The sequence below is a fragment of the Marmota flaviventris genome, chromosome 6 (genome assembly GCF_047511675.1).
Source record: "Marmota flaviventris isolate mMarFla1 chromosome 6, mMarFla1.hap1, whole genome shotgun sequence".
Classification (NCBI taxonomy): Eukaryota; Metazoa; Chordata; class Mammalia; order Rodentia; family Sciuridae; genus Marmota; species Marmota flaviventris.
Genome location: NC_092503.1, coordinates 108,305,746 through 108,594,103, shown reverse-complemented (window position 1 = coordinate 108,594,103; position 288,358 = coordinate 108,305,746). Strand labels below are relative to the sequence as shown.

General features: G+C 42.0%; 1 protein-coding gene across 2 annotated transcripts; it reads right to left on the bottom strand.

Annotated features, from left to right (window-relative positions):
• Window positions 1-134,239: 134,239 nt before the first annotated feature.
• Clic5 (chloride intracellular channel 5) lies at window positions 134,240-282,883 on the bottom strand. 2 transcript variants are annotated; one of them, XM_027950527.2, is made up of 6 exons: window positions 282,347-282,883; window positions 182,404-182,513; window positions 177,370-177,495; window positions 168,854-168,960; window positions 144,349-144,533; window positions 134,240-139,107 (listed from the first exon to the last, which is right to left on the bottom strand). In XM_027950527.2, the coding sequence occupies exons 1-6, from the start codon at window positions 282,881-282,883 to the stop codon at window positions 138,940-138,942; spliced, it is 1,233 nt and encodes a 410-aa protein (XP_027806328.1). In that variant the 3' UTR covers window positions 134,240-138,939. The 2 variants fall into 2 exon arrangements, with proteins under 2 accessions (XP_027806328.1, XP_027806329.1); XM_027950528.2 differs by lacking the exon at window positions 282,347-282,883 and adding an exon at window positions 232,919-233,344.
• Between the last annotated feature and the right edge of the window lie 5,475 nt (window positions 282,884-288,358).

The following is a 288,358-nucleotide window of genomic DNA, read 5'->3' as shown; positions in this document are numbered from 1 at the left end:
TCATCCAAAGAGAGGAAAATAATACTTTTTATTTTCATATTTAAATTTTCCTGTCTGCCCCTGCCATCTTTCCGAGTTAGTGAAATTGGGGTGCGCCCCATGTGCTTTGGGGTCAGGGCCGGGGTGTAGCTGATATTCTTTGAACTTTCCAGTTGGGATTCTGATCTCCTTCGACCAGCAGAGATTTGAGCTGACTTCATGAGGGAAATAGGCAATTATTCCTTTTTCTACTTTCTTTCCCACATCTCTTCACTCCTTCTATTAATTGTATCCTGATGAGCATTAAGTCCTCCTCTGGTGGCAGTAGGAAGATTGTTTTAATAAGTCTCTCTTGAAAGGAGGCAAGAAAGCAGTTTTTCTTTCTTTCTTTTTTTTTTTTTTCTTCTAAAATGCAACAGAAATTGTCCCAGGGAAGATCCCAGAAAACACTGACATAAAGGAACTATTTTAATGAATTTTCAAAAAAGAAACAAAATAAACCCCTTTCGGAAAACAAAAGTTATATAACAGATGAAATGCATGTCAGGACTTCTGAAGGCAGCCAAAGCTGCTTTCTAAATACAGTTGGGAGCTTAGTAATCACATGGTGTTTTGAGACATTTCCCTGCCGGCTGCCCTCAGTTTCCTGCAAGGTACCATTTTAGACAAATTTGCTGGAGGGGACTCCAGGTTCTGTGGCTCTGTCCCACCCTGCTGGTTAACAGTCTCCTAAGCGCTGTCCTGGGCCTCTCTGGCTGCAGCCCCACGGGTTTCCTCTCCCAGTGGCAGCGTCCCTGTGGTCCCTTCCTGCTTGACTCTGCCTTTTCCAGATCTGGGTCTTGTCTGCAGTTTACCCATTGCTTGGGTAGAGCAGAAGGACCCTGGGTATGATTTTTTTTTTGGGGGGGGGGGGTACCAGGGGTTCAGCCTTTTTTAATATTTTATTTAGAGATAGGGTTTCGATGAGTTGCTCAGGGCCTTGCTAAGTTGCTGAGGCTGACTTTGAACTCATGATCCTCCTGCCTCAGTCTCCGGTGTAGCTGGGATTACAGGCATGTGTACCACACCTGGCTACCCGAGGTATAATTCTTATTCTTCCTTTCCCCACTTTGCACATAATAGGAGAGAAAGAGAATGGAGCAAGCAGGGGGCAAGTGATAGGAAAAGAGAAAGTTCTAGATTTCCGTTTTGTCTGTTGCCTATTAAAAGAAGCCCCACAGCACCCTGGTTTAGAAAAGGGTATCCCAGAGACTAGGCTGAAAGACAGAGGGGAAATATTTGGAAATGCAACCACAAGGCCTCCAGACAGAGGTGACTCAGCAACTTCCCAAAACATGGGTTTCAGATAAGTATTGCATTATGTCTTTCTTGTACTTTTTACTAGGTTTTCCTACAGTGGTCCTCAGTGGTCTTAATTTCAACCTCACTGTGTTGTACACCCACTGCTGTTTCCAGGGAAGGCGTGCAAGTGCTGGAGTTCTGGTGGGACCATTTGCTCTCCTGAGGTCCTCAAGGACTGCTGGGCCTTGAAGCCCTAAGCAGCCGGAACATCTGGTCCATTTCAGCCATTGATTCACAAGTTCAGCTAGTCATCTGGATGTTTTGTCTATGCAGTGCCAAACATCTGGGTTGACATTTTTTTTTTTTTTAAGCCAGACTTACTAGATATTTTGGCATTGTGAAGACAGGAACTCAATTTTTTAATAGATATTTCTCTGCTCATCTGAAATTCTTATTAACTGGCCTTCCAGTACGATAGAGGAGAAAGGTACAAGGCTTCCTCTCTCTTTTTATTTTTCTTTGCTGATGAACTTTCTCAACAAACCCATGTTTGTATAATCATTGAAAAGTGGACACTGCTGCCTTTTTTAGGGTACCCGAAGAACCTTCAGTTGTCAGTTTGATTGCTTTTACTTTTTTGAAGGTATCCACACAATTCCAAGTCAGCGGTTTGACTACTTTGATTTTTCACTGGTAGACTAAATTGACCAAAATAATAGGATACATTAATCTTAGATGTTCCAAATTCATTTAAACAGAATTAGAATTTTAATGTTCTTAGCAAGAGCTTAAAAATGGAGACATGAATGATTCTTGAAAATAACTTAAGAGAATTAGATTAGCTCTGGATTTTATACATCCTTTCAAGTAAGATTGTAAGATGCTGGAGGGCAGATATGATTTCTTAAAAACTTTCATATCTAATCAGTCAGCAGTGGTGATAACAGCAGATAGAATATGAGTTTGTGTTTTTTTTATAAATTTCCTTGGAATTATTTTATGCTGCTTATCTTTCTTTTGTACATTCTAGAATATAAATAAGTAAGGATGTAGTGATTTGCATCTTGAAAACAGTACACCAAAACACTGCCATACTAGAGAGAATTTTCTCTACCCAAACAATAGGAAAAGTTGTGAATGGGATACTTTTTTTAAAAAAATTTGCTTCAATCTTGGGGAAAGAAGGAACTTGGTGTCTGAGAAGGACTTGCCCTGATTTGGGATCAGTCCCACCACCCAATCTCTGGGCAAGCCTGTAGCCAGCTGCATCTCTGCAGGAACACTGGAGGGTGGGGAAGAGAAGGGTGTGGTCTAGATGGGAGATCCAGGAGGCCAGGACTCTCTTTCCCTAAGTCCTGCACAGTAATCAAAGAATGTTAAGCATTTGAACACTCAGCCAGGGAGTGGTGACCAGCAGCTCAAGGTGACCAAGCCATGGTCCTAGGCAGAGACTTGGAATGGGAACAATTGAGCTGGAACAGCTGAGGCTGTCTAAATGGGTTCTTATATGTTTGCTATGTTGTTCTGTGAAGGCCAGCGTAATGCGTCTGGTCTTGGGATTCTCCTTTGTTAACTCAGAGGTAAGTCTCTTCCTTCTCTGAGTGGCTGTATATAAGAAACCATGCTCATGCTGCTTATGAGGATTTCTTACTGGTAAAGACATCAGATATTCAGTTGTTCCTGAATCTCATATTGTCCTTGTCCCATTGTCTATATGATTTTTCAGGAACCAACTTGTGCCCTAACTGTGGTAGACAATACGTAATGCTAACCAGCTGACCAACAGGATGAGTAGAATTTACCTTTTAGGTAAGTGAAATTTCACACAGTAAAATTTAATGTTTCAAGTGATTAAGATTTAGGACTGTAGGCTACTTCTTATTGGTCCCACTTTTGAAAATAATAACCCCTTCCCTGTTTCTCTCTGAGGGTACATTTTTAAGGCTGAGTAGCCCAGTACTGGGGTAACCCTGAGGATAACTGGAAGGTCAGTATCCTCTTCATTCCATTACGCATTCTGCTTCTCCTAAAGGCTGACCATTGGCAATAGCACAAGGTGGGAAAGGTTTGTGTGGTCCTTGAGAATCACAGGAATGACTAGGATGGTTGATGTCTGGGAACACTTCAGCTGCTTTAGGTGGTATTTATTTATCAACTTGCATAGAAACGTGTCGTTTAACTTTTTCTTTTTCTTCTTCTTCTTCTTCTATTTTTTTTTTTTTTTTTTTTAGTAATGAGGATTTAATCCAGGGGCACTTTGCCACTGAGCTTTAGCTCCAGAACTTTTTTATTTTCTTATTTGAGACAAGGTCTTGCTAAATTGATGAGGGTCTTCCTAAGTTGCTGAGGCTGGCTTCAAACTTCCCATCCTCCTGCCTCATCCTCCTGAGTTGCTGGAATTACAGGCAAGTGTGATTGCACTTGGCAATATTTTAATATCTTGTGTAGCTGTCATAATGCTTGCTGGTTTGAATAACATCCCTTAGAGTAAGTGAGTATTATTATTATTATTTTTTGTTTTGCCTGTACAATAATAGTGAAGGGCAACAATTATTATTACACTCTTGGATTTCTCCAACTAGTAAAATTTATCCAAAGATATGTGTGGAGTAGAGTGGGACAGGAAGGACTTACATCAGGTTGTTAATTGCTTTCCTGGGTCCCAGATACTTTATATGTCAAATGACTCTTCTAATAGCTAAGGAACCCAAATTGGAATAAAATTTATTGTTTATTCATCCATTGTATTGGAAAAGATAATTTGTATCAAAGTAGTTTAGAGTAACTTCCTTGTACTATTGATGGAATGGACATTAGTAACATACTTCATGAAATTTAAGAACCAACAACTAAAAGAAGTACCATTATTTTATGTAAAAGTAAGAAAAATTATGTGTCATTAATTGCAGAATACATTTTCATTTCAGAAGATTTAAAATGGAAAAGTTAGTTCTAAGAATCAATGAGATGTGGTAAAGTATTTCTATAGGATTTTATGCAGCAAAAGCCTTAAAAATAATAGCCACATTGTTCTTTTAATTGTAAGGTAAGTCTTAATTGTAAGGTAATTAAAAGCTGATATAAACTCAAAATGTAGGAAATGTGATCCATAGCTAGGAGAAAAATTAGTCAATGTAATTAAACCTAGACAGATTACAGAGATGCTAAAATTGGTAGACAAAGATTTAAAAACTACTATTTTAAATATGGTAAACAATTTAAAGGAAAATATTAAAATAATAGAAGACAGCTGAGAAATAACAATGGACAAGCAAAAAATTTTATATGTAAAAAAAGAAATAAATGGAAATTCTGGAGTTAAAAAAATATAGTGTCAGAGTAGAAAATTCAATAGGTGGGCTTAACCACAGCTTGAGCACTTACCAAATAAAAGACTGATGAGACTAACGACAGGAAGGTAAATTATTCAATGAAACATGCAGAAAGAAGAAACAAGGAAAAAAAATGGGGAAATAAAAAAAAATACCAAAATGTCAATTGTCTGTGGGACAATATTCAGTTCTCTAACATGCAATCTCAGAAGGAAAAAATAAAAAAAGATGGGATAGAAAAATATTTGAAGAAATAAGACTGAGATTTAAAAAAAATGATGAAACATATAATTCTACAGATTCAAAAAGCTCAATAAACTCTAAACAGAAAAAAAGATTATAAACCTAGTCATATAATTAAAATACTGAAGACCAAAGAAAAAAGAAAAGTCATAAAAGAAAAAAGACATCCTGCAAACAAACAGGGTAACAATGGTAAAATGATCAAAGAGTTCTTGTTAGAAACAACATAACCTAGAAGACAAGAGAAGCATCTTTAAAGTGCCGAAATAAAAACCTTAAACTAAAATATTTCCTTTTTGTTTCCACAAAATGAAAAATAAACATTTTCAAAGATTAAGGTAAAAAAAAAAGACATTTTAAATAAACAAAAGATCAGAGCTTTTTTTCATTACCAAGTCAGTATTTGGAGAAAGGTTCACCACAGGGAAAATGATACCAGACAGAATCTGAGAGGCATAAGAAGGAATAAAAAGATCTAGGAATGCTAAATACGGAGTACATGCAAAGACTTCTAAATTTTGTTCATAATTTACTTAAAGACTAGTAGAGTGTTTAAAGAAAAAAATATTAACAATGTGTTTTAGGGTTTATAATATATAGAGAATTGAAATGTATGATAATAAAGTAAAAGGGGTGGGTAAATGGAAGTATAATTTTTGAGACTTGTTCTTGTGCATGAAATAACAAAATCTTATTTTTTGGAGGACTCATAAGTTAAAGTTTGATAATAACTTTTCACAAAACAAAACAACAGGGAAAAATGAATCACAATAATTATCAATGAAAAAAATTAACCTTCCTTTTACCTCATTCATACAATAAACTAAATCCAAAATAAGGCAGGAAAAGAGAAAAGTAAAAGGGCAGATAAAGTGAATAGAAAAGATGACAGACTTACATTCAACCATATCAAATATTACATTAAATATACATGGACTAAACATTTGCTTTGAAAGGCAAAATTTCTCAGACTGATAAAAAGCAAGATTCTATTTTATTTTTTTTCCTTTAATTTTTATTGTTGGTTGTTCAAAACATTACATAGTTCTTGACATATCATATTTCACACTTTGATTCAAGTGGGTTATGAACTCCCATTTTTACCCTGTATACAAATTGCAGCATCACATCGGTTACACATCCACTGTTTTACATATTGCTATACTAGTGTCTGTTGTATTCTGCTGCCTTTCCTATCCTCTACTATCCCCCCTCCCCTCCCCTCCCATCTTCTCTCTCTACCCCATCTACTGTAATTCATTTCTCCCCCTTGTTTTTTCCCCTTTCCCCTCACTTCCTCTTGTATGTAATTTTGTATAACCATGAGGGTCTCCTTCCATTTCCATGCAATTTCCCTTCTCTTTCCTTTTCCCTCCCACCTCTCACCCCTGTTTAATGTTAATCTTCTTCTCATGCTCTTCCTCCCAACTCTGTTCTTAGTTACTCTCCTTATATCAAAGAAAACATTTGGCATTTGATTTTTAGGGATTGGCTAGCTTCACTTAGCATAATCTGTTCTAATGCCATCCATTTCCCTGCAAATTCTATGATTTTGTCATTTTTTAATGCAGAGTAATACTCCATTGTGTATAAATGCCACTTTTTTTTTTATCCATTCGTCTATTGAAGGGCATCTAGGTTGGTTCCACAGTCTTGCTATTGTGAATTGTGCTGCTATGAACATCGATGTAGCAGTGTCCCTGTAGCATGCTCTTTTTAGGTCTTTAGGGAATAGACCGAGAAGGGGAATAGCTGGGTCAAATGGTGGTTCCATTCCCAGCTTTCCAAGAAATCTCCATACTGCTTTCCAAATTGGCTGCACCAATTTGCAGTCCCACCAGCAATGTACAAGTGTACCCTTTTCCCCACATCCTCACCAGCACTTGTTGTTGTTTGACTTCATAATGGCTGCCAATCTTACTGGAGTGAGATGGTATCTTAGGGTGGTTTTGATTTGCATTTCTCTGACTGCTAGAGATGGTGAGCATTTTTTCATGTACTTATTGATTGATTGTATGTCCTCCTCTGAGAAGTGTCTGTTCAGGTCCTTGGCCCATTTGTTGATTGGGGTATTTGTTTTCTTATTGTTTAATTTTTTGAGTTCTTTGTATACTCTGGATATTAGGGCTCTATCTGAAGTGTGAGGAGTAAAGATTTGTTCCCAGGATGTAGGCTCCCTATTTACCTCTCTTATTGTTTCTTTAAAAGCAAGATTCTAATATATTGTCTATCAGAAATCCATTGAATGTAAAACACATACAGATTAAAGGGGAAAAAAAGTAAAAATATAAACCATGGATATACTACTAATAAAAAAAGTTGGCATTGTATGGCTATATAAATATCAGATGAAGTAGACTTATGAATAAGGGATCTTTCCAGTGACAAAGAGGGACATTTCAAAATGTTAATAGGGTCAACTTATAAACAATACATAATAATTTTATATGTATGTACACCTAACAAGAGGACTTCAGAATACATGAAACAAAAGTCTATACCTAAGGAATAATCCAAAATTATCATTGGTGAGGTTTGACACTCTTAACAATTGATAGAACAATTAGAAAATGAGTTAAGGCATAGAAGACTCTAATAACATTAGTGATTAACTTGATCCAATTGACATTTACAGAATACCCCACCAAACAACTGCAGAGTACAGTTTATTTCAAGTGCTTGAAACCTTAATTGTTACATCTTATTCTGAGCTACAATACAAGTTTAAGTAAACATCAAAGGACTGAAATAATATATAACCTGAATTCTGACCATTGTGGAATTAAATTAGAAATATATTATTAAAAGATGACTGAGAAATCCCAAAATATTTAGAAATTAATCAATACAGATAATCTATAAATGGAAGAAGAAATTTCAGGAAAAGAAAAAATATTTTGAATTGAGTTATAAAGAAAACACAATGTCAGATTTTGTGGGATGTAGTTAAAGTAGTATTGAGAGGGAATTTGTAGCTTTAAATACTTAATTGAGAAAAGAAGAAAGGTGAAATCAATGATCTAAACTTTCTTTTAACATTTTTTTAAAGAACAGATTTAATCCAAAATAAGTGAAATTAAGAAAGTTATACAATTAGGAGCAGAAATCAACAAAATAAACAATGGACAACTATATAGAATACCAACAAAACTAAGCATTAGTTATGTGGATAGATCACAAAATTTGTTAAGCCCTTAGATTTAGGTTGATCAAGACACAAGAAAAAAATAGTAAATTACTGATATGAGAAATGAAAGAGAATTTATCACTACACAGTCTAAGATATTAAAAAGATAACAAATATTATGAATAACTCTGACAGTGAATTTTATAACTAAGATTAAATAGACAAATGCAAGATACAAATTACCCAAATGAACACAGGAAGAACTAGAAAATATGACTATTTCACATCTTTCATATTTGCTAAGTTTCCATAGGACCTCTGCTGGTGATGAAGATTGAGTAAGAGTGGTAGAACTCAACTCTTTCATTAAAGACAACTAAAAATTGGATGAAATAAAAATTAAAGTACTTAAGGGCTCTGAAAAGAAAGTAAGCAGATATGTTGGATAGGGAAACAAACTTAAAGAATGTCCCCATCAACTCCCCCAATCTCACAGCCCTGACTTGAGGGTAGGGTGGCTTGAGCCATGGAAACTTCTCAGTGGGCAAAACCAGCAAATTATCTGAGAACAATCCTCTTTTTTTTTCTGGTCAGAAGGAAAGGTGCTCTTGCAAGCCTAAGAGTATGGGGAAGTCCATGTGTGGATTTTTTTTCTGGACCTGCTTGGAAGTTGGCACCTTGTGGAGCTGCATTACAATCACTGTGGTGATAGATAGGGCACCTAAGACCCTAAGATAAAACCATTTTTTCTCCATTAATAGAAATTTCAAAAATTGGGTCCTGTGGTCCAAAATGGGTCTCACAAGAATTGGGTAAATACATTGGCATGAAAAATTTGAAGACATACTATTTGAGCTCTTCCAAAAGTAGTGAAAATACCGATGTACAGATTCAGGAATCTCAGTGAGATTTTACAACATAAACCCTAAGAAAACCTAGCTCATGTACATCATAATCAAACTTCAAATTTCTCAAACCCCAAGATAAAAAAAAAATTCTAAGACATCCAGAGAGAAAAACTATAGAGGAAAGCAAAAATTTGAGTGAGTGAATGTATCATTAGAAACAAAGGAAGACAAAAGGTGGTGGAATAGTATCTTCAAAGTGCTGACAGGAAAGAATTGCCAAAAGATTTCATCTTTATTCTTGAGGGATTTTTTTCTTTAACAATATAGAATTCTAAAGACATTCCTAGGTGATGGAAAACTAAGAGAATTCTGCCAGCAGATCTGCTGTTTAAAAAAAATGTTCTAAAGTTTTTCAGAAAAGAGAGTATCTGAGGAAAGCTTTATAGTTTGGAAATAAAAGAAATGGTAAATATCTGAGTAAATATACTATAAGACTATTTTTCTCTTAATATTCCTTAAAATACGTATAACCATCAAAAGCAAACATTATAATATTGGTGGAATTTTCATGCAAATATAATACATGTACACAATATGTATGCAAATATGATACATAAGTCAACTATAACAAAATGGGACACACGAAGGGACATATGTGATGGTGAGGTATCTACATTTTACATGAGGACTTCTTTATTTTACATAAAGTAAAATATTAGCTCTGTTTAGACTGTGAAAGATTATGTATAGAACAGATACCAAGAAAGTTTGATGAGATACAGCCAAAAAAGTAAATAAAATTATTTTAATAATCCAAAACAAGCAAGAATGAGGGGGGAAAAAACCAGAAGGCCAAACAAGAATAATAAAATGGTAGGTCTAAATCCAACCATGTTAATAATCGCATTGAATATAAGTAGTCTATATATACCAATTAGAAGAAGTAAATGGTATCTCAGTGGCAATCCATATTTAGTGACTATTCAGGAGTTTGGGGAATAATGGTCTAAAGGTGTGTGTTACAAATAGGAAAAAAAGAGGAGGGGGTTCATTCAGAAATGGTGGGTTTAATTTTTGCATTGTCCTGGATTGAAAATAATGACTCATCGTCACAAAGCTTTCACCAAGTTCAGTTATTTTGTCAAGTGATCATCACCTGTGGGGTGGTTGCGCGATACCTACCATTAGGCACAAATACACTGAGAGTTACAAAATCGAATCCTGGAGGCAGAAGGCAGCCCAGATCCCTAAACACCTAAGCCTCACTGGGCTCAGTTTCCATCTCTGTGCCAGGGCAGAGAGTATCTCCCTACCGCTAATTATCATTTGCATTTGGGAGTTTCATCTTTCCCTGGAGAAATCTTACTTTCACTTCTTGTGCCATTACTGTTGTCCTGGTAACTACTGTGAGAAGAGCTGGGTTTGTACAGCATCATGACAGGATCTCACTTGTCACTGGACCACACTACCAGAACAAAGATAGTGCTCAAGGGTTCTGAAGAAATATTTTTTTTTAAATAATTTTTTTTTAGTTGTTGATGGACATTTATTTTATTTTATATGCGATACTGAGAATTGAGCCCAATACCTCACATGTGCTAGGCAAGTGCTTTACCACTGAGCCACAACCCCAGCACCCCCAAAATATATTTCTTGATAGATAATGTGCCTTCAGATTTTATTTTATGTTCCTATTGAGATCAGTTTTTGTGATTTCTATACAACTCAAGCTGAAGACATCTGTTGTATTTAAGGGCTTTATATAGAGGACTCCGTGTAATGTTCCGGGCAGGCAATTAACAAAATGATATCCCCTATCATTAATTCTTCTACTATCCCTCTTTTTAATTTTCTAAGAGTCCTTTTATTGCACTACTATATTGTGCTTCAAGTTCTAGTGTTTGCTATACCTGAGTAAAGGAAATTTGCTGCTAAGAAAAAAAGTACTAGAATCATAGTGGTATTATTCATATTGAGACTTTATTGAAATGTGTATAAATAACATAAAATAAGTACTAGGCTTCTTAACTTGTGATGAGGTTACACCCTGATCCATCTATCATAACTCTGAAATACTGCTAAGTTGAAAAATGAATTTAATAAACCAAACATACTTCATCATAGCTTAGCCTGGCCTACCTTGCATGCTCAGAATACTTTCATTAACCTACAGTTGGGCAAAATCATCTGATACAAAGTCTATTTCATGGTAAACTGTTGAATGCCTCACATGATTTGTTGAATACCACGCACTGTATAGTACTGATTGTTTATCCTCATGATTGAAGGGCTGACTGGGAGCCATGGCTTGCTGCCACTGCCCAACATTGTTGGAGAGTTTTGTACCACATGTGGCTAGCCCAAGAGCAGATTAAAACTCAAAGCATAGTTTCTACTGTGTGTGTATTACTTTCACACCATCATAAAATTGAGAAATTGTAAGTCAAACTAAGTCCAGGACCATCTGCACCATGAAATGGTACAAATACTATTGGCTAAATAAAATATAGGTTATAAGGTATTCAAGGGAAGTATTCCCAGGTTAGATTCTGTTATTATTCATTCTTTTTCCCTTTTCACAAAATTGTCAATCTTATGAAAAATGAGAAGTCATTTAAAGATTTTGAATGGTAGCTGGGATCAGATGTTTGTGGAGGAAATGGTTTGGAAAGAGGCCAATGAGGATATGGTGGACTCCTGGGCAAGCGGCATCCGAAATTGTGCTAGCAGGAAAAGGCAGATGAAAATTATAAATATTTCTACTATCTACCCACTAGAAAGGCTAAAAATAAAAAATGTCATCAGCCTCACGTGTTGGTGAGGATGTGGAGCATTCAGAAATCACACACATTTCTGTTGGGGGTGTAAAAATGGTGCTACTGTGTATTAGTTCATGCAGCTGCTGTAACAAGACACCACAGACTGTGTGGCCTGAGTAACTTATTTTCCCACAGTTCTGGAGACCAGAAGTCCAAGATCAAGGTGTCTGCAGGTTGATTTCTTCTGGGGTTTCTGTCCGTGGCTTGCAGATGACCACTCCTCTGGTGTCTTCCCCTGTCTTCCCCCTGGGTGTCTATGTCCTCATCTCCTCTTTGCATGAAGACATTGGTCATATTGGATTAGGGCCCTGTCTAGTAACCTCATTATCATTTCATTAACCCTTTTAAGATCCTATCTCCAAATATAGTCACATACGGAGGTACTGGGTGCTAGGACACCAACATATGTCATAAATGACTACTTTGAAAAGTAGTTTCTAATTATTTTAAACACATCCCTACTTCATGACTCAGTAATCCCATGCTAAGCAGAGTCACACGTTCCCCCCAAAATGTCTTGTACAAGAATGTTCATAGTCACTATGTTCATTAAAGCTTCCAAATGAAAAAAACAATTCAGATGTTATCAACGTGAAGGGATAAACTGCTGTATGTTCATTTTATAAAATAATACTCAGCAGCAAAAACGAATGGTCTACTAATACATGCAACCACATGGACAATCTATTAAACATTATCTCAAATGAAAGATTCCAAAACACAAAAGGGTAAAACTGATTCCATTTATACAAAGTTTTAGTACTACTGTAGTATTAATACCAACCTAGTACTGAAGTCAATTTATTGGGAAAGAAATCACAAGAGTGGTTGCTTCTGGTGGGGTGTAGACTGGAAGGGAACTTTCTGGAATAGTGGAAATACGTTGTATCTTGAAAGGGGTGTGCTTTACACAGATGTATGCATTTGTCATAGTCAATCACAATTACACATAAGAATCACAGTGTGTACATTATATACCTGAAAAGCTTAAATAGATAAAATGTAAATAGTAATATCATTATGTAAGAACTGTCACAGGGTAGAACCTCTATAATTGTCCTGCTAACTTTGTTCACAAAGTTCTGGGCAGGTGTTATTGGTGCTCAGGCACAGTGCTGCTGACCTGCTGGCTCCCCTTATGGGCCCGGGTGGCCTCCAGCTCCAACAGACCTCCTCCTTCAGCTTCTACAGTGCCTGGGCCCAGTGCACATGCAGCTCCCAAGTAAGGGAACAGCTCATCCCAACACCTCCAGGTCACAGGACTGGAGATGGTGAGAAGTGCCCTGTTCTACTGGTCATTGGCCTCCCCCATGTTACCTCCTTCTTCCCTTCCCAGCTGCCCACGCTAGCCAATTTTCAAGACCAGAGCAGGACCTATTTCAGAACTTGTGCCGTCTGATCACAGGGGTTTTGCTTTTCTGACCCAATCCTGACCACCCTAAAATTGGTATGTGGATACAGGCACTGAGCTAGGCACTGTATACAAGGAGACTCAACAAATGGTGGAAATCATTTTTGGGAAAAGACTATGTGTGGTAAGAGAACACAGTGGGTGACAGATGAGCAGGGTTTGTATTCTGGCCTGCATAGTGGGGGTCAGAACATCTCTGCTGGGATCCCGAGGGTGCTACAAAGTGTCAGTTGTGATTGTGATTATTTCCTTCCTGCCCTCTGGGAGTGGGTGGCGAGGACTTTTGTAGTCTGTTTTTGGATCCTCTCAAGTCCTTTAAGTAAAAGGGAGGAAAAGTTAAAATAGAGGCTAAATGGAAAAATAAGGATCTCAAGGAAACAGGAAACTTGATGTGCTGTGGGATTTCATTTCTCATGTGCAAAGCACATTTTCTTCAACCTATCATTTCTGAAATAAATGATCCACAATCATTTAATGTGAATGTATCCCAGACCTGGGTTGGGCCCATGTAATTTGGAATCAAAAATGACTGACGGGTTGACGGAAAAGTTCTGCCAATAAATTACATACATCCTGTTAGTACAGTCTCATACCTAAAAATATCTTTACAGACTAAAGAGAAGCTGGCAATGACCATAGATTGACAGAAAAAAAAATCAACCATAAAAACTAAGCAAAATTATATCCACACTCCCCAAGCTGTAGTTAAAATTAATTTGTTTTTAGACCAAAGTCAAACATGCCAGTACAACATGTAATTCATTGAATTCATTTGGTAAAATGTTAATTCAAGCTAGATTCTTTGGTGTTGTGTAGACTCAGCATCCAGATAGGATTGGTGTGTTCTTTTTAATAGCAGCTCAGGCTATTACATCCTTTAGGGGTGGGCTGCCCATGATTCCAAGAAGTGTGGGAAGTAACTGGGTGACAGCAATAAAGATAATGGCATTCTTACAGAAAAAGGAAAAAAAAAAAAGATAATGGAATTCTACTTCTAGGCGATCACACTGGCTTTTTGCTTCAGTTTTCCCATCCAAAAAAAGGCAGAGACTTTTATTCCTGCCATACCAGCTGCTTACTAACTTGTAGCTGGAAGTCACTTCCACATGATTAGACAAGGCACAGTTTGCCCACAGGAAGCAATTTGGAGCTTTAGATCTTCTGGGGTCACACCTTGAAACTCTCTCCCACCTCCTGATGGAAGACCAGTGCCCTGTTGCAAAGCAGCTCAAGATAGGCATGACCTGGGCTGAAACTGAGAAGGTCATTCCTCAGCCACTGTTCTCCATCTCTGTTGCCAGTCAGGTCAGGGAAAGCTAAATAATTTGTTTAACCTCATCCCCTTTCCCGACCTTGGGGGAAAACTCCTATAAGCTCACTTAAACTCAATTATGCCATGTGGGGCTTTCATTAATCTAGTATAAACCACAACATGACATACACTGGGCAGAATTTACTTTATTATTATTTTTTTCTTAGCTCATTTTCAACACCAGCTTATCCCCATACCTCCTACCCGGGGGGTGGTTATTTGTGCAGTGTGAGTTTGGGGGAACAGAGAGTTTACCAGAGCCAACTTTTGTCATTGAAAGAGTATTTTCCAGGGCTCATGGATGGTCTTAGGTTCTTAGGCTAGGACTTGAGGGGTCTCGAAGTTCATCACAAAATGCTGAACTGAGAGTTAAATAAGGAACCGAATCTCAGAGGTCATCTGGCCAGTGATGGGTGCTCATTCATTTAGCAAATACTTATTAGACACTTCCCTTATGCAAATTCTGAGCTAGACATGGTGTTGCCGAACAAGAGAGATGTGGTATCTACCTTGAGACCCAGCGTCTAATCGCCTTGACCTAGTGCTCTTTCTACCATGTAGCCCTGGGAGCTCAGACTTTACCTAGGGACAGCCATAACTAGCAAACTCTTTTGACCATAATCCACAATAACAAAGATATGAACATTTCATGTCAATGCATGAAAAAACTCTATGCACAGAGACACAGAATAGCTCCGCTCACTACTAGTGCTTTCTATTTTTTTTTTTAAGGCTGACTATGACCCTCTATTTTTGAAGGTGAAATGTTGGTTTGTAGTTGAACATTCCCTGGAGCTTAGGGGTGTGGTGACATTGGTGGAATTGTGATTTAATGAAGGTTTTCAAGGATTTGAAGGATTATGGTGTGGAGGATGAGGAACCAGCTGCTCCCGCTTGCTTGAGGCATTGGGGACTGAACTGGAGGAAGTGGGCTTAAATGGTAATGGCTGAGATTTAGAGTAGAGAGAGAGGCTGGAGGTAAAGGCTGCCAGCAGATGTTGATAGTGCTCCTGCCTGGGAAAATGCCATCTGAGGGAAATGAAAGTGGGGGAGGATGACAGATGCCCAGATCTTCTACAGCAGGGGGTCTTGGGGACTTGTGGGGAGAAGGGACCAGGCTCTTTGGAAAGTGGCCCACTTGGCTGTAGTGAGGCTGAGAACACATCCTGGAGGAACATGATGTGTGTCCAAAAGTTCAGGGACTCATGGATCTAGCCTCTGGAGGGAACTTTTCCCTTCCAGAATACAGAATTCAGAATCCAACCCTTTATGCAACCCGTCTTTCCCAGAAAATTAAAAAGAAAAAAAGGAATACAGCATTATTCACACCAGCAGGTTGGTTCCTTTGAGCTCTCTATGAAGGAAGTAGAGACACTAATTTGGAGAGGGAAAAGTCTAGGAAGACCCAACAAGTATCTTCAGATACTCCAAAAAAGCAGTCACATGGAGGAATGAATGAATTTGTCACATGATTCTTCAGACAGTAGAACTAGAACCAATGAAGGTCAGAAATCCACACAGACATTATTAGCTCAAAGTAAGGAAGAACTTTCTGAATAGTAAATTCTGCCCGAGCCTGCAAGCGAGGTCCAAATTACTAGAATGGTTAAGAAATGGTTGGATCCATTTGCTTCTTACCAACTTTTTTTTTTTTTAGTTTCTCCTCTGTGCAGTGCACGATGCCAGCCCAGGGAGCACATTGCTGCTGAGGATCTTGTAAACTAACTAAATAATAAAAATAATCTGCACACAATTAGGACCTAGGGTTTGGTAATTTCTTACAAGTCTAAGATCTTGTTCAAGATTAGTAGGATGCCCACAACTTGGAAAGAAGATCTAACAAGACCCTGTGGAAAAGGAGCACCTCTGAATTGTGTTTTCATGGCTTCTAGGAGCCAAGGACTACCACTGACAGAAATGAATGCTATCTTAGACTCACTGAGGGATCTGGATGGTCAAGAGCCTCTCTTTAAGGATCCCTATTATTCATAAGATAAAGTCCAAGTGGCTTAGCTTGAGCATGTGCAACATCATATCTTATTCCTGCTCCCCCCGCCCCCACCCCGAGATTCTCCATGCTAACCAAACTGCACTTCTCTTCTGATGTTGGTTCCTATACTCACTGTTCCAACTTTCTGGAAGTCTCTCTTTCTCTCTCCATACCTACCATTCAAGCACTTCTCTGCAGAGCCCTCTCTGACCTGCCTAGCCCACATTCTGTCCTGTGGCCTTTATCATCTGGGATTTCTTACACTTTCTGGTGGCACATCTCGGGTAGATGTTTAACTCTGGACACATGTATAAATTTACCTCCCCAGCAATTGCTATCTTCTTTTGGGTAGAGGCCACACATTCTACTTGGTTATATCCTCTTTTGCCACAGGGCAAAATATGCCTTCAATTCATCTGATGTTGGCTGCAAGTGAATCAGATCTTTTTCCATGCAGTTTTGTTATGACACTCACACAGCTCAAGTCCATTATTCATATAAATGGAGAAAGCCTTGCAGATAACATTGCCAAAAAAAACTTCAAGATGCTTGGGGCAGGCTCAATAGTTCATCTAGAATTTGAACCTCAAGTGTTTTTGTTTTTGTTTATTTGCAAACACTTACATAGATAGCATTTACCATGTGTGAAGCACTGGCCATTTGGGTCCATTCACCTTTTAAGAAGCATGCCCTTTCCTGTTCTCATTTTCTTTATCAGAGCCTGTTGGTATGTTACTGCAGAGCGTGGAGTTCACTGATTTGGGTTCTGTGTGGATGGAAAAGATCTGGAACTCTGGAAGGAGTCCTGGAGCATCCTTCCATTTCCTCGTGGGTTCATGGTGTCTGGAATGAGCCACCCCTCTCTGACTTCTATGGCAAGACTTCTCGTCATTCTCCACAGCCCACTTCTTACACCTCCCTCGCTCATTCTTTTGCCTTGGACTCTGCTTTTTTCTTTCTTTATCATTTAAGAATTGGGTCTTCAAGTTTCCAAATGGAAGGGGATCTTCCACTAGAGGTAAAGTAGAGGGTGGGCCTTAAAAAGATTCTCAGAAGGAATATTTCTTCTTGGAAGGTTGTCCCACACATGGAAACGTGGTATGACTTGTGGTCACATCACAGAGAGGAGCTGTTTGCTCCTAGAATCAAGGAAGTTTATTATTTAAACTCTTACATTATCTAAGATACCATACCATACTACCCTACCCTATACACACACACAAACACACACACACAAACACACACACTCACACATGGACATACAGAGAGTCTTCTCTACGAACTGTGTGTTAAGTTATAATAAGATAGTTTATTGTTTTTAGGAAAAGAAATCAAAACCTTGGTTTCAGAAAACACAATATTTTTCTTAACCCATAGATTTAAAAGGATAGAATTCTAGGATTAGGGTTTGACCTTAGTTGATAATTTCTTCATATTTATAGATGAAGAAACTGAGGCCCAGAGTGACCAAATCATTCACCTGAGGCCACACAGTTAATTCACCATAGAACTAGACTCTAATTCCACATCTCCTGTGTCTTGGTTGGTTAATCCTCAAAGGGGCCCGATGACAAACCTGATAGCTCATGAATAGCCCTTTTCCTGCTTAGGCTCAGCATGAACAGTCATGCTCTGATGAAAATTGTTGGTTAACTGCTGTTTTATTTGGATGCCCTAACCCTGAGATTGGGTTTTGAAATTGATTGGCCCTGACTATTTCCTAGTATCACAAATAGGCTGAATTTATTCTATTGTTATTCAAATTGAATGCTTTTATTAAAGGCTTATTAGATACAAATCTTAGAAAACCAAACAGGTTAAATCTTCCAAAGAATTTTTTTTCTTTTAAGAAAGTGCAGTTTTTCAGATGACAAGGCATGTAATGATTATTAGGAGTGGATCTCAAGTATCCTATTGGAACATTGAAAGCACCTAGAGGCTTTTAGAGAGACCATATTTACCATCTCTTTCAATGAATCAATGCAATGTGGTTTGTTAATGACTGTTGAATATGTACACGACAGTGTGCTAACAAGATGTGAGGAAGTTCCAGGACTGGTCTATCCCTCCAGGAACTAGCAGACTAATGGGGAATCCTAAAGACACTTGACCTAGATTCTCCAGAACATACTCCTGTTTTAAGAAGACAGCAGTCTTCCAAAGATAAATAGTTATAATCTTCTTACTACAAGTTCTCAAATGTATCTGTGATTTTTTTGTAATTTCTTGAATGTATAACAACTGTTAGATTCTTTTGATAAAATAGCAAGTTCCATGCATTTCCTGCAGATAAATAAAATGCCCAGGAAGTATTCTTTAAATATACGTTACTTTATTGAATAAAGAGAGTATGGTTTTTGTGAGTCCCAAACTATTTTCTTCAAGCTCCTATGATTGGGAAGAAGGAAGGGAGACACCAGGGAAAGCCCTCCGCCATCTTGTTTTCTCTTTTGTGATTTTGTAGATAGTTTAGAGCTCATGGTAACATCCCTCTCAAGTGTTCCTGATTAAAAAACCTTCTACCACTTTAATAATTTCAGTCCCCCTCTTTGATATGCTTTTCTTTGGTCTTCACTTCTCCCTCTCCCTCCCATCCTCTTGCTTCTTTGCTCTCTTTACCCTCTTTGTCTCGGGAATTGCCTCGTCCAGCTAATTATACCTTTGGGGGATGGGAAAATGAACACAATGCAAATGACCCTGGATGGATTACACCATGCCTTTATTAAGGAGTTGGATCAAGTGTCTGTATTGCCAAAAAGGCAATCATGCTGATGATGTGCCTTGGATTTTATTGGCCTTTTTGGCCCTGACATCGCCTTGGGATGATGTCTTCAGGAAACAGCCTATAGAGTCTCCTGTATTCCTGTCTTGTAACCAGTTACTTGTGGAGATGCCAGTTGGTTATGGATCTGCTGGATGCCAAGTGTTTTTTTTTTTTTTTTCCTTCTTGTGGTTGTTGTTGGACTTCCAGTGTTCATGCAGAAATGCTTACATATTTTGGCTTATTTTCCCTCCAATTCCCACACCTGTTGGTTGTCTGATTAGGTGCACAAATAAATTGCCCCAATTTCCCCTTATACGGATGGACTCTGTCCAAGTTCCTCTAATAAGTCTCCTGAATCCAAAGCTTACATTCTTCTTGTTGGAATCTGGTCTGTTAGAGTGGAAGGCATCTCAGTCTCTAGCTTACTGGGGTCAATTATTTTTCTTTATAGCTGGGAAAGCCTTTTGCTAACCAAATTTGAAATCTGAAATGGAAGCTCATTGCAGTAACATTAGTTTATGCATCTGAAAGGATTTAATCCTGTGTGTGTGTGTGTGTGTGTGTGTGTGAGAGAGAGAGAGAGAGAGAGAGAGAGAGATTGGAACCCAGCTTGCCACTTGGCTCAATGACAGCATAACCCAGACAGTGTGAGATGGGAGAGGTAACTCTGCTTTTCCTCACTTATTTTTGGTGCCTTTTAATTTTCATAGTGTACATTTGGGTGGTTTAGGTTATTTTAAAAGTAATGTTGCCTCTATACAATGTTCTTTTAAGAACCAGTTCTAGGACCTTAGAAGTATGGAGACTTGGATTGGATTAGGGATGAGGACAAACATCCTATTCCCTTTTCTCTCTCTTTCTTTCTTTTTTTACCATTTTCCTCCTCCTTCCTGACATAGGTTTCAAGGGGCATGGTTTTTAAATCAGTGAACTAGATTCATTCTATTCCATCTGTAAGAAAACCTAGACTTAGAGATAGGCGTTGACTTGTTCAAGGTCACACACTGGTTAGTAAGAACTAGAAATTGAATTCCTACTACCTGAGATCCATAGGCCATTGCTCTGGAAAGAGCATTTTGGCTTCTCCTTCCTCCTTTTCATTCCAAATCTCCTCTAGCACCTTGTAAATATTTATTGTCCATGTCTGGTGCCACTTAGTTCAAGCTGAGAGCAGATTTCCTATGGATCTGTTGCCAACGATCTCTTCTTAAACACTACCCACTTTTGCTAGAGACTAAAACATCAGTCCCACCCCTACCTTTCCATCATCTCCAGCATAGAAGCTTAGGTTATTCTTCGTCAACCACTTATGTGGGCCCTGCTCACGATGGGAGCAATGACACTAGAACCACCGAACACTGGAGTTTACCTAGTGTCCTGGAATTCATTAGCTGTCATTAACAAGTGCGAGAGTTGGGGAGATATTTACAATGGACCTGGCACTGTGTTAGGCACATTATAAAAATTATATTAGTCAACTCTCACAACAAGTTCTGAGGTAGGTACTGTTTTCCATTTTCCAGATGAGGAAATGAGGCTGAGAGGGACCGCACAGCAAGCAGCAGAGCTGGATTTGGAGCCTGGGTCTTTCTGCTCCAAAACCTGCACTTTAGACTTCTAGGCTCTTCTGACTCACGATCATTTGGAAGCAGGACATTCCCATACCATCAGCAGTGCCATTTATTGTCTGAATTATTTACCATGTAACAATAATAGGAGAAGGTGTGTGTGTGTGGCCTGCTGTTTTGTGAAGCAAACTAAGATGATTTTAACTCCAGCTTGTAAGGCAAAGAGTATGGATGAACTTGTTCATAACATCCAGAAATATGAGGTCAAGCAGGCAGTTTGGAAGCTTGAAGTAAATTTAGGGAAAACAGGGAAATAATACTTCTCCTGGCACGTAATAAAGTTATGGAACTCATTACCCTGAGAGGCTGTACAGACAGGAAATGTAAATGGATTAAAAAAGAGTTTGGACAAATTTATGAATGACAGAGCCATAAAAGGCTTCTAACAGAAGCTGGAATATACGAGGTGTGACAATAAAGCAATGAAAATCTTTTTTTTTTAACAAACACCAGAACTTGTATATCCAAATAAATATATGTTTTTCCTTCAAAGTAGTTTCCTTGAGAGAATCCTGATACTTGCTTGGTTCAGTATTACTTGTTTGTTGAAAACATTTTTTGGAACCCATTGAAGTTTAGAGATTTAGCCCACATCCCTTGTTTTACAGGTGAGGAAACTGAAGCCTAAAATAATGAAATAACTTGCTCATAGTTACACAGAAGCAGTTCTGGCGTTAAAATCCTGGTAACCTGACTTCCGGTTGATTGTCCTGTTCACTATCTCCTGCTATAGATTTTTTCAGAGTCTGACAGATTCTTTAGGATACCCTAATGGTGATAAATCTTCATCCTTTGTCAAGGAGTTTCTGGAATCATCTAACTGGATTTAGATTTAAGGTCAATGATTAAGCTGTGTGTTCAAGCTGTATATTGATATACAGTAGCCTTTTGTTTTGTTTTTAAGGAAAGAGCAGTATAACCATGTTTCTTTTGCTACTTGTAAATTGGCTTTCTGCTGACCATGTTCAGCAGGCCCCTGAGGAATGCATAACCCCACCTGCTCTTTTCCATCACTTTCCATGGTCTCTGAGCCAGGTTGTGGTGGCATCTCATTTTCGACTTCAGGTGATGAAAGTCAGTCAGGAGGAATTTTTCTCTCAAGACCAAAAGGAAGTGAGTGAAGAAGCAGCCCCACCTGGAGCTGAGGCGGGTTGGCAGCTCTCAGAACTCTTGGGAGGAACTTTTGCAGTCACCCCAGGGACCAACTGCCGACAGATCAGAGATATTTTGAATAATGAGAAAGGAGACAAGAGATCTGATAAAGCGGGGCTAAAACCTGGGCATAGATCACTATTGTCAATGAAAAGGCAAAAAGAAAATTGCGAAGTTCAGATGAAAACGAGGAGAGATGGCTGTCATTCCCCGACTCCCACCAGAGGCAGCAAATGTGGACCTGGGGGATGGATCTCCTCAAGGTCTGAGCAAAGGCAGCAGGTCACCGGGAGCCCCTTGGTTTGTGTTCATTCATGCCGTGCCAGCTGAGTTCACTTTGATCATCAAATATCCTTTTCACTTGGATTTCTAAGGAAAACAGGGGAGGGGAGTGGTGGAAGGAGGGACGGGGAAAGAAAAATCCCGAAGTCCTTGAAGCGTGTTGGGTGACTTTTTGCTTAGGCTTGGAAACTTTGCTTCCCCAAATGGATTTACAGCCTTGGACCAAAGCTAACAAAGAAAAGACAAACATGTCACTGAAAATAACATGCTGACATGTGTTGATGTCTCAGCCAAAATTTATAACATAACCCAGAAGGAACACTTGAGATGCCTGGCCATGCATCCTGGTGGATGGAGTGTTTCTGGGGAATTCTGGTAGGAGATATTGCAGAGAGATCAAAGCCAGCAAGGATAGCTGGAAACAGTGGCTCTGGGTCCTGGGACTGAAGCTGTTAAAAAATAATAATAATTAACCCATTTTTTTGTGATTTTGAAGTAGAGGCAAAAGAAAACCTAGATGAGATTGAAATGGAAAAGAATGATTATCAGATTTTGTGCAGGATTTGGAGGAGAATCGGTGAGAAAGGAGATACACACACACACATATATGTATCTACAATAAGCATTTTCTTTGGAGTTTGGCAAAGTCTTCTTTGGTGAAGGTGAGGATGTGGCAGTGCAGACCTTGTGAATAGGTGTGCACATATACACAGGACCTGCTACACACACACACACACACACACACTTCACGTGACAGAATTATGAGATATCCTTTTTGGCTAAGAAGGGGAGGGGAGGGTGGAACCTTACCTGTAGGTGTGAAGTTGCTAATAGTAGGAAGCAGCTTATTCTGAAAACTACAATTCCACATAATCCTGCCTTGGCCCCAACCCAACCCCACAGAGCCTTGTAGAATTTGCAGAGATGCAAAGATTAAAAAATGCTACTTTGAAAAAGATCCCTCACTTCTTGGGGCTCCTGTTGGGGTTGTTTAATAAGAGGTTGACAATCCCTGCAACCCTGTGGAGGAGCCACGGGCCGTGTTGCTACCCAGAACAGCATCGTCCTTTTGGAACACAAATTTTGGGCGGGTCTTGGCTTACCTTTCAGGTGTGGCGGAGGCACAGAAGGGGCTATTGAAACTTTATGGTCTTTCCTTAGGAATGAGAAGCTTTGTGGCTAATTTTTAAAAAAATCATCACCAGGCTGGATAGACACTTTTGATTCCACCATTCTTTTTCAGACATGTCTCTGTATTTGGAGTGAGCAAGACCCACACACTGTGACAGTCAGGTCACAGTGGACCCAAAGATGCTCTGAGTCCAGAAAGGGACGTCTGATCAGCCCATTTCCATCCATCTCTATCTAAACCTTTAACCCTGGCTACTGGTTTCTTAGCTTGGGTTGCAACAAAACTCTTTAAAATGTGCCAAATTTTATTTGTTTTAACAAAACTCATTCATTTACAAATTAGAATATGTGTTTCAGATTAAAAAAAAATTGTAATGAACACTAAAAAATGAGGGACCACCAATGCTTGTCACACTTGAAGGGTCAGAGAAAACACTGGCATTCTTTGACCCAGGGGAAACTCTGGGCCTGGGACAAGGAGACACCTGCCAGTCCTGGTCTCATTCCTGTGTGTCCCTCCAGTGGGGGATGACTGTGATCAGATGACTCCAAGGTGTGGAAGCTTGTCTCTTGACAAACTTAAGGCTAAGCCTCCTCTCTGCCATTTCTAAACAGTTGAACAGAAAGAGGTAAACTCCAGTCCATTGTGGTCTTCTTGAGTTCAGATGAAAGAATCTCTTGCTTTGTGTGTTCAGGTTTCAAATGGAAACGTCATCAATAAAAAGCAACTTGAAAACAAAATAAAACAAGGCTTTTGGGCAGGAATTGTGGAGTAGGACCAGCCTAAGAGAAGGCTTCCCAGTGTGAGGTTTACCTCCAGGTCCTGCTCAGGCCTGTCTCTGAGACTCCAACATAGAGCTCACTGTGGGATCTCAAGGGCTTCTCCCACTTCCTGAAGAACTCACCACCACCCCCCCTTGTTTAAATAACTAAACAGGAAATGGAAAATAGGAACTTGTCCCACAGATTCATTGATGTGATCTTTGTGTAGTACTTTAAAAGGCCACATCTGGCCCACTTTAAATTCATGTGTTTTGGACAAAAAAAAAAAAAAAAAAAAAAAAAAAAAAAAAAAAAAGGCACCTGCCAGAAACAAAGTGTTTTCTTGAGGCCTGTGTTCTAACTTCATCTTTTCATTTAATAAGAACCACTTTTTCTTATTTTCCCCCAGCCACTTTTCAGACTGATCCCACACAGTGAGCTTCCAGGGAAATTCAGACATAAGGTCTGGAGGGACTTGGCCAGGCTGCTTCATGATGCTGGTCACCCAGGAAGAGGCGGTATTGGCCTGGGAGGGGGGTAGGGGGACAGTACGTGGATCACCTCTGGGCTGTGGAGCTTAACCCCAAGTCCCCTCTGAAACATGAAACAGTGTGGGACAGCGAAGAAGCACATGACCAGCAAGTTTGGAGCCCCAGGTCCCCCAGTGCCTGGCTCCCTGACTATGCGCCAGTAGCTCTTCTCTCCAGAGCACTGTTCCTGCATCTGTAAAACAGTGGTCATACTGGGTAATGTGACAATTTGAGTTGGTATTTTGGTAGTTGTGATAGAGATTTTGGCTTTTGCACTAAATTTTATAATAAATGAAAGAAAATCATCAAAGTGCGGGCTTTAACTATATATAATGTCCATTATGTGATATTCATACATATTTGAATGAACAGGGAAGAATAACCAGGCTATCAACATTAATTATCAAATAGAGTGGGATTTGGGGGAGGAATGACTAACTTCATTTATAGTTCACTGTGAAATTTGTCACAAGAAGCATCTATTACTTTTTTTATTTTCAAAGAGATCTACTAAATAAAAATTAAAAATCCATTTTTTAAAAAAATGTCAGCTTTAAAAAAATATCAAGTCATTTCTGAGGAAGACCCTGGCACACATTCCTGACTACCTGCCCATGAGCCTCATTTTAGGTAGGACAGAGGGTCTTCAGGGATGGGGTGAAGGTCAAGGATGGACTGAGAGTTACAGATCAAATGGAATGTTTAATGATATAATTTCTGAGCTTTATCAAGAGGGCTCTCTTTCAAAGGTCCTTTTTGGATGGTCAGTTCCATGGGTACTGGGAGAGGTGAAATGAGGTGACTGTAGAGTACGGCCCACAGTGATTAAGGACTCGGTGCTCCTCTCTCCTCCCTTTCTGGTCTCCTCCTACCCCACCTCCTCCCTCCCTCCTTCCAGCTAGTTTCAGAAATCCCGCTCTTAACCCCAAGCTACACAGTGCCTCTTGAACTCCTCTCATAAATGGAGCCCTGGGCCCTGTCACAACACAGAGGAACTGATACTAATTTTCTTGGTGTCAGTAGGGCACACAGTCCTCTGGCAATTCAAGAACTGCATTTGTGGATTCTCCCTCCATCACCTTGAGGGTCCACTTCTCAAGGATCACTCAGGTCTAGCAATCCAGCCCCATTCTGGGTGGTTAGCTGATCATCCCCATGTTCCCTGGTAGATGGACTGTCCCGGATTTCAGGAGCCCAGGGTAGAGATGAGCTGAGCTAACTAGGAAAAGTGGGTGAACATCAGGAGCTTCCCATGGGAGGGGGCAGGAAAACAAGGGGAGAAATTAGAGCTGGCTAAGACCCCTGTGTTGGCCTTGCTCACCTGAAGGGCCCCTTGGGCTCTGTGGGGCCATACTGTCTAGGTCTGACCGGGCACCTGAGAGCAGGGTGTTGGGAGAGGTTCACACCCTGTGATTATTTTAATATCTTAATTAGCAGGCATTTTCCTCCTTCCCACAGCCCACTTTCTTTAAAGCTCACATACCTTTGGGGGAAGAGATCTTTGGGAATGACATACCAATCAGATTTTTTTTAAACAAAACATTTGTTAGAGCTACATAACCCGAGGAGGTCAGCATGGAGAGCCGTGCAGGGTTATGGGTGACTTTGGTCCCAGGAATCCAAGGCCTCCCTGGTGCTGAGGATAAAGCAGGGGTTGTAGGCAGGGGCATGGCTGGAAAGGTCCTGGGGTTCAGAAGAGGGAGGCCCTGCTCCCCTCTCCTTGCTGACAGGGACCACCAGATCACTTTTCTTTCTTTCAAGTAATTTTGATCACCTTCCTACACTTCTACATCATTCTAAAGTTCTCTACTGGATTCCCTGAAATGAGGAGTTGTTTTATTATTATTATTATTATTATTATTATTATTATTAATTCACAGAGTCTTTCCATGTTGCTTGTGATGGAGTATTCTTCAGGTTCCTGAGTTGAGGAACCCCCCTAGGAAGGAAGGAAGCAGAGGCTGTCAGGACCCAGGAGAGGTGCTGCTCCCAGAGGTCCTTCTTGGCCTAAGTCCCAGGCTTCTATGTTTGCTGCCATGGTAAACATGTGACATTTCTGCCAACACACACAATTACACTATCCCTTAATTAGAAACCTTCTCTTTATACCAGGGAAAGACTCAGCTGCTTGTCAACAAAAACATATTTGTACCATGGCCTTAAAACACACACACATAAATTGCCAATTATTCCTCATTCATAGACTCTGGCAAGACACAGGGGGAGGGCTGTTTGCTTTCCCTTAGGCCAAATTAAGACTCGCCTTTCATGGCAACTTATTTGCAAGAGTAATTTTCCACCTCATTTAATTAGTCTAATTGATTCAGCAGCCCTGTCAAGGGGCAATGCCCAACTGGGTGCTTGGGGCAAATCATTCTCATTCTCTTTAGACTTGCTTTGAGCAATAGCTTGATTAGTTTTCCTGTTTTCAAACCCAGATCAGCCTCTTTTAACCTGTGTGTCTGACTTTGCGGCACTTGGGTAAGGACATGGGGAAAGCCACTAATTTATTAAGCACTTTGCAAAGAGCTGAGTGCTAAGCCCAGGCAGATGATTCTATCCAAGGGACAATTAGCCTACTGAAGTATGAGTGTGAATAGAAATAACCAGATCTCTGGAGAGGGTGAATCGAGCAGATTCCAGGGCTAAGAATTGTCATTCTGTTAAACTGTTTGGATCTAACAGGAGGAATCCAGTAGATCATGTTCTGCTGCATGTTCATGGATTATTATGGATGGTGTTTAGGAAGGCTGAGCATCGCTAATCCAAAAAGCTGAAATCCAAGATCTGAACCATTTTGAGCAATGACATGATACCAGAAGTGGAAAATTCCACACCGTGAAGCTTTGTTACATGCATAAAATTATTAAAAATTATGTATAAAATTATCTTCAGTTTATGTGTGTAAGCTGTATATGAGACATAAATGAATTTCATGTTTAGACTTGAGTCACGTTACAAAGATATCTCATTATATTTTCAAATGTTTCAAAATCAATCAATCAAACAAACAAACCTGAAATCCAAAACATCTCTAGTGTCAAGAATTTCAGATAAGGGATATTCAGCCTATACTGAGTGGTAACATGACTTGACCCTCTTTTCCCTGTTCTCCTTGTTCCATTCATGTGTGTTTCGTGACATGCTCACTGTAGAAGAATGGCCACACATGGAAAGAACTGTCATAGTCAGCTTTTCGGTGGCTGTTACCAAAATACCTGACAAGAACGATTTAGGGGAGGAAAAGTTTATTTTGGCTTATGTTGCCATAGTTTCAGTCCAAGGTTGGCTGATTCCATAGCTCTGGGTCCAAGGTGAGGGAGAACAGCATGGCAGAAGGGTATGGGGGAGGAAAGCAGCTCAGGTCAACAGCCAGAAAGCAGAGATGAGAGTTCCACTTACCAGGGACAAGATGTAAACCCAAAGCACACCCCCAGTGGCTACCTCCTCTGGGAACACCCTCTCTACCTACAATTACAATTACCACCAAATTAATGCATATCAGTGAATTAATCCACTCATAGTCTATAGCTCTTGTAGTCTTATCATTTCAACCTCTGAAAATTCTTGCATTGTCTCACACATGAGCTCTTAGGGGACACCTCTTATTCAAACCATAGCAGGAACTTATAGGAACCAACATACATTGAGGCTACACTAAGGCTCAATTCACTAATATGACTATGTGTATTAATTCATTTAATCCTCATTACAACCTGAGGAGCTAAGTATGATCACTATCCCTATATACAGATGAGAAAACTGAGGCACAAGAGGGCAAGGCTCAAAGTGAATTTGGCTCAAAGTCCTATAACCTGTGTGCATGGTCCTATAGCCCGTGTGCATGGTCCTATAGCCCACACATTCTGTTCTTTGCTGCCAATCTAGGAAACACTTCTAATGAAAAAAAAAAAACTACTATGCTTATGAACTATGAGAGGGGGCACATTTTGAGGGGGATCATCTGTTCTACTTTTACATTGGTATATAAACTTCTTCCTCATAAATTAGGAAAATGAGACTATATGTCAATATTGGTCTAAAACAGAGCTTGGCGAACTTTTCAGCAAAGGACTAGAGACTAAATACTTTAGGCTTTGTGAGCCACATATGGTCTCTGTTGCAACTTCTCAACTCTGCCTCGGGGCACAAAAACAGCTATGGACAGTTTGTAAACAAGTGGGTGTGGCTGAGTTCCAATAAATCTTTATTTACAAACAGGCGGCTGGCCAGATCTGACCCACAGGCCATGGCTGCCAACCTGTGGTTTCAAACATGGTATTTTTATCAGCCCTAAACCATCACAAAATAGTCTGAAATATCCAGAACAAAACAGAATCTATAACCTTATTTTTCTTAAAATCTAAATACTCTTATGTTTTCATGCCCTGGCTGACTTCTTGAGGATCCTTCTCTCTGTGTTTTCTTTTTATAGGTGACAATTCAGTGTGTCGAATAAACCTGAATTTGCCCTTTTTCCCCAGCCTAAAAGCAAGGGTGGTCAGGCCACCCAGGGCAATGGTGAATGGTGGGTGAGAAGCAAAGTCCCTCTCCAATAAACAACCTGGGCTGTTTATTGGGTTTTTGAGGCAACTAGGCCTCAGGGAAATTCCAGGAGCCTAAGGTTAGCAGAGACACATAGTGGGATGTTTGCTGTTGTCACTGACCAAGGACAAAGGTGCCCTCACTCTTTATGTCTTCAAGAACACCTCTGTAATCATTTTCCTGTCCTTATTAAGTTTGAGTTTGCAAGAAGCCAAGTTAAATATTCTGAGGCTTCATGTATGAGATCCAGGCAGCTGCCACCCAGGAGGGGAAATGCCTGGCATTAGAGCTTCTGCCACCAAGCAAGACCTGGGGTATGCTGATGGGGAGTGTGTGGGGGGAAGCAACTCCTCCTAGTGTGTTAATTACTTATAAGGAGAAACAAGATAAAGCAAGTGAAACATTCACAAATCCAAGAGTCAACAATAAAACACAGTATGTATGACAGTTTAAATAAATAAAAAATGTAGTTTCAAAATGTGAAGAAGAAAGGGGTGAGAAAGTGGTGTGTGTGTGTGTGTGTGTGTGTGTACACATGCGCGCATGCATGCACGTACATGCCTTCTCATGAACAAGTCTGTTACTGTTGGTATACACATATATTATTTTTGTAGAAAATCATTAAATATTAAACTTAATGTAATAATAAGTAAAAAACCCCCAAAACCCTGTAGTCTCACACTCTAAAATAAAGAATAAAAATTTCATCTCATGGAGCTAATGGTTGTTATTCTTATCATCTCTGCAGTCAAACATGCCCTGCGGAACAGGGTTAGAAGCCTGGGGCTCTATTAACAGAGTTGTAAGAAGAGCAACTATTGCATGCAAGAAGGGGCAAGGTGGTCAGTCCAGTATCATGGGGTGATTCTGCTCATTCCAAAGAGGTATTTCTGGGAGATGGCCTTAGACAGGTGTGTGGGAAGGGCTGCAGATGCCTGGGAATAGCCTAGATCTTGGATCTTGGAGTGTCTGAGAGGAAGAACAGCTGGGAGCTGTGGACCTCCACAGGCACCATAAGGGACCACTCATCTGCCACCGCAAAGAGATGGAATTGAGAGGTAGTTCTCAGCTCCCTCCCCCCCCCCCCCCCCAGGCTGTAGACTTGCTCCTGTATTTAGAGGTTGTCTTGCTTTCGGAGCCTTCATGTTCCCTGTTCTGAGTCCCTTCCTCTTATCACCCCAGCCATCCTCTATTTCCCTGCTCTGTTTGCCCTATGGAGTCAGGAGAGAGGTCAACTACAGTTTCTGCTGAAGTTCCTGGCAAGGAATTGCCAACATCACCCTGTGTGTGCAGAATGACTGAAGTTCTGGGTGAAAACTCCAGACAGACCAACATTGCAAATGGAAGATTCTTGTTAGAAATAAAAAAAATACTTTCATTCATTCCACAAGGTTTTATGGAGTACCTTCTCTCTGGTACTGTGTGTATTCCAAGATAGAAAGATGTACAAGACGAATTCCTGTCTTCAGGGAGCTTCTTGGGTAATTTATTCCACGATATGATGGAGGGACCTGATCTTCCTTTTCTGGACATCCCTCTAGAAGGGTCAACATATATCCTGGTCTACTTGAGAAAAACCCTAGTTTATGCTTAATGATCCTGGAGAAATTATTAGTAATGCCATCATTCACTCTCCAGAATGCCTCAGTCATCCTAACCACAGACCTGATCAATCTATTATCCATAGGAAGACATTTATTACCTGTTGACGTACTCTTTTGTCCACATCTAGTTGAACCCCTGTCTAAAGCAGGGTCCATCAGATTCCCTCTCTTGATGATTTGGACTGCAACCCACAGGTTGAGCCAACTGGAATTTCACAATGGAGTGGAGTCGTGGCCAGGCCCGTTACCAACAACCTGAAGCATATTTGCAAGTCATCATTATAAGGGTAAAGAAACCAAAAGACCTGAAAGGAAGCCAACAGTGAAAAGGAGATCCTATTTTCTTGTTATTGATGAGTCAAACATTATCAAGAAGCATGGCTCCTATTAGTCCCCATCCCTGCTTCTAATAGATACCAGTGTGCACCAGGGAGTGGGGTGAGACTGCCCATTTGAGGGATACCATGATTCCCTACACCATTCTCCCTTTCCCTTCCCAGGGAGCCTTTCCCTCTGAGGCCAAAGGATGGAAACATCAAGAAAAACACACATAAGTTTTCACGTACACTTAGTAACCGACTCTTAAAAGTGAGTCCAACAAGTAGAAAAAGTTGAACATTTCACTCTTTAATCACTAAGTTTGAGAGCCCATACCCAGGCTACCAGGCAGAAAGACCCTTGAAGAGAGATGGCACCGTGCCACCAGGAAGGGATAAGGACTGTAGTATTGACTTCCTTTTCCAGTGTTCTCCCACCACCATGAACAATATTGTAGTTCCTTATTCCAGAGGGTATACAAAGCAAAACCTCCATATTCCTCTCTGAAGTTCCTTGTTGCAGAATGTAGAAAACAACTCCTGAATATGTTATGGGCTCCAGGTTTGGGGTTTTGAAAGAGTAATTTGAACTTGGAAACTTATTATTGCTAGAACCATATATATATTTTTTTTTTTGCTAAACCAAAGCAGTTTGGGACAACAGAACAAGTAGGTGATTCCATGGTCTGAAGGACAAATGAAAGATGTGGTCTTATCTCACCTATGCTTAAAGGAGTGTCTTTAAATTGAACCCCTTATTAGCAAGGCCTGACCATACCAAGTTCATCAATAATAAACTAGGCTGGCATTTATAACCCACCAAGAAGTCTGGAAATGTAAATGCTCACAGTGAGCACTCACCTAAGAAGGTCTATACCTTCCATCCCTTGCCCCTCCTCCCCAACACAAGAGAGGAGGTACAAGAAAGAAGGTAGTGTCACACTGTCCTCCTTGGCAAGACCACTCACATTCCAAATGTAGCCCACCTTGAGGTTGGGAAGGTAGAAAGAAAAGAACTACATCATGAATATGAAGCTGGAAGATGGAATTTACAATTGACAGCTCTGACTCTTTATGCAGAGTGTAGACTTCTTCATCCAAGACGGCATTCTTAGTAGGGGTAATATTGTTCATGATGGTGGGGGAGCACTGGAAAATGAAGTCAGTACTACAATTGTTTGGGACCCTCCAAAGCTCAACTCTACCCAGCAACATAAGCAGACATACATATTTGTGGTATCCAAATTTCATAGGGCAGGGACATGGGGAGACAATTAGGAAAGAAATGTCTAAAGTGTCTCTCTTTAAAAGGAGCTATAATGCAAAAAGTCACTAATTTAGGGAAGAAAAATAGAAAATGTAGACCTTTCAATTTAAAATGCTGGACAATGTTTTTCCACTTTCCTAGACATATATAAATTCTTCTCTTGATGACTCATATGAAAGAATCAGATTTATAGATGGCTTCTGCTTCTGATGAAGATTTGCCCATTTTCTGGCTTCCCTGGAGGTCTTGGACCCAGAGAAAGATCCTACACACACCGCTCTTGCCTGTTTTTTTTTTCCAGGATGCTTAGATGTTATATAGTCTTTGGATTAGAAGGAATAGTTTCCGAGTTCCATCTGTTGCAGATGCATTATCCAAGCCTGCCAGCAATGTTCAGGTCTATGGGCATTTTTATGACTTAGCACTGAATAAATGTGGCAATGTCTGGGATTTAATGAGAATTTATTCCACACAAATAAAAAAGCATAATGACTTTTCAGAATCTAGCAAGCAAAGCAAGCAAATATGAGATTCTACATGTGAACACTACATTTTAACAATAGATTGATACATTCTCTCTTCTTTCTTTGTGTGGTTATGGGTATGGTTGGTCAGCATTAACCAGCCGTATTGTTCTCAAGTAGGAATTGTTGACCAACCAAAGCTTGTTCTGCAGGCAGCAAGGTTGGCCCAGTGGGTACATCTGGCTTCTCCTCCCCCCAGCCTGCTGTATCCACAGTGCTATCTTCTTTGGAACACTGGTTTCCCCGTGACACATGCCAGCATCGTGGCTGAGTGGTCCTTCCCTGGATCCGTGTCCTCTACAGGCAGTGCTGGCAGCCCCTTCAGCTTGTGAGAAATGGTAGGGAGGTCAGGGAAGAGATAGCTCAGATGAGGCTCAAAACCAGTACAACCAGTTTGCATTAATAGGTTGATTTTTATACCTCCTAGGATGCAAATCTACTTTGATATTTGAAAATCAGTCAATGTATTATTATATTAATAGGCTAAAGAAAAAAATCACACAATTATTACAGATTAATAAAAGCATTTAATAAAAGTCAGCACCCATTCATAATAAAAACTCAAAAAAAATGAGAACAAAGAAAACTTCCTCAACTTAACAAAGATTATTTGCAAACACCTAAAACTGACATTATACTTAATGTGAAAGATTGAAAGCTTGCCCCCTAAAGACTGGAAAGTTATGACCACTCTTACCACTTGTCCAACATAGTGCTGAGGGTTACAAGCCAATGCAATAAGGCAAGTAAACAAAATGAAAGTCATGTAGCTTGGAAAGGAAGTAATAAGACTGTCCCTGTTGGCAGATAAAATTATTATCTGTGTCAGAAGTCCTAAGGAACCTACAAATGAAACCTCTCAGAACTCATAAGTAATTTCAGTAAGGTTAAGCAAATGCAAGATAAATGTAAAAAAATCAATTATATTTTTAAACTAGCAATGAACACTTGAATACCAAATTAAAAATACAATACTGTTTTAATCACTCAAACTAGATGAAATATCTAGATGGAAATCAAACAAAACATGTTCCTGACTGTTATGGGCCAGGCTATATGGGCAATGACCAAACAAAATACATTATACCCTGAGACTCCATATCATGTAAGAAATGCTTCTCCCATGGGAAAGCCCCACCTCTGTACCTATTAATAGTAACCTAGCATAACATACTTGGCAACACAAAATAGTAATTCTTATACAATGTAAAGTTATTCTCTTTGGTTTCCATATTTCTTGGGCAATGTATCTTGCCAGAGATTGATTGTCTGGATGTTAGTAACCATTCTCTAACATGTACTGAACTAGGGTCATTTTGACCCACCACTTCCCTTCTGCTTGCTTGCTGCTATGCTGGCCTGGAAAGTACTGTGGGAAATACTAATGTACCCATTGCATTGTCTCACTAACTGCCCAATTCAGCTTCTGTACCTGTTTGCTTGCAGCTACATCAACACAAGATGTGTTTTTTGCCTTTAAATATCCTAAAATGCTCAGGCCCGGGGCTGTTCCTTGCAGAAACAGTTATGGGTCCTGTGGGGAATAGTTGCTGGCTTGTTGGCTAAATAAAAACATTTCAATTTGGACAAAACTGGGACTTGGTATGTTTTCTGAGGGACCTGCCCCACAACATCACTTGTATACTGAAAGCCACAAAATGCTAATGAAGGAAATAAAGCACAATCTAAATAACTGGAGAAACATACTGTGTTTATGCACTGGAATACAACACAGTACAGATGTTAATTCTCCTCAGACTGATTTGCAGGTTTAACTCAGTCCATTTCAAAATCCCCAGCAAAACAATTTTTTATAGATGTAGGACAAGCTTATTGTAAAATTTATATGGAAGTCAAATATACTAGAATAATCAAAATAATTTTGAAAAATAAGAACAAATAGGGGAGGAATCTGTCTACCCAACTTCAAAGTTTAGAGATACAGTAATTCAAAGCATGTGGTATTAGTGGCATGAAATACACATACATCCGTGGAACATAACAGAGAACCTGGGAATAGACCTGCACAAACATGCCTAACTGTATATATATATTAGGCATAAAATTCTCTCTCTCTCTCTCTCTCTCTCTCTCTCTCTCTCTCTCTCTATATATATATATATATATATATATATATATATATATATATAATATATATATATATATAATATAATATATATATATATATATATAATTTTTTTTGTACCAGTGATTAAACCCAGAAGCGCTTAACTACTGAGCCACATCTGCAGCCCCCTCCCCTGCTTTTGTTGAGACAGGGCTTCACTAGTTGCTGAGGCTGATTTTGAACTTGTGATTCTCCTGACTCAGCCTCCCGAGTCCCTGGGAGTATAGGCTTAAATTTTTATAGAGATCCAACTGTCACGGAGGGAAGGTAGCCTTTGCAACAAATGATGCTGGAGCAGCTGGACTTTCCCCCCTCTCCCCTCCACAGACTCACACAAAACAACCTTGGCCTCCATCTCACACCTCACCCAACAATTAACTGAAAATGGATAGTAGATTCAAAAACAAAATTATATAACTTAAAGTAGAGGGAGTAAATCTTCTGCTTCTAGGGCTAGGCAAGGAATTTCTAGACTTGATACCCAAAACATAATTCATAAAAAGAAAAATGGTAAGTTGGGCTTCATTCAAATTCAAAACTTTGGCTCATTAAAAGACCCTGGTCGAAGGACACAAAGAGAATCTACAGAGAGAAAATACTTGTAGACTACATACATACAAAGCATAGTCTCTGGGATATATAAAGAATTCTCAAAACTGAACAGTAAATGAACAATCTAATTAAAACATGGGCCAGAGACAAGATGAGACATTTCACCCATGAGGATACACAAATGGCAAATAAATTCATGGAAATTTGCTTAACAACCATTAAGTTTAGGAAAATGGAGATTAAAACCATAAAGAGATGCTACTAAACACCAAATAAATGGCCAAAAAAAAATAGTGACATATATTCTGGAGGGGATGTGAGAAAACTGGATCCCTCACATATGGAAGGGGGGACTGTAAAATGATGCAGTCAGTCACAAGAGGTTGGCAGTTTCTTAAAAACTAGCCATGCAGCCACCAAGCCACCCATCAATGACATTTTGGGGCATTGATCCCAGAGGAGGGAAACTTGTGTCCACACAAAAATCTGTACACAAGTGCTTATAGCAGCTTTATCCAAAATAACTCCAAACTGAAAACAACCTGAATATTGTTCAATAAGTGAAGAGTTTAAAACAAAAATAAGAATTGGGACATATACTCATACCATGGAATATTCCAGCAATAAAAAGGAACAGACAATCGATACACTAGATCATTTGAATGAATCTCCCAAGAACTATGCTTAGTGAAAAATTCCAATTTTAAAAGGTTACATACTATTTGATCCCATTTGTAAAACGTTCTCACGATGACAAAATAATAGAAATAGAGAACAAATTAGTGGTTGCCAGGGGCTAAAGGGGCCAGGGGTGAGAAGAAAATGGGCATGGTCATACAAGGTCAGCTTGAGGAATCTGCTAATGAAATTTCCCTGCATGTTGAATATATCAATATCAGTATCCTAGGTGTGAAATTGTAATACATAGTTTTGCACATTGTAACCACTTAGGGAAAATGGGTAAACTGTACAGGAAATCTCTCTGTATTATTTTTTAGAAATATTGAGAACCTACAATTACTTCCAATAAGATGTTTAATTAAAAGAAAAGCATATTCGGTCAAATGTAAATGTTTTATCTGTCATTGTGCCTTAACCATCCACTTCTACTATGCTGGGGCAGTTGCTTATTTATCTACCCAGAATATTTTATAATATAAAACCCAAGCAAGAATATGCATTCTCAAACAAGAATATGCAAACTCAAACAAGAATATGCAAAAACTCAAACAAGAATACGATCATTCATTGTAGCTTCAGTTTTCACTAATTATGGGTGGAACATCTCTTCCTACACAAGTGATCATGTTCTTTTTCCTGTGAACTGTTACCTTTCATTCATTTTTCTATTTAAGTCTTTTTTTTCTGTAGAAATTTGCAGTTATGCCATTATATATTGAAGAAATTCATTTTTTATGATATGATTTGCAATTCTGTTTTTTTTTTCCAGTTTGTCTTTAATTCTTTGACTTTTGGTGGTGTTATTTTTTTCTCACAAAGATATTTAACTTTTTAAATTTGTCAAATTTGCTAATCTTTTTATGGCTTCTGTATTTTGTGTCACATTTAGAATGGCCTTTTCTCCTCTAAAGTTATTTTTGTTTTAATTTTCCCATATTTTTAAAATATTTTTGTGGTTCTCTTTTTCATCAGGAATCCAGGTTATTTCTATCCTTTTCTATTTACATTCTTATTATTTAGTTTTTTTGTCCTTTTCAGTCAAAAGATGGCATCAAGCCACATTCTGCAAAGCACACCAGGGAAATGCAAAGGGTCTAAGTAGCCAGGTTGTTGTGTTTGTTCCTTTGAAAAAGCCATCCAGGAAGCTCCAAAGATCGACTTTTGCTCATTGGCCAGAACTGAGTTACACGGTCACTCTTGGCTCACTCCTCAAGGGAGTCTGGCATATGAACAATTTTATCCAGGTACTTTGATAACTGCTTCCACTCACGAGAAAGGGTGTTCTCTAAAAAATAAAATGTTAATAATATTGGGCAAGAAACTGGCAGTGTCTGTCCCCAGGCTTGTTGCAGGATGCATTGCATTTTATGAGTCCTTGGTCTGTCTTTAAACGTGTGTGTTTCCATTGCTTACCTGACTTCTAGCATCTTCCACTAGTAATGAACAGTCGAGGTTAGTCTGATTCAAGTTATTTTATAGTAACTACCTTTTTCTTAGAAGTTTTTCCACTTTTCCCTTTATTTTTTTTAATTTTTTTCCTTTCTTTTTTTAAAATTTTTATTGTTGGTTGTTCAAAACATTACATAGTTCTTGACATATCATATTTCACACTTTGATTCAAGTGGGTTATGAACTCCCATTTTTACCCCGTATACAGATTGCAGAATCACATCGGTTACACATCCACTGATTTACATATTGCCATACTAGTGTCTGTTGTATTCTGCTGCCTTTCCTATCCTCTACTATTCCCCCTCCCCTCCCCTCCCCTCTTCTCTCTCTATCCCATCTATTGTAATTGGTTATACAAAATTACATACAAGAGGAAGTGAGGGGAAAGGGAAGGAAAAAAAAGAAAAAAAAACAAGGGGGAGAAATGAATTCCCTTTAATTTTTTTAAAAAATATGAAATATATCCTGTCCCTAGCTAGGCTCCCTTTGTAGGCATTCTGAGGATTTACAGCCCCCTTCCAATCTGAAGATTTTTGATTGTTCCTCAACTCAGGAACTCAGGAACTTCCTTTCTTCAATTATTTTCTCCTTGCATTTGTGCTTTGTCTTTCTGAAACTCTTACTGGATGCATGCTAGATTTAATAGATTTTCCCTCTCTTGTCTCTTAACTTTTCTGTTTTAAAATTTTTTATTTGTTCTTTTTTGATACACATGACAGTAGAGTATATTTCAAATTTATACAACCATGGAGTGTAATATCCTAATTAAGATCCCATTCTTGTGGTTGTGATGGATGTGGAGTTTCACTGGTCTCTTAACTTTCTTATCACAGTTTCTGTCTCTGTTTATTGATCCACATTTTGAGATGTTTGCTCAGTGATGAATTCCAGGCCACCATTGTGGTCTTTAGGCTATTTTGCTCTATTTTGTATTTTTATTATTATTTTATCATGATTGCTTGAAATATTATTATTATCATTATTTTATTTCTGGGAACTCTTTATTGTTCGTTACATGCTTTCCTTTTGCATAACAGCCTGTTCTTGGTTTCTGAAAGCATTGCCTTCTTAAAATGCTCTACGGCCTGGACACGGTGACACATGCCTATAATTCCCTGTACTTGGGAGGCAGAGGAGGATCACAAGTTGGAGGCCAGCCTCAGCAGCATAGTGAGACTCTATCTCAAAAAACAAAAGGGGTTGTGGATATAACTCAGAGACAAAGTATCCTTGGGTTCAATTCCAAGTACAAAAACAAACAAACAAACAAAAAACTCAGTGTATATTAATTAAACTTTTGAAAAAATTATCATTTCTATTATCTGAATTACCACTGTTTTCTTTCTTCATCAGATCCTGCTCTTTTAATGGAACTCACTGGATGAAACCTGGTCATAGGGTTGTCTGGCTCTTGAGCAGAGTCATTTGCCCAACAGTCTTCTCCCATGAATAGCAGGAAGGTTGCCTTCTCTGATTAAGTGGACAGGCCATGGGGTTCCACTTAGGGTGCTTGGATATGGTGCATCCTGAAGAGCCCTGAGAGCAGCCAAATGAGGGCTTCAATGTGAGGTCATTGCCCTCCAGTGAATTTCATTCCCGGAAGAGCTGGCTTTTGGTTTTCCTAAAAATCTAACTGGAGTGATGATTAAAGTTACCAAAAACATTTCATACAAACTCAGACTCAGTCCCACACCTGGATCCATCCCAGCCCAGTTCTCAGGTTTATTCTGCTGCCAACAGATGTGAGGTGCTGTAAGAAGGAGAGCAACCTCACTGCCTCAGCTGTTTAGAAAGGAGTTTTAAAATAATAAATAGCCTGGTGATTGCTACAAGAGCCTCAGCAGAATGTGAGGGCCCCGTGAGTGAGTGAGGCTCATAATTAGAACCATCATGAGTCATTGTTTGCAGTTTATATTATGTTGAGACTTTTCTGTTTAAGAAGTTGGTGTATATTTTCTTTTAGAAAGTTTTGTGATTCCAATTAAAAAATAAAACTTTCAATGGATGAACTTTTATTTATTTGGGAAATGTACTAACAATAATGTCAAGTAAATGAGGCATTAATCTGACTGCAGATGTGTGCGTGTGTGTGTGTGTGTGTGTGTGTGAGTGTGCACATGTGTATGAGAGAGTGACAGATGAGCTGGTGTAATACAACTTGGTCAACGGTCAGACCCATACTTCAATTACCATTAGGTGCTCAGCTCTGAGCTAAGTGCTGTGAAAAATTCTCAAAATTAGAAGAAGTGAACAGAGGACCCTGGCCATATGCTCTTTATAATCTGGTTGCCCATTCATTATTCAGATATCCAATTATTGATATTTTTTAATGAACTCCTATCTTGAGTAAGATCCTCTGTTTTCCAGCAAAACTCAAGATATTCACACATCCTTAATACACTATGAAATCATCACTACCCAAGATATATGATTTTAATGTTCAATGGCAATGTACCTATGTCTCCGATTAATGAGATTCTTGATAGTTGTTCTTTAACACCATTAGACCAAATAAAACTTAATATATCATGTAAATAGATATGCAGCAACAATCACTGTGTTTCTTCATTGTGGGTGGGTGCTTGTGTGTGTGTGTGTGTGAATATCTTTTTAACAGAGATTCAATATAGTGTCCTGCTTATGTAAATCATATGACCATAAATAATTACATACATTTGTAAAGATTCATGAGAATTTATTAATAAATTTTATGATTCAAGTTTTTGTCCCATTTCAAGAATGAATATTTCCCCCAATATTTTTATCACAGATTTTAGCTCTGTTTGTTTTTCCTAATTTACATTAATATTATTGAGCAACAAAAATGCTTACCTTACCTAAAACATACAAATTTTTAAAAACGTATAACCATTGGTTTCCAAAGCAACTAAACTTCATTAACTGTCCTTTTGGTCGCTAACTATCAAGGATGAAGTCTGAAATCTTTCATGACTCTTTCACTGGACCTGGTCTTTATAGAGGCAGATTGTGCCTTCCAATTAGGTTAATTCTGACAGTGTATTTTCAAGGCCTACTCACACAGGTTCTGTCACCATGTAGAGGAGACCCAAAGTGCAGGGGCAGTGGCTAGAGGCAGAGCCTTTGCCACGTAGGCCCATGAAGGGGCAGGAGAGGCACTGTCACGGCCATCAAGGACAACAGATGGGACACAGCAGCCCAGGCATCCCCACAGGGATGGAAGGAAAGGAAAAAAACAACCTCAGATGCCTAGGGAAAATGGGTAGAATAAATATCCAGAATTTATTCTCCTTTTCTTTAGTACCTGAACCAGAGAAAAGAAGAAGTCCCAGGAGGCCTAGGGTGGGAGCTACTCACAAATGAGCCTCCTGGGACAGAGGCCAGGAGGACTTGGACGTGGAGGGATAAACCAGACCAACAGGACACCCATGGTCCTACAGACCAGGTAGCCAGAATATTCCCAGTCCTTCAACCTGGAAAACTAGCACATCTACAGACTGTGTGTGTGTGTGTGTGTGTGTGTGTGTGTGTGCAAGAACTGCATTGTAACATGAATTCCATACCATGAATCCCTGTGAAGAAAGTCTGGAGACACTCTTTGTCTTATTGCCATTGATACGTGAAAAACATTATCTTGAGGATGATCAAGTGGGGCTCAGTTTATTAAAGATCTCCAGAGTTTCCAGGTCCATGCCATCTAGGAGATATGCGGGGCCACAAATGACAACCAAATATTTTCCTGTCACACATGTAACAAGTCCATAGGCTAATGAGCAGCGAGTGATTTTTTTTTCTTAGCATATTGTTGAAGAGGCTGTGGGGACATTCCCTATCCCCAAAGACTAAGAGATCAGGTGAGAGAGTGAAACCACCCTCCCTAGTGGGAGTGAACAGGAAATTGGGGCGGGAGCTGATGAGAGAAGGGGGCACGGAGGAGCATCTCAGAGGGAGGCCACGGGAGGTAGCAGGAATCCTCTTGAACAGGGGGAAGTAGCTTAGGTGGTTCAAGGAAGGACCAACCCATCAGGATGAGAGGTCTGTGGGGATCCAGGAGTGTCACTTGGGTTACACAAGCCTTGTCTTCTTTACATCCTAAAAATACAAACCAACTTTCAGTTCTGACCCTTGTACTTCAGCAAAAGATGCTACATGATGGCAAAAGAGAGGTGGTTTCCAGTGTAGAGGAATCCATCTGAAATGCCACTATTGAATCAGGTAGTCAAGGGTTTGGCTGGGCCCCTAAGGATGGCATTACTTATGTCACCTATACATATTTCTAAAGAACTGAGTTCTGCTTTCTGAATGACACCACCTGCAAAATGTCCCTTGGATGTTTCTGAGAGCTTTGTAGGAGGCTGTGCCTGGAGAAAACCCTCAGGTCCCACCTTCTCCTTTTGGTTTCTGGGTCAGTGTGGAGTAGTCTGATATTGCCTTTCTGCTTTCTCATCTGGTATCTGCAGGTGGTGACCCAGGATGGGGCACCACTTGGCTCAAGCTCACAGGGCAGGGCATGGTCTTTATAGAGGCAGGCTGTCTGCTCTTGACCTTCACAGCTGATATAGGTGTACTGGGCTGGAGGCTGTGGGCCATCACAGTTGTTGGCCATAAATGGGCCACTGTCCTTATTGCTGTTGCTACTGGCTCCCTCCACTTCCCCAGAGACAGCTCATACTGTGAGAATAGATCCTGGGTGTCCAAGTCTTAGAGCCTGGGCCAGGTGAACTCCTGGTCTCTAAGAGCAATAGGAAAATTCCCCTTCCTGATTCAAAGATTGTGCCTCATTTCTTCCATTATCTCCTCAAAATAATTCCACTTATACACACCACATAGTGGTCTTCTCTTGTTGTTCCAGAAAGATAGTAGTGAAATAGCCCTACGATGGGAATATTGGGCAAAGCCCTGGTTATTCTGCCTTGTCCACTGTCACCTTGGTTAAAATTTCTTTCATTCAGTCTTCCTTTCTTCCCCCCCCTCCCAAAAAATATAGTAAACACTTGTGTTTCAGGAACTGACCTAGTAGGGCAAGTATATAATTTACCAACCAAATAGGCTTAGATTTAACTAAACTTTCTGAAGCTCACTCAGTCTCCTCTATAAAATGGGCCACTATTGGCTACTTTATAGATAAGGTTATAGAATTGTGTTTTTTTGTTCTAATTAGTTATACATGACAGTAGAATGCATTCTGACACATCATGCGTACATGGAGTATAACTTCTCATTCTTCTGGTTGTATATGATGTAGAATCACACCGATTGTGTAGTCATATATGTACAAAGGTAATAATGTCTGATTCATTCTACTATCATTACTACCCCCATACTCCTCTCTTCATTCCCCTCTGTCTAATCCAAAGTACCTCCATTCTTCCCTAGCCACTCCCTTCTTATTGTGATTTAGTATCTGCATGTCAGAGAAAACATTTGACCTTTGGTTCTTTGGGATTAGCTTATTTCACTTAGCATGATATTCTCCAGCTCCATTCATTTACCAGCAAACATCATAGTTTCATTATTCTTGGATAAGTAATATTCCACAGTGTACATATACCACATTTTCTTTATCCATTCATCTGTTGAAGGGCACCAAGGTTGGTCCCATAACTCAGCTATTGTGAATTGAGCTGCTATAAACATTGATGTGGCTGCATCACTGTAGCATGCTGATTTTAAGTCCTTTGTGTATATACCCAGAACTGGGATAACTGGGTCAAATGGTGGTTCCATTCCAAGTTTTCTGAGGAATCTTTACACTGCTTACCTTGGTGAAACTTTCTAGAAATGATCATTCGTTGCCTACTGGGAACAGAGCCAGTGTCTGTAGTTGTTTACAAAATGACTTCACTCTGCCTTCTCTCTACATTTCTCCTTGTTTCACTCCCCTCTGCACCCTTCAACTTTTCCCCATTCTTTGTACCCCATGACTATGATTCCTGTCCTCTGTTCTACCAGGTCCATAGGTCTACTGAGTTCTGCTGATAAAGATCAATTCAACACATATATATTTTTTGGACATTTATTGTATCCTAGTTACTGGTGCCAGACTACACAGTTTGCTCCTTCACCAGAGAGACCTCATAAATTCATCTTGCTAGTGTACCGCTTCCAATGGCCCATATCTGGAAGTTTCCCAAAGAGAAACAAACATGGAGGAAGATCAGAGTATCTACGCCCATGAGGGCTGCTTAAGATTTGTCCTGATTCCAAATGGCAGGAATAAAATCCATCTGGGCAGGGTATCTTAGGAAGTTATAATAAACCAGAAGGAGTGTATTCATATAAATTCTGTAGGATTCCAGAAAGAAACCATAAACCAGTGTTTATTTTTAATCCCCCTTCCAAGGGTCATTTTAATTAAAGTCTTAAGTTAAAGGGCGTCAGTGGGTTTATCAGCCTAACGTCTGCACTAATGTATCTTCAGTTTCTTTGCAGGGCCATGAAATTCTTCATGCTCTGAGATTTTTGTTTTCCTGAAGCCTTTGACACAGAGCTCTCATTGAGGAGAAGAAATGAAGAAAGAAGTGAGGTTCCCAGCAGCAAAAAGGGCCACGCCCTGGGGGAGAAGTCTGTGAGCACAGACAGTGCCCTGGGGTGAGGAAAGAAGCAGCTATTCAGATCACAGGGGGTTCCCTGAAAACCCTGGAGGTAAAGGGAATTTCAAGGGAGAGAAGAAGAATTGGCTGAAAACATCCTTTCCGAAGACATCTTGTTGCCTGTTTCCACTTGGTGTCCAGAGCAATCTCAGTGATCCTGGACCAGAGACCCTGCCCAGCCTCAGCATTTCACTCTGTCCCTCACTGAAACAAATGGAAAAAAAAAATCACCTGGGGAGAAACATTCTCAGGAATGATGGGAAAGCATTTGGCCCACATGTCATGATTTTATAGTTTCAAGTCAAATTCAGACCTTTGGGGGGCTCTGTTTTTTTTCCCCCTTCCCCTTGGCAAACCACAACACCCTATTTGTAAGAAAGGATATTTAAGAAAGACTTCTTCGCCATCGAATCGCTGTTAGAAAACACCACTTTGATGAGTTAAGTGTAAATGAATCAGAAACATGTGGATCAGATTTACCTCAAAGTCCACGTGGAAACTGTGAAGGGAGAGAGAAAAGGCTTCAGTTAGTCACACCTGGGCTTCTGCTGATCCTATATGAGTGAGCGATAGGTTTGAGGGATCATCAGCGGCCAAATCCAGGAGGAAGTGGTTGGTTCTGTTTGTAGTATTGTCATTGTGATTCTTAATATGGATTGTGGACGCGGGCATTTAGATATGTGGTACCGTTTGTTTTTCCTTCTTCTGTGGGTTGCTGAGACCATCCTTAGGAAGTGAACAGCCCTGGGGGAGTGAAGTATTAGGGACAAGATTAGACTCAGGACATGGAACTTGCACTGGCTTTACCAAAGAATGACACTTGGTCTCTATGAATATATGGGAAGAATGAGTAAGAGTGACCCTGCGTTGCTTAAAAGGGGATCTATTTTGGATATTATAGGAGGCTTTCCAACATAAAGACTGCCCACCTCTAGGACTCAAGAAGCCTAGCAGCTTCCAAAACAGGTATGGAAAAGGGAATTTGAAGGGAGAGGGACATGTTGATGGAAAAATTAAGTAATGGGTGGCTAGTTATACAAAGTGGTCTTTGATATTCCTCCCCTGCTCCTCCTTCATCCATTGCCCAACATTCCAACCTTCCTTAGCTCTTATTCCTTTTTATCTTTCCATGGAGAAAATTTTCTTTACCTCATCAAAGGCCAATTCTTTAGAGGTACTTTGGTTAGGCAGAGGGGAGTGAAATGAGGAGAGGAGGTATGGGGGGTAGGAAGGAGTCGAATGAATGGACATTATTACCCTGTGTGCATATATGACCACATGACCCGTGTGGTTCTACATCAAGTACAACCAGAAGATGAGACGCTATGCTCCATTTATGTATGATGTGTCAAAATGCATTCTACTGCCATGTATAAGTAATTAGAACAAATGAAAAATAATAGATGAATATAAAAAAGAGAGACAAAAGACAAGTAAAAAAATAGTTAACAATAGTAATTCTTGACCAAACACATTTGGGAATTTCTTAAGCCTTAAATGTTTAAAAAGCCAGTTTTGAATTTACCTCTTAGGGCATTATCATTTACATTAAAGTATTCAGAGATAATGCTTTACCCAACCAAGAATGGTGATATGCTATTTTAAGGTTTTGCTTTGGAAATTTTCTCATATTTTAGTTGTTTAAATTTTCAATTAGACCCTTTTATTTATGTAGTTACTTAAAGAAACAGAGTAATTCTTCTTGCTGCTGCACATAAATTCCAAATACACAATAGGCCAAGGAACGCAAAGTTGAATATGAAGAAATTTCATAAAGTAATAACAAGGATTTTAAGTGTTCAATGTATGTCTGACATTTGAATTACTGAGAGTCTGTACAATATCAATACTATTTTAAAAGATATCTGTGTTTTTTTTTTTTTTTTTAAAGCCAGTTCTTCTACCTGGACTCTAGACCAAGACTTTCCAATATGGCAGCCACTACCATATGTGGCTATTGAACACTTGAAATGCATCTAGTCGCAACTGAAGTGTACTGCAAATATAAACTACTTAGTATGAGAAGTACATGTAAGATAGCTCATAAATAATTGCTTATACTAATTACATGCCGAAATGACAATATTTTGAATATTCAGAGAAAAATGAAGTATGTTCTTGGAATGAAGTGCGCTTCTTCCTCCTTACTTTTTTCTAGTGTGGTTACTAGGAAGTTTAAAATGACATATGTGTCTTTCATTATGCTCCAAACCCTATATTCTCCAGGGTCTCAGAGACATTATTCTTCTAATCATCTCATTCCTTTTGTATATCCTCAACCTGTCACTCTTGTCTGCTCATTCTGTTAGCTTCCCACTTGTGCAAATGGCTCCCCAAACTAAGGGAAGCCAAGACTACCCCCCATGAACTCTCACCCTCCATCCTACCCCATTTACCATCATTCACCAAGTTTCTTGAAAATGTTGCCTACGCTGTCCGCCTCCACTTCCTCATCCACCCGTCTCAGTCTGTATTCTTCTCACCACCAGCCAAAAACTGCCCATGCTAAAGTCACCAATGGCCCCTACCATGCAAAAGCCAAGGGCACATCTTTGTGACCATCCTGCAGTGTTTGACATAATCGACCACTTTCTGCTTCCCCAGACTCTCTTCTGACCTTTACTTAGCACAAATGGCCATTTCTGCTTCGTCTCTTATGCTGATTTTATGTCTTTTGATATTTGTTTCTTCATGGCACATTCTTTCCCTGTTCAGCCTCCACTGTTCTTATAAGTTTTTAAAATATCATTGATGCTGACAATTCCTATTCTCAAGGCACCTACTGCAGACCTGGAAATACCCAGACCTCTCTTCTGCATGCCCAGCCCACGCCTAAGTGCCTAATTGACTCTTCACTGGGGCACCTCTGAGGCACCCTAGTCTTATCATGCCCAAAAAGGGACTCTTAGACTTCTCCTCCAAACTGTATTCTTTTCCATCTTGGGAAAGGACATTACCATCCGTTCATGTTCCCAAGTCAGGGATCCAAGAGTTATCCTTAATTCCTACCCCTTCTTCCATACACAAATATCACCATGTATCTTTAATTATATCTACAAAATGGATTTTAAACCCATCAGTTTCTCTCTGTACCCCTGATCCAAAGGGTCCTCCTTTCCCATAAAATAATGAACTTTTCTCAATTTCCTGAGCAATATTTTGTACTTCAGTCTCTCCGGCATTTTATATCTTAGGTGGGCAAGGACTGACTCTCTGTAGAGATGATGTTTAAACTACTATCAGAATGACAGGAAGGACTCAGGCATGAGAAGATCAGAAGAAAGAACATTCCAGGTGAAGAGAATAGCAGGTACAAAGGTCCTGGGCTGGGAATGAGCTGGGTGTATTTGAGGAACAGAAAAAAAAAAAAAAGTAGGATGGATTAGATAGAGAGAGGGAGTATTGTCCTGCCTTGAGGGTCACTGGCTGCTGTGGGACAAGGAAATGGAAAGAGTGTTATGGTTTAGGTATGAGATATCCCCCCAAAGTTAATGGAGAAATATTCAGAGTAAAATGATTAAATTGTGAGAACTGGAACCCAATCAGTTCATCCTAGTCTGAATGGACTGACTGGGTGGTAACTGTAGGCAGGTGGTTGTAGCTGGAGGAGGTGGGTGAGGTGGGTCACGTGGGTACATGCCTTTGAAAGGTTCATCTTCCCTGTGGCCCTTTGCCCCTTGCCCATCGTGATGTTCTGTTCACCTTGGGCCCAGAGCAATGGACTCAGCCAACCATGGACTAAACCTTAGGAACCATGAACCAAAATCAACTTTCCTTCCTCTGTGTGTTCTGGTCAGGTATTTTGGTCACAGTGACACAAAGCTAACTTTTTTGAGATATCCTTGGAAGGTGTAGGCAACAGGAGTGGCCTGTGGATTGGCCAGGAGAGAGGGGTGGGGCTCAAGGATGACGCCCAGCCAGATCCAGCTTGAACAACTGTGTGGATGTATTTGACCTCTACTGAGAAAGTGAACGCTTAAGAAAATAGATTTGGGAGGAGGCTTGTGATCTCTCTGAGACACATCAGTGATGTCAGAAAAGCAATTGAACGTCTGAATTCAGACGTTCTGAAATTCAGAAGTGACATACATTCTAAAGTCACCAGGTAGAGATGACATTTAAAGTCATAGGAATGAGTGAGAAGTGAAAAGAGGACCCAGGAAAGATGTTGACGTGATAGGTGGGTAGGCGTGGAACTGGAAAAGGCATGTGGGAAGGAATGGAGAGGTCAAAAGGGAACCAGGAGTGGGGTAGTTCAACCTGTCTAGAGGGTCTCAAGGAGGAAGCTGTCTACCACAAAGGGAATGAAGAGGAACCACAAAAGATTTTAGGGAATCAGGCTCCGTGGAAGGTTGTTGGTGATTCTGACAAGAGAAGGTGGAGCTGAGTAGGAGGGGAGCGAGGTATGGAATATCTTTTAAGAATGTGGTTTTTAAGGAATAGCAAAGGGATAGGGATATGGGTCAAGTAAAGTGCTTTTTACGGGTAGGAAATGGCAGAGACGTGTTTGAAGGATCTAGAAGAAATGGAGAGATAAATGTGACAGGAGAGACTAAGACCCGTGTCTCTCCCTCCTCCGAAACCCAGAGCTTCTAATGTCTATTTAGTGCCTTGGTTATTGCTCACTCCTCTTCTATCTTGGAATCATCTTGGAGATGGTGCTGATTCCTCCATGTCCCAGGAGAGACTTTTTGTACTTCTCTTTGCCTGGACATTTGTGCGACCTCTGCAGACAAGAACTTGCTGGAGTTACCCAGTTACCAAAGCAGGGATGGCTTTGGTCTGATACAAGTGTTCTCCAAAACCTGGCTCAGAAGCCGCAAACTTCCCTTTGAACACAATACAAATGCTACTGTGGACCTCGGAGGTTAACCCATTACAACGAGGCAATTAAATTTAGGGACCGTTTGGAAGATAAAAAGCAGCAAGTAATAACCAGGTCAGAAAACTCAGCCATGATGGATTTCTATAATTTCCTCCAAGTTCATGGAGCTGCATCTGGTGACCTGAGACAGGATGGTGTGACTGCCTGGCGGTGTCAGAAATGTGAGGGCGGGAGATTATTTTTATTAAACACGTTACTTCTGAAGCAATGGCCTCTCTTGCTTCCCCTTTCTCTCTCCAGAAGGTCATTTGCCAGCTGGTAATGCATTTAACCCTTAAACATATAGGCAACTTCACGTGAGTGGGAAGGATCATTTTACAAATGTGTGTGATTGACACTGATTTTTCTCCTAGCTCGTACTCTAGGTTTTGAATTTGGGAAGCTTCCCCCTCGGCTATTAACCCACTTTGGTTTGATTGCTTTCTTTGCTTCCTCTGGTGGATTTCGTATGGATTAATGAGAAATAAGATGCAAAGTTCCTCTTGTTCTTCATTAGAGAGCTTTACCCAAGAGAAAGAAGAGGAAAATGCTCTTATGATAAAGGAGTTGGGATGGGCTACCTTCTGATCCTAATATTTTTACTCCTCAGCTATGTTTCCTAGACTTCTTTCTTTTTTATGTATTTTTTATTTATATATGACAGCAGAATGCATTACAATTCTTATTACATATATAGAGCACATTTTTTCACATCTCTGGTTGTATATATAGAATATTCACACCAAATCATGGAGTCATCCTGAATGGTTCATTTCATAAACATTCCAGTCAGCCCGTCTGCCTGTGACACTGTGCTGGGCACAGAGGCAGATGTAAGTGTTTAGCCACGTGGTCCCTGCCCCCTGGGAGCTGGTTACTGATCTGTTTCAGCCGAGAGTGCAATGAGGTTGCTGACACAGTCATTTTAGGAATTTTTTTTTTCTCTGTGCCAAATTGCCCTGTCTCATTAATGACAGGCTCAATTTCCATCACGTTCCTTGATAGGTCTTGCAAGACATCCAAGAGGGAGCTTCCTTCCAGGCCAGAATCATAATTCCCTACAGATATGTGTTGGCATCTGCCCACTCAGAAACATAATGAAGTTAATTTTGAGATTTTGAGGAAAAGCAAACACAAATATAACGGTGATCAGCCACAACCGTCTGAGCCCTTTGTTTAATGGACAAATGAGCTCGAGAAGTAATTTGCACTGCCCCATTTTCCACAGAGGGTTTAAGGAGCCAATGTCTGGCCCAGAGAACTGTGGTTTTGGGATTCGAAATCAGGAGCCTGAGTTCAAATCCCACCTCTGATCTTCTGAGCTCTGACCCCATCTCAGCCCTTAGGGCTCAGGTGTCATTAAACCACTTGTTCTATCTACTTCATGGGGCTGATGGGAAGATAAAATGAAACAATAATAGACATGAGAGGGCTTCGTCCGAGAGGAAAGAACTATGCACATGTTAGTTATTATTTCAGAAACCAAAGTTAACAAGAGATAGGTATCCTCAATCTGGCAGGAATTCTTCTGCGGAGCTAGTTGGCAGGTCTCTTCTTTTTCCTCCTTTCTTCTTTGTTTGCATTTCAGAGAATTAGCAACCAGATAGGAAGGAAATACCATTATTAGCATGTGGGCCAAGTGAGTGGCAGGGAGGTGCCAACCCAGGTATTTTTAGCCATGTGGTTTCCAGGACTCTGCTTTGCATATCTGCAACTGTCTAGCCCACTGAGGGTCAAAAATGAACTGGAGTGCTGTCGATGGTATACTTTGGTTTGTTAAGGTGCCTTATCTTGAGGCTCTTTGTGTGTGTGTGTGTGTGTGTGTGTGTGTGTGTGTGTAAAGACATTGAATCCAGACAGATATACAGATGACTCAGAACAGTGGTTAGTGATGTTAAAAGCAAAGATCTCTAGAGAGATGGGGCATCAAGGACCAGGTTCTAAAGCCTCTATTGGTTTGTCTCTTCTTTAAGGAACATTTTCCTTTCTCTGATAGGAACTGGCAATGGCTCTTGAGGTGGTGTTTTGTGAAGTCTGCCTTAGAAACTTCTTATTTGAAAATTAAAATGGTGTCCACCCGTGCACACACAAAATACCCACATACATGTATTTGTATTTTCTTTTTAAATCTCTAATCCTTTTTATTTGCCTGCTTGTTTGTTCACTAGTTGTTGAGTGCTCACCGAATTCTTGAAACAAGTGTTTTTTAAAGAGTGGCCCATTAAAGAGTCACCGTTAAGAGAATCATTTGGAGTAATTATGGAGCATGTAGAACCCCACCTTTTAGAGTGTCCAAAGGTGGGACCCTGACATCTGCCTTCCCATAAAAGTTTCCCAGGAAGACATCAAGCATGCCTGAGTTTGAGAACTTTTCTCTAATGACTGTCCACAGAGGTTTGGTAATTCCTACTGCTATTTCTCTCAGATGAAAGGTTTCCAGGCCAGAACTCTTGACTGAATTTGGACAGCTGGATCCACTCTTACTAGTTCTACATTCATCTGGTGCTTTGATAGACACTTACTCGATTTTTATTTTAGTCTTCTTGGCTTGAAGAGCATTCTTCTTTCCAGAGAGAATAAGATAAAAGCCAAACAAGAGCTGAAAAGATCTGTTTGGTTCCATAATCCTTCAAATGCATAGCAATGAAACTAGCCCCAAGACCTTCCTTGACTCTTGCATTAGTCTACTTATTATGGATCAGGGTGACCAACTGTCGTGGTTTGTTTAGGACTCTCCCAGTTCTAGCCCTAAAGAATTCCATACCTGGGAGTCCTCTCAGTCCCTGGCCAATCAGAATGGCCAGTCACTCTATCAGGAAGGACACTGACCTCCTTGACACTCTTCTTACTTCTTCCAGTTAAACCAAACTTGTATTTTAGTGTTTGAATTAGTGTTCATCTTTTGTGTGTATCCCTTAAAATAGCCCTCTGAGACATTTTTTTTCCAACCAGGTGGAGATGTTGCTTGACTTCTGTTGAATGAAGAGACACTTGAGATGTCCCACTTTAGCATCTAAGGATGGAGTGAGAGATACTCCAGGATTTGGGTGTGCTTTGGTCTCCTGCCTTTCTACACTGAGTGGCGTATCAGCTGTTTGGCTTTCCTTATTTTTTGAGAAGGGTTAGCCCCTTTGTGTCTTACAATACCTTATGTCACTGTTAGTCAAAAGCAGGATCTACATGGCAGAGATTGATGTGCAGACAGGAATGGGACCCAAACCTCAGGCCAACTAGTGCCTATGGAGATACTTTACAGACACCAATCACTACAAGGACACCCAAATATCTCCTAGTTTATACCATGCCTTTTGCCAAATCCCCCTCCCTGTGCCTCTTGCTTCTGCCCACTGATTTGGGTTATTTGGGGGAAGGGATTGAAATAAGGAGACTGTTGTATTGAGGTAAGAGGGGAGATTTCTTGAGATCTGTATTCGTCTTGGCCAAAATACATAGCTTTTTAAGATCTCCACACCCCAGAGACTTGTTCCTTCCCTGGGCCTCGAGGCATGGCACCTCACCTTCCAGTTCCCACATTTTCCAGATGCTGTTCCCTGGGAATTCCATCCTGTGTCTGGGGAGCAGCATCCACGGCCCTGAGCTGACCACAGCCTTCTCTGATCACACACATCTTTCCTAATGTCCTTGTCCACCCACTCATGGGTCCTCAGCAACCTTTTTACTGCAGGTTTGTGAATAATTCAGGGCAGCAGAGGGGGGATGTATGTCAGGACACGTGAAGCCAGCTATGGTACAGGTCCTGAAAGAGGGAGGAGAGCAGGGCAGATAATGTGGATGCCTGAACTTGGGTTGAATGTGCATTGACAAATACATCCTAGGATGCCAGTATGGAGGATAGGACTCAGCAGTGAGAGTATTTGGGCAGCTCAGAGTTCTTGTCTGGAGGGTGGATGTCTTGTGCATCCAAGAACTTTGGTCTGTTAGGAAAAAAAAAAAAAAAAACTCAGCTAATGGGGAGAATATGGAGAACCTAAGGAACAGAACTGGCTGGCATGATGCTTGTTGAAGTAAATTTGTACAAGATGAGAATCTCTAATAATCAACCAGACTCTTAACATGCAAGTTCATGAGCAACAGAAGTAAGAGAAACCACTTTATTTCTAACCCAGACTTTGCCACTAGTTTTCTGATCTCATTTCTGAGGCACTAGGCTGGGTCATGTGTAAAAGGTAAGGACCCCACTTTTTTTTCTTATCTAAGACCTAAAGTTAAGCCTTTTTGGCTTTTCTGGGTCCATATCTGGTTTTATTCTATCACTCTGATATAAGGATGTACTCAAAAACAAAACAAAGCAAAACAAAAAGAAAAGAAAAAACTCAAGAAAAAGAGAACATTGTCACATTCATGCCCATTTGATCTCTTCATTGCCTAGAACTGAAATCTAACTGTCTTGAGACTACATGATTCCAGAATTATTCTTCTAGAAGCAGATGGAGGGATGAGGGGATTGAGGAATCCATCTAGAGAAGAGGAGAGGCTTGAGTTGCTTCTGAAGGCGAATGGTATCACCTACATTGAGCACAGAACTGCTTTGTGGGAAGGGCACCTGTCTCCATGGAAATAGTCAGACATGGAGTAACAGGGACCAAGTGCATGAGACTAAAGCTTGATGGACACAAAATGGTCATCTCTCTCCTGTGAGCCATCAACCTGTAATTCCAAACCAACTCCAAACATATCCTTTGATTGGGATGGGGTTTCTAACTTACCACCTGGCTTGGTTGGGGCTGGCTTAAGGCCAGAATGGATCCAGGGCATCAAAGGAAAGTGTTTAGGCACTATAGACATGAGGCTGAGCTTGGAGGGAGAGATAAGGTGTTACAGGCTCAGTCCTTCCCTATCAAGGAGGCTTCATCAATTCTCTTTCATTTACCTGCTCAGCATTCAGACAGGTTTGAAAAAAGAAGTGGCAATTCTGCAATGATATCCCTGTTATACTCAGGAGAGTGTCATATTTTTATGCAGAAACAGGAAATCTTTTTTTTTTTTTTTTTGGTACTGGGGCTTGAACTCAGGTGCACTCGACCACTGAGCCACATCCCAGCCCTATTTTGTATTTTGTTTAGAGACAGGGTCTCACTGAATTGCTCAGTGCCTTGCTTTTACTGAGGCTGGCTTTGAACTTGTGATTCTCCTGCCTCAGCCTCCGGAGCTGTTGGGATTATAGGCCTGTGCCACTGCCAGCTCCCAGAAACAGGAAATTCTGAGATAAACTATCCACTGCAGACCTGGCCATGCCTTTGGCTAATTGCTACCCAGTTATTCTGATATTGTTTGAACTTACTGTTTTCTTGGCTAGACTTATCACATTTGACACATGAATAGTACATCACAATCAGCTAGGCACTGGTTTGAACCATCAAAAGGGATGCCAGCACCAACTGGAATAGATTCCACACCCTATCAGAATGGATGTCAGACCAACCAGAATGGGAGTTGACCTTAGCAACAAACACAGCCATGCCAGTGCCCACCAGCTGAGCAGCCGCTCAGTTCAGATGAATACTTGGGATAATTAATTCCAGGAGGGACTTTCTACTAGTAAGAATTTTAGAAAGTGTGATAGGTTTGTTGAGTTTATGGTTAAGTCCTTACAAGCACTTCCTCAAGACAAGATTGACCTTAGAACATTGCATGGTACATGCAGTGAGACATCTTCATGGGGGGTAGGACAGCAGCCAGAGTTTGGCCCCTGGCCACTGCTCCTCTGCTGTGGATTTCCAAGCAATGCTTATGTGGGCCACAGGGAGACAGATAGACACCAGATTCCCTAGAGAGGGCAGGGAAGCTGACACCCACATGTGCTCGCTCACTTGGCACTCCACGCTGGTAAAGGCTGCCGAGGGTGAGGGGAGCCGGGCTGGGCAGAGCTAGCGGCTGGCAAAGGCATTGTTCATTGTATTGTGAGTGACATGAAATCCACCGTTTGACAGCTAGCCCACATAGCTGTGGTGATGCGAAAGGCTTACTTTAGATCATGCATTCCACTGCTGTGCATGGATTAATATGGCTTTGAAAGGGCTTTTCTTTCTTTCTTTCAAATTTAATATGGGAGTATATGAGGAAGAACATGGTAGCAATTAGCTGCAGCCATGAATTTTATGAGCAGTTTGCTAGAAACCACATTAATGCCTCCACGGGTAGTGCTGAGATCAGTTTTGCTGTATTATTATTTTTTTCTCTTTTTCCCTTTTAAAAGGCCAGTCCAAAGCCTCAGGATGATGTCAGGTGGGTGGCCCTCATGGCCAAGTGTCTCTTTTCTAGAGTAGGTAGCCCAGTTCATCCCTACCTTGGATCCTGCACAGAACTGACTGCTGGGGTGGCCCTACCTGGAGTCCTGAATAGCTACAAGGATGAGAAATAATCTGTCCTTGCTTTTGTCAGGCAGAGAGGAAAGCTTGCAGGAAATGTCCACAGAGAAGTGGCTACCAACGAAAAAAAAAAAAAACCTGCATATTTCTTAATTTTAGCTTGGGGAACTAAAATGTTGGCATTAGCTAGGAAAAAAATGGAAATGAATAGTCTTTATAAATTCTCAGGAAGCATGCAGTTGCTTTAAAAATATTTTACCAGAAGCCAAGGGAAGGGGTGGGTTTTGGATACAGGGGCAGGATGTAGGGAGCAAATAGTGCAGCTTCCTGGGAACATGTAGAGAAGCCAGTTGAGGCCTGTGTCAAAAATTGCTTCAATTTTTGGATCTGGGATGTTGGAAGAAACAAACAAAAAAAGTTTGATACTAAGTCACAAAGCTTAATTAGTCATGGAGGAAGCATCTGGAAACACAATGAGAGGTAAGACTAGTCCCAGCCCCAAGAGTACATCACCAGGTGGGAGAGGTAAGTGGCAAATCCAAACCAATCAAACAAAGCAAGAAATACCCCGGTTTTCTTGAGGAAAAAGACACAAGGGTGGCTAGAACATAGCTTTCACTTCTGATAGAGCTCTGAAGGCAGAGTCAGGAAGGTAAACTGAGGCCTCTTCTGTGATTAGGCCCCAGGATAGGCCCTCTGCAGATCAGAGAGGTCATAACCACATTGAAAACAAATGCTCCAAAGTTCTCTCCTGACAAGTGAACTGGAAGTTGTGACTAATGTCTAGGAGTCTCTTTGGCTTTTGACTCAAGCAGAAGTGCAGGTTGACTATAAATGAAAAGCAGAAGATCAATAAGACAGTGCTACCTCATTAGCATATTCCCCTGGTAAAATCTCCAAAACTATGGTGACTTGTTAATGCTCTCATTTCAAATGTTTCCATGAAGTGGTATCCTTCTGACTGACAAGAACTGAAAATTCGCCACGTAAATTCTCGGGGACTTGGATCTCTAACTCACTTGAATCCAAGCACATCTGATTCTTGGCATTGTTTGAATGATGAGACTGATACCATCAAATATCATCTGATAGAAGCATGATTAAATGGCCAGTTCCCTGACATTTCCTGATGAAAATGTTGTGCGTTAGCTCATGGCATGCATATTTCAGTAAGAGAGAAATAGATTCAGTAACGTGGCTCATTGGAAACATTCCCCAGTTAAAGAGTTTTCTGTCTTGGGTTCAGCTTTTTTAGAATGAGACATCTTATAAAACTTCTGATGCGTCAGCTAAATATTGTCAGACTTGAAAGAGGCTATAATAAACATGTGTGTCAGAGTTAAAAGAGTATCATTGGTTCAAAATGTAATCACTGAGCTCTAAATGTAAATGTGATTTAAAATGTAATCACCCTCGTCCTCCTCTCAAAGCAAAATCAAACACAAAGTCAATGTTAATAGAAAAAATAACTTGCGGTGGGTGCTTAAGTTCTCATTTTATTTTATTTATTTTTTTAAAACTGTGATGTATGTTACATAAACTCTTTTTTGGTATCTTTCACAGTGGAAAAAAAAAGGTTTAAAAAATTAACATGTTGGAACAGAGCTAACATCCCCCCTACACATGTGGGCGGGTGCACACTCACATGCACGTGCACATGCACATGCACACACACTCCTACTTAGTATTAGTCAAATCCTCACAAAATTTCTAGCCTAGGCTTCGACAATTTGAGTGACACAGAGAGTCATGAAAATAATGAGTTGGAAACCAGCAGCCATGAGGGAAAGCTGAAGGCATTGGCGTCATTTAACCTGGAGAAGACAAGGACCCGGGTGATTTAATAATGGCCTCCTAGTTTATGGAGGGTTATTATGCGGAAGATGATGTCCAGCTGTTTTTCATTTCTAGTGAAGACAGAGTGGGGGAAAAAAACCTGAGAGGCTAGAATTGCATCAGGAGAGATTAGGGTGAGAGATGAAGCGGGTCTTGGTTGATAGGGTTGCGAGACTGGAATGAACAACCAAGGAGAATTATGAAATCCTCCTCTTTGGAATTCTTAAATTAATGTGATCTGCGTGAATCAACGTGGTGGAATGGTTTTGTTGTCGGTCTGCGAGCCAGCAGAAGGAAGGCCTAGCTGGTGATCCCGGAGGCCAAGTCCCCAGAGGCGCCATCATTCTCAGAGTCGGAGCATCGCCTGTGGCAGGGAACCCCAGCCCAGAGCCGGGAGCCCACTGCCTGGGGTGGAGCCCAGCAGCCTGTGTGCAGAGGAGGAGCTGACGCTTCGCGTTCCTTTCCACTCGGATGGCTCCAGAGTCATTTAGGACCTTTCTGGCTGCCAACTGCCACCTTGAAATAGGAAAAGAATTTTAAAGAAACCCTCCAGGACAGGCAGGCAGAGTACGCATGCGCGGTGCTCAGACTGCATGGTCACCAGACACCTCCTAGGGACAGCTGGAAAGTTTTAGAACAGCAGGAGGCACTCCAGAAAAGAGAGGTGGGCCACCACGGGAAGATTCGAACACTCAACTGATCATTTCTCTTTATCCTTTTAAGACATGGTTTGGATACAGAAGCTAAATTTTTTCGATGACCAGATCTCCCCACTCCTTCTCTCTCTTGCATTTTTCCTTTTTCTTTCTCTCTTGAATTCTTCCAAGCTTCTTTTAAGCTTGAATATATATATATATATATATATATATATATATATATATATATATATATATATATATATATATATATTTAAAGTATAACAATTAGGTCTTTGGATGCTCAGAGGCAGACCCCGAGAATTGAAGGAGGCAATTAAAATTTTTTTCTGTTAAAAAATAAAAGTCAAGGGCTTTGTTTTACTTAAGAAGGCCACTCTCACTAGTGTCTGTTTTAAATATATTTCTGAAGGTGATGAAACATCCCAGGCAATGGAGCTGTATGTGAAGAACTTTGCGAGGAAAGGAGGATTTAAATTTTTTTTTCCATCTTTCTTAATGTTCCCACCAAACAGCCCAACCTCATCCTTCAAAGGAGCCCAGCGTACCTGAGGGAGACCTCCCCTCCCCCTGCAGGTTTGGTTTCCATACATGATTTTTCTGGAAATGACCTCTTTCCATATACTACCTCTGAGTCACGCCTCATCGAGAGTGATGACTGTCATCTCTGGTGTTCAGATGCTGCTGAGAATTGGAGGATATTTTGAGCCCTGGAATTCGGGCTCCGCCACATGTTTGGATTAACAACCAGTTAAACCTTGCTAAGGCAATATTTTTCTATGCAGTTAGTTTTTATACTAAACAAGGTTTGTAGTAATTGGATGCCCTACTTGAGCAAAACTGTTTACCAGAAAATAAATCACTCCTGGCATTAAGAAAACACAAGCCCCGAGATCCGCCAGCGCAGCATCATCCTGCTCATTTCTCATAAACCTAGCCCCAAACATGTGCATTCTCATCTAGGATGACTTATGCTTTGAATTGTGGTCTCTTTATTTCCATGCCCATTATAATGCTTACCTAAACATTTCCCTCTGTTTAGCTGCGGTGCTTCTGGTAATGACTTCTACTTGGCTGCTGGGAAGCAATTGCCAGCCTTTAGCAAGCCCTATGGAAAAAGGAGAGAAGGAGGGAGGGGGAGAGGGACACAGAGATTGGAAGGAACGGAAGGAGAGAGAGCAGAAAAGAAGCATATTTTTTTTTTCATAACTGGCTATAGAGTTTCAGAGAATTAGAATTTGAAACAACTTCAAGGTTGCCTGATTTAGCCTCTGCGATTTGTAGGTGAGGCCAGTGGGTACATGACTGGCACCAGGTGACTCAGGAGGCAGAGGGTGAGGGTGTGCTCAGGACTCCTGTGGGCCTTTGCTCGGACTGACATTTCTTCTGTCCTCCATAGCTTTCTTTTTCTCTGGGGATCTCGACTGTCTAAAGAGGAATGAAACGCAAGTTGTCGTAGGCCAGGTTCTCTTTGGAAGAGAGATTGGAACTGAGCTCAGTTCTAGATTGTTCCTTCATGGTAACTCTAGAGTCAGCAAGTCCCAGGATGCAGGATCATGAGCTGACAGTCATGGACTTGTGCCATCTACCAAGGGTCCTGCCCAAAGTCTGACAGTAGTGTAAAGCCAGTCAAAACCACGTTGGAAGAAGCCATTAGTTATGTAAATGTCAGCGTGAAACAGGAAAATAATGAAAACATGTGAGGTTTTCAGACTTTGAGAATTTCATTGAGTTCCTATGGAAAATGAAAGAGCATCCTCCCCTTTGCTATGGTGTGAACATTTATACCCCCGATGCATCCCCAAATTTACAAATTGAAATCCTAACACCTAAGATGTTGGTATTAGGAAGTGGAACCTTCAGGGGGTGACTAGGTCATGATAATGGAGTCTTGTGTATGGAATTTGTGCCTTTATAAAAAGAGTCCAGAGAAGGGGGCCTCCCCTGTTCCCTTATGTGAGGTCCTAGCGAGGCGGCACCATCCACAGCTCCAGTTAGCAGGCATGGATCACCTTGGCTTCCTCCCAATGGGAAGGCCCGATTCAAGCCACATCTGCTCAGAAACTACAAATGCTATAAAGAAGGAATACACCCCAAATAATTAAAAAAATAGAATTAATCTCCTTCATTGCTTTCATTTGACTTTGGAAGCTTGAGATATTTTTGAAGTATTTACTGCTAATGTGTATTTTTGACAATTCATAGTTTTTAAGAATCTAAGAATGAGTTGCAAAGTATAAGACCATTGAATTATTAATGAAGTAGGCACATTTTTTTTCCTTCCAAGTAGACTTTTTCCTTCAATTTAATTGTGCTCTGTCTTTTGTCAGAGGTCTTGAACAAAACCTTGAGGGAGTTTGCCCCTGTTCAATTATTTCTATGATAAAGTCATTCACATGGAACCAAGTTGCCCTTGGATTCTGATGTCAAAACCACTTTGTTAGGCCTGCCTGATTTGCATAGACTAAAAATGTCTTGAGAGCTGGGACAGAAATATTGAACCAGTCATATTATCTAGAATTTTCCTTGCAAGCACTATGTAGTGAATACACTTTGGATGAAGAAATCCACATGTGATTGGTATCAGAATAAATAATTACAGTGCATATATGACTTAGATGTTCCTGCCATGTCCTTCCCAAGTGTGAGAGGCACAGAGTGAGACATACAGATTTGTATAATAGTACATGGTTCCTGCCCTCAGGGAATATGTACACTGCATAGGCAAAACATTTCCTCCTGGTGACATCATGGATCAAGTTAGCCTGTGGGGTCACATTGATCCCCAAAGGGCCCCCATCACTCAGTAGAGGGTGGATTAGGCTAGCCAGGGTTCCCTGATTGCAAAACTGTATTAGTCAGCTTTGTGTCACTGTGACAAAATACCTGAGATAATCAACTTAGAAGGAAGAAAAGTTTATTTCAGCTCATGACTTCAGGGGTTTCCAGTCTATTGTTGGTTATTCCTCTGGCTTTTGGGCTTGTGGTACAGCAGTACATCAATGCAGAGGAAGCTGCTCACTTCATGGTGGCAGGAAATACAGGAAAAAATTTAAAAAGAGGAAAAGAAAGAGACCAGATTCCAAAATTGTCTTTGAAGAAACATCCCCAATGACCCCACCTCTTAAAGTTTCCACCACCTCCCATAGTGCCACATGCTGGGAATCATATCAGGTTTTCCACATATGAGCCTTTGGGGGACACTGAGCCAAGTCATGGCAAGCTCCTGCTTTCCAACTTTCTACCCAAATCCATGTCAAGGCGCTTAGTAGGACCACTGTAGTTAATGGGTGGGTTTCTTAACCTATTTGACACCTAATGAATATTACTAGGGGAAAACCATATGGAATCATAATTTGTAGAAATAGTCAACTATTGACAGTTTCATATAGTTCAATCAAATACTTGGCATTTTGTATGAAAAGGAAATAATCCATAAGCTTTTGGAATATTTTAAAAAATTTTTTCAATTTTTATTTTTACAAGAATCCCAACCTCCAGGACTCTCCCTTAGCCAGACAGACCCAATGTGAGAGGCCAATCGGTTTTGGTTGACTATTCTTCTGGGAGGAGAGATGATGAGCTCTGGTTAATTCTAGATGAGGTATCCTGAGCTGGATTGCTGCTGTTGGTATGAAAAGCATTTTCAAAAATCCATATGCAACAAAATGAAACTGAATCCCTTTCTCTCGCCATGCACAAAAGTGAATTCAAAATGGATCAAGGAGCTTGATATCAAATCAGAGACACACCGTCTGATAGAAGAAAAAGTTGGCTACGATCTACATTCGGTGGGGTCGGGCTCCAAATTCCTCAATAGGACACCCATAGCACAAAAGTTAATAACTAGAATCAACAAATGGGACTTACTCAAACTAAAAAGTTTTTTCTCAGCAAGAGAAACAATAAGAGAGGTAAATAGGGAGCCTACACCCTGGGAACAAATCTTTACTCCTCACACTTCAGATAGAGCCCTAATATCCAGAGTATACAAAGAACTCAAAAAATTAGACAATAAGATAACAAACAACCCAATCAATAAATGGGCCAAGGACCTGAACAGACACTTCTCAGAGGAGGACATACAGTCAATCAACAAGTACATGAAAAAATGCTCACCATCTCTAGCAGTCAGAGAAATGCAAACCAAAACCACCCTAAGATACCATCTCACTCCAGTAAGATTGGCAGCCATTATGAAGTCAAACAACAACAAGTGCTGGCGAGGATGTGGGGAAAAGGGTACACTTGTACATTGCTGGTGGGACTGCAGATTGGTGCAGCCAATTTGGAAAGCAGTATGGAGATTTCTTGGAAAGCTGGGAATGGAACCACCATTTGACCCAGCTATTCCCCTTCTCGGTCTATTCCCTAAAGACCTAAAAAGAGCATGCTACAGGGACACTGCTACATCGATGTTCATAGCAGCACAATTCACAATAGCAAGACTGTGGAACCAACCTAGATGCCCTTCAATAGACGAATGGATAAAAAAAAAAGTGGCATTTATACACAATGGAGTATTACTCTGCATTAAAAAATGACAAAATCATAGAATTTGCAGGGAAATGGATGGCATTAGAGCAGATTATGCTAAGTGAAGCTAGCCAATCCCTAAAAAACAAATGCCAAATGTCTTCTTTGATATAAGGAGAGTAACTAAGATCAGAGTAGGGACGAAGAGCAGGAGAAGAAGATTAACATTTAACAGGGATGAGAGGTGGGAGGGAAAGGGAGAGAGAAGGGAAATCGCATGGAAATGGAAGGAGACCCTCAGGGTTATACAGTGGAGGGGATAGAGAGAGAGGAGGGGAAGGGAGGGGAGAGGTGGGGAGGGGGGATGGTGGAGGATGGGAAAGGCAGTGGAGCACAACAGACACTAGTATGGCAATATGTAAATCAATGGATGTGTAACTGATGTGATTCTGCAATCTGTGTATGGGGTGAAGGTGGGAGTTCATAACCCACTTGAATCAAAGTGTAGAATATGATATGTCAAGAAATTTGTAATGTTTTGAACAACCAACAATAAAAAATTTTTTAAAAAAATCTCATTTATTTGCCAAAACAATCTGATTTTGGATAAATACATCATAAAAAATCAGAAGCAAATACAACCATACGAGAAGATCTCAACAGCGCACAGTGATGTGAGTTCAAGGGCTTGTTTTTACAATGATCCCCTCAAATCCACACTCCTAGCCCTAGTTTGAAATTCCACTGATGTATTTCATTTAAATCGAATAACAGCCAGTTAGTTAAAAAAAAAACTGTAGTAATGCATGATCAAATAGATATTAAACAAAACAAAACAAACAACAGCAACAAAAAAAAGAGGAAGAAGAAAAAAGAGGAAGAGGAGGAAAGAAATGAAATTTAAACCATGACCATAAAAAGAACTGCTTTTAATTTTCAGTGAAGATTCTTGTAGACTTTTTTCCCAAAGAGGCCATACTTTGAAAATGCAAATATTCTTGGGAGGCTGAGGGGAAGCTATTCATCACCCATAATTTTCAGGGGATAAATTTAAGCGGATGCTTTCAGAATTAGATGTGACTTGAAATATATGTTAAACTACTCCTCAGATGGGTGACTTCACCTCCAGGGGACATTTCGTGATGTCTGAAGACTTGTTTGGTTGTCACACTTAGGGCTGCTCCTGGCATCTGTGAATAAAGGCCAGGGATGCCACTAATACCATGGCCAGGACAGTCTCTCACAACAAAAAATTATTGGACCCCAAATGGAATAGTGCTGAGTGTCACACATGGCAGTTGGACTGCAAATTGGTGCAACCACTCTGGAAAGCAGCATGGAGATTCCCCAGAGAACTTGGAATGGAACCACCATTTGACCCAGTTATACCACTCCTCAGCATATACCCAAAGGACTTAAAATCAGCATACTATGGTGACACAGCCACATCAGTGTTTATAGCAGCTCAATTCACAATAGCTAAACTATGGAACAAACTCAGGTGCCTTTAAACAGAAGAATGGATTAAAAAATGTGGTACCTATACACAGTGGCTGAGTAATAACTCAGCCATAAAGAAGAATGAAATTTTGGAATTTTTTAGTAAATGGATGGAACTGAAGAATATTATGCTAAGTGAAATAAGCCAATCCTGAAAAACCAAAGGCTGAATGTTCTCTTTGATATGTGGATGCTAACACACAATAAGGGGTGGGGGGAAGAATGGAAATTCATTGAATTAGTAAAAGGGGAGTGAAGGGAAGGGAGGGATGGAAATAGGAAAGACAGTAGAATGAATCGGACGTGACTTCCATATGTTCATATGTGAGTACACAATCAGTGAAACTCCACATCATGTACAACCACAAGAATGGGATCCTAATTAGAATGTTATACTCCATGTACATATAATATGTCAAAAATACACTCTACTCTCATGTATATCTAGAAAGAACAAATAAAAATATTAAAAAATAAGATCCATTACCATTTAAAAAATGGTGCTTAGTGCAAAAAGTCTATTTTATACCAATTCCCTCATTTTCTGAGTAAGGAGTCCAAAGCTGGAAGATGATTTGCACAAAATCACTCAACCACCTGGAGAGTTGAGAACCATTGCTTCCTGCTGCCCTGTCCAGGGGTCTTAACTGCAGGGATAAATGCAAATCTTGATAGCCACAGGGGGACTTTGGCTATCAAAAGGGGATAATTCTAAATTAGGGGTCTAAAGGAAAAGAAAGATCCAGACAGTGGGACATGAGGGCCAGCAAACAGAAGATGAGATTCAAGAGCTAGAGAGGGTAGGTTGGTGTGGAGAGCCAGCCCAGAAGAGCTGCAGAACCAGCTGTGGAGATGGTCCCTGAGCAAAGACTGCTTGCTTAGCAATTTTATATAGCTCTTTCTAAGGTGACCAGCTCCTTCACGTTTGCCTGAGTCTGTCCCAATCTTTTTTTTAAAATACTTATTTTTTACTTTTTTTAAGGTGGATTATTTTATTTTTATGTGGTACTGAGAATCCAACCCAGTCCCTCACACATGCTAGGCGAGCACGCTACCACTTGAGCCACATCCTCAGCCCTCTGTCCCAGTCTTAAAATTGAAAGTCTTAGGGCTGGGGTTGTAGCTCAGTGGTAGAGTGCTCACCTTGGATGTGGAAGGCACTGGGCTCAATCCTCAGCACCACATAAAAATAAAATAAAGGCATTGTGTCCATCTACAAATATATATATATATATATATATATATATATATATATATATATATATATATATATATATATATATAAATTTAATATATATATTAAAAATTGAAAGTCTTATGTTCCAGGAACATCTTTAGTTCTAGGTAAAGCAGGACGGATCCGTCACCCTGTAGCCCATTTCCCTTACACAAACATACTTGGCAAGTTATTGGTGTATTGAAGAAAATTTGGTGAACAATTCAGGGGACCTCTCTGAACATTTCTGCAGCTTTCTGTGACTATGTAATTGTTTCAAAATAAAAGTTAAAAAAAAAATGCCGTAATGAATATGATGCAAACAACTAATCTCCCAACGGAGACTGAAGTTCCGTTCATGTACCTAAATGGGACATTCAGAACAGGAAGTTCTTTATAAAGGTGTCATGAGGAGCCACACCATCACTTGGACATAAACTTCCATGGTGTATATGGAAAGGCAAGAGGGTGGCATTGGTCACAGTGTGAGCATGGCGATGGATATTCTTGTTATAATTCAAGTCTTCTTGTGGTGGGAAATATTACTTTTGGGGGGAATAAGGAAAGGATAATGGTTTATATAAGAGAAAAATTACAGGAAAAGCCTTCAAGGAGGGAGTTGTTCACTCATTCATTCATTTATTCTTGCAGTACCCAACATTCTGCTAAGTGATAGGATGAGAAAATTGAATGTGAGTTCTTCCTTGAAGGGTTTTTGGTTTGGGGGACCAAAAAAAAAAAAAAAGATTTTGGTAAAAAATGCCCCCTTGTTACTTTAACAATGTAAAATATACTTCTTTTATCAGAAGGGCAATTGAACATAGTTGAATGCCTTCTATGTTCAGGCTATTGTAGAGAAATTTAAAATTTTAGTGTCTGTGTCTTCAGGAAGATAAAACAATTGGACTTTACAGGCGCACCTGGGGTCTTCACTGTTTGGAAATCTTAAGAGAAAATTTTAATTTAATAGAATTTCCCTTTTATAAGAATGTGCCTGGGAGCCTTAACATTAGGTAGAAGATTTTTTTTTTTTTTTTTTGGCCAGAAGGCTTCTCAATCCATTCCTCATTTCTTAACATTTTAGGTTAAATCCTGGAGAAGTGTTGTCTAATTTTCCACTGGGTATCAGTGCCCAAGACTTTTAAAATAGGGGGAGATGTGCTATTGTACATGGTTTGCTTTCGTTATTGCTTCTCTTAGAAGTAAGTATCCCAACCTATTTTTTTCTGAAGCTTGTAATTGCTTTCTCAGGGTTATAAAGGCTTTGGTTTCACTTGTAAGGTTGTTCTTCCTGAGAGCAGAAATTCTTGAGATGAATTCTTTCTAAGCTGCAAATGAATGCTACCATATGTTTTACCAAAAGCAGAAGAGAAGTAGAGTGGGCACCAGACCATAGCAAGTGGATCAAGAGAGAAAGGGAATCAGGAAACAGATGGTAATGGGGGAAAGGAGGAAGGAAGGCATAAATATGCTAAAAAAGGAACTGGTAGCACAGAGGCGAACCTTGCCTTTTCTATATGCTGAGAATTGCCTCAAATGGTCAGGAAGTCAGAGCTGCCATCTTGTTTTCAGATGTGTCTCTCTCTAGGTTCTTGTCCTTAATCTTGATCAAAGAAAACGAGCCGGAAGAATCACTGGGGAGCTTTTTAAAAAATGCCTAGCACATCTCCAGAGTTTCTGAGTCAGTAGGTCTTGGTTGAGACCCAGGCATTAATATTTCCTTGAAGTTCCCCAGGTGACAGCAGTGGTTGAGAACCACCGTTTAACAAGGCCCTCTAATTTTTATAGATGGAGAAATCCAGTCCCAGAGACATTAGATAACTGACAAAGGCCCACACAGCTAGACCCAGAGGTGGATCTAGCACCCAGGCCTCCTGGCTCCTGTGTAATAATTTTCCAATAATACACTTAGAAACTCCCACGTATAAAGTACAAGACCAGGCTTGCTACAGATGCTGGACAAGTACCACATCTTTCCTTAATGGACTTCATTTTTTTTTTAAACACCTCACATGATGCTGGCACATAGTAGCACTTAATAAATATTTGCTGAATGAAGGAGTGTGGCACGTGTTTAATTTTCTCCCCCACTCCCACCAGAAGCATTAAAATAACATGTCTCAAGGTGCTAACGTGAAATGGAATGACTTTCCCATTCAGTATCCTTCTTAGCATGTGCTACCTTTTTGTGACTCAACCTATGAACCTATGATTGAGTAGATCATAGCATTCAGGGGGATTTCCATTAAAGTAATGAAGTAGCAGTTGGCTTTTCAGCTTCAAATTCTTTCCCTTGTTAAAGAAACTGAAACATTATCTTGGGTAGGATTGGCTATTTAAATCCTACTGAATGGTTTTTCAATAGAAGTGATTGAAAAAAAACCATTTTTTTAATTTTTTGAAGGAATTTGTTCCATTCTGTCTTGTGTTTCATTATAAACAACTTTTTTTTTCTCTTAGCAAAAATTATTCTTCATGCCATAAATGTGTGGTGAATACCTCCCAACCATATTTCCACACAGATTACGGGTCTTTGCCAGTTTTTCTGCATGGAGAACCCCCACTGATGATGGCTTGGAGCTGAAACCCAATTGAAAGCTACTCAAGTCCTGGAGTGAGACTTGAGTGTCTCTCCTTCCCCAGGATGGCTGATGATGTAGGATAAAGCCCACTTTATACTGGACTTGAGGGCAAAGATCAGGTCGTATCCTCACTTTAGAGCCTCACACAAAGCCAGTACTTTGAAACGTGCGTTCTAACAGAGTGGCAATGCCCCCAAGGGACAACAACTGATTCTTGAGGCAGAGGGTGTGAATAAACCTTAGGTAATACGATGGTCTGTGGCCATGGTGTGAGTGTCTGTGGCATTCATTTTCATAGGGAGATGAGGAAATGTCTACAAAGTTTCCTCAGGGGAATCAGAATGAAACAAAGGTTGAGAAGGCATCCTCTAAATCTATGTATTGACTGCCTGAATATGTGTATTGCAAAAGACAACGGGATATTCCCAGATAACCACTGAGACATGGCGCTTCCTAGCACCATTTTTTTAAAAAATATTTATTTATTTATGTTTTTTTAAGGTGTAGATGGACACAACATAATGCCTTTATTTTTTTTTTTTTTTGTGGTGCTGAGGATCAAACCTGGGTCCCGCCCGTTCGAGGCGAGCGCTCTACCACTGAGCCTCAATCCCAGCCCCTAGTACCATTTTTGACAGCTGAACCGCTAAAAGCAGGGATCCTCTCATTAAAGATGAGGCTGAGGGCTGTAACTTCTTCATCTGAGTTTGAGCTGTTCTGCGTTTCCAAAGGTCACTGTGATTTAAGATTAAAAATTAAACCACAGGCCTCAGGGATGCTCCTTGGTCTTTTGCCTGCTTGGGTGTGGGAATGAGAGCACTGTCTCAGCAGGAATGACCTGCAGATGAAGAAGCTGGGCACTGGTGGCAGCAGCTGTAACAAGAAGCCAAGCAGAGGTTTAATTGGGAACCTTTTAACCCTCCCTCTTAGAGCGTCTAACCAGCTGTGCTTTAGCTCCTGCTTTGGCTCTACCACTGACTAGATTTTGGTAAGATGTCAATCTCTGTACTCTCATTTCTAAAATGAGGACAATATTAGGTGCCACAAGCACTTCTTAGAGTTCTCATTGATATTAAATGAGAGCAGGTTAACACTGCAAACTATAAGTTATTAGGAAAGTGTCTGCCTCTCTTGGCGGAAGTTCACTGAGAACTAATCTTTGTCCTCAGAAGATGTGTGTGTGTGTGTGTGTGTGTGTGTGTGTGTGTGTGTGTGTGTCCCAACGATGCTCCAGGAAAACTGGAAAACTAAGAGAGTGTGCCAGGCACAGTAGTACACACCTGTAATACAGCGGCATGGGGATTACTCTCTGAAACATTCTGAGAGTAAGGATTTTGAAGCATCAGAATTATTATTTCTAATCGTCCAACTGTAGAGTCCCCCTCTGGCCTAGTCCCTGTAGGAGTCCAGCATAGTCTCATTCCTCCATTTGAGATCTATTTCCATTTCCTCCCAACAGTCTTCCTCTTGGTGTGCCTTTGCCTAACCTGTTCCCCTGACTAGAAATGCCCCCTGAAAAATTTCTTTTTTCGTCCTTCTTTTATTATTATTATTATTAGTAGTTGTTCAAAACATTACAAAGCTCTTGACATATCATATTTCATACATTTGATTCAAGCAGATTATGAACTCCCATTTTTACCCCTTATACATATTGCAGATTCACATCGGTTCCACATCCACTTTTTTCGTCCTTCAAGACTCGACCCAAGACTCCTTCCAAGAATCGTCCCCCGGCTTCTCTGGCCTGCACTGCCCTCTCTCTCTCCATTATGTTTCAGAGTTGTATGAATAATTGTTCTCTGTAAAAATGTTTCCTCTGTCATCAATAGTGCCTTTACAGATGCCCATAATAAGCACTTTATAAAAATTTATTGACTGAATGAATGTCAGCGTAAGGTTAGAAGCAAGAGAACATTCCTGGATAATTGATGGGAGATGTGTTTTCAAAATTCTTTTTTTTTTTTTTTTTTTTTTTTGGTACCAGGGATCCAGAGATTGAACACAGGAGTGCTTAACCACTGGGCCACAGCCTCAGCCCTTTTAATTTTTAATTTTTTTAAAAATTTTGAGATACCTTTTGCTAAGTTGCTTAGGGCCTCACTAAGTTGCTGAAGCTGGCTTTGAACTTGGGATCCTCCTGCCTTGGCCTCTGGAGTAGCTGGGATTACAGGTGAGCACCACGCCCAGCAAAACTCCTTTGAGAACAAGGAAGTTATCATATAGTTCCTTGTTCTTACTAGTTGTGGAGCTTTAAGCAACTCACCCTGCTCTGTAAGTCTCCTTTATATGTATACAAAACAGAGGTAATTGTAAGCACATGGTTTTCTGGAAGAATCAGAAATAAAACAGGAAAAGTGGCTATCTCCATGCTGGACATTGAGTAGGTGCTCAATAATTAGTAACTGTTATTATTATTGTTATTTTCCACGCAGTGCTAGCATGGGGTTAATCCTGAACAAGGAGGATGGTTAGGGTCCTGTCATGTCCTTCCTTGGTCTGAATGTTTCTGTAGGTTTATTTCAGGATGCAAGAAATCTGTTGAAGGAAATAAGTTGGAGTAGAAACAAGAAGATCCAGCAGAGGTGCCACATCCAAGGACCACAGACTGAATCAGGTAGAAATGAAAACTGTCCTATTAAATCTTGGAGGCTGGCCCGGGGCGGGGGTTGGGGGGCATGCTCACACCTCAGGCTACGTGAGGAGTATAATAAACCAGGACTCTCAATAGTGGCTTTCTTGAGACAGCTCAGATAAAAATCTTTTTTTTTTTTTTTTAATTTACAACTTAGAAATTCTAGATTGGTTGACATTGGCTCAATACTTGAAACCAACTGATGGGAAGAAAAATCTGTTATTGATTTACTGGCCTTTTTTTTTTTTCCCCCTCTTTCCTCTGAGCACTGACTAAATTCTCTCCAAAACAAGTATTGGGGACCTCACAGTCTTCAGGGAATTGATGGTAGGGGAGGAGGCAGGAGGAAAGGAAGAATTTGCATCTTATTGCTGGCCTCATGGTTGTATGGCAAGTCACTGCTCACCCACTTCCCCGGGAAGGTCTTGTCCGGCAAAGGGATCCATGGAAAGGATCCAGCAGACTTGGATCTGGGCAGGCTGGGTCCCCTCAACAGCTGCTCCTCGACCTCCATCAGTCACACACATGCTGGCAGAGATTTCACGGGACCATCTCCTCTTCGTGATGCCACTCAGAGGGGAGCATCTAGGGCTTAACCTTTCCTACCCAGTGGTTAAATTATAGGGAGAAAGGAAGGCTGGGGGTCTCCAGTCCAGAGAACCACCCCTGCATGCTGGGGCTAACACACTGCATGCTGGGGCTAACACAGAGGGCTGATGGTAAGTACAAGAATCATAACAGGGGCACGGACAGCCCTCGAACCTCAGCATGTATTTTTTCATTTATTTTTAAAATACATTTTTTAGTTTAGATGGACACAATACCTTTATTTTATTTATTAATTTTTTCTTATGTGGTGCTGAGGATCGAACCCAGTGCCTCACATGTGCCAGGCAAATGCTCTACCACTGAGGTACAACCTCAGCCCCTCTCATAGGTTTTTCCTATGAATCTCGGATAGTGGAACTTAACTATCCTGAGCAACTTGCTTTGTTTCATCTGGCTGGTAAGGGGGACAGCTGAGCACATGTCCCCTGTGCTTTAGGATGTCTCGTGGGAGTGGGTCCTCAGGCCTGCTGGGCTCACTGGGGATTTATAGATCATGAGACAGAATTGTACTCAGAGCAACCTGGTGGGAGAACACTGGCCCATCTGGTGGAGGCCTAGGTTTTAATCCTGCCTCTGCCGTGAACTCTTCCTCAAACGTCATACAAATCAAGCATGTGTTCTAGGTCTTAGCCATAAATGGAGGGAGTGGCAGTTAAGAATCTCTGTCAGCTTTCTTCTAGATCCATGATCCTATGTGTGAGTTTATAAATAGATTTATAGGAATAAAAGGCTAACTCCCCTTCATCCTAAACTCAGTGATTCAAAGGCCTATCCATATGGGGTGCTGCAAAGAACCAGGTCTCAGGCAAAACCACCACCACGGAATCCAGGAATATAAAATTGTGAAGAATCGGGCCCTAATTCAGAGCTCACTTATTCCCACTTTTCAAATTACTCTTTTTTTTAAATTAATATTTATTTTTTAGTGGACACAACATCTTTGTTTGTATGTGGTGCTGAGGAGCGAACCCGGGCCGCACGCATGTCAGGCGAGCACGCTACCGCTTGAGCCACATCCCCAGCCCTCAAATTACTCTTAAAAACGTCTTCCATTCAAAATGAAAAGCCTGGATTGGAAGAGGTATGGAAGAAGAGCCCGGACAGACAGGCATAGCAGAAAAATATGTGACGAAGAGGGATGATTTTTGTTTTTAATATAAAACACTGAACGAAGAAGAAAACTAGCACAGAGCTAATTAAGTAAAAGGGGAAAAGGCCCAACTGCTTCAGTAGGCGCTGGGGCATCATAAGACAGCCCTACCCCAATATTCACATTGGTAAATTTGAATCATCAAGAAAAGGGAAATCAATGTGGGCACACTCTGTTCTAGAAGGAAGGAAAATGTATATTCTAAAATAGAATATCCCTATTCATTTAATACGGTGAATGCTTTTCTTCTTCAAGTTCTTGATGCCTAATTGGGTAGACTCTCCGTTCTAAAAAAAAAAAAAAAAAAAAAAAAAAAAAAATTAAAAGAAAATAAAAGCAAAAACAAAGACAAAAAACAAACAAACACAAAACCCTGAAATTTTGGTTATCTACTGCTGCATAACAAAGCACCCCCAAAATGTGGTGGTTTTAAAGCAACAGCCAGTTCATGGCATCTCATGATGCTGTGGGTTAAATGGGGAGGTCCTTCCCCGCAGAAGAGCTTGGCTGGGCTGCAGAGTTCTAGGTTGGACTGGAACATTTAGACATGGTTCACTGGGAGGACTGGCAATTGTTAGTGGCTGTTGTCTGGGAGCCCCTGTGGGTTTTCACCCCGAGTGCCTGCCTACACGTGGCCTTTCCATGTGACATGGCATGGCTGTTGCTTTTTGAGAACAGTGAGGATTCCAAGCGGCAGAGAGGAAGCTGCCAGTCTTCACAAAGGCTGGGCCGAGCTCTGGCACAGTACCATTCCGGCGGTTTTACCAGATAAAAAGTTGCTGCAGGATCAGATCCTATCAATGAGGAAAGTGGCAATAAACCTGCAGCCATCTCTAACCTACCTCACCTGGTCTCCAGAACAGCTGGTTCCCTGAGAGGTCTGGAGGGCCAAGTTCTTACCGTATTTCACTTTCACATTGTACTTTGTGCTTTTCAGAACATCGTGGGGAATACTATCCCGTTCTCTCTTCTAAATGCAGCAGCTAGAGAGAGAGATACTTTTAAAACCTAAGTCAGGTCATGTCACTCCTCTTTTCAAAACTCTCCATGGGCTCTTTCTCCCTGAGTTAAAGTCAAAAGCCCCACAGGGCCCTGTCCTGTCTGTGCCTGCTTCTGTCCGAATACTGTTCCTCTTGACTACTCGGTTCAGCCACTCTGGCCTTCTGATGCTTTACCATGCCAGGCTCATGCTTGCCTCGGGCCTTTGCATCTGCTAGTCTGAGTCCCTGGAGAGCTCTTTCCCAGTGAGCTAAAAGGCTCCCTTTCTTACCTGCTTTGGGGTCTAGGTCTCATTGGCATCCTCTTAGAGATTCTTTCCCCAGCACTTTTCACCCCACTTTCCTGCTTTGCTTCTTGCCCCAAACCTTAGAAATCCTGTATGTTTTGCTTATTTATTTCTTTATGCACTTCCTCCAGGGTGAGGGAGAGTTTCACCTGCTTTGTTTACTACTGAGTCCCAGGGACTACAACAGTGCCTGGTCCTTAGTGATTATCTGTGAATATTTGAATGAAATATTGAATAAGATAATAAATTCTCATGTAGCTGTGGTATTTGTTAGTCACGGTATTGTGAACAAAGAGGTCCAGGAGCCCCCATGAGTTGTCTAGGGTCACATGGCTAGTGCTAGAGCTTTAGAACCCAGGTGTCAGGACTCGAAGCCTTAGGTCTTTTGGGCATACTTGCTGCCTTCTCATGTGGCTATTTCTGTGGAGGCTTGTGGACAGCCTCAACCCAGACTTCTGAGGGGATTGATGCATAGATGCACAGGCTTTCCTGCAGAGAAGAGGTTACCATGCTGCTGTCATTTCCTGGACAGAGAAATATGCCTCTCACCGGTTGGGTGCAGAGCAATAGTAATTACGAGAGTCTGCAGGGAAGTGAGAAAAAGATACCAACATTTAACAACCTACACTGACCTGCAAATCATTATTTACAGTAACACAGCATTTCCTCTTCAGAGGCAAAGATGTAGAACTCATCATACATGTGTGTTTCTTTTTTCTCTTTTTAAAAAATAAGAATCCTCATAGCACTCTCTGGAAGCAGACAGCAAAAAGAAAGGGTGTCTGGGCAGGTCAGGTTGGACCTACCCTTAGGAGATGAAAGGAAAGAATCCTCACTGTTCTTTATTAAATTCCTTCTAGAAACTATGAAGATGATATTAGAAAATCTGAGAATCAAATCACATTGTACACTCTTGAGAGGCCTGCTCGGGTCTTATTTATCATGCATCTCCTGGTGGCTCAGTAAATCTGGAGAAGTGTGTTTGAGTAGACCCCCAGGGAGGGAGGTGGCTTCTCATCTCTTCTCATCTCTTCCAACATCGTCCCCACAGTGTAGACCATCTGTCCATGCCCTGACTGCAGTTGCTTAAGCTAAAACACTTCCACTCACCAGGAACTCATTACATCCCATGCAACCTGGTTTTATTATTATTCTACTTAGGCTTTGCTGCTGTCTGCCTCCTGTAAGCCTCTCCTTTCAGCTCTGGTTCTGTCCTCTAGAGTGACAGAGGAATAAATCTATTATACTAGTATCAGATTAGGTCTCTCTACATGCAACTGAATGAATTCTCTAAAAGGTAGAACGTGGCACCTAGCAGTCCTTAAAGTCCTCCCAGGATATGTGTGTGTGTGTGTGTGTGTATGTGTGTTACAGGATTGGGATCTGCAGAGCACGGTGTTGGAGTCACACCACCTCACGTCACTTCCAGGCTCTATCACACAGCTGTGTGACTTGGGGATGTCACCCTCTCTGGGCTTCAGTTTCTTCATCTGTAAAATGAAAATAACAATAGTGACAACCCAATGGGGTTGTGAGGATGCGCTGCAGCTGTGCCTGTGAGGCATTAGCACAGTGCCTACAGTTCGTGCTTGGCTCACAAAAGCTCTTATATGCTGCCCATCCAGTGCCTGTGGGAGGGAGCTCTGCTTCCTGCTGGCTGTGATGGGAGAAGGAACCTGGGCAGCCTGGGCAGGAGGGCTCCTGTGCTTTCCCCGCCATGTTGTTCTGCTTCTCTCCCTCTTCTTCTTCTTCATCTGTTCCAAGGCAGCTCCCCCTTGCTGTGGTCCCAGGGAACTCTGTTCCCTTAGAAGGACCTTCCAAGTGATTGTGGCTGGGGACACTTGCACTTCCAAAGGAGACCAGGGAAATTGGAAATTCTTCAAGTTCAAATGGATGATTTTAAGGGTGACCTCTCCTTGTGGTGAGTGAGAAAGAGGTACTTGGGGGATAAAGGTAAGAGTCTCCCCAGCATTCTTCACACCACATGCTCACAAGCACTTGTGCAATGGGACCATTGGTTGCGCGTGTCAGCGGAAGCACACCTTCCGGCCAGATGTTTTAAACTTGACAGTTTCTACCTTGCTAAATGGTGATAAGTCTTTTGAAATGGCCAATTCTGCACATTGGAATGAATTGCTATCAATTTAGTCAGAATTAGTGATAATTCACATGACATGACAAGAAAGAATATGACTGACAAATAGTATTAATGTCCTAAATTTTGGATGGGGGACAAAATAAGCATAAAGAATAGAAAGTTACATTTTGATGGCCTTTGATGTGTCTTGTACTGGGTGATTAGCATGTATTTCTTCTTCAAGCTATGGGGTGGTAGTCAATTGACCTTATTTTCAAAGATAGATAATTAGCAATCAATCAAGGGTTCCAATCCTTGTCAGCCTGCATCCAAAGCCCCAAGGTTAGGGTGGGGGCGTTTGGAGTGGGTGGTCAAGAGATCTGGTTTCTAACCATGAGTACTTGATTAAGGTCTGATTTTTATTTTTTCATGAATAAAATGGAAATGAAAATATCTACCTTATATTTCTTCCAGGATAGACAAAGTTGTTTTCCAGTCATTTCATTTATAACAGAAATACATTCACATAACACAAAGTGTCTGGGCCGTTGGAGAGTACATCTGTCTCCCTGGCCAGTCCTGAGCTCAAAGCCTGCATACCTCTTTTAACCATGTTGGTCTTTATTTCCCACATCAAACTGAGATAATTCACTTATAATCTGTTTCTTGAATTTGCCCAACTCAAACTACATCCATTCCCCAAGGCCAACATAGATTTAGATCCTCATTTCATGATTCATCAACTTATGGGCAGTATCTATTGATGTGCCACTGGAATAGAAGCTCTCTGGGGCTGAGAATATTTGTCCTTTGGTGCCTCCATCCTCAAAAAGCCAAGAACAGTTCCGACTAAAACACTTCCACTCACCAGGAACTCATTACATCCCATGCAACCTGGTTTTATTATTATTCTACTTAGGCTTTGCTGCTGTCTGCCTCCTGTAAGCCTCTCCTTTCAGCTCTGGTTCTGTCCTCTAGAGTGACAGAGGAATAAATCTATTATACTAGTATCAGATTAGGTCTCTCTACATGCAACTGAATGAATTCTCTAAAAGGTAGAACGTGGTGAGTGCTTACCAGGCTGACTAGAACAGGAGGTAACAGCACACAGGAGCTTCTCTACCCTCTCCACGTTCCTTCTCCAAGTTATAACATTTACTTTTACCTGTCTTAAGGTTTACAGATTTTGCATTCTAGGTCTTGTCTGTAGGTTGACTTGACAAACTGAAAAGCAATATACAGGATGGAGCTTTGTGATTATGAAAATATCCTATGCTGCAGAACTGAGTCATCTGAGCAAATCCACATCACTGAATAGGAGACCTTCAGGGGAGAATGTTCCCAAAGCCAAAGCCAAGTGGATCCTCTTGTACACAGGCAGATGCCATTGCAGCCAGATGCCCTCTGAGGAGGAGGGTGGGGGCTGTAAAACTTGGAAATAGCTTTAGTCAAGTCCCCTGTAGTCTGTCCTGGCTCTTTATACTGAGGCTTCCCCGACAAGGGTGGCTCCACCTCCAGCCAGTTCTCCTGAACCTGTTTTCAGGGTCAGATATTTTTTTTTTCAGCTTTATCCACTCAGCTTCAAGCCATCTCCATGTTTCAGACATTTGTGAATTTTTCTGTGTTACTTCTGAGAGTCTTCCTTTCATGCCTGCTATGGATTTAATTTTTGCATTTATGAATGGTTATTTCAATGAGATTGGGGGTTGGGGGAGAAGTAATAAAGGCCAGATCTACCATTTTGAACTTTAGGATTTATTTTGAAAATTTTAAAATTAATAAATATTCCTTAAGTTAGTGACTATGAGACCTTAATGGTTCAGGTGAGGAGACCGTTACAGTGGGTTTTCCACGGGGCCAGAGAACCTGCACTTGGGCTCTTCCCTGTCAACACTCAAACAAACAGTGCCATTTCATGTTCTTATAAATAAATGAATATTCCTCTCTGGACTGACATGCTTAACAATTCCATGTGTCCGTAAGATGAGAATAGAGAAGAAAGTTCAGGAAGGAGGAGCAGGGATGAGGGGAAGAGTGAAAGAGGCATTTAATGTATTTTTAAAGCACAGGTTGTTGTTTCTGGGGACCTGTTTCCACAGCCAAAGGCTCAAGATTCCTGGAGATAACTGGTTGTAGCAGAAGGCATTAGGTGGACTATAAACAGAAGGAAGTTTGAGGCTAGTTTTGTCTCCTCTAAGTTCTGCAAAGTGGGTGCACTGGGTGCACCTGTGTTGAAGGTGGTGATAGTGATTGGTCAGGGTGACATGTGGGAAGCACCCAGAGTGGTAGGCTCCCAGGAAACGTTAATTCCCTGCCCTTAGAGTCCAGGAGATGGACCAGCTCAGAAGAAGAAAGGTGAAAGCTCTCGGAACCCTGCTCTGCTTGACTTACTGCAGCGTGCCCCACACTGACCTGCATCTAAAGGTGCTCCACCATTGACCATTATCCTTTCAATTTCTTTTCTTTTCTTACTCCAAACCCTGAGGCTAGTAAGATCTTTAAGTGTAACTTTTAAAGAAATTGCATAGTATCAATTTAAAGAATTCTGCATTTGTCATCTGTAGCTCTGCCTAGGACCCCAGCTGGAGAGCCCCAACTGGGCCTGAGAACCCAGGTGGAGTCTCCTGGATGCGCTTTTGTCCTCTTAGCCATTTTCCTTTAGGTATAATGGTTCCACAGTGACAGGAGACATGAGACCCCTGGTACAACACAGATACCACCCTCCATGGCCAAGAGCTGAAGCAGTTCTATGAGCTCCTCGTCACTGGACTTAGCTAAATGTAGGCTGGAAATTACTGTGTCAAGCCCTGAGCCGAGCACAGTATGGAACAATCTGGACTTTGCCCGTGATGGTTTTAGAAGCTCCTTAGTCTTTCTGCAGCGCCACCTTCAGACACTTCCTCAAATTGTTCTTCCCTGCCTTGAGATGGGCCTGAATTCACAAGCCCTGGAAAATTCCAGGAAAACTGACCTGTCCTCACCAGGCCAAACTCCCAGGCAGCCCTGTCTTGTGCCCACAGACTCTTGTCTCTTGACGTGCCTCCCAGGGTACTGCAGAGATCACTGGAGGTCCCCAGTGCCCTGAGGTCAAGCCCTCTCTCCATGACTAAGGGATTGCCAGGGTTTGAGCAGTTCACCCACCTTCTCTGCACCTCAGTTCCACCAACCTAAGAGGTGCTCGCAATAGAACTTGGCTCACCAGGTGCCAAGGGGACTCAACTGCACTGAGAATGTGAAAAGCCTTCAGAAGAGTGCTTCCCGTTGTTGGCTTGCTCAGAAGCACCTGGAGGGCTAGTTAAAAACCAGATTACTGGGCTGCACCTACGGGGGCCCCTTCACTCCTGGCAAATTCCAAGGTTCAGATGCCGTCTAGAGCAATGCCTGGCTATGGGATTTGTGAGTCATGATTTACTAGGAAGATAAAAAGAATGTCACGATATATTTGCAACACATGGCATGATTAAGCAGCACACTTAGAAGCTTCTTGATACCTTGGACTAGCTCGCCCTCCTCAGCACTGGAGACAGACGGTGGCCCGGAGGTTTTGCAGTTTCCAGGAGCCCCACTACCCCTCCCTCTGCTGCTAAATTTATGGGTAAAAATATGGAGACAGGAGCTGGGGAGTCAGATAAGGCCAGCCTTGCATTTTCCCCTAAGTATTTTGGGCTCAGCATGGTGTCAGGTGTGATGGAAAATAATGACACAAATGATTGGGCCCCTGCCTTAAATGACCTCAGGTGAGAAGTGAAGTCCATCACATACCAAACAAACAGCATAGGCACTTGGGGACTGGCATGGTGCTGCAATAAAGCCACGGTACCATGGGAGAGGCTGTCTGGATGTCAGGGTTGGAAAGCGTGACCTGCATCTAAAGGTCGCTTCACCATTGATCATTTATAGCATTGGAGACAATCTTAAGCTTGCTGAGTCTCAATCATGTCAGACAGGATGGCTTCTTAGCACACTAGAGTACCACAAGTGTGGGACCCCCATCTGTCCTGTAAGCAGCCTCGTCCCTGCTCCCAGATGGTCTAGATGGTCCCCCTAGGTCGAGGAGTAAGAGTGGCTGGGTAGGCTGGACAGGCTCTGACAGCCTGTGAGTGAGGGGAATTTGGGGGGCTGCACACCCAACACAAAGCTTAATCTCCTACCTCTACCCCGTGTGTCACTCTGATATAGGTGAAAAGCAAGAGACAAAGAGCCCAGGTCAGAGGTCATAGTTTCTTCTTGTTTCCCATCTGAGACAAATGATTTTGATAAAAAGAGTCAACTTGGACATAAAGGAACAGTTCCTCATGCTCCCAGATTGCTTCCTGATGTCTTAGATCTTCCTACACATACACACTCTGCCTGGGGCCCAGGGGCTCACGTCTGGCTTACTCTGATTCCTATGATAATGGAAAGATGGCTTCAAAAGTGTGAATTTACCCTATTTAGCTTGAGTGCTCCTTTATCATATATAGCATGGGTATTTCAGGGGTAGCCTTGTTCTGAGCATCTTGAAAGCTACACTCCAGTCTGGTCTCTGTGTCCTTAGGATGAGGAATCAGAAGAACCAGGAGCTCCCTGGAAAGAGGCTCACTGGTGAGGGCCTCGTAACATGTCCCAGCTGCGGAGAGAGAAATGAGGTCAGCAGGGCTAGTGACGCTGCATCCTCGGTCCACATGGCAGCACTCAGAACATGAGAGTTAACTTTGACCTTTTCCTGACATGTAACACTTTTTCCTGACATGTAACAGGGACTGCTTAGTAAAACACACACCCAATCGTTCTATCTGCTTTCTAATTCTTGCCTATAAAGTTTCAGCAGGTCTCCTAATCCTCCAGAATTGAGAATAGAGTTTAGCACAGGAGGCTTTTCATAGTTTGGCTCCAACTTAGCTTTCCAATTTTATTCCCATTCCTTTCCTTCCTTCTTCCCATGCAGGACTCTCCTGGCTCCCTGAACTGTTGGCTCTCCTACCTGGTAAACTCCTATTTAAACTTCAGAACCCATTCAGTGCCACCTGCTTATGCAGGCTTAGTAAGAGTTTCCTCACTTTCAGCCTGATGGGAGGGACCCAGTTCAGCAGGACTCAGCTCTCTAGCTCTGCTCTGCCTGTGACGACAGGAACCCCAACTTCCCTCAAATGCTCCTTCCCCCAGTTTTCTGGAAAGCCTGAAGAAGGTGCTTACCTCCGTGCCCGTGTTATATAGCTGTGTAGCTGCTTCACAGTCTTTGTCAGTTTCCTGCTCTGTGTGGGTGCACAGCCTCCAAGTCCCCATGCTCTCACCAGCATGCTCTGGTGCTGTCAGGGCCACAGTGCTGCCCCCTGCTAATGGCTGCTGAAGGCAGAGTTTTCTTCCCTCCAATCATGTGAGTCTCACAGCTCTATGCTACAGCATAACTCCCACATGGGGACACTAAGAGAATAAAAATGTGAATGGAGATGAACAGCTCACTTACCAAGTTCTTCCTGTATATCAGGAATGGTGCCCAACATGTGTGGATTACACATTTTAATTCCCACGTTTGCCCTGCAAGAAGCCAAATGGCTATTTCCATTATATAGGTAAGGACCACTGAACCAGAGGCTCAAGAGGTCAAATGGCTCACCTGCATTCTCACAGGGTGACTATAAGTTTAAATCCACATCACTGTGGCTCCAGAATCCTGAGCCTTGAGCATTAAGATGCCATCTCCCTGCACAGTGCCCACCAGCTACAGGTGATATGACATGGCTAGCTTGCTGGGCAGTTAAGAGCTGAAAATCTATCTCACCCCACCACGGGGAAGTTCAATAAGTATTGAATGAAAGACAGACAAATGAGTAAGTCGAAGTCTGGTTCCAATCCGACCTTCTTGCCCCTAAATGTTGGTCTGGAAAGGAGAACCACAGCCTTCCACTCTTCAAACTCAGATGCATAAGATTGCTTAGAGGGGATTTAATAAAGCAGGCTGAGTCATGGTGTCCATGGACTGGACTTGAATCTCCCAGCCTCGATGGCACCCACACAAACACATTCCTACATGGCCTCCATCTCTTGCAGAATACCCTTCTCTGCGTCATTTTGGGAATTATGGAAAGATGCATCTTTCCATAATGTATGTTCCATGTGTTCTCTTCAGAAGTGAAGGGGACACTGCCCCATCTGTCACCCACTTCAGTCACCTGGGGTTTGCTCAGGTGATGACATGAGTGCCCCTGACTGACCAAAAACTTTCAAAATTCTCCCCTTCAGGTGGGCACTGCAGCTCCACTTTCCATGGTGGCCAGGGCTGACTAGGGGACTGGCTGTGTGTGTGTGTGTGTGTCTGTTTTCCCTGTCATCTTGCTTCCCACACTGACCCTGGACTGCTCTTTGCTCCCTTTCCCCCACCATGCTCATCAACCCCTGGAGATAGATGTTTACTGGCCTTGGTTCCTCACCTTCCTCCTCACTTCATCAGACAAATCCATCCACATATGGATTCATTTTAAGGATTATTGGGACCACCTTCACTACTCTCCCCGAGCCACAAGCCTAAAAGTGGCTCCACCAGGTGAGGGGGGTGGTGTTCAGCTTTATCAGCAGCTCTGACACCTCCAGATTTAAGACCTGGATTGACGGTGAAGTGTGGGACCTTCCCTCCCCCATCCCTTGCATGGGAGGCCCTGTGCTCCTACGTCTTGGTACAATTTACAAAGGTAAGCTCTTAACTCCATCAGCTAGGGCTGCTCTTTCTTCCCACTTTTCTTCTATCACACTTCCCTTCCTGTCAGATGACCTTGGAGTGGCCATGGGCATTTGGGTTATCTCATAAACGGTGATTGAGTTGGGGAGTCATTGGTTCAGGTTTTTTGGGCTGCCTTAGGGTGGTTTGGTTTGCCATTGTTTCTATGGCATGGATGGGTGGGAATGGCATCTATATGCCTAGCACCCATGGGTAGAATCCCCCCCGCGCCCCCCCGCCATGGTATAAAGGTATAAAGCCAAAATTATCTCCCATTTTCTCTGTCCTAAGGCACCTGACACTGGTATTATGGAAGTAATATCAGGGAAGCTAATTATATATGTGGGGCCAGAAGCTATGCTATAGGGAATTCTTCATCAGGGGTCTAAAATCATAAGTGAAAGATTTAGTTTATATCAATGTTCAATGCAAACTATTATCCCCAAATACTCAAAAGCAAAAATCATCTTGCTATTTAATTGCTTATTTTCTCTCCATGTAGAAAATAATACTTAAAATCATTATTATCTAAAGAAGTGATGTATCAAGAGGAATATGCAGATAAAAATGTATAAAAAATAATCTAAAATATACCACAGTTAATTGATGAAAATATTTCTTTTTGTGATGTTTGTGGTATTTGATGTTTTAAAAAAATTTGGCAATATATTTTGATTTATTTTCTCATTTGAGGTTAAAATTCGTGTTTATAGCACATTATAATTTCTAACAAAATTCATTATTTGTAACATAATTCTATATTGTTTTCCTCTTAAAATCAAATCATTTTGTCATCAGGCTCCACATAACCTGGATCTGCCCTGGCCATGGAATTAAAGAGTACTTGGAACTCTGCCACCATCTGCTCTGTACCACCTGAAGAGCTGGGGCCAGATGCCGGGGAGGCCAGGGCTCAGTTTCTTTCTCCCCTCCTCCACTTCCTGTCAGATTCAGCAGGAAGTTCTTCATGGCTCCCACTGTGGGGCCTATTTCACGCAGCCATTACAAGGCTCCCACTTCTTGCAGCTCATCATTTCTGAGGGGCCTTCCAGGTTCTTCCTCTTCAGGTCTTCCTTTTCACCTCACTCTCAGCTATGAACAGAACTCCCCAGTTCTCTCAGCTGTGATGCCTCAAACCTTGCTTCCAGCCCTCCCTCAGCTGGGATTCTGCCAGTTTCTGTTTGCTCTACACTCTGCAGTTCTCCCTCCAGGACAGCCTTGCTTGTGGAGCCTCGTCCATGTGCAATGTCGAATCCTTCCCTCCTGAATGCACTGTCTTTGGGATAGATGAGGCTCTGTCACTAAACAAGGACATGTTCAACTTCATTTCCCTCCGTTCTAGAAAGAGAGGCCTAGATGTCACCCAGTGCCTAAGAGTACAAGGCATGGTTTACAGGGGTGAGGGGAAACGTCTCTGGTGATACCTGGAACAGTCTAGTCTTTGAGTTTCAACACCAGCATGGAGAAGCAGGAGGACATTCCTGCATCCATTTCCCCCATTCATATGACAGTTTGCCTGGAGGAATGAACATCAGATTTGTAGTTAGATGTTATTGTACATATTGACTCTGTGACTAATTGGGTCTTGACGCAAGGCTCTAGGCATTCATTTCCTCATTTATAAAATGAGGTAGTTGGTTTATATGATCATTATAGTGCCCCAAGATATAAATTATCTGACTCTGTGAATCCCCATGCTTAAAAAAATTCCAATTAACGAGAGCTTAACCACTCATAATCTTGGAGTAAATAGAATTTGCCTCATCTCAGCTTGAGGAGAAGTTACAAGAAAACAGGTTTGCCTTAGGGGATGGAGACAGGGGAAAAAGGATTCAGGACAATCTTTTATACCAACTATAGCTCTAATAATATTCTATGGTCAGCAAGCAGTTAATAACCTAGAGAAGTCTTAGTCATATTTATTGGACTTTATAAGGTAGAAATATCAATCAAAGCAATTGGGAAAGATTTGCACTGAAAAGATGGAACTTTGTTATTGTCATTGTTGTTTATTGTTTTAATTGGTGGGGTTCAGAGTACTCTCCAACATTGCAATTAATTCATCAGGGTCTTGTTATGGCTACACTTGAGCAGAACCTCCTTCCTCCTCTCTCTGCTATGGTTAACCCTACATTTCACTTTCTCTGTTAAAAAAAAAATTAACAACCAAAGGAAGCAAGGAATCCAGACTATCTGAAGAAACCAAGTGTAGCTTTGGTGGTGTTTGGAGAGAGACATATGACTTCAAATACCGGCTCTACCTTATATGGGCTTCAGAAGCTCTAGGGGAGAATGAGAAGGCAAGGGAAACAGAAAGCTTAGAACTATATAGAAAGACAGAATGTGGTCTGGGGCTGTAGCTCAGTGGTAAAGTGCTTGCCTAGCATGCACAATGCCCTGGGTTCAATCCCAGCACCACCAAAGAGAAAGAAAAAAAATCCTCCCTGATTGGACAGGATCATCCAGACCTGTTCAAGGAAGCAGATGCTTTGGCTGGGGCCAAGGTCTTTCAAGATCATCTTGCTAACCTCTGAGTCAATGCTCTCCAGTAGTCTTTTAGGACTGGTTCATACATCAGCCCCTTAAGTGGTGCTTGGTTATCAAACACCAGTCTATTAGAAACTGATTTGCATCTCCAGGTAAGTGCAGACTGAATCTGGCTGTGGAGCCTGCCAGGGTGAGGACCAGTGTGTGTGGACTGCGGTAACTTCATCGAGTTACTGCTTCCCTGGGAGCCAGCCAGCTGCCCCTGATAACAAGCCTTCTTCTCATTAAGATTCCTCATCATTGTAACAGATCTCAGAATATTTTGCAAATAAGTAAATGCCATCCCCGCACTTGGGAACACAATACTTAGCTCGTACAAACAGATTTTTTTTTTTCTTTTCGTTTTACCAAATTTGGTACCCTGGCTTATCGCTCACTCCTGCCCTCTGGCAGTCGCAATACATACTGGTGGTTTGTCATGGAGCACTGGTACTTTGGTGTTGATGATTTGTCACTTGGGTCTATGTGGCAAAAGAGGTGCATTCCAAGAAACACATGTTTAAGAAATTCAGGAAGGAGCAAGGAAGTGAATATGATCATTGGCTAATTGGTTTGTCAGGCCAAAAATGCCTGTTGGTGCTCACCGCAGCACCAAAGCCAATTTTTAAGTAGCGGTGACCTCCCTTGAGGTCGTTGTGTGAATGACTGTGATAAATGTCTGGTTTTGGAAGGTTAGGGATTTTTCTCTCTCTGCTTGTTCTTTTTCTCTCCTCTTTGGTTGTTTGGGATCTTATTGAAAATCACAAACCAGAAAGAAAACAGCTTCCAGGATCCGTGGTTAACATGTCAAGAGTCAGGTTACGGCCTGTGGCTCTTGAGCGGCACTGGAAGCAAATCCAGGTTGCCTTGGTGATCTCCCAGCTCATTTTCCCTGAAATACCCACCTATTCTTGGTTTACCAGTGAGTAGGAGGTGGAAGAAGCAGAGGATCAGGCAAAATAATGTGGTGGGACATACGTGTTTCTGACCTCCCATAGTAATTGTGTCTGTGTGGGGCGACCACTGAGCTATATGCTTAGGAACAAAATAAGTCCTGGAGGCGGAGTACATGGCTTGGGGGAAAACTGAACAATTTTGAAGGCGGGCTCTTAAAGTACCTTGAACAAATGAACAATTGACTGTTCACTTGTTAAGGTTCACTTGTTAAGGTGCTGGGTCAGCATTGAGATCATTTAAGGAAGAGCCAGACAGGCCTGGAGCGAACTCTGCACCTCTCATAAAGGAAACAGAAGGGTGATGAAAAAGCCTGATCTTGACAAATAGATGAAAAAAAAAAAATGTTCAACACCATTTGCAGTTTGGGAAATGCAAATCAAAACTACACTAAGATTTCTTCTCACACCATTCACAATGGCAGCCATCTATGTATGATATATATCAAAGTATATAAATGCATTTTACTGTCATATATAACTAATTAAGACAAACAAAAAATTAATTAAAAAAAGAAGTAGGTGCAGAATTGGCATTTTCACCATACCCTATACATTTACTGCAAAAAAAATTAAATGAAGTAAAATTTAAGTATTCTACATGGATTTTCATTATAAGCCTTTATTCAGCCTTTGCTAATGCTGATATTATGTCATACACTATTATCACTAAGATTTTCAGGAGATCGTATTAAAACATCTAGATTAATGCTTGAGAAAAATGAAACAAATGGGATCATAACTAAAGAGTCATTAAAAGTCAGGTGGTCAACCTACTTCACTTTATAGTTTAATAAAATTAAGACTCTTAAAAGGACATGTCAAGGATACACAGTTCATGGTAGAGTTTAAACCTAGACCCCTTGAACTATTGTTCTTTTAGAGCAGGCATATTTTTTATGCTCTCTGGGTCCTCAGTTCTTCCATCTATAAAGTGAGCACTAATACTTGGCTTACAGTCCTAAGGATTCAACAAGCCAATGCCTGTTGCAGTGTCTGAAATGTAGTATATGCTCAATAACTAATACCACTCCTACGGAAATCTCTTTAATATTATTTTCATCATTATCATTACTCTGTGTTGTTTTAGGAGTTGCCCAAACACATCTTATTTGGATCGACGTTATTCTGGGTTTTGAGTTCAAGTTGTATCTTCTGCAATGTCTCCTTCTCACAAAGTAGGAGTTTTGGATGAAATAAATTTCATTACACTAAAAAAAAAAAAAAAAAAAAAAAAAAGAATACAAAAAGTAATAAATGCTGGAGAGGATGTGGGAGAAAAGGAAAACTTTTACACTGTTGGTGGGATTGTAAATTAGTACAACCACTGTGGAATGGAGTGGTTCCTCAAAAGACTAGGCATGGAACCACCATATGACCCAGCTATACCCCTCTCAGTATTTATCCCTAAGGATTAAAGTCATCATATTATAGTGATACATGCACACCCATGTTTATAGCAGTACAATTCACAACAGCCAAATTATGGAATCAGCCCAGGTGTCCATCAACAGTTCAATGGATTTTTTCAAAGGTGGTATGCATACACAATGGAATTTTACTCAGCCATAAAGAAAAATAAAATTATGTAATTTGCAGGAAAATGGATGGATCTAGACACCATCATGTTTAGTGAAATAAACTGAATTTAGAAAGTAAAGAGGTTGTATATTTTCTCTTATACATGGAGGCTTGTCTGTGGAGAGAAAAAAGGAGAAGAAAGGTGGGAGGTAATGACATGAGAATCAAAGGAAAATCAATAGAGAAAAGGGAGCAGGGGGAGGGGAAGGTGAGGAGAGAGAGGGAAGTGCCAAGGAAGGATGTTGGCCAAATTATATTGTTATATTATATGCATGTATGTACAATTATAATGCATCATTTAAAAATGTGGAGAGAAAAAAAATAAGTACCTAAGAGAGCTGCAAAAAAAATAAAAAAGAAAAGAAAAAGAATAAGTAAGAACCTGATCCTAGAGCCAAGAGCCTTGCTTCTACCTCCTTCTCCACTTCACACTAAACCAGAGAAATTTAGACAAATCGGTTTGCCTTTCTGGGCTTTATTAGCCTGGTCACAAGATGATTGGATCAATTTTTGATGATACGCTTTCCTTCTATGTTTACCCGAACTTACCTCCAATAGTCTTCCCACCACAAATGCTTTCGCCATTACCCTGTGGTGAGTCATATAAAGCAAATTTTGCGCCATGATCAAACACATCACATTTTCCAATGTGGTATATTATATAGCAGCAATATTATTAATTTCCATTAAGTTGTGGCATCAGTATATCCTGAAGGGAAAAAGCTAGAATTATAGGATGTTTTACAAGTGATTTCAGTTATAATCAATGTCACAAGTCGTGGCTAAACACATTCCATGCAAAGCAGAGCTACTGAGTCAACTTTGAGGGCTCATTTAGAATCATTTGTATTTTGTACTTTTTTTAAAAAAAGGCAAAAGTTATTTTTAATGCACTTAAAACAATGTCTTCTAAGAATATTAAACACTCCTTAAAAATCATGTATACTATTTGCTTAGGTGTGTCTGTTTCCTTAAGATACGTATATTCTAAATTAGTGAGATGTGAATTAATGAGATGAAATATTTGCTTTGGGAATGTTTTGAGCAATTTGATAACTCTCGAATCACTCTTAACTAGAGAATTCCATTTGATTTGATCTATGAGACTACACATGAACCGTGGATTTTTTTTTTTTAATCTAACAAATGCTAAGCTACACAGAGTTAAATTTAAATCCAAATGAGATTTCCTGAGGTCTTGAATGTTAATATGTACTGCATCAGCCTTGAGATGGGTAGGGTCCCTTCATAACAAAATAGAACACATGCCAAATCTGGTATCTTAAAGCAGTAATATAGACTCCAGTCTTCTGATTAAATTCTTTGGATATTAAAATTTGCTTTGACCTAAATTCAAAGTGACTCCCTGTTTTATTTTGCTGTAAATTTCAAGGAACTTCATACCAAGGCAGAGAGGCTGCATCTAAATCTCTGTTAAAGACACTCATAAAAATGCACTCAGCGCTCAAAGTTTCCACCCGAGGAAATGAACAAAACAAGTTGGATTCAAATGGCAACAACAACAAAAAAATAAAATTAGAAAATTCTGTAATTAGACCTCAACATGGAAATATGTTCTAAATAATTCCAGTAATTGTGGTCAAATAAAGAACAGAAATGGCAAAGCGATTCCATTTTTGCAGGAGGTGGTTTTTGGTTTCTGTCCCTGCACTCATTAACATCCTAAAAGGTTGGTGCTGGAAGAGTCATTAGTGATGTCCCTTCCAGTCCCCACTGGGTGAGGGGGAGGCCTAGAGAGGCCTGGCAGTTGACGAGGGTCAGAGCCTATGGATGGTAGATAGAGGAGCAGAACCCAGCTCTTCCTGGGCTACCACATGGCAGAGAAGCATGTCTAGGAGGCACTGACTACATATTTGTGAAATCAAATTAACTGATGCCCTTTGGGTTTTTACTAGTGACCTAATCACTCCAAAGCCATCCATTCTTCCCTGATGTGTGTCTTTGCTGAAGATACCTTTTCTGGGTCTAATTTCTTGGGTGCAAGAAGAGTTGTGGTGATAAAAAGGAAAGAGATGAGGTGGGGTCCTTGAGAGAAGAGTTTTTTTTTTTTTTCCACACCAGATCCTACCCCATTTCCAAAATGAGCTTTTCAATGGATTCAGTGATTTGCTTATTAGGTAAATAGAGAAAGGATGTCCAGTCAAGGAGCAGGCTTAGATTCAGAGTGACATGGAGTGAACAGCTGGCTGGACCTTTCAGGCCCTCTGAGGACAGGAGTATACTCACATGAGTCCAGTTAGTAGCAGTGGGGAAGGGTCTAAAGGGTAACAAGCATGCTCCACTAAAGCCGGAACCTTTCAGCAGGGCAGAGCAGCGGAAGCAGGGAGAGGGGGAGCCATCTGATTGCAGCACCACTGAACTCTTGGAAACTCCGGAATCATAGTCTCTGATGGAGAGCTGAGATTCTCCCAGCAACTTGTGTCTTTTTAACCTCAGGGAAATGGAGGCTCTGGGAGGTTTAAAGGTTGAGACCCAGAATAATTATCTGGGTCAAGTCTTATACCGAGGCTCCCTCGTTATCATGAAGTGGAAGTGAATGTTTCTACCTTCAGGTATTTCAAGCAACAACAACAAATCACCATTTCTTATGGAAGCAGGAAGCATGGCTGCCTTGTGGGACAAAATAGCTGGGCTCAAAAAAATATTTGAAAAAAGAAAGAAGGAATCTAGATCTCAATATTGATCAGGTTCCAAGATAGAGCCAAACTGGAACTCCCAAATACAGTACGCCCAACTTGATCCCTGAGCTGTTTCTCAGGATGGAAGTTGGAAATTCTGTTCTGGGCCTGAATGATGCACACAACAAAAAGAATTTAGAATCATAATATGGTGTGGATCAGTGGAAACTCAGCCACTTCCTCCTAGCTCCTCATTTTATCAGGAGTCTGTATTAAACACCTCGTAGACAGTGAGTGCTCAATCATTGTTAGTGATGCAGCTGCTGCTGCTGAACTCTGTTACACCAGATCCAAGTCCCCAGCTTGAAGTTCCTTCCAATCCTTAGGAGCTGGTCTCACTCAACCATGGCTGTTTTCCTTCATAACTAGAGCCAGCACAGGCACAGTTGGTGCCACGTAAGAGATAACCACATATTTGACACCGAGTGACATCGGAGCCATCTTAGTTTGTGTGAAGTACACTCCGTAGTTCATGCAATAATGAAATTGCCGACCAACAAGTTTCTCAGAACATATCCCAGTCTAGAAATCACATGTGACTGAAGATTATTCTTTAAAAAAGAAAGAAAGAAAAAATAATAAAAGAATCCACTCCAGGATTCCTTGTTTTATGTAAATACAGGTGAACAAGGAGAAGTGAGAAGGACTCACAGGATGTCCAAAAGGATTTGTGACGTGGGATGAAGCCAGAGCATGTGGCATGTGCCGTTCTTCCTCCGTTATTCCATTTCTCACAGATTAACCATAGGCTACAGATTAACCTTCTGAAATATCCTGTCAGTCACATCAATTTCCTTCTTGAAAGCCTTCATGGCTCTCCATCACCTATCCAGAAGAGGACAAATTCATTAGCCCAGTGCCCATAGTTGTCTCCAGTCTTCCTGTCTGGTTTCCATAATTTGCATGGATGTGTCCTGTGCTCAGACTTAATTATCATTGCCTGAGTTCCTCTTGCGATTTCTACCTTCATGCATTTGTCCCTCCCTGCCCCCCAACTATCTTTTCTTCACCTCCCCAGCCTTTTAAATATTTTATTTAGAGACAGGGTCTCATTGAATTGCTTAGGGCCTAAGTTGCTGAGGCTGGCTTTGAACTCACGATCTTCCTGCCTCAGCCTTCCAAGCTACTGGGATTAGCTTATGTACTACTGTATTGATTTATGACCTTTGAGGTTATTTTTCACATTAGTTATAAACTCTTGGGCTCAGGGTCCCTTTCTTTTCCATCTTACCCATCTTTTATCTTCCTCTGTTTTTCTTTTTTTGGTATTGGGAACGGAACCCAGGGGTACCTAACCCCAGAGCCACATCCTTTTTAATATATTTTAATTAGAGACAGGGTCTCACATAGTTGCTTAGGGCCTCGCTAAGTTGTTGAGGCTGGCTTTGAACTTGTGACTCTCCTGCCTCAGCCGCCTGAGCCACTGGGATTAGAGGCATGGGCCACGGGGCTGGCTCCTCTGTGTTTTGGTAGTGATGGTAGATGGTGAACATTTTCTTACTGAAGGAATGTGGGAATGAGTGGTTGATTGGACAAGTAGCTCTAGTTTCCTAAAAAATGAGATCTGCCTAGAGTGTCACTCTGTGAGTACTATGCAAATCTGACATTTCTCCTCTCTCCTATGTCTGACTGCATTGAGGAATGTGGAAGGGGCCTGTGTCACCAGGAGTAGCATCGATGAGAGGAGGAAGACAAGATAAAGTCACTGAAACTGTATCTGCCCAGCCTGGTATTCCTGGAGGACCCCTGGGACCCCTAAGTACTTTCCTCAGCTGGAATCTTGGAAAGAGCAAAAGCTCAAGACCCTCCCAGCAAGGGGCTTTTCCTAGTTATTGTCAAATGACTGGCCAGTCCTGTTATTAGCTGTGTGTGTGTGTGTGTGTGTGTGTTCATTCATGAGTGGATGTATGGGAGCCGTGGTATTTTAACTGGACCCTTGCTATGCTAGGGAATGGCAAGATTCCCATTGGAACCTGAACCATGAATTGGAACATGGAGGCAGGGTTGGTTTAGGCTCACCAAGTAGCCTGGTTTGTCTAGAGCTTTAAGTGAAAGATTTCTTCATCCATTTTCTGTTGTTATATTGGAATCCCTAAGATTGGTTAAATTAAAAAGAAAATAATTTTATCTGGTGATGGACTTCTTGATAGGTGGAGATTCTCCACAAAGTTCCACAGTGATCCCGAAAGAGCTTGGTTTTTTAATCTTCCCAGTGCGGTGGCGCACTCCTGTGATCTCAGCAACCTGGAAAGCCAAGACAGGAGAGTGGCAAATTTGAGGCCAGCCTGGGGGAACTTAATGAGATCTTGTCTCAAGATAACTTAAAAATAAAATATCTGGGGATCTAGCTCAGTGTTAAAGCACCCCCTGTGTTCAGTTCCCAATACCCTAAAAAAAGCATTTAATAATCCATTAATCCATTGATCCATTGAATGGATTAATCATCCATGAGGGCAGAACCCTCACGAGCCAGTCACCTCCTAAAGGTCCCAATTGCAAATACCATCAACACATTATTGTGGAGATTAAATTCCCAATACAACATTTCTAGGGGTCAACATTCTAACCACAGCAGAAGAGTGAAAATTTGAAGTGCAAGGGTGGGGTCCCATCAGAGATAATTGGAAGCCAGGTTGAGACTGAACTGCAGAAAATGGAAGGCAGGGCCATCTCCAGGCTCTGTTCTAGAAGCAGGTTTTGACTCTTGCTGCAGGGATGAATTTTTCTAAGTGCTCTGCTCTTTTCTTTCTTTCTTTCTTTTATAAAGTGGGGATGTGGAACTTGCCTTACAAAAGTATCATTAAAATTATAAAATGCATGCAGAACACCTTTGTGGAATGAATTATGGATGAATTTGGCAAATTATTGGTCTTGGTTTTGAAAAGGATCCAACAAGAGGTTCTATCTGCAGAACAGTAACTGTGACAGGGCTCTTAGAAGAGAATCTAGACCCAGCTATTGAAAAAATTGGTTTGAAGTACAAAATAAAGAACTGGTAATCACCCGGAGGCAGCATGAGTTCCCTGAGAAGCCCTCCTGTCAGCATAATATCGCTCCATCTGTCGTGGGGGCCTTGACTCATCCAGAAAATGCCACAGAAGCAGAATGTCTGGATTTTAATGAGGCAATGTGCAAGGTTCTTCTTCCTAAGAGGCTGACACGCAAGATTGAAAGAGTGTCAGCAGAGGATGGTACATTTCTCTGATTTTAAAACAGTTTTCATAGCCACGTCCCCAAGATAACGACTGGTAGAATCATGCTGATCTGCAGGTGGTTCTGCATAACATGCCACAGACCTCTGCCTTGTTCAATATTTTTAAAAAAGAACTTACAGAAATCTATTGAAGGTCTGCATTTGGAATATGAAAATGGTGAACAGCTTAGGAGGAAAATAAATATTAGGTAACAGGATCAGGATTTTAAAAACTATTATTTAGAGTTTGCAACAATATTTAGGTTTTGACAATAAACACTGTTTACTTCATGATGAGTCTTCAGAACACCATTATGCACGCATCCAAATCACAAACACACTCTCGCAGCTTCCCAAGCTTCTGTGAATATTCTGTTCCCTTGGCACTGAACCAGCACCATAGGCACGGAACAAAGACAGAGCCCTCCCTCTAAAAGACCAGGCTGTAAAATTAGCAAAGGAATAAAAAACAGCTGGCGAAATATGATAGCTGTTATTCCGAGCCCATGAACCTGAAAAGATAGTTTATTTTAGAAGACAAACAAAATCTGCCTTCTGTTTGATCTGGGACAGCATCCACCGTCAGAAGCCATCCACTCGCATTTAGTTACTCTAGAGGTTTGGGACAAGCAGTACAGGCGCTGTAAACAAAGAACAGAAAGGATCAGTTTCCATCTTAATTTGACAGTAAACAGTACTAATTTGACTCTGCAGCTGTTTATCGATATCCAGGGGAGGAAAGTTGCAATTCAATAGAGAGAACAGTAGCCAGTGTGTTGGAGAAGAATTTTTCATAAGATGGCAGGAGCCAGGCTGTCTTGCGTCTCTTGATGTTAGAAGAACACAATGTAAATTGCCACACGATGTGGTTTTCATCTGGCAGCGGGGCAGCAATGGGAGCCTATCGTTTTATAGCCCTCAGAGACGTTCTCTGTAGTGGCTTCATTCGGATTTGACTTAGTAACTGCCAATGGACTCCCTGTCAATCATTTAATATTTTACAGAAAACAGGTCTGACCTAAGGCAAAATTCTTTATTCACTCACTTACTCATGGACTCAATTTACAAATGTTTATTAAGTGTCTACTATGTGCCCAAAGGTGAGCAATGTATTGAAGATAAAATGATGAGTATTAGTCATGCTCCTGTGATCTTCACTTTTAAGCTACAGATAAGTTTGCAAACAAACTATGATAATGCAATAAGGTAAGCAAATTAATAGGAGGGTACTGGTTCATCAAAGAATCTGGTCAGTTGGGTTCCTGTGTATGTCATCCATGAATTGGTCTTAGAGAACTAGGTTACAGTATTACTAGTTGGGTTTAAAAGCTATGGACCACTTTCCCTTCCTCCCTCTGACTCATCCTTCCTTTCTTCCTTCCATTGATTCTAACAAGGATTAATATGCCAGACACCTTGGCAAGTATTTTTCATTCATTATCTCTATCAATCCTTCCACTATAAGGAAAGCACAGTTGTCATCATCTATTTGGCCAGTAAAGAAGCTATGGTAGAGAGGTTGAGTTTTTTGCCTGTGGTCATGTGAGGAATACGTGGTGAAGCCAGAAACAGGATCCCAGTAAGGTGGACTATAAATCCCATACTCTTTACAATAATGTTTCCATTTAAGGTGCTTTGAGATCATGAATTCCAACAGCTCATAACGGGCATGAATTATCATTGTCATATATTTTCCAAAAAGCAGGGGTTTTTCCAATGAATGCAATATTTATTTTAGCAGCTTATTGCAGTTCATATCTCACACCTGTCTTCATGGTATTAAACACCCCCTTTTGGTGATGCTCGAGGTCTTCTGCTGAAGATATTGTGTTTTCATTCTTTAAAACATACGTGTTAGACACCTACAATATGCTGGAATAAACATGAGCTCTGTCATAACTGGGAGTCACCAGTCCAATCGAGGCATCCCTATGACATTATCCTGATTCTCTAGCAGGAACACTTGTCTGCCTTCCCAATTCAAACGTTTAAACAAACACAATCCTGCAACATTTGAAATAATTTTGAAGACATTTACCATTTGCTGTCAAACCAGAAGGGATAGTGTGAGGGAACAGCTATTCGAAGGAAAACACCCTGTCCTTGTTCAGTTGAGTAAAATATGCAATTTTACTACTTATATTTTAATTTATCTTCCTTTCAGATGCAATTGAATCTCTGTCATTAGGTCATTTCTGGCCTGGCCAAAGAAAGCATTCTACTACTTAGAAAATAGAACTCTTCGTTCAGCCAGCATATCTCCATTTCACGAAGAAGAAGGAGGAGGAGGAGGAGGAGCAGCAATGTACTTACGACTTCCAAATTATTTCATGCATTTGGCTTGCCCCTATTCTGATACACAGTAGATATGAATGAGCTCCAGAAATTGCAGTGGCAAAGGTGGGTGCACACTCAGATTTGGTGAGGTGGTGGGATTTTTTCCTTCTACACTGCATAATACGTGCTTTTCATGTCTTGGATTAAGTGATCATTTGCTAAGCATAAACAACGGGGAGGCATAGCTCTGAACAGCATTAAGGGAAAAGAAACTGTGGAGCTCAGCGAGGCTCCATTTTATACCATTTCCCATCACTGATCTAGGCCTTGTACCTGAGTGTTACCAGCTTCTCTGACCTTTCCTGGAAATTTGTTAATATTATCCCACTGAAGCAGAGAGTTTGGAGCATTCTATACAAATAATAGTTATATATTTAACTATATACATGTGTGTGTGTGTATATATATATATATATATATATATATATATATATATATACACACACACACACACACAAATAACTATATATGCATATGTAATTATATATGTGCACATATCAGTACAGTTATGTACACATATGTGTCTGTGTTTATAAATACTGATATATGCATAAATAAATGTAAACATGCGTGTGTGTGTGTGTGTGTGTGTGTATACATTATAGTGATAAACCAATCACCTGGTTTATTAAGATGCTCTCAGTGGCAAGCAACACAATATCCTGATTTCACTGCCTTTAGTAAAAAATTTATTTGTTATTTTATATGTCAATTTCAGAGAGAGAGAGAGCATCTTCAGATTTTGTTGATTAAGTGGCTCAATGAATTCTAAAAGATCCATGTTCTTTTCACCACTCTGCTCTGCCACCCTCAGAGAGAGTTGGCTCAACATGTCCCTTTATGGTGGCAAGATGTCTGCAGCAGGACCAGTATTTTATCTAGATGTGGCCATGGCCAGGGGGATAAGACATTTTTTTCCTGATGCCTCTTTTCAAAAGCAAGGAAAACTTTCCCCCAACAAGCAGAGCCCCCGCCCCAATCTCAGTGGTCAATTTAGACTCTGTGCCTCTCCCTCCACAATCACTGAATGGAGCCACTATTGTGAGCATGCAGGACCATGTGGAAGAGGAAGACTCTTAAAAAATGGGTGAGGTTCTTAAGAATTTGGGGGGAGGGCTATCACATCACTAATCCACAGTATCTGCTCCTGGTGTCATGCCTAGCCTGTCCAGTCTTCAAATCACCTTGTGCAGAAAGCAAGTCAGGCATTACAATCCCCAAAACACAAAAGAGAAAACCACACATTTTGGTTGTTTGCTCAAGGCCACCTGGAATTAGATGGCGAAGTTGATCCCAGTCTTCAGCCTGTGTGCAGTGTTCTTGTTGCCTGTCTCTGGGGTCTTGGCGTAGTGACCTGTCATCACTCCAGTTCTTGCTGTCATTCCTGGTGCCTCACCTCAACTAAGGCAGGTCTCCTGAGAAATCGATTCTGGAAACCATATTCTTTTTATTTTGAGTGTGTATTTTTATGTGTTCTAATTAGTTATTCATGACAATAGAATGCATTTTGACACATCATATATAAATGGAGTATAACTTTTCATTCTTCTGGTTGTACATGATGTGGAATCACACAGGTCATGTAGTCATATATGCACATAGCGTAATAATGTCTGATTCATTCGACTCTCCTTCCTTCCCCCATACCCTCCCTTCACTCCCCTCTGTCTAATCCAAAGTACCTCTATTCTTTCCTAGCCTCCCCAGTCCCCTGCTTATTGTGAATTAGTATGTGCATATCAGAGAAAACATTCCGCCTTTGGTTTTTTGGGACTGGCTTTTTTCTCTTAGCATGATATCCTCCAGTCCATTTACTGGCAAATGCCATAATTTCATTCTTCTTTAAGGCTGAATAACATTCTATTGTGTATACATACCACATTTTATTTGCCCATTCATCTGTTGAAGGGCACCTGGGTAGGTTCATAGTTTGGCTATTGTGAATTGAGCTGCTATAAACATTGATGTGGCTGCATCATTGTAGTATGCTGATTTTAAGTCCTTTGGGTATAAACCAAGGAGTGGCATAGCTGGGTCAAATGGTGGTTCCATTCCAAGTTTAGAAAACATATTCTTATGCAGTACACTATCTGTGAAGTATACAGTTCATTGTCAGGGCTGCTGTGGGGGCATGTGAAGTTCACAGGCCCCCACCATAGTACACAAACTGTTGAGGGCTTTCAGATGGAAGTTGATTTAGAAGAGTGGATTATGTGCCTTTGGTGGTGGAAAAGTCTTGGTAGTCAATCTAACTGTCCACAGTTATGGGCTATCAGATCTTAGAAAAAATTCCCAACTGAGCCTCTGTTTTTTAATTTGCAAAATGGGAATAAAATTAATTCCTATTTCACTGCTTTGTTGTTGCAAATATTAAAGAAGAATACATGCAGAAATACTCTGTAAATTGCAGAACATTGTGATGATTATTAGCCACTATTATTATTATTGACATCTCCAGCTTTCAGAGTGCAGGGGTCTCATGTATTTGATTTATCTTCTTTGTCCTGTGTGATAGGTTGGGAGTTAAAAATGAGAAACTGTAAAGTGATGCCAGCAGTCTTGCAGATGACTGAGAGCTGTCATAGGCCTAACCCTGTGCTGAGCCCTGCTATTCCCTATCCTGGTGCAGGATCCGTCCCTGACTTCCAGGACACCTCGTTCACCACTCCTACTGTTCCACCTGGGCCCACCTCTTCCCCTCAGGGCTGTTGAAAGCCCCTCTCCCTCCTGTGGTTTTTCTCTAGGTGGCAGGGACAGGTACTAAGAAAATCAGTAAATGCACATAAATCACAAGGTAGATAAACCTCAGTTTAGGGCACAGGCTCTATGTAAACCGAGCAATGCTTCTTGGATAGTATGACATGGACCTGCAGAATATAGTCAGGTGCCTGGTGAGTACGCGTGCCCAGGAGATGGCACAGTGCTTTGGGTTAAGCTCCTCTTTTGTGCTGTGAACAGCTTATCCTAAACAACACTAGGGTGGGGGGAGAATGTAGTTGTTCTTTTTGGATCTCAGAAGCCCCATCCTCATTCAACTCTGGCAGTCTGGAGGGGTAGGGTAGATATAGATGACCCACATGTCCCTGCTGATGGAGAAATCTCCTCTGAGGGAGGAAATATCAGGACCAGGATCTGGTGAAGGAGCCTAAGGGCCGGGAGGTCCGTCTTGCTGCACCCTGAGTGCGTGGGAACCTCTGTTGGCCTGTCTGTGAGTCCTTTACTAAAGAGCCTTTGGGTTTCTCCTTGGGGCTGTGACAAAGGCCGCTGGCTTGGTTCTCCTGATTGCTGTCACCCCCTCACACTCTTCCCCTCTTGTCTCCTCTGCACTTCCTGTTTCTAGTCCTCATCCCCTGCTCCAGGGAGGACAATGTGAAGAACCTTCTCTGGACAGGAGATGAAATTGCCTGCACCTGAATTACAATTTTGTCCATTTTTGGTGCCATTTACATAGAGTTCTGCCCAAATGCCACCCTCTCCAAGTTGTGATCCTTCTGTGATCCTCCAACAGGCCCAATGTGAGGGCAGGCTGCAGTCCCCTTTCACCTTCTCTGCTGCTCCAGGGCAGCTCTTAGGGTCACCCCAAGTAGCAGATGGGTGGGAATTTCAGGCCCCTGGAGAGCTGACTGGAGAAACACTCTGGGTCAGAGACTTGGGGCTGCCCACTGCTTTCAGAGTCCCCATCTCACACTAGATCCAGGACAGCCATCTCTGGAGGGCAGTGAGTGCTGCTCCCTGAGTTGCCGAGCCTTCTGGATCCTTTCAAAGAGGGTCTTCAAGCGTCTTCTCCCCGCATTCCTGTCTTTTGTTCCTGAGACATGGGCCGTGCACAGCAAGGACCAACAGCCATAGAGAAGTGTGGAAATCATTTACTCCCAGGCTCCCAGAGGATCGCAGAATTTCTGATCAAAGTTAGAATGGACCCGTCAGGCAGTATTTATCCTCCCCTTTCTGAGCTCTGATGACTGACATTGTTCTGTTTTTATTACTGGCCCTCAGAAGCAATTGTTTTAGAAAAATATTGTCTAGACTTGAAATTGAGTGAATATGACATTAATTACAGAGGCTTTCCTCTCAATGTCTCTTTGCCAGCTGTGTTCTCTGCGCGTGAGCTGCTGGGGGCTCCCTGAGAGACCCAGATGGTGAAGCAGAGGGAACCGCTGGCGTGCAAGACCACTGTGCATCAGTCCTGAACTTGACCTTGAACACGGGCTCCCTGGTTTCACCTTCACAACAATACTGTGTTGCATTTTGGGCTATCCTTGTTTGATGGGTGAAAAATAAAGGCACAGGGAAGTTAGATATTCTGTTCAAAAACACACAGGGCAGAAAGAGTGAAGTCAGGATCCAGAGCCAGATCAGTCTCGCTCTGAAATGTGTGCCCACCATGAACCATGACCACTTGGACTGGAAGGTACTCTGAGAGTAATGAATTCAACTAAATTAATAATTCACTTATTTATATTTTTAAGGCACTGTGAATCCCTTCATTAAGAAACCATGGTGCTCACGGAGAAAAAGAATCAGAAAAAGAAAAATTTATTTTAATTATATATTAGTGTTTGCAAATATATAACTAAGACTCCTCATTTTGTGGGCTTGAAGCTTTATTTGAGGTATCCTATTTATTTAAAAGGATATACAATTATGATACAAGGTTTTTAGATGAAAATAAAGTCACAAGAAATTACTAATTTTGAAAAGCTGACCATAGCCGGGTGTGGTAGCACATGCCTATAATCCCAGAGACTTAGGAGGCTGAGGCAGGAGGATTGAAAGTTTGAGGCCAGAATGAGCAACTTAGCAAGGCTTTAAGCAACTTAGTGAGACCCTGTTTCTATAACAAATTAAAATAAAATGAAAAATAAATAAAAAGGGCTGGCAATGTTGCTCAGTGGTAAAGGAACACCTGAGGTTAAAAATAACAAAAAAGCTGACCACGTACATCACACAATCCAGAAAACAAGGTGATATTTTTACTAATTAACAGTTTGATGCATTCTGTAATAGTTTCTATATTTAATGGCTGCATATTCTGATCATATCTTCATACAATAACAATGTTGTAATAGCTTTTGCAGAAATAATTTGACATTTTCTTTAGCATTATTGATTGAGAGTTTTTTTATTATTTATAGAAAAGTTTCAATATCACAATTTGTTATTAATAGGGTCATTTACATTATGACTTGGGAAATCTATATAAATCTATAAGACTTGTATAATCTATGTACAAATGGAAAGACTTGGAAACATTTTCCACAGACTCTCTTCTGGGGTCACACATTTCAAAAACATTTTCTTCCCTGCTACCACACGCTTTCAGTGATGGGCATCTGAGCACATGTTCAGAGAGTTCCAAGACAACTAATCCTGCACTTTTGCACTATGATACCAAATAGGGCAGTGCAGTGAGCTGTGGGGAGAGTCCTACAAGTCATTCCTATCTGGGAGGACTGGCAATAGCTCACCCATACAAAGAAGTGACTATGAGATCTCTCTCTGTCAATGTATCTTTCCATGTTGTCACCTAAACCCAAACAAAGATGTATTCCTAACTCATGGTCTCAACATCTGTTTAGTTGGATCCCCAAATTTCCACAAGCCTTCTAGCCCTGCTCAATACACGGAGAAGACTGATGGATGCAGAGATGGAAGGGAAAGAGAAAGCCATCTCTACATCTTACTTTTTCAAAGGTGACAAAAACATACAACCGTACGAACACATCACAAGAGCCCATCCAAGGCCAAGGGCAGGTGAGCAATCCTGAAGTTTAAAGTTCACTAGCTGCACGGACACTCGTTTGCTTATGTGTACATGTGCATGGGGTCATCTCCACTACAGGGAGAATTGCTTTTTCCCCACATCAGGTGTGCAGTGTGTACAAAAATGTTGAGAACCAGAGCTTCAGAGTTTATAAAATGCAAATAGTGGTGCTCCAAAATGGAGCTCTTTCTAGGACAGGGTCCAGCAAACGTTTCCCGTGAAGGTAAATATTTTATGCTTTGTGGCCGCGTAGTCTCAATTGCAACCACTCAACTATGCTTGTAGTACCAAAGCAGCCCTGGACAATATGTAAACAAATTAGGTGACTGTGCTCAACATGACTTTATTTAGGGAGAAAAAAAGGTAACGTGCTGACCCTTATTTTAATGGATCTCTGGATGTCCTAGTGTTGGAAGGTTCCTGTAGGAGGACAGGGTCACCTTCAAGGAGGGGGCGTGTAGCTTCATTGCTGCCTTGTGAGGCAGAGTCATTGCTGGCTCCTGCCATTTTTTAATGACTTTGGGGCAGGAGGGTTTTGAAGGAGGAGATGGCTTGTGAGATAGACAAGGTCAAGGAAGTTTTAGGTGCCCAGATTTTATTTTTTTGTTTCTTCTTCCCATTTTTAACTCAGTTGTGGACTAACATAGAGTGGACATATGGAGTTTTGAGTCTGTACCTGGGTCACTATATGTAATTGAAATACTCTGTCAGCCTAATTTGTTCCTGTCTAAAAGCTTTGAGAACTTCAGTGAACCTGACCCACCATCTGTGATCCACATCCCTTTCTAAAGCAAACGTGTACCTTACCAACATCTTCATTTTCCAAGGTCAGAATATTAAAATGATTAAGGTAAAGTTTCTGCACTTATCTTCTTGAAGAGAGGCCCTGCAGGAAAAACACAGAACTATTCTTTTTTTGCTTTGGAAACTTCTATTTCACCAAATCACTATGATTATTGTGTACTTTAGAGTTAAAATTAGGAATAAATTTTAGTATTACTTTCCCTCTCTTCTCTTCCCTCTCATTTTAACTGAGTTATAAGAAAGGACTTGATTAAATAAAGTAGAAAGCATCATGTTGTAATTTGAAGCATTTTGGAGTTCGGTTTTCCTCATGTATACTTTCTCTTTATTATATTATATTTCCACTCCCCCAGTTAGATGTTTAGCTTTGGTAACAGATGTGTGTGTGTTACATCTAATGTACACTGATGGCATAATGTCCAATATTAGTCCAAGAAGTTAGATAATGTTCAACATAAACAGTATAAGAATATTTCATTTAACCCTTAAAGCATGGGATGTTCCATGTTCCAATGGCATTTTATTTACATTTAATTTATGGTAAAAAGAATAACTTCCAGCTAATTATGAGTATGAATTCATCATAGAGAAAGCTAAGTAGTACGATTTTTACAGAAACAAAGTATCTGTGTTTGTCTTGTGCGTCTGTTTCCATAGAAACTGAGAAGATTTTTTTATTTCTCCTAAACTGTACAAGACCTATCAGAGGGGACATGTCCAAGGTTACACTCTGGGTAAGTGGTAGAGCTGGGACAATCTGAGGCCTGGGTACCCAAAGAAAAAAATTTCCCCCTTGACAAGTGACTGAGAGCTGGGAGTTGGTTCTCTCTGCACAGGGATTGGGGATGGGGCTTGTAGGGTTAAGAGCGGGCTTCGGAATCTGCTGGAATGAGGGTGGCATCCTTGCCACTTACTGATGGTGATTTGGGGAAGTAATTTGATCTCTAGAATCCCTGGTTTTCATGTGTGATTGGAAACAATAACACTTGATCTTTTTTAGAGCTAAATGATATTATGTTAGAGCCTTCAATAATCTGTCACTTACCAAGTTAGCTATCTATTTTTCCTCTACCTCAGTTTCTATAAAGCAGTGGTTATTGACCTTGGATACACATTGGAACGACCTGAATGGTTCTTGATGCCCTAATAGACTCCAGATCCATAAAACCTAGTGAATAACTGGAAGTCAGTTAAAGCCATTTAACTGTGCCCCACCAAAAGCAGGTAAGGTGAGCGGGAAATTGTGCCTATCCACTCCCCAGCGTTTCAGGTGTACATGGAAGGTGGTGAGAGGGACGGAAGGGCTGTGTAACAATAGGTTATAATTTCACAGCTCTTTTACATTACCTTTTACAGAGCTCTTCATACATGTTACTGATTTTATTATCTTGGAAACTCTGAATGTATTTTCAGCTTCAAAAAGATGACAGCCCTTGCGAAGTTCATGGACTTCTCAAGTGGCAGCGCCAAGACTCATTCCCGGGTCTCCGAGTTCTACACTAAAGGACTGGAGAAGATACTTCATTGATCATTGCTCCCCCCCCCCCCCCAGCAGATTGGTGATGGAGGGTAGATTGGTAGAAAGTACCTGCTCCCCTGCTGCCAGCCTAGTAATAAAGGGTTGGTATTCCAGTTACCTGGAAGAGGGTCTCTAAGGGTCACTAAGTTACTCAGGCAGGTCTCATCTGCTGCCCAAGAGCCCAGGGCAAGTGGTTCTTACCAGTCCTACTGAGAAAAATAACTGATGTTCTTAGTGTGTGACTTTCCTACGAAGATCAATCTCTTCCTAAATGGGACGACTAATCTGGGATCGTCAGATTTTTGTTTTATTAAATGAGGACATAAAAGCACCAACAAAAACAAAGCAACCACCTGTCGTGTCCTGCCAGTATCATTTCAATGAAGATAATTATCACCACCTCCAAAAAGGCAGACTATATTCTCAGAATAAAGGACAGCTCTTTCATGGAATAAATCTAACTCCAAGTCTCTCCGGCATTCTCTGTCTCTCTGCCTCCTCTCCATGGCTCTCCGGTTCTATTTTTCTTTCCCTTTCTCACCCAATCACTGCCCAGCCTGAGAACAGGCTTTGAGACCCCGGCCAAAGCTCTCCCCTCCTCCCTGGGAACATGTGCCTCTTTCCTTTAGGAAAGGCCCCCGGGTAGCAGTGAACTAAACCAACTGGGTGTTTCTTGGAGACGCTGAGATCTCTGTGTTTCCAAGAAATGGGAAGGATTAAAAATACTAGTGTACCAAGACGCAGGACAGCACGCAGCCCAGCAGTCAGGCCACCACAGTGTTGAAAAGAGCCCACTGAAAACAAAAAGGACCTACCTCTCCTCTTCCCAAAGGAGGTGCATATGGCTCAACTGCCATAGAAAACACGAAGCCTGGGAACTGGCCTTGCACTTGACAGCTGCGGAGGGATCCCTGGTGAAGAGCCTGGGTGGTGCCCGTCGGCGTGGGTGGAGGCTGTGTTGCTTGGACCGCGTGCTGCAAGCTGGACGGTTCCCCTGCGGCAGGGAGATTGGGTTTCCCTGTGATTGCATTTAATGCTCACGCAATCGCACTTGAGCATGAATCACTTCATTTCCTTTATGTTTCCCTACTCTCCTACCCACCCCCCTCCACAAACACTTAAACCTGTTCCCCAAAGTTCCCAGCAACTCCCCACCAAGCCCAGTTCCTTGGTAGTCAAGAGGTGAGTATGGGGAGTGGAGGACAGGGAGGGGGCACCATCCATGGAGGCTTTGTAAGGACAGTTTGCATTCTGCAGTCCCCCTGAGATGGTGTCTGTTGGCCGGCAGAGCTGGCACTACCTGGAGGATTGGGAGAAGTGCCCAACCTGAACTGCCATATCAGAATCTGTATTTTTAACATGATCTCAGATAATTCGCGTGCGTGCCAGGATCTGAGAAGAGCGGCGGTACAGCGCCCAGTGTTAAAATACTCCGACTTTGGCTGCTGCTCCTCATTGAAATGTAGTTGATAGTTTTCAAAAAATTAAAATAACAATTCCTATGCCATGAGAGGGTGAGCATAAATCAAAAGATTTATTCAATTCATTAATCAGGAATTCTTCAAGGTGCTAACACTAGTTTGACAGAAAATATGAGATGACACTACATCTAGACAATAAAACAAAGTTTGCTGGATTAAGACAGAAACTTCAGATACAAAACTAGTTTAAGTCCTGCAAGACAATAAAACTGGAAGCTTTGCAAGCTTCTATTAGTCAGAAGTTGCTTGCATTTGTACTAGATAAAAGTACATGCAATTTATTAATCATCTACAAGTTAATATCTAACTTTACAGAGGCTGGACTCTTAATATTAATTAAGTAAAATTTTTTAAAAAAATATCCCAGAACAGAATCAGGCGACTGAGAGGAAGGCTTGTCAGACATTGCTCTGGCCTGACTCTGAGCTGTAGGGAAACCAGTAACATTTTGTGTTATTCCTAATTTTGGGATACTCTTTTTAACATGAAGTATGCCGAACAGAGTGCTAGGAGCTTCCCTGTAGCAAAACATCCTTTCCTCTGGCCTTCCAAGGACACACATCCATCTCTCTAGGCTTCAGTTCTCATCATGGAGACATTTCAGTTTAGAAAACAAGATGGAGATGCTTTCTTCCAGAAAGCAGCCATGAAGATGCATGCAGTTTACCTTGGAAAGAAACCAGAGGGATGAGAGACTCATCTGTTTCTCTTCCTTTCACATGCCAACACGGATTCCTTCAACTGATTACCATCTTAGATGCCAATCAGAGCCCAGCCCTTAGGACATATAAGATGGACAAGTAAAGATGGGATGCCAGGAGAGTAGCAGAAATCACAATGAGCAGGTCCTAGGGACAGCCTCTGTGTGGGTACCTGGGATCAGCAGATAAGGTGAATCCATGACCCTGGGAGGGCAGACTGATGGAAGCCCCTTGGGGCTGAAGAGTGAGGGGGATGCAGAAGTCATTCACTCAACATTTATTTACTAGCTACTGTGTTCTGGGCATTGGATACTAAGATGAATAAAAATCAGTCCGTCTCCACAGACAATTTGGTCAAGATGTTTAACCTCAGTTTCATGAGGGAACTTCAGGGGTCCCCTAAAATTATAATTTTTGTGCTTAAGTTAATTTTTTTGAGGAGAGCATTGTAACTTATGTCAGAATATCAGAGTGTTTCTGTTCCCAGTTAGAATCCAATGACTGAGAAGAAACCTACATTTTTAAGAAAAAGGTTTAAACTCAGAAAATATGTATCATTAGCAACAGAGGCCCACAAAATGGGCACATCAGCCTATACAGAATGTAAGTGATGACTTTTTAGGAAGCTTTCCTTTGGAGAGTCTGAGAATCTCTGCAGAGAGCTGGCCCATGGGAGGACAGTGGTTCTCCTAGGCAGTCCTCCCAGCCTTACTGTTCCTTCTGTCTAGAAAGTTCTCTTCCTTTCTCTCACCTTTTCCAAGGACCCAGTCCTCCTTCAGGGCTCAGGTTCACCTTGGGGCCTTCCTGCAATGCTCCAGCCCCCCGAGGACCCTTCTGCTCCTGCACTCCTGTGGCGTTGCTTCTGCCTGATCTTATTAATATTTCTTGTCTTTGTTTTCTCAGTGCTGTCAGGCGGTGGTGTGATGTTTTTAATTTGGGGCTCTCTGGTCCCCTGTACAGGAGGAGGTGGGAGGGCCTCTTCTTGGGCTCCAACTGACAGGAACAGAAAATAGAGAGAGACCCAGGGAATGAAGGGAATGAAGTGGTAACAACTGGAAATCCAACGCTGTGATTACAGACTCCATTTTACTCCGTTTCTAACTTGAACCATTTCCTTTGCAAATTGTTTGGCACGGAAACCTTTCAAGGCTGCTTGAGAGAGGTGGAAAAGGAGATCCATTAAAGAACAGGGATGGTTGGGAAGAGGCAGAAACTGTAAAAAGGAATACAAACTCCAGATTCCAGAGTAAGGCCAGAGGTTGTGCACATCAACAAGGACAAGGAGAATCTTCTCTGGACAACATTGGTTCATGGTGGTGCAGACGCGGCCCACAACTATGTTTGCACAAATATATCAGGAGTATCAAGAATGTTATAATGATACTCCATCACCCGTGGTTCTCATTTTAACCACTGTAATAAGCAAAACATACAGAGCACATTGCTGGCCCTAAAGACTATAATTTTCTCTGAGGAGAAATATTGCAAAAAGGGAAAAAAGAGAGAGAGAGAAGAAAACATGATATTTTGTTCAGTTCCTAAAAAAAGCATTTTTCCCCTTTCTCTGCTGCTCTTTCCTTTCATTAAACTGTCCTTAAGTGCTTTTAGAGAAAACTAAGTAGGCCACAATTCTGGGCTGCTGACTGAATAATTATAAGTCTGGGAGGCGGCTGGGATGGCCAGAGAGAGGCCCAACTCCCTTTCCTGAAATCCAGAGACCCATGGGGATTGTGCCAGTTGTGGCTGGGCTCCTCACGTTGAAATGATTTCTCATTTTGAAGGGAAAATCAGGGACATTCTTATCCCTATTAGTCCTCTGAGAACTTGGGCCCCTGCCAGATTTTATTGGAAAATTGCAACAAAAGAAATTAGAGATAGTGAGTTTTTATATTTGAAGGGTTCCACGAGAGGCATATCGAAACCAGATTATTTCCAGATCAGCTCTGCTTCATGAACTAAAATATATTCTCCACTTTTAGAATATTCGCGTTTCCTTTATCTCAGATTCCTGTTGCTGACTATTGTTGTTTCTCTCTGCATGCACAGGCACATGTGAAGAGCTGCTAGAAGATCATTCAAGGGAAAGTTACAACAGAGACAGAGAAGTTCAATTCCACTGGAAAAGTATCTGTCCAGTGGGGACAGTAGATGGTTGGACATAAGGGACACCAGAGAAGAGACACCACAGGAGTCAGGACATAGACCCTTCTGGGCAACAGGACAGAGATTGTATATACTCAAGAATAAAATGGCCATTGCAAAAAGACTGAGGATGAATGTGTCGGATACTTAAGTCTCTCCATGGTGTCAGTGTCTGAACTTCTCAAGGGAACCCAACATGGAGCCAAGTGTGGACAACTGGCATTGGACCCAAGCTTTGTCTTGGTTTGTTGTAACCAGGGCAACATTTGTACCCTTTCTTGGCTTCTGAAAAGAATGAATTATAGCAGAGGATCTCCATGTTGCTTCTTATGGTAAAATTCAGAGATCACTCATCTTCTGGTAATGTTTTGGCAAATCTGACAGGTTTGATATAGGTCACGTGTAGCAGGAAGAAGAAGTCATGTGGTGTCAAGGTAACAGGACCTTATGCTGGCCCACATCTGAGGAGAAACTTCTCATTCTAAAGTTGTTGGTGTAGGGGTGACTTGTCCCTACTTCTCAGTATTCATGTCTCATAAAATATCACCCTGACAATTCCTAATGTAATATCTTCTATGTTCCAGAAAAGAAACTGTGTGGTGGAGAAGTAAATGTTAGAAATGTGAGATAACACAAATCATAGTATTACATAAAGTCAGGGGAGTTAAATTGCAATGTGTTATATGTACATCTTTGGTCTCTAATTGTATTAATATCACAAGTGTTGAAACAGGGCTAGAAATCAAAATAATAAGGGAACATCATGAACACAGACCCAGGAAGAGAGCTACCACCAAGTTAGACAGTGTCTCTTCCCTCAGCCCTGATGTGCATTGTTCCATATCTCTGCAAGATATGGTAAGATTTGTCCCAAGAAAGATTCCTCATCTGGACACTAATCCCATTTGGCCATGAGTTAGGCATCATGATCAGAGTCTCAAGGGTTCTAAACTCTTTTGAAGCTTCCAAATCTTTCCCCCAGAGCCCTTGAGCTTAGATATCCATTCCAAACACAGCTCTCCTGGAACTCCAATGCAGAGGTGCAGCCATCTGTCTCTGAGCCTCTTTTCCACGCTGGCTCCACAGCATGAATTGGATTTTGAGAGCTCCTTGAATGCCAAGGAAAATGGGCCCAAGCTGGGAGGTTGGTCTAGGTCAAAGGCAATGATTTGGGCACTCCTCATTGGCACAAGTGATTTCCTTGAACTGATACAAAGAGAAAAATGATTAGGATGTGGGAGAAGTATCCTGGAATGTTTTTTTTTTCTCTTCCAAAGGACCTTACATAGACTTAATTTTCATTTCTTTGCTATTGATTTTTACATAATTGCAAAACAAATAGAACTATGACAATTCCTATTTCATTTCATATGTGGCTGATTTAATATGCTTTTCACAGATTCAATTTTATTCCCCAAAGTTACTGTTTTTTAACCTACTGAAATAAAAAGGAGGAAAGAGCCCTTTGCTCTCTTTCAAGGGCAAGAGAACAAAATTAAAACTATGCATGGGATTAAATTGCCCTACAAAGGAAATGTCCAGATCTTTATTTCTACTATACTGTTGGGCACATATCCTAAGCTGGTATGTTGAACTAATAATTTTTAGTAATTATTTACTGAACTCAATATTTTTGTTCAAATTGAACCAAACTCTTTCAGGTCTAACCATGAAGAAAAGGCAGAGGATGATCTATGGATGCTTGCTTGCGGGGTGTCTTTGAGGTGAGCTGTGATTCCTAGAGGCATTGGAAATAAGAAAAGCTGCAGCTGCCTCTGGCTGATGTACCTCTAGAAACTGGGCTGGTGCTGCCCCACATCTGAGGAGAAGCTTCTCATTCTAAAGTTCTGTCCCCTTACCTCCTAGAATAATTGATGTGGCTGCCTTTTGCTATGCGATTCTATTATAATTTATTGGTAAAAGCCATGCTTTCTATGGTTAACTGAAATGGCAAGCATAAAACTTTCTAGACACAAGAATAAATGCTGCACATTTTGTTGGTGATGGATCCTTCTAAGCAGAAAGCACACATCACAAGAAAACTTCACAAGTGGACTTTTGGGTTTTGTTTCCCTCAGCGGGGGACCGATTTAGTTGTAGGGGCATGGTTTTGACTACAGTGACTTAACTAACATCCTGTAATGTTCATTAAGAAATTCAGGTGCTTGAGATTAAAAAAAAGAATAAGTAGCTCAGGGGAAAGCACTCTCTTCTCTCTACTTCCAACAGTAAAATTTGAAAAGCATAAAGCAATTGACTTTGCTTTTTAGGAATCTCAGCTGGAGAATGCTCTTTGTCACCTTCTAGGCCCAGAAAGCTTGGCATCCCCGTCTCTGGGCTGGCGCTGGGAGGAGCCTCACACCTCCTTACCGAAAGATGGTTTGTTTATCTCTGCATCTCAGTTCTCCCACACCAATTAGAATTCAATGAGCAAGTTAAAAACCCTACCAGGAGCGGCTCATTTAGCATCATTATCAGCTGCTGCTCCCAAATCCCTGGGCCCCTTTCCTCTTGCTCTCTTTCCAAGAAGCGCTTTTCACGGAGGCTCCCACTTTATAAATGTCAGGCTGGCTTCTCTCATTGTTCACATACACAGAGAACTTCATGAAAGGAGTTCTGTTGGAGCCATGTTTTATCCTTCTTGGCAGCAATTCCCAAGTGAACTGGAGAATGATTCTCTCCATGTACTACAACATCTCCTGCTTGTGGGAGAGCGCCAGCATGCTTTGCACCAAATAGCCACTCAAGAAACACTGTTGAATGCGTAAAAACAATGAATGACCCCACTCTTGTTACTTTCTTTGTCATCAATAATATTTGGAGGTGGTGGACATTGGCTAAAGGGTCCCGTATTTTACCAAGAACCTTTCTTTGCCAACTTTTTATTGGTTGAAACCAGAGTCCACCCCAGACAGAAATGTTGGTGAAGCATGTTCCTTTGGTGCTTCCTTTCTCTGCTTTTCTAGCACTTTCGGCTGTAGCCTCTCTCCTCAGTCATGGAGGGCCCCTTCTGAAATCCCCAAGTGCTGGGCAGGATTGGCCTAACAGCCTGCTACCATAATCTGAGTTTGTGTTTCAATTTATACCTGTTCTGTGACTATCATCAGCCCACACTTGCTAAATTGTAGTGTATCACTTGGGTTCTCCCTCCTGGGACAATATATTTTCTTTTAAGAGGAGATCCTGAGCTTTTGCTTCTGGAAATGCTAGGGACATCTCTTTGGAGTGAGGGTTTTGGCAAGAGGAATTAAACATGAGGCACTTGAGTAATTTATCCCTCCTTCTGAACTAAAACCATCTTGAGGGCTGTCCCTTTTTCCTTCAGCTTGTGTGCCTGGAAACATCTCACTTTAGTCAGTTATCAGTAATATTTTGTGAATGATTATAAGGTGATTAGCTAATGTAATAAAGTAATTTCAGAGATGATCCAAGTGGATTAAATGTAATTCTGCCCATGTAACATATTTGCATCTTCTATAGTTCTCTTCAAGGCTTCAACCAGTTTGAGAGAGGAATGTTTCAGTTTTTCAATATATGGGTTGTGGGAAGCAGTCACCAGAGAGTTCCCAATAACCCCCATGTCCTGATATTCATGCGTTATGCAATCCCCTTCCTTTGAGTAGTTTGTTTATAATCTATGGAACATGGCAGCATTGATGAGGTTCTATGATTAGGTTAAAAAGATTGCTGTTTCCTTCTTGCTAGTGGATTCCTTCAGTGGGTTTGATGAAGTAAAAGTCTATTCTGGAGAAGCCCATATGGCAAGGACCTGAAAGAAGTCTTTGGCTAAAGGTCAACAAGAAACTGAGGTCCTCAGTCACACAGCTTGTAAGGAACTGAATACTGTCCTGAATCTTCTGGAAGCAGATTCTTCCCCAGTCCAACATTTAGATCAGCCTTTGGCCCTGGCTGGAGAGCAGCTTCTGAGAGATCCTCAGGCAAGGGACCCAGCTGAACAGTGCCTGGGCTCTTGGCCCACAGAAGCTGCCCGACAATAAATGAATGCTGCTTCAAACTGCTGAGTTTGTGATAATTTATTATATAACATCAGAAAATTAATATCAGGATCTTTTTATCCCATTTTCTCCTCTAAGTTGTTTAGACTTCCAGACTTTTCCAGTGACATTTTAAATGGAATTAACCCTGGGAAAAATTCCCAAGATTGAGAGTTGAGTGACAGGCTGGGTTTTGCAATAGTGACTCCCCCCATCTTCTCTCATTACTTAACATGACTCCTTCAGGAAAATTCATCATATTGAACAAATGCTTTAGTCTCTATAAAGTCCTACAGGAGTCTCACTGAGGACAACTAAACTAGAGCCCAAGAGATCCTTTCACCATGTGCCCTCTTATCTAAGTCTACATTCATGTCCGCATTGGGAGTCTGGGTTGGTCTTCAGAGATGACTTTCTCCCAGTTCTAGTCATCACCCATGTTAACCTTCTGTCTGAGGGAATGGCCACCCCTTCAGCCATGGGTACCAATCTTCACTCTCAAATCTTCTGTAGTTTATATAGCAAACTTGAGCTTTGGCCCAAGACAGACTGATTCAGAGGATCTGAAATAGGGTCCCTTATCATCATTTTAAACATGTTTCAATGAGATCTTAATGGTGGTGGTAAAGTCCTCACCTTTGAGAAACCCTGGGTTAGAGGCTCTGAAACTTCCCACGAAGTTTCCCCAAGAACTCCCTTGTCACTTTCACAAGTGTCCATATTTCAATGACTTGCCAACGGTAGGTAATTGCCATTTGTGCCTTGGATAAGTCCATTTTAAACTCTGTCCCTCAGTCTTCGTAAGTGCTATGGGGATTGGCTGACCTTGATAATCTTCTGCAGTGCTATGAACTAGAAGTTAAGTTGCAGAAGGGATAATTCAGAAATACAAAGGGAATACATAAGTGCCATTTCTGTGTGTCAGACACTGCTCTAAAGTCACTTCACATCAACCTCTTTAGCCTATACAATAATCCTATAAAGTAGGTGCCAATGCTAACCCCATTTACATTTGGAGAAACTGAGACCCAGAAAGACCAAGTGACTTTCCCAAGGTCACAATACCTAGTAGACAGTGATTCATATATTAGCAGAATAGCTCTAGAATCTGTGCTTTTGAAACTGGTCTTGAAAATCAGGATTGGGTCCCTGTTCCACTGGTGGTGAAGATGGAACACTCAAGAAATGCCAAGATGAGTACAGAAAAGATGTTTTAGTTAAAGGACAGAACAGAAAGAGTGAGAGAGCGAGAGCGAGAGCGAGAGAGAGAGAGAGAGAGAGAGAGAGACTCCTCTGGAGAGGAGGGGGTCCTGAGCTGGTGCCTGCGAGAGTGGGTGTGTCTTGTCCCTTTTATAGATTCGGTTTCTTTTCTTCTCACGTCCCCTCCTCTCTGTATCTTGCCGATGTGTCCAAAAGGGCAGGAAGAGAGCCATCTAGGGGGTGATAGCTTGTGTTGGAAACTGTGGTCCTTCCCTTCCTCCGGAGGTTGTTAGCAACCAGATGATGGGGAGCGCTATCTACCCATTTCCATTTCTTTGATAACTAGCTACCTGTCCTTTGCCCTGGTCTTACTCTTAACCACCATGCCAGACTCTTCTCCTTCGAACTACAGCAATAGTGTTCCTGAGTTTATGAAAAGGTGGAGTGGCCTCTTGGGGCTTTATCACGGAATAGGATCATTGGCAAAAGGCATAAGGAGATAGGTATTGTAAGCAGAAGGAGCATCACAGGGAGAAAGTGCAAGGGGCCTGAGTGTGGCGTGGGCTCAAGTAGTTATGAGACTGGCTGGCCAGAGCAGGCTCCAGCGGGGAGCAGGGAGAGGTGGGCAGCAGAAGGGCACGGCCTCTGAGTGAGATAAAAGTGGGGCCTGGACACGATCTAGGGGAATTGCTGGTCACCCAGTAGCCATCCCTTTTCCTTCTTGCCAAGGAGAGAGCTCCAATATTCCTGTCCCAGGGGATGGATGTGGCTGTTCTAGTCAACTCTAGCCCTCTTCCTCTTTGCCCATGATTGGTCCAGGAATAGATATGTGACTCCCGTCAGCCAATAAGATCTAAGTAGAACGCTGCTACAGATATCTGGAGACCTGTCCTCCCTCCCTGGCCCAGAGCGCCTGTGTCCAGTCCCTGGATTTATGTTGGCTATGGGAAGCAAGAATCTCCAAATAATAATTTTCTAAAAAAGGATACTGCTGTGGTTTAACTGTTTGTCCCCTGCAAAGCTTACATAGAAATTTAGTTGTCTTTGTGACAGCATGAAGAAGTGGGACCTTAAGCAGGTGATGAGGGCATGAGGACTCCACCCTTGTGGATGGGATTGGGTTCGAAGCTAAAGGACAACTTTAGCTTCCATTTCTGTCTTGCCTTCCACCATAAAATGACGTAATGCGAAGGCCTTCATCTGATGATAGCCCTTGGACTTGGGCTTCCCAGCCTCCATAAATGTGAGAAATAAGTTTCTATTCATTATAAATTACCCAGTTTCAGTGTTACATTATAACAGCAAAAATGAATTAAAACAGAGGCACATGAAGAGACACACTCCTGATCCCTTCCTTCCTTTGTGACACACTGTGGTATGGAAGACATGATGTTTGGAGAATTTGGCAACCATCTTGCAGCCATGAGGTAAAGGCTGGAGAGTCATGGAAATGCCTATCTGAATCCCTGTTGTTCTGACCTCATGGAGCTACTGAACCAAGCCTAGAAACACCTTCCTCCATTCTTGATTTTATGTAAGATGATTTAATGCTTTTATCATCTGGGCCACTGATTTCTGAACATGCTGTTGCATGTAGCCAAATGTATCTCATTTCTAGTGACTGAACGAGAAGCCAGGGTCTGTAGTGAGGTAATATTAATGAGAGTCGTCAACAGCATTGTGCTTTCACACACATTATTTCATTAGAAATGGAAAAGCATTGACTTTGGAAGTACAGAGCCTGGGTGTGAGCTTCAGCCTTGACTAGAGGACTCAGGGGTAAGTGGTCCCTTGAATCTCAGTTTTGTCATCTGTTAAATGTACAAAATACTTTCTCCCCCCTTCAAGTTGTGAGGACTAAATGTAATACAGTTTTTATGGCATCTAGCTTAGCAGGCAGCACATCTAAAAGGTAGACCTAGTGATAATGATGATAATAGCAATAATAATAATTATTGAGCTCTTGCTGTACGCCAGCCTCAGCATCAAGAACATTGTGTATTATTTTATTTAATCCTCTTAGGTATAGGTGTTATTAAAGGCCTCAATTCCATTTATTCTTTTTAAATTTATTTTTTAGTTGTATACAATACCTTTATTTTGTTTATTTGCTTTTGTTTGGTGCTGAGGATCGAACCCAGGGCCTCACACATGCTAGGTGAGTGCTCTACTGCTGAGCCACAACCCCAACCCCTTCATTTATTCTAAATTATCAGTGTCCCTTTGAAAATTACCCATGGAAAGTATAATCATTTTTCCCTTCCCACAGCTGAGGAGATGGCACAATGAAAAACACATCTGCTGGCAGAATTGCGGTGCCTCTCAGGTCTCCTCAATCTAAACCCATTGGAGCCATGGGATGTCAGTGATCTCTCTCAGGATCTCAGGATCTTGCGCTCAAGAGACTGAGGTTGGCCATTTATCTTCCTCTGGCTTTGCCTGTTCACAATGCAGCAGCATCTAGGATGGTTATTAACACCACCTACTACCATGTAATGAAGGAAGAAATATTTCAAGGCATTTGTGTCCTGTGACAGGTCTGTGGCTTCCACCTGCTGTGCCCAGAGCATCCATCCAAGGGCCGGCATGGACCCAGTTTAATGAAGTTGTTAGACAAATCTCAGTGGTGGTAACAAGAGGCCCTGTTAGGAGAAATTTCCCCTACTTGAACTATTCTTTGCAGCTTGATGGACCAAATTTTCAGCAGTGGGAGGTCCGGAGAGAGGTCTGGGGCTCTTCTTTGTGGAAAAAATCCTCCAAGCAGGTACACGTTCTTTTCCACTTCCCTGTGGGGACCACCCACATGCTGGTGTGCACTGAAACAGGGAGGGGAAGAGGCCATGTGTTTCTATTTAGGTATGGGTCGCTCGGTGTGTGAGTGTCCCTGCCTACATAGCTTCAGCCCCATGCAGCCTGTGGATTCTGAAAAGTGGCTCCAACTCCTTTGTCCTGGTTTGGATCATACAAGTTGAAAAAGAATCATGGAAGTTGAAGAAGGACTGGATCATTAGTGAACCTTCCTTAGTGGCCAGAGAGTTGAGTGTGTTTCTCAAATTCCTGCAGAGACACTCCAGGACCTGGAGCAGCCCCATACCTGAGCCGAAAGAGCCAGGAGTGTTGAGGAGCACCCAGGCCTGCATTATGATTTCTTTAGAAAACAAAGCATCAGAGTTGTGGGCTTCTACATGACAATGAATCACATGTCACAGATTCATCTATTGCCCATCTATCCACCTATCTATCTATCCATCCATCAATCCATCATGTACCCATCTATCTATCTACTCATCACCTATCAATTTGTGATCTTTCTATATAAACATGTCCATATATTTAAATAGATAAAAATACAGGCAGCAGTGTACACAATATCCCTAATATATATTCCATCCATTCATCTATTTCTGTGCACACTTCCATATGTATAAAAGTATATACATATATGATATTCACACTATTCATACTCACATAAATCATCTCCCTATTTATTCATTCATATAAGCCACATATTTATCCAACCATCCATATGTTTCCCTAGCCCATAATAATTTTTAATAGGTCAAGGGAACCCTAAGAGTAGTTTCTAAGGATGGTTAGATGATCAATATTCCTCCAAGATGGATTAAGAGTAGACATTGCTTCTCTGTAAAGTGATCGCCTGTGGTCCTGTCTGAGGAGGTGGTTTCTTGTCTTCCTACGTTCACATATTTGATGTAACAGAAAAAAATGATCTGCTGTTTTGTGGTGGGGATTCATCCCAAGAGCCACAATTTATTGAGTGCCTACTGTGTTCAGAAGTACACTCAGCATTGTTATCTGTGCCATATCATCTGATCCTCATTTCAGGCTACAAGGCATGTTCTGCTGTTACTTATTATAAAGCTGGGGACTGTTTTGCCTAGCATGCACGTGGCCCTGGTTCAATCCCCAGTACTACCAAAAAAAAAAAATCCAATATATATCCATTGTACATATAGTCATGGCCTGAGGCCACAAAGCCAGTAGGGGAAAAAGTTTTGTTCTTCACCCCATGCTGCTCAAAGCTATCCTGGTGTTTTAACGGAGTCCAAGTGTGCCTGGAATGTGCCTGGAGTTCCTTTGGTTGGTGGGGCTGTTGGCGGGGAGAATGATGCTTTTCAGAGACTGGAGGGATCCTGGAGCTCTGTGGCAGGCGCTCTTCTCCCACTGATATCCACTATTTGGAGGCAATTCCATGCCGACATGAAGCGTGGGCCGAGTGCAGTGTGTGATTTGAAGGCTGCTGGAAGCCCCCAGTCCTGAACCCCTTCCCCAGAGTCTCACTGCTGATAGTGAAACTTTGAAGCATGGCTCTTGCCTTTGAATGGAGGGCTTCCTTGTGGAGGCAGTGCACCCCATAATTCTTGACAATTCAACTTCTGTAATTTGAATCTGGAGCTTTCCTAGTTCCCAGTCTGGAGGACTAATAACAGGAGAGCATTTGGATCTCAGGGGTAGGATCACAGAGGAAAAAGAGATAATCCGGGAAGTTGAAGGGCACCCTTGACCTGAGTCCCGGTCCTTGGGCCATATCAGCTCTGCATACATCCAAACTCTAAGCTTCCTGGCATCTAATCTGGCCAAGACCAAGGCCGAACTTTGAGTCATCGACACTCAGGGGGAAATGTCAGGGCACAGCACAGGACCTGCCGGCGTGGTGGTGTTTGCAGAGGGCACCGGGGAGGTTGTCTGTGGGTGGCACAAGAGCCCGGCTCTGGTATTTCCATTCCTGCCCGATGAGGCGGAGGGAGCCTGGTCTTCCCAGGGCAATTCCAGCTCAGCTCATTTGTGCATGTTTTACAATGGTGTTGATAAAATCCCCATGGAGCCCCAGAGCATGTGTGAGGAGTTCCCACCAGAAATCTAAACAACGCCCTGGCGTTGCTGACAGCTTAATAATGTGACAAAGTTCAGCTCGTTCAATGACAGGGACAGGAATGCAGCTGGGCTGGTCTGACCTAGAGCTTTGAAAATATCCCCCTTCCACTCCAACCTAGCATTTGACAAATAACCTTTTCTTAGCCTCCTTGAAGGAACCAGACAGAACCAAGTGCCACGCAGGGGCCACATGCCACCGTTAAAATGTTAAATGGAGTGGCAAGGGCCACCAGAGTCACTTGGGGCTGACATTTATCTTTATTATTATTATTAATAATAATGCATATATTGCTTTTTCGGTGCATTCCAGGGTTTTTGGTGCTCCTAAATCATGCGGCTATACATCAGCAGGCTTGATAAATCAACCAATGAACCCAAATTCAATGCAGCTGTCAGGCCAGATCTGCAAGAAGCGGAGTTAGCTTAATTGAGCTGCAGCAGGGAACCGACGGGCGTTCCCCAGAAAATCGAAATAATAGCAGCATTGCCGGTGACATTTCAAAAGTTAGATGCGAACTGCTAGCTTCAGCTTTAATTTCACAAGAGCGGCTGGTGGGGGAGACGGGTGCAGGGAGAAATCCAGACTTCAACAAATATTTAAACTCTTAGTCTTTTTTTTTCTGCCTCGAAGCCAGTACAGACAATGAATTCCACATTTAGAAATTTCAGTAGATGGAATCCCATTTTTTTGTTTCTTTCCCTAGTTTCTTCTTGTTACTCCTGCTCCCTCCTTCCTCCACTCCATGCCCCCTTCTGTTTCAACAAAAAGAAGGCTGAAAGTAAAAGAACAACAGGATTTGAGTTGGAGCCAATTTAATGGGCCAAGAGGTTACATATGGAGCCAACAAATCATGAACCCATGAAGGATATTACTGATTTAAAGTTATGTATGTTAAAGCCCAAATCTTAACAGCATTCATGAAGGTAAAGGTAACTAATGGAGAAGCTTAACTGACAGAAAATGGGCTTTTTCCCTGTCTGCCCTGCCTCCCTCTTCAAAATTGCAGTGCTTCTCAGCTGGAGAAGGCCTTTCAGCCTCAGATTGTCCCCGCCAGGTGATGGGGTGGGGGCAGGTCTTAGCCTTACTCACCAAGAAAGGTCAAACTCAGCTGGATTCTGCACCAATAGATAACCTCCAACACCACTGTTTGGTTTATTTTCGTTGGTATGAGTGTGTGTGTGTGTGTTTCTTCTTCAGATGTTTTGGGGTTACCAGAAAAACCATTCCCTTTCCCCCTTAATTTTTAAAACTGTGTGTAATTTCAGGGAAATTTGATCCATGTGTTTGGGATTCATTTGCACTTAATCATGAAAATCTCTCTGGAAAGAGCTATTTTCTCTCCCAGAAGACTTCGGTACCCATTTTTAATAAGGCCTATAAGTGCCCTTCCACCCCAGGCCACCCTCTCCAGTGCAGAAGGTTGAATTTGGCCAAAGGAAAACCACCGATGGCTTGGGTTTGGTTTGAAATGTGGGGCTTGTGAACTTGGACTGTGTTTTGGAAATAGGGAAATGACTTCCCTGCCCCTGGGTTCACGAAGTCAGGGAAAGAAGGCTTCCTTAAAACAAACAAACAACAAATAAACATGAGGCTATGCAGATCAACTCCAGAGCACAGTGGTTCCCGTCAATAAGAGGGCAGGGGCCATAGCCAATGCCTGGTGGCCATCGGCAGGTGAGCTTCAGCCTCTGGTTCACAGGATCACCATGTGCAATTAGTTGCTGCCTTTCTTTGAGCTTCTTGGAGAAAATTCTTTTATCCCCCAAACTCCCAACTACCCCAAACACCCCAGAACCCTCTTGGACCATTCCCAAGGGCCATGACATGACTGTGTCCAGGACTCATATCTCCCCACCCTCTGTCCACAACAACCCAACCATTGCACTGAAGCCACAATGGCATTCCTTCAATCCAAAACAAACATGTCATTACCAATCTCAGATTAATTGATGCCATTTGTGTGCCCTGCCTGTTAGGTTTCAGCTGGAGGCTGCTCAACAGCAATGGCCACCACCCTGGAAAACCTCAAGGCACTCACTGCTATGGCCCTTGGCAGAACTTCCTTAGCTATTTTTCTTTAACCCTGTGATTCCAAACCTTCCTCCTTCCCACTCCCTTCCCACACTGAGGCTTTGGGCAATTTGGAAATGAGTTCCCCGTGGAATGAGGTTATCTGTAAAGCTGAAATTTGCTTTAGTTTTCTTACTGTCTTTCATTAATTGTAAGATACACATTTGTTTTTGTTTTAACACCTTTGAAATTAGGATGCTCCTATGATAAGAAAGTATTGTGATGAGGTCATGGAAAACATTCTTCTTCTTCTTAGTGAAACAAAAAAATAATGCTGCCTCTATTCTAGTCCCCAAAGAGATGTGATCACTTTTCAAAACAATGTGATCAAATTTTATCTCTCATTCATTCATCAATTTACGATTCCTTTTTCAGTATGTTATTGACCACATGACCAACTCTATGCACAGTGAAAAGACTAGAAGAGTGTTGAAATGGCTCCTTCCATTTAGAAAGTTATAATTTAGTTCTAGACATAAGTGCATACATGACCCACCAGGCAAAGTGCTAAATTAGTGGTGTGGCCAGAAAGTGGTGGAGAAGATCAAGAAGGAGCCACAGAGTGGGGTGGAGAGATTCACAGATACAGGCAGGCAGGCTTGACTCTGTAGCCCGAGGAAGAAAATTCTTACCTGTCAAATGAGGATCTTGTAGAAGAGCGAGTTCCATGGTGTATCCATCGAACTAAGTCCAAGGGAATGCTTTGAGAGAGAGGGTTTCGTAGTGGGGGTGGGGGTGGAACTGAGAAGTTCTCCAGTGAGGGACTTTGTGTTAGTCACTTTGCATTATTGTAACAAAATGCCTGAGATAATTAACTTAATGAGGGAAAAAGCTTTATTTTGGCTTGTGGTTTCAGAGTCCATGGTTATATTTGATCCCGTCAAATATTATATTTTGGGCCTGTCCTGACACCGTACATTATGGAAGGAGCACATGGTAGAAGAAGCCTGTTCATCTTATGGCAGCCAGGAGGCAAAAAAAAAAAAAAAAGGGAACCAGACAGGGGCTGGTCCCTTCAAGGATGTGCCTCCAATGACCTAAGACCCTTCTACTAGGCCCCACCTCCCAATAGTGTCACAGGCTGATGACAAAGAAAAGCCTTCAACACATGCTCCTGTGGGGACACTTACTCAAATCACAGCAGTTTTGTTTAAATTTTATTTAACTCAGTGTTTCCCAAATATATTTTTGTCTGGAATCTTTTATTTTACCCAACCGCCATCATCATAATAATAAACCCTAGGACATCTTTTTCAACTCCGGTGTTCTAGAAATCTATGAGGTAACATGGAACTAGAACACATGGGAGAATAAAAGGCTCAGAGAAGGGTTGTGAGCTGTGCCCACAGTGTGTGAGCTCCCAGCATGGCGGAGGGCGTGTCGCTACTGAGTAGCCAGGCTTTATCGATTGTTAATCAGGAAACATTTATTAAGTCCCTATTGCGTACTGTGCTGGGTAAGTAAAATGCTGCCCCTGACCTCAAGTGGCTCCTAATTGTGGGGAACACCATGATGTAAACACAGCCTGTGAACGTGTACTTGGCCCAATGATGGGGCAGAAGCAAAGTACCCAGAGGAAGATAACGAAGGCTTCATGGAGCAGGAACCGGTACCACTGGATCTTGAAGGAAGAGCATGAGTGTACATCAGCTGTAACAGAAGCAGAAGACAGCATCCTAAGGAGTGAGAGGCGCATAAATACGAAGTGGCCTGAGAATGACAGGAAGCCTGTACAGGCTGGAGGATGAGAGAGTCATTGTGATGAGGAGAGGAAACCGAGCTGACTAGTAGGTTGGGACCAGACCATAAAGGGTCTATGGCAGGGAACAACAATCAAAGATTCAGTGACTCCATAACCAGGAATCTGGAGGTATGTAATGGGAGGCTCGGGCACAGGCTCGGTGGCTCAGTGATGCCTCTGAGAGCCTGGGACCCTTCCATCCTTCTACTTGCTCTTCCTCAACATATTGACTTTTTATCCTCCTGCTTGGTGCCTGATGGATGCTAAGGAACAGGGAATATTTCTTAAAGATTATATCCTTTTTCTTTAAGTACAGGCATTTAGAGGTATCTACTGGCAAGAGAAGTCAGGTATGCCTTTATAAGATGATTGACAGCAATGCAAAGGAGAGGGGAGACTGGAGATGGGAGACAGTCCGGAATCATTGAAATTATCTAGGCGAAAAATATTGCATGCTGACACCAGCATCCCTAAGCCTTGGCATGCATATAACTCAGGGAAGGTAGCTTTGCTTTTCAGAGTATTATAAGCTGAGCTGGGTGCCCCCAAAGATATGTTCAAGTCCTTAACCCCAATACCTGTGTCTCTGGCCTTATTTAGAAACAGGGTTTTTGCAGATGTAACCAGGTTGAGATGAGATCAGTATGACTGGTGTCTATTAGAGGAGGGAAACATGGACACAGATAGACACAGAGAGAAGATGGCTACGTGAACACAGAGGCAGAGATTGGAGTCATGTTGCCACAAACCAAGGAACACGTGGGGCCAGTTGAAGCAGAAAGAGGCAAGGATTTAAAGAGGGAAGCCTTGGAACAAGTGCTTTCCATTCACTGGGGAAGATGGTGCGCCGACCTGGCTGTCAAAGCTCCACTTTCTCTCTCATTGGTTGGAACCTGGTCATGTGGCCACCTGGCCCTGGCACAGGAAAAGACTGAGAAATGAAGTCTCTGGCAAAGGAGAGGGCAAGAAATGTGAGATGAGTCAGGAGTTAGTTGTGGCAGCTGTTTTGTGTCCTGAGTGAGAAATTGATCTTTTATGTGGTCAGCACTGAGACTTGGCAGTTATTGGTTATAGCAGGTAGACAACATTTTCTAACACATGTGGATCCCAAGGCCCAGTAACTAAGGAAGACAAGATGGCCTTCTGTATGGAGAATGGGTCTCCAGGCTGAAATACAACAAATAGAATTTTGGGAGGAGGAGGAATATTGAGGATCATGTATCCCACCCTTTCATCTCTCAAGGTTAATAGTCTTTTGTGACTGTACAAACTGTGATGGACAGCCAAAATCACATGAGGTCTGCTGCGTAAGTAAAAAAAAAAAATTATGGGGTAAGTTTGTAAAAAAAAAAAAAATCACAATGTATTCATCAAGGAAAGAGAAAGAGAGAGAGAGAGAGTTAGTTAAAATACCTGAGAGACTCCCCACCCCACCACAGCCTACCACGTAACTCAAGCTTTACCCTCCTGAGTTAGATGCTGAATTTTGTATTCCCCCAAATTTGTATGTTGAACCTCTGGTATTAGGAAGTGGCACCTTTGGAGGTTATTAGGTCATGAGGATGGTAACTTCATGAATGGAATTAGTGCCCTTATAAAAGGGACCCCACGAAGCTCTCCCACTCTCTTTCTGTTGTCGTGGATACAAGGATATAATAAGAAGCCAGAAATCTGCAACTGGGAAGAGACCTGAGCACACTGGTACCGGAATCTCTAACCTCAGCCTCCAGAACTTCGAGGAATACATTTTTGTTGTTTATATGCCATCCAATTTATGACACTTTGTTAAAGTGGCTTAACCAAGATACCTCCCTAAATATTTTAGTCATATTAAGCCCCTGATATCAACAGAATACCATTATTTTTTCCCCAAAGAAATAGGTCTTATTGAAAGGGTGGGGTAGCCATCAGCCCCTCGCAGTGGAAGTGTACAGATGGTGCTTCCCCATTGTGGGGACACATTGGACAGAGATGAGATAAGAGGATGAGGAACCTCAACACTTTGGACAATCTCTGAATCTAATTCATCATAGCAACCCAAGGAGAAAGTGGGCTTCTGCTTCTAGAATACCTAAAAGCTAAGGGAGCCTTGGTATTTTTTAGGATGTCTGCAGTGGATTTGGGAAAATATATATGCAAGCAGTTCAGAAAAATAATAAATGTGATCCCACAGAAACAAGCTTCAGATGTGGAGATGGCCCCAAAGGGGTGGAGAACTGTTGAGAGCACAGCTGAAGGGGCCCCAGCAAACGTTCAGACTGCCAGCTGATGATTGGCTCACAGCGGGCCCAGCAACTTCTAGCTGATTGGCTCCTCTGCAGTGATGCTCACTGAGCTGTTTCCCGCCCTTTCAGACTGCCAGCTGATGATTGGCTCACAGCGGCCCCAGCAACTTCTAGCTGATTGGCTCCTCTGCGGTGATGCTCATTGGGCTGTTTCCCTGCCCTTTCAGACCACGGAGCTGCTCATTGGGGGACTTTTTTGGCTCCGCTCACGCGACCCAGCCAATCGGCCTCAAGAGCAGGAGGAGTGGGGGAGGTTGAGAGGCTTGTGGGAAGCCGGTGGTGGCAGTTGGGATCTGAGGGTTTTTTCCTGAGGAGCTGTTTTGTTTGGCGTGTGTGGTTCTAAAAATAAAGTTGGTTTCTTTTGACAAGTGGCTCCTGAATTGTGCCCAGCCAGACTGCGGCAGAGAACCTCACAATGAGAGCGTCCCAAAACATGAGCTCTGTGAGGCAAACAATATGGCCTAAGAACGTCTTAAAATAGTTTCCACAAGACAAGAGTAGGGAAACATAACTGAAAATGGACACTAAGGAATGGGACCGGTTGGCTAGAGCAGTATCTGACATTGAACTCCAAATGAGCTGAGACTTCTGACGTGCTAAGGCTACCACCCAGGGCTTCTTTGGGTTTCCCCAGAGGAAGCTGTGAAAGGATGTGTCTATGAAGCCAGGGATGGTCATAGAAGGCCCCACGTGCCACAAGGCAGTGGGAGTCCTCAACAGCTCCTCCAGGTGCTGCCCCAGCCCTGACACTGGGCCTCAGCATCTAGGTCAGTAGCCGAAGGTGACCACAGGGGAGACACTGGCCTCATCCTCCACCATGGGACGTGCCTGCTCCAAGTTGCCCCACCCTCCATGAGTGTGTCCTCTCTTGGTCTGCCTAAGTCACACCTGCAGGGATCCCTTTCATCAGTCCTGCTTCACGTGGCAATTTAAACCTTTCAAGGCCACCTGTTGAGCACCCACTTGGTAGATTTCCTTTTATCACTGGCTCGTGGGGAGTAAATGGATAATGTAATTATGGGGCAGGAGAATGGGGTGTTTTGATTTGTGCTCTTTGAGGATTAGCCAAGTGCCCCACTGCCAAATCCATGATCACCTAAAAGGAAATCTGAAGGAGGAACCTGCCAGGTAAGTCTTCCAGGTGCTCTTCAGGTAAATGGCTTTGAAAATGGGTCTTTTCTGCCTGTCTGTTTCTGGAGAGCTAAAAACCATTTAGGGTGGACAAAGCTGGTGGGTTTGTTTCCCTGTGTGATGAGGAAGAGGGGAGAAAGGAAGATGTGTTTTCCAAACACAGGTAGGTAGGGCAAGACAGGATTGGAAAGGCCTCTGGGTGTGGGGGATTATGTGCAAATAATATGGATCAACAGTAAGGAGCCACACCTCTGATCTCCTATGCATTCCTGGAACATTCCCTATGCCCTGATGAGCAGAAGCTCTGGAAAGCTTACAGATGATGCCAGGAATGGGGCACCAACCAGCCACTTGGTCTCAGGCTTCAGGGCACAGAGTGCTGAAATCCCAGCTTTGATGTTAGTAGACAGCCTCTCTGAAGATGCTTGAGTGGCATCTGTTTTGCTGGTAATGCGTGGGAACAGGTCGGGAAAGGTCAAACACAGGACATTTAGAAATGAATAGACACATGGCATGTTGGTTCCCCATGACAGCTGTAACAAAATGCCACTATCTGTGTCGCTTAACAAAACAGAAGTTCACAGTTTGAGATGCTGGAAGTCCAAAGTCAAGGTGTTGGCTGGGCCATGATTTTTCAAAGCTTCTGGGGGGGAACCCTTTTCTCTTTCAGTTTCTGGTGGCCCCAACTGTTCCGTAGTTTGTGGAAGAATAACTCCAATCTCTTTCTCTGTCTTTGGACATGTCTGTGTCCAAATTTTTGTCTTCTTATAGACACCTGTTGTATTGAACTTGTCTCAATTTGATTAAACCTGGAAAGCCTGTTTATAAAAAAGATCAGATATACCAGTACTGGGGGTAACCTATCTTTTTAGGGGATATACTTCAACTTATAACACATGAATACATTAACAAGCAAGACTCTCTTCCTTGATTTATCATATGAATCTCTGGAGTGCTGTGGAAACTTGCATCTGCTCTCAGCTCAAAACACTCTAAAAGAGGTCATGGCATTTCATATTTTGCTCTAACTCTAAAAAGAGACAATCGGGTGTAATGTTTTTGACAGTATCCAAAATTAAGAAATAGCTTTGTTGTCCATCAAAATGGGGTTAATAAAATTGTAGAATATCTACCCTATGTAGTCATATGCAGATGTTAAAATGAATGGGGTTGATCCCTATGTGCATGGGAAAGATTATCTTAGTCTGTTTGGACTGCTATAACAAAATTATGCAAGTTGAGTGGCTTATAAACAAGGTAAATTTATTTCTCACAGCTCTGGAAGTTGGGAAATCAACTATCTGGCAGATCTGGTGTCTGGTGAGGGCCTTCTCCCTAGTTTGCAATCAACGGTTTTCTCCCTGTGTTCTCAGATAGTGGAGAGTGGAGAGATTATCTCTCTCATGTCTTTCTTATTAGGGCACTAATCCAATTCATGGGGTTCCCACCATTATGACCCAATAACTTCCCAAAGGGCCCATCTCCTAATAATTATCACATATGAGGGCTAGGTTTCAACATATGAATTTTGGGGAAGCACACTCAATCCATAGCAAGATCTCTAGGATACATTAAGTGAAGATAGTAAGATATACAACATTGGATATAGTATGTATTGGGGGTGCAAAAAGGGGGGATTAAGAATGTATATGGATTTCCTTGCATCTGAAGAAAGAATAATCTGGAAGGATTCAGAAGAAACTAATAAAGTCTTTATGTAAAGAGGGTAAAGGTGAGGTGTGATGATCAGGGATAGGTAAGGTGCCAGACTTTCCAATACTTACTTTGTCATACTATTTTAATTTTTAACCATGCAAACATATTTCCTTTTTAAAACAAAAATAAAATAAATTAATTAAATGCACATCCCTAGGATCTGATAATCACTTCTCCAGGAACCTATCATGCAAATATTTTCCCAAACATGTTCAAGGATGTTCACTGCAGCATTATTTCAAGAGCAAGAGACTGGAAATGACTTACTGGTCTATTAAAAGTGGGCTAGTTGAGTGGATCAAGTTACATTCATATATCATTTAGATGCATTACAATGAGCACAAAATGTGTATTAATATGGAAGGCCGTCTAAGATATATTTAGTTTTAAAAAAGCAACATAAAACATTGTGCTGCCATTTTTAATAACATAAATATGATGCGTATCCCACATATCCTGTTTTCTTACTATAAAGGAACATGCATGCACCATGTATGTGTATGGGTGTGTGCATGCAGGGAAATTTTCTAGAAATAAGTACTGTGCAAGGAATTGTGAGCTATGGTGGCCTCTAGGAAGGAGTGATAAGTTTGAGGCAGGAAAGTCGTCCACTTTTTATTGTAAAACTTTGCAAATTGCATGATTTTTTTAAACTTTGTACATCTTTTTCTTTTTCACTTAAAAAAATATTTATAAATAAATCAATTTTGAAAAGTTACATCTGTACAAAGAAAATCATGGACCTGTAAAACAGAGCTGAACAAGCTCGTATGTACTCATGTAGAACAGACTTCAAGGTGTGTTGTTAAGCACTTTCCAATTCTAATTTTATCTGCTGCAGGGTTTTGTACACTAGGTGCAACCTGGTTAACATTTTATCTGGCAATCAACTCACGATCCTTTTCATTACTTTGGGTTTGATCACATTATATCTCTGCCTTTCTGATTGAGGAAGACTATTTTTTGTTTTAGCCTCCCTTACAAGACAGGGGATCTCTCTTGGGGTTGCAACTGTAGCTTTTTGCTAGCTTATAAACAGGAGCAGCTTGGCCAACTAATGTGGGCCTCAGATCCCATCTGTAAATAAAAAGTAGAATGCACTATAGAAATGTTAAAAGAACTTGAGATAAAATAAATACGTACTATTTAGCATGTGAGAGTGAAAGGGTAGACATTCAACTTGGTGGCTGTGGCCATTGTTAATATTCCTTGTGATCTGGCAGTGGGGACTGCAGACAGGAGTGACCACACTCTGGTTTTGCCCCTAGAGAGGCAAGGTTTTGTGTGTCACGGCCATGTCACGGCCACTGCTATTCCAGAGGAAAACCAGCATTTATTGGTCTTTTTGGTCACAGTAGCCTTAGGCCAGTATCTCAAAGTTTCAGCTGCTAATTTTAGTACAGAATTCCTTTAGTCCAATTTGAGCAGTGTTCTTTTTCCTGTCTGGGGACATTTTACTTATTCCCATCTTGCAGTCATGTATGTTATCCAGTGGCTTCGTTCTCAGGACACCTTTTGTCTTCTGTCCATTGGGTTTACTTGTGTTTGAGTCCACAATTATGATCAATATCTTTTTAAAAAGGAAGTGAAAATATCCATGTTGTCTTTCTTCACCTTTAACAAATTGAAAAAAAAAAAAAAAAGCTGTCTCCGTTTCATCTTCCATTGTAGCTCGGGGTCTCACTGATTATCTAGTTGGCTTTCTGCCTTGACGCATTTATAGGGTCTTTTATTATTGACTTTGGAGTTCCTTGCAAGGTACTCCAAAAAAGCATTTTAAAATAGTCTCCAGTGGGCAGTTTACATTTTAACTACTCCTTTCATTATCCTCCTCAACACTCTCATATTGTTCCCTTTTCTAGAATTAAATAACCACATTATAGCTTTTGGGCTTCGTGTCTCTTTTGGATGTTGAACTTGGCCCTATTGTGGTCTTTATTATATAGTGGTTCAGTTAGACTGTTTCACATTCATCACCTAGTTTTTGATTTCAGGTTATATGGCGTATTGATAAATTAAGGGCCAAATAGTGCCTTTTATTTTTTTTATTTTTTATTTTTTTTAGAATCAGTGACTGTATGATAAGAAATGGTCTTCATGGGATTATGTGATTCATGACCATGTGGGGGGCAAAATAAAATTTGAAGACCATCGTCTTCCAACGTCCTCCAGTTCCAGCTGAATTTATAGTTAAGTTTCCTTCTACCATTAATTAACCCAGGATTTAAGACTGAAAATTTGCCTGTCTCTTGGGTCTTATTTTGGAGGCCAAAGTACTTTGGAAACCAATACCCTATAAATAGAGACTTGGATTTTTACAGGTTCTCTTGCTTCACTTTCCCATATCACACTTCCACAAATCCCAGTGCAGGGCCTGTCTACTCTCCGTCTTTCTCTGTGCTCTTCCCTAAGAACAGACCTGATCTTACTCTGAATGCCAAGAGCTCAATGAATTGTGAGAATTTCTGGTAGAACTTTTCTTATAGTAAACATCTTTCTACAAGTCTAATACTTATGTTTCTAAAGCTATAAGTCAGAGAAGACCCCCTACCCTACCACACACACCCCTTACCCACATATGTTCCTAATGCTCTTGAAACTACTGGGAGGGGATATGTACATTGGTTTGGTCTAGGATGGCAATCTTTATGTGGCCTACAGTAACGAATTTTTTTTTTCTTTTTACTTTTCTCATGTTTTAGTTAAAGAAGGAATTCTGAGTTTTGGCTTCTGTTTCAAAATAACCAGGGAGTCCAAGGGGAAACAAGAACTGCCATGCAGAGGGTTCATATCCAATGCATTCCATTCAATAGCCTCATGGACTTACAGTAGCCCTAACCTGCAAGGAAGGAAACTGGCATATGTAAGAGGAAGGGAGGGAGGGAGAGAGAGAGAGAGAGAGAGAGAGAGAGAGAGAGAGAGAGAGAACCAAAAGACAGCAAAGAAAGTGGAATTGTATATTTTGAAAAAGTCTTCAGCAAGTTGGTAAATAAGACAACCATGTCTCTCTTCACAAGTCAAACTGAAAAGAATTTAAAGAGCTAAAATCCAATACTGGCAATGATATGAAAACATAAGCACTCATATTCTGCCGGCAAGAAAGTGGGTTGGAATGATCTGGAGGCAAATTTAGCAATATTTATCAGGAGTCTTGAAATCTGCATACCTTTTTTTTTAAAGAGAGAGAGAGAGAGAGAAAGAGAGAGAATTTCAATATTTATTTTTCAGTTTTTGGCAGACACAACATCTTTGTTTGTATGTGGTGCTGAGGATCAAACCCGGGCCGCACGCATGCCAGGCGAGTGCGCTACCACTTGAGCCACATCCCCAGCCCCTGAAATCTGCATACCTTTTGACTTAGTAATTTCACCTCCAGAAATCTATTCCAAGGGGGAAAGTGGAGATAATGAAAACTCTAAATTATTGATACTTCAATATAGTATCAATTATAAGAATATAAAATTGCAAAGACCCTAAAAGTCCAATAAAAGGTAACTGGTTTAATGAATTATAAGACTTAAGAATGATGTTATAGATGAAAAGTGGCATAGAAGTTCATGACACAGGACAGAAAAATAAATCCCATTTTGAAATAGTATGTAGAGGACAATGGCTAATGATTCCTAAAAAGACTGCTAGAAAAGTTGCATTCACTAGATTTATTTCAAATAAGAACACCTTCTTGACAGAGTATTAGTAGTATGTCAGAAGGAGGAATTCAAGGGAGGATATTTACAGAGTTCAAGCCACAATCTAGTGATTACAAGGCAGGTCTTGAAAGGCAGGGAACTGGTTGGGGCTGGGCAGAGTTTGTGACATAACAGCTTTGGATTGGTGGGCATGGTCACATTTGTGAGCAAGCTGCTTATCTTGATAAGTAAGCAAATATTTCTTGGAGCAAGTGAAAAGTTATTTTTCTTTGGTCTCAATATTATATGGCACAGAAACAGAGCAATATGCTTTGTCCCAGAATTGTTTATCACAGGGACAGGAAAGTACAGTGGGTTTCGTCTTCAATATCAGTCCTCTTTTTGTTAAAAAGAAATTTCATATTTATATTTTACTAGAAAAAATCTGGGAAGACAATTATTTATGAATTAAAGGTGGTTAACCATCTCTGCATAGAAGGATTATGGGTGTGATTTATAACCTTTCTTTTTTGCTTACTTGTATTTTCTAAATTTTCCCTAATGAACATATATTCAGAAAAAATGATACATTTGCTTATCCTTATTTAGCCAGATAATTTCAGAATTATAATACACAGAATTACTCTTATCTTAAAGCTTCTAATCTACTTCTAAATGTAATACCTCATCCAGGCACAATTTTGGGGTCAATGTGAAAAACCGACTAAATTATTACCTAATCCAAATCATGCAATTCAAGGAGAATTAGGCAACTTTTCTTTTCTTTTTTTTTCAGTCAGACAAATGCTGGGGCTGATTGTTTTAGAAGGATTCCTTCTTCAGTAGTGTATTGGAAGCATATTGGACTAACACAGCAACTGTATCTCCTCTACTCTTGGTTACCCCAGTTATCTTCTAAATTATGGTACAGAGGGTATCAGGAACTTCAGAAATACAGAGTGGGATCCAAAGCAACCCAGGAGGCTGGTATGCTGACCTCTCCAGTCAACCACTAGTAACTATTTTGAGAGTCTAATATTGCTAAGTGCTAGACAAAGTGAGGCATGGCAACACACACACACACACACACACACACAATTGAATAACCTACATTTTATCCCTTCTCAGAGCTTAATTTTTAATTGGGGAAAGGGTTCCAAGGAGTGACTAACACACAGAAAAATGATTCCAGAGAGAAGTTGGTGTGAAACCAAGTACTGCCTCATAAATGCAAAACTCCTTGATTCTATACTGGTCTCTATTACAGTATCTCTATTATACATCATGAGTGGTCCAAAGCCCATATAAATATAAAGGAAGTTTGGGGCACTGAGATATTCTAGTTAAACTAAAAGCTTGTTTTAAATTCACCTTCATATATATATATATATATATATATATATATATATATATATATATATAAAATAGATCTTTATTTTATTTACATATGGTATTGAGAATCATATATATATATATATATATATATATATATATATATATATATATATATAAAATAGATCTTTATTTTATTTACATATGGTATTGAGAATCGAACCCAGTGACTCACACATGCCAGGCAAGTGCTCAACCACTGAGCCCCAACCCCAACCCCTTTATTCACCTTCCTTACTGACAATTTTTTTTTCAAAGTTTGAGTCTGCTTTACTTTCTGTATAAATAACTGCATCTGGATGAGCCCCATTGCAGGACTTCAGGGTTAGGTTTGTTATATATAGACTTGGATTTCACTGCATACATTAGATGATAGGAGACAAATATCATGGGAACTGACTCCAAGTTATACCCTGAAATTTACTTCAAAGGGAAAAAATCCCACATAGACAAATACATGATATCCATGTGTTTTCTGGTGATCAGCTTCTTTTCATTAAAGAAGACCACAGAGGAGGCTTCCAATAGATTGCATGTTCTAATCAGCTGGAATGCCATTCCACTTGAAATAACCCTTTATTTCCAATAAGTACCCTTCATCAGAGATTATATAATCTCTAGACAAGGGGACTTTCTAACTCCCAAAAGGGGCCTTGCCTAAATTCACACAGTAATGTAGTGATGGATGGACCTAGGATTAGAGTTCCGATCTCCTTATTTTCAATCATGAGCTGATACTCTATTTCATTTCCACAAGGTAAAATTAGGGACTCTCGGGTCCTAGCTACTAGACATAAAAGAGATGCAGTTCATACCACCTTTGAGTCTAATGAGATGTTTTCATTTCCAAGGTCAATTTGGAAGCTTCTTGGAACAGAATTCAGGTCTCCTCAAGGCTAGACAGAGTCACCATCATCCTTGGTCCTTTGGTATTCTCATAGCAGTTAAGGACACCAAGACCAAGAAAGATGAGGTTTCCCGTGCTCCCAGGCCTGGGTCAACTTGTAGAGCAATCCCTGCATTCAAACATGAAGCATGGGATGATCCAATTGCTAGGAACAAGAAGCCTGGCCATTACACCACTTAGGATGCCTTTGGCCACTAGTGGAAAAAAAGAAAAAAGAAAAAGAAAAAACCCACCCTCAAACAATCTGGGATGAATTACAGGACAGGAAATCCAGAGTTAGACCAGTTTCAGGGTTTGTTGATTCAGCAATTCAGTGGTCTACTCAAGGATCCAGGCTCTCTCCCTGTTTCTGCTGCATTTTGCAGCATATGGTATTGCCTGGTCTCCAAGGCCAGTCCATCTTGATCCCCAGAGAGTGGCAGCAATCTAGGCCTCATACCTACCTCCAGAATCACCACCAAAATTAGTGACTTAAAAACTCACTTTCTTAACAACGGGGGAAATTTCCCAGAAGCATCTGAGCAAATCTCCTCTTAGAATACTGAGCAGAACTTGGTCAGGAGCCCACTATGAAACCAACCACAATCTGAAGAAGGGTTTGGGTCATTTGTGATTTACCCCAGCACTGGAAATGAAATCACACTTGCCTGAGTGGCAGGAGGGTTGGTGGGAGGAGTAGGAAGAGTGAGAGGTGTCTCTGGATCTAACCAGAGCTCTATCCAAGCATGATGCTGGTAGCCAGGGTGGGGAGAGAACCATCAGCCATATCTGCTGTACCTGAGCTCAGGCTGCCCCTCTTGTCCAGATTCACTCCAGAGACAACTGTTTCATCCCTTCCAAGCTTCTGAGAAGCTGTTGTGATGGCATGGAGGATGCCAAGACCTTGGCCCTTTTCAGCAGTCTGAATGCTCATCAAGGGCCCATCTGGACCTTATGCTGGCTTTGGGTAGAACTTAGTGAGTTTAACCCAGAGTCAGAAATGTGGTGCTAATGCTGGAATCTCAGGCCAGGGAGGCTGCTGGGGCTCAGTCCCAGAAACAGCCTTGGCACAAGCAGACTGAGATTTTAAGGTCTTCTTTAATCAGACCTGGATTGTCACTGTTGGCCTACCTCACGTGTGACGGTACAGATAGGAAATGAGAAGCAGGAAGGAATATTGCCACCATGTCTTACCTAATCCAGGTGCTAAATTTTTAGCCTTGTTTAAAAAATGGTGTTTGGATGACTGGCTCCTAAGTTCTTTGCTTTTCCTTTTATTCTCCATATATTTTTATTTGTTTTTGATTTTTTGATTTTTTATGATGAACATCTTTTTTTTTTTTTTTGTACTGGGAAAAATAAAGTCACCTTTATTTGAAGAAGAGAGAGATTTCATACTTGTGATTTAAAACAACATAGAAAATCCCCACCTCAAATCAGGAGTCTGATGATCACTTTTATAATATTTGAAAATAAGCCAACTTTATTTAAATCAGTCAATACCAATCAAGACTGGAAACAATTATAACTGGTTCAGAGTCATGAGGAAAACACTCAGCTATGTCTTTATTAAAAGGCATTTTACATTTGTTAAGGCTTGAAAGCAAGGCCTGTTATTTTATCACCACAGTTAAAGGTCTTGAGAAAATCAAGTAACTATCACTTGGAGTGTCTTTATAAAATGAAATGCTTGTCCTTTTATAAAAGCTAAGCATCTTTTGCTAAATGAGTCAACTCCCCAGCTTATAAAACAGAACTATCGGGTGGCCAGAAAATATGACAAATTCAAACATCAGCTGGATATTTTATATTTTAAATATATGCATAGTTAATATTGTGAAATCTCTAACTATATGTAAAATACTTTAGATGATTGGATCCTTAAAACTATGTTTTGCCAACAAAATGAAACAACAAAACAAAAAACCCTAGATTACTTTTATAGAAATAGATTAGTCCAAACCTTATATTAGGCAACATTTTATTTACTTTTGGTAGTGGGATGGGGGATTTGAATCTATTTCCTTAAATCACATTAAATATCATTATGCACAGTTTGGATCATACCTAATTAGGAGAGAAAATTGCCCTGAAACTAAGCTGAGCAAGGATTGACCAGGGGAGAAGAATGTGTAGCAGGAGGAGGATACAAGCCGTCTTATTTGAGCGGTAGAAAGTGGTGGACACAAGGCCCCGGGCTGTGTGCAGAGGGCCCCAAGGCCAAGGACGAGATCACTTACGTTCTCCTGACGTCAGAATCAGATGCTTCACATGGACCCATTTTTCCTAATGCTTTCTTCAGATTCTTCTTAATGTGGTAGAAAAACCAAACAGGAAAGTGATACCTTGAGAATCACTGAACTTAGTTTTAGCCATGAGCATCTCTTCTTTCCAAGGAAGGCGACACCAGTGTCTTGATCCCCTGTGCAGCTAAACTGGCTCCTGGCCAGGGGGGATGCAGGTGAACCACAGAGGCACCTACTGGACACCTGTTGCTTCTAGATCCATTTAATTTTAGAGCAGATCCTCACAGTGAGGGTAGATTCTTACTAGACACACCTGCCCTTCCTGCCTGTCTCCTTATTCATTCTATTTATCTAGGCCTTGCTGATTCCTGGGCCTCTGAGCTGGTCAAGCTCTCTCTGTTCCAGATATTCTCCATTCTAAGACCCTTGGGTACTGTCATCCACAGAGTGGCCACCACCAGGCACAGGGCTGTGAAGAGCTTCTGTTGCTTCATTTGACAAGTGCCAGGAAATACAGCCCAGGAAACCACTTCCAGTATGTCTTTGCAAAAAATTTTTGAGACAGGATCTCACTATGTTGCCCAGGCTGGCCTTGAAGTCATAATCCTCCTGCCTCAGCCTCCTGGGCAGGTAGAGCTAAGGCATGTACCACCCACCTGGCTGGAGGGCTTTTCTTTGATGTGAAGATCAAGATCCTACCAGGGCCCTGTCAGCGGGAGGAGAGACAGTGCCATTTCCTGGGAAGATGAAACTACTTTGGGGTCCTGTGGTCACAAAAGCTGGTTGACTGTGTTTTCCACATTTCAACTCATTTCTGTGGTACCAGGTGGCTTCCAGACCTCTTGTCTAAAAGGAGAGTCATATCCATGTCTGTGACTCTGAATTTGTCAGAGACTTGTCTTCCTTAGTCAGGAGATGAAGGAACTGTGCTCTGGATCAATTAAGATTTTACTTACACAGCTCATCTTAGATAGTTATTAAAATCTTATCCAATCCCTTATTTCTGGGCTAACCAATCTAAGAGGAAGTCCTGAAGAGGTTGGTCATTTCAACTCTATAATTGAGTCATTGGGTGACTGGAGTGTGGCTCTAGTTTTCTGCTTCTGCCTCCCATGAACCTATTCCACAAAAAAATTGTGATGTCAAAGTCAAAAGAAACAAATAAATACAAAATGAAATAGGATCTCGACACAAGTAAATCCTATTTCTGTGTCAGAATGAGTGAAATGCATTCTGAAGGACTGATATTCATTCAGGACCAATCACAAGGACTACCTCCTTCCCAAAAGCTCTGGAGTACCGAGTCCAGATGTAAGTTTTCAGTTCTCCCCAAGGTGGTTCCTGGCCTCACCACACCATAGCTAAGAGAGGGTGCACTGTGCATGTGACAAGGTTAAGGCAAAGCCCAGAGAGTCTGGAGAAACTGAAGAAAAAATATCTTTTGGGGAAAAAAAAGTAATTAGAAAGTAGTACTATTAATATTATTGTTATTTTTACATATGTAACTCTAAGCCAATAGCCAGTTGCATTATATGATGATCTACTGCTGAAATAAAAAGGTGTTTTTGAATTAAGTACCCAAAAGAGCTTTCCTTCTCTAACTCCTACCCCTCTTTAAAATGGTTATAATTTGTCACAAAATACCCCCACAGGGCCTAAATATTGCCATTTATGTAAAACCAACTCAAGCATAGGAGGAACATCTAGAAAGAACAATATTGACTTGGTTTGGCCTGTTTGTTTTTAAAAACTTGACAATTGCTGGATTCTGATATCACATCAGCCTCCTTAGCATTCTGTGGACTCCCCTGGGCTGGGCAGCTGCTCCCCCTGGGGTCCCTCTGGGTGACTTTGCAGGTGACTTTGCAGAGGAGGGCACAGGAGAGTGAACCACCCCCTTTCTTCTGGCCATGCTGTAAGATCAGGAAAAACTTCCCAAGAAACAGCTCGATTTCACACTAACTATAAGACCTGGATCATTCAAGCTCTCAGCCCTTAGAAGTCCAGTTTGGGGCCTCTCCTCACAGTAAAAGGGGGTGTTTCCTCACCAGTTCTCCATTTTAAACATCTCCAGGGGCAGTTTCCAGAGAGACTGTGGAAAGGTTCCTTTAGGGTGGAAATGAATCAACTCATTCTGCCTTTTCAAAGCTCTCTCAGGCTTGTAAATTGTCCTCCTGAGAAACCTGGTCTTCCTCAGTTGGCTAATGGGGAGAGCTCTCTTGCTTCCTCCCCTGGTTTCATCAATGGGCCCTATTTTTTCTTTGGAGCTCCCTGGAGGCAGGCGGGTCCAGTGATTGCTTGGGTTAGGATTTGTTGATGTTTCCATGGAAAGGACCGTGCTATCCTGCCCTTGCTGAGAAATGAGCCAAGTCCAGGGGCTTTCCGGCACTTGGGAGCCTCGCCCTCCACCAAAAAGCGAGAGGAAGGAAGGACTGTGGAAGGTGAGGGCCAGAGGCTGATGGATTTCCTCCTGGGGCATTCAGTGGGCCAGGGAGTTGATGATTGGTTCATTTTTCTTCGTTTTCTCCGCACAGGTCTCCATGCTCAGGCAGGGTAAGCTCTTAAGGAGGCGAAACTTGAGGAAACAATGAGTAAGGAGGGAAAAAGTAGCTGGAACATGGTTGCCTTTATTTCATCTGGCAGCTGAGTCTGGTGGATGGTAGCAAGGTTAACCCAGATGGGTGCATTTTTTTTTCTTCAAGTTTAAACCACATGGTCTTCCCAGTGTGGATGTTCTCCCTAAGGTGGTCCACCATCATGCCACTTCCTGAAGTTGTCGTTCTCATCCAGCAGAGGCCTCAGTCGAATTGGCCCCGAGCAGCCACCTGAGGGCACCCATTCAGCCCACCTGCATCCAGGTACAACTTGGAAAAACCTGGAAAGATATTTTTGGCCAATTCCTGGTTTCTTCCCATAAGGTTGGGAGTTACATGATATTCCAGTCCAAGATTTAGATCAAGGGAGAAAAGACCAAGTTTACCAGGGAACATCAAGCCTCATACCAAACTCCTTTGCCTTCACCCCTCTCCCCTCCCCCCTCCCATCTGCTTTGTCACAAACCACAAGCCACTCACTGATAAGCACAGGCAAACCCAGGCATGAAATTGCCCATGAAACACCCACTCCTAAGCTAGCACACCCCATGGCTGGTTAGACCCTGTGGGCTTTTTGGCATCAACACTACTCTGTCTCGCCTCCCCATCCCAGGCACCCTGGTTTGGAATTGCATGCCAATTTTCTTCCTGGAAAATTGCCGGACAACACGGAAAACCCATGGTCAGCACCAGCCAGGCACACAACAGCACTGCAGTGAATTGAGAATGTGTCTGAAGTGACTTTGCAATCTGGCCTTCAGTGCCCAAGGACAGCAGTGTCAGAAGCAGTGAGCCACTGGTGGTGTGTTTGCCAGATGTCCCAATCCACCGCCAACTCCCTTCTCCCCCATTCCCTGCATTTCCTCTACCAAGGCATGGATCTCTCTCTAATAGGAACTCAAAGGGCATTTGTCCTTGGCCTCACAGTTACTGACAAAGAAGAGGAACGAAGAGGTGGGGTGCGTTTCTAAAGCATCTGAGTGATATTTTGATATTGGCAGATGGAACTAGTCACCGTTCGGCAGGTCAGTCCAAACTGACCAGATACACCCATCCCAGATCAGGTCGGCCAGCAGAGAGGTGGTCAGTTTCTATCCTCTGTGCTTGCCAGATTCCTGCGTGATAGGCAGGGGATGGCGCTGACCTTAAAAGATGATCACAGGCTGGAGTTCTGGTGATGCCAGCAAGATGTGGCCTGATTAAAAAAAAAAAAAAAAAAAAAAAGTTTGCGGAGGCATTGCATTAGAGGAGTCTGTAAAGTGGAGTTCTTGGGGAGAAGTAGAGCCCTGTGCATCAGGATGGGCATGGGCAGGGCTCAGGACCGGCTGAGGCGCTTGGCGACATCGGCATAAGCCAGCTCGATCTCGCTGTCCGCTGCACAGGTGTTGGTGAACTCATCCCGGGCATAGGCGTTCTTAAGGTACCGCCACAGGCCTGTCATCTCCGCCGGGAACTCGTAGTTGCGGTATTTCTTGGCCACAATCTAAAGAGATGACAGGAGGGAGGCGATGTGAGTGCAGGGAACAAACCACCTTGGTGCACCGCTTTGCACCAGAAGTAGAACGTTTGCAATGCAAGCGGGCAGCGCTGCCTCTGTATTTATTTTCTGTTTCTTAAGTGTCATTTTCCCTCTGACCTAGTGGTTCCACTTCTAAGAATTTTTTTTCCCTTAGGAAATAATTGTGGATATACATAGAGATTTAGTCACATAATTATGATCATAAGACTATTCTGAATAGCAAAAAATAGTACATAAACTCCAATGTCCAACAATCCATAAATTGGGTAAATACTTTCTGTATATAAATACTATGGGATACCAGAGAGTCTTTAAAAATGCTGCTGCTGAGAGGAATCCAGTGATGTGCAAAACATTTCAAGTAGACTATTACATTTAATGTGTAGCATTTGGAGAAACTTGTATATACCAATATATCAACAGTGGTTATGTCTGATTGATAGAATTAGAGACATTTTTTCATTTTATCTTTCCCTGGTCCACTTTTTGTACATAACTATTATTATTCATCGAAGACGAAAAAAAAAAAAAACAACAGAAAAAGTAAGTTAGATGTTGTAATATATATGTAGGTTCAGGTTATGATGTGGGAGTGAGAAAATAATGATGTCTGTTCTCTACCTGGTTTGCCACACTCAGGGGACATGAACTAAAAGAGTTCTGGGGAAGTGATGTTTGTGTTGACACTAAACAGTAGCATAGTGTTTCAAAGCTTGGGCTCTGGATTTCAGTGGAGTGGATTTATAATCCTGACTCCACTTATCAGCCGTGTGACCTTGGACATGTTACTTAGCCTCTCTGAGCACTATGTTGTTGTTGTTGTTTTTAATCTCTAAAATGGAGGTAATAATAGGACATGTGTTATAATAGTAAGTTACTTAATACACATAGAATGCTTAGAGGAGTGCCTGGGACATAGTAAGTACTCAATAAACATTATCGCCTACAATTCATTGAGGCCTACCTTCCATCCATTTGCATGCATTTCCTCTGTGAGTGGTAGCAGGGTGGTCTCTTGAATATTCCTCTAGCCAGGGCAGCTTTGGATAAGTAACTTGTGCATCACTGGTCTTTACGCTCAGAAGGGCCTTGCCCTTGATTTAATCCTCTGCCATCAAAATGTGAACGTTCATGGTCATTTTTCAACAAAGGGCTCTGGTCCTCACTGTGCACGGGGGCCTACACATGAGCTGGTTCTGCCTCTAGCCCCTGAGAGTTAGGTAGCGGTTACAGAGAGTAGCATCACTCTCGAGGCTCTGATTTCTGATTCTCTTTGGTGAGGGCACCAAGCCACTGGCCCTGGGATCCTCCTGCTCAGAGAACCTCCAGGGCAGCCATGCTGTGTTTTCATCTTCCCAGTGCAGACCCCACTGGGAAGCTGTGCCGAGGGGAGGATGACAAGGGCCTGTGGCCAGAGTGCCATGTTCCCACGCGGATGCATTCGTTCCCCTTACATGCTCCAGTTTGGAAATTCCATTGCAATCCTAAGCTCTCTTCTATCCTGAATCCAACTACTGTCTTAGTGTCCTTTTTTCTCTTCCCCAGCTTGTGAGGAGTACAAGGACAGGAATCACAGCTGCTTTATTTGTGGACCCCTCCAAAATCTCAATCATGATGCGAACCCCGGTATGAACAGCAGCAAGCACCCATTCACCCTGTGCTCTGCTTCTGGTGCTGCTTTAAGCACTTCAAGAACTGTTACTTTATTTATCCCTAAATTACTTCATAAGAAAGAGCTTATTATGTTCCAGTTTTACAGAGAAGAAGAGTAAGGCACAGAAAGGTTAGGTGAGGAGGGATTCAATAAAGAGTCGTATTTAATCTTTACTAACTTCAGGTTTGCGAACATCAGACAAAGTGTATCTTTTAATTTAGTTTCTTTACAAATCTCTTAATATTGCTAGTTTGTTTGTTTTGAAGTACAGGGGATTGAACCCAGGGTGTCACAGGCTCGGCAGGGGCTCTACCACTGAGCCACATCCCCAGTCTCCAAAATCATGTCATTTTAAAGACTGAAGCTTCTTTACAAGAGAAAAGCGAAACCAAGATAAATGAAGTGACTTAGACTATGTTGCACAGGACATGCATGACACCGGTATCTATTGAGTAATCATGACTATTTATCACAGGGCCTCTCTCTTGTCTGTAGTTCTTGCCACTTTAATGTTTAGACCTATGTTAAGACATGGGCCAACTCAGGGTTCTTAATTATGAATCTAATATTGCTGCTCAGAGAACAATTTCCCTGGGGCCTTGACTTGCTGAGAGCCCTAAGGAGCTGCCTCAGGTTCAAAGTCCTCTACTTTGTCTTGCTTCTCCCCCTCAATTACAGAAAGAAGCTCTTTCTGGAACTCCCTTATCTGCATGAAGATGAGAGTCCCCCCAAAGGAAGGCAGTTGCCCCTGCCCCCTGCCCCTGAAATCTAAAATCTATCTCAGAAAAGAAAAACATGACTGTAACCACATTTGGAAGGTGGGCTCCTTCAAATTCCAAAGAGAATTATTTCACAAACTAATTTCTGTCTCTGGGTCCACTCATCTCCCTAAGAATCATTTAGGACCCCTCAAAATCGCCACATTATCCATCTCTTTCTCCAAACCTGGCTGTTGGTGAGTGCCTGGACCAGGACACCTCAGCGTCCATGGATGGACAAGAAGCTGAGAGTGAGCTCCACAGAGCCAGCGGGCGAGGATGCACGCGCAGCTCTGACGTTCTCAGCAATCCTCGTGCTCATGTTTCAAATTTGCTCTTTCATATGAAAATGGTTAGCTCCCACAGCCCAGAGTGAGTTCTGGCATCTGAGGCCAAACTGGAGGCCTGACTTGGCTCCCTCCTGGCTCCTTCTGCTCTGCAGAGGTTTGCCAGGCCCTGGATCTGATAAGCTGGATCAGCAGAAATCCAAGGAGACAGGAGCGGAGGCCCAGCCTTTGTTCCCTCGCAGGCCGTCCTCCGTCTGATCTCCGGCTCCTCTGAGAACAACCCAGTGAACTTCCCCCAAGGACAGGCGATTCACTGAGTCAACTGAGGGCTGCAAGGAGTTGGAGACATCAGGGGGTGGTGCACGTGGCCAGGGAGAGCTGTTTGTTTGCCTTATTCAACAAATGATTCATCACTGAAGGACGGATACATGTTGGAATAAGAGAGGAGACAAGCAAAAAAGGAAACAGGAAGGAATCTAGTCCATGCCCCTTCTTTTAGGCATAAGAAAGATGAATTCCAAAAAGATGGAATGGTTTGCTCTAGCCCGTGCTGCAGTTGGTGGAGATATGACTAGAACTTGGATTTCCTGATCTTTCCATTATGTGGCTCTGCCACAGTGTGACTGAACAGGGATCATAATGTCCCTAACAGTGCTCCTTATTCCTCAGGAAAAGGTGAATAAGTATTCTTTGGTGGGTGGAGCATTCAGGAGGTGATGACTTCAAAGTGACACAGCTTTGCAAACCATTGTTATGGTCTGGACATGACGCATCCTCTAGAAGGTCCTGTGTTAATGCAGGAATGTTCAGAGGTGCAATGATTGGATTATGAGAGCTGTGACCTAATCAGTCCATCCTGGTTTGAAAGGACTAACTGGATGCTAACTATAGGCAGGCGGGTGTGGCTGGAGGACGTGGGTCACTGAGGGTGTGTCCTTGAAGGGTTTATCTTGTCTGTGGCCCCTTCCCTTTCGCCTCTCTGCTTCCTGACTGCCATGAATGAAACAGTGCTCCTCTGTCATGTGCTTCTGCCCTGATGCTCGGGCTCATGATGGGCCCAGAGAAATGGACTAAACCTCTGAAACTATGAGCCAAAATAAACTTTCCCTTCTCTTAAGTTGTTCTTGTTAGGTTTTTTGGTCATGGTGATGCAAAGCTAACTGACACAACCTCCAAGTGACTATTGGCTTGGCCATGAGCCCAGCGTCTTCCTATTAATAAATTGGATTTTCCCAACCCATAGGCACGTGATTCCCTTCTGGTTTCCAGCTCTGACCAAGATCCCGTGGGAAAACTGGTGCATGCACAGCTAGGTGATAGCAATGCAAGCTTGGGGTGCCTGATTGGAGGAAAGCCTGTATTACTAGCTCAGGTCTTCAGCTGAAAAGCAATAGGCATAATGTACCCTGAGGAGGAATGATGGAATCTGAATCTTCTTAATGCAGGGTAGAAAGAAGCTGGCTACCATAAGGTTACTCATGTGGCGATCAAATGATCAATCAAATAATGAGTATTTATTACTTTCTATCAACATGCTTGAAGAAGGCCCTCATTGTCTGGCTGAGATAATAAGATATAGACATGTGTAAAAATAGGAAACAGCAAGATGGTAAGACACCATTTTCTTTTTTTTTTTTGCAAGCAATGAGGGTTAGAAAAGGATGTGGGAAGAAGTGTTAGTTTAGAGAACTTTAGGGGATATATTTCCTTTTTTTTAAGTGGGATGTACAGCAGATTGGTTTTGTGTTGTTCCAGAGAACAAATGAGATACAGGGGATATGCCTGGGCTCCATATAAGGAGGGGTATTGTAATAATCCGAGCTGTTCAAAATGGTAAACACGGCTCACCAGGCAGAGGGTTCCTTACCACCCAGAAATATGCCATCACAGCTTCCCAGAAGCCTGTCACAAGTTCAGCAGAAAGCAGACCAGTTTGGGTTTGGAGATTATTTTAGGTGGCCTCTGAATCTCAGGTTCCAAGATTTGTTGTCTAGGAAAGGATTACACCACACAGGCTGCATATGGTAAGGGCAATGAGAGCCAGGAAGTGCCCCTGCTGTCTCCATCTCTTCAGCTAATAGACAAGGAAGAGGATGCTTTTCTACCCCAGGGATCTGCTACAAGATCTGTACACAAAGAAATGTATGAAGACACACAAGGGCTCATAAGGGAGATGCTGGGGTGTGGTCAGCAATAACTCCAGGAAGAGGGCTTTGGAGTGATATGATTATCTACAATAAAGATATTGCATTTGTTATATATTGAGTCCTTACAATATGTTAGACACTTTCACACCATAATTACTCTCCCAAGAACCCTAGGGTAAGCAGTATATACCTATTTTATAAATGAAAATGGAAGCTCAGAAAGGCTACACAGGCAGCAGAGGCTGACATTGGGTCCCTATTCACCTGTCTTCAGAGCCCAGGATCTTGACAGCCACACAGGTGACCTGGGTCTAAGATGCAGTTGATTTCACCAGCACCCATGCATAGACCTCCCTTACCTTGACCACATGGAGCTTGGGCAACAGATTGCAGTCGGCCAGGGTCAGCTCATCCCCATCCAGGAACTTGCGCCGAGACCCCTTGTCATTGTCCCCACGGGTGTTGGTGTCGATCTCCTCTGGCAGCGGGGTATTCAGGTAGTCATCCAGTTTCTTCAGTGCCTTGGTCAGGCCTCTCTCAAGGGCTGGCAAAGAAGAGCAAAAGAAGGATCTTTAGTCAACTCTCTTGTCACTAGATACAGTCAAAGGATCTTCAGAATAGAGTAGCTCATCCCAACTGGTCTCCCTCCTCATTCTGCCAACTCACCACACTCTGCAGAATACCTGGTCGCCATAAACGTGATGCAGGACAAGTGTATTAAATGGCCCCCAAAAGCAAACCCTAACCAAATGATGAACATTAGAAAACCCTGCCCACTGCCTTTTTTTTTTTTTTTTTTTGAAAACATATATAAAAGGAGAAACAAAGCAGTTAGGATAAATGCCAAAGTTTTTACAGGGCTTATCTCTGGAAGTTCAATAATCCTAGTCAACTTTTATTTTCTTCTTTTGCTTGCCTATATATTGTCAATATTCTACAATAAATCCACACATTAATTTTGTAGTACGAAAGGGCTATTAAGTAAGTAAACAAAAAAACTTTAGAATTCTGTGGATAGAGATGCAACCAGATTTTGTGGAAGCATTAACTCTGGGTTAATCTTTGAGACCTCTGGGTGTCATGCATAGGAATGAGAGCAGCCCTGAGTGGCACTGCTCTCAGAGAGCAATGGGGACCAAGGACACACCCTGGTGTAATCTAGGGCAGGTTGTCTACAATACAGAGCTGTCCTGTATGGCAGGGCCAGCTTACCAGGCAGCAGTGTCCACTAGAAATGTCCACCAGTTGCCTGAACACCTGTCAGAGATACCTCTCAAAGAACAAACATCAGAAGGAAGATGATGTGGCAGAAGGATTTCACTGACTTGTTTCAATGATTATGTACCAGGTCACTCATTTAAGACACATAAGCTGAGCAAAAGAACAACAGTGGGAAGTCACTTTTCAGCCAAAGTCCTTCCACCCAGAATCTCACAGTCCAATCTTTGAGCACTGACAAACACATTCCACCTGAGCACAGAGGGTGGCCTTGGAGGGAATGGCTGGTCGGGTCATTAGCCACTGCACCTGTGTCTTCAGCCCCATTCCCAAGGGCTGTTTTTCCAGACTTTGGTTTAGAGCCTGCCACGGAGATAATGGGAGTCAGGCCTGATGCTCCTTCCAGCAGATATGAGGGGGATGTTGTCTGCAGGAGGAGAAGCTGAGGGGACGGTCCTCTTGTTCTGATTTTCCCAGATGTGCCTTCTGTAGCCACTCCTCCACAGCCTGCTTTTGTCTTTTCACAGAAGGCTTTTTGTTTGAGACAATGGAATGACACTAGCCCAAGAAAAATCAATTGAGTGCTTACTGGAATGTGTGCAGACCGGCTGGAGGTTGGATGTTAGTTTCTCAATACTTCCTCCTCCCTGGTATGGCATTTGAACTTGGGCTTCATCGTCTGCTTTGTGTTTCCAGTTTGGGAGAACAGAATGAGCAGGGCTGGGAAAAATGCTTGTATTCCCCTTAGCAACTGTCTAGACTGTGATGGGATTACCAGACTGTTCAAGGGCAACGGCAGAGGGAGGGTGGGTCCTAGACCATCTCATTATGCTTTTCTCCCCGAAGCACTTGTGATTTGTACTTGATTTGTTTGCTTCCTCAAATCCCTCTACCCCTTTCAGTTATACAGACTATTGCAAAATCTTGGTTATAATGGACAAAAAGAAAAACTAAACAGGGTGCCTGTCAAAATTTGACCCACTGACATCATCCAAGAGGTGACGAGATACAGGAAGGGAAATATGACATTGTAAGTTGTAATTCCAGGTGCCCCTTGGAGACCTGAGCAGGCTACAGCTCAAGTCTGTACCCAAGTCACTGGCCTGGGAACAATCATAAAAATTGGTAAAGAAGACTAGAGCACTGATTGAAGATCCTTGAAAGGCCAGTTCTGAACAAAATTCAATAAGCAGTAGTTGCAGATGCTTAAGTATCAAGATCCCTTATGATTGCATAGGTGTCTTGCAAGGTCTTGGGTCTGATTTATAAATTTTTCTTATCTGTACATATTGTTTTGACCTTAGATTCTACAAATCCTGCCTAGGTGCCTGGTCCTGCAACTAGGTATGAACTTGGGAAATTCCTCCACTTTCCTGAGCTTCCGTTTTCTCATGGCAATAATGAAACTAAAGATACCTAACCTTCCTGTGTGGCCACTGTAAGGATTAACTCAGCAAATGCAGGGACAGTGCCTGATACAGTGCCCAGTGCATACTAAGGAAATGAGTCAACGGGAGTTATTGCTTCGCATCACCAAATATAGTGATCATTCTGTTTCCTGTCAATCACCCCATACTCTTAGTAAGTATATTCCTAAAAATTTCAATGTGCAGTAGATAATGAGATAGTCTAAGAAGCCTCAATTCAGAGGTCAGTCCCTAGAGGGGAAAATCAATAGCCTGGAGCTTTGTTTTCCTTACTTATTTAATGCACAGCCATAGCTCTGTCCCTCATGCTTTCTGGGGATCCTCCTTGGTGACGAGCCTTATGACAGGCACAGTTAGAGGGAGACTGAGGCAACACACCTGTGTGCTAAAGCACTCCCAAGTTACCAAATAACAAATGGCAGCACCCATCCATTCTCTGTCAACTCTTTTTTCTCCTACCTGCCAACTCCAAGCTCTGATGGTGGCACAATCTGGGATCACAGAATCAAATGATCTCTTTTGGCTAATGGCACCTAGTTCATGAAACCATTCATGTTCTGGAAAGAGGGAGGGGGCCTGTGAAATAAAACAGGGTGACCTGAGATGTTCATTCCTTCTGTGTTTATATTTGAAACCCCTGCTCCAAAGGATTTCCTCAGAGTAGCTGGATGGGGTGACCTCAGCAAGTGAGTCTGGAGCTGAGGTACCCAGAGACTGAGGATCACTAACAAACACCCAGGCACTTGATGGATACCCTGTCCTTTTACTGTTTTCTTCCCTTCTCTGCCTCTGCTCCTCATAAAGATTTATTCTGTACCACACACAAATGCACTGGGTAAAATATGTGATGAGGAAACAAGGGGAATAGTTCATAAATATTTTCAGCCATATGCAAACAATCTCAAATTTATTTTTCTCCTTTTTTTTTTTGAGGAGAGAAAAAAATCCACCCATTCCATGATCGCTTCCAGATTCATTGAGGTTGATATTACATAAGACCTAATATTGTTTTCTCGTCGTAGAGAAATAATGTCTTGGAAACAGCAACTTGAGCTAAGAAAATAATATAGTCTTACCAGGGCACAGAGGCTGAATGGGGACTGGGGAGCCAACACTCTAACTCAGCCTCCAATCAGTTCTTGCAAAGCATAGCTTGCGCTGGTTTTCTGGGTGCTGCATGGGGCCAGCAAACCCCAGGGGCTCTCGTAATGCATGTAGAGAGAGGGTAGCTGTCTAAGGTGGTCTTTGAAAAGATGGGAGCAGGCCTGTGGGCTATGTAGCTGCATGGTGTCCCATGCACAGCTCTTCTCTGTCATGTGCACTTGCAAAGAAATCAGACTCAAAGGCCCACCTCTGGCCATCTTCTGCAGCCTGGATGGGTGTCTATTCAGCTCTTCTGTGGAGAAGGAGATGGTATGAAGGAGCTAGTGGGCATTGGCCCTGGGCTGAGCAACCTCTGCACTGCACTGTTCTTTCTCATTGCTTCTCAGTCCCATTCTCCAGCACCAGCAAGGAAATATATATAGTCTGCCAAGTTCTGAATTGAACCAGGGATGTGTATGCTGCTTATTGCTTATATACACAAGGAGACCATGGAGAAGGAGATTATTATTTATCCTCATCTAACATAAAGAAGCCAAGTCTTAGACTTACATAGGCACACCCACTTGTGCAAGCACACACAGTGGGGTCCTTAAACTGCCCCCCCAAACTACCCCTAGAATGCACTAGAGCAACTGCCTTGCTTTCTAATTGCCATGGCCTTCCTTACAAGCTCCTGGGTGGTGGAAAAACAGCAGCTATAATTTAGTCCATTCTGGATTATAACCTAGTCTGATGTAATAATCCAAATAGTCCCTTTAGAGAATTCTCAGTCTCTTTTGCATAGAAGAGCTCAGTTTCTCAGAGAACCTCCCTCTCCCTTGCTCTTCTCCCTGCATCAGTGGGGAGGGGGCAGGGGAGGCGGCTGCTGTGACCTCATGCCTCTGGCGGCTGGGAGTTCTGGAATCTACAGGGCAGGAGGCTTTGGAAAGCCAATATAGGTCCTGCCTCTCAGTTATGCTTCCTTCCAAAGTAACCTGGGGATGTGGGCCCTAGGGGTAGTTTGCAGGTAGACCTGCCTCCCTCCAAATTCTGGAGATCCCCAAGCTAAGCACTGCATAAGACTCCTAGAAACAGCACGAATCCCTCATTCCTCTTCTCTCTTCTCCTTTATCTCCAAGTCCCCTGAACAGAAGAGGTGGATTTTCCCTGTCAAATAGTCCATCAGCTACAGAGCAGCAAGATTCCTGGCCTTGGCCCATCAGCAGAAGGACTATCTGGACGCTGTTAGCTGAGTCCTCCGGGCAGGGTCCCTGATGAGTGAAAATTGAGAGAGCAAAAAGTAGAAAAATTCTAAGGTGATCGCTTAGGTTACAAGGTTTCTGTCTTGTTGAAAATGCTATTTTGAATATCAAAAACTGAATATTGAATTGCTTTTTCTCTCTTAGAATTCCTTTGACAGAAATCCTAATGTCTCCAGAGCTGATGGATGCCTAGGATGGATTAGAATCATATATTTAGAAAGGTTAAAAAAAAAAAACCAAAAAACATATTGTCAAAATACTAGCCCTCGTCCTCCTACAATAGGAGAAAACCAGAATTTTAAAAGAGGCTATTGGATTCCAAAACTGAAGTTTCTTCCACTCTGCCAGGCCACTTCTGGGTGCCAAGGGCTGCCCCATTGCTCCTGGGGACCCACATGGCCTGACATGTGCAATAGACTTGCCTTATCCACCATTATTTCCCTGGCAAAAGGATATTACTCCCTCATGCCCTTCGTTTCAGCTAATTTGATAACATACTTGCATTCTGCTATTAATGTTGATTTTAGCCAGATTTCTTGGTACTTTCAGCGACCATGATTGGGTCTAAAAGGAGCTATCTCCAAGAACAGAGCCTACCAGTTTCCTTTGCACCATTTCTCAGCAACAAATACCAATGCTGCCTGTGCTTGGGGCCCATGCTGTCACATGGTCTATGGGACAGTGTAATGGACGGTGAGAAATCCACTCGGATTTTGCTATGAAGCAAGAAACACCTAGATACTGAGAAATACCTTGAGAATGGAATGAAAATTTTGACTTTTCATCTCTTTTGAGCTCATATGGACATAACCAAAGGGCATAAGAAGAAGTGCAGCTGTGGAGTGAGGGAGACCAAACAGTGATTTCTCCGGCTGTTAACATTTTTTGGAGAGAAAAATACAAAGATGGTAGGTAGCCTTGTTGATATTTGCAAGTTGAAAACTCAATGATATCATGATGATAACAACAACAAAAATCCAGGAATAAAAATTTAATGTCACCTCTCCTTTACCTTTTGGAGTAATGATACTTTTTTTCCACCCAGCTGTGAGGGAGGAGAAGAAACTGAGAGGCCAAGTTATCCAGGGCCAAAGATCCAGGAACGAGGGAGGCTGGGGCAGCACAGGGACTCAGAAAGATAGGAGGGCGGGAGCAAGGGGAGGGCCACATGTGCAAAGTGTCTGTACTGTCATATTTTGACACATGGAGACTGTTCAAAAGACAAAGATGTCCTAAGGGGATTTTTAGGCTGTCAGGCTTTGGGATGGGCAGTGTGACTCCCTACCCCCTGCCCCCAGCATAAGAAACAAAACATAAAGTTCTACATTCATTTGGGGGGGGGGGGGGTTGGGGAACCAGTCACAGCCAGCATATGTGAATGGGAAGGACCATATAAAGGCAAAATTCCAAAGCAAGACAAAACTGGGGTTCTCACATCCACAGTGGCTTTCTAGAAGACCCAGCCCACAGGTGGCTGATCCTCACTATCCCTTTGCCTCTTAAAATTTGTCTGCACCAGGTCCTTAGGGCACACTGGCTCAGAACTGGCACAGGGTTCTAGATGATGGGGAGAGGGCTTTCTGGGTGGGGTCCCCTCCGCTGTGCCTGGGCCCTCTGGCCAGATTTACATTTCAGTGGTGTCACCAGAGGAGGGACAGAGGGAGCTTAAGTCAGGGTGTCAGAGCTGTGCATGAGGCTCGCTTGTGGGGACCAGTGTGATAGATAGCAGTAGAGTGACGCTTTCGAGAGACTTGAGCTAAGACCTATGTCTACTTGTGGCTGTCCATGAATTGCCACATCTGGTGCAGAGGGGGACATAATAAAAAGCAGCTATTATCGTTTATTATTATTATTGCTGTAGAATTTCAGTTTATGAGAGGATGGGGAAGAAGAAGGCACTGGTGAAGACAAGATCAGCTCAAGGCAGATGTTTGGTGTTGGAAGTGAAGCCTGACACCCTAGAACTTTTCACGTCTGAGAAGGATCCTGGAGAACTCAGAGGATGGTGCTTACTCTTGGATTTCCCAAAGCATTAGGGGTCTACAGTTGCCTGGAAGCCATGCTTTGGGTGGGGCATCGTTCTCCCCAGGGGTATGGCAACTTTTCCTGATCAGATCATCTGGAGAATTCACATCCACCTCTGGCCACAGGCCAGGAACACTGGACGTGGCCTGACAGTCAGCAATGAGATGTCAAATCTGTCCTGGGTACAAAGACCCAGGGGCTCACAAGTGGAAAGCAATTCCCAGACCTCTGTTTCCAGGCCCTGGTGAAAACAGAAAGACTAAAAAGACAAACAACAATTTGTGAGAAAGCAACAGACAACGGAAAACTCCAACTCCAACCCCAACAGATGCCCTAGCATACCCCCTGGCAGCACAGGCAGGGTCTGGAAAGGTCCATGGCACATGGTACCACAGGTGTTAACCATTCTAGAAAGGATTCTGGACTTGTGGGGAGGATGAATTAAATGCCAAGCTCCTGTAGTTCTTTCCAGAAGAGGCCAGTAAATGATTCTTACTCCAAAGACAGGATTTGAATCTTGTGTCTGGGGCGGACTGGGCCACAGGACGCTGTGGGATGTCCTGCAGCCCCTTTTGTGTAGAGAGAATCACCCAGTGCCTAGAACACTCTGATATATCTCAAAGGAATCCAGCAGCTTTTCCTGAAGGAGGAGGCATGTTCCACACGTAGCTCCTTCCTCAGGCTCTGAAGGGGATCCTTGTGAAGAACCATCTTTCCACTTAGCTCCACAATCCCCTTGTATATGGCCTGTTTGGAAGGATTTTACCCAACGATGATAACAACAGATGCGTTTTATTTTATTTTGAAGGCAAGAGAGACTTGGGCTATTACATGGCTGTGTTTAAAACATCAGTGGGATAAAGAATTCAGGCAACTCCAGCAAGCCTTTCATATATATTTCCAAGTATGAAGGGAGGTATGGATAATATAGACAAGTTCCAGGTCCAGATAATTTTCTAAATCTCCTAAAAGCCACAGTAAATTATCACTTAGGTCTTCAAATTTAGGTTTTCTTTGGTGTATACAATCTGTACCATGCAAACTCCCCACATGTTTATTTATCAATAGGAGAGAGAGAGAGAGAGAGAGAGAGAGAGAGAGAGAGAGAGACTGACTCTGAAAGGAGCCAGCTCAGAAGGAACAGCAGAAACACAGGAGCAAGCAGGCCAGACTTGGAGCCAGCAGGACAGAATGTGTTCCTGATTAGGAAGCAGGGCCTGGACTCTAGCGGTGGGGCGGTGGCGACCCCTTCTGGCCTGTCCTTAAGCAAAGAACACTGTTCTGCATCGTTCACCGGAACCCATATGTGTTTCCCATTAGGTTTTCCAGAAACTCATAAATGGTTGTAAAACCCATTGCGCTAATAGAAAGGACGACATCAGTGCTGACTGAAGCTATTAATACTAGCTGTAGTTTATGTAGCCGACGGAATCAGATTGATATCTATGGGCTTTTTATGGTTATTTCTGAGCATCAGGCCATAGATTAAGTTTCCTGAGGATGCTCAAACATTTGGAATGGTCTGATCAGGGAAGATTCTAACTTTATCCATCATCCAACCCAGCACTGCAGATCTGATGCTTTCCCAAGTCTTCCTCCCTTGGAAAACTCAGGCTGAAGCGATTTAATCACATTCATCTTGTTTCACCCTCAAATCGCCATATCTTTCATATATAAGAGCCATATGCAAATGTAAAGACAGCCATCCTGCCACCTCGACTCTAAATGATTACTGGCTTTGGTAATTCTGTGGCTATTCCAAACATTCTCTTCTAGTTGCCAGTTCTTTTATTTGTTGGAACAGTCCTCTACTTACTGTCCCCCATGGGCCAGGTTTGGTGGCCCTTGCTCCTCATGGAGTGTGAGGTCAGGATTCAGTGGTGGAGCTGGGGTTTGCTGAGTATATTTAGGAAACACATGGTAGTCATTCAGCGAATATCCATTGGTTTATGAACTGATTTGATCACAGTTTCCAAAATAACCTACCCATGTTTAAAAACTCAGTACCACATGCATTTTAAATAACGGATAATATTAAATGTGTAACACACGCAAGTCCAAGGGCCAAGACCACAGGGCCAGCTGCCTGGGCTGCAATCCTGGCTCTGCCACATGCTAGCTAGCATAGGCTGCTTGGCCTCTGTGCCTCGGTTTCCTCATCTGCAAAATGGAGATCACAACACAGCACATCTTATTGGGTTGCTGGGAGTAATACTTGAGTCCCTGCAGAGGACACAGAAAGGTGCCTGGCACACAGTAAGCTGTCATTATGTGTAAGGTGTGAATTGTATGAGAATCCAAGTGCACCCCTCCCCCCCCAAAAAAAGCAGGCTTTGCATTTCCTAAGCACTGACCTGGTCCTTTCCTTCTGGCTGTGCAGTCAGGACTGCATCTTGCCACTGTAAACCTTCCTCCTAACACTCGTGAATGGGACAACCTTGGTGGTTGTGGGTGACTGATGCAGAATTCCCCAGAAATGCTATGATCCCCTAGCTCAGAGCAGTTCCTGGTGCCCTCACCTACCCCCACAAACTACAATCTGGGGGCAGAAGTCATCTACTGAGAGTTTTAGTCACACAGGTTTTACTGCAGGAGGCTTACATCTTCTAAAATTTGAAGTAAGAGGATGGCAAATTAAATGTGCAATTTTATACTTCTGTTTCCTAAAATCTAGGAGGGGTCAGATTTTGTCAACCCCAAAGGAGAATTTGAAATAGTGTTTCTTTTTTGGCATGGCTAGATCAGATATTTTCACCATAGGGGGAAAATACCTTAACTTGAAAGTGAATTACATGCAAGAATCCACTCTCCCCTTCTTTGTTACTAATAAGAACCAGAACCCAGATTTTTTTTCTTCTTTCATGGTAGCAATGTGCCCGCTCTAAAGTACTCATCTTCCCAGACTTCCAGATTTTCAGGAGGTGAAATGACCAAGTTCTGGCTAATAAGATGCAAGCAGAAATGTATCAATGTGGTTTGGGAGAATAGAGGATAGCTGGCACTTCCTGAAACCCAGATGTAATGTCTGGAAGCAAAGCAACCATCTTATCACATGAGGGTACAAGTCACACACTGAAGATGGAGAATCTTTAGTGATCTAAGAACTTAGATCCATAAACTCTTTAAGCAACTACATTTACTTGGAACTCTATCCTCTCTGGACTTCTTGTTATGTGAGAAAAGCAAATTCTTATTAAGAAGTAAACATTTATCAAGAGTACTTAGAACAGGGCATGGCACATAGTAAAATGCTTTATAGGCTTTTGCTATGTAAAATTAAATAAAGATTTGCTTTAGTCACTGTAATCAGGTTTCTATTATATGTAGCCAAACACAACTATCAATATGTATACGTATTCTGATATATCATTATTTAACTTTTATTTTAGCATTTTGCACAGGGTCTGCTACAGAATGAGTATTTGTTGAAAGAATGAGCTATTCAGTGGTGTTTCAAGAAAGATGCAAGACCCCCAAACCATGTGACTCTATATGTTCATGTAACTTATTATGGATGGCTCTTAGAGGATCCACAATAGTTCTCTGTCTTTGTATAAGTATAGCACATGGCTTCTTGGGAATGGAGGAAGGTATTCTATTTGTGTGTGTGGTCTGGGATGCCCTCCTGGGGATCCCAGGCTTCTTATCATCAGAGCCAAAAGAGAAGCATAGGTTACTACAACCTGCATTTCTCTGTCAAATGACACAGAACCGATGCAGGGCCAGTCCTGGGCAAAGTGTTGAGTAAAATGTATCTTGGGTAAAACGTATCTTGGTTACCTCCAGTGGAAGCAAAATGAGGGTAATTGTCAGGGCAAACATCAGTCAATGGTCATGTGACTATCAGAGTGGGTGCTGCAGGCCTGAGAAATCACATAGTGGAACCCTTTCCTCCCAGGAATATTCAAGAATGGAAGAGGTTCTGGACAAAAGCACAGAAAAACATATTTACTATGATCCAGATCATTAAATACTTCTTCCACCAGGGCTCCTAGAAAAATAATTTGCCCTCTGGCTTGTAGCTGAAAGAGCACTAGATGTTAGCCTTCTGTGTTTTCCCTTTTGACTCTTGGTGAAGTTTCAGCTTAACACCAGATATAATTTTCCTTGATTGTAGCTATAAAAACAAAGGTGAAAAGAAAAATACACTTAAGCAAACACCACAGATAGCCCACTGACCATCTCAGATGGTTCTCAATTACATTTTTATTTTAACCTTGAAGCTCAACTTCAAGGTTGAGTTTATAAAATCATTATGTGTGCTCAGAGGAAAGACAGTTTTAGTAACAGAATGTCATGAGCTTCATGGGAGGCCTGGGATGCTTCTTAGAAAGATAATCCATGGGCTTGGGTGAACCGTAGGTGGGGTCAGTCTTAACAGGTGGGCTTCCACAGGGAGCAGGAAGTACTTGGAAGAAATGCCCTTAGCACTCTCCTGACCTTGATGGACAGGGTGGACCCATCCATCATCTCTCAGGTGAAGGAACAGGTAGGGTGGGAGCATCTTGAGGTGCCTGGGATATGATTCACCTATTCATCTAACACATATTAATTGAACACCTGTGCTGGGCTGGGTCAGGTGCTGATCTGGGCCCTGGGGATAATGATGATGAGAGAGACATACCCGTGGAGACAGCGGCCCACACCTGTTCCTCAGAGAATCATCCCGAGCCAGCAGCATCCGGATCACCTGGGTGCTTTCAAGCTCTCTGCTTTTTAACCACACCCCTTGGGAGACAGAATATGCTGCCCCAAAATATAAAGGATGATTGTGTTGAAGACAGTTAAAAAGATGCAGATGCAGGAAAGCTCTCTGCCTTCCTCCATGTGTCTAAAAGCAGGATGTAGATTCACAGAGGCAGAAGGTAGAGAATGAAGGTTAACCACTGAGGACATTCAGCCGACAGAGCCTAGGGATGGCACCAGAGGAGCCTACATGAATAAGTTTTACCAACCAGCCTTTATCTGCCATTTATTTGCCTTCTCATAAATGGCTGCCCTGGAGACACAAAGTCCTTCTGTCTTGTCACCTTTCTAGAAGTGTAAAAGTATCCTCTGTTGAAGATGCCATGGAAGCTGGAATTCAAAGCCACTTTGTTGGTCTGATTGCAAGACGAAGAGAAGAGCTGTTCATGCTGAAGTCCTAGATGTGTGTGTGTGCTCTGTTCACCATGCTGCTTGGGCTCACCCATACACACCTGTGTGCCCGGGAGCCTTCCTGAGTGACAAGGAAGGACTGTAAAGGAAGCCAAGGACCGTAAAGAAAGCCGAGGGTTTCAAAGTCAAGGTCCTGTGTGGTGACTTTTCTCCCCCCAAAATTATCCTCCTTGATAAATTCAGAATACTAGACGGGATTCTACCCCAATTTTGACTCTGGTGTGTTAGTAAGAGCTGTTTGTAGCAAAAAGTTTAAGAGCCGAGCAGTGCCTGCTGTGTCCTGGCTCCATCCCTGGCTCCACAGTGCCTGGTGAACAACATCCACAGTCCTCAGTGTGCCCACCTGAGAAATGGACACAGGGCTGCTCATCCTGTCCGGACAACATAGTGACAAATTTGCCAGGGAGAGTTTATAAATGAGGTGTTGGAAGCTTTAACTTGAAGGTCCTGCAGACTACTTGGATTTCACATTTATCATGTTCAGCTCCAACTCTTCTAAAAGCTAGAGGAGTTCATTCTGCAGGATAATTTACCCAGAGCCATTTTCCATCAACAGTCTGCAGAAACAAGGGGAAAATCCTTCCTTGAGGCTATGTCCTGGTCATGGACAAGAGCTCATGAGTGCTGTCATCATACAAACCAGCTATGATCCTCCCAACTCACACACACCATGATCAACCCACATTCACCATGATCAACCCCCACACACCATGACCAGCCCCCACACACCATGACAGCCCACACACACCATGACCAGGCCACACACACCATGAAATGAAGACACACACGCATAGCACTTCGCTAACCACAACACCATCGTCCTCAACAGTAAAGCTGTGAGACCCATGTTTTGTCCCAACAGTAATAGAATTTTGCATTTACATTTTTCACAGATTAATTGACCTAGGAGCCTATTCTTTAAGGAGGTAGGCAATGGCCTTTGCTAATACATAGAAACATTGAAACACACACACGAAATGCATAAGCGAGAGAGGGAGAGCGACTGAGCTCCCATGTGTGTACTGCACAAAAACAAGAGGTGTCAGTTGCACAGATGAGGTAACGGTAGCCAGAGGTGAAAGAGCATTTAACTTGTGTGCAAATGACTTATTTAATGCTCCTTTATTCCCTTGGTCTCTATCTGAGTCCAGGCCAGGCCAGGAGCGCTCATTCTGGTCAGACAGCGGGAAATTCCACCACATGGAATGGTGTTGGTGGTCTCCGCTCTGCTGCAGTCGGAGCCCACACAGCAAAATTCCACTAATGAATGCGCCCACCCACGCAGGACCCATCACCCCCTACCCCTCCTCCCGCCCTGCGCCTGCCCCCTTCAACACACCACACCGCCACCAACCGCCTTCCTTACGACTGCCCAAGGATTCCTTTCAGGAGCAAAATTTGTGAAATTATAAATTGCAAGCATCCCCCTCAACAATGAACCAAAGCAGAGACCCTCTGGAGGAATCCCAGCTCTGGGAGGCGCCAGAGGAAGCACCGGCCCCTCCCCTCCCTCTTGCTCTTAGCCTCAAGGACCCTGGGGAGGTGGAGGGGGGAAGGCTAAGACCACGGTATACAACCTGGGAGGTGGGTCCCACCCAGCCTAGGTTATTTGTTTTTCTTTGCAAGAATGCTAATCAAAGCAAAATTTTAACCCAACCAACCAACCAATGAAATACCCAGAGTCATTTCTTGGCACGCAGGGATTGCCAAGGGAAGGCGCCTGAAGGTTCCTTTGTGGACAGAGGCATTTTTGAAAAAGATCGTCATGGTTGCTTTATGAGGAAGTGGCAAGACAGCCACGTTACCCCCAGCCTGGGGTCAGCCTGCCCACCCTGGAGCCCTAATAGAGCAGCCCACTGCAGCCTCAGGTACTCTTCCCCAGGCCGGGAACCAGCTGTCCTGAGCTGGCACACAACTGTCCTCCAAAAGAAGCAGTGGGTGTCTCCAACAGAACAGACGTGGGGGCCCAGCCCGCCCCGTGACTTCTGCTTCTGAGGGTGCTCCAGGCTGATCACAGATCACATTCCTACTGCTCTTAACATATCACCTTGGCTTTCTCATCAGGTCCCCAGGATCATGAGGCTGAATGAGCAGGGATTGTGACCATCCCCTTGGAAAGGCCAGGCCTCCAGACAGGGCCACAGTGACATGGGGAGGGGAGGGAGAAAGAGAAGGCTTTAAGCCCTTTGCTATTGAAGTGGCTTGGAATAATAAACACACACACTTTCCTTTAAACGTGGCTCACCACATCCTGGGGATCTGGCAAAAAGCACTCCACCTAACCCCCACCCCTCCAGCCCTCACCCCCAACAGCAGGCGGCTTTCATGACGCTCTGGGGGAAGGCACGCGGCCTTTGATAATAAGGGGCTCGTTAGTTCTGGGCTAACGGCCCTCCCAGGCCACTGGGATCCTTTCAAACACTTTTCTATTTCAGGTCAGGGAAGTTTGTAAATGTAAAGATGAGGTGGTGGAGGTGGGAGAGGAAAGAGAGAAAGAGGTGGTTGGGGGCAGCTTGTTATGGGCAGCCAGGGACATCTGGAGGGTCCATAGGCCTGGTGGACATACCCTTCCTTTGGTGTAGGAAACAGTTAATGAAAGGTGGCTTTGAGTCACTGAAGGAGACCTGGACACTTTGTGAACTTAGATAAAAGTGAGTCCCTGCCTGAAGATGCTTGGAAATCCGCACTCCTTATGATTAGCTTCTCTAGAGCTGATTCTTCTTCCGGCCAGAAGAGGGCAGCACATGCTTCTGCATTACAGGGAAAGCTGGGCCTCCAGACACTAAGGGTGGACCACAGATTATTTGGAGGAGAATTTATGAAATTAATAGCAGCAGCAGCAGCAGCAGCAATAGCTATCACATATTGGTGCCTACTGTGTACCAGGAACTAAATGCTTTATACACATAGGTGCATTAAGTAACATGACAATGTTACAAGGCACTATTATAATCCCCATATTCAAATGAGGAGGCCAAGGTATACAGAAATAAAGAGAACTTGCTATTGTAGCCTAGTGTTGACTAAAACAGAAGGTGGCAAATTTCAATCCAGGAGCCAAATCCAAACCACTCTGTACTTTTATGGTACCCTCAAGCTAAGAATTTTTTTTTTTTTTTACATGTTTGGATAGTTGAAAATATGTCAAAAGAAGAATAATATTTTGTGATATATAAAAATGATGTGAAGTTTGGTGACTATAGATTGAGCTTTATTGGAATGCAGCCTTGCCTGCTTTAGGGCTCCACAGCAGAGCTGAGCAGAATGGAGCAGGGTGGTTAGTCCTGTGCAGCCCTCGAGTTCCAAGATATTTATTATGTGACCCTTTACAGCAAAATCTCACTAGCCCCTGACCTGAGAGGTAAAAGCCACTTGTTTCCAGGCAAGAGGCCAGAGGGCAAGGTTCACACTTCAGTGTATATGAAGTCAGTACAGCTATTCCAGAGAGATCTGGAAGCACTGAAGGCCTTGGTTTCCTTTCTTTCCAATAGGTAGGGCAAGGTGACGCAGAAGGGAGGTTTGATGTTTCCTTTGAGGAGTTTCAAGAAAGGAATGCAATGTTAGATCAGGAAAGACCATAGGAATTGCTACCATATTTCATGGAGTCTAAGATGCATATTTTTTCAAACTTTGACATCTTTGGACTCAGGCTGTGCCTTACAATCAAAATTTTAGCGTTTAAGTGAAAGCGCTTATTGTTTAAGCATAATTTTTTTCTCAGCGGTATTTAAAATAATAGCATCTTACAGTGGATGACATCTTAGATCAGGCCGTTCCTGCCTCCTCTATCAGTTCAGCCTCTTTTTGTCTCTTCGAATAATGGGAGACTTGTGTCTTTCGTTGGTAGAGCACTGAATTGTAAACTCCTTATATCAAGCTGAAGTCTGCAAGCCTCAATTCTCTAGGCATCAAAGGAGGACTGTCTTGCTTAATAGATTACATCAGAGATTAATATTTGACTTACTCAGAGATTTCATTAAAAGGGAGAGAGGGGTGTGTGCCGGGAAGGAGGTGCTTTGGGATGGAGGAGTGGTGGAGGCTGTTGGAGGAGTGGGTCTGTTGGGGAGGTCCAGAGGTGACCAAGTGTGGGACACAGGTGACCAAGTATGGTCACAAACCATTGAGTGAAATAAAGACCCCAGTGCGACAGACAGATGCCTTTGCCCCCAGCATGGCCTCTGCAGGGGGACCTTGAAGACAAAGAGGGTGATTTGAAGATGTCTTGAATGGAGCAAGGGGCCAGGGAAGGTACAAGGAAGGCAGCTACGGCTGGTTGGCTTTTGCCAATTTTCTGTGGGCGTGGGGGGCTAAGGAAGGGGAAAAACAGAGGCAGGATGGCAGAACTGCTCTGCTGATAACCGGCCCAATGCCCTACTTCAGTCACATCCCCTTCGAGTGGGAATGAGCAACGGGGTTACGACAGGAGCCCAGGCAGCTTCCTTCAACAACCCCAGGACTTCAGGGCTATGTGGCCATGACCGTCAATTTTCTCAGCATGAACTCAGGGGTCACTGCTTGCTTCCAGATCCCAGGAACTAGAGTTGCTGATGCAAACCTCAGGAAGCAGGGAACCATATTTGGAAACTCAACAGCGACTGCTCAGAGTCCTGGGTGGTGAATGGTTTTGTGACCAGAGATCAGAAGCAGAGGTGGGGCCCTCTACAGTGGTGGCCATGTGTGGACTTAGATTTGAGAGGACTGGGGAGCAGGGGGCTCAACTCCAATTGGGTGCTCTTCATGTGGGAACATGTGTCCTGGATTTTCTGGTACAGTACCTATTTCTTACTATTTTATTATTTTCAATGAAGGCAATCTGTAGACATCTGATGTTCTACATTTTGGAGATTGTAGCCACTGTGGTTATAACTAACACAGGGAAAATACTAGACATACAATACTGTGTCCAGCATATCACAGGCACCAAAGAGGGTTTGGAGAACTTCATTTAGGAAGTTAGATGCACTCTCTTAGGACAAGTATTTTAGAAAGAGTATATCACGATATCACAGAGCATCCCGGGCTGAACTCAGTACAGCCTCGGGAATGGGAAGGAGCGAGCACACCTTTGCAAAGGCACACAGGAGCTCATCAGCTGTGATAAAAAGATACAGCACAGCTGTGTGGACAGAGAGGAGCAGGAAATTGATGCCACAGGCTGAGGGTGCAGCAAGGTTTCGTGGGTCTTCAAGAGAAGATGGGGACAAAAAGAAGCAAATGGGTTTTAGGAGCAGAGATAGTGGGGGGCGGTGCAGCTCAAAGACAGGCCTGTGGGGAAGAGAGGGAAAGAGTCACAGAAAGCATGAAGCCAGAGGGCCTGGAGTGTACCCCAGCCGGGAAAGGAAGTCACAGAAAGGAGCCAAATAAAATGGAAATAACAGTTGCTCTGCGCCTGCAGCTCAAGTCAGGAATATTTGTTATTCTACTGGGAGGTCGGTTTGTTTTTATCTTCTGGGCGAACCTATGGGGGCCCATTTTGCTCGTCTGCTTGACAGTTCTGAGCTGCCCTGGTGGCAGGCCATGTGCGTCAGGCACTATGGCCTTTGGAGCTGCGGGTCCTGGGTTCACACCCCCAGCTCTGTTTTATGGTCTCCCCATGTTTTTCTTTCTCACTTCCTTCTAGTGGATGTTGCTCTGCTGTGCTGTCCACATCCCTATGAGGAGCCATAAAGCCTCTGGAACAAGTGGGGTATAAATTTAACAGAAGGGAGGCCCCCAAGACAGAGGAACACAGAGGTAGAAATGAGAGAGAAAAGTGGATTTGACAGGGGACGAGAAGAGGGATCTCAAAGGAAGCCTTGGAAAACTAAAATCATTCGACTGGGAAGAACACATTCAGTACAGATTTGTGGTCCAGGCGGCCGGAGAAACCTGGGAAAGCGCAAGCCTGAGATAGCAGGTGGTGAGTGGATTGGACACAGGGATTGGGATCTTTTAGACCCCTCAGCAGAGGAAAAAAGAGGCCCCCTCCCCCAAAGTGCACATGTGCAAAGGATGCAAGATAGCAAGTGAGGACAGAGGAGGAGAAATTCTGGTCTCAAGCTGACATGTACACAGGCTCACTTCCTCACAGCCAGAAAGAAAGTGGGACAAAAACACGTGACAATGTGACACTTTACCAGAAACAAAGATGGAGATGCTGGGCAGGAATGTCAACTGTGTCTGAGGGGAACGTGATCCAGGTGGAGGAAATGAAAAGGGACTTCCTAATGAGCTAATAAGCATACAGAATGAAAGCTGTGCCTCCCATCCATTTGTTAATTGCCTGCAACTTGCGACATGCATAAAACGGGAAATAGAACATGAGAATTGCTAGGACGAAGAATAAGAAAAAGGAGATTATGAAAAATAAAGTAAAATATATTATTTTCTTCCTAAATGATGGTAACTAGCTAAAATGAATTTCTTTAAAGCCTAGATCTTTATTTTGCAGAGGGTTTTTTTTATTTTTTAATTTTTTTTGGCGGGGAGGGGGATGTGGTGATGGTAGTACCAAGGACTGGGGATTGAACTCGGGAGTACTTGACCACTGAGCCTCATCTTCGACCCTATTTTGTATTTTATTTAGAGACAGGGTCTCACTGAGTTGCTTGGTGCCTTGCTATCGCTGAGGCTGGTTTTGAACTTTCGATCCTCCTATCTCAGCCTCCACAGGTGCTGGGATTACCATGCCTGGCTTGGCAGAGGTTTTGAATAGTCTGTTCTGACTGCAGTTCGAGGATAAGAAATGCAAATTGTAAAGTGAGTATTCAGAGGCAGAAGCCTAGATTTTCTTACCTGATGACAGAGAGTAAAGGGGGACATGCTTTCCCAGGTTCCTCAGAGTAGAAAAGAAAATTCTCCAGGAAGAGAGAGACCCTGGAGCCAGACTGGTGCCCCGGGCAGGGCACCTGTGTGGTGGGAAGGGAGGAGATGCTGAGCTGCTGTGTTCTGCCCATCCTGGGCCACCTGGGGTCTCTGGGCCAAGGTGGGAACTCAGAGGAGGGTACAAGGAGCAGGGGCTGGAGTCAAGGGGGGTTTCACAGTGAGAGACACTTGCAGACACAGTGACAGGACACTCAAAATGAAGGGCCGTGGCACTGCCGAAGGTGGATGCTCAGGCCATTGCTGGACTCTGCCATGTGATTGGCCCTGATTCCATGCTCAGCTGGGGCTCTCTCCAGCTCTGTAGAATCAGAGCAGTGGGCTGATGCATATGAGAAAGGCAGGCGGAGAAGGATAGCAAGGACAGGTCCAGGAAGCTACTCACAACAGGCAGACGTCTCCTGGGCCTTCTGCACAGTGTTCTACACCAGGGATAAATAACTCCGTTGCCTTTTATAAAAAGCTTTCTTCTCCATCTTCACGACCCCTTTCTCCTTCCTCACCAACTAGTTGTTCTAAACCTTCCTCTCTGATTCTTCTCCCTCTGCCCTCCCTGAAACGTGGGGATCCTTGTGTGTTGTTGACTTGAGCGCTCTTCTCATTCATTCGTGGCCTCAGTTGTCTAAAGATGTGTGACACCTCAAACCACATGGTCATCCTCAGCCTCTCTTCTGCGATACACCTGTTTGCCCTAGATGACAGCTCAGATCCACAGCTGGTCTTTGGAGGTGCTGGTGGACATTATTCCAAGGGAACCTCTATGGTACATACAGATATTATCCTCATGTCACAGGTGGAGAAGCCGAGGCCTAGGAGATCAAAGTCACTTCCCTACAAGAGGCAAAGCTGAAGCTAACCCAGGCAGCCGGCTCCAGTCTGCAGGTCACCCTCAACAGTCACCTGCCTCTGCACATTGGAAATGCAGCCCGTTCAGAGACTCCATTCTCATCTCTCCCCCGAGACCAAATCTGGGGGTTCAAGACCTCAAGTGATAAAAAGATGAAGCAACCTGCCCACGCAGCAGTGGTCTTGTGACTCCAGCAATCAAAGTCCAGGCCACGTTTATGTGGAGTGAAGAGCAAATTAGAGAAAGAATTAGAGAGGGCCTGGAGACAGCGTAGGGTCACAGTGAACCAAGGGGACCTGGATTTGGTGATTACGGAAGGAGGAGGCGGCGCAGGGACGGGTCCCGAAACAGCACAGAAGTCGGACTCAGGACCAAGAGCAATTCCGAGGTGCTAAGGGTGTACAGTCAGGGCCGGGCCACGGGCACCAAGGGTGGGGAATACAGGGTGATTGAAAAGTAGAAAAGAGGCTGATTGGGTGGGAGATCTGGAAGTGCTGGCTGTGGGGTGAGTGGGAAGGAAGAGCCTTAGCAGTAGTTTTTTTGTTGTTATTGTTATTCTTTTTAGTTATACATGACAGTAGAGTCTATATTGATGTATTTATACAGATATGGAGTCTTTTTATTCTAATTAGGATCCCAGTCTTGTGGCTGTACATGATGTGGAGTTTCACTGGTCGTGCATTCATATGTGAACATAGGAAAGTTCTGTCCAGTTCAGTCCACCGTCTTTCCTATTCCTACCCCCTCTCCCTTCCCTTCATTCTCCTTTGTCTAACCCACTGAATTTCTATTCTGTCTGCCCCCTTAATGTGTGTTAGCATCCGTGCATCAGAAAGACCATTCGACCTTTGGATTGGGAGGATTGGCTTAGTTCACTTAGCATGATAGTCTCCAGATTCTTTCACTTACTGGCAACTGCCATAATTTCATTCTTCTTTATGGCTGAGTAGTACTCCATTTCATATAGACACCACATTTTCTTTATCCATTCATCTATTGAAGGACACCTAGGTTGGTTTCATATCTTAGCTATTATAAATTGAGCCACTATAAACATTGATGTGGTTGCATCACTGTAGTATGCTGATTTTAAGTCCTTTGAGTGGTAGGGGCAAATGGTGGTTCCATTCCTAGTTTTCTGAGGAATCTCCATAGGTTAACAGTAGTTTTTAATTAAAAACAGTAGTTTTTAGTAATGCACTGTGCACATTTGTCCCATTTTTACAATAACAACAATTATTGAAATTAGCATTTAATGAATATTTTCTAGGAGCCAGGCACTGTGCTAAAGGATCTACATGCACTGACTTATAAAATGAATGCATCTGTATTACACACCACAGGGTACATTCCAAGCCCCCTGCAGGTCCCAGCCCCTCTTTCGGATCTCCATTCCAGCTTTTCCTCACCCTCCCCACATTCCACACCTTGGATATGCTATTAATTGCCTTATTTGGCAGACAAATTGAAGGTATAATTATGTCCATTTTACAGATGTAGAAACAGAAGCTTGGAGGCAATATGCCTCTCAGGCACAATTGTGCAGGTAGAAGGTCTGCAATTCAGACCTGAGATGGTAACTACACGTTGGCATGTTCTCCAGCCCCCATGGACAGTTGGTTCTTTGAGGACAATAACTGTCTCATTCATCTCCACTGCTCCAGAGCCTGGCACACAAGTGCCCTTTAAAATGAGTTCAGACCTGTGGCCACTCCCAGCAAGCTGTGTTAGTTGAATGAATAAATGAGTGACTGCAAGTACAAACTAACTGGTAGCTCTTTTGAGAACGAGCAAGGGGTGGCTCCCACAGGTGAGCTCTGGTTCCGGGAGGTGGGGACTCTGAAGGCCTAGTGGAATGGGAATTTTGAATGGCAGCTCCTATAGCCACCGTGGGAATAAAGAATGATCCACCCCAGAAAACAATGTTACAGTGTTGGCTTTTTTCCTGTTTTTGTATTGACAGGACAGGAAAAGGCCAGGGTAGACATGGGGACTGTATCGGGGGAACTCTCTGTTCTGAAGGAAGAAAACAAATTAACATCACAAGAGGGACAATCTGATGTAAGGGTGTTGGAGAATTAGATGTAAAGCTGAAGATCCAGAAAGAGAAATGGCCAAGTGGGGTATGTAGGAAAGCCTGCCAAAGCAGGCTGGAGTGCCCGCTGATGCCCTGGCAGGGATCCGGGGGAGGCTTCTGGCCACAGAGCACCGACATGGCAGAGAGGGTTGTGGACGGTCTCCCAGGGCAAGCGTCCTGTGGGTTGGGACCATGGAGACGCCCTGGGCTCCCTTGTAGGACTGCTGCTCTCCCACAGGACGGGCCCCACAGGAGCCGTGGCCTCTGGTTTGCTAGGATAAGAGCTTTTGGACCCTGTGGATCACAACTCAGGGGTGCAGATGGGAAGAAGGAAAAATCAAAGAGACGTGGGGGAGGGGTAAGCGAACCATGGTGACTGCAGGTGGGGCATCTTGTTCAAAGGAGGAGAGGAATGGTGTCTGGGAGCCAGGCTCTGGGGAGCAGAAATGTCAGAGCTTTGAAATGTGCAAACAAGTTAGGAGAAGATGGAGTCACAAGGGCAAAACCCAGGACAGAGAAATACAGGGTGAAACAGAAGAAGGGGAGCAATGAAAATTGGAGAGTATTGAGTTTACAGGAAACTGATACTCGGTCTTCTGTGGCAACTGTTGCTTTGGCTTTGGGGATAAGAGAACTGTAAATATGGATAATATGTAAATACCATTTATAATTTTAAAAATCTGGGAGTCTCAAATGAGATCATCTTTCTGAGGGCACTCTGACAAGTATGAAGGAAGATGTTTGTGGCTGAGATGAAAGGACGCTGGATGTGGAATCTGAAAACCAGAAGCCAAGAGCCAGCTCTGGGCCCTGGGGAGAGGGCAAGCCAGGGGTCCCCTCTTGCTTGCCTCTGGCTCCTCAGCCAGCAAAGTGGCAATAACTCTTCTTTCCCATGATGGCTCTGAGGGCCTCTGAGAATTTGCTAGGGCAGCCACAACAAGTTCACCAACTGGGTGACTTAAAATAGCCAGATTGTCCCCATATGGGTCTGGAGAACAGAGTCAAAAAAAAAAAAAAAAAAAATCCAGTGTCAGCAGGTGTCCTTCCTGCTTCTTCTAGCTCCTGGCTCAGCGTTCCAATCTCTCCTTCTGACTTTTCTTCTTCTCAAGAGGACACCAGATATTGGATGACGCTCTCTTGACATCCTTAACTAGTTACATAGGGAAAGACCCTATTTCCAAATAAGGTGACAATCTTATTTGGAATAAAGTCCCAGGTGGACATGAATTTGGAGAAGATACTGACCCACTACAGGACCCAAATAGCAATGAAGCAAGAGCAGAGTATATTGAAAATATTTGCCACATGCTTCTTTTTGTCCCCTAAGAGGGTCACTCTCCTTATATGGCCTCTACCTTGCACATCTTATGGCTGCCATTGCTCACAGGGTGTGTTCTAAGCCCTCTGTGAGCCCCAGCCACTCGTCCAGGTCTCTGTGCTGGCTTTTCCTCACCCTCCCACATTCTCCATGCTGTAGCCTCATCTGATTCTTCCCTATTTTTTTTTTTCTGTTACCAGGGATTGAACCCAGGTGCACTTAACCACTGAGCCACATCTCCAGCCCTTATGGTATTTTGTTTAGAGACAGGGTCTCATTGAGTTACTCAGGGCTAAATTGCAGAAGCTGGCTTTGAACTTGCAATTCTCCTGCCTCAGCCTCCCAAGCCTTTGGGATTACAGACATGCAACACCAGGCCCGGCTTTCCCCTAATCTTTATGACCCAGTTGAACCTGCTTTGAGAAGCTTTCTCAAAGGACCTTGGATAAAGTCTTCTTACTCCAAACTCCTTTGACAGGAATCGTATTTTCCTTTCATCGGGCACTGAATTAGCTCTTCCGACCCCTCTATTAAGCCATAATATACCTCTTATTTTCTTATTTGACATTTTCTGACTTGAAGCCTCTTCCTGCACCAGTCAGGCACAACAGATTGGAAAAGTATCTCTTTCTTCTTCAAACCCCCAGAAACTAACTCTGTGCTTGGCACAATCTAGCGGGTCAGTCACTGTCACTGAGGTATTTAATTCTGATCGTACCCGTCCTGCTCCTGCTGACGGTTCTTCGGCTGCCTCTCCTGGCCACGTGGTCAACCCGCCTCCCTCGACCACCTGTCATGGTCCACTGTGCGTCTTTTGCTCACTTGTTCACAAAAGGCCACATGATGCTTCCTCTGCTTGCCTTTAAGCTGCACTCCGGGGGTCTGGCTCATTCTCCCATTTGGGGGGCAGAGGAGCTCTCCCGTCCGTCCTTTGCTTGGTGCCTAACGCTGGTCTCCGAAAGCTGCACATGCGCATTCAAATGGCTTCAGCTAACCCTTAAAGGACGGGGCCAAATGAGGGATAAAAATTGCTGTGAACTTAAGTGAGGCTCAGACCCCACTAAGAAGGCCCCATGAGAGAACCAGGTCCCAGGTTCTGGAGCTGATGGCAGAAAGCAAGGGCCTGATGGGGAAGGGCCAGGCTTTGAGGAGTGCCTCCCAGCAGCCTCAGCAGCAGCAGTGAAGGGAGGGTGCAGAGGGCTGGCCCCGGCCCCACCCCCATGACCTCTAATCAACCTCTAAGACAATTTTCAGGGACCAGGCACAAGTGGGGAGATGTTCGAAACACAGGAAGGATCACTCCTGTGGGACAGATATGTAGTACTAAGGACTTTTGGGTGCAATATGCTGTGCCTTAAGGAGAACAGCATCCCTCCCTCTGAGTCAGCAAGAAGGCCCACTGGCCTTTCCCCTGCACTGGCCAGATGGCAGGATCTAGGACCTCCCATGGCCCCTGTGTCAAGATGACCAACAGCATTGGTTCCAGATGCTTCCTTGGCCTGAGTATCTGACATGCCCATGGGTAAACTGAAGGTGCCCTGGGCAGGAAACAGACACCCCCAGGGCTCTGGTGGAAGGGAGTCACTCACCAGCATTATTTTGCTGCTTGGTGTTTTTGATGTAGGCAGAGAACTTGGAGAAGATGTCAATGCCTGCCGTGTTGGACTCCCGGTGTTTCGCAGCCAGTTTGGGGTACCTGGAATGGAAGACGTAGTGTTCTGTGAACCAATGAGATTGGGAACTCTTTTAAGGGTGAAGCCCTGTCACAATGAACAGCATTCTCCTGTCTAGCTATTCGTCTTTTGGAGGTTTACAGCCATCCTGCCGGAGATGGGTGCTCAGCCCTTGTTCACAGTAAGGAAACCAGAGGTTGGTGAGGTGCCGAGTTGCTGGGGGGACACTGTTGGGCAAGGAACCAGAATGCCACTCAGAGGTCTCAGGCCCTGTCCTCATTCTGGGCCCAATGATGAGGCACTGGTGAAAATCCTCTAATCAAAATGACTGGGCTCACCAGGTAGGGTCCCTACATTTCCCCTATCCACACTAAAGTATCTAGCCACTGCCAGGCCTGCCATCATAACCCCACCTGTGCAGAGCACAGAGATGCCTGGCACCCTAGCCCTCGAAGCCTTTTGCCAAAGGAAAATGCCCACAGCCTGCTCCTGAAATGTCCTCCACACATTTACTATTTGTGTATAGTAATAAGATGTAGTGGATACATATAAAGGATCAGAACAGTACCCAGCCTTATCAGCAGGACATTCATTTTCAAGGGTTTTTATTTCCAGGCACAGAGATAGATTTACAATGACCTAGTCCCTCTGATCCTTGAACCATCTTTCACTTTCTTTCCAAAAACAGAAGCATCAAGTGGTGGGCTGGACCTACGACCGCTGGCCTTGAGACAGAACAAGGTAAGACTGCTAATGTGGGAATATGCGGCTTTGACCCAGTAGCACCATCAGCCCGAGTAACTCTAATTTAAAATGATATTTCCCAAACACTTGCATGTGGATGGCCAGGCCGGGGTGGGAGGGGATAGGGGACAGTTGCCTGGTGATCCTTATTAATTAATGTGAATTTTTGTGATCTCTGGGTGAATCACTTTTGACTGTAAGCTGGTTGGTTCCTTTATGTCTAAAGAGTGAAATATATGTTTTTTAGTTTGGTTTAAAATTTTTTTTAAAGAGAGAGAGAGAAGAGAGAGAGAGAGAGTTTTTTAATATTTATTTTTCAGTTTTCGGTGGACACAACATCTTTATTTTATTTGTATGTGGTGCTGAGGATCGAACCCAGTGCCCCGTGCATGCCAGGCGAGCGCGTTATTGCTTGAGCCACATCCCCAGTCCCTGGTTTAAATATTTTTAACCAAAACAACTCTTTAAAAATCAGTTCTCCCCGCCCCCCATTTTGCTCCTCAAATGGCTTATTATCTAGGACAGTGCACTCTTGGGGCCATAGGATGTGACTATTTAATTTCAGAGATATTGCAATTGGAAGAGTCCTCAGAAACTCATCAGATCCAGCTCTTGGCCATCAGGCAGGTATTGAAGGCACTATTTTCCTCATATGACAGTACAGGCAATTGAAGACTTAGCAAATAAAGAATGGAGAGGCGTGGAGAACTTGGTTTCCCTGCCCTGGAGCAGTGGCCCTCACACTTGATCACTGTGCTGCTCTGACAACAGTAAAAAGTAACTTGCACCGAGAGCCTACTATATGCTGGGTGCTGTTCTGATCCTTTATATGTATCCACCAGTCATTCCTCATAAGAATCCTATTGGTACTATTGTTATTCTTTTCCCACATGAAGAAACTGGAAGGTTTAGCAATTTGCCTGAGGTCATGTGGCTAGTTGGCAGAGCCAGGATCTCAACCCAGGCAGTTTTGCTGTGGAAGTCTAGTTCCTAACTTCCATGTTCTGTGAGCCTTTATCCACTATGTGCTTTCCCTTCTAAAGCCACTAAGGCCTTAAGACTGGGGCTGAGCACAGCGGTGAACTCTCCCCATCCACCAGAAGAGGGCGCTCTGCACAGTCCGCATCTGCCTGTGTTCCTTGGTATCCTGTACAGTATTGGGAATTATCTGATTCTTCTGCTGTGGCTGAGGGCATGAAGCAAACTTTCCTGCAAGATTCTGGATAATCTGCCAAGATGTGGCAATTGTCATTATTGGCCTTCTTACATAGAATCCAGCTTGTTATTAGAATTGATAGATTTAAATTATTAAGTGTTCTTTGTCACTGATGATCTAAAGAGAAAATACATTTCAGTGGACAGCCTGTTTGGGTTTATTTTGTTTTGCTCTATGTCATCATTTAGTGAAAATCCAATACTCTGACCATGTCTTCATAACCAGGGTAGACTGAATGGGACATGTGGTACCAAACCCGAGATAGGCAAAAAAGGACCCATATTCAGGTGGGGACCCTGGCCATGTCATCTGCTTCCTGAGAACTATGATTCATTGAGATTTTACTGTATAATGTCGTATTTCATTTGCAATTCATTCTTGTGGGAAAAGAGTCTACAAGATGTTAATCTCACAGATTTAAGTGACAAGCCCTCAGAAGCTTCTCTGTGGGATAAGTATATTCATATTTCTCCCTTATTCCAAATATGCAAAGGAAGGGCTACAAAGTTTCTTCTGTTTCTCTAAAAGACTAGCAAACCGTGTTTCATTCACAGAAACACCTTTGAAATAACAGTATGTTGGGGTCTGATGACAATTTAAAAAAAGATTAATTTCTCTTAATTAGGGGTTAGCAAAATATAGCTCATGGCCCCTGTTTGTGTATGGTCTTTGAGATAACAATGGGTCTGACATTTTTAGGTTTTTTTTTTTTTTTTCTTCTTCTTCTTCTTTTGGGTACTGGGGATTGAACTCAGAGGCACTCGACCACTGAGCCATATCCCCAGCCATATTTTGTATTTTATTACAGACAGGATCTCACTGAGTGGCTTAGTGCCTCACTAAATTGGTGAGGCCAGCTTTGAACTCACAATCCTCCTGCCTCCCCCTACGGAGCTGCTGGGATTACAGGTGTGTGTCATCTCACCCAGGTGGATCTTACATTTTTAAATGGTTGAAAAAAAAAATCAAATAAAGATACCACTCTGTACTGTGTGAAAATAATAATAAGTTTGAATTTCATTGCTAGCAAGTAAAATTTTACTGGCACACAACCCAGCCCATTCATTTACATATCAGTCAAGGCAGCTTTCATGGTACAACAGCAGAGTGGAGGCAGAGCCCTGGGGCCCACAAAGCCAAAAATATTTAGTATCTTGCATTTTACTGATGTTTTGTTGGCCTTGACCTCACTGAAGAAAATTTCTCTTGCTGTTGTTTGTAAGATCTTATTCATTTCAAATGCACTCGTCTTATATCTGCACATAAATTTCATTCTAAGTAAAAGAGTTGACCTTTTACAAAAAAAAAAAAGAGATAATAATAAATGTTTTTGATAGGGAAAAAAATTTATTAGTAGCAGGGGGGAAAAAATGATTGCTGATAGTAAGTGCTCCAGCAGGTGGAGTTCCAGATGCCTTCTCACTGACACACAGGTCACTGTGCCATTGAATACAAGAACAGCGTGCACCTGCCAAGGGCCAGGCCCTGTGCCTTGTTTGGGGAACACACTGGAGAAAAAGAGAGACAGTCCTGATAGAGTGACCCTTGCTGATTCTGGGGTCTCTCCTGGCATAAAAACCATTTTTAAATGGTTTTTTCAACCATTTAAAAATGGCCCTCCTTCCTTTAAGAAGTAAGATGGGGAAGCACTTCCTGCCTCACCTTTCTCCATTATTCTTACTTCCTCACTTCACCAAACCCTTACCTGAGAGGCAGGTTCATGGTTCTGACATTTCTGACCCTTGACTCACTCCTGTTTGTCTTGCCTAAGCTATTTAAGCACAAGAACCTTGGAAGGTCTGGCTTCTTAATTAAAAGGCATTCCTTTTGGGATCTGTGTTTCAGCCTAAGGTCACTAGTTATCCTTATGACTGCACCTGGGAGGCAGCCACAAAGCAGGTGTGGACTCTCTAAGCTGCCATTTCATGAGCATTTACTCTGTGCCAGGCCCTGGGCTCAGCAGTAGTGTCTTTTACAAAAGCTCTGTAAAATCAATATCATGGCTCTCAATTTATAGATGTGAAAAACAAAGATCAGAGAGCTTTTCAGTAACTCGCCTGTAGCAGCGACTGCTTATGCTCACTAAACATCCATGTGCTTCTTGGTGCTTTTCAGCCTCCCTCTCTGTGATGCTGAGGTCCTGTGACTGGATTTTGGCCAATGCAGTGTGAGTAGAAGTGATGTATCCCCCTACCCCATGGCCCTGACCCTTAAATACACTTAGTGTGATCCCTTTTTTCTCTTTTTTTCCTGCAGAAAGAATCTTGAAGACCATATATTCCAAAAGCTACAAGATAGAAGAGGGTCACACTACCCACTCAGACTTGGCTCAAGTGGTATATAAAGGGGTATTCTGTTAAACCAGGGAGATTTTGTGGCTCCTTTGTTACTGCAGAACAGCACCACCTGGTGGTATGGATTGGAACCCAAGTCACTGGGACTCCAAAGCCCATCCTCAGTCCCCATAGGGAAGGATGCATGCAGAGATTGTTTCTCTACCCACCAGGTGGTTAGAAGAACATTCTTCATTTTTACAGTTATTGAACATTTCTACTTAAAAAAATAAAGAATTCAAAGTGTCTTTTTTAAGAAAATATTTTAGCTGTAGATAGATACAATACCTTTATTTTATTTACTTATATGTGATGCTGAGGATCTACAGTGCCTCATATGTGCTAGGAGAGTACTTTACTGCTGAGTCACAACCCCAGCCCTCAAAGTTGACACTCACAGTTCTGGCTGCTTGCTAGTGGATGGCTCGATAGCATGCTCTGTAATCAACTGTTTTAGTTTAGCCTCCTAAACTTATATGGGGCATCCATGCACTGGGACTCTTTTCAACAGCAGCCAGCTCTGGGAGAACACCCTGAGAAACCCATGGGGCCAGAGAATATGGGCTTAATGGGATGTTGGAGACTAGGTAGTGTCACCCCCTTATCTTAGAGAAGAGAAAATAAGGAGGCTCTCGGAGGGAGAGAGGCTTGTCCAAGGTCACACAAGGTCTACAGATGGGAGAGAGGTGGCCACAGTTAGGGCTCCTGATTCTCAGTTCTGGATTCTAGAAATGCTGGCCATCCACAGAGACTAAAGGCCAGGGCCAGCACCTCTCCACAGTGACTCCAGCTCTAATCCCAACACTTCCCTGTTGAGCATTAACTGGGACAACTGATGGAAAGACATGGATGTTAGTCTCATTTAGAAACTCCTTGAAACTTCCTGGATTCCTCATCTGACACCAAATGCTCTATGGGATCAAATGTGACTTTAAAAAAGAAAATGTTGTTGGAGTGTTTGTATATGATTTTCTCCTAAAAAAAAAAAAAAAAAAAAAAAAAAAACCCTAAGGGGGAAAGTAAAGCTCCCACGATGTCTTGGCCTCTGGCAGGTTTTACAAACAGCAGTGTGATGAGAAACACATGGAGAGCAGCCCCGCAGGAACAGTTCTGGGAATTTTGCTGCCCCCTGGAGAACCAGAAGGCCAGACAGCACACTGTTCCAGGGGCCTCAGAACGCAGGTCACCCCTCCTCTCAGCATCAGTCAATGTGGAAGCCAGCTGCAGTGGTGGCCTGTGATCGGGCCAGCAGGTACCTCTGCATGGGACTGAGGCACTGGCTTGGTGACATTTGCTAGGGGCTAACTGCAGTACCTGCCCCAGTCTTATAGCTACAAAGGCATCTGAGGGACACTTCTGGTGGGGGGTGTCCAGAGAGGTCGATGGTCTTGCCAAGAGGGCCCTCTTCTTAGCAGCCTTCTAGAGATGTGCATGTAACAGTTTTGAAGTTCTGCTACCTGAGAGTGCTGGATCACTGAGTCGCTAATGTGGCAGGAATGTACTTTGTAAAACTTCCTGCATTTAACTCCAATCCAGGAAATGACCTAGAGGAGAAGCAGCAGCCATCAGGACAGGTAATGTGGGCGAGAGAGGAAGGGGTAGAGTGTCCGCATCCAACGTCATCTAGCCCTGATGGATCACTGGAAATGGTTGAGAATGGATGAAGAGTCTGACGGTGATTCTCTGCAGAAAGACTGTTCAAAGGGTGTAGGATTCCCAGGGTCTCCAAGCCCCACGGTGGGTGCAGATTGGGATGCCTGAGCCTGAGAAACAATGTGGGAGAGGTGTAGCCAGATTTGGGGTGGGGAGGAGGTGGGGAGGATGAATAAAGTGAGTGTGAAGAATAGAAGGCAGGAAGGGATCTGGGGTTGTCCTTTCACAGAGGAGGATTGAGACCCAGAGCAGAGAAGGGGCACATTCAGGAGGTTACAGCACATCACTGGCAGAGCCCGGAGCACACCCCAGCTGCACCCCTCCATCCTGACTCTGGCAAAAAATCCAGTGGGACACTCTGCTCTTCACTGCCTCACCCTCCCTGCTGAAACGGAGGGAAGTTGTCACTTGAGTAGGGGCATTACCTCTGAAAGAGAAAACACTAACTCCACCTCAGACTTCTTCTCTGGGCTCATAGGCAAAGTCTAAACTCTACTGAGTTAAATATCATTTGTTTTTTTAAGTAGGATTTGTGTGTGTGTGTGTGTGTGTGTGTGGTGTGTGTATTGGGGAATTCAGGGCCACTCAACCACTGAGCCACATCCCAGCCCTATATTGTATTTTATTTAGAGACAGGGTCTCACTGAGTTGCTCAGCGCCTCACTTTTGCTGAGGCTGGCTTTGAACTTAAGATCCTCCTGCCTCAGCCTCCAGAGCCTCTGGGATTAAAGGTGTGAACCGCCGTAATGTAGGATTTTGAACTAGTACTATTAGGCTGAGTCTCATATGGGATGCAACCCACCGCTTCAGGGCACTTCCAACCAAGTGGCTGGCTGGTGTCCTGTTCAGAGACACGTGTGGCTTCAATCTGTGGGGCTGCCTATTTGATTTAATTAATGCACTTACTTAAAGTCTACACTCAGTGGCTTCCAATGGGCTTGAGGCAATTTTCCACTCAGTGTGAAAATGAACTGTTCTATTAATATGGGCGACAAAGAAAAATTTTAAGGAAGAACACATCTGATTGTTTAAAGCCTTAATCAGCTGAGAGTTTTAATTTCTCAACAGGAGTTCAGTATATAGGCAACAAGTTACTTAGTCTCTCTGTGCCCAACTGTAAAATGAGGACAATGATGGCACCTCCCTCCCAGAACTGTGACAACAGTGACAGGAGTTGTAGCAGCTAAGTGCTGTGGATGGCGCTGGCCACTGAGTGCCCTGTGCTGATGAAAAAAATGAGGCTTTCAAATTAATACAAGCTGGGCCAGGGACGGTGGTGCACTCCTGTAATCTCAGATACTCAGCAAGCTGAGGCCGGAGGATCCAAGTTGAAGGTCAGTCTCTGCAACTTAGTGCTGTCTCAAAATAGAGAAAAGGGCTGGGGATGTAGCTCAGTGGCAGAGGCTTGCCTGTGTGTGCAAGGCCCCTGGGTTCAATCCTTAGTACTATCAAATAAACAAATAAATAAAATAAATTCAAGATGATGATTTTTAGTTGTCAAACTCCACTTATCTTACCTACCAAGTAGGTTCTGAATCCTTCCTATTCCTCTTCCCACATTTTACTGCCACTTCTTAGGTCTAGTCCTTTATTCCGTCTCATCTGGACTGTCACCAACTGGTACCTCCTAATTGATTTCTCTACCTCAGCTTTACCACCCCTCTACACTACTACTTCTCCCAGCCCCCAAAGCAGACTCCCAGTCCTGTGCTGAAGACCTTTCAGGGTCTCTCCTGCAGCCAGAAGACCATACCTTACTCTCTATGTAATATTATTTTTCTAATAGTTTTTCAAAAAGTGTGATTGCTCTAATCTCTTCTTGAATGTTCTATAATGAACAAGTCGGACCTCTGATCACTTTCACTCCTGATTGAGTCACTGGGGGTCCCTTTCTTGGCTTGTTTTTATTGTATGAGTCTTTCAGCATTTTTGGAATGAGGAGTCAGCCTCTGCTCTCACTTTGAGGTCTTCCGGGCAAAGTGAACTGGAGTGAGGGGGACATATGGGTCAAGGGAGGGGTGGTGGCCTTCCCAGGACTCCCCAAATCACTCTGTGTAGGAGTGACTGACTGGGTCCCCCTAACGGTATTCCTACTAGTGAGTGAATTTAGTGGAGCTGTGTGTGTGTGTGTGTGTGTGTTTGTTGTTGTTGTTGTTTTGCAGTTCTGAGGACTGAACCCCGGGATACTTTGACACTGGGCACCCCCAGCCTGTTATTTTTTATTTGGACATAGGGCTTTGCTAAGTTGCTGAGGCTGGCTTGAAACTTATTATCCTCTTACCTCAACCTCTCAAGATGGTGGGATTACAGATGGGTGCCACCAAACCCAGCCAGTGGGGCCATTTTGAGATTGCAGCCTTTGGGGATCCTACACTCTCTCTTTGAAAAGAGGATCCCGTGCTCTGGAACTGAGTAGCCTTTCTCAGGAAATCTGCCTTCCCCCAAGTAGCCCCCTTCCCTTTCATTAGCTCCAAATAGCTCATTACTTTTCAGGGGTCAAGGTCTCCTCCAGGAACTCCTCGATCTTATTGACATCTGTCTTCACATCTCCGTTGAAGGTCAGAAAGGGTGGATGGGTTCCAGGGGCTAGGTTGTGCAGGTCGGCTGGCTTTCTGTAGAGAGAACGAGATTCACATGTTGACATACACCAGGAAACTTCCTGTTCTAAGAAACCTAAGATTTATTAGACATTAGCCTCTCTGTGCTACCCCTATGTCCATCAGCAGAACCAGACCTACAGGGTGGGACAGGAGAGGCTGAAGAAAGTTCTGAAGTCTTGTGGTATGACACAGAGACCTGTCCAGTGGAAGTCAGTGCCAGAGGAACCCCAGTCAGGATGGAGATGAGCACTGGAGAAAAAGTGGAGGGAATCAGCTGGGACTGCCTAAATCAGCCCCTTGCTTCAAGTGTGGGGGAAGAGGCTGGGCTTTGCCTTCAAAAGTTCCTTCACTTGTTAGTCTGACAAAAATGCGCTTCCACATCATTGGTCACCAGAGAGGCTGAGACTAAGGATTCTGCATCAAGAATCTACTGTGATTGGGTTCTGTTAGCAGATATCTAAGGGAAAGTCTTATAACTCAGAATTCAGGAGGGAAAGGGCCTAGAATTGTGCCTGGCATATAGGAGGCAGATTTTTTTGAATGGCTACATAAATAACATAGACATTTTTAATTTAAGAGGGAGATATTTTAACTGCAGAATTAGAAATCAAAGATTGGCCTGAAGTTGATAAAAACTTTCAGCTTTCAATTGAATGTGGAGAGGGCCAGAAAGCAATTATATGCAAGAGTGTTTGTACTCCACCTGTCTGCCTTCTGCACTGGTTTAACTTTGGAACTTAATTTGAGCACACACACTTTATGCTTAAAATGTAACGACTGTGATTCTAATTTTACTGAAAGGTACTTATTTTTCTTGAAATGTTTTAAAAATTCTGTTCAACACACAGAAATTAAAAGTATCCTATGAATCTGAAATTGTGCCTAATTTTTAAAATTATGAGGGTATTTTATGTTCTTAAGTTATAAATAATCCATTTTCTAGGTAATGAACTCAATTCAATATTAAGAAGCTTTGCTGGGACCAGTAGGATCTTTGAAGTTAAACATACATATAACAAGCAGCAAATGCAGTTCCTAAGAAGAGAGAAGGCCTCTTGCTTGCATGCTTGTAGAATTCTGGGTCAGAAACTTAAAGACATCTAAGATAACCAAAGCATCAGTGCACTCTTCCCCTGTGGAAACGAGGGAATGCAAAAGTCCTGAATCAGCTGGGTGCAGTGGCCCACACCTATAATTCCAGCTGCTCAGGAGGCTGAAGCAGGAGGATTGTGAATTCAAAGTCAGCCTCAGCAAAAGCATGGTGCTAAGAAACTCAAAGACACCCTGTCTCTAAATAAAATACAAAACAGGGCTGGGGATGTGGCTCAGTGGTTGAGTGCCCCTGAGTTCAAATCCCTAATACCCACCCCCAAATGTCCTATATTATCCAAAGAGGATAGCATTTTAGGTGATAAAGAGGGTGACATCCTGGAACACATCAAATGAGCAAGCAATCATAGATGACCTCTCTGCACGGCCCACTGTGATGCCAAGCATGGCCCTGGTTTGTGCTGGGTAGTGTACTGACAGCTGTGAGGAGGGACTTGGGGCGCCCACAGCAGGAAGGAACGTGTGTGACGTGGGCTCTGTGCATGTCAACATTGTGTTCTGTGGCCAAGTGCAAGTGCAAGTGCAAGGCTGGAGCAAAAGGCAGATCAGAAGGGTTGGCAGATCAGGAAAGTGGAGAGGGAAGGAAGGAAGAGGAGGAATCATGGCGGAGACCTTGCTGGCAAGGGCTGGATGGGGAGAGCCACCCCAGATGCTCTCTCAGCAAGCAGTGTTTCTTGTGGGAGTCAGGCTGGAAAACATTAGAAGGAGGAACTGTGAAAAAGTAAACAAAGGGGCAGAGGCGTCTGTAATGAAAGAAATTCCTGGCTAAATCAGCTGGGGAGGGGACCAGAAGAATTTTAATTACAGGGCTCCTCCCTGGTCGCTCCCCACATGCACCCTCTCCAGATGCGCTGTGGCACTTGGAACTCAGACAATTGGGATGGAAAGTATTTTTAAAATCTGATTTACTTAGTGCCTTTGTTTACTTTGTGTGTGTCCCTCCGTTTAGACAATGAAAGGACATTCTTGACTTGTTCCTTGCTTTCTAGTGCTCACACAGGCAGCCATGCCAGATTTCAGTTTTCAGTGGCGACCTCTCTGTGGTTTAAAGATACAGGAATTTGTTGTGGCAGTGGTGGAGTTTTTCCCTGGGACGTGAAGGCACCCTGGCTACTGGAGTCTGACACCCTGGGGGGGTTCTAGGGCTGCACTGTCAATGGGATGTTGGTCAGATGGGACCCTCTTGCTTTTCTTGTGGACCTCCTCTGGCATTTACAGTTGAAGTTATACCATTAGCATTGAACGACATGTTGCTGGGTCTAAGGTGTAAGTTATTTAATGTGTATCAGTCTTCTTTTCCTAACTGGATTGCCAGCTCCATGGGGGCAGGTATTGCTAAGAATAGCCGACAGGTATGGAGTTCCTGAAATAAGCCAGGTAGAATGCTGAATGCAAATAATTTTTATGGCCTGCCTCATTAGCTCCTCACAGATTCCCATTGATTAAGAAGGCAGTAAAATTTTTCTCTGATGTACAGATGCGGAAACTGAGGCTAGAAGAGTGTAAGGTCACTCAGCCAATAAATGGTGGTGCCAGGATAAGAAATCATGTTCTTAGAAAATAATGTGTGTGTGTGTGTGTGTGTGTGTGTGCACGTGTGCACGTGTGGGCAGTATGAAAGTTTCCTTATCTGTAACACTGGAGTGGTGATACTCGCATGGCCTGTCTCAAAGGGATGCTGGTGGGGCCAGATGTGATCTGAAGGATGCTGGTGGCTCTCAGCCCCATTCTGAGCTCCAACTGAACACATGGGTCCCCGCTTAAAAATGATTGTCTATTCTTTCAAACTGTGTGAATGCCTCTGGCTCTTTAATTGTCACCACAGACACTAACTGCATGGCACATGTGTGTTCCTTTACTTGACAGATGTTAGTTGAGGACCAGTACACAGCTAGTTGCTGTGGCCTGTCCTTGAGGAATTTAAGGTCTTATTTGAAAGACACGAACTTTATAACTGATGTGTTTTGAAGATCGTAAGGTTTAAACCAAGGTCACTGAGATTTTAGTAGCAGTCCCTCCGATTTCTAGTTCTCCTTGAGCAAACCTTCTAACTGTGCCCGTCCCAGTTTCCTTGCATTAAGTGGAGAAACAGTCCTCCTTCACATAATTATATGTGGGTTTTTGTTGTTGTTTGTTTTATGGGAAAGCGTTTCCTGTGTAAAGTATGAGGACTGCAGCTATCACAACTTGGTGAAGCTATCATAATTGGGCTAACTTGAGGCCCAATGCGACCTAGACAACAGGTCTAGGTGAGTTTGGAGGAAGGTCAGTTGGTAAGTAGGTTCCTGGGCATGGTGAGGTGGGAGTCCTCGCAGAGGAAATGGGGTCACAGTCCAGGAGTGGGGCAGTCTGCAGGGACAGGGAGGAAGGTGCCAGTTTAGACAGAGGATGAATTCTGGACACAGGCTGCAGGCTACAAGGACCAAGAGCAGCAGAAGGTGAGCCAGCCTGACAGGTGTGTGGGGAGACAGTGTTGGGAAGAAGCAAGGAGAGGGTAAAGAGGGTCTCAGAGGCATTGATTCTATGGACAGCAGAGAGTAGGGAAGGCTTTCTGAGCAAGGGACAAGGCTCCTGATTAATAACCTTGGGATGGAAGGGAGGGGACCGGGTGTGGGGGACAGAACCTGAGAGGCTGAAGGCCCATTTGAAGAACAAAGAGACAATCAGGCTGGCAGTGGTGAGCCCTGAACCAGGTGTGGGCTTTGAGAATGGAAAAGAGAGAGTGCAATAGAAGTCAGTGGCCTAGGTCTGTAATCCCAGTGACTTGTGAGGCTGAGGCAGGAGGATCACAAGTTCAAGGCCAGCCTGGGTTAATTCAGTGAGGTCCTAAGCAACTTAGCAAGACCCTGTCTCAAAAGAAACAATAAAAGGTGCTCAGTGGCTTAGAGCACCCCTGGGTTCAATCCCCAGGATACCCCCCACCCCCAAAAGAAGGAGTTAATGGGAGAATGTGCTGACTTGGCTACTTACTGAGGAAGGTGGCAAGAGAAAGGAACTGGAAACATTTTGGTGCCTAGAGAATGGGAAAGCAAGGAATCTAGGACGGGAACATGTTGCAAAGGGAGAAAAGATGGACACAATTTTAGACACAGAGGTTATAAAGTGACAATGGAATGTCCAAGTGAAACTATCTAAAAGATAGCCGGGATCTGAAGAACCAGGGAAGAAGGTGGGGGTGGAAGACAGACACTTAAGAGGAAGTCCAGATCCATTCCAGGTTTCAAGGACGGGTTGAAGAGAGGAACCCCCACATTCTGTAAGAGTGAAGAGCTTGGCTCTGGTATTGAAAGATGCCTGGTATTTCAACAGCTGTTAAACTGCCGTTTGAAAGCAGAGAGACTAGTACCTCTCTATCTGGGCCCATAATCCAGAACTCTCACGCCAAGGAATTCAGAAGATGGAAAGATACTGTGGGAAAAGGTCTGGATTGCAACTTCAGGGGTGAAGAGTTGGACTCAGCCCTGAAGTCCTCTAGTGTCCCACGGATGGTGGTGCCTGCATTGCTGGAATGGATACTCCTATGTGTTTGGAATTCTGCACCCATCTCTGCACCACACATTCTTAGTTGCAGAGCCAATGTCCACTCCTTCCTTTCTCCTTGCTAATCAGGCCAGTGAAGCGCTCAGCCCCAAGGGATACACCAGTTTTTGCAGCATCCCTTGTAAGGAAGGGTGGGCCTGGAGGCATGGTGCTAGGTAGTGAGGTGTGAGCAGGGGGCTGCTGCGACCATAGGGGGCATTTGCCCTCTCTCATTGAGGTTCTCTGTTCTTTTCAACTAAGAATATTCCTCGTGAATGCAGTGTCCTTTACCTTTTCAGATCCACCGTGGTGACGTTGAACACGACTCCTTTCAGCCAGAGGATCATAAAGAGACGCTGAGAGAAAGGACAGTTGCCAATGCTTTCCCCATCGATTCCAGCCTGGAAAGAAGAAAAGCAGAGTCCTGAGTGGACATGTGCCTACTAGCGACACCAGCATCATATCATATACACTAACACCAGTGCCAGGAGCACCACATCCCCGTTTGACTTCACAGCCAATAGTCCTACATTCAACTTCTTTGTTTTTCTAATACTTATGCATGACCATGCCTGGCACCATGTATTGAATTGAACTTGAGTTTCCAGCATGGAGATTTTGTAGGATCATAACTTTCTGAAACCATAGGACCTTGATATCTCAGGGCAAAAAGAGGGCCTCCAACATCACAAAGGTCAACATAAATCATACTGGGACACCAACTTCTTCATCCCCATGTAATCACCTAATCTATGCCTGAATATCTCCATTGACTGGTAATTTATATCCCTCAAAGCTTTCCTTTGCCTGCATCTAGCCAAAATATGGTCCCGTAAAATTTGCCCTCTCTACAGGAACACAAAAACCAACCACAGGTCGCATCACTGAATGCCTTCACACGTTTTTCATTCATTTCCTCTGCTCGTTATCTCCAAGTGAGTGTTTTTGCATCTGGGAGACAAGTCTGTCTGTCTTCTATACCTCTAAGGGGGATGTAGAGCCATGCATAAAAAATTTAGTTCAAGCAAACACGTAGCAAACACAAAAAGGCTGGGGAATGGGTCTCTGCATAGTTTGTTTCCATGGAGTGGTTTCTTTGCCCCTGATATGGTACTGAGAGGAAGAAAATATCCCATTCACTCTGGTCTTTGAAGCCTCAGTGCCACCAGGTTCCTGGAACATGGGACTCCACTGTTGGGGAGGGATGGGGAGTCAAGACCCCAGGCTTCCTTGCAAAGCTGTTAACGATGCAGCCAACATCCAGGGCTTGGGGCTCACTAAGAATGATTTTTTATTTTTTTAAAGAAGGAGAAAACAAATGCCATCTCAATGCTCAACGCATTATTTTCTCCCTTGACTTCCCTTGTGCTGTGGCATCCGGGGACAGCCCAAGACACTGTCTGGCATACATTAGTGCCTGATCCTGTGCTTATTTCTGCTTTGCAATTTGCTCCTAGCAGAGGCTCAGATTTATAATGGAAAACCATGGCCTTTGACAGTGTTGGTTGAAGGTAATTGCTATGAAATTATAGGTCTTTTTCCCCCTTCTTAACTGTACCCAGAGCCACACTTCCTATACAGGTTTCACTTGTCCTGGGTGCCTTGAGCAGCCGGGACAGCAGGGGTTCCCCTATGTGGACCATGCATATGCGCAGAGAGCTAAGAAAAGCCAAAAAGCATGTTAGAACCTGCATCTATCAGTGACGCCATTGCTGGGCACACACCTGTGTTCATCATGTCAGGTGCGGGGTCCTTGGTCTTTTATGACATCCCCACAGCAGGGATTTCCCCCCAGGGCCAGTTATAATCTAAGTGACAAGAGAACTTTAAAAGACAAAAACAACAAAAGCCACACCCACATACAGCTATCTGATTTTCCTCTGGTGGTGGCAGTGGAAGAACAAGGGATTAAAGAAGGGAATTTGTAAAATACTAGAATTCTTAGCTGGACCAAAAGTTCCTGTGAGAATGTCAATAGCAACAACTAATGTCCACATCGTCAGGTTTTGCTAGAGTGATTGACATACACCATTAACTCATTTATTCCTCATGAGAAGCCTGTAATGGACATCATCCCTTAGAGATGTGCAGATGGTGGCACAGAGAGGTGATATAACTGGCCTGAGGGTCCCAGCGTGGTGAAGCCAGTCGGTCTGGCTGGAGACCTGGCCCTCCTAACTGCCATGCGTGAAGTCCAGTCTGAGGGTCCACTAGGTGACGTGTCCTCCCAAGGTCTCAAGACCCGTGCAGGGAGGCTATGGTCTTGAGGTAAGACATCTGTCCTCCAGGATGTCCCCTCAGCAATGCCAGGGTTTCGGCAGTGGTCTCTTTTCATCTCCATACCTTTTCATTCTCTTATTAACATCATCTTACATGATGATTCTAGGCCTAGTAAACAGAAATTGCCAAAGGGTGAACAGGCTAAGTGGGGTCTCTGTGGTTTACCTCTGTACCCTGGCAGCTCTCTTTCAGGTTTCTCTGTTCTCCTTCAAACCTCATAGCTCTGTGGCCCTGATAATCTATTTGTTAAGCTCTTGGGTTAATGTTTGTGGTCATGACTCAAAACATCCACAGAGAAGAACTAGCAGGGCCCCACACCCTAAAAAGTGTGAGGGGAAACCCAGATGGTCTTTGTTCCAAGGGGGTTCTGAGCAATGGGGACTGGAGACTAGTTTGAAGGTGGTGGGCTAGGCTGAAAAGCATTCCCCGAAACTCCTCTCCACCTGGAAGCTGTGAGTGGGGCCTAATTTAGAAATAGGATCTTTGCAGAGGTAATCAAGCTTAAGAAGAAGTCATATTGGATTAGGATGGACTCTAAATATGACTTGTGTCCTTATTACAGAAATTTGGGCACAGACATACAAGGGAGAAGGTCATGTGAAAATGGAGGCCTGGATTGGAGTGATGCACCTCCAAAGGGTGCCAAGGAGTGGAGGAGACAAGGAAGGATTCTTTCCTAGAGCCTTTGGAGAGAGCTTGGCCCCTCTGACATCTTGAATTTGAACTTCTAGCCTCTAGAACTGTGAGAGAATAAATTTCTGTTGTTATAGGCCACAGAGTTGTTACCAATGACCCTAAGGAACTAATGCAAGTGGGTAACTGTCAAAAGGGCAATGGTAAGAGGCTAACAGCAAGCCTTCCAAGTGTGTGGTTGTGCTTTGCTCTGTAGGCCTAACGTGCATGTGCTCAATTATCAGGTATAACCCCAAAGTACTTCTTGTTCCCCAGATATACAATGTATTATGAAATAGTCTACCACTATAATATTACATGGGATAATAACAATAGTAGCACAATGTAATTATAGGTTGTATATTACATGTACAGTATATGCTGGTTAATTCATATTCACGTTATTACATTTTCTTTTCACGAGATGTCCCCCACTATATGTTGAGCATGGGTCCACTGGAGCATGGGCCATATTTTATTTACTTTGTCTTCAGTAGCAAGAAACATAGGAGCTTGACACTGAACTCTGATGCTTAGTACTTGTTTAAATGTATGCATGTTGAGGCGAGGGTGACATTTTTCCATTTTCATAGCATGAGGCTTTCAAAATTCTCTCATTGTCCTCCGAAGAGTGTCCTGGGGGGAAGCAACCAATCCGAGTTCTGTAGCCCACAGAAGCAGGAGGTTGTGGTAGTAGACGTATCTTGGTCTGTCATTTACATATGACCAACCTTGGGGTAAAGAAGTCTCCTTTGGCCTTGGCCTTGACTACTGCACCTACATTTTCCTGCAGTTTGGAGAATGCAAATAGTGAAGGGAGATTTAGGGTAGTGGTTCTTAAACATTTTGGTCTTAGAGCCCTTGTCTGCTTTTAAGGGCTAATGAGGATCGCCAAGAGCTTTTCATTTATGTGGACTCTAGTTAATAATATTTACTGTATTCATTAACTCATGCTGAAAATGTTTTAAATATTTATTCATTCATTTAAATAGAATAATAAGCATCCTAACATAAATGACATTTTAATGTATTTTCTGAAAACAAAACTTTAGTAAGAAAAGTGCTATTGTTTTACATTTTTACCAATTCTGTAACATCTGGGTTACTAAGAGTTGGCTTTTGCATTCAATCTGTTGACATGTGGTTGTGTATATGAAGAAAATCTGGCCTCACACAGATATAACTGTGGGAGAGGGAGGAGAATTTAATGGCCTTTTCAGTTAATCATGGGTATTCTTCAATACCATAATGAAACTCAACAAGTGGTAGGTTCTTAAGGATTGGCAGATAAGTGGAATTTGAAATCACATAAATGGCATTGTTTTCTGTTCCACCAAAACCTACTCACTTATCTTGCATTTTAAATGGATCTTCATCCATTAATGAATTTGTAACAAATAAATTGTGATATGGAAAATAGTGTTTCATTGAGTCATGCCAATCCTCCTCTACATTTCATTATAAAACATTTTAAAATGCATTCATCAATACTGCCACAAATCTCATCAAAAATGTTAAGCTCTTAAGCTCATGGTAGTAGCTACACTTTTTTTATTCTAATTTTCTCTTGAAATCTTACATTTTATCATTGGCAGTAAACACCATCAGTTGCTATCTTTAAATGACCTGCTCATTCCATCATCTTTTCTAGAAACAGTCTGGCTAATACTAAGTCTGAGTAACCACAGTATGTGTGTGCACGCACGTGCGCGATCTCACACACGCCAGTTCAAGTAAAAATCATGTTCTGTGAAGGACACACAGGTGCCTCTTCCTTTGAGAACCATAGTTTTTTTGAATTCAGCCACAGAGGAATGTGCATTTCCCTACCCATAAGCCAGAAGGTTCAGCAGACATGTACGCGAGGAAAGAGATTTCATTGCACTGTGTAAATTTTACTGCTTCATCAAGAACATTCATAATTGAGACTGGTTCTTATTTCTTTGCATGCATGACTTCAAGTTCTATTTGTATTGCCCCTTTGGTTTGCTGAAACACCAGCAGTTTCCCCACCAAATGCCAAGCCTACTGTCTTGGAAAATAGCGGAGATCTTTCAGAAACCCTGACAGCCTCTCAGGGACCCCAGGAGTCCAAGAACAACATGGAACAACTGTTGACTTAAGACTTCCCATGAACAGTCCAGGTGTGCAGAACTTGGACTGCAGACAACCAAGGGAAACTAATGATTGCCCAAAAGTCACTTTTAGATAACCAGGTCAAGAAGGGGGAAGAATTGGATCCAGAAGAAACAGCAGGAGATGCACAGGTGACATTTAAGCATGACGGGTATGTTAGTAGTCAATTTTTTTCCCTCTCAGCTCCAATGCACTCTTGAATCTACACTAGGTGAGAACAGGGAGAATTCCTTTAAGCCTTTCTCCTCTAAAGGCTTTCTCTGGAAAGAGCCCTGGAGGGACATTGCGGGAGGAAATGGCTCCCTTGCTATGGGTGGCTTGGCCTGGGTGTAAGGACCACAGTGGAACCACCTAGCCACTGGCTTGGAATGGCATTTCTCTGGCACCTTGTGGCCTTAGTCTGGCAATAACCTTTCCAAAGTCCCCATGCAAACTGCACCAAGTCATTATCTTACAGGGAAGACTGTCAAAATAGTAAAAGCCACAGAGGACTCTCTTTAGGTACACAACGACTTATCTATATAGTTCTAAATGGATCCACAGTACAAGGAAGACAACATTTTTAAAATAGTAATAATATTTTTCTCATTAGGGTAAGTCAGACAATATTCCTTACTGTGACTTTTAAAAAAAAATCCCCAATGGATTGTCTTTTCAACAATTTGGTTAGCAATCCTTCCATTAGCAGAGATGTAGCCTGGAGGTTTGTGGTCCACAGGAGGACAGGGAGGTCCACCCTGGAAGAAATCAACATTTCTTTTCTCAGCAGCCACAACTCACCAGGATCACTGAGGCATCTCTCATTAAATAAGCAATCAGGCAATACGACACATTTGAGGCTTCAGAGACCCCCAGCAGTTATCTAAAGCTGAACCAAAGCTCTGTGTAGACAGCTGCCCATATAATGTGATAGGAAGAGTTCCAGATCTATTAGGATTCTCCAGAGAAATAGAACACACACACACACACACACACACACATGCACACGCACATGCACACACACGTACACACACAATTTTATCAATTATCTATCAGCAGATACACAGAAACAGATATGATATATATGTGTGTATTCATATGTATGCATATTTTATATAAACAGAGAGAGAGAAAGAGATTAAGAAACTGACACACAGCTGTGGAGGTTGGCGAATCAGCAGCTACAGGGTGGAGCCGCAAGTTGGAGGCCCAGGGAAGAGCTGCAGCTGGAGCCCAAGGCAGTCTGCTGGCAGAATCCCCTCTTCCTTAGAGGAGGTCAATCTTTATTCTGTTACACCACATTATGGAGGTGATCTGCTTTACTCAGAGTCCACCAATTTCAGTGTTGATCTCATCCAAAAAACACCTTCACAGAAACATCCAGAATAACGTTTGATCAAATATTTGAATACCATGGCCTAACCAAGTGATACATAAAGTTAACCATCACACCTGGCAAATTTCAAAATACTACCTGAGGCAGATGACCCCATGAGTCCAGGATCTGTCACGAGTACCTTCGCTCATCAGATGATTTCAGGAACAACTGAAATTGGTTGTATACATATTCCCCTCAAAGGAACTTGGAGGCACCATACCCCGAAGGCTCCTAGTTTAAGTCTCTGAGACAGCAGGGCCAAGCAGTGCCTTTGACTCTGAGTGTACGTCTGGGTCTGACTGACTTTGGGCCCCAGGCAGCCTATGACATATGCAGGATTCCACTGTGCCTGGGCCCTCGTGGAGGGGCCTCCAGCCCCTGAGCTTGATGTCCATCTGCTACCCTGCACCTTTCCACATTCTCTGAGAACTGCCCTTTCTAACTCAGCGGAAGTGCTCCTTCCCCTCCTCCACTCCAACCTGGCTTTCTCCAGCTCCTTTAATAGGCAAATGAATCTCTTTCAAACCTCTTGACAATCCTGCTTCTGTTGAAGGATCTCTTCTGAAACTATTCTCAGTTTCTTTCTGGGCTAGATCAAATTTTTTTCTTCTCCTTCTCCTTCTTACTTCTCACCTTTCCTTCCTTCCTTCTTCTTCCTTCTTCCTTTTTTCCCATCTGTCTCTTTGCCGTACCTAAAGTTTCCCACAGCATTAGAAATTCTTCCTGCTCCTTCTTTTTTTTTTCTTTAATTTTTATTAGTTATTGATGAACCTTTATTTATTTATTTATATGTGGTGCTGAGACTCAAACCCAGTGCCTCACACCTGCTAGGCAAGCGTTCTACCACTGAGCCACAACCCCAACCCCTGCTGCTCCTTCTTTTTGAAACTGAGTCCTCTGCCACCTCCCTTGTCACCTGGTACCTCTGGTGTGGCAGAGGATCTGTGAGGTCACAGGGGACCTGCATTCTGAAGAACCAGCACTTGGCTTCAATCTCTGCTATTGTCATCTTGTAATAAGTTTTGAACAAAAGATTCCTTGTTTTCTCTTTGTGGTAGGTTCCACAAGTTCTGTGGCAGGTCCCGAGTGGGGTCCTCTTGTTCGTTTGCTGACATCCTCCTCTTGGCCTTTGCCCTCTCAGTTCACTCCTCTCCCTCCACTCCTGGTGCTCTTTGGAGAACTCATCAACTCCTGGACACGATTATCCTCCCCACGTTGGCAATAACTCTGCCTTCTAGACCTTTAGGATCATGCCAATGACCCTGAACCGAGAGAAGGAAAGAAAGCAAGTCAGGAAGGAAGGAGGTGCTATCATATGACCTGACACAATAGAATGTATGAGTATTCACTTTTTGAAAACTACTGCTGTTGTCTTTATGACCACAGATGACAAATATTTAAAAAGAGCTCATTAAACATCCCTGTTTATGAAATGCTATGCTATGCTATGCCAGTCAAGATCTGTCACGGCACAAAGTTCAGCAGGACCTTGGTGTCCAGGATTCTGTGTGTGGAGCAACATGTTCAATAGAGAAAGCTCACACAGGGAGAGCTATTGCCATGCTCACTGGCCAGAAAAGAGTGCTCCTGAATGAGGTTATGCATTTGCCATGAAGGGAGACTGGGAGGACTCCTATCTGGCTAGCTGTTGGTCCTATTATAAGCAGGTGCATGTCTGCTCCCCATGAGGTTTTTGAGCTGCTGTGCAGAGAAACCTTCTCCAAGGAAATTTTTTTTTTTCAAGTAGCACAGGAGTCAAAGATGAGAAGAACTAGAGCCCAAGGAAGACAAATGGATAAAGCTGAGCGGTCAGGGCTGAGACTGACTGCTGCCGGTTTGCTGATGCAGCCTAGTGGAAGTCTTTGTGTTTTCTCAACATCCAGGAACCTTTGTCACAAATATTTAATGAACTGTCATGCCATTCTTTAGACACGATGACTACTCTCAATGCTTGGATCAGGAAAGCTGAAATCTGGAAGTCTTCCACCTCAGAAATATACCAAAGTGCAGGAAACCAAAGAATGACACAAATCTACAGCCTCAAATAAACAAGACTGGTTCCCACATGGGTTTAATTTGAAGAAGAAGTCTTCTCACTGAAGCCCCACATAGAAAATCCCCGTCCCAACCGAGGAAAAATTCTCCGCTTATTAGGCCACTGTCAAAAGTTTTGCTTTTGTCTCTTGACATGTTTTTTATTTGTTATCCAAGATGCTATAGAAATTGGTTCCAGCTTTTGATCATGAATTTATTTCCCCTACATTCATGGAATGATCCTGTTATTCCTATAATTTTCATACCAAACAAGGGCATCTTGACATTGAACTCCATTTTTCTAGTTTTTCTTGTATAAAGTTTGGTGTTTGGGCTCCTAGGATAGCTGCAATTCCTCGGTGATTACTAGCCCTTCTCTCTCGGCTCTGGTTGTTCGAATGTTGAGTTTGAACATAGAATCTTAACAGAATAAGCCGATCTGGAAAGACTTCAGAAAAATCACAAAAGCTGTCGGCGGACCTCTCAGTTGGGCTCAATTAAGTGCTCATCAACTCCAAACTCACAAATGTAACAGATTAAAAGCTGATGGTGCTAAGAGCAAATCTGAGTCATAAGATTTATTGAAGGGTGGGGCTTTCTGGAAAAGTCTCCTGTAGAATATGTCACCAAAGCATATATATAGTTTAAAAATCCTACCCTAATATTCATTTTAAAATGCAATTTCCCAGGCCCCACTCTCAGTCTGATTTAGTTAGTCTGGAGTGGGGCTCAGACACCACTCTTGTTTCCTCTCAGAGTGTCCAAAGTGATTCTCATGTCCTGCCAAGACTGACAACTTCTGATCTTGCTGCTCTCCTGAATAGGAATGGATGAACCAAAGAACCCTGAGCCCACCATAGACACAGAATCCTCACGCCTGGGACTCGAGTGACACGCTGGTCCAGGCACTATCTCTTGGACATTGTTCTTTCTCCTCTCTTTATTTCCTGTTTCTGCAATCCAAACTGGAAGCTCCTTCCTGTCCGTGTCCCCCTCCTCCCTCCCACCCCACCTTTGTGCTGTTCTTCCTCACCTTCCATCTCTGCACAGGCCTTGAAAAAAGTGCACCAGTCTGGGTCATTCTGGGAAGGGAGCACCTCTGGAGAAAGACACCTGGGAACCCCGAGTCAGTGCACCGAAACACCACACCAAGACCTTCACTGGCTGGGAGATCGCTTCTATGGTTGTACCTCTACATGCAGCTCTGCAGGTGTGCCTTCCCTGAAGGTGACAGAGAACACTGTGACCAGGCAGAAATCCTCATCTCGGGCTCACGTTCCCATGTGCTCAGTTCAGATACAGGCTAAGTGCGTGCAAGTTTCTTCTTCAGTCCCTTTCTTCTAGACAGCCATGCCTAGAAATTTTGCTTCTTCTAAAATGTGGGGTGCCCACAAAGTCCTGTTTTGGGCTTTTCTCATTGTTAGCTCCACAGAGGCGTTAGCTCCACTCTAAGCCAAATTGTGGTTACCCGGTCACTTGAGTAGGGTGGATCCACACACCCGAGGCACATCTTCACCAAGGAAGGAGGAAGAGGAAGAAGGGCAGGAGCAGCTCCTGGAAGTATTGAAAGGAGGCAGGTTTTCACCTCTCATGTCCTCCACATGAGATCCAGCCAACCCTCCTCTACTGCTCACAATGAGGAGTTCCTAGAACAGGTGCCCGGGCCAGAGGGCGAGTGTGTCTCATCATAAAGCTGCATTATTTGCTTTTTAAAACTTTCTTTTTAAAATGGCTTCAGAGAGCCAGGCACAGTGGCTGTAATCCCAGTGGCTTGGGAGGCTCAGGCAGGAGGATCATGAGTTCAAAGCCAGCCTTGGCAACAGCAAGGCACTAAGTAACTCAGTGAGACCCTGTCTCTAAATAAAAGACAAAAAAGGGCTGGGGATGTGGCTCAGTGGTCAAGTGCCCCTGAGTTCAATTCCCCATACCCAAAATAAATAAAGTAAAATGACTTCAGAGCTGGTTAGAGAGAAAGGCTTAAAACTAACACTACATTTTAAAACAGAACAACAACAAAAAACACAAAACAAAAAAAGAAATAAAACAAACAAAAAAATAACACTGCATTCCTTTTTAATTAATTTGGAGGTAGGAGATTGAAGAAATAGTTCACTGTGCTTTGAACATAGGCATTTTCCCAGACCTGTGCAGGAAACCATCAGGCAGGATGAAGAAACAGGATATTTCTCAAACTGAGCTCTCTGGGATGCCCTTAAGCAAGAGAGGGTAATAAATATGAAGGATTTGGAGTCCTAAGTTCCTGACTTAGTTTTGACACAAAGAGCTGTATGATCTTGAGCAAGAAATTTCTCCTCTTCAGGAGAAATTTCATTTATAAAGTGGATAAATTAAAAGAGATGGTCTTGAGAGACACGCTGAAACGTTTCTAAAATGTCATGGGGGGAAAGTGAATATCATTGATCTTTTATTTGCATCTAAGAACTCCCGTGGCTGAATGCAGACTCCCTGAGTTAACGGTGTCCCCAGCTCCCAGCACTGTATCAGACTCATGCATAAACTCTAGAGCTGTTTGCTGAGATGGAAGGTTGGCATTCTCCCTGGATAAGCAGGCAGGTGTAACTTGCAGGTCAGGAGCCAGCACTTCAGGTTGGAGGGGAAGTGAGTCCATAAAACAAGGCCCACTTGTGGCCAGACTTGCCAGCTCTTTAAGGCTTCACCCTCTTCTGGTTTTTCTCCAATACCGTTCCATAGTATTCTCAGCACATTACTTTAAAAAGCAGTTGAAGAAATAGTCCTTTTGCAAAACCCTGCTCGCCAGGCCCCTCAAGCTTCATCTAAGCCCTTCATTTCTCAAGACTGGGCCAACTGAGGTCCAAAGAGTCCAAACAACTTTTCCAAGACTATATGGACAATTGGTAGGGATGGCATTTGCAGTTGAGTGGAGATGACTGAAATCTCATCAGAATTATCAGTGTATGCACTGAAGACATAATCACAGAAGATGTGCTATGCTTTGGAGTGGATTGTCACCCAATGGTTCCTGTGTTGGAAGCTTGGTCCTCAGTGTGGTATTATTAAGATGTGGGGGAAACTTAAAGAGCAGGGACCTAGTGGGAGGTTGTTGGGCCTCTGCCCTGGGAAAGCATTAATACTAAGAAAAGGATTGATACTTGTCTTATGGAAAGAGTTAGTTGTTGTTGGGAGATGTTTGTTATAAAAAGAGCAAGGTGTCTTGCCATCTGATTGCTCTTGCATGGGCTCCCACCATTGTGATACCATCTGCTATGAGATCCTTACCAGAGCTGAGTCAATTCCAGTGCCATGTTCTTGAACCTCCAGAACCAGGAGCTAAATAAACCCAGATATAGGTACTTTGTTATAGTAATAGAAAATGGACCATTATGGAAAAGGAAAGAAAGAATGAAATCTCTTTGAAGATTTCCTGTTATTGTACACTCTTAAAAGAATAAAATGCTAAAGACATAGGAGGAAAACTTCTGGTAATTTTAGGGTATAAATTTTAATCAAGATTTATTCTGCATCCATGTGGAAGATTCACTCAGGGTAAAGACAAAAAGCCAGAATCATACTGCAGTTCTTGAGCCACCCAGAGGAAATAAAGAAGGGAAGCTCTCAAGTCCCTCCCAATACGTAGTCCTCCTCCTTCCCCATAGGGCGATTGGAAAGATTAAGGGAAATACAGAAGGGGGACACAGTACTTGACAGACAGAAAGCATTCTTCATCAGCTGTCTTCATGGACACTCTGAACCCTCCCCTCCTGCTTCCTCTCAAAGCCCCAACCCATATGTGAAAGGCTACATTTTCAGAAAGCCTTTCTATTCCACCATAGAATAGAGAAATATTCCTACTGGCCAAATGCCCCCATCCTGTGAGCCACTCAACTGATTTCTTCCAAGCTCCTAAAGAACTCACTGTGAGGATAGTATTCCCACCTGGTCATGTTTCTACTTTATAAAGAAGCTTTTCCAAACAACCTCGCAGTAACAGCCAGGTTTTATGTCAAGGAGACTCAATTTCATTTTTTCTGCCTTGGGAAAAAAAAAAAAAAAAACCACTCTGCCCTTGTGCCTGGCTGAGTGGTATGTTCAAGTTCAGGCCGAGCTGTAATTGAAAAGGAGCCTGTCTTTTGTAAGAATCTGGGCCAAAAGAGGAAATGAAAACCTTTTCCAAATGGCAGACTAAAGCAGGAAATGTTCTATTTATTGTACTCCCATAAAAAAAAAAATAAACCTACCCTAGTATTTATACCGCACACACAATAACACAGGCCATCACCCAGGAAGGCACAGCCCGGACGGAAGGGAGTCGGTGCTTCTCCTCTAAGACTACCATGTTTTCCTTCACAAGGCCCCTTGCTGCTACCAGAGACTGGTGGCCCGCCTGCTTTTCTGTCTGACCAGAGGAACCTGCATGCTGGGCCCAGTTGTCCCGCAAGATAAACATGCCATTGAGCAAGCCTTTACCTCAATCTCACTTTGGCATCCCCTGGATAATGCCCCACTTCAAAGTCTCTGCTTCTCTCTCTGCTCATTTGTTCAGCAATATTAATCGTCCATAAGGAATTTAGAAGGGATCCTTGATTGGGAAGAGTTCTACTGTAAATTCTCCATGGCAAGTCTAAGAGGAAGAACTGAAAACTTTCCAAAACACGATAAAGATCCAAGACTGCCCCTATGCCCCAGGTTGACTCCAAAATAAGCACATGCAAGAGTTGCTCTTTCCCTCCACTGGATCCTTTCTGTAGGTCTGAGAATATGGTCTGAGACCCTCAGGACACAAGCACCAAAAAGCTTTGTTTTCATGTCCACATCCTAATTCCAGCATCCAGTGAATGGATCCCCCAAATCAGCCATGTGGAGTTAAAAAAAAAATGTGAAAATGCCTTTCCAGCTCCAGCAGAGATTCACCTATAGGTCTGGAGAAGTTTTGCGTCACTGCTGATAGCCATCAAAGCAATCACAGGTGACTCCATACTGTTTGAAGAGATCAAATGGAGCAGCTGCACCCGTGTGTTACAAACTGTGCTATGGCCATCTCCTCTCCACCCCAACCTCACCAAACTATTTCTGTGACTACAAGCCAGGACCAGCCAAAGTCACAATGCCCTCTCTTTATTTGTCAGAAACATCTAAGGAAGGAAACCTGCTATTGTTAGGCTATGTTTAGAACAGATGTTGCTAAGAGATGGCCTTTGACCAGGAATAACCTCCAGATCCTATCTAATGTTTAGGATCAGCCCCTTCAAAGGATCTTTTGATAAAAGAATGGCAAAGAAATTTCAATTTGTGCACCGACTGCCAAAAATTGGAGGAGCTGCTGGAAGCATGATGTAGAACACTCTCAGGTCTCCACTAGGATCAGAAGGAAGGAATGTCAGCTTCATTTAGTGATTACAAGTTTTATTTATAATGCAGACCTTAGATGGAACCCTGCAGATGCTTCCACACAGAGAAGAAGAGGTCTGCAGAAATGGGGCAAAGGTACAATGAGAAGCACAGTCCCCCCCGCCATGTCCTCCCAATTAGCTTTTACCACACCTTTCTTTAATAGGATTTCTTGTTACTGTCATATATCAGATTCTGTTTGAATTTCTCTTGTCAGTTTGTGACATACTTCAGGGTCAGGTATATTCATACTCGTTGTTCAAATGACTGAAGCATCAGAAACCTATCATGGGGCTGGAGAGAAGCAGACCTCAGAAGCAAATTTTATACAAGAAGAGTGTATGATGAGCAAGGACTCTTATACTACAGCATTTGTAGTTATAAAATTAGCTTTGAGCAGGCGTTTTTCTCTCTATCCTTTCACCCCCAAAATATTAAACAACAGCAACAACAAACATGGCTTGAATTGGCCTCACAGCTCTCTCCGTAGTCTGCGATTGGAAATAAACTCATATAACACCAGTGTGAAGGCCTTCATAACCAATGCACTGGGTTGGTGCTCTCTTGCTTTTCTTTCTTTTTTAATTTTCAAAGTACATCTTGCAGATCTGGATTTCACAGAACTCCTGTTGGGGGCGCGGAGGTGAGATTATTATCTATTGTTGTAAGTACCTGGCCCTACTGGGTTCTAAAAATATGACTCAGCGACTCAGTCACGTTCCCATACCTCAGGTGGGGGAGGAGCCTGTTTGCAAATAACAATGGCAGCCAGGGCTGAAAGCTAACACCGAAGCTGAAACTGGAGCAGTTGTTAAATTATTTATTGAAATTCCATGACTTGGCTGGTCTGTTAGAAGCCAGCCGAGCGTAGAGTCACTGAGCATGTTCACCCTGAGCAGGCTCCATCCTGCATGCCCCCAAGTCACCTGCCACTTGACCCATGAGTCCAGTTAGATGTTGGACCCTTATCTGAGAGGTCAAGTTATGGAGACCTGACATGTCCTTGTTGTGGAACTAGGCTTTCTGAAGGGGCCACACTGAGCGCTCCAGGCACCCATCCCTGTGCAGGGCAGAGGTTTGGCAGCCTCCTTGCCTGCCAGCCCCTGTGCATAGGAAGCCTGTAGCTTAAATAAAAACAAGAAAGTGAATATATTGCAGTTAACTCTTTTTTTTTTTTTTTTAAACATCCTCTGTGCCAGGGTTTCTACTTATATGATGGAAGGAAAGGTTTTCTTTGACAATTGTATTAGCTTTGTGCCACTATGACCAAAAAACCCTTCAAAAAATAAGTTAGAGGAGGAAAAGTTTATTTTAGCTCATGGTTTCAGAGGTTCAGTCCATGGTGGGCTGGCTCCATTACTCCAGGCCTGAGGTGAGGTAGAGTATCAGGAAGGGTGTGGCCAAGGACGCCTGCTCAGATCACGACAGTCAGAAAGCAGAGAGAGCAAATGAGGTGCTAGGGGCAAAACATAAACTTAAAAGGCTCACCCCAGTGACCAACTTCCTCCACCCACACCTCACCTGCCTTCAGTTACCACCAGTACCTTAGTTCTTTCAAATATTAATCCATCAAATGGGTTAGTCCACAAATGAGGTTACAGCTCTCATCATCTAATCATTTCACCTTATTGCTACACTGTCTCCTGAGCTTAGGGGGGACACTTCATATCCAAACCAGAACACTGACACCAGCATACTGATATATGGAAAACGGGTCAAGCCAGGTCAATACATTTTCCTTTTATAATCACTAAATTTGATCCTCAAAAGCAAAATACAGCAAACAGCCTTTCCGTCAGTAGCGGAACGGTTGATTGCAGAATGGTACAGTCATATCATGGAATAGCACACAGCTATTTAAAAAGAATGAACTCTGTGAGTATATAAATAATATCATCCTCAAGGCCAGCAGGCTCTGGATCACCAGGCCATAATCAAACCCATTGATGTTTCTGCATCACTAAGTAGGACAGAGACAACAAAATCACCTCTAAAAGTTCAAGCCAATTTTATCTCCAAATGAATTTCCGAAAACTTAGGAAGAACTTTCATTTTTTAAATTTTGGGGATTACAGATAAAGGATTATAGGTTTATAGATTTCTTTGCCACTTGATTTGATCGTTTGTCATAATGATCCCATATTTATAAAATTTTAGGGCAAATAAAGTAAAATAAAAGAAAAGGGACAAATGAGAAAGAACAAACGAAGGGAAACCCCTCTGACATGCTCTTGGATGCTTTCCTCTGTGCCTCCCAAGGGCTCTGATTTAGACCTTGAAAGTGACCAAGATGCAGTTTCAGACCCATGTGGAGAGTGGGTCTTTGCTGTGAATTTGAGACGGTAGGAAACCAGGCCCATGACGTGTTGTGTGGAAGATGTAGGAGAACAAAAATGAAGATTTGAAGAAACATTTTTAGTAAAATAGAAGGTAACTGAGGTGCGGAGGAGTAACTAAAACTGTACCGATGGGACTCCTCTTGTTCAACATGGAACTGGAATAAAAGTATTTCTGTTAAAGTTAAAATGCATATTATGTGAGGTCACTAGGGAATGTCCAACGTATGTATTGACGGCAGCCACAATGCAAGGGTTGTACAACCTGAGTCAAGTCAAGTGAAACCTTGTTTCTCTAACTAAAAAATGCGGGTCAGTACCCCCTTACTTGGAAGTACACCCTTACTTGGAAGCTGTACAATAAAACTGAAAAGCATTTAAAAGTCTCTGGGTTAATCCATGTTGTAAGTTATTAATTGTCTATTTCTCTGTACCACGTAGGTGACGGATCAAGGCCTGAATGTCACAAACGGAATGATGGAATCCTCCCTCTTCCAGACTGGGCATCAAAATCCTTGGTCCGGGCTGGGGCTGTAGCTCAGTGGTAGAGCGCCCGCCTTGCACGTGTGAGGCACTGGGTTCGATCCTTAGCCCCATATAAAAATAAAGATATTGTGTCCAACTACAACTAAAAAAATACTAAAAAAAAAAAAAAAAAGATCTTTGGTCTCATCCAGATGCTTCCCTGAAACATGGTGTATTCTCATCTCTGGGACTCTGACACCTGCTCTGCCCATCTCTCAGAGTGACATGGAGGGTCAAATGAGGCCGTTTACATGGGAAGGGCTCTGAGGGCTGGGAGTGCTTACAGATTCTAACCTTTTTTGGGGAAGTCAAAGATTAACATAGTAATAACAATAATAACACAGACTTGGAAAAATTTTTCAACTTCATGAGTGTGAAAGTGGTGTACCCATGTAGTTTCTGTAGGTATTCAATATATTACATGGTATAACCAACAATTCCTCATAAAGCAGGCTTTGTGTTATCTTTTTTGCCCAACTGTGTGTTAATCCAAAGGTTCTAAGTACATCTAAGTCAGGCTAGGCTAAGCCCTGCTGTTCAGTAGGTTAGGTATATTAAATGTGTTCTTATGACGGGTTTATCAGATGTAACCTTAACATAAATTGGGAAGCAGCAATATAATACATAAAATGGAATAAATGTCAAACAGAAGCCCTGTCCAGGGGGACAGTCCAGGGGGACACCAGGAGAGATAATGAGAAAGTATCCTTTCATTTTCACCATTTCCTCTCTGGACTCGATTTTTGTCTGCTGGTTTTTAGTTTGTTAAATATATAGGTGACCCACAATTGTGCTTGGGACTGAGGGAAGTACGGGACTTTCAGGGTTTACAATTGGGAAAATCTTTGGCAAACATGGACAAGTTGGTCGTTGCACTTTCAAGAAGGATTTGAAGCCGGGCGTGGTGGCATATGCCCATAATTCCAGCAGCTCGGGAGGCTGAAGCAGGAGGGTCATAAATTCAAAGCCAGCCTCAGCAAAAGCAAAACACTAAGCAACTCAGTGAGACCCTGTCTCTAAATAAAAATACAAAATAGGGCTGGGGATGTGGCTCAGTGGTCGAGTGCCTCTGAGTTCAATCCCCGGTACCACACCCCCCAAAAAAGAAAGAATTTGAGGCGACACTTCAGCATGCTGACCTTTAATAAACCCTTTATGCATGCCTACCCATGGACAGAGTTCTTCACTTCAGAGCAAATTAGAAACCTCAATTCTTTCCTAGTGCTTTGGGTTCATCATATCTTTCATTTACTCAAATCTAGCAATTCTCATATTAATAATGGCTCCAGACTCTGTTTAAATGTCCATTGTGATGGACATTGCAATGGCTCAGACTTATAAGTTTTCCTAACAACTAAAACGAGAAAAGGCACTGGGTCAGGAAACAACAATAATGACAGACAAGGTGTTTAATGGTTGATTCTTTCACGGGCTGGATTTTACGTGTGGGCTGTGTATATGCAACGGATGTGTTAAGCTCCTGTATTTGTTTGTCTTTTTATTAGTACATGGACAGTGTATTTCAAATGCTCTGCCCACATACAAAAAGAAGAAATTACTTCCTTTCCAGAGTTTGTCTTTTGCAAATAAGCTGTGTTTAAGCTATCTGATGATTTACAATCAACGTTTGCAACAAATAAACAAATGCTTATTGGGTGATCTCTACCCTTGAATAGCAGGGATTTGGCCAACTCCTCCACTCTTTGTTCTGACCCTCTGACCTTTTGGATTCTGCATCCTTCCTTCCCATCACAGCCCTTCAAGCTTTTTACAGTGAACCATAACTCTTGTTTTATCCAATGCTACAGCAAGCTTTACTGACACACATATTTTTATCTCTGAATGCAAATTGTAATGGACCAAAATTGCTATGAGGTGTTTTTTTTGAAGGATTAAATTCCTGTTTCCGTCTCAGCAAACTCCCCCAGATCCATAGTCCAGCGGAGTTTCCTCTATCATTTGTAAAATGACAAGTTATGAACAGATAAGCCGGGATGTCTCAAATTGTTTCTTTGAGCCTTTTGAGTTCATGCTTAGAGCCTTCCAGTGACCTTCCACTGACCATAGAATGAAATCCAAACTCCTTTAGCTGCCTCCCAGGGCTCCCCACTCTCTTCCCAGACCTCTTCCTATGCCTCCCTTGCCTGACTACATTTTCTTTTTAATACTGGAGTGAGTCCAGGGGTACTTAACTACTGAGCCACACATTCTATTTAGAGACAGGATCTCACTGAGTTACTTAGGGCCTTGATAAGTTGCTGAGGCTGGCTTTGAACTTGCCTTTCTCTAGCCTCAGCTTCCGGAGCCTCTGGGATTACAGGTGTGCATCTGCTGGCACTTTTGACCATGCTGTTTCTCTCTTTTGGTTGTCTTTGCCTTCTGTCTATGCTTTTCAAAACCAACCCAGGCCCCACCAATCTGGAAGGCCTCTCCTGGCCTCTTCCATCAGAAATACATTGTGTTTTGCTTGTTTCATTCATTTACTTGACAAATATTGAGCACCAACAACGCCCTGGGCACTGTGCTAGATGCAAGGGATGCCCACCTTCTCTCCATGCCACACATTTCCTGTGCTTGTTACCACTCTGTGCTCTCCTCTAGGAGAAACAGCACAAAAAGGCGAAAGACCACAGCAGGTAGGCTTCTGGGTTACAGAATCTGACTGGGCTTTGTCACATTCTAGCAAATTTGAAACAAGGTCCTTGGGCTGTGGTTTGCTCATCTGTAAAGTAGGAATGTCATGTGATACATGTCCCATAAAGTTGTTGCCAGGATTAAGGGAGACAGATCCTGTCAAGCATTTAGTGGTACCTTGTGATACAAAATAAGTGCTCAATAAACATCATCTGTTAGGGTCCCATAGCTGCTCTGCTGCACCCACCAGAGTTGTTTGTGCACGTATTGCTTCTTATATCTCTGTGCTTCCCACATGTAAGAACACAACATGGAGCCTTCTTGTCCCTGGAATTTGGTTAGTAAGGGGCAATTCCTTAGTAGTCATTGGGGGTTTTTAAATAAAAATATAAATGGAGTTCTTAAACATTTGAATGGAAATTATGGGAATTCTAGAAAGTGTGCATTCGGTAGTATTCATTGAGAACTTCTAGGGCAGTGGTTCTCAAGATTTAGAGGGAACAAATTTTGGTGAGCCATCTGGAAGTCTTGTTAAAAGTAGGCTTCAGGTGGGGCCCATGAATTGGAATTTCAAATAAGATTCCAGGTGATGCTGATGCTTTGGGTAAGAGTCCTCACTTTGAAGATCTCTGTTCCAGGTACCAGAGGTTGAAATAATCACAAGAGGGCTGTGGATCATCCTTCCAAAGAGCCTAACAGTTAGGATTTGAGGAAAATCCATAACAGTGGGAGATGAACCCTGGGCCAAGTTAGAAAACCCAAACTCTAACCGTAGTTCTATTACTCACTGAAATATGACTTGGACATGTTGTTTACTTAATCTGAGCCTTGCTTTCATTCATGATTTATAAAGTCAGAATAAGAATACACTTCATATCTTCCTGTGAGATATGAGGACCCAGGACAACTGTGAAGTATCATGTGTGCTGCCTGGAGACCAAACTTCAAAGTCAAGGGAGAGGGAGACATTTCCTCTTCTTCTTCCAATCCAAAGGGACCCCTTGAAGTGAAGAGATTCCCTCCAAACAAGTCACCTCCTTTCCTGTTCACTAAAGAATCATTCAGTATCATAATAATTCAGCTAAGTCAATGGACTGCCTGGGAACTCAAACTTAAAAGCAGCTTTGAATCAAAAGCCCATCTCTGGAGGTGACATTTAAGGAAAGCCCACTAAGGACTAGGTGGGGTCCTCCACTCTTCTGGGCTTCTGCTTTTCTTGGATCACAATGGGCTCCCAAGAGCTAAATATTTAGAACCTGTGAAAATCATTATCCTGAGTAACTTCAACATGGTGGCTTCAGCTTTTATCCACTGTCACTAGATAAAATAATCAGTCATTTTTTTTTTTCTTTTTGTGGTGCAGGCAATTGAACCCAGGGCTTTGCACATTCTAGGCAAATGCTCTACGACCAACCAAACATTTTTTTTTTTTTTACTGAATGTACTATTTTAAAAAATGATAACTTTGCTCATTATGTTTCTGAGTATGCACCATAAATTCCTCATAAAACATTATGTGAGAAATGGCCCCAGATCCCAACCTCACGAATAAAAGAATGTTTAATCCTAAGGGAAAATGCTAGTGATGAAATGTTGTGAATAAAGCACACTGAAAAATTATACCTGGTGTTGGGGCTGTAGCTCAGTAGTAGAGCACATGCTTAGCATGTTTGAGGCCTGGGTTCACTGCCCAGCATCACACACACACACACACACACACACACACACTATATATATATATATATATATATATATATATATATATATATTATATATATATATATATATATATATATCCCTTCAGATCTGAACTGGTTTTAATAGGGTCATTTAAGAAGTCAATGATTAGCTTTGAGTACTGACTAAATAAATATATATATTCAAAAGTTATCTAAGTTATCTTTGGGTGGCTTTTTTATTTTATTTTATTTTTAGACAGGGTCTTGGTGATTTGATGAGCCTGGCCTTGCACATGTCCTCCTGCCCAGTTTTGGGTGACATCTTTATATTTAGTATGTTTCACATTTTCCACAAAGAGCATGAATTACTTTCATAAATCGGAAAAAAAAAACCCCACTATTTTCCCAAGTAATTCAGTGATAGGGAACTTTATTTCCTCCAAGAAATTAGATGTTTTCTTCCATTCTCAGGAAGAGAATTCTACAAGTATTCCATGTTCCTTGTTTCCTCCTTGCCTTCTAAGAGGCTCAAAGTCATTATCTAAAGAACACTTTCAGTAGCTGTGTACACCCTTACCCCAAGTGCTCATAGTCCTTCTTGTTATTATCTATTTTATTACTATCTCATTTTGTATGTTACTTATTAGACAAGTAATTGTCCTACATAATTTCTGAAATGTCTAACACTCTGAATTTTGAGGAGTTAAACAAGGAACAAGAATAAATGAGGCATACTTCATAAACAAATTGAATAACCGCTTCTAAATACTTGTAAAAGTAGCTTCTACAAGGCTTGTGATTTAAAATTAGGGAAAAGTATAAGCAGTGGGCAAACCTGATTAAATGTTTACCAGACCATAATATATAATGTATAACGTTCCTTTCCTATAAGCAATCGGTACTCAGTGGGCACAGAATGGACTCTCCTGATGACTCTGGACTCTGGGGACCAGACCTAGGAGGAGAAAAATTGCATCTCCATGTTGCTGTTCAGCTTTGGTGGTGCCAGCCAAGGGGACCACTCAGAAGGGCCAGGAAGACCCTAAGTTTGATGAGATACAGGAATAGTCAAGGACAACTCTGTGCCTTTATCTTAGGGTACTGAGAGATGGTAAAACCAATGTGGGAAATAGAAAATGTGAGGGAGCCCCTTGTTAGGGAAAGGTTTTGATATGAGATGACATGTGGAACCAGTAGACTGAACAGTGAAAGACCCCTGGACAATAAGCCACACGGGAGCTATTATTTTTTTCTAGGCTCCATCCTATTGATTTGGGTGACCTGGGTCATGTCCTTCTTGCTCTTGCTTGGGACACAGCTTCTTCGTGAATTGAACTAACTCATCTCTAAGGCACTTCTGGTCCCTTCAATGGATGAATTGATGACATTGTATATATTCTCCAACTCATGAGACATTTACACATGGAGATAAAAACTTGTCTCAGATCGAATAACTGCATAGATGGGTGGTTTTAATAGGGTCATTTAAAAAGTGAATGATTAGCTTTTAGCACTGACAGACACTTTTATCTTTTGTCTGGGATACAGTCTAAATGACACACAATTGGAACTTGTAAGCACTAAAAAGAACAATAACTCTAGGAATGAACTAAGTCTTGGTAAAAAGTGAGAAATGATTCAACAGTAAGAAAAGTTGTTGAGGCTCATTGCCCATTTTTATGGGCTGCGTGGGGAAATTCCTGAAGGTCTAGGAAATGGAGGATGATAGAATACCAATAAAATAGAGATGCTGGGCTTCCTGGTAGTGTATATTCAATGAGAGTTCATACTCAACAAATTTGGTAAATCCTCAGATTTCTACTCAGGAATGTCCTTGGCCTGATCCCTCCAGATCTGAACTTCATACAGCAACACAAGAGGAGTGAGGGGGTGGATTTGGGGGAATGGCTGGGTAGGGCTTTGTTAATTTCCTATTCTTACTAGGAAGCCATAAAAATTTATACATTCTGAGATGGGGTGTGTGCAGTCACACACCAAGAGCCACTAAAGTTCCATTGAAAGAGCAATGTCCCTACATTCGTAAGTGGAGATTGGGATCGGGTAAGTAATGTCAACATGCAACGGTCAAAACAGAAAGAGGATTTTTGGCACACCTCATGTGGTGGAGGGTAGGTTTATATCAACCTGCTGGGAGAGCGAATGTGGCGCTCCTCAGAGCTCAGTTTGTACCTACATGCTCCTGCACTTCACGGCCTGCCCTGGGGAGCTACAGGTGTGTGGGGAGGAGGGAGAGTGAAGAGACACATGAGGACTTAGATGTGGGTTGAATGATATGGAAAGGCAACAGGTAGGTCAAGGCGGGTTGGTGAACAACTAGTACCATAGTTTGGATTTTGAATGTTCCCCCAAAGACCCATCTATTGAAGGGTTAACCCCCAATCTATGGTGATATTGGAAGTATGGAACATTTAAGGGGAGGAACTTGGTGGAAGAAAGTTAGGTCCTTGGGGGCAAGTCCTTGATAGGGACATTGGGACCCCAGGCCTCTTTCTGGGGTGAACAGAACTCCTTGTCCCATGCTTCCATTATAATGCATTGTGCCACCATAGGCCCAAAGCAACAGGGCCAAGCAACCATGGACTAAAACCTCTGAAACCAAGAGCCAGAATAAACCTTTCCTTCTTCACATTTGATTTTCTCATGTATTTTGTCAGAGTTGTGAAATGCTGACTAATACAACTGGACAACAACAACAAAAAAATACAGATAACTGTACTCGTTCATTCATTCATTCTTCCATTTTAACTTACACATACATGCATTCATTCACCAAATAGTTCTTCAGCACCTGATCAGTGCTAAGGATTTGTTTTAAGGCCAAAAATCATAATGCTTTCCTTAGGTCTTTTATTCCCCTTCTCTTACCTAAATTATGCACCCTGCTTATTTCTTAACAGCACTTTTTATAATCTGAAATTATTTATTTCTTTATATCTTGTCCATCTGTTACATCCACTTGAATACAAGCCTTGAGAAAGAAGGGACCAAGTCTATCCTGTTCCCCGTTATAATCCCAACACTCAGAACAATGCCAGCACACAGTCAGTCCTCAAAACAACGATCATTTGAAGGAATAACTCAGAGAGATGAATAGAACCTGGGTCTTTCAAGAAGAGAACTGAAGAGAATGTGGAAAATCCCCTAATAGAATAGTAAAGAAAAAGGGGAAAGAACAAAAACTGAACTGTTCCCCTCCAGATTTCAAAGGGTACTCGGAATTGAACAAACAAAACTTCAGAGGAGCCGGCAGTGTATTGGTCCCTTGTGTTCAAGATGTAAGAGTAGAGCTGAGTCACTTCTAGGTACTTTCCACTCTCCAGGTCTGCAAGTCTGCTGTCTTTAGGTCAACCATGCCACATGTCTCCTGTGTTGTCCCTAGAACTGCTGTGCTAGAGTGACATACAACCGATCAGGAGGCCCAGCCCAACATCTGTCTGTGGTTTGCGACTTTGGGAAGAAACACATGGCTTTGGGAGCATGCATTTTCTTCTGTCAGTAAAATGGGGATAATGACATCTGTACTAACCCGGCAGCTTTGTTCTCAAGTCCCAGTTGGGTAACACAGTGCACTTGCTCCACACTGTGAAGCAGGATACAGGTGTTGGCAAGAGAGCGGTCACCAGGATGGCCCTCCTGGGACTCACTAAAGGGTGAGGCCTTTGTGGGTTTGTTGCCTCACTGGGGCTGGTTACTCATAACACAGAGTTCTGAGAATGGACTTTAAAGAATTGGCCAGTAGGTGAGCATCTTTGTTTACCGCTGAAAACTCGCTCCTGAAGAATTCATGATATTCCATGGTCCTTTATTTTTGAAGATAAGAGGACTGGGGCTTTAAGGAATTCCATCCCTCCCTGAACATCCACTAGCAGTACTGCACCAGGCACTATCTTAATAGTAAGGAAACGAGGCCCTAATTGCCACCCTTAATCAATTCCCCAAGAGGCAGACACAGAACATGTGTCTTCTCAGTGGGATACGACTGTGCATAGGTTGCTGGGGACTGGAAGGAGTCACCTGGACCAGCCTGACAGGCCAAAGCTTGTCAGCCTTCCAAGAGCTAATTCCAGGCCCAAGAGGAAAAGGAGGATCATCCAAGGAGGGCGAGAAGCATGTGGGAGAGAAGAGAGAGCCTGGCCTCTCCAAGCACCCTGGCCTGTTTGTTCAGTATGGTTGTCACTCGGGCAATGAGATTGGGAAGGATGAGAGATGGGCCCAGAGAGAAAAAACTGACCAAGAAGCAATTTATTCTACCTAGAGCATAACTATGAGTGTTTAATCTTACATGCTAAACATTTCAGGGAAGAATCTGAAAGTTGCTCTATGGTTGCTGGATGCAGTAGCTTAGGCCTGTTATCCCAGCAACTCCGGAGGCTGAGGCAGGAGAAGCCCAAATTCAAGACCAGCCTCAGCAACTTAGCAAGATCCTATGTCAAAATAAAAAATAAAAAGAACTCAGGATGTAGCTCAGTGGCAGGTAGTCCACCCCTGGGTTTAATCCCTAGTACCAAAAACCAGACAAATAGAAATCCCCAAAATATTGCTCTATCATCATTACAGCAGAGCAAGAAACATACATGTTTGACATTCTTGCTCATTTCTTAGGTAGATATCTATGAAATGTCAATAAACTCTCTGCAGTGCAGCCATGGAGTGACACCTTCCTAACCAACTGGGTTGGAGGTATTTGTTTGTCCTTCCCTATACTCTCTGCTCTCTCCACTCTCTGGCTGATAGGGGAGATGGCATCCAGGGGCTCCCTGCCCTCTGACTGCAGAGAATGAGGCAAACCATTGCCAGGGTTGGTTGGGAAGTCTTAAGGAGTGTGAAGTCCAGATATTTCCTGCCCTGTGTCTCCATCCCTATTGGGCCACTCTGGGTTGGCTGCATCCTTACTCATGCAGACTCTCTGGAATTAGGTAAAGGCTCAGGTGTAGGGGTGGTAAAGGTCCTTGCTGTTGCTTTCCCAGGTATATTTCTCAACTGTCTTCTGTTGGTGCCTCTAACTCTCCTCACACCTTTGTAAATTATTCCTTTAATAAACTCTCTTCCAAGGGCCCAGTTGGAGTTGCCAGTGGTTTCTTCTGAAATCCTGACACATCATCATGGACTTCTCTGTGTCATGGACTCATTGGTGTAACAGGAATTCAGGGTTATTGGAATCCATGGTGCCACTGGACAAGGTCACCTACAGGGTGAAGAGCACTGGGCTGGATGTCAGGAAACCCAGGTTCTAGTACCATCTTGGCCTGTGTAACTCTTTCTGTGTTACTCAAGCAAATTCTCACTGGGCATTAATTCTGATGAATTATAGGCTTGTGCAGGGGTCTAGAGCTCCAGCAACCTGTTGAGGTTCCTGAAGGTCACCTTGAGGCAGAAGGCTGAGCCAAAGCAGCCCCTCTTTGGTCCTTTTTTGGTTCCCCCCCACCACCATAGTGAGGTGCCATACGTGATTTAGTTTGACACAATAAAGAATTCCTTGCCACCTGGAAATACTTGAACACTCCCAGACTCAATGAAGCTGTGAGGTCCTTTCTGGTTTTTAGAGCTGAGACTTCCCCTCGGCTCATTCACCCAGTAGAAAACCTGGTAAGGATGCAATCTCCACCCCAATCCACAGTATAGTAGCCAGGAGCTGGAGCAACATGGAATCACTTCATTGTTCAGATAGCAAAGAGGCAGTGATGGAGACCTTGTCCAATATCAAGGGGCTTGTGCAGAAACAGACAACCCTGGAGCCACACTGTCTGTGCTAGATTCCAGGATGGCATTGACCTGACTCATTTTCCACGAGCCGCTCAGCCGTATCAGTGGCAGTCATGCCTCTCTTGAAAGTCAGTGTGGCTCTTGTGTTGCCAATGAAATTATAGACTTGATGCTCTCCCATCAGTAGCCAGTGGAAGATGCTGAGAATAGCAACATGAGTGATAACCGTGGACTTCACCCAAGCATTTGACCCCATTAACTTAGCTGGTGTGTGGGAAGCTCTGCTAAATGTTTGCTTCCTGGAGACATTTATTAATGTCCCTTCTCACTCTATGAAAACTTTGCTGATTCCTCCTTTGCCAGAAGTCATTGCTCCTCCTTCTTAACTCAACATGCATCACAATCTTCTGCCACCCTTTGGAGTTATATACCTCTTGGTGTGTACATCCAAGCTTTATCTCCTCTGCTCAACTGTAGTCTCCATTGAAGAAAGGAACATGTTGTACCCACCTATATCCTTCACAGTGCCTTATGCACAGAGGAAACTGAGAAAGGATTTCTGATTGGTAGAATGAGAATTGATCCTATTGGATTAGGGACCTACCTTATAAGATGCATTGCATATTATTGTTATAATCACAGCACTAGGGTCTTAAAGGGGCATCTTAGTCTGCTCAGGCTGCCATAACAAAATACCACAGACTGGGTGGCTTAAACCATAAACATTTATTTCTCATAGATTTGGAGGCTGGGAAATCCAAAATTAAGGTACTGGCCAACTTGTTTGTTGCAGGCTTTCTTCCTGTTTTGCAGATAGTTGCCTTCAGGCTGAGTTCTCAATAGTGCATGTGCACCCTCCCCCACCCCACCCCACACACAGACACACAGAGATAGATGTCTCTCTCTTCTTCTTCCTTTAAGACCACCCATCCTATTGGTTTAGGATCCTACCTTATAATCTCATTTAACCTTAATTATCCCCTAAAAGCATTGTCTCCAAACATAGTCACATTGAGGATTAGGGCTTCAATATTGTGAGATGGAAGGAGGCAGAAGGCCATCGCATTCTGCTTTGGCTTCCCAATATTCGTGTTTCTCTCACATGCAAAATATTCATTCCACCCCAATAGCTCCAAAAGTCTTAATTCATTCCAGCATCTACACTAAAGTCCAAAATCTCATCTAAGTATCCTCCAAATCCTGTTAAGAATGAGACCTGAGATGTGGTTCATTTGGAGGCAGCTGTGAACCTGTGAAATCAGACAAGTTCTTTGTTTACAAATAACAGTGGTGGGCAGCATAGGACAGACATGGCAAAAGGAAGAAACAAGAGAGGGGCCGTGGGTCCAGAGTAAGTCTAAACCCTGGTAAAGCAAGTCCCATTAGATCTTAAGTTTTGAAAACAATCATTTGGGGTTGCTGTCTCACCTTCTGAGCCCAATGTGGTGGTGATTTTGCTCCTGTGGCTCTGTGGATAGGGGTCCCTCTTCCAAGGCTCTGCTGGGCAGGGCTCATACTCCCCAGGTTTCTGGGAAACCCTCTCCCCAGTGCTCCACAGATTGATCCCACCCCTAGAACTCTGCTCAGAGGTCTGGCTTATTGAAAATGAGGTAATGGCCCTACTCTTGAAACCAGAACCTTTTTCCAGCTTCAATAAGCAGCCCCAGCATCCTGCAGAAGCTGTATAGCTCTGTAAATATCCCAATATTTGGCCAATATCAACTTCTGACACTATCTCTGTCAAAAAGTTATCATTTTGGCTAACAAATGTCAGGACTGCTTTGAAATTTTGGTGAAACATTAAGGAAAATCCCCAGATTAAGATGCAGATCAATTGAAGTCATTTTCTATATTCACCACTTCTCTATCCCTAGTATCACCATCTGACCAATATCACACTGTGATGTCAATGTACATGCCAATCAGGGAGGAAGAGAAGCCATCTTGCTTTCTCCAAGCTCTCTCTGCCCACGGTCTGTTTTGCAAATGGGAGATTTTAAAATTCACAAGAAATCAGCTAGATCAAGATAGACATCTCATCCCAGCAACCAAAATTCCCAAATGGACAGAGCATGGAGTGAGTCACACCCACCTTTCAGTATGGGGAGGTAAGTAAAAGCAAAAGCACCAGTCCTGGATGAGCAGCTGGAATTTTACCCATAGGATATTGATGCTGAACTCTGGGGTCAGCTCTGCAATGTCTGTGGGCCTGGGCTGGGATTATTCTGTGAACTCACATCCATGAGCTCTCTCTAGTGACATTGCCACCCACATACCCATGGGAGAGGAGTTGAGAGTGAGATCTTGGAAGTGAATAGCTATGCACAAGATGCAGCTCTTCCTCATGAACTGTACGTCCTGGGGCAAGACATGGAGCCCCTCCCTAAAACTCTCCCTCATCTATAAAGTAGGGTCATGCAAACAGAGTTGTTAAGCAATTAAATTATATAAGTATTCAAATATGCTTTACAAGCCATCTGTTTTTAAAATGAAAGGTGTGATGAAGATCAAACACACCAAAGGAGATTCTCTACCCTCATCTCAAAAGCTCACCCACATGTTCATTGGAGGTAGGTGGCACCAGTGTCCCACCATTATTTTTTAAAGTGGTTTCCACTCATGTATAAGTCACTAGTTTCCATTCTAGCCACAGGTCAGCAAGTTAAATATAAATAAAGCAAACAAAAACCCCCTCCATTCTTGACTTATATATCTTTTTCTCTTGGTTTTAGAAAACCATTTGAGGTGGCCAACAAGTGCCCAGCTGAACAAACTGATAGTGATAGAAAGATGGTGGCGTTCATATCTGACTATGGACAAAGAGTGTCACATAACCTCCCAGGGACTTCAGGCAAATTTCCTGGTAGCAACACTGTGGGGTGTAATATGTGCAAAACCCCGATATACAGCAAGGGTGTCCATCCTCCCTCAGAAAATAAACCAATGCCAACTCCAAGGTCAGAGATGTGATCTTAATTTTAGGGGAACCAAGAGCCTGAAATACTGTGAGGATGTCATTGTAAAACTGAAGTTTTACCTTGACTCTCCTGGATATTCTTCAACTTTATTTATATGTCTGCTCAAGCTTAGAGTAAAACAGGTTGTTGGTTGATGTCTGAGAAGCCTGGATTCAAGACCAAATTCTATCTCTCCTAGCTGTGTGACCTTGGAAAAAGGACTGGATCTTTGAAACTCAGTTTCCTTTCATGTAAAATGGGCCCTTATCAGCTCCCTCCCCGAGCAGTCGACATGAAAATAAGATGAAGCACCCGCTTGGAGGAAAGTTAGCTCAACTTATCTGTGCACACAACCCATCTGTGACTCTCCATGACCCCTGTCTTCTGGCATTCATGTCCCCGTGGATAATCCCCTCCTTTGATGAGATCTAGGACTTGTTTGTAGCCAACAGAATATAATAAAGCTATTTTGCAGATTTAATCAAGGTCCAAATCACTTGATTCTGAGGTCATCAAAAGAGAGACAATCCCTGGTGGCCTGACAGTTGAGTGAAGGCTCATAAAAGAAGAGCTCTCTTGCTAACCTTGGAGAAGCAAGCTGCTGTGATGTGAACTACATGGAGGGGACATGGGATAGGGAATTGTGGAATTGCCACTGTCAGGTTGAACTACAGTCCACCCACTTCCAAAACAGTTTTGAGGACACTCAAAAATCAAACAAGTTATGCTCATAACAAAATTAATAAACAACAATAATAACTGGAGGTCTGCTTCCTAATCCCTACAAAGCCAATTCCAAATTCCTCTGTTTTAGATTCAAGAAGCTCCATGATTTGGTTACAAACACAGCTAATTTCAGGTCATGCCAGTCGTTCAAGTATTGAAATACCTACACTGATTGGCTAATAGCAGCTGGAGCACCCCAGCTACCCCTCTCTTGGAACCCTCCAGATTGCCCCAGGATCCAGGATTAAAGGGTTACTGGCAGGCACAGAATAGGGCCTCCAAAATTGCCCCAGTGACACACCTGTGCCCAGTGCGTGATTATTATCTGGAGAACCAACTTTCCAGGTGTAATTCTTACTCCTCCTGGACCCCTGTCCCATGCCCTGCACTTTCATCTTCTTGTCTTATTTCACACTGCTCCCTATCACTGGAATGTCTCCTCCTCGCCCCATGTTGTCTGGCTGACCATATTCCTATGGGCTTTGAGATTCTGAGCGTTGGTGTCTTAGTTCATTTTGTGCTACTGTCATGGAATACCTTGAGCCTGGATAATTTTTAAGAACAGAATTTATTTTCTCACAGTTCTAGAGGTAATCTTTAAAAGCTTCCTGGAAGGCTATTATATGTAGTTATTTTGGAGACCCAATGATTTGTCAGTGATGCTCAGTTCTGGCTGCATATTAGAATCATTGAGAAGCTTGGAAGAAATACCAGCTTGAACCTCATCCCCAGAGATTCTGATTTAATTGGTTCAGAATAGGGCCAGGTGTGACATTAGTCAAAGGTCCCAAAGTGCTTTCAAAGGAAGGTTGAGAATACAGAATCAAGGTACCCAGAGGGAGTCTATGTGTCAGTAGAAGGTTGGTATCATGGAAGAGGAGGTTAAAGAGTGCAAGGAATTCAGCACTGATACTTGACAACCTGGTCAAATACTTAGTTGAACTGTGTGAATTTTAAAATTTTAAAAATGAGACCCTATGTTATGGACTGTATATTCAAGCTACTTCCAAAAAAGTTGTAAGGGCACTCAAAATCAAAACAAGGTAGGATCATAGTGAATATAATTAACAAGGGCATCAAAGTTGTTAAAGGGCAGTGACAAGAGAAAAGAGTAACAAGAGTTCTAGAAGACATCAGGCAAGTTCCTTGACCCTCCCAGGTGATGCAAGTCAACCACATCTTCCAAAGGCACCAGTGTGCTTTCATCTGTAATTTCCGTCTGTCTCTGTCCCTGCCTTGGGTCCCTGACTGGGGAATCATGTTCTGCATCTTTGCACACCCACAAGATACACTGTGAAACGACGCACACAGAGGGTGCTCGGCAGATGTCTTGTGAAATCAACTGTTGACTGAGCTCATTTCAAGCAGGCAGCCTTTCCAGAGAATGACAGCAAATGCAGGCTGTATTTGAAAACCATACAAGATGTTAATTGAAGTGTCTGAAAGTCAAAATGAGAATGTCAGTACACACACACACACACACACAATCAGACTGTTAACAGAAACATGAAAGTGAAAGCAAATCCATCACAGGGAGACTCTAAGTTGCAGAAAAGCTCAGAATGAACACAGAATTCAGTCCTGCCCCATCAACAATTTGATTTTCTAGATGAAACTACTAGAGCATGTATTTATGCCCAAGAGATGGACAGGAATGTGTGGTACATATGTGCATGGCCAACTAAATGGGCATTTACGTGTCAGTACAGCTGCTATAAGTGCTTTTCAACACTTTAAAAAAGTCATCTCCTTCAAAGAACCTTCTTAGGCATTTTTCCCCTTATCACCTCCCATGAAAATTTAAGACCACTGATATACTGTACATCTATTTATGTGCTGCATGTATATTTGTGATTGTTACATATTTTATATAGGCACATATGCATTGGATATATAAAATTTTCATCCCACAAGAACAAATTTTTATTCCCTTGAGAGTGACACTGTTCCCCTTGAGAATGCATACGTGCATCTACCTGTGCATGTGTGCACAGACTCAGACACTAGCTGGATAGACATCTGAAAAGCATTTTGAAATCATGAAGAAGAAGCTCCCACCTAGGCCAGGAGAGCAGCCCTAGTCAAGACTTCACAGGAAGCAGATAATAGCAATTCGAAAGCCAGAGAACCCCCGCCAGTTCTGCAGCTCATTGGACATGACTCGCTTTCCAAATCTTGAGAGTTGAGAGAGATTTTATGAGGCCATAGGAGCAGAAAACTTCTAATTGTTTATAAAAGAAAATTTTCTGAAATTCCAAGTTTTAGATTGCCATTGCAAACTCTGAAGCTTGCACATTTATTTGAATGAGTAGAATTCATTTTGGACAAAAGAGAATCATCAGCATATTTAATATTTTATAGCTCTGACCACCAGAGTAGGTAAGATTTTTATCAAACACATCATCAATCAGTCCCTGAGAAACTCCTTCAGCACCTGTGAAATGTTCAGCTTTGTGCAAAGACTTACATGAGAATATGGATGTAAAAGGTAATGTGTCTTTCTGCCCAGTTTTGTTACAACATAAAACAGATAGTATCTGAGGACTTCCATCCTGTGTGAATTACATCAACCACAGGATGTGGGACAGAAAGCCCCTCCCTGTTCCTCTGAGTAACCCTAGTGCATCTAAAGTACCATATCATTGAGCCACATGTTTCTAACCTTGACAAATTCATCAAATTATAGAGTACTGATCCCTTTCATCCTTTCCATCTTACAGCAAAGGTGCTAACTCAGGGGAAGATTAAAATCATGAGCCTGTAGAGTGGAAACAGATCTTCTAACAATTGCTACTATTTGTATTCAGACACCTATTATGTTCCAGGTACTAGTTGCTGGGCCCAAATATATAGGTTCCTTCTACAGCAAGGTCGATGGAAGGCATCAACCTCTGTTTAAATATTTTCATTTATGGGGAGTGTACCACCAGTCTCAAGGTATTCCATCCTTCCATTGGACAAATTTTATTGCAAGAAAGTTCTTCAGTTTGTTAAGCTAAATTTGGCCTCTCCACTTAAAAGTTTAAAACCAGCTCTCAGCTCTCCTCCTTGAGATTGACACAAATAAGTCTAACACCTCTTCTGTGTGGTTGACTAAACACAGGGTTCATGGTCAGCAAATTTCCCCACCAATATCACATCTTCAATGAAGGCTGACAGATAGAATTAGGTAGGCAGAGGGTGTGGCTAACGATTAACTGTTAGTGATCCCCTGCTAGCAAGTGGCAGATTGGTACCCAACATGAAAGGTCATGAAAGCAGACAAACTTCAGCACATAAAGGAGAGCAATTGTGTGCAGTACTCACAGAGAGTGCCCAGTCCTACCCCAGCTTCACTGTGGGCATGGCCAAAGCCCCTTTGACCCTTAGTTGTAATTCTGTCTGCTCTTGATGCTCAGCAGATAAATTACAGGGCTCTCTCTCTTTCTCTCTCACTCTCTCTCTCTCTCCGTCTCTCTGTTTCTCTCCATACACACACACACACACACACACACACTCGTATATACATTCATGTGTACAGAGAGATTTAAATAGATGTGTATCTATGTATATATGTTTACATGTATATACATATATACAGTCATTTTCTTTTAAAAATTTTTAAATATAGTAAAAAGATACTATTAATGTATTATTAACATCCAAGACTAAGGGAATGTGAAAAGATACCAGCAAGTCCCAAGAGTGATCAGGGAAGACTGTTCCTTCACTTCCAACCCCCAGGCGGACTGCACTGGTCCCTTCAGTGACTCCTTCATGGAGAGGGTAGGTCAAGAACCCTTATAAGCTGCATGAACTTGGACAGGTAACTCATCTATTGGTTTCTCATCTAGACAGTGGGGAAAATAATAATATTTAATAGAGTTGTGTAAGAATTGAATGATAAATACATGAAAAGAATTCATGTAGTATTTAGTAAATGTGAGATACTATTTTATTGTTTTTCTTTGAAGGAGGCTCTCAGGAATTATTATAAGTTGATTTCACTCAGTGAAAAGTTTTTCTTTGGTGGCACAAGAAGAGATGGAAAGGGAGTAAAAACAATTCCCTTAGTAGGACTTGCTTTCTCCTACCTCCTCCAGGCTGGCCCAGGGAGACAGAGAGTTTCATGTTCTTAATGAATCCTAAATACGATGTCGTTTCTACATTTTTATGTTTACAAAAAACATCCCAAAGAATTTAATAGAATTCCAAAATAATTTTTGTTCTTATATATCTAATAGGATGTTTATTTCTAATCACTAAAATAAGGTATTATGGTTAATATAGTATACATAGACTTCAAAGAAGATTCTGTTTACAATGTTTTTCTAAAGAAATAATGATTGGGGCTTTTTGTTGCAAACCACAGAACCTATTTTTTTCTAAGAAGAAAAGAAATGGGGGCTAAAAAGCCAGTCCCTAGGTCCTGTCTTGAAGACCAAAGGCCTAAGATGTCTACACCAATGATGCTGGGGGCAATGTCTACTATTTATGTCCACTTTGAAATAAGTTGAAAATAACCCCCAAATAAAAGCATATGAATAAAGGATAGAAGTACCTTTTATTATAATTTGCTGGCATAAGAAAGCATGGATTTCATAGATGCTATCAAGAAATCATAGCATCAGAGAAGACTGAAAATTAGGGCCTTAAATATGAAGAAGTTAGGTGTGCATGCACACATACACACACAGTGAAACTGGCCACTGTGAAAGTCAACCAAAGAAAGTCAACAAAAGCCAGAGATTGTAAGTGAATTCCATGAATTTATGCAATTTGAATTGAGGTCAGGACCCAGCAGACCCAAGGAATGCAGTTCCAATTGGTTTCATAGTTGAAAAATTCCCCAGAGAGGCCAAGTGTCTTGTCAAGGGTACAGGGAAGTCAAGGGCAGAAAGCACACCCAAGTGTTCACCATTAGGAATGTGTGACCTCATAAGATAACCTTCTCCTTTCTCAGAAAATCTGGAGCAGTTGTGTGAGGCCTCCCTGACCAGCCTGCACACTACACTCTCACCTGGTGTGCAGAATTGATTCAGACATGAGGTAATCATTGTAGTTTTTATACAGTGACATTCCCAGGAAGACTTGTGCATCTTCCCACTGCCAGGTGGCCACATCCCAGCACACAGATGCCAGGGCACCACCCCAGTGAGCAGCATGGCAGTAGCACAAGGCTTGGTAGAAGCCAGGCCAAGCAGTAAATGCCAAGGGGATCATTTGACAGAACAATCCCCAGTGTGGAGGAAGAGCAAAAGTGTGGTGATAGAATCAGGGAAAGAGTTCTGTCCAGGTGTGGTCCCCCATGTGAGGTTTTGCATTCATGACCACAGACACCTTTTCATGGGCCTGGCAATAAAGTCCTGAGCTTTAGCCTCTGTTAATGTTTCATCATAGGCAGAAAAAAAGTTATTAATAACTTTGATTCAGCCAGGAACATTCTCTAAGAAACTCAGAATGCTTCATCTTACTACTGGATCCTGAGGTTGCCACGTCCACAGCTCGGGGACATACCACTCTCTGCTCAGTCCCTGTCAGTTTGGTACCTAAGCCAGGAATCAGCCCACACCTCTATATAAAATGTCACTAGAACACAGGTGAGTCGATCATTTCATATTGTCTGTGGCCACTTTCATAATACAATGGCAGAGCTGGGTAGCTGCAACAGAGACAGCATTTCTTGTGAGGCCTGAAATATTTACCACGTGAAGAGATGCTGACCTGACCTAGGCTTTGGAAGCTGAGCTCTTCACCTAGTATCTGTAAACTTGAGAGCAGAGGTCTTTTAGAACCTCCTACAGGGCCCTGCAAGGTGCTTACTATGCAGAAGAATCAAAGATTCGATTTTAGAGCTGAATGGAACCTCAGATGTCAATTCATGGAATCCCTTTATTTTACAGGTGAAGAAACCCAAGTTATGAGTCCAAAATAACAGAATGGAAGGAAGCAGAGCCAAAATTCACATATTGTAAACTTCAATGTGTTGCTCTATTACTTGATGATTATTGGATATGGAATAAATATAAAGATATGCATTCCATTTGCATAGCAATAGCAGAGGTTAAGCATATGGAAAGTGCAAAGCACTGTGGATTTCAGCCTTGGACCTCAAATCTCAGGAAAAAAAGCATATATACATATATAAAATTTATATGTATATTCTATATATTATATGTGTCTATGTATATTTATTTATATATATAAATGTGAGATACAAGCATATATATTTTAATATATATGTGTATGTACATATGCAATAATAAAGTGATTGTGCACATATTTCTTTGTAGCAAACAGCCAGGATGAGGAGAGGAGCCATCTGCTCTGAGATTTCAAGGTAACCATTTCCAGTTGGTTACTGTCCTATCCCCTGGAACCCAAAAAAGGACCTCAGCACCCACTCAGGGAGCAGAGCCGTGATGTGGGTGATCTTTGCCTCCCATCCCCAGTCTGTCCTCCACCCCCACCCCCCCCCGGCTCCTTTTGGACCATCCCTCCCCCATGCCACAATTACGTGTGTCTGATAACCACATTCTCCTCCTTGACTGAGGACTGTGTGCTCACTCCTTCACTCCAAAGCACTCGCCAGCTGAGGGCCATTTATCTCCCACTCTGGAGTGAAAGGTACTTCGCCCTTGCTAGAGTAGTTCTTGGCACACAGATGGAGACCTTTTCTGAGGAGCAGCAGGCCTAGATAAGCTTCTTATCGACCTCAGGGATTAGGTCCAGAAGGGCTGGTTTGTGACTTTTCTCCAGCAGGTCCTATCCTCCTGGGGGAGGTGGGTACCAAGAGAAGTTTGCTGGGTCTTGCTAGAGGTATAGAACCTAGGTCCCTTTATCACCTGCCCTGGAATCTGCCTAGGCAACAGGTCTGTGGGAGAAGGAGGTAAGAGGTAGTTGTCTTCCTGTCTCTACCTGAGCTTTCCTGGGAATCTCACCTCATATCCCATCCTGGAGTTGAATTTCAATTCTTTGCCTGCCTGTGCTGCAAAACTCTGTTTAGTGCCTTCTGAAATGAGGTACCTTCCTGAAATGAGGTGCCTTCCTCAAACACTTGCTTTGATCTCCCTTAGACTCATACTGGCCTTTAGGTCACAGTTCCTTTGGATGTCCAGTGCTGCCCTGTCCCCTTTACCCTTAGACTGCAAGTTCTGCCAGGTCCCAACTGTGTCTACCTCATGTACCTCCTTATTTCCCCCACTGCACCGGAGACTGGCATCTGGGAGGCCAACTGCTCTAAGTATATCTCAAGCGCCTTGACTTTACCTGCATTATCTTTAATTATTAGCATACATTACAGAATTTTGGAGTCAGTCAGACTTGGCTTTGAATCCTAACTGCCACTGTCCATCAGACCCTAAGCAAAAGACTTCACCTGTCAGAGCCCAGATTTCTCATCTATAGATCTACCTGATGATCTTGCTTGTAAAGGATTAGGAATACTGTATTAAACAGTGCCTAGCAAAATGTCTAGGGCATAGTAGATGCCCAATAAGTTGTATTTATTATAATGACTTCTCTGGTCTCAGCACCCTTGACTTGGTCATGTGTCATAGAAAGGCCTGGCATCAGCAAGGCTAGACCCCATGGCGTGAGTGTAGCCAACCAGTGTATTCTCAACCCTTGACTCCAGTCTGCTATGGAGCACTGTAAGAGACAAAACTGTCTGGCCCCGGGGAAGGATTGAAGCTGTTAGAATCCCATGAAAACTCAATGGATCCCACTGAATTGCATGAATAACATTGTTAAATATCATTTCTTTTTCTTTCTTTTTTTTTTTTTTGTGCCCTGGCAAATTATCTATTTTTTTAAATTACTATAATCTCCCATTCTTAATAATGGAGGCAGGGCCTACTAGAATAAACATAAAATTTCTTATAAGACAAGGGCTTCATCCTTGCATAGATGAGTTTCATACCCTATCTCAGAATCCTGATGAAGCATTTTGATCAAGAGCCGGCTCTAGGGTAAACCAGTAAGAGGACAGGGTCTGCCTTTGGCAGTCACCCCACAATGCACAACAAGGACCACTTCCCCCCATAACCTGATGGTCCTCAAGATCTGTACCCCAGTAGCATGTAGCATTCCTGATCTTTCTGCCCTTCCTTCTGATCTGCTTGCCTCTGACTACTTGATGAAGTAGTCCTACCTAACATGTGAACTGGAACCACAGGGTCCATGTGTAGCCATTTAGAGCAACATATTTATACTTTAGAAATGGCCCATGGGGAATATTTCTTAAAGCAAAGAGGTTGATCAAAGAGTATAACATAGAAGAGGGAAGAAGACTTGTGGTCTTTAGAAGGCTCTAACTCACCCTCTTTGGGAATTGCATCATTTGCCTAAGTGTGAAGATCTGACCTTGACCCTGGACCATTCATTGTGACCTACGGAGAATTAAGAAAAGGCAAAGGCTTTGTCATCTCACTCCAGCCAGCCATGTGGGGAAAATGCCCACACCAGTACTCTGTCTTCATAAAGCTGGGGATCTGGTTGAAATGGGGCAGTAGAGAGCACAGATCCTGACGCCAGGGGCCAGAGGTTAAAGTCAGGATCTGCCATGTCCTAGCTATGGCTTTAGTTACAGGAGACTCCATCTGAGCTTCAGTATCCTCATCTGTAATGTAGGAAGAATGCCAGGGCCGACTCTGTAGAATTCAAGAAGTTAATTAACATAAGGTAGGTGTTCAGAACAGCACACAGCCACCGCTGTTATTATTCAGTTTCCCAGTGATTCTCCAGGGACTTCTGAAACTACAGAGAGACTCCAGGACCCGAGAGGCCTGGGGAACGACACTGGATCTTCAGGCCACAGCCACTTCAGCTCCATCTGCTTCTCCTGCCTTTCCCCTTCCTCCCTCAAATCTCTTCCCCAACATTTTCCACTTTGAGAATTTTATGTTTTGGGAATGGGGATGAGCAGTTTTTATAATTCCATAGGCCAGAGAGCAGATTCTAAGGTCAAGGGTCATTATTTGAGATGACCAAAATGTTCCATTCATTGGGGTGACCTGAGAGCATCTGGAAGATTACTCACCAACCAGACTCCTCTCCTGTGCATGTAGGATGCTTTAAGTTTCCACCATTCACCTCACTTGTCTAGACTCGGGATATCCTCATAGGCCCTGGTGGGTGTGGGCAGTGCTCCCCTCACTGGATCCTGCATCAGAATCACCTGCGGCATCTGTTAAATTGCAGATGTCTGGGAGTCCCTTCCATGAAGAGTCCAATTTATATGTATGGGCTGGAATTTAATGAAATTTTTATGTGACTATCCAAAGCTGAAAAATCCTGTTCTGGTGGTAAGTGCTCAGATCTGCTCAGGTTTCCCATGTTTTTTGTTTTTGTTTTTCCCTAAGCTTATAGAGACAAATCCCATCCACAGCCCCCAGCCAGTTACCTTGTAATGTGATAAAGACTAAATCTCTTCCTCCCTCAAAGGAAAAATTTGCTTCAACATATGAATAGACACATAAGCAACCAGTTCAAGGGAATATGAGAAATAAGGTTGGGAAAAGAAAGGCATCTTCAGTATTAAGTAGAAGCAGGTGAATTTAGATCTGGGACACAGAGGAACAAGTATGATAAAAAGAGTATTCTAGGAAGTTGAAGCAGATAGTACTAATCATGGTGGACGAAGTGAGAGAAGCTGTATGTAGGATGCCATCTTAAGGGATGCCACCGAGGTGATGGAGTGGCAGGAAACAGGGAAACAAACAACTTGGTTTCTAAGGTAGAGGCTGACTTGTCATTCTCCAAACCCATTTCCCCTCTCTCCTGGGAAACACAGCTAGATGGCACTTCCCAGACTCCCTTGCACATGAGATAGCCATGGGATTGAGTTCTGGATGTGGAAAGTGGGTGAAGTGATATGGCCACTTCCAGGCAGAGGCCATGCAAACCTCTTGGCTGGATCCTTTACCTTTAGTCTTCCCTCTGTGCTGGTTAAATGCAGAACCCAGCAGAAGAGTTGGCGGCCTTGGGGAGTGACAGAACTACAGAATGGAACGAGCCTAAGTGGAGAAGACCCCTCAACAAATGCTTCATGGAGCTACTATATGAACAAGTTGATGGGTGGTTATTACAGCAGCTGGCTTCTATGGCCTATATTGACCAATATCCTGCCTTGCATTGAAACAGTTAAATAAAGCAATCAATGAATAATAATGGAACAGACACAGGTTACCTTGATGCAACATAAGGAATATTAGCAGAGTCATTATTATAAACAGGAAGATAGATGCATGCTGAGCATTGTGGAAGACATAAAAAGAATATAAGGCCTTGCTTGTGTTGATAACACAGAGACAAGGGTAAGTTTGGAAACTTACAAAAGAGGTTCGTGTTCTTTATGTTATTTGACCTTCATGATAGTCTTGGCAGATAGATCGGTCCCTCTTATCCTCATGGAAAGAGGATAAGTGCTCTCCCCACATCCCACCTAACTCCCCTTTCCCTTGTAGCACAGGCCCTATCCAGAACCCTTCATCCACACAAGAAAGGTCTGAGGCATTTATAATGAGGGGCCACAATCATATGGCTTTTTTAGTTTCTGAGGCAGATCCCAAAGACACTGTGAGTCCTAGAGTTTATGCTATGACGGTACAAAGCCACAGGACCCAAACATGAAAATGAATCAAAGGCAGGGAGACCCTACCCCTTCACCTGCTGTGTTGGCTGGACCTTTGCTCACTCTCAGCTTTAGGAAATAGAGGTGTGCGTCCTGGGGAGAGAAGCCTTGGGCTGAATCAAGAAACTTCTATCTGTTGCCATGACAACCTCTCTTAAGAGAAAGTAACTGGGACAAGATTTTCCCTTGCTCTTTATTCTAGGTAATGGGCTCTCAGCTGGACTCCATTCACTGCACTCCCCACCCCCTTCACCTCTCCTGCTGTTTCCACTGGCTTCTTTTCGCCTTACCATAGATGAATGATAAACAGAAGTAAAAAAAGAAGAAAAAGAAAAAATTCACCTTAAGGTCGACCATGGTTGATACAGGGTGCAGGGTCACCCAGCAGCACCAAACTTCTCCATGCCATAGACTATGGGGGACCACAGCATGATGTGAAGACCTCCCACTTCAAAATTTGCCTTCTCAGATGCAGCAGGCAGGAGTGCCATATTTAGACCAGCAAGCACTTTCCTCTTTCAAAATGTAATTGCTCCACAGGCAGGTAGGGACATAGGCAATCTTCTATATTATAAATAAAAGTCCAAATTGCTCAGCTGGCTGTCAGAAATGCCTTGTGATCCAATCTGCTGTGGTCTGAATGTATTTCCCCCAAATTCAGAGGTTGAAGCCTAATCTCTGAGCTGCTGGTATCAGGAAGACATTTATTGGAAACTAAAGCACAAGACCTTTTTCTTTACTCCTTCTCCATGTTCCATCCTCTGGGACCTATTTCTTCAACTGAGAAGTTCAAGTCCACATCTCCTGTCCTGACAATCCTCATTCCCAGTTCTGATGTTCCAGTACTCTAATGAATACCTGCACCTGATTGGCCTGCCCACGCTTCCAACATAGCAGTTTTAAAATAGATTATGTTCATGATCAAGAAATCTCTTTCTCACAGTCCTATTTTTATTATAAATTCATCAGATTTTATAATAAAGGAATCTTAAAGCACAGTTAGTTTAGTTGAGCTACACTCAATCCATTTATCTTAGACAATGATGGTCAAGCCCACCAATGGTATCACCATTCCATGTGTGGAAACTAGACTCTCCAGAGGTGATTTTACCACAAAACCATGGAACCTTAAATTTTGGTGTCCTTCATAAATTGCACAGGCCTCTTCCAAGGTATGTACCTAATGTTGTATTGACTCTTCCAAAGCACATTCTGCCTCTCAAACCTATTTGGCGTCACAGTGAACTGCTGATAGGATCATTGCAGTATCCTCCTCAAGGGCCTCTTCCTTGAGGCTCTCTGAATTCTAATGGTCATGGTGACCGTGGCCACTACAGCAGCAGCTGAGCTCACTCCCTTCGCTCTATCCAGCATGTATCCCAAAATGATAGATTGTGAATTGATCTCATCAGAGGGGGTCAGACGAGATGATGTCTATAGGTTTGCCCAAATCAGAAATTCCACAATTTTATGATTCCATTTCATAAGAGAGGAAACTTAAATTCCCCAAGCTAGCATGTGACAGAGTAGGATCTGGAACCCAGGTCTTCCCATTACATCATGCAACCCAGCATGTGAACCTTTTAAACATGGAACACATCATTCTGCTCCTCTCTTTAGCTCTTCCCTTTACTCCCCAGTGAGGGAGCAGAAGTCTCCTACCAGCCATTCAAGATGGCCCCCTGTTGTTTTTTTGTTTGGTTTGGTTTGGTTTTGATTTGTGGCTTATTTCCAATGGCTCCCTTGAATATACCACTTCCTCTAGCCAAATTTGTCTGAACTTCTTTACCCCTATATCTTTGCCGGACCCAAGGTGGTTTTCTAGTCTTAGCCACCTCTATGGATAGTGATCATTCTAAAGGCACAACTCAGGTCTGCATCTATTAGGCCTAAAGACCTGAGTTGGACCACACTGTCCCTTCATCTGTACCCCTCATTTTGTACCCTAACACTGGCACTAATATCCATTTGTAATTTTACTCTTCTACTCCACCCGCCATCAGGACAGCCAAGACCCCATCTTCCTTTGATCTGTGGCTCCCTGGGAGCCTGACACAGAGTGAGTGCCTCATAAACATTTTTTTGCTAATTGGCCAATTGATTGTCTTCAATCCTCTAACTCCTAACTCCCTAATTTCTTTATCTTTTTAGTATCTCTTTTCTTCATAGATTTTAAATTGTTTGTCACTCCTACATTATTTAAAAAAAAAAAAAAGAAAAGAAAAACAATTTCAAGGGAAGAAGAGCAGATAGAGAGAGAGGGTCAAAAGCATTCCTTTCCTTCCTTTCCTGGTTTGTCTGAGGAGAGTCTGTAAGCCTGTTTGCCTCAACCTCCTCCATCCTGTGAAATACACGCTTCAAGTGGGGCCTGGAGCTCCTCTTGCCCCTTTGATGCCACACTGCCTAACACAATCTTTTTTACCCAGGGTCTGACCACTGATTTTTCAGTCTTTGACAAATCTCAGAATGACCTCCTATAGCTTTATAAGGATACAGTTGCCCTAGCCTGACCCCAACCTCTTAAATCTCAATCTCTTGGGGGGCAGGGCCTGGGCATGTAAAGATTTACTGTCTTTTTCATGCTTTGAAAACTGAGAATCATGTCTCCATTGTGTATTATCAGTGCTACAAAAAATATGATTCAAAGAATCTTCCTGTGCCAGTTGGGCACAGTGGTACATAACTATAATCCCAGTGACTCAGGAGGCTGAGGCAAGAGGATCGCAAGTTCAAGGCCAGCCTAGGCAATTTGGCCAGACCCTCAGCAATTTAATGAGACTCTGTCTCAAAAAAAAAAAAAAAAAAAAAATCTTCCCATGTCAGCAGAGCTAGAGGGTTTTTTCAGAGGTTGACAACTCCATTTCTTTTTAGTGGGAAAGATTCATTTCAGTTCTGACAGCAGACTGTTTCATTTACCCTTAGTGAATTTTACATTTCAGAACTCAGATACTCCCTAAAGGAAAATGTAAGTTTCCAAAGTAGATGGTCACTCAGGTGGCTGGCAAAGAAATATCTCCGATACCACACTGAGATTTCATCTCACTCCTATCAGAATGGCAATTATCAAGAATACAAGTAACAATAAAGGTTGGCGAGGATGTGGGGGAAAAGGCACACTCACACATTGCTGGTGGGATTGCAAATTGGTGCAATGATTCTGGTAAGCAGTATGTGGAGATTCCTCAGAAAACTTGGAAGGGAACCACCATTTGACCCAGTTATCCCACTCCTTGGTATATACCCAGAGGACTTAAAATCAGCATACTATACTGTTGTGGCCACATCAATGTTTATAGCAGCTCAGTTCATAGTAGCTAAGCTATGGAACCAATCTAGGTGTTCTTAAACAGATGAATGGATAGAGAAGATGTGGTTTATGCACAATAGAATATTACTCAGCCGTAATGAAGAATGACATTTGCTGGTAAATCGATGGACCTAGAGACTATCATGCTAAATGAAATAAGCCAATGCCCCCAAACCAAAGGCTGAGTGTTCTCTGTGATATGTGGTTGCTAACACATCATGAAGGGTGAGGGGATAGAATTTCAGCAGATTAGACAACGGGGAATGAAGGGAAGGGCATGGGGAGAGGAATAGGAAAGACAGTGGAATGATTCTGACAGAACTTTCCTCTGTTCACATATGAATACACCAGAGTGAATCTCTACATGTACAACCACACTAGCTGGGCCAGGTGGCACACACCTATAATTCCACCAGCTGGGGAGGTTAACGCAGAAGGATCTCGAGTCCAAAGCCAGCCTCAGCAATTTAGCGAGGTCCTAGACAACCCAAAGAGACCCTGTCTCTAAATAAAATCCAAAAAAGGGCTGGGGACATGGCTCAGTGGTTAAGCACCCCTGGGTTCAATTTCCAGTACCAAAAAGAAAAAAAAAAAGACTGGGAGCCTAATTAGAATAAGTTATACTCCATGTTTATATAAATAAGTCAAATTATACTCTACTGTCGTGTATAACTAAAAAGAAAAAAAAAAGAAGAAAAGAAATTTCTCTGATAAATAGAGCAGACCCCTCAGGATGTCTGAATGGAGAGAGCCCTGCTACAGACCCAAGTCTTCAGGAAGCTCATGGGTAGTCTATTTTCTCTGAAAGCCCCTGTGCATACGTAAGCTGGGAAGTTGTTGGTGAGGCAGTGGGAAGACCTGCAAAGAAACCCCTAGACTCCAGAATCTTCTTTCTCACCGAAGTTATTGGCAGTTCTCAGGTGAGCCTGGGAAGTCTCCCCCAGTGCCCAGTGACAAAAAAAAAAAAAGGAACTGATATCCCTAGAGGACACAGCTATGAGAAAGCTTCCTTAGATAAAGGAGTAAATGACGGGAGGAATCAAGTTCCAGAATCCAATGATGGGTCGGGATCTGCACTGGCACTGTGGTCACACCTGCATTGGCCCTGTGGTCACACCAACTGCATTAGTTCTGACAGTTGCCTCTGCTGCCCTCCAGCTCAGTCTGAGGCAATCAGAGCCAGTGATGGCTAACCTGTGCCCTAGCTGCCCTTGGTCTGCATTCTGATTTCAGCAGTGAGACAGGATCAGGTGGGCCTAAGCTCTGACTGCTTCTACACATCAAGGGAGGGAAATCCAAGGACTTTGCTTTCACTGATTAGGATACATGGGGCTATAGAAGAGCCCTTCATATACCCTAGATTCATATGCAGCTCATTCTATGCTCAAACTAGCCCCAAGAGATATGTACTACTGTTATTAGCATTGCACTGCTAGGAAACTGGCCCAGAGATGTCAGTCTGTAGCAGCTCACACAACTGATAAGCCACAGCTTAACACCCAATGTCACACTCTTATAATGCTAGCATAGGACCAACACTTGGTAAGTCAAAGGAAACCAAGAATGAATGAAGAGTTTTGACCTGATTATCTAAACTGACACTCTTTGCCCTGATTGGAGAGAGCCAAAGAATACCCAGAGAGACACACAGCTCAGCAGGGAGGCAGGAGCTGGCACCACTGCAGACATACAGCCACTCCCACACCCTGCCACAGCACCTGAGTGAGCATCTTTGACCTTGGACACTAGTACTCTGTGGATGTATTACTGGAAAGGAAGCACTCAATGACATAGCAGGGCAGGTAGATTTGTGTGTTGGGTCATTAACTGCAAGTCAAAACCTGGAGATGGTGGGAAAGAAAAACACAGTTGCTTAGTGGGATGGAGGAAGCATTAAAAACTGTATGAGCTCATGCTTAGGTGAGCTTCCCAAGGTGACCAGGCAGACAGAACAGCTTGGGCATACAGAGGGAACATGACAAAATTTGATCCTGTCTGTTCTGGAAATCAGATGACCACATCACGGGGACCCATGTTTGACTTGCACCCCATACCACTGTCAGGGCTTTGGAGTCACTTGGTAAAGGAAAATACTAGTCATTTCCATCAGACAATCAGAAGGACTTGTTTTTATTTCCCCCACACTGAACGGATGATTATTTGACTAGACCGACCCCATGCACTGATTGTTCTAGAGTTCTGTGGATAGGGCTTACTGGTCCGTCAGCATTTGTTAACTGAGCACCAACTGGGTTGAGCTATCAACACTCCTGACCATGATGCCCTGAAGCCGTTAGAAGTTTTGAACATTAATCTGCACCAGCAAGGCCACCAACTTCAGTTGTGGCAGAAGCTGCCTGCCATCAGCCCCACCTCTCATGATGCCTTAGAGGCTCTCCACCAAGCTGCAGACTAGAGTCACCCAGGGGTGGAGGTGAAAATCCAATTCTGGGCCCCACCCACAGAAACGCCCATGTAATTGGCCCGGGGAACAGCCTGGCATCAAGAGTTTTAAAATCCCCTAAATAATATGAATATGTAGTCAAGGTTGAGAGTCACTGGCTTTTGTTGAAATCCAGGTTCCTGGCCCCAGGAGAGGTTTGTAGGGAATCTGTTCACCATGGTCACATTGCTTCAGTGGCTTTCTGCGTCTGGGGTCTAGGGATTCGACTGAAAGTGGTGGAGGCAATACCTTGATCTAACATACTCAGCACATCCTGTGTTTGTCTTCCCAAATTGCTTTCTGTTTTGCTTTTACTTCCTTGCTCGTTTTATCTTGCAATAAACCACCCTTGTGCCATTATGCAGTCCCTAATCTGTTGCCTTCTCTTTCTGATCAAAGTCCAAGCTTCACATGATCTCATTGATTTCCCATCCCTGTGAGTAAGGAAAGAGCCAGGGCTTTGTTCCCCAAGGCAAATCAGGGATCTGCAGACCGAGAACAGTTCCACCTGCCACCTTACTTGCATCACGACTGCAGTCAAGGTGTTTATAGCAATATTCAACTTATGTACTTATATGTTATCTTAGAATCTCACAACAAATCCTTGGTGACTGTATTTTCCTAACCAGAGTGATGATACATCCTGATTTACCCCCAAATAATCCTGGGTTATATATGTTGTCCCAGACCAATTATTTCTTTTGCTTCCAAACTGTTTTGGTTTGGACAATGAGTTATCTGCTCACCTTATCTATAACCATCTCTTGTTTTAAGGAGTGGGGGGGGGGGGTTGCTGTAAAGGCTCATAAAAGTTAAATAATTTGTTTAGAGTTATTTAGCTAATTAGAGGCAGAGATAAAACTTGTACTCAGATCCTATGTCTCCAGATCTTTGCCCTACCCACAGAATCGGAGTGTATCTGATCTAACCTTCTTCAATATAAATCAAGAAACTAAAGAAGTAAGGAAACTATCTCTTTAAATCCCAGTTGGAATGTTCATTGGAATTTAGAGAGCATGGCAGTTTCCTTGACAGAATTTTGTAAACACATTAGGACAGATTAGCAAATTATAAATCATCATCTTCATGGATGACACTTAAAAGCTGAACTTGTCAAAATAAGGTGCAAGGACTGACATACTGGCGTTTGGAAAAGAACAGGAAGTTTAGATTCTGAACTGCTACGTTTAAGGACTGAATCTTAATGCTGTTTGCTGTCTATCTCTGGACATTTCACACACCCTCTCTGAGCTAGTGTGTTGTGTTGTATAAAATGGGACTGATCCTCATTCTTATTTCCCTGGACTGTTACATAGAGAGCAAACTGCAGCTCACCAAATGCTCTGACAACACCAAGCCTCACAAGCTCCCTGTGAGTCAGGTTTATGAGCTTGCTTCATTTTTTTCACATCAGCAAATCAATCATCATAAATGAGAATGTTGAGGATCAAATGAGATAAGATATATAAACTTGCTGCACAAGTCCTAAAATGCTGCTGTTTGCTGTTATTATTATCATTAATACTATTATCAGTATTAGTAACAGATAATGACTACCAACTGATAGGGGAGAGGATCACATGTCCCTGAAGCTCACTGCATGAGCTTTTTGATTCTAAATCAAGCTCATCTTGATTTAGAATGGTGGACCCAGCAGGTGGGCTGAGTTGGGGATCCTTTAAGAGAGTATTGAAAATGACCAACACCACACCTGTGGGTGGAGCCTGCTGTGCCTGGGAGACTTCATAGAAATCCACAGGCCCTGACCTGCAGAAAGCACTTTGGTTACCTGACACCATCTGCAAGAAAGGCTTTCTTTTAATGGGCATCTTACAGCTTCCAGAGACTTCAAACTTGGGAAAAGTCTGATTCTCAAATCAGGATATTGCTTCCCTAAAATAACACAGTCCAAGGCCTGGACAGCAACTTTAGTTCACAATATTTCCAGCTTCTACTTGACCCTATAAGTGGTAACACTAAACAGAAGTCAGAAAAAAAGAAAGAAAGAAAAGAAAAAGGGGGGGGAGGACAGGATCAAAACAGCTTTTCTATCTAATTTTTTTTGTTCCCTCCAGCATTCTGGTCTTGGAGTGGCCATGAAGGATCTGCTTGACTCTTGTGGATTACTTTCCTTTGGGGCGGGGGGGGGGGGGGGGGAATGACAACACAAACATTTTAGAATTCTTTGAGTGGGCACTGGGATCTGAAAAGTGAGCTTTTCATATAAATCTCCAAAGCTGCCAACATGAAATTCCAAAGGTGCAGGTAGGATCGGTCTCCACAAGGAGCAGTAGGGCAAAGGGCTTCTTTGCCTCTAAAGAACCAATTTGTGTTTCAAATATCTCTCAAGAACTTGACACCTTGAAGCTACCTCCTCCCAGGGAATCTGAGTAAGTCCTAGAATAGCTTTCTTAAGGAGAGCAGCAAGACTCATCGCTTTGTGAAAGCTCTGCCTATTCATCCTCTGGGCTGCAAGCCTGAACTCTGGGGTTCAGGGTGCCCCCTTACCACTCCCATGGCTCAACACTGCCCAGCCTGGGAGGGGATGTGACCTCTTTCATACCTGGCTCTGCCAGGTTGGAAATCCTGCCTAGAGGGGATCTAGAAATCAAAGGAGGACATCCTGGGAAGAGACTAGGCTGAGGAAAGCAAGTGTCACTAAATGAGAGGTGTAATTTTGAAAAAGAAACATAAACAGTTTAAAACCCAGCAGGGGAAACTTTTGTAATAGACTGGGACATCAGAGACAGATCACTTCGCAAGCATGCAATAAATCACAACTGGTCATATGAATACGTTTTTGGATTACAAAGGTAGCAGAGACCAAATGATTGTTATCAGGTTTACATCCACCTGAAACTTTCTGCAAAGCAAACAAACAAAATCCTATTTAACCGGCTTGCAAAGGAGAACCATTTGGGGGAAATAACAGCCCCATAATCCTCCCCCAGCACCAAGGACTCCTCTGCTCAGCTATCGGAATATTTCCGGAGAAACTTTGCATTCAGAAAGTTTATCCCCCACTGTGAAAGGTCTCTGCGCTCGCAGCTTGGAGACTCCCCTCCCCCAAGTCCTGAGGACTCTTTCTGCTGGCCCTGGAGGCCACTCTCCTTCGGCCTCAGGTTTCCAGGCTTCTGCAGTGTCGGCACTGAGGACTGATCAAATGTTTCTTTCTCATTGCATCAGGGCACGGGGAAACGCTGGCTGCCTCAGCCTCCTTCCTTCCTCCTACAGGTTGCAAATGAAGTACAGCAGCTTTGACCTGAACTGCTACTGTCCAAGGAGCAAGGCGGCTTAATTTAATTTTGCACTGCGCTCCTTTATCCCAGTCTGACCGCGAGGTTTCCCCTCACCAAACGCTTAGCGTTTCCCGAGTCCCCTATATAATGCTGATTATGACAGTAATAATAACTTCAGGGAATGGGGTGTTCATTTTCTGCTCTCTAAGTCACAAACCAAGAAATCACCTTCATTTCCTTCGTTTTGATTTTGGTGGCTCTGAGTAAAGCGAGGAAGAGGATTTGAAGAAATGTTATTTTTGCTTTGCCAAAATGTCACCAACATTGTATCAAATATTCTAACAATAATACTTCCTTCTCTCTCTCTTCCCTCCTCCTCTCTCTTGTAGAAGAAAGGGTTGTGGGTGGGTTCAGCCAGGTTCCTGCCATGTCCCTACACCTGCAGATGTCCTTCAGACCAGTCAAAATCCCACTGGGGAGGACGGGACTGGCAGTGATGACCGCGGATCCTGCAGCAGGTTTGACAAACTGCGGGACACCTCTCCAAGAAGACAACCACCTGCCACGTTGCCCCTCACTCCATTCTGCCCTGGAGCCCCCCGAAGCGAGGCGCTGACCTGCAGATAGGTCATCCAGGGGACCTCAAGGGCCCCGGACTGCCTTCCCTAGGGAGGGTACAGAGTCCTAGCGCGATCCGCGCCCTGGCACGTGAGCCTGCGCCAGTAGGAGCCCGGCTGGAGGCGCTGCAGGTGCTGCGGGAGCACGGACGGCGACCTACCTTCACGAAGAGCTCGATCTCGGGGTCCCTGTCGTCCCCGTTAGCTGTGGCCGAGTCTGTCATGCCGTCGGCGCCTGGGGCCACCGTCCCGAGCCGGAGAGGCGCCACCTCTGCAGCTCCGGGGCCAAAGCTCCGCCGCTTCTGCTCCTGCCCAGCGGGGCCTCTTTTCAGAGCGGTGCTTAGAATTTTTTTTTTTTTTAAACCATCTATTTCCCTAGCTGAGGCAGTCGATGTCGAGAGATCTGTGTCCTAGGTGATCACATGAAAAGGGCTGAATCCAGCAGGAGGCAGAGAGCTGAGGGGAAAGGCAGGTTAAGGGGTGACAACAGGTCCTGGGAGCAACAAGTGCGGGGCTGCCGGGAGGTGTCACAGGATCCGCGACTGTCAGCTATCCCGCCGCTGCGGCCAACACGCCCAAAATAGCCAGAGGCTGGGGGGCGGGGTCAGTACCGGCGGGGACTGGGTGTGGGGGGGGACACCTTGGGAGCTCCGGCACCGCCCCACGACCCCGAGCGTTGAGAGCCACTGAAGGAGCTCCGCCACAGGAGGATGTCCCGGGGAGGATAAAGAAGGGATGGAGAGGGAATGGGGGAGAAGAGGAAGAAAAAAAAGGTTAGCAGAAGGGGAAAGGAAGGGAGGGGAGGGGAGTCTTATGTTTTTCATTTAGCATAGCTCCTTCAAGTTGCTCCACTACCTGAACTATCCACTTGGAAAGTTCTTCCTAGAGAGGCTTAGGGCAGGGAGGAGAAGTGGGGGAACGAAGAAGAGAAGAAAAGACCCCTAATACAGGTCATTTGCCATCCTCATCCTCGGGCTGAGCAGATACACTGCAGGGCAGGAGTGGCATGTAAGGCAGAGGGGTGAGCCAACCGGGTCAGGTGCTGCCGCAGGGGCGACCAGAGCCAAGGATCCATGTCTTTCCAAGTTCTGGATTATTTTTGTCCTTCCCCTTTACATTCCTCCCCCCACCCCCCACCCCCTTCCTTTCTCTTCTCTTCTTTTCCTCCCTGCCTTTTCTATCCTTATTCCATTTCTATTCTCTCTCTCTCTCTCTCTCTCTCTGAAGTACTACACATACTGGGAAAATGCACATATTATAGGTGTACATTTTAATGAATTTTTACAATCTGAACCCACCCATGTAACCAGCACCAGATGAAGAAATGAAAGGTTAACTACACTCCAGAAATTCCTCTCTCCTCTCTATTTCTCATCAGCTGGGGTACTTTTGCCTGGAATCTTGGTGCTGGCTTCTTTTGTTCGTTGTTACATTGGTGAGATTTATCCATTGTGCTGTGTGTAGTTGTAGATCATTCATTTTTTACTGCTGCAAACTTATTCATCCATTCTTCTATTAATGAATATTTGCATAGTTTCCAGTTAATGAATACCATGGATACTTGTGCTGTGAGCATTCTACCTATCAAATATCCTTTCATTGGATCTGTGGATGCTTTTCTCTTGTAAATATACTTATAAGTGGGATTGCTGACTCATAGAGTGTGAAAATGTTCTTGATAAACACTTGGGTATGGTTTTCTAAAGTAATTGTACCAATATACATTCCTACCCTTTGTTTCTTTTAAAAATAGTTGCTAAGTCTTTGCACCCAGAGTCTGGTCAACTTCTTTTTATTTTCTTTGCCTTCTCTTTAGTTAATTTCATTTGCGTTCTGTCTTGCCTTACTTATAAATATATACTGTTTCACAGTTTCTCTCTTTATGATAAAAACACTAATTGCTTAACAAGAAAAACAAGTAATAATATTTACTATGTGTCAGAGAAATATGCTGAGCACTTTACATGTCTTTACTTATTTAATCCTTACAAAGAGTGTTATTTGCCTGATTTGACAAGAGGGGAAACTGAGGCATGGAGTATTTAAGTAACTTGCCCCTAGCCATTCAGCTGGGAAACGGCAAAGTCAGAATCCAAAGGCAGACAACCTCAGCTCTCAAATACTCTATCAACTGCTTCTCTCAAACATAGTACATATGTGTAGGTCACTTGAGGGAAACAAAACATAGGCCTGGTTTTTTTAAAAACTTTTTTTATTTTTTGGTACCAGGGATTGAACTCAGGGGCACTCGGCTACTAGGCCACATCCCCAGCCCTATTTTGTAGTTTATTTAGAGACAGGGTCTCACCGAGTTGCTTGCTTTGGCTGAGGCTCGCTTTGAACTTGACATCCTACTGCCTCAGCCTCTAGAGCTGCTGGGATTATAGGCATGCATCACCACGCCTGGCTAGGCCTGATCTTAATGGAGATTAAAATCCATTTCAGAATAATATTCACACAAAAGGAAAACCAAGGCTGCCACATGATAGGGCAGATGGAGGGTACTATGGATCTGAAATGTCCTCCAAAGGACAAATGTATTAAAGGTTTCGTCCCTAGATCTTGACACTATTGGGAAGTGGGAGAACCTTTAAGAGGTGGAGTCTAGTGGGAGAAAGAAGTTAGATCACTGGAGGCTGCCCTCAGAGGGGATCATGGGGCCCTGCCTTTCTTCTCTCTCTTTTTGTGAGCCTCCTCTACCTGGAGCTCCCACCAGGATGAACTGTGCTGCCACCGGCCCAAAGGAACAGAGACCATGGGCTAAAACCTCCAAAACTATAAGCCAAAATAAATTTCTCCTCTTTTTCAGTTGATCTATCTTAGATATTTTGCATAATTATGGAGAGAGCTGGCTAACACAGAGAGGCTATATGGGTTGGCATGTAGATAGACTATTTATCATGGTTAGGATGATGGGGAGAAAAGACATCATGAAGCAAAAAGCATTTTGGCTGAAACTTCCTGAATGGTCAGACATCTGACAGAGTAGTGGACAAAGTGTCCAGACCACCATTTATGGCAGATGGTTTCCCTATGGAATCCATGTGCAAATTACTGAAGAAAGTGTCACCAAGCCCCACTTGCAACCCTTGGGTACACTACAGTTTAATCAAGGTGAGATTTAATTGCTCCCCTTCTCTTTGGTTTCAGGCTTACATCACCAAAGCCTTTAGATAAACAGTCACCTTCACAGCTGTTCATTCCAAGCCAATGACTACATACTCCAGGGAAGGACCAAGGCTGAGAGGGAGGCTATGCATTCGATGTCTGATGCGCAATCATTGCCCTGAGCTGGCATGTGGACAACATTTGTAATAGCAATGCAGCAGAAGAAAATAAAATTACAAGCATAAAATGCCTTTGAGGGTTTTTTTTTTAAATGAAAAATGCTTTATAGGAATTTTATAGATCATATTCTTGGCTATGATCTAAGCCATGTGTGGTCTGACCTTCCTTTCCTTAATCTCAAACCTGGCAGTTAACTTTCACTTTATCTTCTCCAGCTATCTATTATTCCCTTTTAATCACAATTTCTAGAAAAGACCTACGATTTGTATATCTGCAGATAACTGAGAGCACTGACATTATAAACTTTTTGTTGCAAAAAAAAAAGAAGCCTGCATTGGCTATCAACTATTTCTGTGCCTATTTCTAGTTTTAATATATATTATGCTTTAGTCTAAGATGATAAAAGACTTTTTTTTGTACCCTTTACTGTCAAAACATAATTGGTTAGTCAATAAAAACATTGTATTTCTCATTTTAACTGATTATTTCACAAACTTGATGCAAAATTTTGATATGTCTTTATTAGAAAAACATTGAAAAAACACTTTTAGTGCTCACTTTGGCAGCACATATACTAAAATTAGAACCATATAGAGATTAGTAAGAATTAAATGAAAGGATAATATGCAAATGAGGTAATATCAATATTTTTGTGTGACTGTTGAAAGCAAAAATTGTTACATATCTGGTGAGATTTGATATATTGATCATTTGGGGGTTTCTTGGGTTTTTTTTTGTTTTTGGGTTTTGTTTTTGTTTTTTGGTGCTGGGGATTGAATTTAGGGCCTTGTGCATGTAAGGCAAACACTCTACCAACTAAGCTATATTCTAAATCCCCAGCCTGAGTTTTTGACATAATACATTCAATAATATGACAATTGCAACATAAATAATCAAGCATAAAGTGATTTATATAGTTGTAAGTCTTATGTGCTTCATTTGAAATGGATTAACTACTAACTATAAGTGTTACCTATTTTAACCCCCTAAAAAACCAACTATTTAATTATACCAAGAGGTAAAGAAAAAATGCCAAGAGAAAAGTTAAAGTGGAATGGCAAAAAATATTTAAACAATCTAAAAGGCAGGAAAGGGAAACAAGAGAAGAAACTGAAAATTAATAGTAAAATGGTCTTCCTGAATCCAGTATCAATACTTATACTAAATATAGATAATCTAATTGCATCTATTAAAAACTGGAGATTTAATTAAAAAGATAGAAAAGCTAAACTTGCCATGCAAACACTACTCAAAATAAAATTAGTGGATATGTTAATATCAGCCAAAATAGACTTCAGAACAAGGTAAGTATCAGGGATAAAGAGAAATATTACATAATAATAAAGAAAGTCAACTCACCAAGAAGATATGGCAACCTTAAACATGTATGTACCTAATAACAGAACTTCAATATAGATGAAGCAAAAGCTGATAGAACTAAAAAGAAGAGACAAACACACAATTACTATTAGAGATTGCAAGTCTCCCCTCTTAGTAATTGATAGCACAAGCAGACAAAAAATCATCAAAACATAGAGGACTCAAGATAACACCATCAATCAACTTTACATAATTAACAATTACGAGATATCTTACCCAATCAACAATAATATTTACACTATTTTCAAGTATACATGGAAAATTCACCAAAATAGAACATATTCTGGGTCACAAAACATGTTTTTAAAAATTTAAAATGAAGTCATACAAGGTATATTCTCTGACCATAATGGAATCAAATAGATTAGTAACAGGAAGAAACTTTCTTAATGTTCAGAAATAAGCAACACACTAAGAAATTCATTGATCAACAAGGAAGCCTCAAGGATAATTGAGTACTACGTTGAACTAAATGTAAATGAACACACAACATATCATATTTTATAAGATACAGCTACAGCAGCGCCTAGAGGGAAATTCATACATGAAACACTTATTTGGTCATAGAAAAGTTCTCAAATCAATAACTAAGACTCCACCTTGAGGATCTAGAAAAAGCATATCCAAATGTGTACAAAGGCAACAAAAGGAATAAAATAATAAGTGTAAGAACAGAAATTAATTAAATTGGGAAAAAAAAAGGTAAAACAGTTGAGGAAAGCAATGAAACCAGAAGCTGGTTTTTGTAAAAGATCAAAAAAATTGATAAATCCAGGTAGATTTTACCAGGGGAGAGAGAAGTTATGTTACCAACAACAACAACAACAAAAGGGATACAAACTCCACAAACAGATAATAATACCAGAAAAAACTCCCGGTACATAAATAGGACCACTTAGATGAAATGGGCAAAATCTTGAAAGACATAAATTAACGAAACTGAATCAAGAAGAATTGAATAGTTTTATATCAGTTAAAGATATTAAATTCATAATTGAAACCCTTAAACAATGGTAACAAAAAACCTCTAGTCCTCAGATGTCTTCATTAATGAATTCTACCAAACATTTAAGAAAGAATAATACCAATTACATGCAATCTCTTCCAGAGAAGAAAAGAGGAGGAAACAAAGGACTTGTATTCAAGATTCATAAAGGAATTTTCACAACTCAAAGAAAACGACCTAATTAAAAAAAAAAAAAAAAGAAAAACAGACAAAGGTCCAAATAGACATTTTACCAAAGAAGACATACCAATGGCAAATAAGCACATGACAATATGCTCAACATCATCCCATAGAGATATGCAAACCAAAGGAGAGATACTATGATGTATCTTTTTAGAAAGGCTAAAATATGGACCCCTGACAAGCTGATGTGTTCACAAGAACACAGAGCAATTCTAACTCTCTTACATTGTGGGTAGGAGTGCAAAATAATGCAGTCATTCTGGACAGGAGTTTGGAAATTTTATATGAAGCCAAATATATATTAACCATATGACCCATTTATGGTTTCTTGGGTATTACCTTAGAAATGAGTGTTTTCTTGTTCATACAAAAACCTGTATTAAATGTTTATAGCAATAGTGTTCATAATTGTCCCAAACTGGAAATAACCCAAATGTCCCTCAATGGGTATATGAATAAACAAATTGTGATACATCCCCACAATGGTATATAACTTAGCGATAAAAAGGAATAAAGTGTAAAAGAGCTGAATCTCAAATGCACAATACTAAGTGAAGGAAGCCAGCAAGGCTGCATATTTTATGTCTTCACTTATACAACATTCTGGAATAGAAAAAAATGTAGAGTGAAGATCAGTGGCTGTCAGGGGTGGCATAGGGGGGAGTTGATTGCAAAGGGGCATCAGAAAGGAGATTTTTCAAATGCTAGAACTGTGTATATCCTGTTTGCATTGGTAGTTACATATATCTTTGTATGTGTGAGAACATATAGAACTGCATACCAAAAAGTGAATTGTCTGTAAATTTAAAAAATGATAAAAATCCCTAAATAATATTTAAAAAATATACAGCCACCAGTTTCTATTTTCCTATCCCCCTTTCCATACATTCTTTGCTTCAGAACTCTTATATCAGTTCTCATCAACTTCAGAACTATAAAACAGATATCTAGCCCATGAGGCCTAGTGCTCCTAATTCTAGATGATCAAATAAAAAATAAAACAAAATAAAATAAAGGCATTTAGACTGAGCAAGTGTGTGTGTGTGTGTGTGTGTGTGTGTGCGCGCAAAAGGACATATACTGAAAAATGATGATCCTTATGGGGAGATTGTTCTAGAAATGCCCACCCTACCCAGTAAGAATAGTTTCAAGACCCAATTTTTAGGCACCTAATGGCATCTAGGTCTCCCCTTTCACTCTGCCTAGGGTAGCAGCTATTTTTTTTTTAATGGGAATTTAACTTGGTTTTCTCACCTTTGCATTCTCTACAGAGGATCTCTCGAACAATCCCAAGGACTTAAAGTTGAGGGAACTGGCAGATTTTGGTGAGGATCTCTCAGACAATCCCCAGGACTTAAAGTTTAAGTTGAGGGAACTGGCAGATTTTGATGACAGCTGTAAGAGCAGAGGTCACAGTGTATCTCCTTGAGAAGATGAAGTGGGTGAAGAGGAGCGAGCTGAGAGATGGAGAGCTCCCCTTTGCATGAGGTCACAGGATGGGCTATGAGGAAGCTGGGGCTGGTTGCTAGTACTTTCTATTCTTTTATAAACTAACATGCCTTTGGGTGTTCCCGACATTGCCAGAGATCTTTGTCTCCACAACAATCTGCCTACTGCTGCTTAGCAAAGGGAGAGGCTGGAAAGGGGCTGGATGGAAACCAAGAGTTCTTGTCAACAGCTGTCACTCATCCCACTGATTCACTCACTACTCACTCCTTCAACTAGTGTTTTTGGGATGTTTATTGTGTGCCAGACACTGCTCGTGCCTTTTTTAGAACCCTCTAAGAAACACAGTGTGCTTGACACCTTCTGATAAAGAGCAGTCTGAGCTTCTGCCTTATTCTTCTCCACCAGAACAGAAGCCCCTTGAGGATAGGAATCCAATTTTGTATTTCTCATGCATGACCTATAGGATGTAATGTTCCCTTGCTATGTCCTTGTAAACACACTGATACTGTGCTAGGACAGTGTGCACCGTCAACACATCATTGCTAATGGAATCAATCAACCAATGAAACACTGGCATAACTCTTTTATTCACAGCTTCCTCCTCTTTGGGGGGGGGGTTCTGCCCTTACATCAGTGAAATGAACATTACAGTGTGGATTTTTTAATAGATTCTAATTTGAACTAAAATGTAGGAAAGGGTTATGTAATAATAATAATAGTTAATATTTACTAAGAATCCTCCATGTGCTGGGAGCTCTGAATCCCTTATTAGCTCACTTCATATCCATAATAACCGGATGAGGCAGTGCTATTAGTCCCATTTCACAAATAAGGAAGCAGAGACTGAAGGAGACTTAACTTGTCCAAGGATAATTACCAACAACAGGCCTGGAGCTCTGACCCGGCTTTCTCCATCATGAAAGCCCATACTGTCAACCATCACGCTCTACAGTGTATGTGGAGTAAGAATGCGGCTGGAGGAGGTTAGGAGCTACTAGAGATTTAGAAACTGCTTATTAATTTGATGGAATTCATGAATGACTAGCCTTTACAAGGAATGCATAGGTTTGAGGGTCCTGGAACTTTGCTTAAACACAGAGACACCCAGTGAAGAAATGGATAAACGAACACAGGGATCAAGTGATGGCACACAAAAATTAAACACACATAGCCCGAGGGAAAAGAAAACCACAGGAGGCAGGAGAAAAGTGACCTGAGGTCATGTTCTGTTGCATCACTGTGCCATTTGGCAGGATTTATCACTCTGGTGATTGTCCTCACTTAATGGCCAAGCTCCTACTTTGGAGCTCTGGCAAGATCACATAAAATTATAACTATTACACAAACACATATGAAAAGTCTTGGAAGGGGCCCAAGATAAATATATGTAACATTTCTGTCAAACCCACATGACTGTTGACTAGTATTACTCTGATCTAACGTGATTTTGTTTTGGCCAACAGGTCCAGCATGCCAATTAGCCAGAGATGGTCCTTAATAACACAAAAAAGGCATGGTGGGAAAGAGGGCAAAGGTTGGAGGACAAGGAACACTGGGTTGGGATAAGGAATGCTGGTAGGAATAGGCATAACGTTTTGTGGGAAGTAGGCAGATGCCCATGACCAAACAGATTAAAGTTCTGAAATACAAGCAAACAAAAAGGTCTCAAAATTTTCCTTGGGAATCTATACCTTCTCCATTCTCTGGTGGCTCATGTTGGCCAATTCTGGGACTTGCGTCAGAAATGTGTTTGAGGTCATTTTTCCTTCTGCTGGACTTAGGAGAAACCAGAACAGGACTGTGAGCTATCTCTGCACCCTGCCACCGTAAGACAGAGCCTGAGCAAGAGCAAAGCCAACAGAGAGAAAACAGGCCAAAGTGTGGAGAGAGGAAACCAGGTTCTCATGTGTCCTCTGAATGACAGATCTCTTGGTGCCTGGAACTTGACACCCCTAGAATTTTCTGTTCTAATGGTCAGTGAAATCCCTTTTTGGCTCAGACCATCTTGAGTTGGGTTTTCTAATGTTTGCAACTGGAGACTTATAGCCACATAGGTTAGAACCTACATAGAATCAAGAGGACCCCGGGTGTGAGATTCTGTGTGATAAAAAAGATCTCAGCGCTCTTGTAAGGTGGACAGGAGCCAACAACACAATGATGCACTTTTAAAAGGAAGCCACACCCTGGCGAACAAAAGGTACTATTTTTAAAGGTCCAGATTTTCATAAAAAATGCTGTATTGTCTTTGTAGGTTCTTGAATGTATTCAGAAATTGAAAAAATTCCAGAGAAAGGCTATATGATTAGAACTAAGGTGATTATAGATAGCTGAAAAAAATAAAATAATAAGAATCATAAAAAGGATGTTTCAATTAATTGATTTTTTTTTCAATAGAGGTAATATCTTATAGTACAATGCAAAGAACACTAGACCAACATACAGAGATTCTGAATTCAAGACTCTCTATCCCCATAATCTGGTCATTCAACTTCTCAGTATCTTTATTTGTAAAATAAAAATAAAAGTTACCTCCCCTGATTACTGTAAAGTTTAAGTAATATTATTTATCAATATATAAAGTACACCCAACCCACAAACAAAGAACAAAAGAGCTATTTTTCCTCAAATGTATCTAAGACAGGCACGGAACAGAGTATTTCATAGGCAGCATCTTACTAATCCCCCACAGTAACCCTAAAAATGAGGTGACTACTATTCTTATCCCATTTTGGAGACAAATCAGCTGCTCAAGACAGAATTAGCCAGTTAGCTAAAAGTTCATAAAACTAGGATTTGAATCTAAGTCTGTTGGTCTCCCATCTTTGCATTTAATAACCTCAATAAGTGAGCACTAATTAATATTATTAGCAATGTGTGAATGAAAGTAAAGTAAATAAATATAAATACAAATGCCCAGTCTGGAAAGGAAGGTGAAGAATAGCTACCAGATTGTTCAAAAAATAAATTCTTCCCCCAGGTAAAGAATGGAATGCTGGATGCCCTTCATCTTATTTATCTCCCTACATGGCATGAGCTCTTTGAGCTACATATTAAATTATTCCCTTCAAGGTATAAACTATTATTGAGAAAACTGTAAATGCGTTCTTGGAAACAGAAATAATTGATCTAACTGCAATTGTGCTATTATTTTTAATGCAATCTCTCCTGAAGAAGCAGAAAACAATGTGAAAGTCCTCCCCTAGATTTTCTAGGACCATCTTGTATTTAAATCTATTTCTTTTTTTTTCACCATATATTTCCTTATAAATACATCTCTCTCCAATTTAGGATCTCAGAGAAATAGAATAAAACATTTCTATGTGATATTTTGGAGTGACAGGGAGATAGATGTGGAAATGTATGATTCTCTTTAATCCACACCTGGGGAGGTAGCTTGATTCTATTTTGTTGTATACTTTACCCAACTGTGAAAATCTTTTTATGATGTGCCAGATAGATTACTTCTACCCCCACAAAACTTGGCATACAGAAAATGAAAGATTATTACTTAGAATTCTTTCAATTTTATTCTTCTAGGAAGAAGACAGAAATATCTCAATTTGTGCCGCAGTCCGGCTGCAGCAAAATAACCGGGGGGTGACAAACAACTTGTGTACATTGATACAGCAGGAGTAGGAGCCCTTTATTGTAAGACAACAGAGGTATTTATACATTCCACACAGCTTATCTTAATTAGCATAAACTAGATACATCAGTCAACCAATAAGGAATCTCCACACTTAATGGCTCCCTGGCGTTACTTCACAAACCACTCCCTCTGGCATTTTGCCAGGCGCCATCCAGACTTGTTTACAGACTCTAACATTTACTACCTCATAACCCAGCCATTGTTGGGGAGAGGTTTTCCTACCCCACAGAATCCAAAGATAAACAAAGCTCCAGTACATAAAAAATAAGGAGTCCTGTCAAATGACAAACGACAAAATCCTGACTTGTTTACAGACTCTAACAAATTTGGTTAAATTCAACAAAAATTTCTTGGGTAACTGTTTTGTGCCGGGCACTGAGCTTGACATCGGAAAGAAATTGATGAATGAGACCCAGGCCTACCAGCAAGGAGCTCAATTGACTCAGTGGTGCATGTGGGGTGGTCCCAGTTCTCACTCCATTTCTAGCTAAGCATATTCAATGCACTTTTTAGGAAAATACAGAAATAAAGCTCACGGTACTGAGAAAAGATGCTCATTGCCTAAGTTTTCATAACCAGAAAGTGAGCCTGCACTTGGATGTACACCAGCTGCCTCACAGATGAGTCCTCTTCCATTGAGATGGCAATAGCCCAAATTATCATTTTCACATTCATTGATTTAGTGACCAACTATCATACATCAGATATTCTTGGAAACCCACCTTGGGGAATAAAATAGTTGTGGACAGCCCATGATTGGGAGGAGGTGGTCTTAGGATCCACTGGGGAGACAGGACAAACACAAAAGCAAACAAGTAGGTGTGTGAATATATATCGTGATCAAAGCTATTAAAGGAATTTATGGGCAAAAAATCACAGTGAAGGAACCTCCTTGGCAGGGAGGTCCATGGGGAGGGCTCTCTGAGGAGAAGACATTTAAAATCAGATTTGAAAGATAAACAGGAGTCTGTTATTTGAAAACTGAAGGAAAAAGAGATGGGACATCTCATGAGGGACCTGGGAAGGATAAAGCACCTTATGCTGATGAACTGAAGGCTTGACTTTAGTGGCCCTATTTTATCCCCATGAGGTCTCCATTGTGGGATTACATCTTTACCCTTCCCTGTGTAACCATTTTATCCAACCTTTGTAATCTCAACACCCTTGGAGAAAATCAGCCTGAAAGTTTTCATTCAGTGAAAAAGTTCCAGCATGAATCAATAACTATGGCTCCACAGAATATATGTTGAGATTGTAGCAAATCATTTAGAAGAGAATTTCCGTTTTGCCCTGTAATTTTTTTTTATATCTCCAGTTAAATTCACTTTGCAAAAGTTTGCAACTCAATCCCGCGTGTGAAAAGTGAACATTATTCTAAGACACCTTTGATATATATATATATATATTTATCACTCATTGGCTACATCCACTCATTGGCTACATCCCCACCATGCTGGGTGGCAGAAATCTCTCCCAAGTGATTTTGTTTTTTAAAATAATTACATTGAAGTTAATTCAATTACATTGAACTTAATTTTTTTTAAATCTTGATTTTTTGAAAAATATTTTTTAGTTGTAGTTGGACATAACATCTTTCTTTTATTTATGGTGCTGAGGATCAAACTCAGGCCTCGCACATGGTAGGCGAGCGCTCTACCACTGAGCCACAACTTCAGCCCCCTAAAACCTTGATCTTTTACTACCTCATAACCCAGCCATTGTTGGGGAGAGGTTTTCCTACCCCACAGAATCCAAAGATAAACAAAGCTCCAGTACATAAAAAATAAGGAGTCCTGTCAAACGACAAACAGTGTTCACCCTGTGCATGCACCTGTCAAATAGAAAGATAAAATACTAGAACAATAAAGTGAAGGAGCTTGCCCACACTGTGTGCACACGTGATTATGCCTCCCATTGATCACTATTTGAGCATCTTTTACATTCCTTTCTCTTCCAGTAAACCACAGGTGCCTCAAAGGCATACACAGTCAACTCACTCTCCCTCTCTCTTTATTGAGGAGACAACTTCTCCTCCTCTTCCTCCTCCTCCTCTTTCACCTTCTCCTCTTCCTCCTCCCTCTTCTTCTTCAGAACAGTTTTAGATTTACAGAAAAGTTAAGCAGAAAATACAGAGTTCTCATATGCTCTCTGTACCCCTGCCACACCCCCCAAAGTAGGCCCACCCTCCTCTACTATCACCTGGCACCTCAGTGAGTATATTTATTACAGTCGATGAACCTATAGTGACACATCATGGTCACCCGAAGCCCATAGTTTACCTTAGGGTTCTCTCTTGGTGCTGTATATTCTAATTTTGGGCGGTTACAGTATCTTACAGAGCATTTGCACTGTGCCGCAGTCTGGCTGGGCACAATCAGGAGCCACTTGTCAAAAGAAACTAACTTTATTTTTAGAACCACACACGCCAAACAAAACAGCCTCTCAGGAAAAACCCTCAGAGCCTCAACTGCCACCACCGGCTTCCCACAAGCCTCTCTCTCCCACACAACCTTCTCTCCACCTCCCACAATCCTCCTGCTCTTGAGGCCGATTGGCTGGGTCATGTTGGCGGAGCCAAAAAAGTCCCCCAATGAGCAGCTCCGTGGTCTGAAAGGGCAGGGAAACAGCCCAATGAGCATCACCGCAGAGGAGCCAATCAACTAGATGTTGCTGCGCTGCTGTGAGCCAATCATCAGCCGGCAGCTGGAAGTTTGCTGGGGTCCCTTCGGCTGTGGCTCTCAACAGCACTGCCCTAAAAATCCTCTGGGCTCCACCTATTCATCCGTCTCTCCTGCCTCGCTCCTTAGTTTTGCTTTTTCTGGGGTGCCCTGTAGTGGAAATCATAGAGCCTGCAGCCTTTTCAGACTCGCATATTTCACTTAGTAATATGCCCTGAAGCTTCTTCCGCGTCCTTCCTATCCTTTTGGAGCATCTTTTACATTCCTTTCTCTTCTGGTTCTTCCAAGTCCTTTCTCTTGATAGCCCTAGTAAGGAGCACAGTGCCTTGCACAGAGGAGGAGCTCTGTGAACACTTGGTGAATACATGAGCAAAGGTCATTCATGGCACAGTTCATTTAACAACTATTTACTTTCTAAGCATGGGTTCTCTGCCCGGCACCTACAAACAATGATGTTTACATGGGACTTCCAAAAATGTTATAAAACAACAGTCCTGAGAGATAGGAGAATAGATAATTTTCTCATTATTCCCATTTTAACAAGATAGGGAGACCAAGATTCAGAAAAGCAAAATAACTTGTCCAAGTTTCCTAGAAAAGTGGAAGATCCAGGATGGGACTTGGGACTCTCTGATGTCCCGCAGTTCTTATCCTGTGTGTTGTTTCCCCTAAAACCAGACTCTTGGTCCCTTGAGTTGACAAATAAAGTATTTTAACAAAACACTACTTTGTGTGACACAGGACAGGGGAGGGCTAAAAGAGACCCTCTCTCCCATCTCCCTGATGATGGGGAGACCATCTTCTCTAGCAGTGCTCTTGGTTTTGATTTTATGCAGCCTAGAAAAGTCCAATTTTTCTTTCACCACAAGCAAACTATTGCTAGGCTTGGGAATTGTTCTCCAACTAAGGAAGGAAACTGTAGCAACAGATCAACAAGCAGCTCATTCTCATTCAACACTAAAACACTGCACCGCTGGACTTCTCCTGCTCCTGTGAGAGATCACAAGGGCTTCAAGTGTCCAGGTCAAAACTCATTCAGATCTGTCTTCAGTTGTGAGAGGCCCTCAAAGGGACAATGAACTTGCCCTGGGAGTCATGCCTAGCTGCAAGTAAGTTATAGGGGAGGCCAAGGAAGGCTTCTGCCTTAAAATCTGGCGCCTCCTGGATTCTTTCATTTATTTCTAAATTTTAACCTTTAGTGTTTATCACTTTCCTGAGAGTCTCACACTCACATATTACTGTCTACTGGGTATGTCCCTAGGGTGCCCCAGCTCCCTCAAAATCAACATGTCCAAACACTGCATTAACAACCTTCTTTCCCAAATCCTCTTGTTATTCTGCATTTTCTTTTTCAGTCATTGGTACCATCACCCATCCAATCACTAAAACCAGACACCAAGCCCACATACACTTTTATTTATTGTTATTTGTCTTTTTTAGTTATATATCACAGTAGAGTGTACTTTGACATATTATACATACATGGCCACATATACATTTAAAACCACCATCATCCCAAGTCCAGTTTACTTCCAAGTGCCTACTCTGAAAATCCCTCTGCTTTAGCCCTATTACAGCAGCTGCATCACCTTATTCCTTAACAGCCCTTAGAAACTTCCTAACTTCTCTCTCTTTCAGCTACTCACCGCCTCCCTCCAATCCATTCTTCTTTGGTGGCCAGAGAACACCATCTACAATGCATGCCAGGTCACACCAGGTCCTTGCTCAAAACCTTTTGATAGCTCAGGGTGGACCATGCTCCCCAGCCTGAGGTTGTGACCTGCTCCCTGTCTTCTGCCTCTCTGCCCACCTGGCCTCCTCTGGCCTCAGACTCTGTAGATTGCAGGAATTCCAATATGGTTTGATTTCCTACACGTACACTGTTTCACACCATGTCTTTGCTTATATTGTTTGAAACACTTTTCCCCACATTTCTTCACCCACTTCATTCTTCCTTATTCTTAAAATTCATGCTCCCATGGTTCCCTCTGCAAACCTCTGTTCTTGTTCCAGTATGTTGAAATTATGTGTTTATGTATCTATTACCACTAGAGCTAAGATCTTCAAGTATAGGTGACATCTACTCTTCCCTTTATCAGTCACTTCCTGAATTATAATTCTCACTTTACACATTCAAAGCCCAAGAAATCTTTCAAATGTTAGAAAGTAGGCTAAGATGTCACTTGTCTTTGTTTCTGCCTCAACAGAGTCAGGCATATGGTCCAGGTCTGTGTCAATCTATTTATTGAACTCATTTGTTCAATAAATACTTATTAAGATCCTATTTTATTCACTTCAGTAAGCTTTGGAGAATATGAGATGTTGCTCTAGATCTTGAAGATCTTGCATACTATGGTATATTCATATGTGGGGAGAGGGGAAGGGAAGGAGAGGTACTGGGGTCTGAATTAGAATAAGATAGATTCCATGCTTGTATAATTATGTTATTCTACTGTTATGTATAACTAAAAAGAACCAATATAAAGGAAAAAAAGATTTTTCATGCTAAATAATTAGCAGTGCTTTTTAATAATAAGCCACTGGATCTGACATCTTGATAAAGTGGAAGATAGCTCCCTCCCCCCTCATCCTCTCTGTGGAATTTACCTTCTTCAGCACATGATTATTTGCTGGGTGCTAAGAGGTGCCATAGTGAAAATAAGAAAACACAATGTGTGAAAACACAAAGATGAGCCTTGGCTCTGGGTAAATTATATTGACACTTCACAGGAAATAGGAGCGCAGAGGCAAATAAATAGATGAAAAGGCACGCTGATTAACTAAGAAACTCAAGTTGCACCAGTTAGTTTCTTAACTAAGAAACTCAGTTGAGAGATTTTTCTCATTTATTTAAATGGTAAAAATTTGTACATGCTTATAATAAAAATCGTGGGCAAGTTTGTAATGTGGGTTCAAAGAATATATTAGTACAGCATTTTTATGGGCCCCTTAGCTACCAATTTGAAGTGAAATTTCTGTCTTAGGATGACCCAACAGATCCACTAGGAGGAAACTCAAGTTGGTGAAGGATGTATGTTCAAAGATATTCACTGCATTATTGCTTAAAATAGGGAAAAACTAGAGGCAAATTATATGGTCATTACTAGGTCATGTATTGGGTCCATTCTGGTTCATTCACATAATGAAGAATAAGGACATATATTCAGTGACGTGGAAAGACGTCCACAATATGTTGTTAAGTTAAACAAATTGAACTGTAGAAGACCACATACCTTCATTCCATCTTTATAATATAACACTCCCCCGCTCATACACACACAATCTGGAAGGCTACACACTAAACCATAGGTAGTGATTATTTCAGAGAAGTAGAATTGGGGAGGGAGAATTTTTCAGTTCTTCATTTACATATTTTTATAACCTCTGAAATTGTTTGCAAAGAGTCAAGTGTTACTTTTCTAATTAAATTGCAGGGGGAAAGGACTTGGCATCCCAGCTAGACCCTGTTCAGCCCTCTCAGAACTTCCCAGGGCCATGTGTCTTGTGTAAAGTCAAGTCCCTTCACCATTGGGAAACCATTTCCCTCTTCTTCAGACTTATCCCTGGCCTCAGAACCTTCCTCTCCTTCATTCACTCAGTGAACATATACTGAGATCCTCTCACGTCCTGTTCTCACATCTTCCCACATCAGAGAAACTTAATGAGCCGCCCAGCCAGGTGACAACGGCATCTTAACAGAGAACTCCAGGGACAGGACAATAGACACAAACCATTCTAAGAGGGGTGTGAGGGAAGGAGAATTTTCTGGGGTCATCTGTACCAAATTACTTAGACAGCCCCTTAAACATGGATTTCTCTGTGCTGCTCCCACAAACACTGAATCTGAGCCTGGGGCCTGGAAATCAACATTTTTAATAAGCTCCCTGGTGACACTCATGCCCACTGAAGCCCCTGCAGCAGAAGGGAGGAGAGTGAGGAGAGCTCAGCTTAGACACTGTCCTGCAGCACTCTATAATCTTCCTTCCTAATGGGCCCTTCGAGGAAAGAAGAAGACAGAAGAAATGCTAAAGGGCAGAAGACCAATGTCACTTTCTAAAAGTGCATTTATCTGTAGAGTTATCTGTTGGGTAGAGTTGGCACTGCATTGTCTTTCCCATGATGACTTTAATGTATGTCTAAAATTGGGGGGACACACCTGAATAAACCCTCTAGCTTTACTTGCTTTTATCACCAAGTTTGTAGGTCACGTAGCTAAGCAGCACCCTCCCATTAGCTTTGCTATAGATAACCCCTGTGACACACAGGCCACAAAGGTAATGGTTGCCTAAGTTTGTTCTCAGGAAACTGAGGTATCTTAGACTGGGTAAAACCACTGACTCTTCACTTGGGCCTGTGCAAGTGTTCAGTGGGTGACCTTTTGATGTCAGAGAGCCAAAACTCTAGCTCAGAGTATGCTAATGTAAAACCATTCTCTGAATGAGTGTATTATAAAAAGCCATAGCTGGCCATGGTGACTCACTCCAGTAATTCCAGCAACTCAGGAGGCTGAGACAGGAGGACTGCAAGTTCAAAGCCAGCCTCAGCAACGTAGCAAGACCCTAAGCAACTTAGTGAAACCCTGTCTCAAATTAACAAAAATAAAAATAAAGTTCTGGTGGTATCTCTCAGTGGTTAAATGTTCCTGGGTTCAATCCCTGATACTCCTCCCCTCAAAAGAGACCATGAAATTTGATTACAATTGCATCGACCACTGATTGTGTCATGCTTCCTTACCTCCAATTACCTTTCCTCATGCCTTAGACCACCACCCTGGTTTTTTATTCTATGAATCCACTAAGCCCTATCCTCAGAAGTCAGATTTGAGACCTGTTCTCTTGCAGCTACCTCCTGGATAAACTATTTCTCTTGCAAAGCTCATCATTTCAGTGACTGGCATGCTGTGTGACCGGCAAAACTGGCCTGGTTTAGTAACATCTCTCTATTAAAATAACAAGAAATATTATCAAGTCAACATTTGATTCTTTAATGACACCTGGAACACCAGTTTTAAGAGTTAAATGTTATGTTAATACTAGAGGTCTTTTTTTTTCCCTTAAAGGCTACTAAGGTGGCTTAGAATAAGAAGACTTAGGGTAAAATCCTAGGAACTTACCATGTGTTAGTGTAATAGAAACAAACCAAACAAAAAGGTACTATTTGAAATGATGCCAGACTAGCTTCTCCATGTTACTGGAGTCTGGATCTTAAAATAATCCACGCTCAAATTTGCCTTAAGGAGATTACCTTTGTTTTGCGGGAACAATAGTTTTCTGATGTGGCTGCATTTGGAGGCTATGAAAATATTTATTCCCATCACCATAGATTCTGATTTCAATGGTTTGGGGTATTGGTAGGCACTGAGATTGTTTGGAAAGCTCCCCAGCTGATTATAATTTGCAGTTAAAGTTGAGGCAGCTGTTTCTTAGAAATCCTTTTTAATTCTACAAATGGAAAGCAAGACCAGTCCTCCAGGTATCTCCGAGCTGGGGAATAATCTTAATACAAGTAGTTCAGGCTGAGATGTTTAACATATTGCATAAAATTGACAAAGCATCCAACCCTTGGGCACTCTGTGTCCCATTTCCTCAATTCACCTGTTTTCTGCCTCAACTGCATTGAGCTTGACACAGACTGACAACATCTTGACTCAGGCAGTGTGCTTTCTCAACTTTCTATCTTGGTTTTTCTGTCTTTTTTTAAAGTGAAAGGAGCCCCCAGCTGATGGAGGACAGGACAGGAATAGAGGGCATGGGCTCAAGTGGCATCTAAAGGGGACTAAAGGGGATAGTGCAAAGTCAAAAGAAGCAGGGTTACAATAGCTGTGGGGACTTGGGTAAACCACTTACTTCCCCAAATCATAGTTTCCTTATCAATAAATGTGACTACTATTATTTATTTGGATTTATTGTCTTCAGCATTGAATGACATAGAGAATGTGAAAGTGCCCAATGCATTGAAACACATTACATGTCACCTTTCTTCATAACCAAATAATCCCATAAGATAATTAGGGTGGAGGGTGTGGCTCTCATCGCAGAGGAAAGGCAGATCTAGTCTCAAGGAGATGTGCCTCAAGTTTCAAAGTATCTATGCAAAACCAGGCCAGGGACTCGGGTCTCTTGGCTCCTAATAGCCACTTCCTTTTCCTTATGTTATATTGTTTTTCTTCGAAGGTCACAGAATGTTTAAGCCATTGAGGAATATGAGAAGAAGGAAAAAGAAGCCACTGATGCAGAAAAATAATTTCCTTTAAGTAAAATGCATGTTGACTAAGTGTCAGGATGTATCATTTAAACAAATGTATAGTTTAATTGATTATTATTTAACTATCTGGCAATTGCCTCAATTCCTATTAAATGACACAACTGCCTGAATTTTTCTACCAATGTCTCCATTACTGCTTTGTTTGCCTTTGGGTATTGCATTTCTCAGATTGTGGCTGGAAAACTAGTAGAGGTTTCCATCAAGCCTGAACACCATCGGCATCTCTCCTTGGCTGTCATGTTGATAGCCAGAGGCTGACGTCTCGGGTCATTTATACAATTATCCAACTCTAATGGCTAATTGTTTGGGGCACCAGGGAGAGACATGTCATATACAGAGTCAGTTTTGAAAAACCCTTCCCCACCCAAATTGTGACTCCCTTGTCTTCCCTGTGACCAAATGCTTAAGTCTTACTTTGCTAGGAAACTTGTGGCTCCCACAGCCTATGGTGATTTTTGAAACTCAAGGGTATGCCTGTGGTTTTACTTGGCAACTGTTTATCATTTGGCAAATTATTTATTTTTCCCTTTTTGTATTCTCTGATTAGTTTTCTTTTCATTCATAAATCTCTTCCCAAGAAGACTTTGAGACTGGGGTTGACGTCCTGCCGGTTTTTTTCTTATTTACCCCCAGAGTATACACAGGGCTCAATCAGTATTTCTGGAATAATTAGATAGATGCTGAATGAATTCGGTTGTATTTCAGAGTATCAAGTGTCTTATTAGTGGTTTACAAGAAACAAGATAGTTAAACAATAATCAATTAAACAATATGTTTGTTTAAACGTACTGTGTTTTATAATATCAGAGTTGCGATAGCTTGTTTTAAAAATAGTAAGGGAGGTTTGTTCTTAGGAATCCCTTTATTAAAAAATCTGAAGTTAGATAAAGTCTCTACAGTGTATCCTATAGAAGCTGATTTTAAGTTTCTCCCAGAAGAACAAGAAAAAAACAGAACAAAACAAAACAAAAAAAAACACCCAACATTTTTTTCACCCTCAGCCTAACGACCTCATTCAACCTCAGGTCTTAATGCTTTATTCAGATGCAGTGTTTTATCTGTTTGCTTCCCTCATGAACATCTAGAAATCACCACTGTAAGGACATCCCTGTCATTCTGATTGACGAATGACTTAATTTTTTCCCCTTTACTTACAACAATGTTAAGGAGTTCTTTTACAGATGGCATCAAAACCTCAATTTGGCTCAAAAATTTTAAAAAATATTCTTTAATTACAGTTTATCTACCGAATGGCATGGTTGGTCAGCTTAAAAGAACAAATTGCTTCCGTTATGTTCCTGTGCTAAAAGAAGGGACACATGGAATGTGCTCAGTATGGAAATATTGCAAGAACAAAGAAAAATAACTATATAAGTGAATGGACCATCTAAGGAATGGCACCAGTGTTAGGAGCCTCCCTTAGTTTGCTGAGCATGTCATGCCCAGAGATGGGGTAATTGCTGGGTGACTGACAGTAGGAGGTGGTATGTAACTGAAGTACTACAGGAAGGACTGGTATTTGGTTACAGACAAAGATTCACTAACAGGCAGTTTGCTGAGTGGAGAGAAGATACTGAAATTTTTTGAAAAATTAAGCTAGTACAATGAGCCTTAAGAGAAGAGGTTGAGACCTGGGCCTACAGATAGAGCCTAAGATTGTCCCCAGTGGGACTTTTTGTATTTATGGGACTCACTCATACTGGCTTTTTTTTTTGTTGTTTTTAAATCTGACAGAGCTCATTGGCCCAGCCCCTTGGTGCTCATCCTTCAATATTGAAAGTATTCATTTTTGAGTGGAAGGAACCTAGGGGTCTACCTGGTTGTATGACTTCATTTCCCCCTCTTTTTATCAAACTTTCATATGTGAAAAAGAAATGAAGCATTCATAGATATCCTGTTCATAGTATGTGAACTGTGGGGCCTTATAATATTTGTTGAAATGAAGAAGGTCAAGCTCACCTATGTTTGCTGTAAATGCAAACTCTAGTCTCTAAACTTAAGGATGCTACCCTTTAGAGTGGTGCTGCCCCCAGGCGGGACCATGTGCTCCAGGATCCCCTAGGGCCAGTTCTGTCTTTAGGAGAATGGGGAAGCCAAGGCTGCATTGGATTGCCTTCCCTGAGGTCCTTCTCTGGATGTTTTCCCACCTTATACCTAGTCTTTACTTTTCTTCTCTGCTGAGGCACATACAACAGAGCAGCAGACAGTAGACAAGAAGAGAGAAAAAGAAGACAGCTTGGAGAAAGGAAAGTTTATGAGCATCAAAATACCACTTTATATCCCAGTTGATTGGTCTCAGCCAAACTTAGCTGACATTAATGAATACCCAAGTGTTGGGAGATCTCTCTCCAGCATTCTTTTTCTCAGTTTGGCTCATTACAACATTCAGCTTTAAATAAGATGCCATGAATTTTCTAATTTGGATATAGTTTTTCAACTTAAGAAAATTTTGTTACAATATCTGAACTATTTTCTTAGATTTTGCAGTTACAGCAAAAGCGGATAAAAGGAAGATTCACTAAAATTACTTACATCATAACAATAAAATGATGAATAATCTTAACAATAATACAAAATCTCTTCTGAGATAAAAATATAAAAACGCTTAAGTAATAATTTAGCTCAAGACAAGGAAATTATTTTGAAAGGATAAAACCTTATAGGAGAAAAAGAAATCTGTGAATAGAGATGAATTGTACTTCATTTATGGATGAAAAATCAAATGTTCTTAAGATAAAAATTCTCTGTTCATTCGATTACAGTTAAACTCTCTATGATATATTCCATAAAATCTGAAACACTGACTTTAATTTACCTCCAAAAGAAAAAACAAGGAAACAAATATTAAAAAAAAAATTTTCCTAAAATATTCGAGAAAGGATTTACCTAGATTTTCAAACCTGTGCTAATTACCAAAAATTTATGATATTGGATTAAAAGTCGGAAACATTTTTGAAACAGAATAGCTATCTCAAAAATAGATTCAAACTGTAATAAGAACTAACTACTTGAAAAAGAAAACCCAGAATATACGAAAGCAAGAAGTAATCACTATTGAATGTGTGAGGATAATTAGATCATAATAGAGAGACTACATTAAATTCACACTCCATATCATGTAATTAATTTTGGCTAAAGCAAAAAGATAAACATAAAAAGATAATTCTCATAGAATCAGCATATTTTTTCCAGTTATAGGAGGAAAAAATTTTCTGATTCTCTAAGATATTATTAGATACATAATAGGTATATGAGGATTCTAAAAAAAGAGTCTAAGAAAGAAAATGTAAGGCAGTTAGAAAATTATATATTATAAATGTTAAAGGAAAAGCTTTACTATAAAAATGAATGGATCATTGATCTAATTATTTAAGGTCAATATGTAGTTTCATTCAAAATGAGATCATAGGAAATGAATGGAGGGTGGGCACACAAGGAAATGTAGACAATAAATCACCACATGGAAAAGCACTCAGTATCAATAGCAACTAAAGAAATGTAAACAAGAGAGTTTTAAGACACACAATACATCAATTAAGTGAATGTAGGTACGGACAGCTTGGAGAATGGGCTTTGGAATCAGACAGATGCAGACATGGATCCTGCCACTTTTTTTAAGTAACAATAACATGAGGCTACTATATATATATATATAGTGTGTGTGTGTATATGTGTGTGTGTATGTGTGTGTGTGTATGTGTATATGTATATATATCTCCTGAAAGGTTATTGTGAGGTTAAAATGTCTAATGGAAGTAAAATATTTAGTCCAGTATTTGGCACATATAGTATGTTTCCATTAATTGTAAGCAGCAGTAGTGAAAGATAATGGTGGTGATTTTGGAGTTGGTGTTGGGGAAGGTGATGATGATAATGATGGGTAGTGTTGCTGGCATATGGTTACAATGGTGTTTATTGGTGGAGCTGATAAAGGTGATAGTATTGGAGATGCTGGTCTTGGTGGTAGTGGTGATGAGAATCAGTGCTGGTGCTAACAGCAAAAATTGATGCTTCTGGTATTGTTGCTGGTGGTTTGATGATGGGGATAGTGGTGAGTGATGGTGATGATGACGGCCATGGTGATGGTGGTGGAGGTTGCACTTACAGGTGATAATGATGATGGGGATGGTGTTGGTGATGGTACTAGATGATAGCAATGGTGTTGGTTTTGGTTGTGATGATATTGGTTCTGATGCTGAAACTAACAGCAATAGCTTTGTGGTTAAAAAAAATCTAAAATGATAAATTTTAGTCATAGTGGATAAATAAGAAAAATGGAATGCTAAAAATTCAATGCTACTGGTCATGCAGTTTATTATTTACCCTCTCTAGAAAGTGATTGAGTAATGCAGAGCAAAAGATAAAATGAGTTGTACACTTTGACACAGAAATTAAACTCTTGGGAATAAACAATCAGGAAAACTATATTCCCCCAATTAAAAATGGTCTGGAAACAGTATAGCAGTGTTATTTATACCTGGGAACAATCCAGAAACCTCAACAATAAGGAAATGACTAAGCAAATTATGATACATCTAGATGGTAGAATAATATCATGTAGCTATTCAAAGTAACACAGGAGGAAATATGCATATGAGAAAACCTGGTGGCCCAACACAAAACTAGATGTTCATATGGTGCACATTTTTGTGTTTTTACCAAAGAACAGAAGAGAACATAAATACATGTGCATAATGTTGAATGAAAGTTTCATATGAATTAAGCCTTTCTTTTAATAAACACTTGCTCAATGGTCCCATCAACTCATGAAGGGTGATGGTTGAACTCCAAGTTAAACCTCAGTCCAGATAACTGTCTCCTAGCTGACTAACACTGAGATAGGTCACCTCCCCCCACCCATTTTCTTTGAAGTCCATTTATGAACTTTTAGTCTCCATTCCAGTTCTCTTTTCCTCAATTTGTCCTCACAATGGTTAGAAAGAACTTTCAAAAACAAAACTGTTCTTGTTTTTCAATCTCTGTGTGGTCTATTAATTTGAATGTGAGTTAGGTTTGTGATAGTATACCAAAAAAAAAAAAAAAAGCCCACAGAAATTAAAGTTTGAATTTTAGAGCAGTTATTTGATTTCTCCACACTGCCATTTCTTCAGCTGTAAAATGGGAATAACAGTAGTAGTAACTCAGGTTGCTGGAAGGATTACATGAGGTGTGCAGTATAAGACATGGCAGAGTGTTGGGCACATAATAAGTTAATGTTTATTACTGTTTGTAATGAATTTTATCATTGCCTTTAGTCTTACATCTATACTTCCAGAATGTCCCAGGAGCTCTTGATCAGAATAAAAGTACTGGGTTACTGGCTTCAAGCAGAGGGGGTAGACCAGGTAATAATGTGACTGGCTATGACCTCTGCTTAGGAGAGAAGGATTTTTCTTTTACTGATTTTTTTGTCTCATGTCAGAAAGGAAAATAATAAAGTTACAAATATAAACTAAGATGGCTTTCCAAAAAGCCTCTTATTTTTTTTAAGAGAGAGAGAGAGAGAATTTTTATATATATATATATATATATATATATATATATATATATATATATATATATATTTTAGTTTTCGGTAGACACAACATCTTTGTTTATATGTGGTGCTGAGGATTGAACCCGGGCCATATGCATGCCAGGCGAGCGCGCTACCACTTGAGCCACATCCCCAGCCCCAAGCCTCTTATTTTTCAAAAATTCAAATATTGAATAAATAAATTACGTAAGTTTACCTTGTTTAAATTGTCTGAATATTTTCTTAATATCCAAATGAAAGCATTAGGAAACCTATATATATATTTCTATATTAAATGTTAAATTTGTCATTGAAATAAACCTTGGCTGCTTTATCAAGTACGAATTAATTTCTTCCCCCAATCATTTCCTGCATGATTTCAGTTTCTATAACTATAATTTTATAGGACTTTTTTTTTTTTTGCTTGGGTGCGATTTTTTTTCTTATAAACTTCATTTTTTAACATAAATTCACTTAAATTCCCATCAAGATAGAAACAGCACTGTATGGTCCACTTAAAAGGTGGGTCAGGTGGGCCTCTGGAGAGGCTGAGCTGAGGGTCCTGATCTCCCACTTCTCCAGTACAGACGTGACCCTGAAAAACCCTAGAGGGTGCTATTTTCCTGTTTGTTATGGCTTCTGCCTTCTCCTCTCCATGGAAAAATGGAAAGAATAATAAAAGGAGGGAGGCAGATCCATCATAAACAAAACAGACTATGTATTTAAACAAAGCGTAGATTACGAGTCCCTGAGCTGAAGGGGGTGGGAGAGTATAGATAGAATCCAGATTCTTGATTGGCAGGTAAGGATGCAGAACCCTGGAAGGTCACTCTATATATTATTAATAGAGACAAAGCTAGAGTCCAGACCTCAGACCCCAGACCCACTCTACTCCACTGCCTGCGTCTGTCAATGGGTGCAATTCTTCTGGAAGCATGTTCTCCCTGTTTACATGTTTTAGTCTCCAAGAATCAAGGTAGCTGACTGACAGGTGTATATTTTAGAACTGTATAACTTACAGGGATTTTGACCTTGTGACTCTACTTAGCCCACCTATAAATCATAGCTAATATTTTGTCTCAGCACCAAGACATTTGGCTGCTGCTACTAGATGAAATGGGGATGATGAAACTATTGATGGTGATGATAATGGCGCCCGCTGATTGAGTACCTAGCATAGTATTTTTACGTGCAGATACTGTGCTAGGAAATTTGCATTGGTTCATTTATTCCTTACTATAGCCTAATAAGGCATGTACTATTTTTATTCTCATTTTACAGCTAAGGAAAATGAGGATTAGAAGTTTTAAGAAGCTAGCCCTGAATCACACACCCAATAAGTAGAGAACTAGATTCTAAAACCAGATTTGTCTTTATTTGCTTATCCAGCGTGTTCTCAAATACCTACAATGTATAGGAAATAAGATAGGGATGGACTTAAGATAGAGTAAGATTTGGGGTGGCAGAGATATACAGCGTTAAACTAATTTTGGAGCTTTTAGGCCGTCATATCATATAATGCAAACTCCTAATATGCTAGGATCCTGTTCTATTTGTAACTGCAAGATGGAAGAAGTTGCTTCAGAGTTTCAGGGTAACTAGCACTTAGAAGAGGCTGAGGTTAGATTCACTGCAGAGGACAGGTCAGGCAACACAAGAAAAAAATCTGAGCTGTGAAGAGGGGAAAGAGAACTATCCTTTCCCTGTGCTTCTTGAGAACATGTGTCTCCACTTTTCAGTGTGGACAATGAGGAGATGGTGGTGCATCCCACCAGAGGTGGCAGAGACGCTCTCCCTACATAACTTACATGGAGCACAAGATTTGTAACTGTGGGCTTAAAGGGAGTGGCAGGTCATCCTTCAGTCCATAGAGCATTGGATGCAGGCCCTGCCTGCTGTGTGCAATGCACCATGCTGGAAGCTGTGGGTAGGTAAAGCTAAATATGATGTATGATGCCTGCTTCCATGTGCTTGTGCTAGAGCTAGGAGAAAAGATGTCCGCAACTACAATGCTTGGTGCAAAAGAGCGCTCTCATCTATGTGAGGTGCTGCCTAAATCCAAAAGCAGGTATAAGTCCAGGAGTTGTCTCTGGAATGCTCTTTGAGGATTCTTTCTTGCAAAAGAAAAAATGTTTTACAAAAGATTCCTTGTGACGGTCCCAGACTTTTTGACTAATAGCAAAATAAACACCTTTATGAAAATAACTACCTCAAACCATATTTATGCATTGGCATGAATGTGCTTAGCAGATTCTTTTCCAAGAGCAATGCTCAAAAAGAGTGCACAGGGAGGCGAGGACCAGGACAGGAAAAGCAGGAAGTAGGATCAGGGAATCTGTGGCTTCTGAAGGACTGATTTTACCTACCTTGTAACTTTATTTTAAAACCAAGTCTGTCCAGAAATTTGCATAAATTAGGACATTTCATGCTGTGCAAAATTTGAATTCTTTTGCTTTCTGTATTGTTGTAAACTTTCATGGCACAGTTAAAAGGTAAACGGAGATTTGGTGACTGTGTTAGTCCGTGTTTTGTGTCTGTGACCAAAATACATGACGAGAACAATTTAGAAGAGGAAAGATTCATTTTGGCTCAGGGTTTCAGAAGATCAGACCATGGTCGGCTGCCTCCATCGCTCTGGTCTGGAGGTGAGGCAGAACATCAAGGTAGAAACCTCATGGAAGAAGGGAGTGGCAGAGGAAAGCTGCTCAGCTCAAGGCAGCTGAGGAGGAGAAGGAGGTGGGGAGGGAGGGAAAAAAGAAGGAAAGAAGGAAGAAAGAGCCAAGGAGAAGACAAACCTTCCCAGGGTGCAATCCCAGGGACCTGCTAGGTTCCTACCTCCTGTAAGTCCTTGCAAACATTGACAGATTCATCCATCTCATGGAATAATCCACTGATAAGGTCAGAGTCCTCATGATCCAATCATTGCCTAAAAGTCTCACCTCTGAATCTTGCTACAATGGGGACAGATGACGCTTTCAACACATGAGCCTTTTGGGAGACATTCCAGATTCAAACCATAACAGTGAAGTTTTGCTTTCCATCTAGAGAGTAGACCCACTGGTCAGTGGTGGCAATGTGGATTTCTTTGGCTGAGCCTGGATGAGACTGTTTTGATAATTTGATTATCTCATTAAACAAGCCATCTATTTCTCTCGGTTTGTCTTTTGAAGACCATAGAGTCGCTAAAGGTATAAAAATGCCTATCAAGAGATTGCTAGGATTACCATACAATGAATGAAAGCCATCATCTAAATTTCATCCTATTGATGCCAAAAAAAAGTAAAAAATCAACATCTTGAATTTAAGGTATCTTAGAAAAGTCATCTGACAATGAAAATCAAATCTAAAACATGTAAGTCATCAGGGGCTGCAAGAGATTCATCAGAGCCAAAGACTTCATTCTTGGACACTCAACTTCCCCAGAACCCTGCTGGCAGTGGGTACACTTGCCATAAATAAATCATTCTGAGTTTGCTGACCTAGAGCTGTGAATGGGCTGTCCTTCCCTGGCCTCGGCTCTCCTGTGAGAGTAAAATGTCCTTTTGAATTTTTAATGCCACCCCCAAGACTGTGTGTCAAGTTTCCACAAAGTTTGCCAGAGGAATTAGCTTCTTTTAAAATAGGCAGTTCCAAGAGGTCAGAGAACAAGCAGATTTGAAGGCGATTTTTAAAATTGTCTGATCCAACATACCACATCTTACATTTTCAGGAAAAAATAAAAATAACAGTTTCTAGAATTTTACACCTGGTCTGACATATTGGAATTTACTTGATTTAACACAATAAACTGGAGTTATGATGACTTCTTGCTTCCTTCCTGTCTTTCCTCTGACAGCTGTGGGAACTGCCTGCCCAGGGGAGCATGACGCATCCTGGACCTACTCAGAGAGAGTGTGACTTCATAAACTCTTGCAGCAGAAGGCAGCTGCTGGCCCATTCTCCATGACTCTGGGGACCAAGAAGCCATTGGCCTCCTATCAATGCCCCTGTTAACATAGCCTCCTTGTCAAGGTTCTCAATTTGGGGATCTTTTGTGAGTTCATGTTCCATGGTTCCATCTTTATCAAGTAATACCCCTGATTTGAAAGCTGATGAAAATATAATTCATGATTATTGAAATTCAAGGTAATTTGAATCTTCTTTTTAGAAAATGCATACCTACTTTTTAAATTTAGCAAATAACTATGAATGACAAGTATTTTTTTAAAAATATAGAGACATAAAAAGAAGAAAAAAATTGACAAGCACCTATAAGTTCATTATGAAAATATAACCTCTGTTAAAATTTGATATATTCCCTACCTATACGTCTTCTACACAAGGTTTTAAAATTATATCTTTTAAAATTAAAATTTATACTACATTACTCATTGATTTTTTACTATGATCCCACTAACTTCTGCATCTTATTTTATTTTATGAAATAACATTCATAAAATTTCTCACATGTCCTGGTCATTGGAAGCACTGGAAAAGTAAAGCACAGTAAATGTGAACACTTGATATTATTATCTGTCAAAAACAAGCTCCAGCAGTCACTGTAACTGTGTGGATTCAGGTGTCAGCATTTTGGGGTAGGTGGAGGGAAGGCTAGAGCTGAAGAGAGATTGCCAGAATTACCCCATAGTTGCCTGAACCATCATCCACTACTAGGACTTGGACGAAACATCAGTTGGCATTGAAAGTAAAGAAGCAAACTGAACTTGATTTCTGGAAATGAATTTTGCCTTATTCACTCCTGGAAACCAATTCCCTCAACTCTGATGTGCAATTTTTCTATTGCAGTTTTAGTTCATGCTACTGTGCAGTGAAGATGTTCTCCAAGGTTCCCCCCTCCTCCTCCCACAGCCTCTGAGGCTTTCTTGTCTGCTGCAAAGACCTTCCTAGTCAAAGTGACCAGCAAGAAAACTCATGAATTCCACCTCGATGTTAATGAAATAAACAATGGAGCATTAACATGATTTCTTTTAAACAACCAGTGACTGCTGACTGGAAGAAGATGGAAGGTGGAAAGCCTCTTCAGAGTCTGATTGCCTGCTATTGCCTGCTCTGGGATTACACATTTTCCTTAACTTAGTGGGGATCTGAATGGTCCATTCAGCAGTCCCTTATGAGACCCCATCGCTTATCTGAAACACACTTGTTTTTTATTTCCAATTGGGTGTATACCCCACATTGATTTTGATAAAGGTTGTTTGAAACAGTATCCATTTAGAGTAGCTTTAATATTCTTCTGTTAAGAGCAGTCATTTCCTCAAAGAGATGCATGTGACAGAAAAATCTAACACACAGCGGGTGTTTGTTCCTAATAGACTTGAGCAGAAGACAGCAGGGTATTGCTAACCCTCACTTCATGCTCAGAGGAAGTGTGGAGGCCTCAAGATGGTTCAATATTATTTGTTTCCCAATCTCGACAGAGCCATCTGTTTATAGATTTGTTTGGTATAGGAAGAAGTTTAGAATAGTCTGATTGAGCCCAAGGAGGACTTATTGTGACACTCATAAAACTCAAAATTGATGGGAAATGATATGGCTTAATTATATTGTTATATAATGTGCATGGGTGAATAAGTAACAATGAACCCAACCATTATGTACAATTATAATGCATCAATAAAAAATATGGTTAAAAAAACCCAAACACTCAAAATCCAGGACCTCTCATTTCCCCTGGTCCCTTCCAAGACACAGAAAGGGACCTACCCCAGTATTCACATCATCATTGCTTTTTGTAAAATTTGCAAGCATGAGATATTAGAAGTACAATTGGTTAAGGCCAAATCTCTTTTCACTGCAGTTCCCCTCTGTTATGTTTCCTCTAGCATCAGGAGGTATTGGGGTAGCCATGGACATTCGGAGGACTTCACTGAATGGGAAGTTAAATTAGGAACAGAGCTTAGGTTTAGTGAGATATATTTGTGTGGCCTTACGTCATTTGTGGCAACAGCTATGTTATTGTTAACTCTCCTGGTAAGAGACTAGTTTCCAGCAACACTATGGACACCCATTGGGCTGACAGCCCAGGTCATGGCTCACAGGTGCAAGGTCCTACAGAAATAGAAATTGTATTCTATGGCACCAGCACCAAAAGTATGCAGGCCATGGAGGAGGAGCAAGGTTTGAAGTATAGAATTATAACCCAGAGTATGGGAAGTTGCAAAAATAGATAGTTGCATTTTTGCAACCATATATCAATACTAAAATCCAAATTTTGATGGATTTTGCCTGTAGAGAAAATATACTAGCTTTTTCTTCTCCCATAAATAGGAGTAAATAGGGATATTATGAAATCATTGTCAAACAAAGGGGCAATCAACGTGTATGCTGTCAAAAAGAACCCCAGAAAGTATTGTAGATGAATTAATAAAATAGTAGCTTCTATTATTTCTTTATTTTCCTTATTTAAAATTAATAAAATATTAAGCTACTTTTCTGGATTTTTTTATATCTGTGGTATATAACAAAGTTTTAAATGTTTATAATTTGTTTTGATTACTTTTCTTAGTTTAATATTCTAATATATTATTATTCCATAATATATTATTATTATTATTATTATTATTATTTTATATTCATAAAATTGTGCATGTTTGTGGAGCAGGGCCCTTTGATTGCATGAGTTTCAGGCTTGACAACACTCAGGGTCTGGCCCTGCTGCCCATCCACCTGGGAACATGATTAGGCCCTGAGTCTCCTCCATGCTCCTAATTTCAAATGCTCTCTCCTCTTACCCCTTGGCCTCACATACAGTCCCCAACTTCTTTGCTTTGTGCTCCATATCTGACCTTGGCTCTTGCCTGCCTTGCTTTACACAACACTCACCATCCCCCGCCCCCGCCAGGCCCCTGCTCAAGCCCTGCCCTGCTCCTCTAGTTCCTGACTCCAAGCCCTGGTCAGAGCCCTGGACTTCCCCCTGGCAGTGGGGACAGTATCACGCAGTTTAGCCGGTGGGAAGTTGGCAAATTGATCAGGTGCCACTTGTCTCCAGGAGGAGAATTGGCCCAGAGCCTGAGGTGTTGGGTCAGTTAAACGTATTGTGGTGGATTAACTTCAGAATGCATTGTCCAGACCCTGGCAACAGCATGGGAAATGGACTCTTCCTAATTGGCAGGCGATGCTAAAGTTCAGACTAAATCTAATTTGAGAATTCAAATTTGAGAATTTGAAAACCACAGTGGTCAAGGCAAGGGAGGACAAACAAAGGAAGCTGCTGTTGAAAAGCACCTTCCTAAAGGCTTCCTGTCTCAATTTCCTCTAAGTTCCTAGGATAAGGTAGATGGGACAAGATAAGACACTGACTCCTCTAATGGTATTTTGCTTTGCAAAGGAAGCAGCTTAGGTCTGCTTCACAGGGAGACATTCAGGGAAAAACCCTAGAGTCTCATTCATAATTGTACTTTCCCCATCCTGGGAAAATGGATGGTTTTCGTCCTTTAAATAATATTTTTAACCTATGTCCAAGCGTAACATCTCCCAGTTGGTAGCAGTAAAAATGAGTGATAAAGAAGCAACTATTACCTGATCAAAAGAATCCTTGTGATCAAATCTTATCCCTGCTACAAGAACTTAATCTCCACCCGCTACCCATCTTCCCTCCCTTCCCTCCCCTCTTCTCTACTTTTTCTTTTCTTTTCTAGAAAACAGGGAAAGTAGGTAATATAAGAGACAATGGGAGTAGCCAACCACTGGACTGTCTTCAGAGAGGAGTTTAAATGCACTCACATCACAAGTAGAATAACATATAGATAAAAAAAAAAATGTGGATTTTGGAGACTTCCACACCCAGATATGGGTCCCAGTTTCAACACAACCTTCAGATCCAGGCAAGAGCCACAGCCGTAGATATCCTGGCTGTGGGAATAATCAGAACTTATTTCAACAAGTGAAAAAACATTGGGTTGCATAAACCATTCTAGGGGCAGGAATGTAGATTCAATATAGACCAAAATTTTCATTTGTCATCAGCTTTGACAGGCTGTGTAAATAGCCTCAGGCAGAAAGGTCAGGATGCATCAATTCCAATGCATGGCATATTGTAACTACTGTTTCCAGAATGAGAAATGCTGAGTTAAACAAGACACAAGTGTTCTTGACTGAGTTCTCTGCTCCTGTTATAGGTTAATATGTACTGTGAATCTATAGGGGAAGAGGAAGTAGATAATGTTTCTTTAATTTCTTAAGCCATAGAACCTTTTTTTTTTTTCTTGGTGGAATATCTCAAGGGACTAATCTCTGCGGGATGTATTTTTGTAAATAATCAGTAGAAGATCCCACCATGCCTATTGCCCATGCACAGCCTCCATGGCAAACCAACCACTTTAGGGTTTCCTGGGTGTCACTGGGCTGTTTAGCTGCTCACTCATTAATCCCTTTCCATGTTTCTTGGTGTCCCTGTGGATCTTTGGGTCCACACCCCTATCCAGAACCACCAAAATTTATCCTAGTGACAGTAACTGTCCCTGCAGTTGTGGGCAGAGCCAGCCTCTACCACAGAGATGTCTTGTGTTCTGGTTCTGACTATTTGGTTAAATTGAATTTTACAGCATCGACATAAATAAAAAAGGGGAGGCTTTTGAAACGATCTTTTAAATGGAAAACAAGACAACAAACCATTTGCCTGAAGACAAAATAAACTCGGTCTCCTGACACGTCTGTCTACATGATTTCGTTACTCCTGCTAATTAGAGACGGGGCTCACTGATGGCCAAGATTGAATCACCCAGCGTTAGGTCAGAGTTCCTAACAGATGCCAGACCAATTTGCTGCTCTGTAAACCATAGAAATTAAAACCTTAATAGGTGCCCTGCTCTTCCCAAACATAGGAATATTATTTTAAGACTTAATAAGAGTTGTTGCCAGGGAAATGGGTATTTTCTCTTTTGCTTCTTAGCCGCAAAAGCGTAGGCTCTGAGACACTTTAGACATGGCACCAGATATATTTCAAGCAGAACCCTCTCAACTGGTCCCCTTTTTTTCTTGGTGTTTTTAAGGTTAAGAAACTGCTCTCCACATTTACAACAGATTCTTCAATTTGTATTTGAGACATGAAGCATATACCTCAAAGTATCCTAGATGACAAAAAATAAGAAAGAAAACAGTAACTGCTCCCCAAAATCATTATATGTGAGTTTGTGTGTGTGCATGTGTGTATGTATATCTGTCTGTCTTTCTGTGTGCATTCTCTTCCTTGAGGACTCTTTGAGGTAAAAGGGCAGAATTTCTGAAAGTAGAAAATTGTAACTACAAAGAGAAGTTGTTCTGTCTAGACATCACCAACACCTCCCATTTTCTGACTACTTAGAATACTTAACAGAACCACCCAGTCGTGGATTACCAGCCTTCTAGTGTTTGCTGTTTCTCCTGCTCCCCAGCACTTGGCTCCTTCAGGTGGAGAGCAGTGCACTAGCCCAGGCCCCGCCCCAGGCAGAGGTCAGTCTTCATTCCAGGCTGGTTGATTGACGACTGGGAGAGTGGAGACCTGCCTGCTGGCTCTGCCCCTACCATTGTCATAGGTGGCAAATGACTGAAGCTCTCTGGGCCACAGTTTCTACAGGTGGAAAACAAACAAGTTGGATCAAATGACATCCATGGTCTCTTCCAGATCTAGGGACCTCTCAGTGTCTGTGTCTCTATCTCAAGGTCTTCTCTTGCCCAGGGATGGTGAACTGCCTCAGCCCTGGGTCCACACCCTGTAAATGATTCGGGTTTCTTTCCTTCTTTTCTCAGTGTTCTTCTCCCTGTTACTGTTGCTCAGGCCGTCTCTACGTGCAGGACGACTGGGCAACCGCCGTGTGAAGTGTTTAAAGAATGTTCAGACGTCTTTATGTTCTAACTCCTGCGACCCAGTAATTGAATTTCACAACAATAATAATTCCTTGTGTTCATTTAGTGCTTTACATTTGAAAAAAGTACTGTCTCATATTTTATATGAGATACAACTGCCTTATAAAATGGAAGGAGCAGATATGATGCCTATCTTAGAGATATGGAGATCGGAGCTCAGAGAAGTATATCCACATGTCTCAGATGGTTTTGCTTGCCTGAGTTTGGCCTGTGTATTCTTTCCATTACACTCACTGTGTGAGATAAGGCATTTCCACAGTGAAGTAAATGTGCTCCTTGTGTAGGTTTGGGGGGGAGTATTTAGGACCATTGACTCAGTTTCCTTTTGCACATACATACAGCAAACATGTCTTCTGCATTCCCAGAGCTTTTGTATACCAGTAAATTCAGTATTTTCCAGCATATATATATATATATATATATATATATATATATATATATATATTTTTTTTTTTTTTTGGAATGTTAACAGGATAAGATTTCCCTGAAAACAAAGAAATTCTTGTGGTCAAATAATTGGGATAGTCTCAATTCCACAACCTCTCTTTGAGATTTGCAATCCATATTTGCAAGTTAAAGGTGCTGAGATGTCCTGCAGTCAAGAGCCCTGTTTAAATACTTGAAATTCACCAGATCCCAAACTGCATGTAGGAACCTTAGTTCATACACGATGACTAAAAGATCACTGCCCGCAGATTCTTCTGAGACCCTGCTGAAATCAGAGTATAGACGTATGGAGAAGAATGACCTTAAAACAGCAAAGAAAATGAGATGGGGTCACTGATGGACAAAGAGTTTACATGAACTTGTGGAATAGAGAAGGCAGCTTGGAGCATGTTGACTGGAGATACAGAACAGAAAACTCTGTAGCCCAGAATAAATCCCAAGGAAGCTTCAAAGGAAGAGAAGGGGACCATGCATATGGCTTTCCAGGCCCTTGAAGAAGCTGTAGGCTTGGAACTGGCCATTCCATAGTGGGTAAGAGATGTGATGTAGATTCAAGTGGAGGGACTCTCTGAAAATCCATCTTAGGAGCACTGTGTGGGACAGTAGCCCTCTGCCACCTCTCAGCTCTGAGCAGAGCACTGGAAGCCTGGCATTCATCCCTGGGCTCTCAATGGAAGCCTCTGATGGTCTGGGGACAGCTCATGCTTCCCGTGTAGCTGTGGCAGTGCCAGGGTTAAGCCTTTCTTATTCTGGTGTTTGGAGATCTATCCCCCTCCTGTTCACCCTCAAGGAAAAATGATTGGCTTGGCCTCTCCAATGTCTCTGCCCTCATAATGTGGCATGGAAAGCTTGGGAAAGGACCATCCAGAGAAAATATCAGAGTTTTTAAAATAAAGATGACTGTTAAAAGCAACAATGTACTAGAAGAGCTAGAAAATACAGAAAATATCTAAGACCATAAGAGAAAACAACCAACCAACCAACCAAGGAGAAAACATGAGACATAAGAAAAGACAGAAGCCAAACACAGAAAAGCCAACATCCAAGAGATGAGAGTTATAGAAAGAGACTACAGAGAAAGGAGGGCAGGGCCTGATGCACAGTGCATGGTCAGAACACTCATTCATGCACCAGACTCCAGCCAGGCCAAGTCCCTGCCCGGTGACAGCCCAACATTCTATGGGGCAGACAGACAACCAGTAAATAAATGCAATGCCCGGAAAGAAAACCAGAGGATAAGAAAACAGCAATATAGAGGTTCTACTTAGCTGTCCTGGATATGACATTTAGCAGAGACTCTGAAGCTAGGAACTAAGCCAGGTTCACTCAACATTTGCTAAGTGACAAAAAGGTTCCAAGTATGCAGGTAGAAGAGAGATAAGTGTTGAGCGCCTCTGTAAACTGAGGGGTTTCACCAGATAATCTTTGAGACCTGTCATAATTTAGAAAGTACCCTTTCCTCCCACCTAGCAAATCCACTTTAATCACCGAGGTTGGCAGCAGCCATCCCAGGAAATACATCATGTCTCACAACGTGCTGAAAATACCAGGCCCTGCTTTATCAGGCTCTGGGCTGCTTCTCTCAGCAAACTATTTTCTCTGAGCTTCCCTGGGAGCTGGGGTTTTATACTGTGTCTATTTTTAGTTGTGGTGCGCAGTGGCTGCTGGGATCAATTGCCTCAGGAGTCTGATGAGAACTTTACCCTGGGGAGAGGCATTCCATTCTGTAACACTGCCCTGAAGAGCTCTCTAACTTGAGATTTGACAGTTTACAATCTTGGAGGACTAGATACTGCTTCATGAAATGTTAAGATCAGGTGACTTTGCCATGTACTCTGAGGTCAGCAAGAAATTGTCCAAAGTGATTTTGGTCAGAGGATTAATAGTTCCCATTCAAACTTTTTATTGAGATAAAATAAACATTTTTTTTTTTTTCTGCAGGGGTGGGTGGATATTGATGCTTGGAATGTCCTGGTTGGGGGAGGTTGGGGAATGCTGCCCCACCTACTGATTTTTCATGAGGGCATCCATCATCTGTGCCCATAACTGCATGGTTTATCAAACAAAACGGGCAGGCATTCAGGAAAGCAATCCTAAAGGTCTGGTTGGAAGATTCTGGCAGGTCTGTGCTTCTTTCTCTGTCCTGAGGTAATAAGAGAAACACTGACTGTAAAGCCCACCATGGCCAAAATCATCTTCCCCCCAGTACACTTCTGACCTTATGATTTCCTTGTTCAACCCCCAGCAGCTCCCTGCTGCAGAACAAAACCAAACAGACTCTAAAAGTTTCAACTTCTATTCCAAGACTGTCTATAGTCCAGGTCAATCCCCACGTATAAATGTATTTGTCTCCTATCTCCACTTTCATCCCCCTATACTCCATCCCAATATGTTAGTGAAATTTCCCTACAAATGTGTGGTACGGTTGAATATCGCTTATCTGAAACGCTTGGGACCAGAAGTGTATCTCTCCCACTGAGCTGAAAGTCTTTGAAGCAGGGTCTATCACAGAGGACTAGCACAGAGGACTAACACAGAGTTCAGCTAGCATCGAGGACTCACTCGATGAAGGACAGCCACCACTTTAACATATGCTGTGCTAGACAATTATGGAAGACACAGAGCTGAACAGGAAGGCAAGTTCCATGATAGCCTTGGCAACTTGGCAAGACCATCTCAAAAATAAATAAATAAATAAAAAGGGCTGGAAATTTTGTTCAGTGGTAGCCCTGGGTCCAATCCTATGTTATGTACCTTACATAAGGAAAATCATATGAGTTTCATCTTTTCCTTTCTCTCTCTTTCTTTCTTTCTTTCCTTCCCTCCCTCCCTCCCTCCCTCCCTTCCTTCCTTCCTTCCTTCCTTCCTTTCGTACTGGGATTGGACCCAAGGCAGCTCTACCACTGAACAAAATTCCCAGCCCTTTTTATTTTTTATTTTTTTGAGATGGTCTTGCCAAGTTGCCAAGGCTATCCTGGAACTTTCAATCTTCCTGTCTCCGTCTTCTGAGCTATTGTGCCCAACTGTTTAACTATGTTTTTTCCAATGAGGACAAATTCTTAATTGATGCTGAATTTTATAAAGGAATTTTGCTACAAGGAAAAAAAAAGATACCTACCATAGTCAAATTCCTAGAGACAGAAAGAATGGTGATTTCCAGAGACTGGAGCAGGGGAGATTTTATATAATGAGTACAGAGTTTCAGCATTGCATGGTAAGAGTTCCCTGGGTACAGTGGTGATCGTGATAGAGAAGCAATGTGAAATTAAATATATTTAATGCCTCTGAACTGAACAATTACTAATGGTTATGATGTTAAATTTTATGTCTATTTTACTGAAGCTCTAAAAATGATGAAATGGAGGCATAGAGATGTAAAGTAACTTGACCAAGGCATCAAACTAGAAAGGGACAGTGCTTGGATTTCAGCCTGTTCATCCACTTTTTTTGTTTTGGTTTTGTCCAGGTGAGTCATCTTTCCCCATTGTATAAAGGCTTTTCCTCAGGACTAATCATTGACCCTCTGGACAGAGGAAGGACTAGGCGCCCCTGTGGACAAATGAAGTAAAGTAAGGTGCCCTGGCCCCACAGAAGCATCCCTGTAGGGGCCTGATAGCCCAGGTGGGCTTGGCTGAATGCCAGCTTCTTCCCCACCCCCTTAGCCAAGTGCTCTGCTGTGTGGTAAGTCTGCATAGTGATGTATGAAGCCCTGGTCCCAGATCCCAAGCACCAACGCTGCAACTCTTCCCAGTTCTCTGCTCCATGATGCTGCACTGGTAGCTGTCAGCCAGTGCAATGAGGTATGGAAATCAGCAAATTCTAAAAAGGAGCATTTCCCTCCACCAGAGAGCCATTGTTAACCATTTACTGCCAAACCCTTGTGAACCATGTACTCGAAAGCCATGTTTCCCAATATTCCACTGTCTTCTGGGATGACCCTGTTTCCATCAGTGACTACAGCTATTAACTCTACAAGCCAATGGAATCCCTATCTCTAATCTTGTCCTTCTTTTGAGTTTCTTACTCAAATGTCTCCTACTAGGCAGATCAACCTGTAGAGTCCAAGGGCACATTAAAATATTGAAAATTGCTGTACATGGTGGCAAACACCTGTAACGCCAGAAGATCAGGAGGCTGAGGCAGGAAGATCACGAGTTCAAAACCAGCTTCAGCAACTTAGCGAGGCCCTAAGCAACTCAGTGAAATCCTGTCTCTAAATAAAATACAAAAAATGGTTGGAGATGTGGCTCAGTGATGAAGCACCCCTAGGTTCCATCCCTGGTGCCAACAAAGAAAAAAAAATGAAAACAGCCTCTCTTCCACTCCTTCCTTCCCCCAAGCGCTTGCTCTTCCCTAATTAGTGGTGTTGTAATTCCCACAATCTTCCACATTCAACTGGGCACCATGTCTCAGAAGTTCTTTCTCCTACAGGGTTTTCAAAATTATTCTCATTGCTTTTTATTTCACTGCTACTTTTGTTAGTTTAGACCCTCATCATCTCTTACCTGTGGTACTGTGTCGCATACATTTTTTTTTGGTACCAGAGACTGAATACAGGGGTGTTTAACCACTGAGCCACATCCCCAGCGGCCCCCCCCCCCACTTTTTTGTATTTTATTTAGAGACAGAGTCTTGTTCAGTTGCTTAGGGCCTTGCTAGGTTGCAGAAGCTGGCTTTGAACTTGTGATCCTCCTGCCTCAGCCTCCCAAGCCGCTGGGATTACAGGCATGTGCCACCTGTGCCCAGCTTGTTACCTACTCTTTATCTCAGCCTACTAACTGCTGTGCCAGCTTCCATCCTCCTCACTGTGCCTGAGATACCTTTGTATACAAACATAATCAAGCCATTATTCTGCTTAACGTTTGGTGAATCCCTGTGCTTACAGGTAAAGTTTAGCCTCCTTCATTGGCACAGAGTCTTCACCAGAAGTTACCAACCTTGATTTTCAGCATCATCTATTTACTCTCCCCTTCCTCCGACGCAAACTCTGTGAGCCACTTGCTGATCCCAAATAACCCTGAGACGACTGCCACTACCTGACTGGCTTCTCTCCTGTTCTGACTGAGTTTCTTTATGACCCACTCCCATGTTGAGTTGTGAGTACATCCTCTCTCTTCCTGAAGAATTGCTCACTCCTTCCCCTCACAGTATTATATCATATGGCTACATTTGTGGGGAAGATAAGGGTGTTCCTCATCTCACCTTGCAAGTCCTTTCTTAATTTTTATAATTTCAGTAACCTAGCAGGATACCTGCCACTTACCAGATTCTAAATGATCTTAATAATACAGAGACACAAAGTTAAAGTTGAAATAAAATGATTTTTGCTCTCCATTTGCAGCTCTACTGTGCTTATTTTGTACCATGCATCATATATTCTAAAACTTGACTCTACCAGGACTCTAGTATTAATTTGTATATCCTTCATGTGTTAATCCTTCCTCCTGAACCAGCTGATCAGAGCCTCATTTAAAGGGGCCCTACCTTGGACTGTTTTTCTACCTCTCACACTGTCTGCACATGAAGTGCAGAGTACAGATTCAATAAAGATGTATCCATCTGTTGATTCAAGATGTATTAAAGGGCAGATAGGGAAGTACAGGAAATTAATCTGAGGCTCATTATTGCAGTTATAAATTTTGTATTATGGAGTTAGAACTCACTATACTCACAAGATAGTTGTTCAACCTTGATCTTCATCTTTTCTGAGTATTTGTAACAACTCCCTCTCCCACTCCGGATGTCCTTCTTATTTTAACTTGGTAAGACTATTTGTGTGTGTCTGTCTGTGTGTGTGTGTGTGTGTGTGTGTGTGTATCAATAATTATTTAATATCATTGGCTATCTGTTAAGTTGTTTAGATTGGGGATGAGGATGGTCAAATGAAGGATTCTGATCTTTCTGTCTGCATTTGGCCTTCATCACTGGAGTGGTAACATCTTTAGTTCTCAAGGTTTTGCAGCTCTGATAATAGATCCCCTTGCCTCAGATAGACTTTCAGTGGGCCTGAGTTTTGCCAAATGGATGGTGATAGCTTTAATGAGATTTGCAAGTGTTGATTCTAGTTATGTAGTATTGTATAAATATTATCATTTAAAATCAATTGATTCATACAAAATTATATCATAGACCCTTTTTAGCAAAGTGGATAATTTTCATGGTTGTGTCTTTATTCTTACGGACATGAGCATTCTTCTGTCTCACTAAACCAAATCACCTACCATACTAGAATAAAGCCTAAAGAAGGGCCTGTGGCTACATGACTGATTGGATTTCATCTCAGAGCTGAACACATATCTGATCATCCTACAACAACACTGTCCTGTGGAATGTCTTGTGATGACCGTAAAGTTCCACATCTGCACTTCCCAATGTAGTAGCCAGTAGCCAGACATGGCTGTTGAGCACTTGAAATATGGTGGGTGTGACCGAAGAACTAAAATTTTGACTAATATAAACTTAAATAGCCATTAGTGGCTAATGGCTACCATTTTGAATACTGCAATTCTAGAAGAACCAAACTAATTTTCAGAGAGTTGCTATTGTCAACATTAAAAGACTACCTGCCACATTATTTCCTTCCCTGTCACCACAGAAGAACATAACAAAATATTTCTGTAAAGGGAAAAACATGCTGTCCTGTTTTGGTCCAGTGAACAATAAGTACTCTTGCCAGTTATTTATTGCCACCTTGCATGTTTACCTTGAGGGTGTGATCACTGAAACCTGAGAACATCAGTTGTTTCCTAAACAATGTACCCTCTTGTTGATTGGCTGTTGCCATTGACTGTTGCCTACCCAGGCCTGTCGGTAGACACTGATGGCTTTTGACAGGCCTGGGCACTACTGTTGACCTCAAGGCTCATGGAAGGAGGTGAGAGGGTTCTGCAGTTAAAGCATAAAAATGAGCCTAGTTTCAAGTCTGACTTTCTAATCTTTGTCCTCATAAGAATGTGCAAGTCACTTAGCATCTGCACTAAAACACATGTTCTGCTCACAGTCTCTAATTTTGAGGAATGTCATCCATCTTGAAGCGGAGCTGCCTGACAATGCATCTTTCTCATGTGCACATTACAATTCCTACATTCTGGGTATTGGGACTCAGGTATCAGAATATAACTTGAGAGCAGAATTCCATTTTGGCAGTAATAAAATCCATTTTTCCTACAATTTTCCAAAGGAATTCACCTCTTAAATGGTAAGAGGGTTTAAAATGCGACTTGTATCAGCGAATGATTAGTGAGGACATCTGTTTTTTTTCTATTTCCTCATTGCTGAGAACTTAAAGATATAAGACAAAGATTTTGCAAAAGACAGCAAGAAGAAGAATCAGAAAAGAACCTTTTGCAAGAAGGCCAAAATATTTTGCTGTATCTGTTATCCTATCATGTCACTTTAATGTCATTATCATTGGATTTTAGTCCAGTTGAGCTGTACTCTAAATTTTAATTCAAAAGAAGCCAATTTTCTGGGAAGAAAGAAAAAGAGAAACCAAGGTCTTAGAGTCAGTCGCAACAACCTGCACTTTTGGTCAAAACAGAGTAAAAGAAATCAAATTTTCCCTTGACAACTAGAATATTACTAGCAGAAAAACTATAGGAAGTGACAGTTTTCAAAAATTGGGAACAGATAGCACAGGGCCAAATAAAGGCTGGCAGTCTCTCTAAGTTGATTAGAAAATGGAGTTTGGAGTTTGAGTTGATTGGGGCAGCTAGAATTTGCAGATAAAAATATCAAAGAAGATGGGGGAGAGAGAGAGAGAGCATGTCCATACTCTAAATCTGCAGATGAGTCCCCTTGAAACTTTGGCTAAGTTCTGATCTGCATATGCACGTAAAGAAACAACCGAGTGTTGGGGAAAGAATTGGAAATCAGAAGCAGAAACAATCCTAGAGTCTCACATTAAATCTGTTAATAGTTTGTGTTCTCAGAAGGCAGAACAAAAATACCTCTGTTATATTTTGTCCCTGGTAAGTGGAGTTCTCCCTCTCTGCTTCCTTGTCACCATGTCCTGAGCTGTTTCCTCCACCACACCCTTCTGCCACGATGCTCTCTGCCTCTTCTCAGGCCCAGAGCTATGGAGTCTGCTGTCTGTGGACTGAGAGCTCTGAAACTATGAGCCCAAATAAACTTTTCCTACTCTACGTTGTTCTTGTCAGGATTTTGGGTCTCAGCGGTGACCAAGCTGACTAAAACAATCTCTTGTTGCAGAAATCGATGGGTAGAATCCTCCGAAGGATATTGCTTCAGTAGTGGAGTCAAATTAGCTCTAGCAGAGGGCTCTTCTGGACTCATCCTTACAAAGCCAAAAAGAAGCTTCTAAAGATCCAATTCATGCAAAGTAACTTCCCTGCATTCTAGAATGAGGCCTAACATATTTTTAAAGGAATACAGCAAAATCTAGTATCCAACAACTTTGTCTGGAAACCAAAATATATTACCAGAGTATGCAAATTACAAAAAAATGCAACCTTAAAATCAACAGGAAAAAATCAATGTATAGATGGCTAAAATAGCAAAATTATTATATACGGATATTAAAATTGCTGTATAAACACACACCATATGCATAATAAGGTAGAAGAATACATATTGAGGTGAAATTGATGATAGATTGAACAACTTATATTAAACAACAAGTAACTTTTGGATCAATCCTGGGGCTTCATGCATGCTGGGCAAATGCTCTACCACCGAGCTACATCTCCAGCCCTTTTTATTTTATTTTATTTTATTTTTTATTTTGACATAGTGTCTTGCTAAGTTGACCAGGACTGGCCTTGAACTCATGATCCTACTGCCTCAGCAACCAGAGTCACTGGGATTACAGGTGTGCAGCACCACACCTGGCTAACAACAAATAACTGGAAGGACAAATTAAGAAACTCACTGATTAGAAGAAGAAGAAGAAAAAAGAGGAGGAGGAGGAGGAGGAGGAGGAGGAGGAGGAGGAGGAGGAGGAGGAGGAGGAGGAGGAGAACAGAATAACCCTGACTCTATCACATACAGTGAATTTGCAAGGGGGGAAATAACTCTTTACACCAAGAAATCTCTAGTAAGGATGGTTTCACTGCTGAATTCTATCAAGCTCTTAAGACATCATGACCCTAGGTACATGTATGAAGACACAAATGGTGTGACTCTACTTGGTGTACAACCAGAGACATGAAAAATTGGGCTCCATTTGTGTCCTATGAATCAAAATGCATTCTGCTGTCATGTATTAGAATAAATAAATAAATAAATAAAAAGACAGAATACCAATTTCACAAAACACTCTTTCAGAAAACAGAAAAGGAAAGACATGCCCAGCTCATTTTATGAGGTGAGCATTATCCTAGAACCAAAAGCAAATAAAATAAATGCACAGAATAATACACATCATGAACACCTGTGCAAAAATCTTTTCACAAAACCATATCAACTCAAATCTAGAAATATATAAAATAACAAATCATGTTCCTACTGCCTCAGCAACCAGAGTCACTGGGATTACAGGTGTGCAGAAATGAAAGGGTGGCTTACTATTTGAAAATCAATCGATATATTTAGCATTCAAAGAAAGGAAGGATACAAGAAAGGGGGAGGGAAGGGAAGAAGGAAGAAAAAAAGGAAAGGAAACAAACCATAATTTGGACAATATGAATAATGAATGTGAGATAGATCAGAGAACTGAAGTTATAAAATTTTTAGATAAAAACAGGAAAAAAATTTTGGAGTGGGGTGTGGCTCAGTGTGGAGTGCCTACCTAGCATATGTGAGATTCTGGGTTTGATCCCCAGTACTGGAAACACACACACACACACACACACACACACACACACACACACACTTCATGACTCTGGGTTAGACAAACATTTCTTAGGACACAAAAAGCACAAACTATGGAAAAAATTGATAAATAGATGCTATGGTTTGGATATGGTTTGGGTGTGTCCCTCAAAGACTTATGTGGTGGAGGCTTGGTCCCCAGTGCACTGGCATTGAGGTGGTAGTAGTCCCTTGAAGACATGATTAGATCACAAAGGAATTGCACTTAGGAGGAATTAATGTAGTTCTCATGGGACTGTGTTGCTTCCTTGCTCACACAGGTGTCCCTTCTGGACATAGTTTGTTTCCTCTCCACTTCTCCACCATATTCTGACAACTAGATGGCACACCATGCTCTTTGGACTTTCCAGCCAGCAGAATCATGAGCCAAAAACATTTTTTCTTCGTAAATTACCCAGAATCAGGTAATCTGTTATAGTAATCATTTTTGTAGGTTCACAAAGCAAACTAAGACAATGGACTGTCTTAAAATAAAAATGAGAAAAACTCTGCTCTTCAAAAGATACTGTTATAAAAATAAAAATCAAGCCACAAACTTTTAAACTACTTTCAAAAAATTTATCTGAGAAAGAAATTATATATTGAATATATAAAGAACTTTTATAATTTAGTAGTAAGGAGACAAAATACTTAAAGGATAATAATAATAATAATAAGCAAAATATCTGAATAGATACTTCACCAAAGAAGACATAAGAATGGGTAATAAATGTACAAAAAGATGCTCAGCATCATTAATAACTAGAAAAATGAATACTAAAACTGAAGTAAAATACTGTCATACATATACCACTATGCCCACAATTTAAGAGACTGGTAAGGCCAAGGACTGGAAAGAACACAACTAGAAGTCTCATGCTAATTTTGGCAACTACTTTGAAACAATCTGAAAAAATTTTTTAAATAAGTTTCACTGACCATGTAACTTAATAATTCTACTCTTAAGCACTTACCCAAGAGAAATGAAAACATAATCAATACAAAACTCATACGTTTATTGAAGCCTCCTTATTAATAGTCAAAAGCTGGGGAGAATCCAAGTGCACATCAGCTGCCAAATGCATAAACAAATTATGGTAGATACGTGTGATTGAGTACTATTCAGAAATAGAAAGGAACCAACAACTGATATATATATATATATATATATATATATATATATATATATATATATATATATATCTCAACATGGATGATTCATGGAAAAAATTATGAAAGAAACCATATCCAAAGACTACATAGAATTGAATTCCATTTGTATGATATTTTTGAAAAGACAAAACTATAGAGATAGAAAGAAGAGGCCTGGAGTTTTTTCCTGTTGTGATAGAAAAGTTCTATGTCACAGTTACAAGACTGAACGCCTTTGTCAAAGTTCATAGAAGTGTACACTTATGTTGTGAATTTTAAAGTGTCTGGATTCCATTGCAATAAATGAGACCCCCCTCAAAGCAAGGTGCATGATAGAGTATGTGGTGTAATAACTTCTGTATTAAATAAAAGGAAAACAAAAAGAGAATTTCAAATTTATAAACTTAGACCCATAATTGCCAGAAAAGTGCACAGAAAACTTGGGGAAGCATGTTCAATGGAAATGTTTAGAACGGCTTGCCTCAGGAGGTAGAAATGGGATGTCTGAGGGAGTATGGTTCCAGAGTGACCCTTTTGTGCTTTTTGAATTGTGAACCATGCAAATAACCTAAGAGAAGGTTCTGGGCTCATCTCATTCAATAGTGTCTGGGAAACATTGCCTGCCTGGCCTTCCCTGCTAGGTTGAAAAATGGCTCCTAATATGTCCATGCCCTCATCCTTAGAAGCTGTGAATGTTAAACATGGTAGAAAGCACTTGCAGATGTGAATGAATCAAAGATCTTAAAATGGGGAGATCACCCTGAATTACCCAAGTGGGATAATCTAATCATATCAGTCCATAAAACAGATACAGGAGGAGTCACATCAGAGGAAGGCAAGGCGATGATTAACATGGGCCATGCAGTCAGCTTCCAGAAATGGCAAAGAGAAGGAATGCTCCCCTTGAGCCAACAGCAGGAACACAGCCTGCTGCAGCCTTGATTTTAGCCCATTCACTTGATCCAGGTTTGTGACCTCCAGAGATAGAAGAGAACATTTGTGATATTTTGAAGTCACTAAGCTTTTGCTCAATTGTTACAGCACCAGTAACAAGTGAATGCCCTCATATCCTGGTTTCTATTTCTTTCTAACATGACTGCCACTGGCCACATTCTCTATTTGCTTATTTCTTTGTCTCTCAGTTTCTTCTCTCACTACAGTGCAAAGTGCAAGGGAGGTAGGACTTTGTTTTTCTGCATTGTTATAAAACCAGTGCCTGCCACAATAGCTGTTTCAGGAATAAATGAATGATATATTTAACTAATTTAGTAGTTGGTCAACACTCTGAAATGATTAAGCCTCAAAAACATGTTGGTTGACGGGAACTAAGACATAAGTTCAAGGCCAGCAGGGGCAGTTTCATGAGACTTTGATCCAAAATAAAATTTTTAAAAAGCAGGGGATGAAACTCAGTAGTATAGTGCTTGCACCTGGCATGCATAGGGCCTGGGTTCAATCCCTAGTAACTAACACACATACACACACACACACACACACAACACACCATTGGTTGAGCATATAGTTATAAACCTGCTTTCCTGCTATTTTCTTTCTATCTTTTTCAGTGATACCTGGGATTGAACCAGGAGCACTTTACTACTGAGTCACATCCCAGCCCCTTTTTAATTTTTTTTTTTTTTTAATTTTGAGGCAAGGTCCCTCTGAGTTGTTTAGGGCCTCGCTAAGTTGTTGAGGCTGGCTTTGAACTTGTGATCCTTCTACCTCAGCCTCTCTAGCCGCTGGCATTACAGGCGTGAGCCACCGAGCCCAGCTTCTGCCTGCTATTTTCACTGACATGGCTAGTACAGGTAAGAACAGATACAAATGGATACAGGTGTAGATGCAACCCAAATGGAGGAAACCCAGCCTGCACAGCCATTAATCCTTCTAGGAACATGGTGAACCATAGAGTCCCTTCCAGTGTGGGAGTCTAGCACCTTCCACAGAGGTCAGAGGAGAAAGGAACCCAAAAAGGTCACTTTATAAAAGACACTTACAGTAGAATAAAGAACACACAAAACATTTAAAGTACAAAGTAGAATACATTAAAGTATTCAATTTATTCATCTAGTAAAAAAAGTGTATTTCATTAGATTATTGAAACCAGGAAGGGGAGAAATGACTGTGTATTGTAGGTTCATAGTAGTAATCATTTTTATTAGTAAGAAAGAGCAATATTCACTAATTTTGTCTTCTTATTCAAAAATTCATGTAAAGATGAATATTCTATGTATGGAAGTGTTGGAAAAAATGTTGCCATCTTGTTTAATAAGGGATAATTCTTTTTACTATGAATTTCACTTTATACTTTGATAATAATATTCATGATCATGAGCAGTCTAATACAAAGATCACCAAACTTTTAGTTTTAGTATTATAAGCATTAAATATTAACATGCAGCTAGCATTTTAATACCACTGAAATCATTTTACTTCATCAGAATTTCAGTTATATTGGAGCCAAAGAGCAAGTTCTGTTACGGAGATAGTATTTATTGACCATGTAATCTGAAGTATCTCTGACCTTAGAAACGCAAGGAGGAAACTTTAGCACCTGACTGTAGATTTGACTTTCTCCTACAAGCCTTGGTTTCTTTTTGATGAAGGAAATTTAATGTGACAGCCAAATGCACTTGAGCAGGAATTTATGCTCACTTGTACAAATTCTTAAAAAGTGCTTTGCCAATTGTTTATAGAAGTCAATAATAAAATATACATTTAAAATGTACTTTCCAATTCTTGTGGTTTTGGGAGTCCTAGGTACCTTCTGAAATGACTGGTTTAATCAGACTTATCCTTAAGAATATATGGGGAGTCCAGGAGCATGGAACACGCACATCTCCCTTGTCACTCAAAGCAAACTAAAACAGCAGTGATGTCACCTTGTCTCCTATGTGTGCAAGTATCTGCCAGAGCAGCTCTTACCTTCACGAACAGGAAAATCTCAGGGTTCTTGGAAACTGTTTGATTTTTTTCCAAATCATCAGTTTCAGAATAGGAGATGGGGGAGTCCTTGCTGGCGAAGAAGGTCTGGCAGCACTGGATGGTGAAGCTTGCAGGAGAAGGCAGGTCTTCCTTTATCCTGCTTCCATTTTCCTGTGGCTCCTCAGGGCAGCCCCTGTGGTCCTGGAATGGTGAATGGAATTCTTCCACTGAGATGTCCCCATCCTCCTGGAGGTCCACTGGTTGAGGATCCTGGACCTCAGGGCACACCTCATCGGGCAGGAGGTAGTCTTCTACTTCTGCTTGGGAAGAGCCCAACCCGTTCTCTTCCTCCCTAACAGCATAGACTGACACAGAATCGTATTCGTGGTTTTGCAGCCCAGCGGCATACAAGGTGTTTTCTGGTCTGCCATCTTCCTGGACAGCATCATATAAAGGACTTGCATTATCTTCTGGAACCTCATATATCCTGTCTTTCTGGATTGTGTCGTAGATGTTGCTGTAGTCTTCATCATTCATGTTTGTGGATCTGCTAGTTCCTTCTGCAGGCGAGCTGGAGAGATCTGAAATGAGGAAAGGGCTAGAAGATGCTGCTCCGTCTTGCAGAGGAATCAGTGGGCTTTTGAAACACAGCAACCAGCCACAGCTCTCAATGACAGGTCTCTAACAATCATTTACCTGAGGCTTTAATAAGCAAACCGCAAGTCCACTGGACAGGAGTCGAAGTTTACACACTCAGTTAACTCTTTCACTCCTAAAGATATTGTCAACAAGACTCTGGGATTTTTCTTATTGTCAGTATCTCCAAGATTCTCCAGATAAACCAGAGGTTGAATTGTATTATCATCCCAGAGTACCCTAAAATTATGAATATTTAGCCATTTGTCACTAATGTCCCTCTTCCAGTTGCCTCCCAGCAGTGACAACATTGAAGAAGTTCCTGAAATCCGGTGGAGATGGATAGTTCTCCCCAATGGTAACCCATCTATCCCAGCCAAATCCATTGCACAAATCAATTCTTTGTGAATTGGAAAACTGCAATGACTGAGTTATACATGTCCCTGTTAGATAATGAATTCCATTTACATTTCTTATCTGGAAACACCATTAGGTACTTTAATGGCAGAAGGAAAAGAAGATAAATGCTCTGGTCTATGGGCACATCAGGACAGACCACTCAAATGACACTCAAAGGTTTATGGCTTTGATTTTTATTTTCCCCTCTTCAATCTGTGTGGTCATCATAGTCAACAAAATATTCACTAAAGATCCTCTTATGTACAGGATACTGAACTGAAAACTAGAGAAAAGAAGTCGAAGATGCAGTCTTTGTTATTAGGGGATTTTAGATGTAGTTGGGAGACCAAGAAGAGAAACTAAAACTTTAACAGCCACCAAAACAAAAACAATAAAAATATGTAAGGTTTTTTAGTGCAAGTACAATTGTCCAAGTTTGAAATAAGTAGTAAAGACCAGTCCTCTGCAGGCGCGGAGGGCACGTGCTCTTTGGTTTCAATGTGGTGCTCTCTGTTCTGCCAATGCCCGCTTCCCTTCACCATGCCATCTACATCTTTCTTTTTGAAGTGACAGCTCAGATGGTCGCAAAGGGACTCTAATGCCTAGAAATCATGTAAAATTGAGAAGTGTTACTACTTTGGTTGACAGGCTTCAAAACATTTGGTGGCATCTTAATGGCAACACTCTTATATTTATTCTCGGGTACTAGTACTGAATCCAGAAATGCTCTGAAGGGAACTTGAGCAGCATTTAAAAAATTCTAGCTTTTGAGACAGATTAAAAGATGGGCAAGGGGAAAGAGGCTAGAGGCATATTTTAATGGCTATCAACACTAGCCCTTTATGTTACTGAAAAGGAAGCTTTAAGAGGTAAAAATATCTGATAAATTACCTTTGGTTTCATTATTAGACATTTATAACTGAATGATCCCAGCATAAATTCTCCTTATGATTTTAGATCTGGAGATAACCTAACAGCTCATTCAGTCTGACATTGTATTGCCCATTTGAAAAACACGGAACTCAGAAAAGGGAAGTACCTGGTCCAATTTCACAGAGAGCTGACAGCAGAACTGAATTCAGCTGTGGTATTTTTTCTTTCTTTCTTTTAATTTTTTTTTTAGTTATACATGCACACGATATCTTTATTTTGTTTATTTTCATGTGGTGTTGAGATTCGAACCCAGTGCCTCACCTGTGCGAGGCAAGCACTCTGCCACTGAGCCACAACTCAGCCCTCAGTTGTGGTTTTTAAACTTCAAACTGATTTTGGTGAGCTTTCTGTTATGCACTCCTTTAATTTAGTGTTTCCCAGTCATTTTTCCATGATCACAACCCATCTACCCCTGCCCCTGGAAAGTAAGTTTTGTTGTTGTTATTGTTGTTTTGCCTCCCAAGAACAAAGTTTCACTTCTTTGGGAGGTAGATTTTTCCTTTTGAAAATGCATGCCTGATGCTAAAACACTTAGCATGTATCAATCTATATTGTGTCATTCTGTATGTGTCATTCTATATTTTGACCAAAGGGTCACATTCAGTCATGTCTGCATATGTGTAGAGCAGTTATTGGATTCTCACAATGACCCAGTGAGGCAGAATGAGGCTGGTTAAGTTTATTTAGGCCCAAGATCACCTAGTGTATAAATCAGGTCAGCCTGTAATCCCATATCTGAACACACCTGTTATGATTGACAATCACAAGTTGTACTATGAAGCAAGCCATATCACTTTCTGTTCGATATCTGCTGTGGTTCCTCATTTCTCTCAGTAAAAGCCAAAGTCCTTACAATGACCCTCAGGGTCCTATGTAATTTAGACTGGCTCCCCACACCTGCTTTTCTGCTTGCTTTAGACAATCTGGCCTTGTTGCTATGCCTGGAACACTCTAGAACGCTCCCATTAGAGGACCTTTACATCGGCTGTTCTCTAATGGGAATACATTTACCCTGGATATCTGCAGACTCAATTCGTCCAACTTTTGTAAGTTTTTGCTTCTATGTCCACTTCTCAGTGAGACCATCCTGTTAACAATAACAATCCATCCCAGTTCTCATTCCCACCCCTCCCCATTACTGAAAACCCTTACCCTGCCTTTTCTTCCTCTTTATCCTACCACCTACCACCTTCTAATAAGATATATACTTCAGGTCAGCCCACACCTGTAATCCCAGCGGCTCTGGACACTGAGGCAGTAGGATAGCAAGTTCAAAGCCAGCCTCTGCAATGGCGAGGTGCTAAACAACTCATTGAGACCCTGTCTCTAAATAAAATACAAAATAGGGATGGGGATGTGGCTCAGTGTTTGAGTTCCCCTGAGTTCAATCTCAGGTACTAAAAAATACACACACACACTCATGCACACACACACACATTTAGTATGTCTAAAGTTTATTCTCCATCTCCTCCATTTAGAACATAAAACCAACGTGAGCACAGTCCTTGGTCTGCTTTTTTATCATTATTTCAAGCACTTAGAACAATGTCTGACTCATACCAAATGCTCAGTACATATCTTTTGAATGAATTTTGGTAATTGTTCGATATCTGTATCCTCCACTGGACATGGGAACAGGTACATTATTTAATTGCTCATCACTATGTATCTAAAGTCAAACAGATATCTGACACATAATAGATGCTTACTAAACATTTGCTAAATAAATAAATTAAATGAGTAGATGTATCTACAATTCATGCCCTTTTGTTCCTGGTCCAGTTTCTGTTCTCCGTTTTCTGTACAAGTGTTACTGCCTTATACATTATACTTCATTAGAAACTCCTGCAGGGGCAGCTCTGGAGCCAATGTCTGGTTTTCTGATTTGCATGTACAAAGATTTAATTTGGTTAGTTCACTCAGGGTTTAGCTAATATTGTATAGTTGGACCACTTTAAATTTTAAAGAAAAACATATTTGCAAAATGAAATGCCAATTTGCTAAATTTACCACCAAAAACATTAACTGCCAAACTGATTATGTTGGTTTGAGATAATAATCCCACTTTCTTCACAATAACACTGTGTCTATATGGAACTATATTAAGATAGTATATGTGCTTCTTTTAGTATCTGAGGCAGTATCCTTTTTATCAAGACTCCTACTTTTTAATGATTTTTGTCTTTTCCTTCTATTTCAATCAGTCTTATTAGGGATAATAAGACTGATTGAAATAGAAAGGATTTTTTTTGTTCTATTAATAGTATCTATTATGCATTTCTTTGAAATTTTATTAATTTCTCTGCTCTTTATTATTTATTTTCTTATCCTCTCTTTGGTTTTCTTTTGATGTTTTTTTAAAAATCCTAAGACATAGTAATGGATACCTTAATCATGGTTTTTGGTTTTTCTTCTTTTAAATATATGATTTATGACTATGAATTTTAGGCTTCTACTGATGAGAATGAGAAGGCAGCTTTGTACATGGAAGGACATTGGCTGCAGAATCTGCGGCTTTGGCAAGATTTAAATCATGGCAAGTCCAAAAACTGATGCCCAATTCTAGATTATCAGTATTGAAAAAAAATTTCAACACTTTCTCTCAGAGGTGGAATGCACTGTGTACTGACCACATACAGAGATATTGTTTTAATTATCCTATACTTGGATGGTCTAAAAAACTAGCTGTGAAAGCAACATAAATGTATGCTATATTGTTTTGTCTTTTAAGTTCTCATACCTGGAGAAGCAAATGTCAATTCATTGTGTGATACTGAATTTATACAACAATTTATAAATTTGAAAAGAAAAGATTATGTATTTTCCTCAAAATACAGATTTATCCACCTGCCACCCATTTTGATATGTTTTGATTATCATTCAATTTTAATACTTCTTACTTTCTGTTGAGATTTTTTTCTACCCTTACTCATGGATTATTTAGAAACATACTGATTAATTTCTAAACAGTTGAAAATTTTCTAGTTATCTTCTTTTTGTTTATTTTTTATCTCAATTGAGATTATGAATTAAGTACTATGGCCAGAAAACAGTCTTCATTGACTTTATTGAAATTTGTTTTAGACTTGCTTTATGGTCTAGCATATGAGCAACTTTGGAAATACTCCCATATGCACTTGAAAAGAACATGTGTTCCTCTATTGTCAGGTATAGAGTTCTATAGATTATAATTAGGTTGTGATTATTCATTTTTATTATTTAATTCTTTTATATTAATATTGATTTTCATCTGCTTTTTTATTAGTCACTGATAAGGAAAGTTAAAATCTTTCTCACAGTCATAGATTTGTCTAATTCATATTTCAGTTCTTTCAATTATTCTTTTGTATAGTTTTGAGGCTAAATCATTAGGTTCACATAAATCTAGAACTTTTATATCATTTTGGTAGGGGACTGATTTTTCGACAGAGAATATCTTATTTTATCTCTATTAGTACCTTCGCCTTTCCCTGTTATCAGCTTTCTTTTGATTAGTGTTTATGTACATATTTTCCATGTTTTTATTTTCAACTTTTTGTGTCCTTATAAATAAACATTAATAGTTATGTTTTCTATAGAAATTGCCAATCTTTGTCTTTTAATTTGAGTTAATCTATTAACATCTAACATAATTATAAGATTGAGCTAAATATACTATTTACACTTCCTATTTTAAAAAATTGGCAAAAACTTGAATAGACATTTTATCATAAAACAATACATGATCTCATGAAAGAGAGCTCAAAATTATTAGTCATCATGGAAATCCAATTAAATAAGATCACTTCAAACTTCTAGTACAACTAAAATTAAGATTGATAATTTTAGCACAAACAGAACTCTCTCACATTAGTCATGTGAGTATAAAACAGTACAATCACTTTGCAAAATTATTTTGCTAGTTTCTTATAAAATTAAACATATACTTACCCTATGACTCAGCTATTTCAACAAGCCTTAAAGATTTATCCAAGTGAAAAATGTCAGCAAAAAAGAATTAAATAAGAATACTTTTGTGAACGTGATTCATAATCTCAAAAAAGT

Bases quoted from the DNA above. Each gene is read 5' to 3' on its own strand.
- Clic5 (XM_027950527.2), bottom strand. From the start codon at position 282,883: ATGAATGATGAAGACTACAGCAACATCTACGACACAATCCAGAAAGAC. The intron at 182,514-282,346 runs GTAAGAGCTGCT...TCTTCTTTCCAG, and splicing joins AGATTTTCCTGTTCGTGAAG to GCTGGAATCGATGGGGAAAG. The intron at 144,534-168,853 runs GTGAGTGACTCC...CTTCTTTGCCAG, and splicing joins CAAGCAGCAAAATAATGCTG to CCCTTGAGAGAGGCCTGACC.